This window comes from Neoarius graeffei, chromosome 3, assembly GCF_027579695.1.
Source record: "Neoarius graeffei isolate fNeoGra1 chromosome 3, fNeoGra1.pri, whole genome shotgun sequence".
In the NCBI taxonomy this organism is placed as follows: domain Eukaryota; kingdom Metazoa; phylum Chordata; class Actinopteri; order Siluriformes; family Ariidae; genus Neoarius; species Neoarius graeffei.
In genome coordinates this window covers 24449947-24736619 of record NC_083571.1, presented here as the reverse complement: position 1 = coordinate 24736619, position 286673 = coordinate 24449947, and the positions used below count along the sequence as shown (strand labels likewise).

The following is a 286673-nucleotide window of genomic DNA, read 5'->3' as shown; positions in this document are numbered from 1 at the left end:
GGCAAAGAAAAGGAAGAAAAAGGAGTAAAGATGGACTGACTTTGGGGTGGGGAACTGAAGATGGATTGGGAACTGAATTAATAAATAATAGTAATTAATAAATGTTCTGTTTTGTTGAAACTGTTGTCTGACTGATATTGTGTGTGTGTGTGTGGGGTCCGCGTCGCCACGCTACCTCACTCTTTGTTGACCATGGTTGTGTTTGCATCCCTGTAACACCAAGGCAACTAACAATAATCAAAACGCATTACCCTAATTGGTGCAAAGCCTGCATGCCCTATCAGAACATTTAATTCTGCGTGGCTTCCTGAAAAAAAACTCAAGTGCCCTATCGTAAGGGAAGTAATTGGGTTCGGGACCATTTATGGAGATTCGTAAGCAGGCTGCCAGGTGTTCCCCTTGGAGCCTATTCCTGAGGTCTGTTTTAATCTATGGATAAAAAGTACATTTTCTTCATCATCAAAGCACTAAAAATTTCTATTACATCAAAAAATATACAAAGGAATACTGAATTTCTATGTGCTTGCCCTATTCATAGCTGAGAAATCCCGCTCGCAATTCTACTTTGCCAGTAAAGCTAATAAAGATGTTTCTTAAAATATTCAGATTTTATGCTTCAGATAGCATCAACTAGGCATCCCCGCGAGTATAACATTTTATTTGGGCTAGTGGGAAATCCTTATTTATTGTGAATGTCAAGCCATTATTAATAACTTGCATGAATGCTGAAGCGGGATAAACGGGATAATGCAATAAGGCCGGTTCCTCGCGTCAAGCTGCTACTGTATGCATCGAAATTGGTTTATAGCCTGACTCAGGGATGTCCGTTTCCTGTAAGCCAAGAAGGCTATGATAAAGCTCATCATGAGCACGACGTAGGCTACCTTTTAAAATAAGGGGTCGGAAGGCGAATCGGGAAGGCTGCGTTATTTTTAATTAGCCTAACAGGACTACTTGCAGTCCAGGTATATGCGCAACGGCAGGCCTGTGTACATGCCTCTCTGTCTTTCTGTCTCTGTGTGTGCGGGTGTGTGCGCGCACGCGCGTGAACGAGAAGAAAGAGCACTATGAATGAACGGAACAATACGCAACGGAATTTTTTTATTTTCAAAATCGCGAGTCTGATTGTGTGGCGATAGGAATCCATTGTGTGGCGCTGCGCCACACAATGGTCTATGTATGGGAAACCCTGTCTTGTTCGAATAGATAATAAATCAGAATTGTTATAATCTTTCAGAATGAGTGAGCTTTTTGTTATACTTGGAGATAAAGTGTTTACTAAGTACTGCCTTAAAAATTTGTTACATTTTTCGTTTACTAAATCCAGACCATCTATCTTTACTTTGTGTAAATTTGGAGTTGGTATGTTCAAAATATTATTCTTAAACAATTGGATAAAGGCTCTTGGGATATTTTGTGTGACTTTCCTATAGGTCTCACTGGAGCAACTCATACTATATTTAGCATTAAAATCATTTAGCTCAAGAATGTTTCCATTTCCATCCAAAATATGCATAACAGACCAAATTTGTTTTGCCATCCAGTCTTCCATTAACATAGACCTCCTCTGACTCAATATCACCCTATTATTCCACAATGGCACATTATGGGGGCTAAAATTATGTTTGAACATCATTTTCCAATATAACAGAGCCTGTTGGTGAAATTGAGAGAGTTTTTTGGGCAGTTTGGATATTTCAAAATCACATACTAATTGAAACTCAATACCTCCAACTTTGTTGAAAACAAGAGAAGGCAGCGAGAACCATATCTCATCATTTCTTAAGAAGGAACAGATCCATTTGATCTTTAACATTCCATTCATAATTTCAAAGTCAATTGCTTTTATGCCACCATCCTCATAGTCCTTTATCAAATCTCCATTTCTGATGTAGTGATGTTTATTTTTCCATATGAAATTAAAATGAGTTCTATTCATCTCATTATCTCTAGCCACTTTATCCTTCTACAGGGTCACAGGCAAGCTGGAGCCTATCCCAGCTGACTATGGGAGAAAGGCAGGGTACACCCTGGACAAGCCACCAGGTCATCACAGGGCTGACACATAGACACAGACAACCATTCACACTCACGGTCAATTTAGAGTCACCAGTTAACCTAACCTGCATGTCTTTGGACTGTGGGGGAAACCAGAGCACCCGGAGGAAACCCACACGGACACAACATGCAAACTCCACACAGAAAGGCCCTCACCGGCCACGGGGCTCAAACCCGGACCTTCTTGCTGTGAGGCGACAGCGCTACCCACTACACCACCGTGCCTCCCGAGTTCTATTCATTTCTTTTACAATTCTTGGTGGGATAGCTAAGGAGTACGCTGGATAGATTAATCTAGATAATGATTCAACCTTGGTTAATATTGTTCTACCAAACAGTGTTAAATCCCTTTGCAGCCAATTATTTAAAGGTTTTTTTTGCATATATCAAATCAAATCAAGTTTATTTGTATAGCGCTTTTAACAATAAACATTGTCGCAAAGCAGCTTTACAGAATTTGAACGACTTAAAACATGAGCTAATTTTATCCCTAATCTATCCCTAATGAGCAAGCCTGTGGCGACAGTGGCAAGGAAAAACTCCCTCAGACGACATGAGGAAGAAACCTCGAGAGGAACCAGACTCAAAAGGGAACCCATCCTCATTTGGGCAACAACAGACAGCCTGACTATAATATTAACAGTTTTAACAGGTATACCCCTCAACTGTCCTCATGGGGCCGTCCTTCACAGGAGCGGTGCGATAAAACTCCGACCAGACACAGGGTACCAGGATGGATCAAGCAGGTCCGAGGGGCAGAAGAGGCCAGCATCTCAATCCCAGGATCAACATGTAACTCAGAGGGACAGATTGGGGGGGGGGGGGGGGGAGAGAGAGAGAAAGAAAACACAGGTTGTTAGGTATGCCCTAAAAATGACAAGTATTAAATCTGTGTGGTAGGCTCGCAGAGACGAGAGTCTTTACATCAGGCATAACACACAACAATGGCATGTTAATATGGTAAAAAATAGCATGACCTGCTCTGGCTGGATGCTTGATTGGGTGATGGGAGCACACTCCTCAGCAATGATGAGATGCAGATGGGACCCTTAGGGCTGGCCAAGACAATTCAGTTACATTTCACCGGGTCTGGGACATGCGACAGAATGTCTGACGGCCGATTCCCTGCAGGCTACGATAGCCAGTCGAGGTCTCCACCAAAAGATTTCCTGTTGACTCCATGTAACTCAGAGGGACAGATTTGGGGTGGGGGGGAGGGAAAGAAAACACAGGTTGTTAGGTATGCCCAATGTCACCTGAATAAGTAGGAGCAGTATACATATTGCACCGAGTACAAGCAGGGACTCCGGCAACTAACCATGACAGCATAACTAAAAGGAGAGAGCCAGAAGGTAACACAGGCATGAGGGAGCCCCGGGACATAAAGCAGCCAGCCACTACACCGTCAACAAACTCGAGTGAGCAAGCGAGTGGGGACTGACAGCATCCATACATCCCAGTTTACCAAAACACTCTATGTCTGAGGACCTTCCAGATCTACTCCTTTACCTCATAAACACCATTAACAAAAGGCTTGACTAAACAGGTATGTTTTCAGCCTAGACTTAAATGCTGAGACTGTTTCTGATTCCCGAACATTACTTGGAAGGCTGTTCCATAACTGTGGGGCTTTGTAAGAAAAGGCTCTGCCCCCTGATGTAGCCTTCACTATACGAGGTACCAGCAGATAGCCTGCACCTTTTGATCTAAGTAGGCGTGGCGGGTCATAAAGGAGCAGAAGTTCACTCAGGTACTGTGGTGCGAGACCATTTAGTGCTTTAAAGGTCAATAGTAGTATTTTATAATCAATACGAAATTTGATTGGGAGCCAATGCAGTGTGGATAAGACAGGCGTGATGTGGTCATATTTTCTAGTTCTAGTAAGGACTCTTGCTGCTGCATTTTGAACTAACTGGAGCTTGTTTATGCACTTATTGGAACATCCAGACAGTAAGGCATTACAATAATCCAACCTGGAGGTAACGAAAGCATGGACTAGTTTTTCTGCATCATGCAATGACATTAAATTTCTTATCTTTGCAATATTTCTGAGATGAAAGAAAGCCATCCAGGTGATGTTATCAATGTGAGTTTCGAATGAAAGACTGGGGTCAATAATCACTCCGAGGTCTTTTACTGCTGCACGTGAAGAAACAGAAAGGCCATCCAGAGTCACTGTGTAATCAGAAAACTTACTTCTAGCTGTATGTGGTCCTAGCACAAGTACTTCAGTCTTGTCAGAGTTAAGCAGAAGGAAATTAATAAGCATCCAGTGTCTAATGTCCTTAACACATTCCTCAATTCTATTAAGCTGGTGTCTCTCATCAGGTTTTGCAGAGACATACAACTGTGTGTCATCAGCATAACAGTGGAAACTAATACAATGTTTACGAATAATATCGCCCAGAGGTAACATATATAGAGAAAAAAGCAGTGGACCCAAGACAGAACCTTGTGGAACACCAAACTTTACCTCGGTACGTCTAGAAATATCACCATTTATATCAACATACTGATAACGATCAGTTAGATAAGACCTGAGCCAGGAGAGGGCCATTCCCTTAACTCCCACAACATTTTCTAGTCTATCCAGAAGAATGGAATGATCAATGGTATCAAATGCTGCACTAAGGTCAAGCAACACAAGTAGCGAGACACAGCCCTGATCAGACGCCTACAGTAGGTCGTTTACTACTTTAACCAGTGCTGTCTCTGTGCTATGATGAGGTCTAAATCCTGACTGATACATTTCATGGATGTTATTCCTATGTAAATATGAGCATAACTGCTGTGCCACAGCTTTTTCAAGGATCTTGGAGATAAAGGGGAGGTTTGATATTGGCCGATAATTGGACAGCTGACAGGGATCAAGGTCAGGTTTTTTAATCAGGGGTTTGATAACTGCTAGTTTAAAGGATTTGGGTACATAGCCAATCATAAGAGAAGAATTTATTATTTTTAGAAGCGGTTCAATTACTCCAGGCATTATCTGTTTGAATAGATGTGTCGGTAAGGGATCTAGTACGCAAGTTGAGGCTTTTGATGTAGAGATTAATGAAAGTAATTCAGCTTCTTTTAGGGGAGTAAAACATTCTAACTGATGATCTGATACAGTTATATTGTTAACTACAAGGTCACTTTCATTGTCTAACCTTAAATTAGTAGTTTGAATTTTTTGTCGGATATTCTCAATTTTGTCATTAAAAAAATTCATGAAGTCGTTGCTACTACATACTGCAGGTGTGCATGTGTTGATAGTGGACTTATTCCTGGTTAATTTTGCTACAGTATTAAATAGGAATCTAGGATTATTTTTGTTATCTTCTTTTAGGGAGGAGAAATATGTTGATCTCGCAGCACTAAGAGCTTTTCTATACTTCAGGAAGCTAACAAACTTAGCACAAACTTCCTTCCAAGCTAATTTGAACACTACCAATTTTGTTTGGCGCCATTTACGTTCCAATTTTCGAGTGGTCTGTTTTAATGTGCGAGTGTCATCATTATACCAGGGTGCTAATTTTTTTGTCTCTGACCATTCTCCTTTTTAGAGGAGCTACATTATCTAAAGTATGGCGGAATGTTGACTCTAAGCATTCAGTTGCCTGATCAAGTTCTGCAGGGGCTGATAGTGACCCAATCAAAGTTGACAGCTCTGGGAGATCATTTATAAAGCTCTGTGCAGTAGTTGACATGAAAGTACGTTTAATACAGTAGCGTGGTGAGGTGCATATATTATTACTCAGACATATCTTGAATGAGATGAGACAATGATCTGAGATAACTTCAGACTGTGGAAGTATGACTATATTATCTACGTTTAATCTGAATGTTAGTATTAGATCAAGGGTGTGACCACCATTATGGGTTGGTCCTATGACATTCTGCTTAATCCCGACTGAGTCTAAGATGGACACAAACGCTGTTTTTAAAGGGTCTTCTGGGTTATCGAAGTGAATATTAAAATCTCCGACAACTAAAGCTTTGTCTAAGGAAATAACCAGATCTGAGATAAAATCTGCAAATTCAGAAAGAAACTCAGAATATGGCCCCGGGGGCCTGTAAATAATAAGCAATGGAATTAACTGGGTAGACTTATTTTTCGAGGCTACATACATTATATGAGTATGAAGAACTTCAAATGTATTAAATTTATAACCAGGTTTTTGTGTTACACCTAGATAATCGTTATAAATAACCGCGATGCCTCCTCCTCTGCCAGTTAGAGGAGGCTGGTGTATATAACTGTATCCAGGAGGACTCGCTTCATTTAATGCTATATATTCATTTGGCTTAATCCATCTCATCATCTCTAGCCGCTTTATCCTTCTACAGGGTCGCAGGCAAGCTGGAGCCTATCCCAGCTGACTACGGGCGAAAGGCCGGGTACACCCTGGACAAGTCACCAGGTCATCACAGGGCTGACACATAGACAATCATTCACACCTACAGTCAATTTAGAGTCACCAGTTAACCTAACCTGCATGTCTTTGGGGGAAACCCACACGGACAACATGCAAACTCCACACAGAAAGGCCCTCGCCGGCCCCGGGGCTCAAACCCAGGACCTTCTTGCTGTGAGGCGACAGCACTAACCACTACACCACCGTGCCACAATCCATGTTTCTGTTAAACACAGTACATTAAACTCCTGATCAGTAATGAGTTCATTAACCATTAGCGCTTTAGATGTAAGAGATATAATATTTAATAGCCCCACCTTTAGATCAAAGGTGCTGGCAGCAGCTGTACAGTCAGTATGATCTAATTTTATATTGATTATAAAATTATATAATTATATATTATAATATATAATTATAATAAATAATTATATAATTATATTTTATAATTATATATTATAATTATAATCTATAATTATTATATAAAATATTACAATATTATATATTATATTATATAATCCTTGGCAAATTGCAGTGATATAAGAGGAATAAAACACTTCAGGATGTTCCATTATTGGAAAATAATCAACCACAGGGTGATGTGATGTGACGCCAAGCTGGCTGTGATTCCCAAATCCACATTGAGCCATTTGGGGTTCAGTCATGACAGACAGAGTGCCATGGTGGTATTTTATGCTTGGATGGCGTTTGCACTATATTTAGATGAACATCATGATGACGGGGTGGCACGGTGGTGTAGTGGTTAGCGCTGTCGCCTCACAGCAAGAAGGTCTGGGTTCAAGCCCCGTGGCCAGCGAGGGCCTTTCTGTATGGAGTTTGTGTATCCTCCCTGTGGGTTTCCTCCAGGTGCTCCAGTTTCCCCCACAGTCCAAAGACATGCAGGTTAGGTTAACTGGTGACTCTAAATTGACCGTAGGTGTGAATGAGAGTGTGAAGGGTCTGTGTGTCAGCCCTGTGATGACCTGGTGGCTTGTCCAGGGTGTGCCCTGCCTTTCGCCTGTACTCAGCTGGGATAGGCTCCTGCGACCCTGTAGAACAGGATAAAGTGGCTAGAGATAATGAGATCATGATGATGATGCAGCATTACACTCCCAGAAATAGTGATCAGATATTACTGTGTTGGTATTAAGAGTGCATGTTGTGTACCTTTTTTTTTGGGGGGGGGCTTTTTTTCACCTTTATTGGATAGGACAGTGTAGAGACAGGAAATGAGCAGGAGAGAGACGGGGAGGGATCAGGAAATGAGCAGGAGAGAGACGGGGAGGGATCGGGAAATGACCTCGGGTCGGAATCAAACCCGGGTCCCTGGATTTATGGTATGGCACCTTATCCACCTCAGCCACGACGCCCCCCACCTTTAATTACCTTTTAAAGTAAAGCTCATTATAAAATGTAATATCTCCTAAAAGAATATTTAAAATGAAGAACAAAAAGGTGAGATGGTGGGACAAACAATGGTGATCAGTGATTGGTCTGTGGTCTGGGACCATGGTAATCAGTGATTGGCTGTGGCTTAAATAGTACATCACCAATAAGGTGCTAGGAGCAGGGCGCTTTTCAGTGCAATGCAGCAGATGAACCCAACAGGGTCAATGGCACACCACCAAATGGCATGTGGAAGAGCCACTCAAATGGCCAATGGATGGCATCACTCAGCAAGTCAGTTGTCACTGCGGGGCAACATCAATACCCGTCAGGCCTGTGGCACTTTTGTGCACAACTTGGCATCAGGTCTGGAGGTCCAGAAAGACAATATGATGGGGCCATGACATCATTTGTCTTACCTTACTGTGCAAGGCGCGTTGTTAGGAGAGGAGAATAGCATGTGAGAGCTCACAAGTCCAGACATTCCGTGGTGGCTTGGCCAAGCCATTTATGCCGCTGTTGCGGGTGATTCTGTTGCTCTGGTGCAGGCCTCACGGCTCATCTGCGTTTCTGTGCATCCTAATGAAGCAGTCATCATTGCTAGCAATGGACAGCCAACATGGGTGGGACCATAGTTACCAGTGATTGGCTGTGGCTGGGACCATGGTTACTAGTGTTTGGCTGTGGGTAGGACCATGGTTACTAGTGATTGGCTGTGGGTGGGACCATGGTGAACAGTGACTGGCTGTGGGTGGGACCATGGTTATTGTCATCGTTGTCGGCTGTGCATCGCTAGCGATGATGACTGCTTCATTAGGATGCACAGAAACACAGATGGGCCGCGAGAAGCCCGCACCAGTGCACACCAGACTTATTCTCCTTTCCTAATGAAGCACCTTGCACAGTAAGATAAGACTAACAATGTCGTGCCCCCATTGTGTTGACTCTCTGGACCTCCAGACCTGATGCCAAGTGGTGCATAAAAGTGCCACAGACCTGATGAGTATGGAAGTTGCCCCACAGTGACAACTGACTTGCCGAGTGATGCCATCCATTGGCCATTTGAGTGGCTCTTCTGCATGCCATCTGGTGGTATGCCATTGACCCTGTTGGGTTCATCTGCCACATTGCACCAAAAAGTGCACTGCTGCCAGTGCCTTATTGGTGATGTACTATTTAACCCATAGCTGGAACCCAGACAGGTGCTACCACTCATAGCAAATAGCAAACCTGGAAGCAATGGTGATTAAGGGGTTGTGGCAGTGGGGGCGTGGTCAAGCGCCGGTCTGTGACAGGAGGGCGGAGTCAGGGAAGGTAAGTGGCAGAATCACTACACCTGACGGCAATTAACCTGTGTTTGTGTGTGTCTTCCCAGTGACCGTGCCCTATTTAAGGAGGGAGATCGAGAGCAGAGGAGATCATCCCTGGACGAGACGCTAGTGTGTGTCTCGGTGTGTTTGGAATCTGTCTATTGTCAGACTGAAAAGTGCGGCAATAAAGCCTCTGTGTGCACCTGATCTCTGTCCTGCCGTCCTCTGTGCTCCGCCCACACGTAGCGAACCGTTACAGTGGTGCCGAAACCCGGGATCCAGAGTGGAGCACCCACCGATCAGCCCCATGGAGTCCTCCCCGTTCGCCGACCTGGTCCACACCCTCGCCACGGCCCAGCAAAGCCAGCACCAGGCGCTCGTCACCCTCCGGAAGGAACAAGAGCGGCGCTTTGAAGCCCTGGTGCTGGCCCAGCAGGAAGACCGCGAGGCATTCTGGCACCTCCTCCCGTCGGCGGGGTCCACCAGCGCTCCGGCCGCGGGCCCGTCTCCCCTCACCATCACCAAGATGGGCCCGCAGGACGACCCCGAGACATTCATCACGCTATTTGAACAGGTCGCAGAAGCCTCGGGGTGGCCGATGGAGCAGCGCGCGGTGCGCCTCCTCCCCCTCCTAACGGGAGAGGCACAGCTGGCCGCGCTACAGCTCCCCGCCGACCGCCGGCTGGCCTGCGCGGACCTCCGCCGGGCCATCCTCCAGCGCGTGGGGCGCACTCCCAAGCAACAGCGCCAGCGCTTCCGCGCTCTGCGCTTGGAGGAAGTCGGCCGGCCGTTCGCGTTCGGCCAGCAGCTCCGGGACGCCTGCTGGTGGTGGCTGAGGGCTGAAGACCGTGATGCCGTGGGGATCATCGACCAGGTGGTGCTGGAACAGTTCTTTGCTCGCTTACCCGCAGGAACCGCGGAGTGGGTCCAGTGCCACTGCCCGGCGTCGCTGGATCAGGCAGTGGAGCTGGCGGAGGATCATTTGGCGGCTGTTCCGGGAGCAGGACAGCAGATGGCGTCTACTCTTCTCTCCTCTTCTCTCTCTCTCTCTCTCTCTCTCTCCCCTTCCTTCTGTGTCCCGTCCTCGCTCCATTGAGCGCGAGCTGTAATTGTACCCCAAGCTGTAATTATTTTGTCATGAAGTAGCCCGTCGCATACAGAAACAACTGCACATAAGTATTATATTTTTTGCTAGACCATTTTCAGATTTAGGAAAACAAAAATTTCTTTTTCTATTTTGTTCAACTAGAGATTCCTGGCAAAGTCAAAAAGCCTTGATGTAATAAATTAACATTAAGTGGTTGTTTTACACCTTTAAAAACTAAAACGGGTCAGTGGCGACCCGAACACAAGAGGAGGGTTAAATCTCAGACTTTTATAATAATGTGTTCCACATGCGCAAAAAAGTGCCCTTTTTTCCCCCCAGAGCACTTGCTCCCCAAAATGTCTGTGCACGCCACTGCTTATTTGGTCCTGTTCCTTTGGGTCATGAAAAGGAAGGAGTTCCTGGTATCTTAAAAAGAGCACAATGTGTACAAGACTGATTAGAATGCAGTGAGAGACAGATTTGTTTTGTGATCATGACCATTAAACTTAAAAATATGTAGTCATTATGTGAAAACCCTTGCCTGTCTAGAAAGTAGAGGACATCTTCAACCCCACACTCAGCCCTCAGCTGCACATCAATAAATCTCGCATGCTTCAGGAGAGCATCTTCCAACAGGAGTTTATCCATGGCATACTCCACAGCTGTGACCAGAAAGGCCAGTGCTGCCTGCTGGAACAATACAAACTTAATCTTTCACAAACGGGTCTTTCATAACTAATGACAAATTTAAAAAAAAACTTCACTCTTACTGGTATTCACATGCTGCTTTAAAGGTCTGATGACATGTTTTTGACATCTTTGGCGATGTTTTATAACATAAAAAGTAATTCCCGATGATCCATATATTAATTCACGAAGGCGCCTATTTTACAAGTTATGATAAAAAAAAACGCGGCTATTTGGGCAAATTTGACAGGGCTGCAGCACCCAGGAGACGAATGAGGAGGAGGGGCTATATGACGTCAGCGAAAGAATCTTCCTCCTCACTTACCAGTTTGTTGTTGATGCGACAGGTGTTCAGTTTATCATTATTAGTATTATTATTATACATTATAAATTTTATATATATATATATATATTAGTGCTGTCAAGCGATTAAAATATTTAATTGCGATTAATGTCGCGACTGTCGTAGTTAACTCGCGATTAATCGCAATTTAATCGCACATTTTTGTCACATGAAAAGCCATTGTAATTCTCTTATCAGCATAAAAAAGTGAATGGGCTTACTCACCGTTCGAACTACGGGGGTACTCGGGGGATCCGAGATCCCCTGAAACAGACATGAGATCCCTTGAAAACATGATTTGGGAAATGTTGGGGGGTCTCTAAAATATTGGCAAAATGATGTTTATTGACATAGCAATCATGTGTAACGGGAAGCATTTGCATATCCGAAGTGAGCGCGCGATGGAGAGCCGCGCTCTGAGACAAGCGCAAGCACCCCCCCAAGGGAAAATAAGGGACCCCCCCCGAAAATATCGGCATAGTTCAAACACTGGTTGTACCAATGTTTTTTTTTTTTTTTATTGCAGAGCATAACACGTCACAGCCACTGCAAAGTGGGGCTGGAGCCGCCGATGGGAAAACGAAACCAGCCGAGCACCGTGGCTCTTCGGGGGAGGGCAGAGGACTCTGGCTGTGCGGGGCCTGGCATCATGTCACAGAGCGTTAATCTCGCGATAAAAAAATTATCGCCGTTAAAATTGAGTCAAGTTAACGCGTTAATAACGCGACATTTTTGACAGCACTAATATATATATATATATATATATATATATATATATATATAGTTATAGTTATTATGCCTTCGCGTTGTGTTGCCGGCTTTTGCTCCAAAACCCACAAGGATGGAGTAAGTTTATTCAAGTTTCCCAGAGATCCCGAGCTGCATGCGAAGTGGGTGAAGCAAGTCAGGCGCACTCGTGACAAGTGGGAGCCCTCACCAACATCTCTCCTGTGCTCTGAACACTTCGATTTGGATTGTTTTGACACCCTTCCCAGCTTAAAAGAATCTCTTGGGTGTGCAGTTCAGCACAAACGTGTGTTGCTACCATCAGCAGTGCCTACAGTATTCCGGAGGGGGTCTACTAGTAGCTACGCCGGATCCAGCAGTCGCCTGGGACAAGGCGACTCCTCCAAAGACAGTCCTCCTGTCAGAACATGTGTTGAGAAACGACAAGATAAAGGTACGTAGAGCTATAGAGTGCTCCGACATGATGCTAAAAATAGTAACACTGCAGTCTGCGTGGCCATCTTGGAAGTGACTCGCTCCAGAGCGCTCATAGAGTACACATCATAGAGTACACATTCATGATAATCATAAATGTAATCATAAAGTCGGCGTGATATCAGTCATGTATTTGCTTGTGAAAGCTTGCGGCTTTCATGTAACTGCCGCCTAGCAACGAGAGGCAAAGGGTAAAGAGGGTAGGCTATCATAGATTCTATTCGGAAGAGATCAACACATGATTGCTTAAAAATTAGGTATTTTAACAATTTGCATCTGTTTTGTGATTATCGTGACACTTGTGTGTTATATAGAACTGTATGTCTTATCAGCACATCGAGGATCTTCCACCGGAGGCTTTAGCAAGTACTCGTAGCAACACTACACTTTACCCTTTGCCATGCGTTGTTAGGGAACGGTAGAAAGTACCCCGATGACCGACTTCAAGAATATGTAGAAAAAATTTAGAAATTATACTTTCCAAAAGTCATTTGAGCTTAGTGTATTGCATTTCCATTTATATTGTAGGTTCTTGCTGATGTTTTTGCGGAGTATGACGCAGCTGCTGAATGAGAAGCTGCAGAGTTTGTATGTACTAGTTGTGAACATTCACATTATTATCAATCTCATTTATTTAAAATCAGATAAAATCATGCCATCATGATCACTGCTTAAAGTACCAGTATTTGGTTGTTCTTTTGTTCAGAACTGTGATGCCAGCTGCCAAGTAGACCGGCGTTTTCATGCGCCATTTCCATTGAGTAGAACAGCCAGTGAACCGCAGCGTGTTCTTCTGCTGACGTCACAGCATGGCCGCGAGCCACGGACCCAGTTTTCTTGCGCTGTGCAATTAAAAGTTGGATATTCGCGTAACAACAGCTTCTTTTCACGTAATTATAACAGAAATCTAACATGTTTGCCATGTTGTATAGTTTATTTAAGAAATTGCATAGAGTCATGTTCGTGTCATCAGCACTTTAAACACACGTTAGTGTCACTGTTATTATTACTGACCAGCGTCTGTTATTGCCTGTGAACAAGTGGAGCTGTTATCGACCCAGATACAATAGTGCTTCTGATTGACTATTGTGTAGCCCCGCCCTTTTCCTTTATTTGATTGGCTGGTAAGTGGCAGGCTCGACTCATGGGAGACGTGCTTGTTTCCTGCCATTTCCATAGCGATAGCGGCGCGCCAGAGAAATTTATATTATAATTTTTTTTCAACATGAGAAATACAATGTGTGGCGGGAGTGCGTGACAAAAGACCGAAAAGCGTGACTGTCACGCTCAATGCGTGAGACTTGAGAGCCCTGCTCTTAGTAATCCGTGACATCAGCACTGGTGTGCACATAATCTGGGATCTGACACAAGCCCAATTATCTAATACAAAGACCATCACCTCTATGCTTTAGTGTGAGGTAGGAGAAAAAAGAAAAAAAAACCATAGGTTAGCCATGTTATATAAACAGCAATGTAGCCTAAAACTAAAACAGATCTGAGTTCTTGAGACATCCATAAGGCTAGCCTATAGATAGTGATTAAAAAAAGTGATAAAATTCTCCCATTATATATATAAAAAAAAGGGGGTCAAGCATAATTGCCGATAGAATTAGCACTTTCCTCGAAAACATGGTATAAGGTATCATAAAGCTCAGAAAACACTGTTTGTAGGTTTAACTCAAAGGAGAGGAAAAAATGACGCCAAGACCTGCTGTTACGGCCAGTTAAAGGACGATGATGGCAACATGGCTTGGCTAGCATGAAAACAATACCAACATAGGTCCTAGCATGAAACAATCCAAACATTAGTCTAGTGGACTAATGTTACCTGTATCAATAGTTTCAGATAAGGAGTCGAGGACCTGACGTGCCTCCTCGGGTGTTTGCAAAAAGGAAGTCTCACCATTAAAAGTCACTTTCAAAGTTGCTGGATACTGAAGAAAGGTCTGAACTCCCTTATCCCTCAGCTCCTTCCTCACTGCAGTAAACGAGCTTCGTTTCTTGGCAGTAGTGGGAGAGTAGTCAGGAAAAAAGCTGAGGATCACTCCGTCGTCCAGACGAATCGGCCCATGTTTCCTAACTTCACGTAGTATGACATCTCGGTCGTTGAAACGGAGAAGCTTGAAAATGACGACTCGGGGTCTCTTGTTAGCGGCACTGACGTAAATGCGATGAGCTCTTTCTGTTTCAGTCTCTCTGTCCACCAGCATTGGTAGCCAAATAGGTAGAGATCTTTTGAGAAAGCCTACTGCATCATCCTTCTCCATACCTTTGGGGAGCCCAAGCAGATGGAGGTTATTACGTCTGCTACGGTCTTGTAGTTCAACTAGCTGTTGTTCGACAGTGTCCAAACGACGGGCATGGCCATTCAGGATTTTCTTTTGTTCTCTCTGTTCCCCTGATATCGATTCAATTTTCAAACACGCAGTAGCCATATGAGAGGATAGTTCGCTTCTCATCGTTGCCATTTCAGACTTCAGTACGCACTCAAGTCTTGCCAGAGTGTCCGCCATTTTAACATTAGCTGTAGCTCCAGTATCAGAACTTTCCGTTAACTTTTTCCTTCTTTTGCTTTGAGGATGAGGGCATTAAAGTCAGCTGTTTACGCACCGTAGACATTTAGAAAAGTAAACCGGCAAAAATAAATCAACACAATCGATATAAATGAGGTTAAACTTTGAAAAAAGGTGGCTTTGTGTCAGGAGCTCCCTCAGTGAGCGTGCAACTCCATAGATGCGTCACGTGATCTCTCTGAAAATGGGATCTTGAAATTGCTTAGGTTTAGTGTACATGTTGTAGTAGTAATTAGACAAGGGTCATTTCTTGCTCAGTTTTTAAGATTTCTGCATGAAACTTGGTGTGCATATAGGTAGTGACTATCTGTACTCTCCATATCATGCATGACGACAACTGATGTCATGACGTCATTTTATGACATCATAAATTTTTCAGGAATGGCTATGAATGGGACCACCTGGCACAGTACCAGGACAAGCTAGACAAAATTCTTTCATGCCATCTTCCATGGCCCTTATACCTTAATACTTTTTTTCACTCATTTGACCTCTGACCTTGACCCTTTGCCAGAATTAGGTCAAAGGTCACTTATATGTTAAATCGCTACTCCTTCATTTTTTCATGAATTTTCACCAAATTGGGTACGGAGACCCTATTTGCAGGGCTTCAAAATATTTTGCATCAGTTAAGCGACTTGACCTATTTTGACTGAGTTACATGACCTTGAACTTCTCAACTAGAATAGAAGAGAATGCCTTTATTGTCATTATACACATGTACAATGAGATTAAAGCATCTCCAATAACAGTGCAAACAGGGTGTAGAGAGAGAGAGAGGAAAAAAAATTAGGTGACTCTAGCAAAAAGTCAAAGTTTTGTCTATTTAGAAGAAGAACAATAACAACTTTATTCATCACACACTTGTGAAATTCTTCTCTGCATTTAACCCATCTGAACACACACTGCACACACGTGTGAGTAATGAGCACACACATATCCAGAGCAGTGGCAGCCATGCTAACAGCGCCCGGGGAGGAGTTCGGTGCCTCGCTCAAGGGCACCTCAGCCCAAGGCCATCCCATATTAACCTAACTGCATGTCTTTGAACTGTGAGGGAAACCAGAGCACCCGGAGGAAACCCACACAGACACGGGGAGAACATGCAAACTTCACACAGAACGGCCCCCACCGGCCGCTGGGCTCAAACCCAGAACCTTCTTGCTGTGAGGCGACCGTGCTAACCATTTACACCACTGTGCCACCATTTTTCATGGTCTTTGAGTTAGTCTTGCTCCTTTGCCATAGAAAAACATGTTTTAATGACTATTTATAGTTTTGACCTATTGACCTAGGTCAATATTATGTCATGTATTTTCAATGGCCTATATCTCAAAAACGGCACAAGGTAAGGCCATAGTTACTATTAACCATGAACAGGAAGTCATATATGGGCTTTCATTTGGGAGCATTGGTTTTGCCCTGGAGTGACCTTGACAGGTCAGATTAATGATCTGCATATTTTAAATGGCCTGTATCAAGAAATTGGTGAAAGATAGGAACTTAGTTAATATTATTCTCATCTCATTATCTCTAGCCACTTTATCCTTCTACAGGGTCGCAGGCAAGCTGGAGCCTATCCCAGCTGACTACGGGCGAAAGGCGGGGTACACCCTGGACAAGTCGCCAGGTCATCACAGGGCTGACACATAGACACAGACAACCATTCACACTCACACCTACGGTCAATTTAGAGTCACCAGTTAACCTAACCTGCATGTCTTTGGACTGTGGGGGAAACCAGAGCACCCAGAGGAAACCCATGCGGACATGGGGAGAACATGCAAACTCCACACAGAAAGACCCTCGCCGGCCATGGGGCTTGAACCCGGACCTTCTTGCTGTGAGGCGACAGTGCTAACCACTACACCACCGTGCCACCGTATGTGATCATATACAGATGATAATGTATTATGGAAAGTTGATATTTACCTGAATAAAGAAACATCAATCAATCAAATAAATAAATAACTATTTCCTCAACAATATTTCATAATTTTAACATATAATTAATTGCATTTGGACATTTCACCCTGGAGCTGGCATTTTTCAGGGAAGTAAAATGTTCTTTACAGTGAACATGTACACATTTTGGACACAGGCTTTAAAAGCTGTTTTTACAAACCCCCTTTACAGAGATTTATCCTGAATTACAGAGTTTCTCTCACATACACTCCATATTGTATTCATACATATTTAAGGAATTAGAACTGTTTGTGTTTAAAAACAGTTTGGGTTTAAAAACTCATTTGTACCATCAGCACAAACACACTGAACTGAATATGAGTAAGCAGAGAAATAAATGGCGAGGACGCGAGGACAACAGGCTACAATGTCATCGATGAACTGTGGTTCGAGAAGAAGCTCTGTGATGTACTCATCAAAGTTGATGGTGCTGAGTTCCACGCGCATGAGATCATCCTGTGTTGCTGCAGCTCATACTTCACGACTTTGTTCACTAACAGCTGCTACCCTCCAGATAAGTACAGTGTCCCTGACATTTCCTCTAAGATGATGGAGCTGATCATGGAGTATGTGTATAGATATCGTGTTAACATCACGGAGGAAAATGTGCATGAGCTGCTGATCACTGCTGATTACCTGGCAGTGAGCAGCCTGGTGAATGAGCGCTGCGCATTCCTGAAGGCTTAGCTGTGTTTGGAGAACTGCATTGGCATCTGCTGTCTTCCTCACTTTGATATCTGTGAGATGTTGAAGCAGTAGGCCTTCCAGTTTATCTTATGGCCCTGTCACACTATAGCGTTTTGTTCGACGTTTGGTTGCGTTTTTAAAAATTTGAGAAACGCCGGGGAACGTCGACGTTCTTCAAATTAAGTTTCTAGGTCAACGATGTCTTGTAACGCTTGGGTAACGCTCAGCCAACGTTCCCTCAGTGTCAGGTGACGTTTGTGGTCCAAAATAGCAGCAAAACCTAGCGTTCTCATAGCGTCCACAGCGCTTTGATAGCGTTATCATAGCGTTTGGGTAGCGTCTGCCTTGCGTCCAGGTAATGTTCTGGACGTTACACAGACGCTGGAAAAATTCAGAACGCTGACAGACGTTAGAAAGATGTTGAAAGAACGTTACATGAGCGTTAAGAACGCTCGGCGAACGCTGACGAACGCTGAAAAACGTTGGCGACACGCTGGACAGACGTTCGATGGACGTTACACAGGCGTTAGGCAAGCGTTACCCAAGCGCTAGGCACGCGCTGGACACTCGACCCTGATGGGCTGGCGTCCGCCTAGCGTCCAGGGAATGTCCTGACTTTCGAGTAACGTTCGAGTAACGCCCGCAAACTTTCGTGTAACGTTCCTCTAACGTGTAAGTAGCGTTTTGATAGAACGTCCTGAATTTTTGTGCACACCCAAAACTATTTTTCACCCTCAGCGTTCGCCGACGTCCCTCGACGTTCCCCAACGTTTGCCGACACTCGTCTAACTTTCTTGTAACTTTTTTCTAACGTTCTCGACGTTCCTCTGCGTTTCGCAACACGTTACTCGAACGCTGGTGAGAACGTCGTAGTGTGACAGGGCACTTACACAACTTTGAGAAGATAGTGCACGTCTTTGAGGAGCTCCTGGACCTGACGGTTGAGCAGCTTGGTGAGATAATTGAGAATGATGAGCTGAACGTGAAACAGGAGAACGTGGTGTTTGAGACCATCTTACAGTGGGTCAGACATGCACCGCAGAATCGGAACGCTCATATGGGCGTGTTACTGCCCAAGGTGCGTATGGAGCTACTGACGCACAGTTACTTCATGAAACATGTGAGGAGCAACGCTTTTGTAACAGATAATGCAGCATGTAAGCCGATCATCACCAGAGTTCTGAAGAACATCTATGGGCTCAACCTGAATGAATCTCTCAGTTCTGACTTCACGCAGCCTCGCCTGCCCAATGCCGTTCTTCTAGCCATTGGTGGCTGGAGCCATGACAGTCCCAACTATGCCATAGTAACGTATGATATGCAAGCGGATCTCTGGGTCAGTGTGATATGCCCTGATGAGAGCCCAAGAGCCTATCACGGGATGGTTTATGTGAATGACTTTGTGTACTGCATCAGAGGATTCGGTGGTGACAATTACTTAAACAGTGTGAGAAGGTTTGAGCCCATCACAAGAACCTGGGCTTAGGTGATTCTCATGCACTCTCGTCAGTGTTGTGTGTATGTGTGCACACTAGACGGTCGTATCTCTGCAATGGGAGGATTTGATGGCAACACAGTTGAGTGATATGAACCTGAGAATAATCAGTGGAGTATGATTGCACTGATGCACAAAACAAGTGTTCAGTGTGTGCGGCGAGTGTGTGTGTAGAAATAGACTACAGCAGACATTCCTGAACTTTTTGGGCAAATGACCCTAAAGTCTTCACCATCCTACATTTGTAATTAATATTTTGAACATTTTAAGAGCACAGTAAAATATGTAGCCTGTGTTTAACATCAATCACATGGACTGGGACGTTTGTCTATTTTTATAGCTGAACTCCACTAGTGTATCGTGGCAGGATAGTGAGAATGATTCAAATGACACATAGTCTATTAAATGAAATGTGGCTTCTAGTAACATTTAAAATATTGGCAGATGTGATAATCAATATTTCTAATATTAATTTATAAAATAAATGAATGAAACAAAAGAGGAGCTTCTCTTGCAATCCCATTTGTAAGTCAAGCGATCCCATGTGGGGACGTGACCCCTGGACTACAGTGTCTGTTAAAGGGGAACAGAGGGCAATATATAGAGTAAATATAACAATAAAACACACATTGATGAACCTTATTCAAGACTTACAAAAGTTTTTTGTTCTAAGGTTGGAAAGTTATAGTGTTTTGAAAGTAGCTTGAGCAAACTATTTCCGCAGTTTGAACAGCCCACCATGATATTAATTTTATCCAATCAGTTTACCGTAGAGCCTCATACATTCGTTGGTTTGTGTACACCTTTGGCCAAGTGGGTGCTAAATTTTTTGCCAGAGCGAGGTCAGTTATATGGCAGTAATTTGATGGTAAAAACAATCTTGCAACTGTGTCTTGGTTCCATGGTGTAATGGTTAGCACTCTGGACTCTGAATCCAGTGGTCTGAGTTCAACTCTCAGTAGAATCTCTGAAGCTGCTCTTTGCACCTCTTTAAATAATGTATTTCACCTGAAGGTTGCTTTTGAGCAAGCTTGCTTATCCCAAACCCTTTGTTTCCATCAACATGGAACAAGTTCTCTTCAAGATAGGTATAGTCCACTTCTGCAATTTTGGATCTGAGGTTTATTCCAGTACCATCACAGCTTCAATGATATTGGGCACTATAGGTCTGGATTTGGGTGCAACATGGTGGCTCGGGGAGCATTAGAACAGTTGGCGGTGGCACAGTCGTGTAGTGGTTAACGCTGTCGCCTCACAGCCAGCATGTTCTGGGTTTGAGCCCAGTGGCTGATGGGGGCCTTTCTGTGTGGAGTATGCATGTTCTTCCTGTGCCTGTGTGGGTTTCCTCTGGGTGCTCTGTTTTCCCCTGAAGACATGCAGGTTAGGTTAATTGGTGGGTCTAAATTGACTGTAGGTGTGAATGGTTGTTTGTCTTTATGTGTTAGCCCTGTGATGATCTGGTGACTTGTCCAGGGTGTGCCCTGCCTCTCGCCCATAGTCAGCTGGAATAGGCCCCACCTTGCTTGCGACCCTGTACAAGATAAGTGGTTACAGATAATGGATGGATGGATGGATGGAAAGCATAATTGGCTGTGCCCCTAGAACCAAATCAGAGTGATAACTGCCCATCAATGTTTAACTCACTTGGTCTGCTCACATGGTGTGATGGACCATCCATTGTACCCTCTGTTGCCAGATTGGATTGTGTGGGTTGGGCTGTGAACGAGCTCAAGTTCTGATCAGATCCTGTGCACTTTAAATGAAAAACACCTGAGTCAGTCCGCTCAGAATGAAATAGTGGTCAACTGGTGAATTCTCACTATGGACTTTCTGGAAAAGCAGTTAGCTAATGACTCTATTATTTAGTGGTGAATAAGAGAAGAGAAAATACAAAGAAAAAGACCATCTATCTGTCTATCATACCCTAACAATGGCTACTACCTTCCTGGATCCTTCGGTAATTGCTATGTTTTGGAGTGGTTTTGAGTGATTCAAGCAACTAAAGATACCTTTTAGAGTTTATGAAATTAAAGTTACTTTCAAAATGAAGCACAATTAGATGAATTGAAAAAGGAGCACTGATTTTTACGAGATTCATTAGTGCTTCTCTTTGAGGCAATCTCATGCGTGTATTTGAATTTCCTGCGTCCTGCAATCAGTTGAGTTACTGTATTTCAATGGCACATCCAGATACAAGGAATCGATTGACATTTTGCAAAACAACCAGAGAAGCTCTTGTTTTGCAGAACATTTCCCTCAACAGAAAAAGGCTTCCCCTGTCCTGACAACAACAGGAGCTGTAAAGGAGAGAACTGGCCAGTACAGGGATTGAACCTGTGACCTTGGTGTTATTAGCACCACACTCTAACCAACTGAGCTAACTGGCCAAAGAAAAAAAATGTCATGGCTGCTGAGGTGCTTCACTAAATAGTGACGAGGCAGTGACTTTGCTTGAACAGATGTCTTTTCTCTTGATTATTGTTTTGAAGCCCACAGTTCGACCCACTCACATACAGTATTTACACAGGGGGATGAAAATCCCGACATCCAGTCTCAAAAACGTATTCTATCTACTGAGCAAAGTCAGCATGGATAGCTTTAACAATGTGAAAGAAGGATGCACACCTACTTCCCTTCTTCAACATGGTGGTCCAAAAGCCACCATGTGCTCTGAAGAACCACTTCTCACCAACCTCCACCCAATTGCTCACACTGAACAATAAAGCAACATCTGCTTCCTGAAACATGCGTCAAAAGAAGGAGAAGCAGGCCAAGGATCCCATGTCAGGAAATTAGGTAGTTTTAAAAGACTGATTGATAATGAGGGCATTCTTCATGTTCCTCTTCCAAACGTCTTTGTACCTCAGTTTCTGTCCTCCTTGTTTCTGTCAGCCTCTTTCCTAGGCTCAGTTCTCCGTAGAAAACGGCTTCGGGTAGTCGCGTGTCAAGCGTGCGCCAGACGTGTCCAGCCCAACGAAGTTGGGAGGCTGTGATAAGTGTTTCCACGCTTACTGTTTTGGCTCGCCTGAGGACTTCTACATCGGGGACCTTGTCCTGCCATCTTATTTTGAGGATTTGATGCAGGTATGGCAGTTGTAGCCTGGTCAGATACTTGAAGTGTTTACCGTAGAGCCTCATACATTCGTTGGCGTAAAGCAGAGGTGATAAGACTGCGGCGTTGTATACTTTCAACTTGCTGGTTCTCTTGATGTCATGGCGAGACCATAGTTGCTTTTGTAAAGCACCGAAGGCTTTGGTGGCAGCTTGAATCTGGCGGTCTACCTCCAAGTCTGATGAGTTGATGTTGTGCATCTGCTTAATGCCTATAATGTAATATAATGGAATGTGATCTCAAAAACAAATTTCTGCTTGCTGCATACATTTCACAAGGGCCAACGGCTGTATCCGACTGCATGGAAGAAGCCATGAGTTAAACCCTGTAGGGCATGCTGAAATAGCTCAGTAGGGAGAGCGTAAGACTGAAGGTCCCTGATTCATTCCCGGGTATCGGGATTGGTGGTTTGTGTACACCTTTGGCCAAGTGGGTGCTAAATTTTTTGCCAGAGCGAGGTCAGTTATATGGCAGTAATTTGATGGTAAAAACAATCTTGCAGCTGTGTCTTGGTTCCATGGTGTAATGGTTAGCACTCTGGACTCTGAATCCAGTGGTCTGAGTTCAACTCTCAGTGGAACCTCTGAAGCTGCTCTTTGCACCTCTTTAAATAATGTATTTCACCTGAAGGCTGCTTTTGAGCAAGCTTGCATATCCCAAACCCTTTGTTTCCATCAACATGGAACAAGTTCTCTTCAAGATAGGTATGGTCCACTTCTGCAATTTTGGATCTGAGGTTTATTCCAGTACCATCACAGCTTCAATGATATTGGGCACTATAGGTCTGGATTTGGGTGCAACATGGTGGCTCGGGGAGCATTAGAACAGTTGGCGGTGGCACAGTCGTGTAGTGGTTAACGCTGTCGCCTCACAGCCAGCATGTTCTGGGTTTGAGCCCAGTGGCTGATGGGGGCCTTTCTGTGTGGAGTATGCATGTTCTTCCTGTGCCTGTGTGGGTTTCCTCTGGGTGCTCTGTTTTCCCCTGAAGACATGCAGGTTAGGTTAATTGGTGGGTCTAAATTGACTGTAGGTGTGAATGGTTGTTTGTCTTTATGTGTTAGCCCTGTGATGATCTGGTGACTTGTCCAGGGTGTGCCCTGCCTCTCGCCCATAGTCAGCTGGAATAGGCCCCACCTTGCTTGCGACCCTGTACAAGATAAGTGGTTACAGATAATGGATGGATGGATGGATGGATGGAAAGCATAATTGGCTGTGCCCCTAGAACCAAATCAGAGTGATAACTGCCCATCAATGTTTAACTCACTTGGTCTGCTCACATGGTGTGATGGACCATCCATTGTACCCTCTGTTGCCAGATTGGATTGTGTGGGTTGGGCTGTGAACGAGCTCAAGTTCTGATCAGATCCTGTGCACTTTAAATGAAAAACACCTGAGTCAGTCTGCTCAGAATGAAATAGTGGTCAACTGGTGAATTCTCACTATGGACTTTCTGGAAAAGCAGTTAGCTAATGACTGTATTATTTAGTGGTGAATAAGAGAAGAGAAAATACAAAGAAAAAGACCATCTATCTGTCTATCATACCCTAACAATGGCTACTACCTTCCTGGATCCTTCGGTAATTGCTATGTTTTGGAGTGGTTTTGAGTGATTCAAGCAACTAAAGATACCTTTTAGAGTTTATGAAATTAAAGTTAGTTTCAAAATGAAGCGCAATTAGATGAATTGAAAAAGGAGCACTGATTTTTACGAGATTCATTAGTGCTTCTCTTTGAGGCAATCTCATGCGTGTATTTGAATTTCCTGCGTCCTGCAATCAGTTGAGTTACTGTATTTCAATGGCACATCCAGATACAAGGAATCGATTGACATTTTGCAAAACAACCAGAGAAGCTCTTGTTTTGCAGAACATTTCCCTCAACAGAAAAAGGCTTCCCCTGTCCTGACAACAACAGGAGCTGTAAAGGAGAGAACTGGCCAGTACAGGGATTGAACCTGTGACCTTGGTGTTATTAGCACCACACTCTAACCAACTGAGCTAACTGGCCAAAGAAAAAAAATGTCATGGCTGCTGAGGTGCTTCACTAAATAGTGACGAGGCAGTGACTTGGCCTTGAACAGATGTCTTTTCTCTTGATTATTGTTTTGAAGCCCACAGTTCGACCCACTCACATACAGTATTTACACAGGGGGATGAAAATCCCGACATCCAGTCTCAAAAACGTATTCTATCTACTGAGCAAAGTCAGCATGGATAGCTTTAACAATGTGAAAGAAGGATGCACACCTACTTCCCTTCTTCAACATGGTGGTCCAAAAGCCACCATGTGCTCTGAAGAACCACTTCTCACCAACCTCCACCCAATTGCTCACACTGAACAATAAAGCAACATCTGCTTCCTGAAACATGCGTCAAAAGAAGGAGAAGCAGGCCAAGGATCCCATGTCAGGAAATTAGGTAGTTTTAAAAGACTGATCGATAATGAGGGCATTCTTCATGTTCCTCTTCCAAACGTCTTTGTACCTCAGTTTCTGTCCTCCTTGTTTCTGTCAGCCTCTTCCTAGGCTCAGTTCTCCGTAGAAAACGGCTTCGGGTAGTCGCGTGTCAAGCGTGCGCCAGACGTGTCCAGCCCAACGAAGTTGGGAGGCTGTGATAAGTGTTTCCACGCTTACTGTTTTGGCTCGCCTGAGGACTTCTACATCGGGGACCTTGTCCTGCCATCTTATTTTGAGGATTTGATGCAGGTATGGCAGTTGTAGCCTGGTCAGATACTTGAAGTGTTTACCGTAGAGCCTCATACATTCGTTGGCGTAAAGCAGAGGTGATAAGACTGCGGCGTTGTATACTTTCAACTTGCTGGTTCTCTTGATGTCATGGCGAGACCATAGTTGCTTTTGTAAAGCACCGAAGGCTTTGGTGGCAGCTTGAATCTGGCGGTCTACCTCCAAGTCTGATGAGTTGATGTTGTGCATCTGCTTAATGCCTATAATGTAATATAATGGAATGTGATCTCAAAAACAAATTTCTGCTTGCTGCATACATTTCACAAGGGCCAACGGCTGTATCCGACTGCATGGAAGAAGCCATGAGTTAAACCCTGTAGGGCATGCTGAAATAGCTCAGTAGGGAGAGCGTAAGACTGAAGGTCCCTGATTCATTCCCGGGTATCGGGATTGGTGGTTTGTGTACACCTTTGGCCAAGTGGGTGCTAAATTTTTTGCCAGAGCGAGGTCAGTTATATGGCAGTAATTTGATGGTAAAAACAATCTTGCAGCTGTGTCTTGGTTCCATGGTGTAATGGTTAGCACTCTGGACTCTGAATCCAGTGGTCTGAGTTCAACTCTCAGTGGAACCTCTGAAGCTGCTCTTTGCACCTCTTTAAATAATGTATTTCACCTGAAGGCTGCTTTTGAGCAAGCTTGCATATCCCAAACCCTTTGTTTCCATCAACATGGAACAAGTTCTCTTCAAGATAGGTATGGTCCACTTCTGCAATTTTGGATCTGAGGTTTATTCCAGTACCATCACAGCTTCAATGATATTGGGCACTATAGGTCTGGATTTGGGTGCAACATGGTGGCTCGGGGAGCATTAGAACAGTTGGCGGTGGCACAGTCGTGTAGTGGTTAACGCTGTCGCCTCACAGCCAGCATGTTCTGGGTTTGAGCCCAGTGGCTGATGGGGGCCTTTCTGTGTGGAGTATGCATGTTCTTCCTGTGCCTGTGTGGGTTTCCTCTGGGTGCTCTGTTTTCCCCTGAAGACATGCAGGTTAGGTTAATTGGTGGGTCTAAATTGACTGTAGGTGTGAATGGTTGTTTGTCTTTATGTGTTAGCCCTGTGATGATCTGGTGACTTGTCCAGGGTGTGCCCTGCCTCTCGCCCATAGTCAGCTGGAATAGGCCCCACCTTGCTTGCGACCCTGTACAAGATAAGTGGTTACAGATAATGGATGGATGGATGGATGGATGGATGGAAAGCATAATTGGCTGTGCCCCTAGAACCAAATCAGAGTGATAACTGCCCATCAATGTTTAACTCACTTGGTCTGCTCACATGGTGTGATGGACCATCCATTGTACCCTCTGTTGCCAGATTGGATTGTGTGGGTTGGGCTGTGAACGAGCTCAAGTTCTGATCAGATCCTGTGCACTTTAAATGAAAAACACCTGAGTCAGTCTGCTCAGAATGAAATAGTGGTCAACTGGTGAATTCTCACTATGGACTTTCTGGAAAAGCAGTTAGCTAATGACTGTATTATTTAGTGGTGAATAAGAGAAGAGAAAATACAAAGAAAAAGACCATCTATCTGTCTATCATACCCTAACAATGGCTACTACCTTCCTGGATCCTTCGGTAATTGCTATGTTTTGGAGTGGTTTTGAGTGATTCAAGCAACTAAAGATACCTTTTAGAGTTTATGAAATTAAAGTTAGTTTCAAAATGAAGCGCAATTAGATGAATTGAAAAAGGAGCACTGATTTTTACGAGATTCATTAGTGCTTCTCTTTGAGGCAATCTCATGCGTGTATTTGAATTTCCTGCGTCCTGCAATCAGTTGAGTTACTGTATTTCAATGGCACATCCAGATACAAGGAATCGATTGACATTTTGCAAAACAACCAGAGAAGCTCTTGTTTTGCAGAACATTTCCCTCAACAGAAAAAGGCTTCCCCTGTCCTGACAACAACAGGAGCTGTAAAGGAGAGAACTGGCCAGTACAGGGATTGAACCTGTGACCTTGGTGTTATTAGCACCACACTCTAACCAACTGAGCTAACTGGCCAAAGAAAAAAAATGTCATGGCTGCTGAGGTGCTTCACTAAATAGTGACGAGGCAGTGACTTGGCCTTGAACAGATGTCTTTTCTCTTGATTATTGTTTTGAAGCCCACAGTTCGACCCACTCACATACAGTATTTACACAGGGGGATGAAAATCCCGACATCCAGTCTCAAAAACGTATTCTATCTACTGAGCAAAGTCAGCATGGATAGCTTTAACAATGTGAAAGAAGGATGCACACCTACTTCCCTTCTTCAACATGGTGGTCCAAAAGCCACCATGTGCTCTGAAGAACCACTTCTCACCAACCTCCACCCAATTGCTCACACTGAACAATAAAGCAACATCTGCTTCCTGAAACATGCGTCAAAAGAAGGAGAAGCAGGCCAAGGATCCCATGTCAGGAAATTAGGTAGTTTTAAAAGACTGATCGATAATGAGGGCATTCTTCATGTTCCTCTTCCAAACGTCTTTGTACCTCAGTTTCTGTCCTCCTTGTTTCTGTCAGCCTCTTCCTAGGCTCAGTTCTCCGTAGAAAACGGCTTCGGGTAGTCGCGTGTCAAGCGTGCGCCAGACGTGTCCAGCCCAACGAAGTTGGGAGGCTGTGATAAGTGTTTCCACGCTTACTGTTTTGGCTCGCCTGAGGACTTCTACATCGGGGACCTTGTCCTGCCATCTTATTTTGAGGATTTGATGCAGGTATGGCAGTTGTAGCCTGGTCAGATACTTGAAGTGTTTACCGTAGAGCCTCATACATTCGTTGGCGTAAAGCAGAGGTGATAAGACTGCGGCGTTGTATACTTTCAACTTGCTGGTTCTCTTGATGTCATGGCGAGACCATAGTTGCTTTTGTAAAGCACCGAAGGCTTTGGTGGCAGCTTGAATCTGGCGGTCTACCTCCAAGTCTGATGAGTTGATGTTGTGCATCTGCTTAATGCCCATAATGTAATATAATGGAATGTGATCTCAAAAACAAATTTCTGCTTGCTGCATACATTTCACAAGGGCCAAAGGCTGTATCCGACTGCATGGAAGAAGCCATGAGTTAAACCCTGTAGGGCATGCTGAAATAGCTCAGTAGGGAGAGCGTAAGACTGAAGGTCCCTGATTCATTCCCGGGTATCAGGATTGGTGGTTTGTGTACACCTTTGGCCAAGTGGGTGCTAAATTTTTTGCCAGAGCGAGGTCAGTTATATGGCAGTAATTTGATGGTAAAAACAATCTTGCAGCTGTGTCTTGGTTCCATGGTGTAATGGTTAGCACTCTGGACTCTGAATCCAGTGGTCTGAGTTCCACTCTCAGTGGAACTTCTGAAGCTGCTCTTTGCACCTCTTTAAATAATGTATTTCACCTGAAGGCTGCTTTTGAGCAAGCTTGCATATCCCAAACCCTTTGTTTCCATCAACATGGAACAAGTTCTCTTCAAGATAGGTATGGTCCACTTCTGCAATTTTGGATCTGAGGTTTATTCCAGTACCATCACAGCTTCAATGATATTGGGCACTATAGGTCTGGATTTGGGTGCAACATGGTGGCTCGGGGAGCATTAGAACAGTTGGCGGTGGCACAGTCGTGTAGTGGTTAACGCTGTCGCCTCACAGCCAGCATGTTCTGGGTTTGAGCCCAGTGGCTGATGGGGGCCTTTCTGTGTGGAGTATGCATGTTCTTCCTGTGCCTGTGTGGGTTTCCTCTGGGTGCTCTGTTTTCCCCTGAAGACATGCAGGTTAGGTTAATTGGTGGGTCTAAATTGACTGTAGGTGTGAATGGTTGTTTGTCTTTATGTGTTAGCCCTGTGATGATCTGGTGACTTGTCCAGGGTGTGCCCTGCCTCTCGCCCATAGTCAGCTGGAATAGGCCCCACCTTGCTTGCGACCCTGTACAAGATAAGTGGTTACAGATAATGGATGGATGGATGGATGGATGGAAAGCATAATTGGCTGTGCCCCTAGAACCAAATCAGAGTGATAACTGCCCATCAATGTTTAACTCACTTGGTCTGCTCACATGGTGTGATGGACCATCCATTGTACCCTCTGTTGCCAGATTGGATTGTGTGGGTTGGGCTGTGAACGAGCTCAAGTTCTGATCAGATCCTGTGCACTTTAAATGAAAAACACCTGAGTCAGTCCGCTCAGAATGAAATAGTGGTCAACTGGTGAATTCTCACTATGGACTTTCTGGAAAAGCAGTTAGCTAATGACTGTATTATTTAGTGGTGAATAAGAGAAGAGAAAATACAAAGAAAAAGACCATCTATCTGTCTATCATACCCTAACAATGGCTACTACCTTCCTGGATCCTTCGGTAATTGCTATGTTTTGGAGTGGTTTTGAGTGATTCAAGCAACTAAAGATACCTTTTAGAGTTTATGAAATTAAAGTTACTTTCAAAATGAAGCACAATTAGATGAATTGAAAAAGGAGCACTGATTTTTACGAGATTCATTAGTGCTTCTCTTTGAGGCAATCTCATGCGTGTATTTGAATTTCCTGCGTCCTGCAATCAGTTGAGTTACTGTATTTCAATGGCACATCCAGATACAAGGAATCGATTGACATTTTGCAAAACAACCAGAGAAGCTCTTGTTTTGCAGAACATTTCCCTCAACAGAAAAAGGCTTCCCCTGTCCTGACAACAACAGGACCTGTAAAGGAGAGAACTGGCCAGTACAGGGATTGAACCTGTGACCTTGGTGTTATTAGCACCACACTCTAACCAACTGAGCTAACTGGCCAAAGAGAAAAAAAAAATGTCATGGCTGCTGTGGTGCTTCAATAAATAGTGACGAGGCAGTGACTTTGCCTTGAACAGATGTCTTTTCTCTTGATTATTGTTTTGAAGCCCACAGTTTGACCCACTCACATACAGTATTTACACAGGGGGATGAAAATCCCGACATCCAGTCTCAAAAACGTATTCTATCTACTGAGCAAAGTCAGCATGGATAGCTTTAACAATGTGAAAGAAGGATGCACACCTACTTCCCTTCTTCAACATGGTGGTCCAAAAGCCACCATGTGCTCTGAAGAACCACTTCTCACCAACCTCCACCCAATTGCTCACACTGAACAATAAAGCAACATCTGCTTCCTGAAACATGCGTCAAAAGAAGGAGAAGCAGGCCAAGGATCCCATGTCAGGAAATTAGGTAGTTTTAAAAGACTGATCGATAATGAGGGCATTCTTCATGTTCCTCTTCCAAACGTCTTTGTACCTCAGTTTCTGTCCTCCTTGTTTCTGTCAGCCTCTTTCCTAGGCTCAGTTCTCCGTAGAAAACGGCTTCGGGTAGTCGCGTGTCAAGCGTGTGCCAGACGTGTCCAGCCCAACGAAGTTGGGAGGCTGTGATAAGTGTTTCCACGCTTACTGTTTTGGCTCGCCTGAGGACTTCTACATCGGGGACCTTGTCCTGCCATCTTATTTTGAGGATTTGATGCAGGTATCGCAGTTGTAGCCTGGTCAGATACTTGAAGTGTTTACCGTAGAGCCTCATACATTCGTTGGCGTAAAGCAGAGGTGATAAGACTGCGGCGTTGTATACTTTCAACTTGCTGGTTCTCTTGATGTCATGGCGAGACCATAGTTGCTTTTGTAAAGCACCGAAGGCTTTGGTGGCAGCTTGAATCTGGCGGTCTACCTCCAAGTCTGATGAGTTGATGTTGTGCATCTGCTTAATGCCTATAATGTAATATAAAGGAATGTGATCTCAAAAACAAATTTCTGCTTGCTGCATACATTTCACAAGGGCCAAAGGCTGTATCCGACTGCATGGAAGAAGCCATGAGTTAAACCCTGTAGGGCATGCTGAAATAGCTCAGTAGGGAGAGCGTAAGACTGAAGGTCCCTGATTCATTCCCGGGTATCGGGATTGGTGGTTTGTGTACACCTTTGGCCAAGTGGGTGCTAAATTTTTTGCCAGAGCGAGGTCAGTTATATGGCAGTAATTTGATGGTAAAAACAATCTTATAGCTGTGTCTTGGTTCCATGGTGTAATGGTTAGCACTCTGGACTCTGAATTCAGTGGTCTGAGTTCAACTCTCAGTGGAACCTCTGAAGCTGCTCTTTGCACCTCTTTAAATAATGTATTTCACCTGAAGGCTGCTTTTGAGCAAGCTTGCATATCCCAAACCCTTTGTTTCCATCAACATGGAACAAGTTCTCTTCAAGATAGGTATGGTCCACTTCTGCAATTTTGGATCTGAGGTTTATTCCAGTACCATCACAGCTTCAATGATATTGGACACTATAGGTCTGGATTTGGGTGCAATATGGTGGCTCGGGGAGCATTAGAACAGTTGGCGGTGGCACAGTCGTGTAGTGGTTAACGCTGTCGCCTCACAGCCAGCATGTTCTGGGTTTGAGCCCAGTGGCTGATGGGGGCCTTTCTGTGTGGAGTATGCATGTTCTTCCTGTGCCTGTGTGGGTTTCCTCTGGGTGCTCTGTTTTCCCCTGAAGACATGCAGGTTAGGTTAATTGGTGGGTCTAAATTGACTGTAGGTGTGAATGGTTGTTTGTCTTTATGTGTTAGCCCTGTGATGATCTGGTGACTTGTCCAGGGTGTGCCCTGCCTCTCGCCCATAGTCAGCTGGAATAGGCCCCACCTTGCTTGCGACCCTGTACAAGATAAGTGGTTACAGATAATGGATGGATGGATGGATGGAAAGCATAATTGGCTGTGCCCCTAGAACCAAATCAGAGTGATAACTGCCCATCAATGTTTAACTCACTTGGTCTGCTCACATGGTGTAATGGACCATCCATTGTACCCTCTGTTGCCAGATTGGATTGTGTGGGTTGGGCTGTGAACGAGCTCAAGTTCTGATCAGATCCTGTGCACTTTAAATGAAAAACACCTGAGTCAGTCCGCTCAGAATGAAATAGTGGTCAACTGGTGAATTCTCACTATGGACTTTCTGGAAAAGCAGTTAGCTAATGACTGTATTATTTAGTGGTGAATAAGAGAAGAGAAAATACAAAGAAAAAGACCATCTATCTGTCTATCATACCCTAACATTGGCTACTACCTTCCTGGATCCTTCGGTAATTGCTATGTTTTGGAGTGGTTTTGAGTGATTCAAGCAACTAAAGATACCTTTTAGAGTTTATGAAATTAAAGTTACTTTCAAAATGAAGCACAATTAGATGAATTGAAAAAGGAGCACTGATTTTTACGAGATTCATTAGTGCTTCTCTTTGAGGCAATCTCATGCGTGTATTTGAATTTCCTGCGTCCTGCAATCAGTTGAGTTACTGTATTTCAATGGCACATCCAGATACAAGGAATCGATTGACATTTTGCAAAGCAACCAGAGAAGCTCTTGTTTTGCAGAACATTTCCCTCAACAGAAAAAGGCTTCCCCTGTCCTGACAACAACAGGACCTGTAAAGGAGAGAACTGGCCAGTACAGGGATTGAACCTGTGACCTTGGTGTTATTAGCACCACACTCTAACCAACTGAGCTAACTGGCCAAAGAAAAAAAATGTCATGGCTGCTGAGGTGCTTCACTAAATAGTGACGAGGCAGTGACTTGGCCTTGAACAGATGTCTTTTCTCTTGATTATTGTTTTGAAGCCCACAGTTCGACCCACTCACATACAGTATTTACACAGGGGGATGAAAATCCCGACATCCAGTCTCAAAAACGTATTCTATCTACTGAGCAAAGTCAGCATGGATAGCTTTAACAATGTGAAAGAAGGATGCACACCTACTTCCCTTCTTCAACATGGTGGTCCAAAAGCCACCATGTGCTCTGAAGAACCACTTCTCACCAACCTCCACCCAATTGCTCACACTGAACAATAAAGCAACATCTGCTTCCTGAAACATGCGTCAAAAGAAGGAGAAGCAGGCCAAGGATCCCATGTCAGGAAATTAGGTAGTTTTAAAAGACTGATCGATAATGAGGGCATTCTTCATGTTCCTCTTCCAAACGTCTTTGTACCTCAGTTTCTGTCCTCCTTGTTTCTGTCAGCCTCTTTCCTAGGCTCAGTTCTCCGTAGAAAACGGCTTCGGGTAGTCGCGTGTCAAGCGTGCGCCAGACGTGTCCAGCCCAACGAAGTTGGGAGGCTGTGATAAGTGTTTCCACGCTTACTGTTTTGGCTCGCCTGAGGACTTCTACATCGGGGACCTTGTCCTGCCATCTTATTTTGAGGATTTGATGCAGGTATCGCAGTTGTAGCCTGGTCAGATACTTGAAGTGTTTACCGTAGAGCCTCATACATTCGTTGGCGTAAAGCAGAGGTGATAAGACTGCGGCGTTGTATACTTTCAACTTGCTGGTTCTCTTGATGTCATGGCGAGACCATAGTTGCTTTTGTAAAGCACCGAAGGCTTTGGTGGCAGCTTGAATCTGGCGGTCTACCTCCAAGTCTGATGAGTTGATGTTGTGCATCTGCTTAATGCCTATAATGTAATATAATGGAATGTGATCTCAAAAACAAATTTCTGCTTGCTGCATACATTTCACAAGGGCCAAAGGCTGTATCCGACTGCATGGAAGAAGCCATGAGTTAAACCCTGTAGGGCATGCTGAAATAGCTCAGTAGGGAGAGCGTAAGACTGAAGGTCCCTGATTCATTCCCGGGTATCGGGATTGGTGGTTTGTGTACACCTTTGGCCAAGTGGGTGCTAAATTTTTTGCCAGAGCGAGGTCAGTTATATGGCAGTAATTTGATGGTAAAAACAATCTTGCAGCTGTGTCTTGGTTCCATGGTGTAATGGTTAGCACTCTGGACTCTGAATCCAGTGGTCTGAGTTCAACTCTCAGTGGAACCTCTGAAGCTGCTCTTTGCACCTCTTTAAATAATGTATTTCACCTGAAGGCTGCTTTTGAGCAAGCTTGCATATCCCAAACCCTTTGTTTCCATCAACATGGAACAAGTTCTCTTCAAGATAGGTATGGTCCACTTCTGCAATTTTGGATCTGAGGTTTATTCCAGTACCATCACAGCTTCAATGATATTGGGCACTATAGGTCTGGATTTGGGTGCAACATGGTGGCTCGGGGAGCATTAGAACAGTTGGCGGTGGCACAGTCGTGTAGTGGTTAACGCTGTCGCCTCACAGCCAGCATGTTCTGGGTTTGAGCCCAGTGGCTGATGGGGGCCTTTCTGTGTGGAGTATGCATGTTCTTCCTGTGCCTGTGTGGGTTTCCTCTGGGTGCTCTGTTTTCCCCTGAAGACATGCAGGTTAGGTTAATTGGTGGGTCTAAATTGACTGTAGGTGTGAATGGTTGTTTGTCTTTATGTGTTAGCCCTGTGATGATCTGGTGACTTGTCCAGGGTGTGCCCTGCCTCTCGCCCATAGTCAGCTGGAATAGGCCCCACCTTGCTTGCGACCCTGTACAAGATAAATGGTTACAGATAATGGATGGATGGAAAGCATAATTGGCTGTGCCCCTAGAACCAAATCAGAGTGATAACTGCCCATCAATGTTTAACTCACTTGGTCTGCTCACATGGTGTGATGGACCATCCATTGTACCCTCTGTTGCCAGATTGGATTGTGTGGGTTGGGCTGTGAACGAGCTCAAGTTCTGATCAGATCCTGTGCACTTTAAATGAAAAACACCTGAGTCAGTCCCCTCAGAATGAAATAGTGGTCAACTGGTGAATTCTCACTATGGACTTTCTGGAAAAGCAGTTAGCTAATGACTGTATTATTTAGTGGTGAATAAGAGAAGAGAAAATACAAAGAAAAAGACCATCTATCTGTGTATCATACCCTAACAATGGCTACTACCTTCCTGGATCCTTCGGTAATTGCTATGTTTTGGAGTGGTTTTGAGTGATTCAAGCAACTAAAGATACCTTTTAGAGTTTATGAAATTAAAGTTACTTTCAAAATGAAGCACAATTAGATGAATTGAAAAAGGAGCACTGATTTTTACGAGATTCATTAGTGCTTCTCTTTGAGGCAATCTCATGCGTGTATTTGAATTTCCTGCGTCCTGCAATCAGTTGAGTTACTGTATTTCAATGGCACATCCAGATACAAGGAATCGATTGACATTTTGCAAAACAACCAGAGAAGCTCTTGTTTTGCAGAACATTTCCCTCAACAGAAAAAGGCTTCCCCTGTCCTGACAACAACAGGACCTGTAAAGGAGAGAACTGGCCAGTACAGGGATTGAACCTGTGACCTTGGTGTTATTAGCACCACACTCTAACCAACTGAGCTAACTGGACAAAGAAAAAAAAATGTCATGGCTGCTGAGGTGCTTCACTAAATAGTGACGAGGCAGTGACTTTGCCTTGAACAGATGTCTTTTCTCTTGATTATTGTTTTGAAGCCCACAGTTCGACCCACTCACATACAGTATTTACACAGGGGGATGAAAATCCCGACATCCAGTCTCAAAAACGTATTCTATCTACTGAGCAAAGTCAGCATGGATAGCTTTAACAATGTGAAAGAAGGATGCACACCTACTTCCCTTCTTCAACATGGTGGTCCAAAAGCCACCATGTGCTCTGAAGAACCACTTCTCACCAACCTCCACCCAATTGCTCACACTGAACAATAAAGCAACATCTGCTTCCTGAAACATGCGTCAAAAGAAGGAGAAGCAGGCCAAGGATCCCATGTCAGGAAATTAGGTAGTTTTAAAAGACTGATCGATAATGAGGGCATTCTTCATGTTCCTCTTCCAAACCTCTTTGTACCTCAGTTTCTGTCCTCCTTGTTTCTGTCAGCCTCTTTCCTAGGCTCAGTTCTCCGTAGAAAACGGCTTCGGGTAGTCGCGTGTCAAGCGTGCGCCAGACGTGTCCAGCCCAACGAAGTTGGGAGGCTGTGATAAGTGTTTCCACGCTTACTGTTTTGGCTCGCCTGAGGACTTCTACATCGGGGACCTTGTCCTTCCATCTTATTTTGAGGATTTGATGCAGGTGTCGCAGTTGTAGCCTGGTCAGATACTTGAAGTGTTTACCGTAGAGCCTCATACATTCGTTGGCGTAAAGCAGAGGTGATAAGACTGCGGCGTTGTATACTTTCAACTTGCTGGTTCTCTTGATGTCATGGCGAGACCATAGTTGCTTTTGTAAAGCACCGAAGGCTTTGGTGGCAGCTTGAATCTGGCGGTCTACCTCCAAGTCTGATGAGTTGATGTTGTGCATCTGCTTAATGCCTATAATGTAATATAATGGAATGTGATCTCAAAAACAAATTTCTGCTTGCTGCATACATTTCACAAGGGCCAAAGGCTGTATCCGACTGCATGGAAGAAGCCATGAGTTAAACCCTGTAGGGCATGCTGAAATAGCTCGGTAGGGAGAGCGTAAGACTGAAGGTCCCTGATTCATTCCCGGGTATCGGGATTGGTGGTTTGTGTACACCTTTGGCCAAGTGGGTGCTAAATTTTTTGCCAGAGCGAGGTCAGTTATATGGCAGTAATTTGATGGTAAAAACAATCTTGCAGCTGTGTCTTGGTTCCATGGTGTAATGGTTAGCACTCTGGACTCTGAATCCAGTGGTCTGAGTTCAACTCTCAGTGGAACCTCTGAAGCTGCTCTTTGCACCTCTTTAAATAATGTATTTCACCTGAAGGCTGCTTTTGAGCAAGCTTGCATATCCCAAACCCTTTGTTTCCATCAACATGGAACAAGTTCTCTTCAAGATACCGTATATATATATATATTTTTTAACTTTGTCTCTCGTAACCTAGCCTCCTTCATCTAACCATATTAGCCATGACCTATCCTTGGGGTAAAAAACGCCTGAAAAACGTAATGTTATTTGAGGAGTTGCATGATGACTGTATATGTTCTCAACGTAGTGTCTACACGGGTTAATGACTCTTGTTTTTTGTTCCTAGATAATATTTAAGTGCCGTAATACCATTCTATACGTGCAAGAATTGGTCTTATTAAAGCTTGTGGCTGTCTGGCTTAGTTAAAATGCTAACCGTTAGCACCCGACTAGCTGCTATTTTAGAACATCGAGTGATCAAATGGTAATGTGTAACCCATGTGTGTGTTATGACTTCATGGTGCATACATCCAAGGCACTACACAAACTTCAGGAAGTGGCAAAGAAAAGGAAGAAAAAGGAGTAAAGATGGACTGACTTTGGGGTGGGGAACTGAAGATGGATTGGGAACTGAATTAATAAATAATAGTAATTAATAAATGTTCTGTTTTGTTGAAACTGTTGTCTGACTGATATTGTGTGTGTGTGTGGGGGGTCTGCGTCGCCACGCTACCTCACTCTGTTGACCATGGTTGTGTTTGCATCCCTGTAACACCAAGGCAACTAACAATAATCAAAACGCATTACCCTAATTGGTGCAAAGCCTGCATGCCCTATCAAAACATTTAATTCTGCGTGGCTTCCTGAAAAAAAACTCAAGTGCCCTATCGTAAGGGAAGTCATTGGGTTCGGGACCATTTATGGAGATTTGTAAGCAGGCTGCCAGGTGTTCCCCTTGGAGCCTATTCCTGAGGTCTGTTTTAATCTATGGATAAAAAAGTACATTTTCTTCATCATCAAAGCACTAAAAATTTCTATTACATCAAAAAAATATACAAAGGAATACTGAATTTCTATGTGCTTGCCCTATTCATAGCTGAGAAATCCCGCTCGCAATTCTACTTTGCCAGTAAAGCTAATAAAGATGTTTCTTAAAATATTCAGATTTTATGCTTCAGATAGCATCAACTAGGCATCCCCGCGAGTATAACATTTTATTTGGGCTAGTGGGAAATCCTTATTTATTGTGAATGTCAAGCCATTATTAATAACTTGCATGAATGCTGAAGCGGGATAAACGGGATAATGCAATAAGGCCGGTTCCTCGCGTCAAGCTGCTACTGTATGCATCGAAATTGGTTTATAGCCTGACTCAGGGATGTCCGTTTCCTGTAAGCCAAGAAGGCTATGATAAAGCTCATCACGAGCACGACGTAGGCTACCTTTTAAAATAAGGGGTCGGAAGGCGAATCGGGAAGGCTGCGTTATTTTTAATTAGCCTAACAGGACTACTTGCAGTCCAGGTATATGCGCAACAGCAGGCCTGTGTACATGCCTCTCTGTCTTTCTGTCTCTGTGTGTGCGGGTGTGTGCGCGCACGCGCGTGAACGAGAAGAAAGAGCACTATGAATGAACGGAACGATACGCAACGGAATTTTTTTATTTTCAAAATCGCGAGTCTGATTGTGTGGCGATAGGAATCCATTGTGTGGCGCTGCGCCACACAATGGTCTATGTATGGGAAACCCTGTCTTGTTCGAATAGATAATAAATCAGAATTGTTATAATCTTTCAGAATGAGTGAGCTTTTTGTTATACTTGGAGATAAAGTGTTTACTAAGTACTGCCTTAAAAATTTGTTACATTTTTCGTTTACTAAATCCAGACCATCTATCTTTACTTTGTGTAAATTTGGAGTTGGTATGTTCAAAATATTATTCTTAAACAATTGGATAAAGGCTCTTGGGATATTTTGTGTGACTTTCCTATAGGTCTCACTGGAGCAACTCATACTATATTTAGCATTAAAATCATTTAGCTCAAGAATGTTTCCATTTCCATCCAAAATATGCATAACAGACCAAATTTGTTTTGCCATCCAGTCTTCCATTAACATAGACCTCCTCTGACTCAATATCACCCTATTATTCCACAATGGCACATTATGGGGGCTAAAATTATGTTTGAACATCATTTTCCAATATAACAGAGCCTGTTGGTGAAATTGAGAGAGTTTTTTGGGCAGTTTGGATATTTCAAAATCACATACTAATTGAAACTCAATACCTCCAACTTTGTTGAAAACAAGAGAAGGCAGCGAGAACCATATCTCATCATTTCTTAAGAAGGAACAGATCCATTTGATCTTTAACATTCCATTCATAATTTCAAAGTCAATTGCTTTTATGCCACCATCCTCATAGTCCTTTATCAAATCTCCATTTCTGATGTAGTGATGTTTATTTTTCCATATGAAATTAAAATGAGTTCTATTCATCTCATTATCTCTAGCCACTTTATCCTTCTACAGGGTCACAGGCAAGCTGGAGCCTATCCCAGCTGACTATGGGAGAAAGGCGGGGTACACCCTGGACAAGCCACCAGGTCATCACAGGGCTGACACATAGACAACCATTCACACTTACGGTCAATTTAGAGTCACCAGTTAACCTAACCTGCATGTCTTTGGACTGTGGGGGAAACCAGAGCACCCGGAGGAAACCCACACGGACACAACATGCAAACTCCACACAGAAAGGCCCTCACCGGCCACAGGGCTCGAACCCGGACCTTCTTGCTGTGAGGCGACAGCGCTACCCACTACACCACCGTGCCTCCCGAGTTCTATTCTTTTCTTTTACAATTCTTGGTGGGATAGCTAAGGAGTACGCTGGATAGATTAATGGGCAATTCCAGCGTTATGGACGTGACACTTGAACTCAAAATGGCAACAAATGACCCAGTGCATGTTTTATTGTCTCCCAGTATTTAAACAGGTGTTGCATATTTTAAGGCTGTACCATACTGGAGAAGTGATAGAACAAGAACAATTCCCATAGTACATCTCGGGCATGCCAGAAAATGCCAATAAAAGATGCGTTATGGATGTGACAGAAAAAGTATCACTTTTCTTGGGTGACTGTACATTTTTATCAAACTCTGTGAAATCGTAAACCTAATGTCGAAATGGAGATATCCATTTGATAGAGGGGTCCAAGGTGAATATTAAAAAATCTTTGTTTAAAATATTTTGTATTTCATGCAGAGTTTCGGAAGGAAAAGTCAGCGTTATGGATGTGACGAAATTCCGTTATGGATGTGACGCGTCTGAAATAGACATGGCATATGTTTAGAAAATCAGCAATTTAACCACCATAACCCTTTGAAAAACTCTCTAAATATCAGCTAAAACTATCAAAGTTCTTAAATAATATTTAGGATGGCTATTGTTTTGCTGTTTTGTGGATTTTAGCATACATTTCTGTGGCTTGTGGCAATAATATAGAATTGTACATGATCAAAGTTGATTTTAGCTTGGGTTTTACATTATAAGAAAGAAAGACTGACAGTGACATATTAGGTTGGTTACAAATTGGTTCAGCTTGTTCACATCTGTAAAATACAGGCCTAGGTGAGATCTCTGGGAGTGGTTTTGATGTATTACATGTTGCTTTATTTTTGCATGGTGAGGTTTACATTTACATGGAATTGCCCTAATCTAGATAATGATTCAACCTTGGTTAATATTGTTCTACCAAACAGTGTTAAATCCCTTTGCAGCCAATTATTTAAAGTTTTTTTTTGCATATATCAAATCAAATCAAGTTTATTTGTATAGCGCTTTTAACAATAAACATTGTCGCAAAGCAGCTTTACAGAATTTGAACGACTTAAAACATGAGCTAATTTTATCCCTAATCTATCCCTAATGAGCAAGCCTGTGGCGACGGTGGCAAGGAAAAACTCCCTCAGACGACATGAGGAAGAAACCTCGAGAGGAACCAGACTCAAAAGGGAACCCATCCTCATTTGGGCAACAACAGACAGCCTGACTATAATATTAACAGTTTTAACAGGTATACCCCTCAACTGTCCTCATGGGGCCGTCCTTCACAGGAGCGGTGCGATAAAACTCCGACCAGACACAGGGTACCAGGATGGATCAAGCAGGTCCGAGGGGCAGAAGAGGCCAGCATCTCAATCCCAGGATCAACATGTAACTCAGAGGGACAGATTGGGGGGGGGAGAGAGAGAGAGAGAGAAAGAAAACACAGGTTGTTAGGTATGCCCTAAAAATGACAAGTATTAAATCTGTGTGGTAGGCTCGCAGAGACGAGAGTCTTTACATCAGGCATAACACACAACAATGGCATGTTAATATGGTAAAAAATAGCATGACCTGCTCTGGCTGGATGCTTGATTGGGTGATGGGAGCACACTCCTCAGCAATGATGAGATGCAGATGGGACCCTTAGGGCTGGCCAAGACAATTCAGTTACATTTCACCGGGTCTGGGACATGCGACAGAATGTCTGACGGCCGATTCCCTGCAGGCTACGATAGCCAGTCGAGGTCTCCACCAAAAGATTTCCTGTTGACTCCATGTAACTCAGAGGGACAGATTTGGGGTGGGGGGGAGGGAAAGAAAACACAGGTTGTTAGGTATGCCCAATGTCACCTGAATAAGTAGGAGCAGTATACATATTGCACCGAGTACAAGCAGGGACTCCGGCAACTAACCATGACAGCATAACTAAAAGGAGAGAGCCAGAAGGTAACACAGGCATGAGGGAGCCCCGGGACATAAAGCAGCCAGCCACTACACCGTCAACAAACTCGAGTGAGCAAGCGAGTGGGGACTGACAGCATCCATACATCCCAGTTTACCAAAACACTCTATGTCTGAGGACCTTCCAGATCTACTCCTTTACCTCATAAACACCATTAACAAAAGGCTTGACTAAACAGGTATGTTTTCAGCCTAGACTTAAATGCTGAGACTGTTTCTGATTCCCGAACATTACTTGGAAGGCTGTTCCATAACTGTGGGGCTTTGTAAGAAAAGGCTCTGCCCCCTGATGTAGCCTTCACTATACGAGGTACCAGCAGATAGCCTGCACCTTTTGATCTAAGTAGGCGTGGCGGGTCATAAAGGAGCAGAAGTTCACTCAGGTACTGTGGTGCGAGACCATTTAGTGCTTTAAAGGTCAATAGTAGTATTTTATAATCAATACGAAATTTGATTGGGAGCCAATGCAGTGTGGATAAGACAGGCGTGATGTGGTCATATTTTCTAGTTCTAGTAAGGACTCTTGCTGCTGCATTTTGAACTAACTGGAGCTTGTTTATGCACTTATTGGAACATCCAGACAGTAAGGCATTACAATAATCCAACCTGGAGGTAACGAAAGCATGGACTAGTTTTTCTGCATCATGCAATGACATTAAATTTCTTATCTTTGCAATATTTCTGAGATGAAAGAAAGCCATCCAGGTGATGTTATCAATGTGAGTTTCGAATGAAAGACTGGGGTCAATAATCACTCCGAGGTCTTTTACTGCTGCACGTGAAGAAACAGAAAGGCCATCCAGAGTCACTGTGTAATCAGAAAACTTACTTCTAGCTGTATGTGGTCCTAGCACAAGTACTTCAGTCTTGTCAGAGTTAAGCAGAAGGAAATTAATAAGCATCCAGTGTCTAATGTCCTTAACACATTCCTCAATTCTATTAAGCTGGTGTCTCTCATCAGGTTTTGCAGAGACATACAACTGTGTGTCATCAGCATAACAGTGGAAACTAATACAATGTTTACGAATAATATCGCCCAGAGGTAACATATATAGAGAAAAAAGCAGTGGACCCAAGACAGAACCTTGTGGAACACCAAACTTTACCTCGGTACGTCTAGAAATATCACCATTTATATCAACATACTGATAACGATCAGTTAGATAAGACCTGAGCCAGGAGAGGGCCATTCCCTTAACTCCCACAACATTTTCTAGTCTATCCAGAAGAATGGAATGATCAATGGTATCAAATGCTGCACTAAGGTCAAGCAACACAAGTAGCGAGACACAGCCCTGATCAGACGCCTACAGTAGGTCGTTTACTACTTTAACCAGTGCTGTCTCTGTGCTATGATGAGGTCTAAATCCTGACTGATACATTTCATGGATGTTATTCCTATGTAAATATGAGCATAACTGCTGTGCCACAGCTTTTTCAAGGATCTTGGAGATAAAGGGGAGGTTTGATATTGGCCGATAATTGGACAGCTGACAGGGATCAAGGTCAGGTTTTTTAATCAGGGGTTTGATAACTGCTAGTTTAAAGGATTTGGCTACATAGCCAATCATAAGAGAAGAATTTATTATTTTTAGAAGCGGTTCAATTACTCCAGGCATTATCTGTTTGAATAGATGTGTCGGTAAGGGATCTAGTACGCAAGTTGAGGCTTTTGATGTAGAGATTAATGAAAGTAATTCAGCTTCTTTTAGGGGAGTAAAACATTCTAACTGATGATCTGATACAGTTATATTGTTAACTACAAGGTCACTTTCATTGTCTAACCTTAAATTAGTAGTTTGAATTTTTTGTCGGATATTCTCAATTTTGTCATTAAAAAAATTCATGAAGTCGTTGCTACTACATACTGCAGGTGTGCATGTGTTGATAGTGGACTTATTCCTGGTTAATTTTGCTACAGTATTAAATAGGAATCTAGGATTATTTTTGTTATCTTCTTTTAGGGAGGAGAAATATGTTGATCTCGCAGCACTAAGAGCTTTTCTATACTTCAGGAAGCTAACAAACTTAGCACAAACTTCCTTCCAAGCTAATTTGAACACTACCAATTTTGTTTGGCGCCATTTACGTTCCAATTTTCGAGTGGTCTGTTTTAATGTGCGAGTGTCATCATTATACCAGGGTGCTAATTTTTTTGTCTCTGACCATTCTCCTTTTTAGAGGAGCTACATTATCTAAAGTATGGCGGAATGTTGACTCTAAGCATTCAGTTGCCTGATCAAGTTCTGCAGGGGCTGATAGTGACCCAATCAAAGTTGACAGCTCTGGGAGATCATTTATAAAGCTCTGTGCAGTAGTTGACATGAAAGTACGTTTAATACAGTAGCGTGGTGAGGTGCATATATTATTACTCAGACATATCTTGAATGAGATGAGACAATGATCTGAGATAACTTCAGACTGTGGAAGTATGACTATATTATCTACGTTTAATCTGAATGTTAGTATTAGATCAAGGGTGTGACCACCAATATGGGTTGGTCCTATGACATTCTGCTTAATCCCGACTGAGTCTAAGATGGACACAAACGCTGTTTTTAAAGGGTCTTCTGGGTTATCGAAGTGAATATTAAAATCTCCGACAACTAAAGCTTTGTCTAAGGAAATAACCAGATCTGAGATAAAATCTGCAAATTCAGAAAGAAACTCAGAATATGGCCCCGGGGGCCTGTAAATAATAAGCAATGGAATTAACTGGGTAGACTTATTTTTCGAGGCTACATACATTATATGAGTATGAAGAACTTCAAATGTATTAAATTTATAACCAGGTTTTTGTGTTACACCTAGATAATCGTTATAAATAACCGCGATGCCTCCTCCTCTGCCAGTTAGAGGAGGCTGGTGTATATAACTGTATCCAGGAGGACTCGCTTCATTTAATGCTATATATTTATTTGGCTTAATCCATCTCATCATCTCTAGCCGCTTTATCCTTCTACAGGGTCGCAGGCAAGCTGGAGCCTATCCCAGCTGACTACGGGCGAAAGGCCGGGTACACCCTGGACAAGTCACCAGGTCATCACAGGGCTGACACATAGACAATCATTCACACCTACAGTCAATTTAGAGTCACCAGTTAACCTAACCTGCATGTCTTTGGGGGAAACCCACACGGACAACATGCAAACTCCACACAGAAAGGCCCTCGCCAGCCCCGGGGCTCAAACCCAGGACCTTCTTGCTGTGAGGCGACAGCACTAACCACTACACCACCGTGCCACAATCCATGTTTCTGTTAAACACAGTACATTAAACTCCTGATCAGTAATGAGTTCATTAACCATTAGCGCTTTAGATGTAAGAGATATAATATTTAATAGCCCCACCTTTAGATCAAAGGTGCTGGCAGCAGCTGTACAGTCAGTATGATCTAATTTTATATTGATTATAAAATTATATAATTATATATTATAATATATAATTATAATAAATAATTATATAATTATATTTTATAATTATATATTATAATTATAATCTATAATTATTATATAAAATATTACAATATTATATATTATATTATATAATCCTTGGCAAATTGCAGTGATATAAGAGGAATAAAACACTTCAGGATGTTCCATTATTGGAAAATAATCAACCACAGGGTGATGTGATGTGACGCCAAGCTGGCTGTGATTCCCAAATCCACATTGAGCCATTTGGGGTTCAGTCATGACAGACAGAGTGCCATGGTGGTATTTTATGCTTGGATGGCGTTTGCACTATATTTAGATGAACATCATGATGACGGGGTGGCACGGTGGTGTAGTGGTTAGCGCTGTCGCCTCACAGCAAGAAGGTCTGGGTTCAAGCCCCGTGGCCAGCGAGGGCCTTTCTGTATGGAGTTTGTGTATCCTCCCTGTGGGTTTCCTCCAGGTGCTCCAGTTTCCCCCACAGTCCAAAGACATGCAGGTTAGGTTAACTGGTGACTCTAAATTGACCGTAGGTGTGAATGAGAGTGTGAAGGGTTGTCTGTGTGTCAGCCCTGTGATGACCTGGTGGCTTGTCCAGGGTGTGCCCTGCCTTTCGCCTGTACTCAGCTGGGATAGGCTCCTGCGACCCTGTAGAACAGGATAAAGTGGCTAGAGATAATGAGATCATCATGATGATGCAGCATTACACTCCCAGAAATAGCGATCAGATATTACTGTGTTGGTATTAAGAGTGCATGTTGTGTACCTTTTTTTTGGGGGGGGGGCTTTTTTTCACCTTTATTGGATAGGCAGTGTAGAGACAGGAAATGAGCAGGAGAGAGACGGGGAGGGATCGGGAAATGACCTCGGGTCGGAATCAAACCCGGGTCCCTGGATTTATGGTATGGCACCTTATCCACCTCAGCCACGACGCCCCCCACCTTTAATTACCTTTTAAAGTAAAGCTCATTATAAAATGTAATATCTCCTAAAAGAATATTTAAAATGAAGAACAAAAAGGTGAGATGGTGGGACAAACAATGGTGATCAGTGATTGGTCTGTGGTCTGGGACCATGGTAATCAGTGATTGGCTGTGGCTTAAATAGTACATCACCAATAAGGTGCTAGGAGCAGGGCGCTTTTCAGTGCAATGCAGCAGATGAACCCAACAGGGTCAATGGCACACCACCAAATGGCATGTGGAAGAGCCACTCAAATGGCCAATGGATGGCATCACTCAGCAAGTCAGTTGTCACTGCGGGGCAACATCAATACCCGTCAGGCCTGTGGCACTTTTGTGCACAACTTGGCATCAGGTCTGGAGGTCCAGAAAGACAATATGATGGGGCCATGACATCATTTGTCTTACCTTACTGTGCAAGGCGCGTTGTTAGGAGAGGAGAATAGCATGTGAGAGCTCACAAGTCCAGACATTCCGTGGTGGCTTGGCCAAGCCATTTATGCCGCTGTTGCGGGTGATTCTGTTGCTCTGGTGCAGGCCTCACGGCTCATCTGCGTTTCTGTGCATCCTAATGAAGCAGTCATCATTGCTAGCAATGGACAGCCAACATGGGTGGGACCATAGTTACCAGTGATTGGCTGTGGCTGGGACCATGGTTACTAGTGTTTGGCTGTGGGTAGGACCATGGTTACTAGTGATTGGCTGTGGGTGGGACCATGGTGAACAGTGACTGGCTGTGGGTGGGACCATGGTTATTGTCATCGTTGTCGGCTGTGCATCGCTAGCGATGATGACTGCTTCATTAGGATGCACAGAAACACAGATGGGCCGCGAGAAGCCCGCACCAGTGCACACCAGACTTATTCTCCTTTCCTAATGAAGCACCTTGCACAGTAAGATAAGACTAACAATGTCGTGCCCCCATTGTGTTGACTCTCTGGACCTCCAGACCTGATGCCAAGTGGTGCATAAAAGTGCCACAGACCTGATGAGTATGGAAGTTGCCCCACAGTGACAACTGACTTGCCGAGTGATGCCATCCATTGGCCATTTGAGTGGCTCTTCTGCATGCCATCTGGTGGTATGCCATTGACCCTGTTGGGTTCATCTGCCACATTGCACCAAAAAGTGCACTGCTGCCAGTGCCTTATTGGTGATGTACTATTTAACCCATAGCTGGAACCCAGACAGGTGCTACCACTCATAGCAAATAGCAAACCTGGAAGCAATGGTGATTAAGGGGTTGTGGCAGTGGGGGCGTGGTCAAGCGCCGGTCTGTGACAGGAGGGCGGAGTCAGGGAAGGTAAGTGGCAGAATCACTACACCTGACGGCAATTAACCTGTGTTTGTGTGTGTCTTCCCAGTGACCGTGCCCTATTTAAGGAGGGAGATCGAGAGCAGAGGAGATCATCCCTGGACGAGACGCTAGTGTGTGTCTCGGTGTGTTTGGAATCTGTCTATTGTCAGACTGAAAAGTGCGGCAATAAAGCCTCTGTGTGCACCTGATCTCTGTCCTGCCGTCCTCTGTGCTCCGCCCACACGTAGCGAACCGTTACAGTGGTGCCGAAACCCGGGATCCAGAGTGGAGCACCCACCGATCAGCCCCATGGAGTCCTCCCCGTTCGCCGACCTGGTCCACACCCTCGCCACGGCCCAGCAAAGCCAGCACCAGGCGCTCGTCACCCTCCGGAAGGAACAAGAGCGGCGCTTTGAAGCCCTGGTGCTGGCACAGCAGGAAGACCGCGAGGCATTCTGGCACCTCCTCGCGTCGGCGGGGTCCACCAGCGCTCCGGCCGCGGGCCCGTCTCCCCTCACCATCACCAAGATGGGCCCGCAGGACGACCCCGAGACATTCATCACGCTATTTGAACAGGTCGCAGAAGCCTCGGGGTGGCCGATGGAGCAGCGCGCGGTGCGCCTCCTCCCCCTCCTAACGGGAGAGGCACAGCTGGCCGCGCTACAGCTCCCCGCCGACCGCCGGCTGGCCTGCGCGGACCTCCGCCGGGCCGTCCTCCAGCGCGTGGGGCGCACTCCCAAGCAACAGCGCCAGCGCTTCCGCGCTCTGCGCTTGGAGGAAGTCGGCCGGCCGTTCGCGTTCGGCCAGCAGCTCCGGGACGCCTGCTGGTGGTGGCTGAGGGCTGAAGACCGTGATGCCGAGGGGATCATCGACCAGGTGGTGCTGGAACAGTTCGTTGCTCGCTTACCCGCAGGAACCGCGGAGTGGGTCCAGTGCCACTGCCCGGCGTCGCTGGATCAGGCAGTGGAGCTGGCGGAGGATCATTTGGCGGCTGTTCCGGGAGCAGGACAGCAGATGGCGTCTACTCTTCTCTCCTCTTCTCTCTCTCTCTCTCTCTCTCCCCTTCCTTCTGTGTCCCGTCCTCGCCCCATTGAGCGCGAGCTGTAATTGTACCCCAAGCTGTAATTATTTTGTCATGAAGTAGCCCGTCGCATACAGAAACAACTGCACATAAGTATTATATTTTTTGCTAGACCATTTTCAGATTTAGGAAAACAAAAATTTCTTTTTCTATTTTGTTCAACTAGAGATTCCTGGCAAAGTCAAAAAGCCTTGATGTAATAAATTAACATTAAGTGGTTGTTTTACACCTTTAAAAACTAAAACGGGTCAGTGGCGACCCGAACACAAGAGGAGGGTTAAATCTCAGACTTTTATAATAATGTGTTCCACATGCGCAAAAAAGTGCCCTATTTTCCCCCCAGAGCACTTGCTCCCCAAAATGTCTGTGCACGCCACTGCTTATTTGGTCCTGTTCCTTTGGGTCATGAAAAGGAAGGAGTTCCTGGTATCTTAAAAAGAGCACAATGTGTACAAGACTGATTAGAATGCAGTGAGAGACAGATTTGTTTTGTGATCATGACCATTAAACTTAAAAATATGTAGTCATTATGTGAAAACCCTTGCCTGTCTAGAAAGTAGAGGACATCTTCAACCCCACACTCAGCCCTCAGCTGCACATCAATAAATCTCGCATGCTTCAGGAGAGCATCTTCCAACAGGAGTTTATCCATGGCATACTCCACAGCTCTGACCAGAAAGGCCAGTGCTGCCTGCTGGAACAATACAAACTTAATCTTTCACAAACGGGTCTTTCATAACTAATGACAAACTTAAAAAAAAACTTCACTCTTACTGGTATTCACATGCTGCTTTAAAGGTCTGATGACATGTTTTTGACATCTTTGGCGATGTTTTATAACATAAAAAGTAATTCCCGATGATCCATATATTAATTCACGAAGGCGCCTATTTTACAAGTTATGATAAAAAAAAAACGCGGCTATTTGGGCAAATTTGACAGGGCTGCAGCACCCAGGAGACGAATGAGGAGGAGGGGCTATATGACGTCAGCGAAAGAATCTTCCTCCTCACTTACCAGTTTGTTGTTGATGCGACAGGTGTTCAGTTTATCATTATTAGTATTATTATTATACATTATAAATTTTATATATATATATATATTACTGCTGTCAAGCGATTAAAATATTTAATTGCGATTAATGTCGCGACTGTCGTAGTTAACTCGCGATTAATCGCAATTTAATCGCACATTTTTGTCACATGAAAAGCCATTGTAATTCTCTTATCAGCATAAAAAAGTGAATGGGCTTACTCACCGTTCGAACTACGGGGGTACTCGGGGGATCCGAGATCCCCTGAAACAGACATGAGATCCCTTGAAAACATGATTTGGGAAATGTTGGGGGGTCTCTAAAATATTGGCAAAATGATGTTTATTGACATAGCAATCATGTGTAACGGGAAGCATTTGCATATCCGAAGTGAGCGCGCGATGGAGAGCCGCGCTCTGAGACAAGCGCAAGCACCCCCCCAAGGGAAAATAAGGGACCCCCCCGAAAATATCGGCATAGTTCAAACACTGGTTGTACCAATGTTTGTTTTTTTTTATTGCAGAGCATAACACGTCACAGCCACTGCAAAGTGGGGCTGGAGCCGCCGATGGGAAAACGAAACCAGCCGAGCACCGTGGCTCTTCGGGGGAGGGCAGAGGACTCTGGCTGTGCGGGGCCTGGCATCATGTCACAGAGCGTTAATCTCGCGATAAAAAAATTATCGCCGTTAAAATTGAGTCAAGTTAACGCGTTAATAACGCGACATTTTTGACAGCACTAATATATATATATATATATATATATATATATATATATAGTTATTATGCCTTCGCGTTGTGTTGCCGGCTTTTGCTCCAAAACCCACAAGGATGGAGTAAGTTTATTCAAGTTTCCCAGAGATCCCGAGCTGCATGCGAAGTGGGTGAAGCAAGTCAGGCGCACTCGTGACAAGTGGGAGCCCTCACCAACATCTCTCCTGTGCTCTGAACACTTCGATTTGGATTGTTTTGACACCCTTCCCAGCTTAAAAGAATCTCTTGGGTGTGCAGTTCAGCACAAACGTGTGTTGCTACCATCAGCAGTGCCTACAGTATTCCGGAGGGGGTCTACTAGTAGCTACGCCGGATCCAGCAGTCGCCTGGGACAAGGCGACTCCTCCAAAGACAGTCCTCCTGTCAGAACATGTGTTGAGAAACGACAAGATAAAGGTACGTAGAGCTATAGAGTGCTCCGACATGATGCTAAAAATAGTAACACTGCAGTCTGCGTGGCCATCTTGGAAGTGACTCGCTCCAGAGCGCTCATAGAGTACACATCATAGAGTACACATTCATGATAATCATAAATGTAATCATAAAGTCGGCGTGATATCAGTCATGTATTTGCTTGTGAAAGCTTGCGGCTTTCATGTAACTGCCGCCTAGCAACGAGAGGCAAAGGGTAAAGAGGGTAGGCTATCATAGATTCTATTCGGAAGAGATCAACACATGATTGCTTAAAAATTAGGTATTTTAACAATTTGCATCTGTTTTGTGATTATCGTGACACTTGTGTGTTATATAGAACTGTATGTCTTATCAGCACATCGAGGATCTTCCACCGGAGGCTTTAGCAAGTACTCGTAGCAACACTACACTTTACCCTTTGCCATGCGTTGTTAGGGAACGGTAGAAAGTACCCCGATGACCGACTTCAAGAATATGTAGAAAAAATTTAGAAATTATACTTTCCAAAAGTCATTTGAGCTTAGTGTATTGCATTTCCATTTATATTGTAGGTTCTTGCTGATGTTTTTGCGGAGTATGACGCAGCTGCTGAATGAGAAGCTGCAGAGTTTGTATGTACTAGTTGTGAACATTCACATTATTATCAATCTCATTTATTTAAAATCAGATAAAATCATGCCATCATGATCACTGCTTAAAGTACCAGTATTTGGTTGTTCTTTTGTTCAGAACTGTGATGCCAGCTGCCAAGTAGACCGGCGTTTTCATGCGCCATTTCCATTGAGTAGAACAGCCAGTGAACCGCAGCGTGTTCTTCCGCTGACGTCACAGCATGGCCGCGAGCCACGGACCCAGTTTTCTTGCGCTGTGCAATTAAAAGTTGGATATTCGCATAACAACAGCTTCTTTTCACGTAATTATAACAGAAATCTAACATGTTTGCCATGTTGTATAGTTTATTTAAGAAATTGCATAGAGTCATGTTCGTGTCATCAGCACTTTAAACACACGTTAGTGTCACTGTTATTATTACTGACCAGCGTCTGTTATTGCCTGTGAACAAGTGGAGCTGTTATCGACCCAGATACAATAGTGCTTCTGATTGACTATTGTGTAGCCCCGCCCTTTTCCTTTATTTGATTGGCTGGTAAGTGGCAGGCTCGACTCATGGGAGACGTGCTTGTTTCCTGCCATTTCCATAGCGATAGCGGCGCGCCAGAGAAATTTATATTATAATTTTTTTTCAACATGAGAAATACAATGTGTGGCGGGAGTGCGTGACAAAAGACCGAAAAGCGTGACTGTCACGCTCAATGCGTGAGACTTGAGAGCCCTGCTCTTAGTAATCCGTGACATCAGCACTGGTGTGCACATAATCTGGGATCTGACACAAGCCCAATTATCTAATACAAAGACCATCACCTCTATGCTTTAGTGTGAGGTAGGAGAAAAAAGAAAAAAAAACATAGGTTAGCCATGTTATATAAACAGCAATGTAGCCTAAAACTAAAACAGATCTGAGTTCTTGAGACATCCATAAGGCTAGCCTATAGATAGTGATTAAAAAAAGTGATAAAATTCTCCCATTATATATAAAAAAAAAGGGGGTCAAGCATAATTGCCGATAGAATTAGCACTTTCCTCGAAAACATGGTATAAGGTATCATAAAGCTCAGAAAACACTGTTTGTAGGTTTAACTCAAAGGAGAGGAAAAAATGACGCCAAGACCTGCTGTTACGGCCAGTTAAAGGACGATGATGGCAACATGGCTTGGCTAGCATGAAAACAATACCAACATAGGTCCTAGCATGAAACAATCCAAACAGTCTAGTGGACTAATGTTACCTGTATCAATAGTTTCAGATAAGGAGTCGAGGACCTGACGTGCCTCCTCCGGTGTTTGCAAAAAGGAAGTCTCACCATTAAAAGTCACTTTCAAAGTTGCTGGATACTGAAGAAAGGTCTGAACTCCCTTATCCCTCAGCTCCTTCCTCACTGCAGTAAACGAGCTTCGTTTCTTGGCAGTAGTGGGAGAGTAGTCAGGAAAAAAGCTGAGGATCACTCCGTCGTCCAGACGAATCGGCCCATGTTTCCTAACTTCACGTAGTATGACATCTCGGTCGTTGAAACGGAGAAGCTTGAAAATGACGACTCGGGGTCTCTTGTTAGCGGCACTGACGTAAATGCGATGAGCTCTTTCTGTTTCAGTCTCTCTGTCCACCAGCATTGGTAGCCAAATAGGTAGAGATCTTTTGAGAAAGCCTACTGCATCATCCTTCTCCATACCTTTGGGGAGCCCAAGCAGATGGAGGTTATTACGTCTGCTACGGTCTTGTAGTTCAACTAGCTGTTGTTCGACAGTGTCCAAACGACGGGCATGGCCATTCAGGATTTTCTTTTGTTCTCTCTGTTCCCCTGATATCGATTCAATTTTCAAACACGCAGTAGCCATATGAGAGGATAGTTCGCTTCTCATCGTTGCCATTTCAGACTTCAGTACGCACTCAAGTCTTGCCAGAGTGTCCGCCATTTTAACATTAGCTGTAGCTCCAGTATCAGAACTTTCCGTTAACTTTTTCCTTCTTTTGCTTTGAGGATGAGGGCATTAAAGTCAGCTGTTTACGCACCGTAGACATTTAGAAAAGTAAACCGGCAAAAATAAATCAACACAATCGATATAAATGAGGTTAAACTTTGAAAAAAGGTGGCTTTGTGTCAGGAGCTCCCTCAGTGAGCGTGCAACTCCATAGATGCGTCACGTGATCTCTCTGAAAATGGGATCTTGAAATTGCTTAGGTTTAGTGTACATGTTGTAGTAGTAATTAGACAAGGGTCATTTCTTGCTCAGTTTTTAAGATTTCTGCATGAAACTTGGTGTGCATATAGGTAGTGACTATCTGTACTCTCCATATCATGCATGACGACAACTGATGTCATGACGTCATTTTATGACATCATAAATTTTTCAGGAATGGCTATGAATGGGACCACCTGGCACAGTACCAGGACAAGCTAGACAAAATTCTTTCATGCCATCTTCCATGGCCCTTATACCTTAATACTTTTTTTCACTCATTTGACCTCTGACCTTGACCCTTTGCCAGAATTAGGTCAAAGGTCACTTATATGTTAAATCGCTACTCCTTCATTTTTTCATGAATTTTCACCAAATTGGGTACGGAGACCCTATTTGCAGGGCTTCAAAATATTTTGCATCAGTTAAGCGACTTGACCTATTTTGACTGAGTTACATGACCTTGAACTTCTCAACTAGAATAGAAGAGAATGCCTTTATTGTCATTATACACATGTACAATGAGATTAAAGCATCTCCAATAACAGTGCAAACAGGGTGTAGAGAGAGAGAGAGGAAAAAAAATTAGGTGACTCTAGCAAAAAGTCAAAGTTTTGTCTATTTAGAAGAAGAACAATAACAACTTTATTCATCACACACTTGTGAAATTCTTCTCTGCATTTAACCCATCTGAACACACACTGCACACACGTGTGAGTAATGAGCACACACATATCCAGAGCAGTGGCAGCCATGCTAACAGCGCCCGGGGAGGAGTTCGGTGCCTCACTCAAGGGCACCTCAGCCCAAGGCCATCCCATATTAACCTAACTGCATGTCTTTGAACTGTGAGGGAAACCAGAGCACCCGGAGGAAACCCACACAGACACGGGGAGAACATGCAAACTTCACACAGAACGGCCCCCACCGGCCGCTGGGCTCAAACCCAGAACCGTCTTGCTGTGAGGCGACCGTGCTAACCATTTACACCACTGTGCCGCCATTTTTCATGGTCTTTGAGTTAGTCTTGCTCCTTTGCCATAGAAAAACATGTTTTAATGACTATTTATAGTTTTGACCTATTGACCTAGGTCAATATTATGTCATGTATTTTCAATGGCCTATATCTCAAAAACGGCACAAGGTAAGGCCATAGTTACTATTAACCATGAACAGGAAGTCATATATGGGCTTTCATTTGGGAGCATTGGTTTTGCCCTGGAGTGACCTTGACAGGTCAGATTAATGATCTGCATATTTTAAATGGCCTGTATCAAGAAATTGGTGAAAGATAGGAACTTAGTTAATATTATTCTCATCTCATTATCTCTAGCCGCTTTATCCTTCTACAGGGTCGCAGGCAAGCTGGAGCCTATCCCAGCTGACTACGGGCGCAAGGTGGGGTACACCCTGGACAAGTCGCCAGGTCATCACAGGGCTGACACATAGACACAGACAACCATTCACACCTACGGTCAATTTAGAGTCACCAGTTAACCTAACCTGCATGTCTTTGGACTGTGGGGGAAACCAGAGCACCCAGAGGAAACCCATGCGGACAACATGCAAACTCCACACAGAAAGACCCTCGCCGGCCATGGGGCTTGAACCCGGACCTTCTTGCTGTGAGGCGACAGTGCTAACCACTACACCACCGTGCCACCGTATGTGATCATATACAGATGATAATGTATTATGGAAAGTTGATATTTACCTGAATAAAGAAACATCAATCAATCAAATAAATAAATAACTATTTCCTCAACAATATTTCATAATTTTAACATATAATTAATTGCATTTGGACATTTCACCCTGGAGCTGGCATTTTTCAGGGAAGTAAAATGTTCTTTACAGTGAACATGTACACATTTTGGACACAGGCTTTAAAAGCTGTTTTTACAAACCCCCTTTACAGAGATTTATCCTGAATTACAGAGTTTCTCTCACATACACTCCATATTGTATTCATACATATTTAAGGAATTAGAACTGTTTGTGTTTAAAAACAGTTTGGGTTTAAAAACTCATTTGTACCATCAGCACAAACACACTGAACTGAATATGAGTAAGCAGGAAGAAGAGAAATAAATGGCGAGGACAACAGGCTACAATGTCATCGATGAACTGTGGTTCGAGAAGAAGCTCTGTGATGTACTCATCAAAGTTGATGGTGCTGAGTTCCACGCGCACGAGATCATCCTGTGTTGCTGCAGCTCATACTTCACGACTTTGTTCACTAACAGCTGCTACCCTCCAGATAAGTACAGTGTCCCTGACATTTCCTCTAAGATGATGGAGCTGATCATGGAGTATGTGTATAGATATCGTGTTAACATCACGGAGGAAAATGTGCATGAGCTGCTGATCACTGCTGATTACCTGGCAGTGAGCAGCCTGGTGAATGAGCGCTGCGCATTCCTGAAGGCTTAGCTGTGTTTGGAGAACTGCATTGGCATCTGCTGTCTTCCTCACTTTGATATCTGTGAGATGTTGAAGCAGTAGGCCTTCCAGTTTATCTTACACAACTTTGAGAAGATAGTGCACGTCTTTGAGGAGCTCCTGGACCTGACGGTTGAGCAGCTTGGTGAGATAATTGAGAATGATGAGCTGAACGTGAAACAGGAGAACGTGGTGTTTGAGACCATCTTACAGTGGGTCAGACATGCACCGCAGAATCGGAACGCTCATATGGGCGTGTTACTGCCCAAGGTGCGTATGGAGCTACTGACGCACAGTTACTTTATGAAACATGTGAGGAGCAACGCTTTTGTAACAGATAATGCAGCATGTAAGCCGATCATCACCAGAGTTCTGAAGAACATCTATGGGCTCAACCTGAATGAATCTCTCAGTTCTGACTTCACGCAGCCTCGCCTGCCCAATGCCGTTCTTCTAGCCATTGGTGGCTGGAGCCATGACAGTCCCAACTATGCCATAGTAACGTATGATATGCAAGCGGATCTCTGGGTCAGTGTGATATGCCCTGATGAGAGCCCAAGAGCCTATCACGGGATGGTTTATCTGAATGACTTTGTGTACTGCATCAGAGGATTCGGTGGTGACAATTACTTAAACAGTGTGAGAAGGTTTGAGCCCATCACAAGAACCTGGGCTTAGGTGATTCTCATGCACTCTCGTCAGTGTTGTGTGTGTGTGTATGTGTGCACACTAGACGGTCATATCTCTGCAATGGGAGGATTTGATGGCAACACAGTTGAGTGATATGAACCTGAGAATAATCAGTGGAGTATGATTGCACTGATGCACAAAACAAGTGTTCAGTGTGTGCGGCGAGTGTGTGTGTAGAAATAGACTACAGCAGACATTCCTGAACTTTTTGGGCAAATGACCCTAAAGTCTTCACCATCCTACATTTGTAATTAATATTTTGAACATTTTAAGAGCACAGTAAAATATGTAGCCTGTGTTTAACATCAATCACATGGACTGGGACGTTTGTCTATTTTTATAGCTGAACTCCACTAGTGTATCGTGGCAGGATAGTGAGAATGATTCAAATGACACATAGTCTATTAAATGAAATGTGGCTTCTAGTAACATTTAAAATATTGGCAGATGTGATAATCAATATTTCTAATATTAATTTATAAAATAAATGAATGAAACAAAAGAGGAGCTTCTCTTGCAATCCCATTTGTAAGTCAAGCGATCCCATGTGGGGACGTGACCCCTGGACTACAGTGTCTGTTAAAGGGGAACAGAGGGCAATATATAGAGTAAATATAACAATAAAACACACATTGATGAACCTTATTCAAGACTTACAAAAGTTTTTTGTTCTAAGGTTGGAAAGTTATAGTGTTTTGAAAGTAGCTTGAGCAAACTATTTCCGCAGTTTGAACAGCCCACCATGATATTAATTTTATCCAATCAGTTTACCGTAGAGCCTCATACATTCGTTGGCGTAAAGCAGAGGTGATAAGACGGCGGCGTTGTATACTTTCAACTTGCTGGTTCTCTTGATGTCATGGCGAGACCATAGTAACTTTTGTAAAGCACCGAAGGCTTTGGTGGCAGCTTGAATCTGGCGGTCTACCTCCAAGTCTGATGAGTTGATGTTGTGCATCTGCTTAATGCCTATAATGTAATATAATGGAATGTGATCTCAAAAACAAATTTCTGCTTGCTGCATACATTTCACAAGGGCCAGAGGCTGTATCCGACTGCATGGAAGAAGCCATGAGTTAAACCCTGTAGGGCATGCTGAAATAGCTCAGTAGGGAGAGCGTAAGACTGAAGGTCCTTGATTCATTCCCGGGTATCGGGATTGGTGGTTTGTGTACACATTTTGGCCAAGTGGGTGCTAAATTTTTTGCCAGAGCGAGGTCAGTTATATGGCAGTAATTTGATGGTAAAAACAATCTTGCAGCTGTGTCTTGGTTCCATGGTGTAATGGTTAGCACTCTGGACTCTGAATCCAGTGGTCTGAGTTCAACTCTCAGTAGAACCTCTGAAGCTGCTTTTTGCACCTCTTTAAATAATGTATTTCACCTGAAGGCTGCTTTTGAGCAAGCTTGCTTATCCCAAACCCTTTGTTTCCATCAACATGGAACAAGTTCTCTTCAAGATAGGTATGGTCCACTTCTGCAATTTTGGATCTGAGGTTTATTCCAGTACCATCACAGCTTCAATGATATTGGGCACTATAGGTCTGGATTTGGGTGCAACATGGTGGCTCGGGGAGCATTAGAACAGTTGGCGGTGGCACAGTCGTGTAGTGGTTAACGCTGTCGCCTCACAGCCAGCATGTTCTGGGTTTGAGCCCAGTGGCTGATGGGGGCCTTTCTGTGTGGAGTATGCATGTTCTTCCTGTGCCTGTGTGGGTTTCCTCTGGGAGCTCTGTTTTCCCCTGAAGACATGCAGGTTAGGTTAATTGGTGGGTCTAATTTGACTGTAGGTGTGAATGGTTGTTTGTCTTTATGTGTTAGCCCTGTGATGATCTGGTGACTTGTCCAGGGTGTGCCCTGCCTCTCGCCCATAGTCAGCTGGAATAGGCCCCACCTTGCTTGCGACCCTGTACAAGATAAGTGGTTACAGATAATGGATGGATGGAAAGCATAATTGGCTGTGCCCCTAGAACCAAATCAGAGTGATAACTGCCCATCAATGTTTAACTCACTTGGTCTGCTCACATGGTGTGATGGACCATCCATTGTACCCTCTGTTGCCAGATTGGATTGTGTGGGTTGGGCTGTGAACGAGCTCAAGTTCTGATCAGATCCTGTGCACTTTAAATGAAAAACACCTGAGTCAGTCCGCTGAGAATGAAATAGTGTTCAACTGGTGAATTCTCACTATGGACTTTCTGGAAAAGCAGTTAGCTAATGACTGTATTATTTAGTGGTGAATAAGAGAAGAGAAAATACAAAGAAAAAGACCATCTATCTGTCTATCATACCCTAACAATGGCTACTACCTTCCTGGATCCTTCGGTAATTGCTATGTTTTGGAGTGGTTTTGAGTGATTCAAGCAACTAAAGATACCTTTTAGAGTTTATGAAATTAAAGTTACTTTCAAAATGAAGCACAATTAGATGAATTGAAAAAGGAGCACTGATTTTTACGAGATTCATTAGTGCTTCTCTTTGAGGCAATCTCATGCGTGTATTTGAATTTCCTGCGTCCTGCAATCAGTTGAGTTACTGTATTTCAATGGCACATCCAGATACAAGGAATCGATTGACATTTTGCAAAACAACCAGAGAAGCTCTTGTTTTGCAGAACATTTCCCTCAACAGAAAAAGGCTTCCCCTGTCCTGACAACAACAGGACCTGTAAAGGAGAGGTCTGGCCAGTACAGGGATTGAACCTGTGACCTTGGTGTTATTAGCACCACACTCTAACCAACTGAGCTAACTGGCCAAAGAAAAAAAATGTCATGGCTGCTGAGGTGCTTCACTAAATAGTGACGAGGCAGTGACTATGCCTTGAACAGATGTCTTTTCTCTTGATTATTGTTTTGAAGCCCACAGTTCGACCCACTCACATACAGTATTTACACAGGGGGATGAAAATCCCGACATCCAGTCTCAAAAACGTATTCTATCTACTGAGCAAAGTCAGCATGGATAGCTTTAACAATGTGAAAGAAGGATGCACACCTACTTCCCTTCTTCAACATGGTGGTCCAAAAGCCACCATGTGCTCTGAAGAACCACTTCTCACCAACCTCGACCCAATTGCTCACACTGAACAATAAAGCAACATCTGCTTCCTGAAACATGCGTCAAAAGAAGGAGAAGCAGGCCAAGGATCCCATGTCAGGAAATTAGGTAGTTTTAAAAGACTGATCGATAATGAGGGCATTCTTCATGTTCCTCTTCCAAACGTCTTTGTACCTCAGTTTCTGTCCTCCTTGTTTCTGTCAGCCTCTTTCCTAGGCTCAGTTCTCCGTAGAAAACGGCTTCGGGTAGTCGCGTGTCAAGCGTGCGCCAGACGTGTCCAGCCCAACGAAGTTGGGAGGCTGTGATAAGTGTTTCAACGCTTACTGTTTTGGCTCGCCTGAGGACTTCTACATCGGGGACCTTGTCCTGCCATCTTATTTTGAGGATTTGATGCAGGTATCGCAGTTGTAGCCTGGTCAGATACTTGAAGTGTTTACCGTAGAGCCTCATACATTCGTTGGCGTAAAGCAGAGGTGATAAGACTGCGGCGTTGTATACTTTCAACTTGCTGGTTCTCTTGATGTCATGGCGAGACCATAGTTGCTTTTGTAAAGCACCGAAGGCTTTGGTGGCAGCTTGAATCTGGCGGTCTACCTCCAAGTCTGATGAGTTGATGTTGTGCATCTGCTTAATGCCTATAATGTAATATAATGGAATGTGATCTCAAAAACAAATTTCTGCTTGCTGCATACATTTCACAAGGGCCAGAGGCTGTATCCGACTGCATGGAAGAAGCCATGAGTTAAACCCTGTAGGGCATGCTGAAATAGCTCAGTAGGGAGAGCGTAAGACTGAAGGTCCCTGATTCATTCCCGGGTATCGGGATTGGTGGTTTGTGTACACCTTTGGCCAAGTGGGTGCTAAATTTTTTGCCAGAGCGAGGTCAGTTATATGGCAGTAATTTGATGGTAAAAACAATCCTGCAGCTGTGTCTTGGTTCCATGATGTAATGGTTAGCACTCTGGACTCTGAATCCAGTGGTCTGAGTTCAACTCTCAGTGGAACCTCTGAAGCTGCTCTTTGCACCTCTTTAAATAATGTATTTCACCTGAAGGCTGCTTTTGAGCAAGCTTGCATATCCCAAACCCTTTGTTTCCATCAACATGGAACAAGTTCTCTTCAAGATACCGTATATATATATATTTTAACTTTGTCTCTCGTAACCTAGCCTCCTTCATCTAACCATATTAGCCATGACCTATCCTTGGGGTAAAAAACGCCTGAAAAACGTAATGTTATTTGAGGAGTTGCATGATGACTGTCTATGTTCTCAACGTAGTGTCTACACGGGTTAAAGACTATTGTTTTTTGTTCCTAGATAATATTTAAGTGCCGTAATACCGTTCTATACGTGCAAGAATTGGTCTTATTAAAGCTTGTGGCTGTCTGGCTTAGTTAAAATGCTAACCGTTAGCACCCGACTAGCTGCTATTTTAGAACATCGAGTGATCAAATGGTAATGTGTAACCCATGTGTGTGTTATGAGGTCGTGGTGCATACATCCAAGGCACTACACAAACTTCAGGAAGTGGCAAAGAAAAGGAAGAAAAAGGAGTAAAGATGGACTGACTTTGGGGTGGGGAACTGAAGATGGATTGGGAACTGAATTAATAAATAATAGTAATTAATAAATGTTCTGTTTTGTTGAAACTGTTGTCTGACTGATATTGTGTGTGTGTGTGTGTGGGGTCCGCGTCGCCACGCTACCTCACTCTTTGTTGACCATGGTTGTGTTTGCATCCCTGTAACACCAAGGCAACTAACAATAATCAAAACGCATTACCCTAATTGGTGCAAAGCCTGCATGCCCTATCAGAACATTTAATTCTGCGTGGCTTCCTGAAAAAAAACTCAAGTGCCCTATCGTAAGGGAAGTAATTGGGTCCGGGACCATTTATGGAGATTCGTAAGCAGGCTGCCAGGTGTTCCCCTTGGAGCCTATTCCTGAGGTCTGTTTTAATCTATGGATAAAAAGTACATTTTCTTCATCATCAAAGCACTAAAAATTTCTATTACATCAAAAAATATACAAAGGAATACTGAATTTCTATGTGCTTGCCCTATTCATAGCTGAGAAATCCCGCTCGCAATTCTACTTTGCCAATAAAGCTAATAAAGATGTTTCTTAAAATATTCAGATTTTATGCTTCAGATAGCATCAACTAGGCATCCCCGCGAGTATAACATTTTATTTGGGCTAGTGGGAAATCCTTATTTATTGTGAATGTCAAGCCATTATTAATAACTTGCATGAATGCTGAAGCGGGATAAACGGGATAATGCAATAAGGCCGGTTCCTCGCGTCAAGCTGCTACTGTATGCATCGAAATTGGTTTATAGCCTGACTCAGGGATGTCCGTTTCCTGTAAGCCAAGAAGGCTATGATAAAGCTCATCACGAGCACGACGTAGGCTACCTTTTAAAATAAGGGGTCGGAAGGCGAATCGGGAAGACTGCGTTATTTTTAATTAGCCTAACAGGACTACTTGCAGTCCAGGTATATGCGCAACGGCAGGCCTGTGTACATGCCTCTCTGTCTTTCTGTCTCTGTGTGTGCGGGTGTGTGCGCGCACGCGCGTGAACGAGAAGAAAGAGCACTATGAATGAACGGAACGATACGCAACGGAATTTTTTTATTTTCAAAATCACGAGTCTGATTGTGTGGCGATAGGAATCCATTGTGTGGCGCTGCGCCACACAATGGTCTATGTATGGGAAACCCTGTCTTGTTCGAATAGATAATAAATCCGAATTGTTATAATCTTTCAGAATGAGTGAGCTTTTTGTTATACTTGGAGATAAAGTGTTTACTAAGTACTGCCTTAAAAATTTGTTACATTTTTCGTTTACTAAATCCAGACCATCTATCTTTATTGTGTTTTCACCCCAAAACACAAGACATCACAATATTGTCTTTCTACTCCAAATATCAAATATCAACCAAATGCATCATATTATAATAATGATGCCCACATTTGTAGTCTAATCACCTCATTTGGCGTTTTTCGGATCTGCTCTCCACAAACTAAACACACGGCTTTATCTCTGACTTCAGTAAATAAATACTTAGCAATCCATGTTTTTTGTTGAAAGCCCTGCATTCGGCATCTACCTTTCTTCTTTTTGCGGACATTTTGGGGGCTAAAGTCTTCTTGTGACCTGCTCGCAACAACGTCGATTCGGTGTAGGTATCAGATCTTTTTTTAAATTATTATTTATTTATACAATACAACAACAAAACAGCAAGAACAAGTGAAAGACAAAGCGACAGACATTCCAAGACATGACAAAGGAATAAACAAACAAAAAAAAGTAACATAAAATCACACCTCCTCTGAAAATATAATCTGAAAAGAAAACTTATCAAATACATATATACATGTAAGAAGGGGAAAAAAAGAATAAGGGGTTTATGAAAGGTTAATTTCTGCTATAAATGTGTACAGTTTATTTGCATGGGGATTGTTTATATATTTCAGACAATTTTGTAACAAGGACAGTTCATTCTTAAGAGCAGGCCATGAAGGGGGGATTTGGCATATCGACACTTGTGTATGTAATATTTTGTAAAAATAATGAGATTATTCACCAAAAACTCAGTTTTCTTATCTTTAAGGATTACTCCCATTTGAATATTTTGAAAGGACCAGGAGCCAATGTTTCTGGAGCTGGACAATATTAAATCATGGAGAGATTTCCACAAACTTTGGACAATTTCACATTTGTAAAACAGGTGCTCTGTCGTTTCCATATCTGTTTTGCAACTATAACAGTTTTCTACATCAAATTTAAATCTTCTTTTTATAAATTCATTTGAGGGATAAATGTTATTTATAGTTTTAAAATGAACTTCTTTACATTTTGGGGAAATTGGGAATTTTAAGTTTCTTGCAGTGTTTCCCACAGACCAGGTAGCAATTTGTGGTGCTCCACTGTGCCGATGAGGGAATCGTGCGCGGTGGTGTCGTGGCGGTCGGTGGAGTCGGTCATTGGGGTGTATGCAAAGTGTTTACAGCGGGCGGTGTTCAAACACACAGTATTTTTCTTCAGAGTCACCTGCTGGGACTTTTTTTAAGCTACAAGAAGCATTTGACAGGCATGAAAATCTCTCACCTTTCGGCGAAATTCGCCGTTTTGAAGTCAAAAAGGGTGACCTACGCGAATCGTGTAGATCCGAGGAGATTTTTTTTTTTTTTAATTATCATATGATTGACTTAATACGCAAACCAAGCACTTCAGAAATCGGCCCTTTAAATGACACTTGGACGGTCAGTAAATCCTCCTGGCTGCTTCGCTGCCGAGAACCAATCATATGCCCAACTGCGTTCCATTATTCCAATCATGCGCACACTCTTCACGTGTACTTGGAGTGCATGGAGAGAGCCTGTGGTTGAATTGCAAAGCTGCGAGAACGAGAAGCAGGACATATCCACCTGGGGCCATTATTAAAAAATGTTCTGTTTCCGGTCCACCGGCCGGGTGAGTGCCGTTTGTGCGGGTGAAATTTTTTTTTTAACGCCGGTTTTTCGACATTTTTTTCGGGTTTGTAAATCTAAACTCGAACTTGACATTTACGCATTCCCAGGGCTTTCCACGAAGGCTCATACTGCCTCCGCCGAGTGTGCGCGCACACTACTGCCTCCGCCGAGTGCGCGCGCGCACACACCGCATGTCGGGGCCGCGGATGAGTTCCTCTCCCCTGATCAACGAAGTCGGCGGGGAATTTGTGGTTATTATCGGTACAAACAGCGCGAATCACAACTTAAATGAGTGCGGTTCAGTTTGACATTATTGTCAGTCCGTTAGATAAACATTTAATTTTATTAAAATCGAAAATCAATATTTAGAGCCTGTGGGCTACAAAAATAGTCATTAAAGTAGCCGGCTGGACTTAATTGCGTGGATGCAGCCGGTGCTTGTGGAAAGCCCTGTCGAATCAGCTCTGCGCATGCGCCACAAAAAAAAATGGCAGCCACCATGAAGGAAGGAGATCCGGAGTTTTCAAACATTTGCTTAAGTGTGAAATCGCAAAATGGTATTCTAGCGAACAACAAAATAGTAAAGATTCAGAAAAACAAATCATTCAGTGATCATTTTAATAGTGTAATTTCATCCGAACTAGGCCTAACGGTCGATTTAGAACTACGAAAAGTCCGTGTGTCGGACATTTTAAGTACCTTTGTAAAAGTTTTGCAAATGTTGCAGTCAGCATTTAAAATGCTAACTTAAAGTTTTTGTACAAGTTTCAGTTGATTAAACTGTCATTTTATTAAATGTGTCTGCTTTTGTAATAAAAAAGTACTGAAAAAAAAGCAAACACAGCATTGCGATTTCTTATCCATCCATATATAATAAAAAAAATTAAAAATAAAAATCCCTCCCTCCCGACTGAAAATTTTTTTGCTCACCCGGTGGACAGGAAACGGATTTTTTTTTAAGGATGGCCTGGGACAAGGCAGACCAGAGCGTAACTTACACATTTACCTGCATTTACCAGCGGATTGAATTTGGTGAGTAATGGTTTCAATCGTTTTCATATTTTGTGCGGTATAACAAAGTTACTGCCGTTCGCTACAGCTTGCGTTGAACACTGCCAGAGCTAGCCGAAGCTCTGGTGAAAATAATAGCTCCCGTTTGCCAGATATTAAGTTAGCTTAAAGCTTGTGTAGTTAACGGTAACATAAAAGAAGAAACACAAACTTCTTTCTATTATCTCTGTAATTGGTATTTCAGGGACGTGTGAGGTTAATATTCACGTGAGGGTCTGAAAAGGCTGAAGGTGAAGTGGTAAACTCTAAAACTTGTTAGCCTATGCTTTGACCCATGCTTGAAGCCTTTTGTGACAAAATAAAAACTTGTGAACCCTGGTCTTTTTTACAGTCCACTGTTTTACACTGTTATTTATTGATTCATTAAAACGTAATGGTTTTGAGCCATCTAAAATAGCGAAAGCGGGCGTCTCGCATTTACTGCTCGGGCTCCATCCATTGACAAGACGGGGCGTCAATTTTTTTCAGCGCGAAATTAGAGAGAAGACAACAGGGAAGAGTGTGTCACGAAAGGCTTGCTGTGTGTTTAGACCAAAAGCCACTAAAGCTGTTGTGTAAATCGTTATGTTGATATTATTTTTAGTCGCTGCTGTAGCTTTTGTCACCATTCTAAGTCAGCTAGCCTACTTCTAGCCATTAAAGCTTTAGTAGTTTCTGGTGTGAACACATATGGCCCTTTTCCACTGCCCTTTTTCAGCTCACTTCAGCCCGACACGGCTCGCGTTTCGACTACCAAAAACCAGCACGACTCAGCTCGCTTCAGCCCTGCTTAGCCCCTAAAACTCGCACCGTTTTGGAGTGGGGCTGAAGCGAGCCAAACCGTGCCGACTGAGGCTGGGGGCGTGAGCAGACACTCCCCTGTGCACTGATTGGTGAGGAGGAGTGTCCTCACATGCCCACACACGCCCCGCGAGCGCGCTGGGATCTGTAAACACCGCAAACCCGGAAGAAGAATAATTATGAATTACGAGAATTTCTGAAGCCTTATGCGCCTCGCCTCATCTATACGCTCTTGCCAGTATCTGTCCGCGTTGTCGGTGACAACAAGCCACAGCACCAAGACCAGCAACACTAACGACTCCATGTCCTCCATGTTTATTGTTTACTATTCGGGTCGTGAGACTACCGCTTAAAAGATCACTGAATCAGTGACATACAGAGCATCGTGGACGAGTTCGCGGAGCGCAAGGCTCGTCGTATGCCCTTCAAATAATGCGCGCAGTAGGCTATTGATGTTTTATTATGAGCCATGTACAGTATGTCGCTGAATGTTTTTTTTGTTTGAGTTACATGTTCGTTTGAAGGACTTAATGTACAAAATAACATAGTTGCACCCCGTAGTGTTGAAATTGGTAAACACAGTGCATTCAGTGAGGTTTGCACCGCCCTCCTTTTATTTCTGACTCTTCCTGTCACCGTTGCAACCTCTGAGCGCTCATTCGTATGCCCTTCAAATAATGTGCGCAGTATAGGCTATTGATGTTTTATTATGAGCCATGTACAGTATCCTAATGTTTTTTGTTTCTGAGTTACATGTTCGTTTGAAGGACTTGATGTACTAAATAACATAGTTGCACCCGGTAGTGTTGAAATTGGTAAACACCGCAGTTGCGGACATTTTGTAACCTAAAATGATGTTATGATAAGCTTTAATAAAATGCCCGGTCATTTGCCCCGCCCCCGGCCCGGCTCTGACTTGTTCCGCCACTGTCACTGATGTCACTGTTTGCGCTGCTTAACGACATCACGTGACGTCCACCCACTTTCGCTAACTCCACCCAATGTGTCCACCCACTCCCAGCCAGCACGGTTCAGCGCGGTTGTAGTCGAAATGCAACTTCAATAGCCCCGCTCAGCTCGACTCAGCTCGACTCGGCACGGCACGGCTCAGCCGCGTTTGTAGTGGAAAAGCGGCAATAGACCGTGAGCCAGGGCCTCAAAATATGGAAACCGTTACCGAAAAAGTGGCAAAGGCTACCATACCTTTTCTGAAAGCTTGGATTCTCAGCTTTTCAGTGATGTATGATGGCCATCTGACAAGAGTAGCTGTTTTGAGTTATCACACATAATGTAAACTAAGGTTGAGAAAATATTGCGTATAAATCAAGCAGAACACTGTATTCATTTTGTAATGTAAATTCCATGAAAGTTGGGACCTGATATAAATTATATGTGGTGGACATGTATTAAGGACCCTTTGAAATGTCTCAAAATGCTGAATAACAACTTTTTCTAAAAATGTTTTACCTCAGACTTTCAACTCGACATGTCAACAAATTAGAATCGTATACTACTGTTTTGGGGCGGCACGGTGGTGTAGTGGTTAGCGCTGTCGCCTCACAGCAAGAAGGTCTGGGTTCGAGCCCCGTGGCCGGCGAGGGCCTTTCTGTGCGGAGTTTGCATGTTCTCCCCGTGTCCGCGTGGGTTTCCTCCGGGTGCTCCGGTTTCCCCCACAGTCCAAAGACATGCAGGTTAGGTTAACTGGTGACTCTAAATTGACTGTAGGTGTGAGTGTGAATGGTTGTCTGTGTCTATGTGTCAGCCCTGTGATGACCTGGCGACTTGTCCAGGGTGTACCCTGCCTTTCGCCCGTAGTCAGCTGGGATAGGCTCTAGCTTGCCTGCGACCCTGTAGAACAGGATAAAGCGGCTACAGATAATGAGATGAGACTACTGTTTTGTCTTTGAAAAAATGCCATGTCTGTTATCAAACTGAAAATCCCCCCTCCAAATCAGATAATATGGGTAAATGGTACATTTTCTGAATCCTCAGGGTCATGCCAGTATTTCAGTGTTTGGATTTTGTTTTTCTGGTGCTCCCTGGTGCCACAGAATTAAAAGACAAAGGATGACTTAGGCAGAAATGGAAGGAAAATGTGTGTGATTAAAAGTTTGAAGAGCTCCAGGGTTGGCTGTACTCATCTAAAATGCTCATAAAAGGATTTAAATGAAAGCTCAGAGTCTCCCCTTTAAAATGATGCCAAACATAACAAAATAAAATATTCCAATATGTCCAATATAGATTTCGGCAATATCAGTGTTCTGCTTGATTTATACACAATATTTTCTCAACCTTAGTTTACATTATGTGTGATAACTCAAAACAGCTACTCCTGTCAGATGGCCGTCATACATCATTGAAAAGCTGAGACTCCAAGCTTTCAGAAAAGGTATGGTAGCCTTTGCCACTTTTTCGGTAACGACCAACCCCTCTAGGTCACGGACTAACAGTAGAGAGTGGTTTACAGTTGATACTGATGTACCACTTGCACTAATACAAACATTATCCTTAGAATGAGTGTGTTAGGGGAAGAGGACGCTGCAGCTGTTAAGCTGGATGCAGGCATTAAATGCAGCTGGAAGTGGGCCTGGCTTAAGCTGGAGGGCAAGGTATCTGTGAAGGGACAAGAGGTGTCCTTTCATGTTGGGGATTTCTTTAAGAAAATTGACAGAGAGGGATTGGCCAGGTGTGTCCTCTGCCACAAGGACATAAATTATGCAAACAAGGGCAGCCATGCTTTGATTGCTCACGTCCAAACTGCGATACATCAGTGTACCAGAAGTATTTCCTCCGCACCACCAACGCCCGTCGCCCGACAATACCCCACCCCCGCGCGTGCGCACCCTTCTCACCTTTTCAACCCCTGACCCATTTTCATGCCTGATTTGAGATTATTCAGTTCAATCTAAATTCTTTTAAGTTCTTTAAGAGAAGACAGCTAAAACAATTTTTACCAGAACCCTGCCTGGTTTCATTCCTCGACCCAACTTTACATTACAGGGCAGGCCATTAGTTTGCTGGGCTTGATGTTGGTGGAAAACCTGTCTTTTAAATTTATGGAAATTACTCACCAAAATTGAAGTTAAAGTTTAGTTTTTACCTTAGTTTTTTTGCCTTTTTGGTGGCAATCTTTCAATCATTCTTTAGTTGACATTCAAGGAATAAATTACAAAAATGAAGCTGGAGGTTTGTATTTTAAAATATTGAACTCAACACTTACCTCAACCAATACTAAAATGAAATAAATAGTATAATGTAACAACAAAATAATAATAAAATAAAATATCATAATTAGATGTAAGAAACCGTGCAAACGGCGCGCTTTTCGGCGCATTCCGCTTTTTCCCCGGCATTTTGGGCTACTTGTGTAATTCGTGCAGATCCGAAGAGTGTTTTTTTTTATGGGGGGTTGCTCTCCGGTAATCCACTCTGGTAGTAATGATAGACCCGAGTACTGTGCAGACCATACAACGTTTGGTTCCCCCTGGTGGATATATGGAACCATTGACAGCAGAGATAGTAAGATTGACAGTGTAGCTGTTGGCTGCTATTATAATATTCAACAGCGTTCCGTTACAAACTGCTAGCTGCTACACTGTCAGTGGATGGAACCGACGGCTGGGCAATCTGGTTGCTAAGGAACGTGACTCCCGGGCTTTTCCTCAGATAGGTGTGTTCATTTATCAACTTGCTGAATTTCATCTAGTAGTGTGTATTTCTTTGGAGCCTCGGTGACTGGGAGTAAACGATCAGCGTTGAAGTGGAAGTCATTTACTCGTCTACAATCAAAGCGTAAGTGTTAAAATAATTGTTCATATATATATATATATATATATATATATATATATATATATACCAGGTATGGTCCACTTCTGCAATTTTGGATCTGAGGTTTATTCCAGTACCATCACAGCTTCAATGATATTGGGCACTATAGGTCTGGATTTGGGTGCAACATGGTGGCTCGGGGAGCATTAGAACAGTTGGCGATGGCACAGTCGTGTAGTGGTTAACGCTGTCGCCTCACAGCCAGCATGTTCTGGGTTTGAGCCCAGTGGCTGATGGGGGCCTTTCTGTGTGGAGTATGCATGTTCTTCCTGTGCCTGTGTGGGTTTCCTCTGGGTGCTCTGTTTTCCCCTGAAGACATGCAGGTTAGGTTAATTGGTGGGTCTAAATTGACTGTAGGTGTGAATGGTTGTTTGTCTTTATGTGTTAGCCCTGTGATGATCTGGTGACTTGTCCAGGGTGTGCCCTGCCTCTCGCCCATAGTCAGCTGGAATAGGCCCCACCTTGCTTGCGACCCTGTACAAGATAAGTGGTTACAGATAATGGATGGATGGATGGATGGAAAGCATAATTGGCTGTGCCCCTAGAACCAAATCAGAGTGATAACTGCCCATCAATGTTTAACTCACTTGATCTGCTCACATGGTGTGATGGACCATCCATTGTACCCTCTGTTGCCAGATTGGATTGTGTGGGTTGGGCTGTGAACGAGCTCAAGTTCTGATCAGATTCTGTGCACTTTAAATGAAAAACACCTGAGTCAGTCCCCTCAGAATGAAATAGTGGTCAACTGGTGAATTCTCACTATGGACTTTCTGGAAAAGCAGTTAGCTAATGACTGTATTATTTAGTGGTGAATAAGAGAAGAGAAAATACAAAGAAAAAGACCATCTATCTGTCTATCATACCCTAACAATGGCTACTACCTTCCTGGATCCTTCGGTAATTGCTATGTTTTGGAGTGGTTTTGAGTGATTCAAGCAACTAAAGATACCTTTTAGAGTTTATGAAATTAAAGTTACTTTCAAAATGAAGCACAATTAGATGAATTGAAAAAGGAGCACTGATTTTTACGAGATTCATTAGTGCTTCTCTTTGAGGCAATCTCATGCGTGTATTTGAATTTCCTGCGTCCTGCAATCAGTTGAGTTACTGTATTTCAATGGCACATCCAGATACAAGGAATCGATTGACATTTTGCAAAACAACCAGAGAAGCTCTTGTTTTGCAGAACATTTCCCTCAACAGAAAAAGGCTTCCCCTGTCCTGACAACAACAGGAGCTGTAAAGGAGAGAACTGGCTAGTACAGGGATTGAACCTGTGACCTTGGTGTTATTAGCACCACACTCTAACCAACTGAGCTAACTGGCCAACGAAAAAAAATGTCATGGCTGCTGAGGTGCTTCACTAAATAGTGACGAGGCAGTGACTTTGCCTTGAACAGATGTCTTTTCTCTTGATTATTGTTTTGAAGCCCACAGTTCGACCCACTCACATACAGTATTTACACAGGGGGATGAAAATCCCGACATCCAGTCTGAAAAACGTATTTTATCTACTGAGCAAAGTCAGCATGGATAGCTTTAACAATGTGAAAGAAGGATGCACACCTACTTCCCTTCTTCAACATGGTGGTCCAAAAGCCACCATGTGCTCTGAAGAACCACTTCTCACCAACCTCGACCCAATTGCTCACACTGAACAATAAAGCAACATCTGCTTCCTGAAACATGCGTCAAAAGAAGGAGAAGCAGGCCAAGGATCCCATGTCAGGAAATTAGGTAGTTTTAAAAGACTGATCGATAATGAGGGCATTCTTCATGTTCCTCTTCCAAACGTCTTTGTACCTCAGTTTCTGTCCTCCTTGTTTCTGTCAGCCTCTTTCCTAGGCTCAGTTCTCCGTAGAAAACGGCTTCGGGTAGTCGCGTGTCAAGCGTGCGCCAGACGTGTCCAGCCCAACGAAGTTGGGAGGCTGTGATAAGTGTTTCCACGCTTACTGTTTTGGCTCGCCTGAGGACTTCTACATCGGGGACCTTGTCCTGCCATCTTATTTTGAGGATTTGATGCAGGTGTCGCAGTTGTAGCCTGGTCAGATACTTGAAGTGTTTACCGTAGAGCCTCATACATTCGTTGGCGTAAAGCAGAGGTGATAAGACTGCGGCGTTGTATACTTTCAACTTGCTGGTTCTCTTGATGTCATGGCGAGACCATAGTTGCTTTTGTAAAGCACCGAAGGCTTTGGTGGCAGCTTGAATCTGGTGGTCTACCTCCAAGTCTGATGAGTTGATGTTGTGCATCTGCTTAATGCCTATAATGTAATATAATGGAATGTGATCTCAAAAACAAATTTCTGCTTGCTGCATACATTTCACAAGGGCCAGAGGCTGTATCCGACTGCATGGAAGAAGCCATGAGTTAAACCCTGTAGGGCATGCTGAAATAGCTCGGTAGGGAGAGCGTAAGACTGAAGGTCCCTGATTCATTCCCGGGTATCGGGATTGGTGGTTTGTGTACACCTTTGGCCAAGTGGGTGCTAAATTTTTTGCCAGAGCGAGGTCAGTTATATGGCAGTAATTTGATGGTAAAAACAATCTTGCAGCTGTTCCATGGTGTAATGGTTAGAACTCTGAATCCAGTGGTCTGAGTTCAACTCTCAGTGGAACCTCTGAAGCTGCTCTTTGCACCTCTTTAAATAATGTATTTCACCTGAAGGCTGCTTTTGAGCAAGCTTGCATATCCCAAACCCTTTGTTTCCATCAACATGGGACAAGTTCTCTTCAAGATACCGTATATATATATATTTTTTTTAACTTTGTCTCTCGTAACCTAGCCTCCTTCATCTAACCATATTAGCCATGACCTATCCTTGGGGTAAAAAATGCCTGAAAAACGTAATGTTATTTGAGGAGTTGCATGATGACTGTATATGTTCTCAACGTAGTGTCTACACGGGTTAATGACTATTGTTTTTTGTTCTTAGATAATATTTAAGTGCCGTTATACCGTTCTATACGTGCAAGAATTGGTCTTATTAAAGCTTGTGGCTGTCTGGCTTAGTTAAAATGCTAACCGTTAGCACCCGACTAGCTGCTATTTTAGAACATCGAGTGATCAAATGGTAATGTGTAACCCATGTGTGTGTTATGACTTCATGGTGCATACATCCAAGGCACTACACGAACTTCAGGAAGTGGCAAAGAAAAGGAAGAAAAAGGAGTAAAGATGGACTCACTTTGGGGTGGGGAACTGAAGATGGATTGGGAACTGAATTAATAAATAATAGTAATTAATAAATGTTCTGTTTTGTTGAAACTGTTGTCTGACTGATATTGTGTGTGTGTGTGGGGGGGGGTCTGCGTCGCCACGCTACCTCACTCTGTTGACCATGGTTGTGTTTGCATCCCTGTAACACCAAGGCAACTAACAATAATCAAAACGCATTACCCTAATTGGTGCAAAGCCTGCATGCCCTATCAAAACATTTAATTCTGCGTGGCTTCCTGAAAAAAAACTCAAGTGCCCTATCGTAAGGGAAGTCATTGGGTTCGGGACCATTTATGGAGATTTGTAAGCAGGCTGCCAGGTGTTCCCCTTGGAGCCTATTCCTGAGGTCTGTTTTAATCTATGGATAAAAAAGTACATTTTCTTCATCATCAAAGCACTAAAAATTTCTATTACATCAAAAAAATATACAAAGGAATACTGAATTTCTATGTGCTTGCCCTATTCATAGCTGAGAAATCCCGCTCGCAATTCTACTTTGCCAGTAAAGCTAATAAAGATGTTTCTTAAAATATTCAGATTTTATGCTTCAGATAGCATCAACTAGGCATCCCTGCGAGTATAACATTTTATTTGGGCTAGTGGGAAATCCTTATTTATTGTGAATGTCAAGCCATTATTAATAACTTGCATGAATGCTGAAGCGGGATAAACGGGATAATGCAATAAGGCCGGTTCCTCGCGTCAAGCTGCTACTGTATGCATCGAAATTGGTTTATAGCCTGACTCAGGGATGTCCGTTTCCTGTAAGCCAAGAAGGCTATGATAAAGCTCATCACGAGCACGACGTAGGCTACCTTTTAAAATAAGGGGTCGGAAGGCGAATCGGGAAGGCTGCGTTATTTTTAATTAGCCTAACAGGACTACTTGCAGTCCAGGTATATGCGCAACAGCAGGCCTGTGTACATGCCTCTCTGTCTTTCTGTCTCTGTGTGTGCGGGTGTGTGCGCGCACGCGCGTGAACGAGAAGAAAGAGCACTATGAATGAACGGAACGATACGCAACGGAATTTTTTTATTTTCAAAATCGCGAGTCTGATTGTGTGGCGATAGGAATCCATTGTGTGGCGCTGCGCCACACAATGGTCTATGTATGGGAAACCCTGTCTTGTTCGAATAGATAATAAATCAGAATTGTTATAATCTTTCAGAATGAGTGAGCTTTTTGTTATACTTGGAGATAAAGTGTTTACTAAGTACTGCCTTAAAAATTTGTTACATTTTTCGTTTACTAAATCCAGACCATCTATCTTTACTTTGTGTAAATTTGGAGTTGGTATGTTCAAAATATTATTCTTAAACAATTGGATAAAGGCTCTTGGGATATTTTGTGTGACTTTCCTATAGGTCTCACTGGAGCAACTCATACTATATTTAGCATTAAAATCATTTAGCTCAAGAATGTTTCCATTTCCATCCAAAATATGCATAACAGACCAAATTTGTTTTGCCATCCAGTCTTCCATTAACATAGACCTCCTCTGACTCAATATCACCCTATTATTCCACAATGGCACATTATGGGGGCTAAAATTATGTTTGAACATCATTTTCCAATATAACAGAGCCTGTTGGTGAAATTGAGAGAGTTTTTTGGGCAGTTTGGATATTTCAAAATCACATACTAATTGAAACTCAATACCTCCAACTTTGTTGAAAACAAGAGAAGGCAGCGAGAACCATATCTCATTTCTTAAGAAGGAACAGATCAATTTGATCTTTAACATTCCATTCATAATTTCAAAGTCAATTGCTTTTATGCCACCATCCTCATAGTCCTTTATCAAATCTCCATTTCTGATGTAGTGATGTTTATTTTTCCATATGAAATTAAAATGAGTTCTATTCATCTCATTATCTCTAGCCACTTTATCCTTCTACAGGGTCACAGGCAAGCTGGAGCCTATCCCAGCTGACTATGGGAGAAAGGCGGGGTACACCCTGGACAAGCCACCAGGTCATCACAGGGCTGACACATAGACACAGACAACCATTCACACTCACGGTCAATTTAGAGTCACCAGTTAACCTAACCTGCATGTCTTTGGACTGTGGGGGAAACCAGAGCACCCGGAGGAAACCCACACGGACACAACATGCAAACTCCACACAGAAAGGCCCTCACCGGCCACGGGGCTCGAACCCGGACCTTCTTGCTGTGAGGCGACAGCGCTACCCACTACACCACCATGCCTCCCGAGTTCTATTCATTTCTTTTACAATTCTTGGTGGGATAGCTAAGGAGTACGCTGGATAGATTAATCTAGATAATGATTCAACCTTGGTTAATATTGTTCTACCAAACAGTGTTAAATCCCTTTGCAGCCAATTATTTAAAGTTTTTTTTTGCATATATCAAATCAAATCAAGTTTATTTGTATAGCGCTTTTAACAATAAACATTGTCGCAAAGCAGCTTTACAGAATTTGAACGACTTAAAACATGAGCTAATTTTATCCCTAATCTATCCCTAATGAGCAAGCCTGTGGCGACGGTGGCAAGGAAAAACTCCCTCAGACGACATGAGGAAGAAACCTCGAGAGGAACCAGACTCAAAAGGGAACCCATCCTCATTTGGCCAACAACAGACAGCCTGACTATAATATTAACAGTTTTAACAGGTATACCCCTCAACTGTCCTCATGGGGCCGTCCTTCACAGGAGCGGTGCGATAAAACTCCGACCAGACACAGGGTACCAGGATGGATCAAGCAGGTCCGAGGGGCAGAAGAGGCCAGCATCTCAATCCCAGGATCAACATGTAACTCAGAGGGACAGATGGGGGGGGGGGAGAGAGAGAGAGAGAGAGAGAGAAAGAAAACACAGGTTGTTAGGTATGCCCTAAAAATGACAAGTATTAAATCTGTGTGGTAGGCTCGCAGAGACGAGAGTCTTTACATCAGGCATAACACACAACAATGGCATGTTAATATGGTAAAAAATATCATGACCTGCTCTGGCTGGATGCTTGATTGGGTGATGGGAGCACACTCCTCAGCAATGATGAGATGCAGATGGGACCCTTAGGGCTGGCCAAGACAATTCAGTTACATTTCACCGGGTCTGGGACATGCGACAGAATGTCTGATGGCCGATTCCCTGCAGGCTACGATAGCCAGTCGAGGTCTCCACCAAAAGATTTCCTGTTGACTCCATGTAACTCAGAGGGACAGATTTGGGGTGGGGGGGAGGGAAAGAAAACACAGGTTGTTAGGTATGCCCAATGTCACCTGAATAAGTAGGAGCAGTATACATATTGCACCGAGTACAAGCAGGGACTCCAGCAACTAACTATGACAGCATAACTAAAAGGAGAGAGCCAGAAGGTAACACAGGCATGAGGGAGCCCCGGGACATAAAGCAGCCAGCCACTACACCGTCAACAAACTCGAGTGAGCAAGCGAGTGGGGACTGACAGCATCCATACATCCCAGTTTACCAAAACACTCTATGTCTGAGGACCCTCCAGATCTACTCCTTTACCTCATAAACACCATTAACAAAAGGCTTGACTAAACAGGTATGTTTTCAGCCTAGACTTAAATGCTGAGACTGTTTCTGATTCCCGAACATTACTTGGAAGGCTGTTCCATAACTGTGGGGCTTTGTAAGAAAAGGCTCTGCCCCCTGATGTAGCCTTCACTATACGAGGTACCAGCAGATAGCCTGCACCTTTTGATCTAAGTAGGCGTGGCGGGTCATAAAGGAGCAGAAGTTCACTCAGGTACTGTGGTGCGAGACCATTTAGTGCTTTAAAGGTCAATAGTAGTATTTTATAATCAATACGAAATTTGATTGGGAGCCAATGCAGTGTGGATAAGACAGGCGTGATGTGGTCATATTTTCTAGTTCTAGTAAGGACTCTTGCTGCTGCATTTTGAACTAACTGGAGCTTGTTTATGCACTTATTGGAACATCCAGACAGTAAGGCATTACAATAATCCAACCTGGAGGTAACGAAAGCATGGACTAGTTTTTCTGCATCATGCAATGACATTAAATTTCTTATCTTTGCAATATTTCTGAGATGAAAGAAAGCCATCCAGGTGATGTTATCAATGTGAGTTTCGAATGAAAGACTGGGGTCAATAATCACTCTGAGGTCTTTTACTGCTGCACGTGAAGAAACAGAAAGGCCATCCAGAGTCACTGTGTAATCAGAAAACTTACTTCTAGCTGTATGTGGTCCTAGCACAAGTACTTCAGTCTTGTCAGAGTTAAGCAGAAGGAAATTAATAAGCATCCAGTGTCTAATGTCCTTAACACATTCCTCAATTCTATTAAGCTGGTGTCTCTCATCAGGTTTTGCAGAGACATACAACTGTGTGTCATCAGCATAACAGTGGAAACTAATACAATGTTTACGAATAATATTGCCCAGAGGTAACATATATAGAGAAAAAAGCAGTGGACCCAAGACAGAACCTTGTGGAACACCAAACTTTACCTCGGTACGTCTAGAAATATCACCATTTATATCAACATACTGATAACGATCAGTTAGATAAGACCTGAGCCAGGAGAGGGCCATTCCCTTAACTCCCACAACATTTTCTAGTCTATCCAGAAGAATGGAATGATCAATGGTATCAAATGCTGCACTAAGGTCAAGCAACACAAGTAGCGAGACACAGCCCTGATCAGACGCCTACAGTAGGTCGTTTACTACTTTAACCAGTGCTGTCTCTGTGCTATGATGAGGTCTAAATCCTGACTGATACATTTCATGGATGTTATTCCTATGTAAATATGAGCATAACTGCTGTGCCACAGCTTTTTCAAGGATCTTGGAGATAAAGGGGAGGTTTGATATTGGCCGATAATTGGACAGCTGACAGGGATCAAGGTCAGGTTTTTTAATCAGGGGTTTGATAACTGCTAGTTTAAAGGATTTGGGTACATAGCCAATCATAAGAGAAGAATTTATTATTTTTAGAAGCGGTTCAATTACTCCAGGCATTATCTGTTTGAATAGATGTGTCGGTAAGGGATCTAGTACGCAAGTTGAGGCTTTTGATGTAGAGATTAATGAAAGTAATTCAGTTTCTTTTAGGGGAGTAAAACATTCTAACTGATGATCTGATACAGTTATATTGTTAACTACAAGGTCACTTTCATTGTCTAACCTTAAATTAGTAGTTTGAATTTTTTGTCGGATATTCTCAATTTTGTCATTAAAAAAATTCATGAAGTCGTTGCTACTACATACTGCAGGTGTGCATGTGTTGATAGTGGACTTATTCCTGGTTAATTTTGCTACAGTATTAAATAGGAATCTAGGATTATTTTTGTTATCTTCTTTTAGGGAGGAGAAATATGTTGATCTCGCAGCACTAAGAGCTTTTCTATACTTCAGGAAGCTAACAAACTTAGCACAAACTTCCTTCCAAGCTAATTTGAACACTACCAATTTTGTTTGGCGCCATTTACGTTCCAATTTTCGAGTGGTCTGTTTTAATGTGCGAGTGTCATCATTATACCAGGGTGCTAATTTTTTTGTCTCTGACCATTCTCCTTTTTAGAGGAGCTACATTATCTAAAGTATGGCGGAATGTTGACTCTAAGCATTCAGTTGCCTGATCAAGTTCTGCAGGGGCTGATAGTGACCCAATCAAAGTTGACAGCTCTGGGAGATCATTTATAAAGCTCTGTGCAGTAGTTGACATGAAAGTACGTTTAATACAGTAGCGTGGTGAGGTGCATATATTATTACTCAGACATATCTTGAATGAGATGAGACAATGATCTGAGATAACTTCAGACTGTGGAAGTATGACTATATTATCTACGTTTAATCTCATCTCATCTCATTATCTCTAGCCGCTTTATCCTTCTACAGGGTCGCAGGCAAGCTGGAGCCTATCCCAGCTGACTACGGGCGAAAGGCGGGGTACACCCTGGACAAGTCACCAGGTCATCACAGGGCTGACACATAGACAATCATTCACACCTACAGTCAATTTAGAGTCACCAGTTAACCTAACCTGCATGTCTTTGGGGGAAACCCACACGGACAACATGCAAACTCCACACAGAAAGGCCCTCGCCGGCCCCGGGGCTCAAACCCAGGACCTTCTTGCTGTGAGGCGACAGCGCTAACCACTACACCACCGTGCCACAATCCGTGTTTCTGTTAAACACAGTACATTAAACTCCTGATCAGTAATGAGTTCATTAACCATTAGCGCTTTAGATGTAAGAGATATAATATTTAATAGCCCCACCTTTAGATCAAAGGTGCTGGCAGCAGCTGTACAGTCAGTATGATCTAATTTTATATTGATTATAAAATTATATAATTATATATTATAATATATAATTATAATAAATAATTATATAATTATATATTATAATTATATATTATAATTATAATATATAATTATTATATAAAATATAACAATATTATATATTATATTATATAATCCTTGGCAAATTGCAGTGATATAAGAGGAATAAAACACTTCAGGATGTTCCATTATTGGAAAATAATCAACCACAGGGTGATGTGATGTGACGCCAAGCTGGCTGTGATTCCCAAATCCACATTGAGCCATTTGGGGTTCAGTCATGACAGACAGAGTGCCATGGTGGTATTTTATGCTTGGATGGCGTTTGCACTATATTTAGATGAACATCATGATGACGGGGTGGCACGGTGGTGTAGTGGTTAGCGCTGTCGCCTCACAGCAAGAAGGTCTGGGTTCAAGCCCCGTGGCCAGCGAGGGCCTTTCTGTATGGAGTTTGCGTATCCTCCCTGTGGGTTTCCTCTGGGTGCTCCAGTTTCCCCCACAGTCCAAAGACATGCAGGTTAGGTTAACTGGTGACTCTAAATTGACCGTAGGTGTGAATGAGAGTGTGAAGGGTTGGCTGTGTCTATGTGTCAGCCCTGTGATGACCTGGTGGCTTGTCCAGGGTGTGCCCTGCCTTTCGCCTGTACTCAGCTGGGATAGGCTCCTGCGACCCTGTAGAACAGGATAAAGTGGCTAGAGATAATGAGATCATCATGATGATGATGCAGCATTACACTCCCAGAAATAGCGATCAGATATTACTGTGTTGGTATTAAGAGTGCATGTTGTGTACCTTTTTTTTTTTTTTTTTGGGCTTTTTTTCACCTTTATTGGATAGGACAGTGTAGAGACAGGAAATGAGCAGGAGAGAGACGGGGAGGGATCGGGAAATGACCTCGGGTCGGAATCAAACCCGGGTCCCTGGATTTATGGTATGGCACCTTATCCACCTCAGCCACGACGCCCCCCACCTTTAATTACCTTTTAAAGTAAAGCTCATTATAAAATGTAATATCTCCTAAAAGAATATTTAAAATGAAGAACAAAAAGGTGAGATGGTGGGACAAACAATGGTGATCAGTGATTGGTCTGTGGTCTGGGACCATGGTAATCAGTGATTGGCTGTGGCTTAAATAGTACATCACCAATAAGGTGCTAGGAGCAGGGCGCTTTTCAGTGCAATGCAGCAGATGAACCCAACAGGGTCAATGGCACACCACCAAATGGCATGTGGAAGAGCCACTCAAATGGCCAATGGATGGCATCACTCAGCAAGTCAGTTGTCACTGCGGGGCAACATCAATACCCGTCAGGCCTGTGGCACTTTTGTGCACAACTTGGCATCAGGTCTGGAGGTCCAGAAAGACAATATGATGGGGCCATGACATCATTTGTCTTACCTTACTGTGCAAGGCGCGTTGTTAGGAGAGGAGAATAGCATGTGAGAGCTCACAAGTCCAGACATTCCGTGGTGGCTTGGCCAAGCCATTTATGCCGCTGTTGCGGGTGATTCTGTTGCTCTGGTGCAGGCCTCACGGCTCATCTGCGTTTCTGTGCATCCTAATGAAGCAGTCATCATTGCTAGCAATGGACAGCCAACATGGGTGGGACCATAGTTACCAGTGATTGGCTGTGGCTGGGACCATGGTTACTAGTGTTTGGCTGTGGGTAGGACCATGGTTACTAGTGATTGGCTGTGGGTGGGACCATGGTGAACAGTGACTGGCTGTGGGTGGGACCATGGTTATTGTCATCGTTGTCGGCTGTGCATCGCTAGCGATGATGACTGCTTCATTAGGATGCACAGAAACACAGATGGGCCGCGAGAAGCCCGCACCAGTGCACACCAGACTTATTCTCCTTTCCTAATGAAGCACCTTGCACAGTAAGATAAGACTAACAATGTCGTGCCCCCATTGTGTTGACTCTCTGGACCTCCAGACCTGATGCCAAGTGGTGCATAAAAGTGCCACAGACCTGATGAGTATGGAAGTTGTCCCACAGTGACAACTGACTTGCCGAGTGATGCCATCCATTGGCCATTTGAGTGGCTCTTCTGCATGCCATCTGGTGGTATGCCATTGACCCTGTTGGGTTCATCTGCCACATTGCACCAAAAAGTGCACTGCTGCCAGTGCCTTATTGGTGATGTACTATTTAACCCATAGCTGGAACCCAGACAGGTGCTACCACTCATAGCAAATAGCAAACCTGGAAGCAATGGTGATTAAGGGGTTGTGGCAGTGGGGGCGTGGTCAAGCGCCGGTCTGTGACAGGAGGGTGGAGTCAGGGAAGGTAAGTGGCAGAATCACTACACCTGACGGCAATTAACCTGTGTTTGTGTGTGTCTTCCCAGTGACCGTGCCCTATTTAAGGAGGGAGATCGAGAGCAGAGGAGATCATCCCTGGACGAGACGCTAGTGTGTGTCTCGGTGTGTTTGGAATCTGTCTATTGTCAGACTGAAAAGTGCGGCAATAAAGCCTCTGTGTGCACCTGATCTCTGTCCTGCCGTCCTCTGTGCTCCGCCCACACGTAGCGAACCGTTACAGTGGTGCCGAAACCCGGGATCCAGAGTGGAGCACCCACCGATCAGCCCCATGGAGTCCTCCCCGTTCGCCGACCTGGTCCACACCCTCGCCACGGCCCAGCAAAGCCAGCACCAGGCGCTCGTCACCCTCCGGAAGGAACAAGAGCGGCGCTTTGAAGCCCTGGTGCTGGCCCAGCAGGAAGACCGCGAGGCATTCTGGCACCTCCTCGCGTCGGCGGGGTCCACCAGCGCTCCGGCCGCGGGCCCGTCTCCCCTCACCATCACCAAGATGGGCCCGCAGGACGACCCCGAGACATTCATCACGCTATTTGAACAGGTCGCAGAAGCCTCGGGGTGGCCGATGGAGCAGCGCGCGGTGCGCCTCCTCCCCCTCCTAACGGGAGAGGCACAGCTGGCCGCGCTACAGCTCCCCGCCGACCGCCGGCTGGCCTGCGCGGACCTCCGCCGGGCCATCCTCCAGCGCGTGGGGCGCACTCCCAAGCAACAGCGCTTCCGCGCTCTGCGCTTGGAGGAAGTCGGCCGGCCGTTCGCGTTCGGCCAGCAGCTCCGGGACGCCTGCTGGTGGTGGCTGAGGGCTGAAGACCGTGATGCCGAGGGGATCATCGACCAGGTGGTGCTGGAACAGTTCGTTGCTCGCTTACCCGCAGGAACCGCGGAGTGGGTCCAGTGCCACTGCCCGGCGTCGCTGGATCAGGCAGTGGAGCTGGCGGAGGATCATTTGGCGGCTGTTCCGGGAGCAGGACAGCAGATGGCGTCTACTCTTCTCTCCTCTTCTCTCTCTCTCTCTCTCTCTCTCCCCTTCCTTCTGTGTCCCGTCCTCGCCCCATTGAGCGCGAGCTGTAATTGTACCCCAAGCTGTAATTATTTTGTCATGAAGTAGCCCGTCGCATACAGAAACAACTGCACATAAGTATTATATTTTTTGCTAGACCATTTTCAGATTTAGGAAAACAAAAATTTCTTTTTCTATTTTGTTCAACTAGAGATTCCTGGCAAAGTCAAAAAGCCTTGATGTAATAAATTAACATTAAGTGGTTGTTTTACACCTTTAAAAACTAAAACGGGTCAGTGGCGACCCGAACACAAGAGGAGGGTTAAATCTCAGACTTTTATAATAATGTGTTCCACATGCGCAAAAAAGTGCTCTTTTTTCCCCCCAGAGCACTTGCTCCCCAAAATGTCTGTGCACGCCACTGCTTATTTGGTCCTGTTCCTTTGGGTCATGAAAAGGAAGGAGTTCCTGGTATCTTAAAAAGAGCACAATGTGTACAAGACTGAATAGAATGCAGTGAGAGACAGATTTGTTTTGTGATCATGACCATTAAACTTAAAAATATGTAGTCATTATGTGAAAACCCTTGCCTGTCTAGAAAGTAGAGGACATCTTCAACCCCACACTCAGCCCTCAGCTGCACATCAATAAATCTCGCATGCTTCAGGAGAGCATCTTCCAACAGGAGTTTATCCATGGCATACTCCACAGCTCTGACCAGAAAGGCCAGTGCTGCCTGCTGGAACAATACAAACTTAATCTTTCACAAACGGGTCTTTCATAACTAATGACAAACTTAAAAAAAAACTTCACTCTTACTGGTATTCACATGCTGCTTTAAAGGTCTGATGACATGTTTTTGACATCTTTGGCGATGTTTTATAACATAAAAAGTAATTCCCGATGATCCATATATTAATTCACGAAGGCGCCTATTTTACAAGTTATGATAAAAAAAACGCGGCTATTTGGGCAAATTTGACAGGGCTGCAGCACCCAGGAGACGAATGAGGAGGAGGGGCTATATGACGTCAGCGAAAGAATCTTCCTCCTCACTTACCAGTTTGTTGTTGATGCGACAGGTGTTCAGTTTATCATTATTAGTATTATTATTATGCATTATAAATTTTATATATATATATATATATATATATATATATATATATATTAGTGCTGTCAAGCGATTAAAATATTTAATTGCGATTAATGTCGCGACTGTCGTAGTTAACTCGCGATTAATCGCAATTTAATCGCACATTTTTGTCACATGAAAAGCCATTGTAATTCTCTTATCAGCATAAAAAAGTGAATGGGCTTACTCACCGTTCGAACTACGGGGGTACTCGGGGGATCCGAGATCCCCTGAAACAGACATGAGATCCCTTGAAAACATGATTTGGGAAATGTTGGGGGGTCTCTAAAATATTGGCAAAATGATGTTTATTGACATAGCAATCATGTGTAACGGGAAGCATTTGCATATCCGAAGTGAGCGCGCGATGGAGAGCCGCGCTCTGAGACAAGCGCAAGCACCCCCCCAAGGGAAAATAAGGGACCCCCCCGAAAATATCGGCATAGTTCAAACACTGGTTGTACCAATGTTTGTTTTTTTTTATTGCAGAGCATAACACGTCACAGCCACTGCAAAGTGGGGCTGGAGCCGCCGATGGGAAAACGAAACCAGCCGAGCACCATGGCTCTTCGGGGGAGGGCAGAGGACTCTGGCTGTGCGGGGCCTGGCATCATGTCACAGAGCGTTAATCTCGCGATAAAAAAATTATCGCCGTTAAAATTGAGTCAAGTTAACGCGTTAATAACGCGACATTTTTGACAGCACTAATATATATATATATATATATATATATATATATATATATATATATATATATAGTTATTATGCCTTCGCGTTGTGTTGCCGGCTTTTGCTCCAAAACCCACAAGGATGGAGTAAGTTTATTCAAGTTTCCCAGAGATCCCGAGCTGCATGCGAAGTGGGTGAAGCAAGTCAGGCGCACTCGTGACAAGTGGGAGCCCTCACCAACATCTCTCCTGTGCTCTGAACACTTCGATTTGGATTGTTTTGACACCCTTCCCAGCTTAAAAGAATCTCTTGGGTGTGCAGTTCAGCACAAACGTGTGTTGCTACCATCAGCAGTGCCTACAGTATTCCGGAGGGGGTCTACTAGTAGCTACGCCGGATCCAGCAGTCGCCTGGGACAAGGCGACTCCTCCAAAGACAGTCCTCCTGTCAGAACATGTGTTGAGAAACGACAAGATAAAGGTACGTAGAGCTATAGAGTGCTCCGACATGATGCTAAAAATAGTAACACTGCAGTCTGCGTGGCCATCTTGGAAGTGACTCGCTCCAGAGCGCTCATAGAGTACACATCATAGAGTACACATTCATGATAATCATAAATGTAATCATAAAGTCGGCGTGATATCAGTCATGTATTTGCTTGTGAAAGCTTGCGGCTTTCATGTAACTGCCGCCTAGCAACGAGAGGCAAAGGGTAAAGAGGGTAGGCTATCATAGATTCTATTCGGAAGAGATCAACACATGATTGCTTAAAAATTAGGTATTTTAACAATTTGCATCTGTTTTGTGATTATCGTGACACTTGTGTGTTATATAGAACTGTATGTCTTATCAGCACATCGAGGATCTTCCACCGGAGGCTTTAGCAAGTACTCGTAGCAACACTACACTTTACCCTTTGCCATGCGTTGTTAGGGAACGGTAGAAAGTACCCCGATGACCGACTTCAAGAATATGTAGAAAAAATTTAGAAATTATACTTTCCAAAAGTCATTTGAGCTTAGTGTATTGCATTTCCATTTATATTGTAGGTTCTTGCTGATGTTTTTGCGGAGTATGACGCAGCTGCTGAATGAGAAGCTGCAGAGTTTGTATGTACTAGTTGTGAACATTCACATTATTATCAATCTCATTTATTTAAAATCAGATAAAATCATGCCATCATGATCACTGCTTAAAGTACCAGTATTTGGTTGTTCTTTTGTTCAGAACTGTGATGCCAGCTGCCAAGTAGACCGGCGTTTTCATGCGCCATTTCCATTGAGTAGAACAGCCAGTGAACCGCAGCGTGTTCTTCCGCTGACGTCACAGCATGGCCGCGAGCCACGGACCCAGTTTTCTTGCGCTGTGCAATTAAAAGTTGGATATTCGCATAACAACAGCTTCTTTTCACGTAATTATAACAGAAATCTAACATGTTTGCCATGTTGTATAGTTTATTTAAGAAATTGCATAGAGTCATGTTCGTGTCATCAGCACTTTAAACACACGTTAGTGTCACTGTTATTATTACTGACCAGCGTCTGTTATTGCCTGTGAACAAGTGGAGCTGTTATCGACCCAGATACAATAGTGCTTCTGATTGACTATTGTGTAGCCCCGCCCTTTTCCTTTATTTGATTGGCTGGTAAGTGGCAGGCTCGACTCATGGGAGACGTGCTTGTTTCCTGCCATTTCCATAGCGATAGCGGCGCGCCAGAGAAATTTATATTATAATTTTTTTTCAACATGAGAAATACAATGTGTGGCGGGAGTGCGTGACAAAAGACCGAAAAGCGTGACTGTCACGCTCAATGCGTGAGACTTGAGAGCCCTGCTCTTAGTAATCCGTGACATCAGCACTGGTGTGCACATAATCTGGGATCTGACACAAGCCCAATTATCTAATACAAAGACCATCACCTCTATGCTTTAGTGTGAGGTAGGAGAAAAAAGAAAAAAAAACATAGGTTAGCCATGTTATATAAACAGCAATGTAGCCTAAAACTAAAACAGATCTGAGTTCTTGAGACATCCATAAGGCTAGCCTATAGATAGTGATTAAAAAAAGTGATAAAATTCTCCCATTATATATAAAAAAAAAGGGGGTCAAGCATAATTGCCGATAGAATTAGCACTTTCCTCGAAAACATGGTATAAGGTATCATAAAGCTCAGAAAACACTGTTTGTAGGTTTAACTCAAAGGAGAGGAAAAAATGACGCCAAGACCTGCTGTTACGGCCAGTTAAAGGACGATGATGGCAACATGGCTTGGCTAGCATGAAAACAATACCAACATAGGTCCTAGCATGAAACAATCCAAACAGTCTAGTGGACTAATGTTACCTGTATCAATAGTTTCAGATAAGGAGTCGAGGACCTGACGTGCCTCCTCCGGTGTTTGCAAAAAGGAAGTCTCACCATTAAAAGTCACTTTCAAAGTTGCTGGATACTGAAGAAAGGTCTGAACTCCCTTATCCCTCAGCTCCTTCCTCACTGCAGTAAACGAGCTTCGTTTCTTGGCAGTAGTGGGAGAGTAGTCAGGAAAAAAGCTGAGGATCACTCCGTCGTCCAGACGAATCGGCCCATGTTTCCTAACTTCACGTAGTATGACATCTCGGTCGTTGAAACGGAGAAGCTTGAAAATGACGACTCGGGGTCTCTTGTTAGCGGCACTGACGTAAATGCGATGAGCTCTTTCTGTTTCAGTCTCTCTGTCCACCAGCATTGGTAGCCAAATAGGTAGAGATCTTTTGAGAAAGCCTACTGCATCATCCTTCTCCATACCTTTGGGGAGCCCAAGCAGATGGAGGTTATTACGTCTGCTACGGTCTTGTAGTTCAACTAGCTGTTGTTCGACAGTGTCCAAACGACGGGCATGGCCATTCAGGATTTTCTTTTGTTCTCTCTGTTCCCCTGATATCGATTCAATTTTCAAACACGCAGTAGCCATATGAGAGGATAGTTCGCTTCTCATCGTTGCCATTTCAGACTTCAGTACGCACTCAAGTCTTGCCAGAGTGTCCGCCATTTTAACATTAGCTGTAGCTCCAGTATCAGAACTTTCCGTTAACTTTTTCCTTCTTTTGCTTTGAGGATGAGGGCATTAAAGTCAGCTGTTTACGCACCGTAGACATTTAGAAAAGTAAACCGGCAAAAATAAATCAACACAATCGATATAAATGAGGTTAAACTTTGAAAAAAGGTGGCTTTGTGTCAGGAGCTCCCTCAGTGAGCGTGCAACTCCATAGATGCGTCACGTGATCTCTCTGAAAATGGGATCTTGAAATTGCTTAGGTTTAGTGTACATGTTGTAGTAGTAATTAGACAAGGGTCATTTCTTGCTCAGTTTTTAAGATTTCTGCATGAAACTTGGTGTGCATATAGGTAGTGACTATCTGTACTCTCCATATCATGCATGACGACAACTGATGTCATGACGTCATTTTATGACATCATAAATTTTTCAGGAATGGCTATGAATGGGACCACCTGGCACAGTACCAGGACAAGCTAGACAAAATTCTTTCATGCCATCTTCCATGGCCCTTATACCTTAATACTTTTTTTCACTCATTTGACCTCTGACCTTGACCCTTTGCCAGAATTAGGTCAAAGGTCACTTATATGTTAAATCGCTACTCCTTCATTTTTTCATGAATTTTCACCAAATTGGGTACGGAGACCCTATTTGCAGGGCTTCAAAATATTTTGCATCAGTTAAGCGACTTGACCTATTTTGACTGAGTTACATGACCTTGAACTTCTCAACTAGAATAGAAGAGAATGCCTTTATTGTCATTATACACATGTACAATGAGATTAAAGCATCTCCAATAACAGTGCAAACAGGGTGTAGAGAGAGAGAGAGGAAAAAAAATTAGGTGACTCTAGCAAAAAGTCAAAGTTTTGTCTATTTAGAAGAAGAACAATAACAACTTTATTCATCACACACTTGTGAAATTCTTCTCTGCATTTAACCCATCTGAACACACACTGCACACACGTGTGAGTAATGAGCACACACATATCCAGAGCAGTGGCAGCCATGCTAACAGCGCCCGGGGAGGAGTTCGGTGCCTCACTCAAGGGCACCTCAGCCCAAGGCCATCCCATATTAACCTAACTGCATGTCTTTGAACTGTGAGGGAAACCAGAGCACCCGGAGGAAACCCACACAGACACGGGGAGAACATGCAAACTTCACACAGAACGGCCCCCACCGGCCGCTGGGCTCAAACCCAGAACCGTCTTGCTGTGAGGCGACCGTGCTAACCATTTACACCACTGTGCCGCCATTTTTCATGGTCTTTGAGTTAGTCTTGCTCCTTTGCCATAGAAAAACATGTTTTAATGACTATTTATAGTTTTGACCTATTGACCTAGGTCAATATTATGTCATGTATTTTCAATGGCCTATATCTCAAAAACGGCACAAGGTAAGGCCATAGTTACTATTAACCATGAACAGGAAGTCATATATGGGCTTTCATTTGGGAGCATTGGTTTTGCCCTGGAGTGACCTTGACAGGTCAGATTAATGATCTGCATATTTTAAATGGCCTGTATCAAGAAATTGGTGAAAGATAGGAACTTAGTTAATATTATTCTCATCTCATTATCTCTAGCCGCTTTATCCTTCTACAGGGTCGCAGGCAAGCTGGAGCCTATCCCAGCTGACTACGGGCGCAAGGTGGGGTACACCCTGGACAAGTCGCCAGGTCATCACAGGGCTGACACATAGACACAGACAACCATTCACATTCACACCTACGGTCAATTTAGAGTCACCAGTTAACCTAACCTGCATGTCTTTGGACTGTGGGGGAAACCAGAGCACCCAGAGGAAACCCATGCGGACATGGGGAGAACATGCAAACTCCACACAGAAAGACCCTCGCCGGCCATGGGGCTTGAACCCGGACCTTCTTGCTGTGAGGCGACAGTGCTAACCACTACACCACCGTGCCACCGTATGTGATCATATACAGATGATAATGTATTATGGAAAGTTGATATTTACCTGAATAAAGAAACATCAATCAATCAAATAAATAAATAACTATTTCCTCAACAATATTTCATAATTTTAACATATAATTAATTGCATTTGGACATTTCACCCTGGAGCTGGCATTTTTCAGGGAAGTAAAATGTTCTTTACAGTGAACATGTACACATTTTGGACACAGGCTTTAAAAGCTGTTTTTACAAACCCCCTTTACAGAGATTTATCCTGAATTACAGAGTTTCTCTCACATACACTCCATATTGTATTCATACATATTTAAGGAATTAGAACTGTTTGTGTTTAAAAACAGTTTGGGTTTAAAAACTCATTTGTACCATCAGCACAAACACACTGAACTGAATATGAGTAAGCAGGAAGAAGAGAAATAAATGGCAAGGACGCGAGGACAACAGGCTACAATGTCATCGATGAACTGTGGTTCGAGAAGAAGCTCTGTGATGTACTCATCAAAGTTGATGGTGCTGAGTTCCACGCGCACGAGATCATCCTGTGTTGCTGCAGCTCATACTTCACGACTTTGTTCACTAACAGCTGCTACCCTCCAGATAAGTACAGTGTCCCTGACATTTCCTCTAAGATGATGGAGCTGATCATGGAGTATGTGTATAGATATCGTGTTAACATCACGGAGGAAAATGTGCATGAGCTGCTGATCACTGCTGATTACCTGGCAGTGAGCAGCCTGGTGAATGAGCGCTGCGCATTCCTGAAGGCTTAGCTGTGTTTGGAGAACTGCATTGGCATCTGCTGTCTTCCTCACTTTGATATCTGTGAGATGTTGAAGCAGTAGGCCTTCCAGTTTATCTTATGGCCCTGTCACACTATAGCGTTTTGTTCGACGTTTGGTTGCGTTTTTAAAAATTTGAGAAACGCCGGGGAACGTCGACGTTCTTCAAATTAAGTTTCTAGGTCAACGATGTCTTGTAACGCTCAGCCAACGTTCCCTCAGTGTCAGGCGACGTTTGTGGTCCAAAATAGCAGCAAAACCTAGCGTTCTCATAGCGTCCACAGCGCTTTGATAGCGTTATCATAGCGTTTGGGTAGCGTCTGCCTTGCGTCCAGGTAATGTTCTGGACGTTACACAGACGCTGGAAAAATTCAGAACGCTGACAGACGTTAGAAAGATGTTGAAAGAACGTTACATGAGCGTTAAGAACGCTCGGCGAACGCTGACGAACGCTGAAAAACGTTGGCGACACGCTGGACAGACGTTCGATGGACGTTACACAGGCGTTAGGCAAGCGTTACCCAAGCGCTAGGCACGCGCTGGACACTCGACCCTGATGGGCCGGCGTCCGCCTAGCGTCCAGGGAACGTCCTGACTTTCGAGTAACGTTCGAGTAACGCCCGCAAACTTTCGTGTAACGTTCCTCTAATGTGTAAGTAGCGTTTTGATAGAACGTCCTGAATTTTTGTGCACACCCAAAACTATTTTTCACCCTCAGCGTTCGCCGACGTCCCTCGACGTTCCCCAACGTTTGCCGACGCTCGTCTAACTTTCTTGTAACTTTTTTCTAACGTTCTCGACGTTCCTCTGCGTTTCGCAACACGTTACTCGAACGCTGGTGAGAACGTCGTAGTGTGACAGGGCACTTACACAACTTTGAGAAGATAGTGCACGTCTTTGAGGAGCTCCTGGACCTGACGGTTGAGCAGCTTGGTGAGATAATTGAGAATGATGAGCTGAACGTGAAACAGGAGAACGTGGTGTTTGAGACCATCTTACAGTGGGTCAGACATGCACCGCAGAATCGGAACGCTCATATGGGCGTGTTACTGCCCAAGGTGCGTATGGAGCTACTGACGCACAGTTACTTTATGAAACATGTGAGGAGCAACGCTTTTGTAACAGATAATGCAGCATGTAAGCCGATCATCACCAGAGTTCTGAAGAACATCTATGGGCTCAACCTGAATGAATCTCTCAGTTCTGACTTCACGCAGCCTCGCCTGCCCAATGCCGTTCTTCTAGCCATTGGTGGCTGGAGCCATGACAGTCCCAACTATGCCATAGTAACGTATGATATGCAAGCAGATCTCTGGGTCAGTGTGATATGCCCTGATGAGAGCCCAAGAGCCTATCACGGGATGGTTTATCTGAATGACTTTGTGTACTGCATCAGAGGATTCGGTGGTGACAATTACTTAAACAGTGTGAGAAGGTTTGAGCCCATCACAAGAACCTGGGCTTAGGTGATTCTCATGCACTCTCGTCAGTGTTGTGTGTGTGTGTATGTGTGCACACTAGACGGTCGTATCTCTGCAATGGGAGGATTTGATGGCAACACAGTTGAGTGATATGAACCTGAGAATAATCAGTGGAGTATGATTGCACTGATGCACAAAACAAGTGTTCAGTGTGTGCGGCGAGTGTGTGTGTAGAAATAGACTACAGCAGACATTCCTGAACTTTTTGGGCAAATGACCCTAAAGTCTTCACCATCCTACATTTGTAATTAATATTTTGAACATTTTAAGAGCACAGTAAAATATGTAGCCTGTGTTTAACATCAATCACATGGACTGGGACGTTTGTCTATTTTTATAGCTGAACTCCACTAGTGTATCGTGGCAGGATAGTGAGAATGATTCAAATGACACATAGTCTATTAAATGAAATGTGGCTTCTAGTAACATTTAAAATATTGGCAGATGTGATAATCAATATTTCTAATATTAATTTATAAAATAAATGAATGAAACAAAAGAGGAGCTTCTCTTGCAATCCCATTTGTAAGTCAAGCTATCCCATGTGGGGACGTGACCCCTGGACTACAGTGTCTGTTAAAGGGGAACAGAGGGCAATATATAGAGTAAATATAACAATAAAACACACATTGATGAACCTTATTCAAGACTTACAAAAGTTTTTTGTTCTAAGGTTGGAAAGTTATAGTGTTTTGAAAGTAGCTTGAGCAAACTATTTCCGCAGTTTGAACAGCCCACCATGATATTAATTTTATCCAATCAGTTTACCGTAGAGCCTCATACATTCGTTGGTTTGTGTACACCTTTGGCCAAGTGGGTGCTAAATTTTTTGCCAGAGCGAGGTCAGTTATATGGCAGTAATTTGATGGTAAAAACAATCTTGCAGCTGTGTCTTGGTTCCATGGTGTAATGGTTAGCACTCTGGACTCTGAATCCAGTGGTCTGAGTTCAACTCTCAGTGGAACCTCTGAAGCTGCTCTTTGCACCTCTTTAAATAATGTATTTCACCTGAAGGCTGCTTTTGAGCAAGCTTGCATATCCCAAACCCTTTGTTTCCATCAACATGGAACAAGTTCTCTTCAAGATAGGTATGTTCCACTTCTGCAATTTTGGATCTGAGGTTTATTCCAGTACCATCACAGCTTCAATGATATAGGGCACTATAGGTCTGGATTTGGGTGCAACATGGTGGCTCGGGGAGCATTAGAACAGTTGGCGGTGGCACAGTCGTGTAGTGGTTAACGCTGTCGCCTCACAGCCAGCATGTTCTGGGTTTGAGCCCAGTGGCTGATGGGGGCCTTTCTGTGTGGAGGATGCATGTTCTTCCTGTGCCTGTGTGGGTTTCCTCTGGGTGCTCTGTTTTCCCCTGAAGACATGCAGGTTAGGTTAATTGGTGGGTCTAAATTGACTGTAGGTGTGAATGGTTGTTTGTCTTTATGTGTTAGCCCTGTGATGATCTGGTGACTTGTCCAGGGTGTGCCCTGCCTCTCGCCCATAGTCAGCTGGAAAAGGCCCCACCTTGCTCGCGACCCTGTACAAGATAAGTGGTTACAGATAATGGATGGATGGATGGATGGATGGATGGAAAGCATAATTGGCTGTGCCCCTAGAACCAAATCAGAGTGATAACTGCCCATCAATGTTTAACTCACTTGGTCTGCTCACATGGTGTGATGGACCATCCATTGTACCCTCTGTTGCCAGATTGGATTGTGTGGGTTGGGCTGTGAACGAGCTCAAGTTCTGATCAGATCCTGTGCACTTTAAATGAAAAACACCTGAGTCAGTCCGCTCAGAATGAAATAGTGGTCAACTGGTGAATTCTCACTATGGACTTTCTGGAAAAGCAGTTAGCTAATGACTCTATTATTTAGTGGTGAATAAGAGAAGAGAAAATACAAAGAAAAAGACCATCTATCTGTCTATCATACCCTAACAATGGCTACTACCTTCCTGGATCCTTCGGTAATTGCTATGTTTTGGAGTGGTTTTGAGTGATTCAAGCAACTAAAGATACCTTTTAGAGTTTATGAAATTAAAGTTACTTTCAAAATGAAGCACAATTAGATGAATTGAAAAAGGAGCACTGATTTTTACGAGATTCATTAGTGCTTCTCTTTGAGGCAATCTCATGCGTGTATTTGAATTTCCTGCGTCCTGCAATCAGTTGAGTTACTGTATTTCAATGGCACATCCAGATACAAGGAATCGATTGACATTTTGCAAAACAACCAGAGAAGCTCTTGTTTTGCAGAACATTTCCCTCAACAGAAAAAGGCTTCCCCTGTCCTGACAACAACAGGACCTGTGAAGGAGAGAACTGGCCAGTACAGGGATTGAACCTGTGACCTTGGTGTTATTAGCACCACACTCTAACCAACTGAGCTAACTGGCCAAAGAAAAAAAATGTCATGGCTGCTGAGGTGCTTCACTAAATAGTGACGAGGCATTGACTGCCTTGAACAGATGTCTTTTCTCTTGATTATTGTTTTGAAGCCCACAGTTCGACCCACTCACATACAGTATTTACACAGGGGGATGAAAATCCCGACATCCAGTCTCAAAAACGTATTCTATCTACTGAGCAAAGTCAGCATGGATAGCTTTAACAATGTGAAAGAAGGATGCACACCTACTTCCCTTCTTCAACATGGTGGTCCAAAAGCCACCATGTGCTCTGAAGAACCACTTCTCACCAACCTCGACCCAATTGCTCACACTGAACAATAAAGCAACATCTGCTTCCTGAAACATGCGTCAAAAGAAGGAGAAGCAGGCCAAGGATCCCATGTCAGGAAATTAGGTAGTTTTAAAAGACTGATCGATAATGAGGGCATTCTTCATGTTCCTCTTCCAAACGTCTTTGTACCTCAGTTTCTGTCCTCCTTGTTTCTGTCAGCCTCTTTCCTAGGCTCAGTTCTCCATAGAAAACGGCTTCGGGTAGTCGCGTGTCAAGCGTGCGCCAGACGTGTCCACCCCAACGAAGTTGGGAGGCTGTGATAAGTGTTTCCACGCTTACTGTTTTGGCTCGCCTGAGGACTTCTACATCGGGGACCTTGTCCTGCCATCTTATTTTGAGGATTTGATGCAGGTATCGCAGTTGTAGCCTGGTCAGATACTTGAAGTGTTTACCGTAGAGCCTCATACATTCGTTGGCGTAAAGCAGAGGTGATAAGACTGCGGCGTTGTATACTTTCAACTTGCTGGTTCTCTTGATGTCATGGCGAGACCATAGTTGCTTTTGTAAAGCACCGAAGGCTTTGGTGGCAGCTTGAATCTGGCGGTCTACCTCCAAGTCTGATGAGTTGATGTTGTGCATCTGCTTAATGCCTATAATGTAATATAATGGAATGTGATCTCAAAAACAAATTTCTGCTTGCTGCATACATTTCACAAGGGCCAAAGGCTGTATCCGACTGCATGGAAGAAGCCATGAGTTAAACCCTGTAGGGCATGCTGAAATAGCTCAGTAGGGAGAGCGTAAGACTGAAGGTCCCTGATTCATTCCCGGGTATCGGGATTGGTGGTTTGTGTACACCTTTGGCCAAGTGGGTGCTAAATTTTTTGCCAGAGCGAGGTCAGTTATATGGCAGTAATTTGATGGTAAAAACAATCTTGCAGCTGCGTCTTGGTTCCATGGTGTAATGGTTAGCACTCTGAATCTAGTGGTCTGAGTTCAACTCTCAGTGGAACCTCTGAAGCTGCTCTTTGCACCTCTTTAAATAATGTATTTCACCTGAAGGCTGCTTTTGAGCAAGCTTGCATATCCCAAACCCTTTGTTTCCATCAACATGGAACAAGTTCTCTTCAAGATAGGTATGGTCCACTTCTGCAATTTTGGATCTGAGGTTTATTCCAGTACCATCACAGCTTCAATGATATTGGGCACTATAGGTCTGGATTTGGGTGCAACATGGTGGCTCGGGGAGCATTAGAACAGTTGGCGGTGGCACAGTCGTGTAGTGGTTAACGCTGTCGCCTCACAGCCAGCATGTTCTGGGTTTGAGCCCAGTGGCTGATGGGGGCCTTTCTGTGTGGAGGATGCATGTTCTTCCTGTGCCTGTGTGGGTTTCCTCTGGGTGCTCTGTTTTCCCCTGAAGACATGCAGGTTAGGTTAATTGGTGGGTCTAAATTGACTGTAGGTGTGAATGGTTGTTTGTCTTTATGTGTTAGCCCTGTGATGGTCTGGTGACTTGTCCAGGGTGTGCCCTGCCTCTCGCCCATAGTCAGCTGGAATAGGCCCCACCTTGCTTGCGACCCTGTACAAGATAAGTGGTTACAGATAATGGATGGATGGATGGATGGAAAGCATAATTGGCTGTGCCCCTAGAACCAAATCAGAGTGATAACTGCCCATCAATGTTTAACTCACTTGGTCTGCTCACATGGTGTGATGGACCATCCATTGTACCCTCTGTTGCCAGATTGGATTGTGTGGGTTGGGCTGTGAACGAGCTCAAGTTCTGATCAGATCCTGTGCACTTTAAATGAAAAACACCTGAGTCAGTCCGCTCAGAATGAAATAGTGGTCAACTGGTGAATTCTCACTATGGACTTTCTGGAAAATCAGTTAGCTAATGACTGTATTATTTAGTGGTGAATAAGAGAAGAGAAAATACAAAGAAAAAGACCATCTATCTGTCTATCATACCCTAACAATGGCTACTACCTTCCTGGATCGTTCGGTAATTGCTATGTTTTGGAGTGGTTTTGAGTGATTCAAGCAACTAAAGATACCTTTTAGAGTTTATGAAATTAAAGTTACTTTCAAAATGAAGCACAATTAGATGAATTGAAAAAGGAGCACTGATTTTTACGAGATTCATTAGTGCTTCTCTTTGAGGCAATCTCATGCGTGTATTTGAATTTCCTGCGTCCTGCAATCAGTTGAGTTACTGTATTTCAACGGCACATCCAGATACAAGGAATCGATTGACATTTTGCAAAACAACCAGAGAAGCTCTTGTTTTGCAGAACATTTCCCTCAACAGAAAAAGGCTTCCCCTGTCCTGACAACAACAGGACCTGTAAAGGAGTGAACTGGCCAGTACAGGGATTGAACCTGTGACCTTGGTGTTATTAGCACCACACTCTAACCAACTGAGCTAACTGGCCAAAGAAAAGAAATGTCATGGCTGCTGAGGTGCTTCACTAAATAGTGACGAGGCAGTGACTGCCTTGAACAGATGTCTTTTCTCTTGATTATTGTTTTGAAGCCCACAGTTCGACCCACTCACATACAGTATTTACACAGGGGGATGAAAATCCCGACATCCAGTCTCAAAAACGTATTCTATCTACTGAGCAAAGTCAGCATGGATAGCTTTAACAATGTGAAAGAAGGATGCACACCTACTTCCCTTCTTCAACATGGTGGTCCAAAAGCCACCATGTGCTCTGAAGAACCACTTCTCACCAACCTCGACCCAATTGCTCACACTGAACAATAAAGCAACATCTGCTTCCTGAAACATGCGTCAAAAGAAGGAGAAGCAGGCCAAGGATCCCATGTCAGGAAATTAGGTAGTTTTAAAAGACTGATCGATAATGAGGGCATTCTTCATGTTCCTCTTCCAAACGTCTTTGTACCTCAGTTTCTGTCCTCCTTGTTTCTGTCAGCCTCTTTCCTAGGCTCAGTTCTCCGTAGAAAACGGCTTCGGGTAGTCGCGTGTCAAGCGTGCGCCAGACGTGTCCAGCCCAACGAAGTTGGGAGGCTGTGATAAGTGTTTCCACGCTTACTGTTTTGGCTCGCCTGAGGACTTCTACATCGGGGACCTTGTCCTGCCATCTTATTTTGAGGATTTGATGCAGGTATCGCAGTTGTAGCCTGGTCAGATACTTGAAGTGTTTACCGTAGAGCCTCATACATTCGTTGGCGTAAAGCAGAGGTGATAAGACTGCGGCGTTGTATACTTTCAACTTGCTGGTTCTCTTGATGTCATGGCGAGACCATAGTTTCTTTTGTAAAGCACCGAAGGCTTTGGTGGCAGCTTGAATCTGGCGGTCTACCTCCAAGTCTGATGAGTTGATGTTGTGCATCTGCTTAATGCCTATAATGTAATATAATGGAATGTGATCTCAAAAACAAATTTCTGCTTGCTGCATACATTTCACAAGGGCCAAAGGCTGTATCCGACTGCATGGAAGAAGCCATGAGTTAAACCCTGTAGGGCATGCTGAAATAGCTCAGTAGGGAGAGCGTAAGACTGAAGGTCCCTGATTCATTCCCGGGTATCGGGATTGGTGGTTTGTGTACACCTTTGGCCAAGTGGGTGCTAAATTTTTTGCCAGAGCGAGGTCAGTTATATGGCAGTAATTTGATGGTAAAAACAATCTTGCAGCTGCGTCTTGGTTCCATGGTGTAATGGTTAGCACTCTGAATCTAGTGGTCTGAGTTCAACTCTCAGTGGAACCTCTGAAGCTGCTCTTTGCACCTCTTTAAATAATGTATTTCACCTGAAGGCTGCTTTTGAGCAAGCTTGCATATCCCAAACTCTTTGTTTCTATCAACATGGAACAAGTTCTCTTCAAGATAGGTATGGTCCACTTCTGCAATTTTGGATCTGAGGTTTATTCCAGTACCATCACAGCTTCAATGATATTGGGCACTATAGGTCTGGATTTGGGTGCAACATGGTGGCTCGGGGAGCATTAGAACAGTTGGCGGTGGCACAGTCGTGTAGTGGTTAACGCTGTCGCCTCACAGCCAGCATGTTCTGGGTTTGAGCCCAGTGGCTGATGGGGGCCTTTCTGTGTGGAGGATGCATGTTCTTCCTGTGCCTGTGTGGGTTTCCTCTGGGTGCTCTGTTTTCCCCTGAAGACATGCAGGTTAGATTAATTGGTGGGTCTAAATTGACTGTAGGTGTGAATGGTTGTTTGTCTTTATGTGTTAGCCCTGTGATGATCTGGTGACTTGTCCAGGGTGTGCCCTGCCTCTCGCCCATAGTCAGCTGGAATAGGCCCCACCTTGCTTGCGACCCTGTACAAGATAAGTGGTTACAGATAATGGATGGATGGATGGATGGAAAGCATAATTGGCTGTGCCCCTAGAACCAAATCAGAGTGATAACTGCCCATCAATGTTTAACTCACTTGGTCTGCTCACATGGTGTGATGGACCATCCATTGTACCCTCTGTTGCCAGATTGGATTGTGTGGGTTGGGCTGTGAACGAGCTCAAGTTCTGATCAGATCCTGTGCACTTTAAATGAAAAACACCTGAGTCAGTCCGCTCAGAATGAAATAGTGGTCAACTGGTGAATTCTCACTATGGACTTTCTGGAAAAGCAGTTAGCTAATGACTGTATTATTTAGTGGTGAATAAGAGAAGAGAAAATACAAAGAAAAAGACCATCTATCTGTCTATCATACCCTAACAATGGCTACTACCTTCCTGGATCGTTCGGTAATTGCTATGTTTTGGAGTGGTTTTGAGTGATTCAAGCAACTAAAGATACCTTTTAGAGTTTATGAAATTAAAGTTACTTTCAAAATGAAGCACAATTAGATGAATTGAAAAAGGAGCACTGATTTTTACGAGATTCATTAGTGCTTCTCTTTGAGGCAATCTCATGCGTGTATTTGAATTTCCTGCGTCCTGCAATCAGTTGAGTTACTGTATTTCAATGGCACATCCAGATACAAGGAATCGATTGACATTTTGCAAAACAACCAGAGAAGCTCTTGTTTTGCAGAACATTTCCCTCAACAGAAAAAGGCTTCCCCTGTCCTGACAACAACAGGACCTGTAAAGGAAAGAACTGGCCAGTACAGGGATTGAACCTGTGACCTTGGTGTTATTAGCACCACACTCTAACCAACTGAGCTAACTGGCCAAAAAAAAAAAATGTCATGGCTGCTGAGGTGCTTCACTAAATAGTGACGAGGCAGTGACTTTGCCTTGAACAGATGTCTTTTCTCTTGATTATTGTTTTGAAGCCCACAGTTCGACCCACTCACATACAGTATTTACACAGGGGGATGAAAATCCCGACATCCAGTCTCAAAAAGGTATTCTATCTACTGAGCAAAGTCAGCATGGATAGCTTTAACAATGTGAAAGAAGGATGCACACCTACTTCCCTTCTTCAACATGGTGGTCCAAAAGCCACCATGTGCTCTGAAGAACCACTTCTCACCAACCTCGACCCAATTGCTCACACTGAACAATAAAGCAACATCTGCTTCCTGAAACATGCGTCAAAAGAAGGAGAAGCAGGCCAAGGATCCCATGTCAGGAAATTAGGTAGTTTTAAAAGACTGATCGATAATGAGGGCATTCTTCATGTTCCTCTTCCAAACGTCTTTGTACCTCAGTTTTTGTCCTCCTTGTTTCTGTCAGCCTCTTTCCTAGGCTCAGTTCTCCATAGAAAACGGCTTCGGGTAGTCGCGTGTCAAGCGTGCGCCAGACGTGTCCAGCCCAACGAAGTTGGGAGGCTGTGATAAGTGCTTCCACGCTTACTGTTTTGGCTCACCTGAGGACTTCTACATCGGGGACCTTGTCCTGCCATCTTATTTTGAGGATTTGATGCAGGTATCGCAGTTGTAGCCTGGTCAGATACTTGAAGTGTTTACCGTAGAGCCTCATACATTCGTTGGCGTAAAGCAGAGGTGATAAGACTGCGGCGTTGTATACTTTCAACTTGCTGGTTCTCTTGATGTCATGGCGAGACCATAGTTGCTTTTGTAAAGCACCGAAGGCTTTGGTGGCAGCTTGAATCTGGCGGTCTACCTCCAAGTCTGATGAGTTGATGTTGTGCATCTGCTTAATGCCTATAATGTAATATAATGGAATGTGATCTCAAAAACAAATTTCTGCTTGCTGCATACATTTCACAAGGGCCAAAGGCTGTATCCGACTGCATGGAAGAAGCCATGAGTTAAACCCTGTAGGGCATGCTGAAATAGCTCAGTAGGGAGAGCGTAAGACTGAAGGTCCCTGATTCATTCCCGGGGATTGGTGGTTTGTGTACACCTTTGGCCAAGTGGGTGCTAAATTTTTTGCCAGAGCGAGGTCAGTTATATGGCAGTAATTTGATGGTAAAAACAATCTTGCAGCTGTGTCTTGGTTCCATGGTGTAATGGTTAGCACTCTGGACTCTGAATCCAGTGGTCTGAGTTCAACTCTCAGTGGAACCTCTGAAGCTGCTCTTTGCCCCTCTTTAAATAATGTATTTCACCTGAAGGCTGCTTTTGAGGAAGCTTGCATATCCCAAACCCTTTGTTTCCTTCAACATGGAACAAGTTCTCTTCAAGATACCGTATATATACATATTTTTTAACTTTGTCTCTCGTAACCTAGCCTCCTTCATCTAACCATATTAGCCATGACCTATCCTTGGGGTAAAAAACGCCTGAAAAACGTAATGTTATTTGAGGAGTTGCATGATGACTGTCTATGTTCTCAACGTAGTGTCTACACGGGTTAAAGACTATTGTTTTTTGTTCCTAGATAATATTTAGGTGCCGTAATACCGTTCTATACGTGCAAGAATTGGTCTTATTAAAGCTTGTGGCTGTCTGACTTACTTAAAATGCTAACCGTTAGCACCCGACTAGCTGCTATTTTAGAACATCGAGTGATCAAATGGTAATGTGTAACCCATGTGTGTGTTATGAGTTCGTGGTGCATACATCCAAGGCACTACACAAACTTCAGGAAGTGGCAAAGAAAAGGAAGAAAAAGGAGTAAAGATGGACTGACTTTGGGGTGGGGAACTGAAGATGGATTGGGAACTGAATTAATAAATAATAGTAATTAATAAATGTTCTGTTTTGTTGAAACTGTTGTCTGACTGATATTGTGTGTGTGTGTGTGGGGTCCGCGTCGCCACGCTACCTCACTCTTTGTTGACCATGGTTGTGTTTGCATCCCTGTAACACCAAGGCAACTAACAATAATCAAAACGCATTACCCTAATTGGTGCAAAGCCTGCATGCCCTATCAGAACATTTAATTCTGCGTGGCTTCCTGAAAAAAAACTCAAGTGCCCTATCGTAAGGGAAGTAATTGGGTTCGGGACCATTTATGGAGATTCGTAAGCAGGCTGCCAGGTGTTCCCCTTGGAGCCTATTCCTGAGGTCTGTTTTAATCTATGGATAAAAAGTACATTTTCTTCATCATCAAAGCACTAAAAATTTCTATTACATCAAAAAATATACAAAGGAATACTGAATTTCTATGTGCTTGCCCTATTCATAGCTGAGAAATCCCGCTCGCAATTCTACTTTGCCAGTAAAGCTAATAAAGATGTTTCTTAAAATATTCAGATTTTATGCTTCAGATAGCATCAACTAGGCATCCCCGCGAGTATAACATTTTATTTGGGCTAGTGGGAAATCCTTATTTATTGTGAATGTCAAGCCATTATTAATAACTTGCATGAATGCTGAAGCGGGATAAACGGGATAATGCAATAAGGCCGGTTCCTCGCGTCAAGCTGCTACTGTATGCATCGAAATTGGTTTATAGCCTGACTCAGGGATGTCCGTTTCCTGTAAGCCAAGAAGGCTATGATAAAGCTCATCATGAGCACGACGTAGGCTACCTTTTAAAATAAGGGGTCGGAAGGCGAATCGGGAAGGCTGCGTTATTTTTAATTAGCCTAACAGGACTACTTGCAGTCCAGGTATATGCGCAACGGCAGGCCTGTGTACATGCCTCTCTGTCTTTCTGTCTCTGTGTGTGCGGGTGTGTGCGCGCACGCGCGTGAACGAGAAGAAAGAGCACTATGAATGAACGGAACAATACGCAACGGAATTTTTTTATTTTCAAAATCGCGAGTCTGATTGTGTGGCGATAGGAATCCATTGTGTGGCGCTGCGCCACACAATGGTCTATGTATGGGAAACCCTGTCTTGTTCGAATAGATAATAAATCAGAATTGTTATAATCTTTCAGAATGAGTGAGCTTTTTGTTATACTTGGAGATAAAGTGTTTACTAAGTACTGCCTTAAAAATTTGTTACATTTTTCGTTTACTAAATCCAGACCATCTATCTTTACTTTGTGTAAATTTGGAGTTGGTATGTTCAAAATATTATTCTTAAACAATTGGATAAAGGCTCTTGGGATATTTTGTGTGACTTTCCTATAGGTCTCACTGGAGCAACTCATACTATATTTAGCATTAAAATCATTTAGCTCAAGAATGTTTCCATTTCCATCCAAAATATGCATAACAGACCAAATTTGTTTTGCCATCCAGTCTTCCATTAACATAGACCTCCTCTGACTCAATATCACCCTATTATTCCACAATGGCACATTATGGGGGCTAAAATTATGTTTGAACATCATTTTCCAATATAACAGAGCCTGTTGGTGAAATTGAGAGAGTTTTTTGGGCAGTTTGGATATTTCAAAATCACATACTAATTGAAACTCAATACCTCCAACTTTGTTGAAAACAAGAGAAGGCAGCGAGAACCATATCTCATCATTTCTTAAGAAGGAACAGATCCATTTGATCTTTAACATTCCATTCATAATTTCAAAGTCAATTGCTTTTATGCCACCATCCTCATAGTCCTTTATCAAATCTCCATTTCTGATGTAGTGATGTTTATTTTTCCATATGAAATTAAAATGAGTTCTATTCATCTCATTATCTCTAGCCACTTTATCCTTCTACAGGGTCACAGGCAAGCTGGAGCCTATCCCAGCTGACTATGGGAGAAAGGCGGGGTACACCCTGGACAAGCCACCAGGTCATCACAGGGCTGACACATAGACACAGACAACCATTCACACTCACGGTCAATTTAGAGTCACCAGTTAACCTAACCTGCATGTCTTTGGACTGTGGGGGAAACCAGAGCACCCGGAGGAAACCCACACGGACACAACATGCAAACTCCACACAGAAAGGCCCTCACCGGCCACGGGGCTCAAACCCGGACCTTCTTGCTGTGAGGCGACAGCGCTACCCACTACACCACCGTGCCTCCCGAGTTCTATTCATTTCTTTTACAATTCTTGGTGGGATAGCTAAGGAGTACGCTGGATAGATTAATCTAGATAATGATTCAACCTTGGTTAATATTGTTCTACCAAACAGTGTTAAATCCCTTTGCAGCCAATTATTTAAAGGTTTTTTTTGCATATATCAAATCAAATCAAGTTTATTTGTATAGCGCTTTTAACAATAAACATTGTCGCAAAGCAGCTTTACAGAATTTGAACGACTTAAAACATGAGCTAATTTTATCCCTAATCTATCCCTAATGAGCAAGCCTGTGGCGACAGTGGCAAGGAAAAACTCCCTCAGACGACATGAGGAAGAAACCTCGAGAGGAACCAGACTCAAAAGGGAACCCATCCTCATTTGGGCAACAACAGACAGCCTGACTATAATATTAACAGTTTTAACAGGTATACCCCTCAACTGTCCTCATGGGGCCGTCCTTCACAGGAGCGGTGCGATAAAACTCCGACCAGACACAGGGTACCAGGATGGATCAAGCAGGTCCGAGGGGCAGAAGAGGCCAGCATCTCAATCCCAGGATCAACATGTAACTCAGAGGGACAGATTGGGGGGGGGGGGGGGGGGAGAGAGAGAGAGAAAGAAAACACAGGTTGTTAGGTATGCCCTAAAAATGACAAGTATTAAATCTGTGTGGTAGGCTCGCAGAGACGAGAGTCTTTACATCAGGCATAACACACAACAATGGCATGTTAATATGGTAAAAAATAGCATGACCTGCTCTGGCTGGATGCTTGATTGGGTGATGGGAGCACACTCCTCAGCAATGATGAGATGCAGATGGGACCCTTAGGGCTGGCCAAGACAATTCAGTTACATTTCACCGGGTCTGGGACATGCGACAGAATGTCTGACGGCCGATTCCCTGCAGGCTACGATAGCCAGTCGAGGTCTCCACCAAAAGATTTCCTGTTGACTCCATGTAACTCAGAGGGACAGATTTGGGGTGGGGGGGAGGGAAAGAAAACACAGGTTGTTAGGTATGCCCAATGTCACCTGAATAAGTAGGAGCAGTATACATATTGCACCGAGTACAAGCAGGGACTCCGGCAACTAACCATGACAGCATAACTAAAAGGAGAGAGCCAGAAGGTAACACAGGCATGAGGGAGCCCCGGGACATAAAGCAGCCAGCCACTACACCGTCAACAAACTCGAGTGAGCAAGCGAGTGGGGACTGACAGCATCCATACATCCCAGTTTACCAAAACACTCTATGTCTGAGGACCTTCCAGATCTACTCCTTTACCTCATAAACACCATTAACAAAAGGCTTGACTAAACAGGTATGTTTTCAGCCTAGACTTAAATGCTGAGACTGTTTCTGATTCCCGAACATTACTTGGAAGGCTGTTCCATAACTGTGGGGCTTTGTAAGAAAAGGCTCTGCCCCCTGATGTAGCCTTCACTATACGAGGTACCAGCAGATAGCCTGCACCTTTTGATCTAAGTAGGCGTGGCGGGTCATAAAGGAGCAGAAGTTCACTCAGGTACTGTGGTGCGAGACCATTTAGTGCTTTAAAGGTCAATAGTAGTATTTTATAATCAATACGAAATTTGATTGGGAGCCAATGCAGTGTGGATAAGACAGGCGTGATGTGGTCATATTTTCTAGTTCTAGTAAGGACTCTTGCTGCTGCATTTTGAACTAACTGGAGCTTGTTTATGCACTTATTGGAACATCCAGACAGTAAGGCATTACAATAATCCAACCTGGAGGTAACGAAAGCATGGACTAGTTTTTCTGCATCATGCAATGACATTAAATTTCTTATCTTTGCAATATTTCTGAGATGAAAGAAAGCCATCCAGGTGATGTTATCAATGTGAGTTTCGAATGAAAGACTGGGGTCAATAATCACTCCGAGGTCTTTTACTGCTGCACGTGAAGAAACAGAAAGGCCATCCAGAGTCACTGTGTAATCAGAAAACTTACTTCTAGCTGTATGTGGTCCTAGCACAAGTACTTCAGTCTTGTCAGAGTTAAGCAGAAGGAAATTAATAAGCATCCAGTGTCTAATGTCCTTAACACATTCCTCAATTCTATTAAGCTGGTGTCTCTCATCAGGTTTTGCAGAGACATACAACTGTGTGTCATCAGCATAACAGTGGAAACTAATACAATGTTTACGAATAATATTGCCCAGAGGTAACATATATAGAGAAAAAAGCAGTGGACCCAAGACAGAACCTTGTGGAACACCAAACTTTACCTCGGTACGTCTAGAAATATCACCATTTATATCAACATACTGATAACGATCAGTTAGATAAGACCTGAGCCAGGAGAGGGCCATTCCCTTAACTCCCACAACATTTTCTAGTCTATCCAGAAGAATGGAATGATCAATGGTATCAAATGCTGCACTAAGGTCAAGCAACACAAGTAGCGAGACACAGCCCTGATCAGACGCCTACAGTAGGTCGTTTACTACTTTAACCAGTGCTGTCTCTGTGCTATGATGAGGTCTAAATCCTGACTGATACATTTCATGGATGTTATTCCTATGTAAATATGAGCATAACTGCTGTGCCACAGCTTTTTCAAGGATCTTGGAGATAAAGGGGAGGTTTGATATTGGCCGATAATTGGACAGCTGACAGGGATCAAGGTCAGGTTTTTTAATCAGGGGTTTGATAACTGCTAGTTTAAAGGATTTGGGTACATAGCCAATCATAAGAGAAGAATTTATTATTTTTAGAAGCGGTTCAATTACTCCAGGCATTATCTGTTTGAATAGATGTGTCGGTAAGGGATCTAGTACGCAAGTTGAGGCTTTTGATGTAGAGATTAATGAAAGTAATTCAGCTTCTTTTAGGGGAGTAAAACATTCTAACTGATGATCTGATACAGTTATATTGTTAACTACAAGGTCACTTTCATTGTCTAACCTTAAATTAGTAGTTTGAATTTTTTGTCGGATATTCTCAATTTTGTCATTAAAAAAATTCATGAAGTCGTTGCTACTACATACTGCAGGTGTGCATGTGTTGATAGTGGACTTATTCCTGGTTAATTTTGCTACAGTATTAAATAGGAATCTAGGATTATTTTTGTTATCTTCTTTTAGGGAGGAGAAATATGTTGATCTCGCAGCACTAAGAGCTTTTCTATACTTCAGGAAGCTAACAAACTTAGCACAAACTTCCTTCCAAGCTAATTTGAACACTACCAATTTTGTTTGGCGCCATTTACGTTCCAATTTTCGAGTGGTCTGTTTTAATGTGCGAGTGTCATCATTATACCAGGGTGCTAATTTTTTTGTCTCTGACCATTCTCCTTTTTAGAGGAGCTACATTATCTAAAGTATGGCGGAATGTTGACTCTAAGCATTCAGTTGCCTGATCAAGTTCTGCAGGGGCTGATAGTGACCCAATCAAAGTTGACAGCTCTGGGAGATCATTTATAAAGCTCTGTGCAGTAGTTGACATGAAAGTACGTTTAATACAGTAGCGTGGTGAGGTGCATATATTATTACTCAGACATATCTTGAATGAGATGAGACAATGATCTGAGATAACTTCAGACTGTGGAAGTATGACTATATTATCTACGTTTAATCTGAATGTTAGTATTAGATCAAGGGTGTGACCACCATTATGGGTTGGTCCTATGACATTCTGCTTAATCCCGACTGAGTCTAAGATGGACACAAACGCTGTTTTTAAAGGGTCTTCTGGGTTATCGAAGTGAATATTAAAATCTCCGACAACTAAAGCTTTGTCTAAGGAAATAACCAGATCTGAGATAAAATCTGCAAATTCAGAAAGAAACTCAGAATATGGCCCCGGGGGCCTGTAAATAATAAGCAATGGAATTAACTGGGTAGACTTATTTTTCGAGGCTACATACATTATATGAGTATGAAGAACTTCAAATGTATTAAATTTATAACCAGGTTTTTGTGTTACACCTAGATAATCGTTATAAATAACCGCGATGCCTCCTCCTCTGCCAGTTAGAGGAGGCTGGTGTATATAACTGTATCCAGGAGGACTCGCTTCATTTAATGCTATATATTCATTTGGCTTAATCCATCTCATCATCTCTAGCCGCTTTATCCTTCTACAGGGTCGCAGGCAAGCTGGAGCCTATCCCAGCTGACTACGGGCGAAAGGCCGGGTACACCCTGGACAAGTCACCAGGTCATCACAGGGCTGACACATAGACAATCATTCACACCTACAGTCAATTTAGAGTCACCAGTTAACCTAACCTGCATGTCTTTGGGGGGAAACCCACACGGACAACATGCAAACTCCACACAGAAAGGCCCTCGCCGGCCCCGGGGCTCAAACCCAGGACCTTCTTGCTGTGAGGCGACAGCACTAACCACTACACCACCGTGCCACAATCCATGTTTCTGTTAAACACAGTACATTAAACTCCTGATCAGTCATGAGTTCATTAACCATTAGCGCTTTAGATGTAAGAGATATAATATTTAATAGCCCCACCTTTAGATCAAAGGTGCTGGCAGCAGCTGTACAGTCAGTATGATCTAATTTTATATTGATTATAAAATTATATAATTATATATTATAATATATAATTATAATAAATAATTATATAATTATATTTTATAATTATATATTATAATTATAATCTATAATTATTATATAAAATATTACAATATTATATATTATATTATATAATCCTTGGCAAATTGCAGTGATATAAGAGGAATAAAACACTTCAGGATGTTCCATTATTGGAAAATAATCAACCACAGGGTGATGTGATGTGACGCCAAGCTGGCTGTGATTCCCAAATCCACATTGAGCCATTTGGGGTTCAGTCATGACAGACAGAGTGCCATGGTGGTATTTTATGCTTGGATGGCGTTTGCACTATATTTAGATGAACATCATGATGACGGGGTGGCACGGTGGTGTAGTGGTTAGCGCTGTCGCCTCACAGCAAGAAGGTCTGGGTTCAAGCCCCGTGGCCAGCGAGGGCCTTTCTGTACGGAGTTTGCGTATCCTCCCTGTGGGTTTCCTCCGGGTGCTCCAGTTTCCCCCACAGTCCAAAGACATGCAGGTTAGGTTAACTGGTGACTCTAAATTGACCGTAGGTGTGAATGAGAGTGTGAAGGGTCTGTGTGTCAGCCCTGTGATGACCTGGTGGCTTGTCCAGGGTGTGCCCTGCCTTTCGCCTGTACTCAGCTGGGATAGGCTCCTGCGACCCTGTAGAACAGGATAAAGTGGCTAGAGATAATGAGATCATGATGATGATGCAGCATTACACTCCCAGAAATAGCGATCAGATATTACTGTGTTGGTATTAAGAGTGCATGTTGTGTACCTTTTTTTTGGGGGGGGGGGGGGCTTTTTTTCACCTTTATTGGATAGGACAGTGTAGAGACAGGAAATGAGCAGGAGAGAGACGGGGAGGGATCGGGAAATGACCTCGGGTCGGAATCAAACCCGGGTCCCTGGATTTATGGTATGGCACCTTATCCACCTCAGCCACGACGCCCCCCACCTTTAATTACCTTTTAAAGTAAAGCTCATTATAAAATGTAATATCTCCTAAAAGAATATTTAAAATGAAGAACAAAAAGGTGAGATGGTGGGACAAACAATGGTGATCAGTGATTGGTCTGTGGTCTGGGACCATGGTAATCAGTGATTGGCTGTGGCTTAAATAGTACATCACCAATAAGGTGCTAGGAGCAGGGCGCTTTTCAGTGCAATGCAGCAGATGAACCCAACAGGGTCAATGGCACACCACCAAATGGCATGTGGAAGAGCCACTCAAATGGCCAATGGATGGCATCACTCAGCAAGTCAGTTGTCACTGCGGGGCAACATCAATACCCGTCAGGCCTGTGGCACTTTTGTGCACAACTTGGCATCAGGTCTGGAGGTCCAGAAAGACAATATGATGGGGCCATGACATCATTTGTCTTACCTTACTGTGCAAGGCGCGTTGTTAGGAGAGGAGAATAGCATGTGAGAGCTCACAAGTCCAGACATTCCGTGGTGGCTTGGCCAAGCCATTTATGCCGCTGTTGCGGGTGATTCTGTTGCTCTGGTGCAGGCCTCACGGCTCATCTGCGTTTCTGTGCATCCTAATGAAGCAGTCATCATTGCTAGCAATGGACAGCCAACATGGGTGGGACCATAGTTACCAGTGATTGGCTGTGGCTGGGACCATGGTTACTAGTGTTTGGCTGTGGGTAGGACCATGGTTACTAGTGATTGGCTGTGGGTGGGACCATGGTGAACAGTGACTGGCTGTGGGTGGGACCATGGTTATTGTCATCGTTGTCGGCTGTGCATCGCTAGCGATGATGACTGCTTCATTAGGATGCACAGAAACACAGATGGGCCGCGAGAAGCCCGCACCAGTGCACACCAGACTTATTCTCCTTTCCTAATGAAGCACCTTGCACAGTAAGATAAGACTAACAATGTCGTGCCCCCATTGTGTTGACTCTCTGGACCTCCAGACCTGATGCCAAGTGGTGCATAAAAGTGCCACAGACCTGATGAGTATGGAAGTTGTCCCACAGTGACAACTGACTTGCCGAGTGATGCCATCCATTGGCCATTTGAGTGGCTCTTCTGCATGCCATCTGGTGGTATGCCATTGACCCTGTTGGGTTCATCTGCCACATTGCACCAAAAAGTGCACTGCTGCCAGTGCCTTATTGGTGATGTACTATTTAACCCATAGCTGGAACCCAGACAGGTGCTACCACTCATAGCAAATAGCAAACCTGGAAGCAATGGTGATTAAGGGGTTGTGGCAGTGGGGGCGTGGTCAAGCGCCGGTCTGTGACAGGAGGGCGGAGTCAGGGAAGGTAAGTGGCAGAATCACTACACCTGACGGCAATTAACCTGTGTTTGTGTGTGTCTTCCCAGTGACCGTGCCCTATTTAAGGAGGGAGATCGAGAGCAGAGGAGATCATCCCTGGACGAGACGCTAGTGTGTGTCTCGGTGTGTTTGGAATCTGTCTATTGTCAGACTGAAAAGTGCGGCAATAAAGCCTCTGTGTGCACCTGATCTCTGTCCTGCCGTCCTCTGTGCTCCGCCCACACGTAGCGAACCGTTACAGTGGTGCCGAAACCCGGGATCCAGAGTGGAGCACCCACCGATCAGCCCCATGGAGTCCTCCCCGTTCGCCGACCTGGTCCACACCCTCGCCACGGCCCAGCAAAGCCAGCACCAGGCGCTCGTCACCCTCCGGAAGGAACAAGAGCGGCGCTTTGAAGCCCTGGTGCTGGCCCAGCAGGAAGACCGCGAGGCATTCTGGCACCTCCTCGCGTCGGCGGGGTCCACCAGCGCTCCGGCCGCGGGCCCGTCTCCCCTCACCATCACCAAGATGGGCCCGCAGGACGACCCCGAGACATTCATCACGCTATTTGAACAGGTCGCAGAAGCCTCGGGGTGGCCGATGGAGCAGCGCGCGGTGCGCCTCCTCCCCCTCCTAACGGGAGAGGCACAGCTGGCCGCGCTACAGCTCCCCGCCGACCGCCGGCTGGCCTGCGCGGACCTCCGCCGGGCCGTCCTCCAGCGCGTGGGGCGCACTCCCAAGCAACAGCGCCAGCGCTTCCGCGCTCTGCGCTTGGAGGAAGTCGGCCGGCCGTTCGCGTTCGGCCAGCAGCTCCGGGACGCCTGCTGGTGGTGGCTGAGGGCTGAAGACCGTGATGCCGTGGGGATCATCGACCAGGTGGTGCTGGAACAGTTCTTTGCTCGCTTACCCGCAGGAACCGCGGAGTGGGTCCAGTGCCACTGCCCGGCGTCGCTGGATCAGGCAGTGGAGCTGGCGGAGGATCATTTGGCGGCTGTTCCGGGAGCAGGACAGCAGATGGCGTCTACTCTTCTCTCCTCTTCTCTCTCTCTCTCTCTCTCTCTCTCCCCTTCCTTCTGTGTCCCGTCCTCGCTCCATTGAGCGCGAGCTGTAATTGTACCCCAAGCTGTAATTATTTTGTCATGAAGTAGCCCGTCGCATACAGAAACAACTGCACATAAGTATTATATTTTTTGCTAGACCATTTTCAGATTTAGGAAAACAAAAATTTCTTTTTCTATTTTGTTCAACTAGAGATTCCTGGCAAAGTCAAAAAGCCTTGATGTAATAAATTAACATTAAGTGGTTGTTTTACACCTTTAAAAACTAAAACGGGTCAGTGGCGACCCGAACACAAGAGGAGGGTTAAATCTCAGACTTTTATAATAATGTGTTCCACATGCGCAAAAAAGTGCCCTTTTTTCCCCCCAGAGCACTTGCTCCCCAAAATGTCTGTGCACGCCACTGCTTATTTGGTCCTGTTCCTTTGGGTCATGAAAAGGAAGGAGTTCCTGGTATCTTAAAAAGAGCACAATGTGTACAAGACTGATTAGAATGCAGTGAGAGACAGATTTGTTTTGTGATCATGACCATTAAACTTAAAAATATGTAGTCATTATGTGAAAACCCTTGCCTGTCTAGAAAGTAGAGGACATCTTCAACCCCACACTCAGCCCTCAGCTGCACATCAATAAATCTCGCATGCTTCAGGAGAGCATCTTCCAACAGGAGTTTATCCATGGCATACTCCACAGCTGTGACCAGAAAGGCCAGTGCTGCCTGCTGGAACAATACAAACTTAATCTTTCACAAACGGGTCTTTCATAACTAATGACAAATTTAAAAAAAAACTTCACTCTTACTGGTATTCACATGCTGCTTTAAAGGTCTGATGACATGTTTTTGACATCTTTGGCGATGTTTTATAACATAAAAAGTAATTCCCGATGATCCATATATTAATTCACGAAGGCGCCTATTTTACAAGTTATGATAAAAAAAACGCGGCTATTTGGGCAAATTTGACAGGGCTGCAGCACCCAGGAGACGAATGAGGAGGAGGGGCTATATGACGTCAGCGAAAGAATCTTCCTCCTCACTTACCAGTTTGTTGTTGATGCGACAGGTGTTCAGTTTATCATTATTAGTATTATTATTATACATTATAAATTTTATATATATATATATATATATTAGTGCTGTCAAGCGATTAAAATATTTAATTGCGATTAATGTCGCGACTGTCGTAGTTAACTCGCGATTAATCGCAATTTAATCGCACATTTTTGTCACATGAAAAGCCATTGTAATTCTCTTATCAGCATAAAAAAGTGAATGGGCTTACTCACCGTTCGAACTACGGGGGTACTCGGGGGATCCGAGATCCCCTGAAACAGACATGAGATCCCTTGAAAACATGATTTGGGAAATGTTGGGGGGTCTCTAAAATATTGGCAAAATGATGTTTATTGACATAGCAATCATGTGTAACGGGAAGCATTTGCATATCCGAAGTGAGCGCGCGATGGAGAGCCGCGCTCTGAGACAAGCGCAAGCACCCCCCCAAGGGAAAATAAGGGACCCCCCCCGAAAATATCGGCATAGTTCAAACACTGGTTGTACCAATGTTTTTTTTTTTTTTTATTGCAGAGCATAACACGTCACAGCCACTGCAAAGTGGGGCTGGAGCCGCCGATGGGAAAACGAAACCAGCCGAGCACCGTGGCTCTTCGGGGGAGGGCAGAGGACTCTGGCTGTGCGGGGCCTGGCATCATGTCACAGAGCGTTAATCTCGCGATAAAAAAATTATCGCCGTTAAAATTGAGTCAAGTTAACGCGTTAATAACGCGACATTTTTGACAGCACTAATATATATATATATATATATATATATATATATAGTTATAGTTATTATGCCTTCGCGTTGTGTTGCCGGCTTTTGCTCCAAAACCCACAAGGATGGAGTAAGTTTATTCAAGTTTCCCAGAGATCCCGAGCTGCATGCGAAGTGGGTGAAGCAAGTCAGGCGCACTCGTGACAAGTGGGAGCCCTCACCAACATCTCTCCTGTGCTCTGAACACTTCGATTTGGATTGTTTTGACACCCTTCCCAGCTTAAAAGAATCTCTTGGGTGTGCAGTTCAGCACAAACGTGTGTTGCTACCATCAGCAGTGCCTACAGTATTCCGGAGGGGGTCTACTAGTAGCTACGCCGGATCCAGCAGTCGCCTGGGACAAGGCGACTCCTCCAAAGACAGTCCTCCTGTCAGAACATGTGTTGAGAAACGACAAGATAAAGGTACGTAGAGCTATAGAGTGCTCCGACATGATGCTAAAAATAGTAACACTGCAGTCTGCGTGGCCATCTTGGAAGCGACTCGCTCCAGAGCGCTCATAGAGTACACATCATAGAGTACACATTCATGATAATCATAAATGTAATCATAAAGTCGGCGTGATATCAGTCATGTATTTGCTTGTGAAAGCTTGCGGCTTTCATGTAACTGCCGCCTAGCAACGAGAGGCAAAGGGTAAAGAGGGTAGGCTATCATAGATTCTATTCGGAAGAGATCAACACATGATTGCTTAAAAATTAGGTATTTTAACAATTTGCATCTGTTTTGTGATTATCGTGACACTTGTGTGTTATATAGAACTGTATGTCTTATCAGCACATCGAGGATCTTCCACCGGAGGCTTTAGCAAGTACTCGTAGCAACACTACACTTTACCCTTTGCCATGCGTTGTTAGGGAACGGTAGAAAGTACCCCGATGACCGACTTCAAGAATATGTAGAAAAAATTTAGAAATTATACTTTCCAAAAGTCATTTGAGCTTAGTGTATTGCATTTCCATTTATATTGTAGGTTCTTGCTGATGTTTTTGCGGAGTATGACGCAGCTGCTGAATGAGAAGCTGCAGAGTTTGTATGTACTAGTTGTGAACATTCACATTATTATCAATCTCATTTATTTAAAATCAGATAAAATCATGCCATCATGATCACTGCTTAAAGTACCAGTATTTGGTTGTTCTTTTGTTCAGAACTGTGATGCCAGCTGCCAAGTAGACCGGCGTTTTCATGCGCCATTTCCATTGAGTAGAACAGCCAGTGAACCGCAGCGTGTTCTTCTGCTGACGTCACAGCATGGCCGCGAGCCACGGACCCAGTTTTCTTGCGCTGTGCAATTAAAAGTTGGATATTCGCGTAACAACAGCTTCTTTTCACGTAATTATAACAGAAATCTAACATGTTTGCCATGTTGTATAGTTTATTTAAGAAATTGCATAGAGTCATGTTCGTGTCATCAGCACTTTAAACACACGTTAGTGTCACTGTTATTATTACTGACCAGCGTCTGTTATTGCCTGTGAACAAGTGGAGCTGTTATCGACCCAGATACAATAGTGCTTCTGATTGACTATTGTGTAGCCCCGCCCTTTTCCTTTATTTGATTGGCTGGTAAGTGGCAGGCTCGACTCATGGGAGACGTGCTTGTTTCCTGCCATTTCCATAGCGATAGCGGCGCGCCAGAGAAATTTATATTATAATTTTTTTTCAACATGAGAAATACAATGTGTGGCGGGAGTGCGTGACAAAAGACCGAAAAGCGTGACTGTCACGCTCAATGCGTGAGACTTGAGAGCCCTGCTCTTAGTAATCCGTGACATCAGCACTGGTGTGCACATAATCTGGGATCTGACACAAGCCCAATTATCTAATACAAAGACCATCACCTCTATGCTTTAGTGTGAGGTAGGAGAAAAAAGAAAAAAAAACCATAGGTTAGCCATGTTATATAAACAGCAATGTAGCCTAAAACTAAAACAGATCTGAGTTCTTGAGACATCCATAAGGCTAGCCTATAGATAGTGATTAAAAAAAGTGATAAAATTCTCCCATTATATATATAAAAAAAAGGGGGTCAAGCATAATTGCCGATAGAATTAGCACTTTCCTCGAAAACATGGTATAAGGTATCATAAAGCTCAGAAAACACTGTTTGTAGGTTTAACTCAAAGGAGAGGAAAAAATGACGCCAAGACCTGCTGTTACGGCCAGTTAAAGGACGATGATGGCAACATGGCTTGGCTAGCATGAAAACAATACCAACATAGGTCCTAGCATGAAACAATCCAAACATTAGTCTAGTGGACTAATGTTACCTGTATCAATAGTTTCAGATAAGGAGTCGAGGACCTGACGTGCCTCCTCCGGTGTTTGCAAAAAGGAAGTCTCACCATTAAAAGTCACTTTCAAAGTTGCTGGATACTGAAGAAAGGTCTGAACTCCCTTATCCCTCAGCTCCTTCCTCACTGCAGTAAACGAGCTTCGTTTCTTGGCAGTAGTGGGAGAGTAGTCAGGAAAAAAGCTGAGGATCACTCCGTCGTCCAGACGAATCGGCCCATGTTTCCTAACTTCACGTAGTATGACATCTCGGTCGTTGAAACGGAGAAGCTTGAAAATGACGACTCGGGGTCTCTTGTTAGCGGCACTGACGTAAATGCGATGAGCTCTTTCTGTTTCAGTCTCTCTGTCCACCAGCATTGGTAGCCAAATAGGTAGAGATCTTTTGAGAAAGCCTACTGCATCATCCTTCTCCATACCTTTGGGGAGCCCAAGCAGATGGAGGTTATTACGTCTGCTACGGTCTTGTAGTTCAACTAGCTGTTGTTCGACAGTGTCCAAACGACGGGCATGGCCATTCAGGATTTTCTTTTGTTCTCTCTGTTCCCCTGATATCGATTCAATTTTCAAACACGCAGTAGCCATATGAGAGGATAGTTCGCTTCTCATCGTTGCCATTTCAGACTTCAGTACGCACTCAAGTCTTGCCAGAGTGTCCGCCATTTTAACATTAGCTGTAGCTCCAGTATCAGAACTTTCCGTTAACTTTTTCCTTCTTTTGCTTTGAGGATGAGGGCATTAAAGTCAGCTGTTTACGCACCGTAGACATTTAGAAAAGTAAACCGGCAAAAATAAATCAACACAATCGATATAAATGAGGTTAAACTTTGAAAAAAGGTGGCTTTGTGTCAGGAGCTCCCTCAGTGAGCGTGCAACTCCATAGATGCGTCACGTGATCTCTCTGAAAATGGGATCTTGAAATTGCTTAGGTTTAGTGTACATGTTGTAGTAGTAATTAGACAAGGGTCATTTCTTGCTCAGTTTTTAAGATTTCTGCATGAAACTTGGTGTGCATATAGGTAGTGACTATCTGTACTCTCCATATCATGCATGACGACAACTGATGTCATGACGTCATTTTATGACATCATAAATTTTTCAGGAATGGCTATGAATGGGACCACCTGGCACAGTACCAGGACAAGCTAGACAAAATTCTTTCATGCCATCTTCCATGGCCCTTATACCTTAATACTTTTTTTCACTCATTTGACCTCTGACCTTGACCCTTTGCCAGAATTAGGTCAAAGGTCACTTATATGTTAAATCGCTACTCCTTCATTTTTTCATGAATTTTCACCAAATTGGGTACGGAGACCCTATTTGCAGGGCTTCAAAATATTTTGCATCAGTTAAGCGACTTGACCTATTTTGACTGAGTTACATGACCTTGAACTTCTCAACTAGAATAGAAGAGAATGCCTTTATTGTCATTATACACATGTACAATGAGATTAAAGCATCTCCAATAACAGTGCAAACAGGGTGTAGAGAGAGAGAGAGGAAAAAAAATTAGGTGACTCTAGCAAAAAGTCAAAGTTTTGTCTATTTAGAAGAAGAACAATAACAACTTTATTCATCACACACTTGTGAAATTCTTCTCTGCATTTAACCCATCTGAACACACACTGCACACACGTGTGAGTAATGAGCACACACATATCCAGAGCAGTGGCAGCCATGCTAACAGCGCCCGGGGAGGAGTTCGGTGCCTCGCTCAAGGGCACCTCAGCCCAAGGCCATCCCATATTAACCTAACTGCATGTCTTTGAACTGTGAGGGAAACCAGAGCACCCGGAGGAAACCCACACAGACACGGGGAGAACATGCAAACTTCACACAGAACGGCCCCCACCGGCCGCTGGGCTCAAACCCAGAACCTTCTTGCTGTGAGGCGACCGTGCTAACCATTTACACCACTGTGCCACCATTTTTCATGGTCTTTGAGTTAGTCTTGCTCCTTTGCCATAGAAAAACATGTTTTAATGACTATTTATAGTTTTGACCTATTGACCTAGGTCAATATTATGTCATGTATTTTCAATGGCCTATATCTCAAAAACGGCACAAGGTAAGGCCATAGTTACTATTAACCATGAACAGGAAGTCATATATGGGCTTTCATTTGGGAGCATTGGTTTTGCCCTGGAGTGACCTTGACAGGTCAGATTAATGATCTGCATATTTTAAATGGCCTGTATCAAGAAATTGGTGAAAGATAGGAACTTAGTTAATATTATTCTCATCTCATTATCTCTAGCCGCTTTATCCTTCTACAGGGTCGCAGGCAAGCTGGAGCCTATCCCAGCTGACTACGGGCGAAAGGCGGGGTACACCCTGGACAAGTCGCCAGGTCATCACAGGGCTGACACATAGACACAGACAACCATTCACACTCACACCTACGGTCAATTTAGAGTCACCAGTTAACCTAACCTGCATGTCTTTGGACTGTGGGGGAAACCAGAGCACCCAGAGGAAACCCATGCGGACATGGGGAGAACATGCAAACTCCACACAGAAAGACCCTCGCCGGCCATGGGGCTTGAACCCGGACCTTCTTGCTGTGAGGCGACAGTGCTAACCACTACACCACCGTGCCACCGTATGTGATCATATACAGATGATAATGTATTATGGAAAGTTGATATTTACCTGAATAAAGAAACATCAATCAATCAAATAAATAAATAACTATTTCCTCAACAATATTTCATAATTTTAACATATAATTAATTGCATTTGGACATTTCACCCTGGAGCTGGCATTTTTCAGGGAAGTAAAATGTTCTTTACAGTGAACATGTACACATTTTGGACACAGGCTTTAAAAGCTGTTTTTACAAACCCCCTTTACAGAGATTTATCCTGAATTACAGAGTTTCTCTCACATACACTCCATATTGTATTCATACATATTTAAGGAATTAGAACTGTTTGTGTTTAAAAACAGTTTGGGTTTAAAAACTCATTTGTACCATCAGCACAAACACACTGAACTGAATATGAGTAAGCAGAGAAATAAATGGCGAGGACGCGAGGACAACAGGCTACAATGTCATCGATGAACTGTGGTTCGAGAAGAAGCTCTGTGATGTACTCATCAAAGTTGATGGTGCTGAGTTCCACGCGCATGAGATCATCCTGTGTTGCTGCAGCTCATACTTCACGACTTTGTTCACTAACAGCTGCTACCCTCCAGATAAGTACAGTGTCCCTGACATTTCCTCTAAGATGATGGAGCTGATCATGGAGTATGTGTATAGATATCGTGTTAACATCACGGAGGAAAATGTGCATGAGCTGCTGATCACTGCTGATTACCTGGCAGTGAGCAGCCTGGTGAATGAGCGCTGCGCATTCCTGAAGGCTTAGCTGTGTTTGGAGAACTGCATTGGCATCTGCTGTCTTCCTCACTTTGATATCTGTGAGATGTTGAAGCAGTAGGCCTTCCAGTTTATCTTATGGCCCTGTCACACTATAGCGTTTTGTTCGACGTTTGGTTGCGTTTTTAAAAATTTGAGAAACGCCGGGGAACGTCGACGTTCTTCAAATTAAGTTTCTAGGTCAACGATGTCTTGTAACGCTTGGGTAACGCTCAGCCAACGTTCCCTCAGTGTCAGGTGACGTTTGTGGTCCAAAATAGCAGCAAAACCTAGCGTTCTCATAGCGTCCACAGCGCTTTGATAGCGTTATCATAGCGTTTGGGTAGCGTCTGCCTTGCGTCCAGGTAATGTTCTGGACGTTACACAGACGCTGGAAAAATTCAGAACGCTGACAGACGTTAGAAAGATGTTGAAAGAACGTTACATGAGCGTTAAGAACGCTCGGCGAACGCTGACGAACGCTGAAAAACGTTGGCGACACGCTGGACAGACGTTCGATGGACGTTACACAGGCGTTAGGCAAGCGTTACCCAAGCGCTAGGCACGCGCTGGACACTCGACCCTGATGGGCTGGCGTCCGCCTAGCGTCCAGGGAATGTCCTGACTTTCGAGTAACGTTCGAGTAACGCCCGCAAACTTTCGTGTAACGTTCCTCTAACGTGTAAGTAGCGTTTTGATAGAACGTCCTGAATTTTTGTGCACACCCAAAACTATTTTTCACCCTCAGCGTTCGCCGACGTCCCTCGACGTTCCCCAACGTTTGCCGACACTCGTCTAACTTTCTTGTAACTTTTTTCTAACGTTCTCGACGTTCCTCTGCGTTTCGCAACACGTTACTCGAACGCTGGTGAGAACGTCGTAGTGTGACAGGGCACTTACACAACTTTGAGAAGATAGTGCACGTCTTTGAGGAGCTCCTGGACCTGACGGTTGAGCAGCTTGGTGAGATAATTGAGAATGATGAGCTGAACGTGAAACAGGAGAACGTGGTGTTTGAGACCATCTTACAGTGGGTCAGACATGCACCGCAGAATCGGAACGCTCATATGGGCGTGTTACTGCCCAAGGTGCGTATGGAGCTACTGACGCACAGTTACTTCATGAAACATGTGAGGAGCAACGCTTTTGTAACAGATAATGCAGCATGTAAGCCGATCATCACCAGAGTTCTGAAGAACATCTATGGGCTCAACCTGAATGAATCTCTCAGTTCTGACTTCACGCAGCCTCGCCTGCCCAATGCCGTTCTTCTAGCCATTGGTGGCTGGAGCCATGACAGTCCCAACTATGCCATAGTAACGTATGATATGCAAGCGGATCTCTGGGTCAGTGTGATATGCCCTGATGAGAGCCCAAGAGCCTATCACGGGATGGTTTATCTGAATGACTTTGTGTACTGCATCAGAGGATTCGGTGGTGACAATTACTTAAACAGTGTGAGAAGGTTTGAGCCCATCACAAGAACCTGGGCTTAGGTGATTCTCATGCACTCTCGTCAGTGTTGTGTGTATGTGTGCACACTAGACGGTCGTATCTCTGCAATGGGAGGATTTGATGGCAACACAGTTGAGTGATATGAACCTGAGAATAATCAGTGGAGTATGATTGCACTGATGCACAAAACAAGTGTTCAGTGTGTGCGGCGAGTGTGTGTGTAGAAATAGACTACAGCAGACTTTCCTGAACTTTTTGGGCAAATGACCCTAAAGTCTTCACCATCCTACATTTGTAATTAATATTTTGAACATTTTAAGAGCACAGTAAAATATGTAGCCTGTGTTTAACATCAATCACATGGACTGGGACGTTTGTCTATTTTTATAGCTGAACTCCACTAGTGTATCGTGGCAGGATAGTGAGAATGATTCAAATGACACATAGTCTATTAAATGAAATGTGGCTTCTAGTAACATTTAAAATATTGGCAGATGTGATAATCAATATTTCTAATATTAATTTATAAAATAAATGAATGAAACAAAAGAGGAGCTTCTCTTGCAATCCCATTTGTAAGTCAAGCGATCCCATGTGGGGACGTGACCCCTGGACTACAGTGTCTGTTAAAGGGGAACAGAGGGCAATATATAGAGTAAATATAACAATAAAACACACATTGATGAACCTTATTCAAGACTTACAAAAGTTTTTTGTTCTAAGGTTGGAAAGTTATAGTGTTTTGAAAGTAGCTTGAGCAAACTATTTCCGCAGTTTGAACAGCCCACCATGATATTAATTTTATCCAATCAGTTTACCGTAGAGCCTCATACATTCGTTGGTTTGTGTACACCTTTGGCCAAGTGGGTGCTAAATTTTTTGCCAGAGCGAGGTCAGTTATATGGCAGTAATTTGATGGTAAAAACAATCTTGCAACTGTGTCTTGGTTCCATGGTGTAATGGTTAGCACTCTGGACTCTGAATCCAGTGGTCTGAGTTCAACTCTCAGTAGAATCTCTGAAGCTGCTCTTTGCACCTCTTTAAATAATGTATTTCACCTGAAGGCTGCTTTTGAGCAAGCTTGCTTATCCCAAACCCTTTGTTTCCATCAACATGGAACAAGTTCTCTTCAAGATAGGTATAGTCCACTTCTGCAATTTTGGATCTGAGGTTTATTCCAGTACCATCACAGCTTCAATGATATTGGGCACTATAGGTCTGGATTTGGGTGCAACATGGTGGCTCGGGGAGCATTAGAACAGTTGGCGGTGGCACAGTCGTGTAGTGGTTAACGCTGTCGCCTCACAGCCAGCATGTTCTGGGTTTGAGCCCAGTGGCTGATGGGGGCCTTTCTGTGTGGAGTATGCATGTTCTTCCTGTGCCTGTGTGGGTTTCCTCTGGGTGCTCTGTTTTCCCCTGAAGACATGCAGGTTAGGTTAATTGGTGGGTCTAAATTGACTGTAGGTGTGAATGGTTGTTTGTCTTTATGTGTTAGCCCTGTGATGATCTGGTGACTTGTCCAGGGTGTGCCCTGCCTCTCGCCCATAGTCAGCTGGAATAGGCCCCACCTTGCTTGCGACCCTGTACAAGATAAGTGGTTACAGATAATGGATGGATGGATGGATGGAAAGCATAATTGGCTGTGCCCCTAGAACCAAATCAGAGTGATAACTGCCCATCAATGTTTAACTCACTTGGTCTGCTCACATGGTGTGATGGACCATCCATTGTACCCTCTGTTGCCAGATTGGATTGTGTGGGTTGGGCTGTGAACGAGCTCAAGTTCTGATCAGATCCTGTGCACTTTAAATGAAAAACACCTGAGTCAGTCCGCTCAGAATGAAATAGTGGTCAACTGGTGAATTCTCACTATGGACTTTCTGGAAAAGCAGTTAGCTAATGACTCTATTATTTAGTGGTGAATAAGAGAAGAGAAAATACAAAGAAAAAGACCATCTATCTGTCTATCATACCCTAACAATGGCTACTACCTTCCTGGATCCTTCGGTAATTGCTATGTTTTGGAGTGGTTTTGAGTGATTCAAGCAACTAAAGATACCTTTTAGAGTTTATGAAATTAAAGTTACTTTCAAAATGAAGCACAATTAGATGAATTGAAAAAGGAGCACTGATTTTTACGAGATTCATTAGTGCTTCTCTTTGAGGCAATCTCATGCGTGTATTTGAATTTCCTGCGTCCTGCAATCAGTTGAGTTTCTGTATTTCAATGGCACATCCAGATACAAGGAATCGATTGACATTTTGCAAAACAACCAGAGAAGCTCTTGTTTTGCAGAACATTTCCCTCAACAGAAAAAGGCTTCCCCTGTCCTGACAACAACAGGAGCTGTAAAGGAGAGAACTGGCCAGTACAGGGATTGAACCTGTGACCTTGGTGTTATTAGCACCACACTCTAACCAACTGAGCTAACTGGCCAAAGAAAAAAAATGTCATGGCTGCTGAGGTGCTTCACTAAATAGTGACGAGGCAGTGACTTTGCTTGAACAGATGTCTTTTCTCTTGATTATTGTTTTGAAGCCCACAGTTCGACCCACTCACATACAGTATTTACACAGGGGGATGAAAATCCCGACATCCAGTCTCAAAAACGTATTCTATCTACTGAGCAAAGTCAGCATGGATAGCTTTAACAATGTGAAAGAAGGATGCACACCTACTTCCCTTCTTCAACATGGTGGTCCAAAAGCCACCATGTGCTCTGAAGAACCACTTCTCACCAACCTCCACCCAATTGCTCACACTGAACAATAAAGCAACATCTGCTTCCTGAAACATGCGTCAAAAGAAGGAGAAGCAGGCCAAGGATCCCATGTCAGGAAATTAGGTAGTTTTAAAAGACTGATCGATAATGAGGGCATTCTTCATGTTCCTCTTCCAAACGTCTTTGTACCTCAGTTTCTGTCCTCCTTGTTTCTGTCAGCCTCTTTCCTAGGCTCAGTTCTCCGTAGAAAACGGCTTCGGGTAGTCGCGTGTCAAGCGTGCGCCAGACGTGTCCAGCCCAACGAAGTTGGGAGGCTGTGATAAGTGTTTCCACGCTTACTGTTTTGGCTCGCCTGAGGACTTCTACATCGGGGACCTTGTCCTGCCATCTTATTTTGAGGATTTGATGCAGGTATCGCAGTTGTAGCCTGGTCAGATACTTGAAGTGTTTACCGTAGAGCCTCATACATTCGTTGGCGTAAAGCAGAGGTGATAAGACTGCGGCGTTGTATACTTTCAACTTGCTGGTTCTCTTGATGTCATGGCGAGACCATAGTTGCTTTTGTAAAGCACCGAAGGCTTTGGTGGCAGCTTGAATCTGGCGGTCTACCTCCAAGTCTGATGAGTTGATGTTGTGCATCTGCTTAATGCCTATAATGTAATATAATGGAATGTGATCTCAAAAACAAATTTCTGCTTGCTGCATACATTTCACAAGGGCCAAAGGCTGTATCCGACTGCATGGAAGAAGCCATGAGTTAAACCCTGTAGGGCATGCTGAAATAGCTCAGTAGGGAGAGCGTAAGACTGAAGGTCCCTGATTCATTCCCGGGTATCGGGATTGGTGGTTTGTGTACACCTTTGGCCAAGTGGGTGCTAAATTTTTTGCCAGAGCGAGGTCAGTTATATGGCAGTAATTTGATGGTAAAAACAATCTTGCAGCTGTGTCTTGGTTCCATGGTGTAATGGTTAGCACTCTGGACTCTGAATCCAGTGGTCTGAGTTCAACTCTCAGTGGAACCTCTGAAGCTGCTCTTTGCACCTCTTTAAATAATGTATTTCACCTGAAGGCTGCTTTTGAGCAAGCTTGCATATCCCAAACCCTTTGTTTCCATCAACATGGAACAAGTTCTCTTCAAGATAGGTATGGTCCACTTCTGCAATTTTGGATCTGAGGTTTATTCCAGTACCATCACAGCTTCAATGATATTGGGCACTATAGGTCTGGATTTGGGTGCAACATGGTGGCTCGGGGAGCATTAGAACAGTTGGCGGTGGCACAGTCGTGTAGTGGTTAACGCTGTCGCCTCACAGCCAGCATGTTCTGGGTTTGAGCCCAGTGGCTGATGGGGGCCTTTCTGTGTGGAGTATGCATGTTCTTCCTGTGCCTGTGTGGGTTTCCTCTGGGTGCTCTGTTTTCCCCTGAAGACATGCAGGTTAGGTTAATTGGTGGGTCTAAATTGACTGTAGGTGTGAATGGTTGTTTGTCTTTATGTGTTAGCCCTGTGATGATCTGGTGACTTGTCCAGGGTGTGCCCTGCCTCTCGCCCATAGTCAGCTGGAATAGGCCCCACCTTGCTTGCGACCCTGTACAAGATAAATGGTTACAGATAATGGATGGATGGAAAGCATAATTGGCTGTGCCCCTAGAACCAAATCAGAGTGATAACTGCCCATCAATGTTTAACTCACTTGGTCTGCTCACATGGTGTGATGGACCATCCATTGTACCCTCTGTTGCCAGATTGGATTGTGTGGGTTGGGCTGTGAACGAGCTCAAGTTCTGATCAGATCCTGTGCACTTTAAATGAAAAACACCTGAGTCAGTCCCCTCAGAATGAAATAGTGGTCAACTGGTGAATTCTCACTATGGACTTTCTGGAAAAGCAGTTAGCTAATGACTGTATTATTTAGTGGTGAATAAGAGAAGAGAAAATACAAAGAAAAAGACCATCTATCTGTGTATCATACCCTAACAATGGCTACTACCTTCCTGGATCCTTCGGTAATTGCTATGTTTTGGAGTGGTTTTGAGTGATTCAAGCAACTAAAGATACCTTTTAGAGTTTATGAAATTAAAGTTACTTTCAAAATGAAGCACAATTAGATGAATTGAAAAAGGAGCACTGATTTTTACGAGATTCATTAGTGCTTCTCTTTGAGGCAATCTCATGCGTGTATTTGAATTTCCTGCGTCCTGCAATCAGTTGAGTTACTGTATTTCAATGGCACATCCAGATACAAGGAATCGATTGACATTTTGCAAAACAACCAGAGAAGCTCTTGTTTTGCAGAACATTTCCCTCAACAGAAAAAGGCTTCCCCTGTCCTGACAACAACAGGACCTGTAAAGGAGAGAACTGGCCAGTACAGGGATTGAACCTGTGACCTTGGTGTTATTAGCACCACACTCTAACCAACTGAGCAAAGAAAAAAAAATGTCATGGCTGCTGAGGTGCTTCACTAAATAGTGACGAGGCAGTGACTTTGCCTTGAACAGATGTCTTTTCTCTTGATTATTGTTTTGAAGCCCACAGTTCGACCCACTCACATACAGTATTTACACAGGGGGATGAAAATCCCGACATCCAGTCTCAAAAACGTATTCTATCTACTGAGCAAAGTCAGCATGGATAGCTTTAACAATGTGAAAGAAGGATGCACACCTACTTCCCTTCTTCAACATGGTGGTCCAAAAGCCACCATGTGCTCTGAAGAACCACTTCTCACCAACCTCCACCCAATTGCTCACACTGAACAATAAAGCAACATCTGCTTCCTGAAACATGCGTCAAAAGAAGGAGAAGCAGGCCAAGGATCCCATGTCAGGAAATTAGGTAGTTTTAAAAGACTGATCGATAATGAGGGCATTCTTCATGTTCCTCTTCCAAACCTCTTTGTACCTCAGTTTCTGTCCTCCTTGTTTCTGTCAGCCTCTTTCCTAGGCTCAGTTCTCCGTAGAAAACGGCTTCGGGTAGTCGCGTGTCAAGCGTGCGCCAGACGTGTCCAGCCCAACGAAGTTGGGAGGCTGTGATAAGTGTTTCCACGCTTACTGTTTTGGCTCGCCTGAGGACTTCTACATCGGGGACCTTGTCCTTCCATCTTATTTTGAGGATTTGATGCAGGTGTCGCAGTTGTAGCCTGGTCAGATACTTGAAGTGTTTACCGTAGAGCCTCATACATTCGTTGGCGTAAAGCAGAGGTGATAAGACTGCGGCGTTGTATACTTTCAACTTGCTGGTTCTCTTGATGTCATGGCGAGACCATAGTTGCTTTTGTAAAGCACCGAAGGCTTTGGTGGCAGCTTGAATCTGGCGGTCTACCTCCAAGTCTGATGAGTTGATGTTGTGCATCTGCTTAATGCCTATAATGTAATATAATGGAATGTGATCTCAAAAACAAATTTCTGCTTGCTGCATACATTTCACAAGGGCCAAAGGCTGTATCCGACTGCATGGAAGAAGCCATGAGTTAAACCCTGTAGGGCATGCTGAAATAGCTCGGTAGGGAGAGCGTAAGACTGAAGGTCCCTGATTCATTCCCGGGTATCGGGATTGGTGGTTTGTGTACACCTTTGGCCAAGTGGGTGCTAAATTTTTTGCCAGAGCGAGGTCAGTTATATGGCAGTAATTTGATGGTAAAAACAATCTTGCAGCTGTGTCTTGGTTCCATGGTGTAATGGTTAGCACTCTGGACTCTGAATCCAGTGGTCTGAGTTCAACTCTCAGTGGAACCTCTGAAGCTGCTCTTTGCACCTCTTTAAATAATGTATTTCACCTGAAGGCTGCTTTTGAGCAAGCTTGCATATCCCAAACCCTTTGTTTCCATCAACATGGAACAAGTTCTCTTCAAGATACCGTATATATATATATATTTTTTAACTTTGTCTCTCGTAACCTAGCCTCCTTCATCTAACCATATTAGCCATGACCTATCCTTGGGGTAAAAAACGCCTGAAAAACGTAATGTTATTTGAGGAGTTGCATGATGACTGTATATGTTCTCAACGTAGTGTCTACACGGGTTAATGACTCTTGTTTTTTGTTCCTAGATAATATTTAAGTGCCGTAATACCGTTCTATACGTGCAAGAATTGGTCTTATTAAAGCTTGTGGCTGTCTGGCTTAGTTAAAATGCTAACCGTTAGCACCCGACTAGCTGCTATTTTAGAACATCGAGTGATCAAATGGTAATGTGTAACCCATGTGTGTGTTATGACTTCATGGTGCATACATCCAAGGCACTACACAAACTTCAGGAAGTGGCAAAGAAAAGGAAGAAAAAGGAGTAAAGATGGACTGACTTTGGGGTGGGGAACTGAAGATGGATTGGGAACTGAATTAATAAATAATAGTAATTAATAAATGTTCTGTTTTGTTGAAACTGTTGTCTGACTGATATTGTGTGTGTGTGTGGGGGGTCTGCGTCGCCACGCTACCTCACTCTGTTGACCATGGTTGTGTTTGCATCCCTGTAACACCAAGGCAACTAACAATAATCAAAACGCATTACCCTAATTGGTGCAAAGCCTGCATGCCCTATCAAAACATTTAATTCTGCGTGGCTTCCTGAAAAAAAACTCAAGTGCCCTATCGTAAGGGAAGTCATTGGGTTCGGGACCATTTATGGAGATTTGTAAGCAGGCTGCCAGGTGTTCCCCTTGGAGCCTATTCCTGAGGTCTGTTTTAATCTATGGATAAAAAAGTACATTTTCTTCATCATCAAAGCACTAAAAATTTCTATTACATCAAAAAAATATACAAAGGAATACTGAATTTCTATGTGCTTGCCCTATTCATAGCTGAGAAATCCCGCTCGCAATTCTACTTTGCCAGTAAAGCTAATAAAGATGTTTCTTAAAATATTCAGATTTTATGCTTCAGATAGCATCAACTAGGCATCCCCGCGAGTATAACATTTTATTTGGGCTAGTGGGAAATCCTTATTTATTGTGAATGTCAAGCCATTATTAATAACTTGCATGAATGCTGAAGCGGGATAAACGGGATAATGCAATAAGGCCGGTTCCTCGCGTCAAGCTGCTACTGTATGCATCGAAATTGGTTTATAGCCTGACTCAGGGATGTCCGTTTCCTGTAAGCCAAGAAGGCTATGATAAAGCTCATCACGAGCACGACGTAGGCTACCTTTTAAAATAAGGGGTCGGAAGGCGAATCGGGAAGGCTGCGTTATTTTTAATTAGCCTAACAGGACTACTTGCAGTCCAGGTATATGCGCAACAGCAGGCCTGTGTACATGCCTCTCTGTCTTTCTGTCTCTGTGTGTGCGGGTGTGTGCGCGCACGCGCGTGAACGAGAAGAAAGAGCACTATGAATGAACGGAACGATACGCAACGGAATTTTTTTATTTTCAAAATCGCGAGTCTGATTGTGTGGCGATAGGAATCCATTGTGTGGCGCTGCGCCACACAATGGTCTATGTATGGGAAACCCTGTCTTGTTCGAATAGATAATAAATCAGAATTGTTATAATCTTTCAGAATGAGTGAGCTTTTTGTTATACTTGGAGATAAAGTGTTTACTAAGTACTGCCTTAAAAATTTGTTACATTTTTCGTTTACTAAATCCAGACCATCTATCTTTACTTTGTGTAAATTTGGAGTTGGTATGTTCAAAATATTATTCTTAAACAATTGGATAAAGGCTCTTGGGATATTTTGTGTGACTTTCCTATAGGTCTCACTGGAGCAACTCATACTATATTTAGCATTAAAATCATTTAGCTCAAGAATGTTTCCATTTCCATCCAAAATATGCATAACAGACCAAATTTGTTTTGCCATCCAGTCTTCCATTAACATAGACCTCCTCTGACTCAATATCACCCTATTATTCCACAATGGCACATTATGGGGGCTAAAATTATGTTTGAACATCATTTTCCAATATAACAGAGCCTGTTGGTGAAATTGAGAGAGTTTTTTGGGCAGTTTGGATATTTCAAAATCACATACTAATTGAAACTCAATACCTCCAACTTTGTTGAAAACAAGAGAAGGCAGCGAGAACCATATCTCATCATTTCTTAAGAAGGAACAGATCCATTTGATCTTTAACATTCCATTCATAATTTCAAAGTCAATTGCTTTTATGCCACCATCCTCATAGTCCTTTATCAAATCTCCATTTCTGATGTAGTGATGTTTATTTTTCCATATGAAATTAAAATGAGTTCTATTCATCTCATTATCTCTAGCCACTTTATCCTTCTACAGGGTCACAGGCAAGCTGGAGCCTATCCCAGCTGACTATGGGAGAAAGGCGGGGTACACCCTGGACAAGCCACCAGGTCATCACAGGGCTGACACATAGACAACCATTCACACTTACGGTCAATTTAGAGTCACCAGTTAACCTAACCTGCATGTCTTTGGACTGTGGGGGAAACCAGAGCACCCGGAGGAAACCCACACGGACACAACATGCAAACTCCACACAGAAAGGCCCTCACCGGCCACAGGGCTCGAACCCGGACCTTCTTGCTGTGAGGCGACAGCGCTACCCACTACACCACCGTGCCTCCCGAGTTCTATTCTTTTCTTTTACAATTCTTGGTGGGATAGCTAAGGAGTACGCTGGATAGATTAATGGGCAATTCCAGCGTTATGGACGTGACACTTGAACTCAAAATGGCAACAAATGACCCAGTGCATGTTTTATTGTCTCCCAGTATTTAAACAGGTGTTGCATATTTTAAGGCTGTACCATACTGGAGAAGTGATAGAACAAGAACAATTCCCATAGTACATCTCGGGCATGCCAGAAAATGCCAATAAAAGATGCGTTATGGATGTGACAGAAAAAGTATCACTTTTCTTGGGTGACTGTACATTTTTATCAAACTCTGTGAAATCGTAAACCTAATGTCGAAATGGAGATATCCATTTGATAGAGGGGTCCAAGGTGAATATTAAAAAATCTTTGTTTAAAATATTTTGTATTTCATGCAGAGTTTCGGAAGGAAAAGTCAGCGTTATGGATGTGACGAAATTCCGTTATGGATGTGACGCGTCTGAAATAGACATGGCATATGTTTAGAAAATCAGCAATTTAACCACCATAACCCTTTGAAAAACTCTCTAAATATCAGCTAAAACTATCAAAGTTCTTAAATAATATTTAGGATGGCTATTGTTTTGCTGTTTTGTGGATTTTAGCATACATTTCTGTGGCTTGTGGCAATAATATAGAATTGTACATGATCAAAGTTGATTTTAGCTTGGGTTTTACATTATAAGAAAGAAAGACTGACAGTGACATATTAGGTTGGTTACAAATTGGTTCAGCTTGTTCACATCTGTAAAATACAGGCCTAGGTGAGATCTCTGGGAGTGGTTTTGATGTATTACATGTTGCTTTATTTTTGCATGGTGAGGTTTACATTTACATGGAATTGCCCTAATCTAGATAATGATTCAACCTTGGTTAATATTGTTCTACCAAACAGTGTTAAATCCCTTTGCAGCCAATTATTTAAAGTTTTTTTTTGCATATATCAAATCAAATCAAGTTTATTTGTATAGCGCTTTTAACAATAAACATTGTCGCAAAGCAGCTTTACAGAATTTGAACGACTTAAAACATGAGCTAATTTTATCCCTAATCTATCCCTAATGAGCAAGCCTGTGGCGACGGTGGCAAGGAAAAACTCCCTCAGACGACATGAGGAAGAAACCTCGAGAGGAACCAGACTCAAAAGGGAACCCATCCTCATTTGGGCAACAACAGACAGCCTGACTATAATATTAACAGTTTTAACAGGTATACCCCTCAACTGTCCTCATGGGGCCGTCCTTCACAGGAGCGGTGCGATAAAACTCCGACCAGACACAGGGTACCAGGATGGATCAAGCAGGTCCGAGGGGCAGAAGAGGCCAGCATCTCAATCCCAGGATCAACATGTAACTCAGAGGGACAGATTGGGGGGGGGAGAGAGAGAGAGAGAGAAAGAAAACACAGGTTGTTAGGTATGCCCTAAAAATGACAAGTATTAAATCTGTGTGGTAGGCTCGCAGAGACGAGAGTCTTTACATCAGGCATAACACACAACAATGGCATGTTAATATGGTAAAAAATAGCATGACCTGCTCTGGCTGGATGCTTGATTGGGTGATGGGAGCACACTCCTCAGCAATGATGAGATGCAGATGGGACCCTTAGGGCTGGCCAAGACAATTCAGTTACATTTCACCGGGTCTGGGACATGCGACAGAATGTCTGACGGCCGATTCCCTGCAGGCTACGATAGCCAGTCGAGGTCTCCACCAAAAGATTTCCTGTTGACTCCATGTAACTCAGAGGGACAGATTTGGGGTGGGGGGGAGGGAAAGAAAACACAGGTTGTTAGGTATGCCCAATGTCACCTGAATAAGTAGGAGCAGTATACATATTGCACCGAGTACAAGCAGGGACTCCGGCAACTAACCATGACAGCATAACTAAAAGGAGAGAGCCAGAAGGTAACACAGGCATGAGGGAGCCCCGGGACATAAAGCAGCCAGCCACTACACCGTCAACAAACTCGAGTGAGCAAGCGAGTGGGGACTGACAGCATCCATACATCCCAGTTTACCAAAACACTCTATGTCTGAGGACCTTCCAGATCTACTCCTTTACCTCATAAACACCATTAACAAAAGGCTTGACTAAACAGGTATGTTTTCAGCCTAGACTTAAATGCTGAGACTGTTTCTGATTCCCGAACATTACTTGGAAGGCTGTTCCATAACTGTGGGGCTTTGTAAGAAAAGGCTCTGCCCCCTGATGTAGCCTTCACTATACGAGGTACCAGCAGATAGCCTGCACCTTTTGATCTAAGTAGGCGTGGCGGGTCATAAAGGAGCAGAAGTTCACTCAGGTACTGTGGTGCGAGACCATTTAGTGCTTTAAAGGTCAATAGTAGTATTTTATAATCAATACGAAATTTGATTGGGAGCCAATGCAGTGTGGATAAGACAGGCGTGATGTGGTCATATTTTCTAGTTCTAGTAAGGACTCTTGCTGCTGCATTTTGAACTAACTGGAGCTTGTTTATGCACTTATTGGAACATCCAGACAGTAAGGCATTACAATAATCCAACCTGGAGGTAACGAAAGCATGGACTAGTTTTTCTGCATCATGCAATGACATTAAATTTCTTATCTTTGCAATATTTCTGAGATGAAAGAAAGCCATCCAGGTGATGTTATCAATGTGAGTTTCGAATGAAAGACTGGGGTCAATAATCACTCCGAGGTCTTTTACTGCTGCACGTGAAGAAACAGAAAGGCCATCCAGAGTCACTGTGTAATCAGAAAACTTACTTCTAGCTGTATGTGGTCCTAGCACAAGTACTTCAGTCTTGTCAGAGTTAAGCAGAAGGAAATTAATAAGCATCCAGTGTCTAATGTCCTTAACACATTCCTCAATTCTATTAAGCTGGTGTCTCTCATCAGGTTTTGCAGAGACATACAACTGTGTGTCATCAGCATAACAGTGGAAACTAATACAATGTTTACGAATAATATCGCCCAGAGGTAACATATATAGAGAAAAAAGCAGTGGACCCAAGACAGAACCTTGTGGAACACCAAACTTTACCTCGGTACGTCTAGAAATATCACCATTTATATCAACATACTGATAACGATCAGTTAGATAAGACCTGAGCCAGGAGAGGGCCATTCCCTTAACTCCCACAACATTTTCTAGTCTATCCAGAAGAATGGAATGATCAATGGTATCAAATGCTGCACTAAGGTCAAGCAACACAAGTAGCGAGACACAGCCCTGATCAGACGCCTACAGTAGGTCGTTTACTACTTTAACCAGTGCTGTCTCTGTGCTATGATGAGGTCTAAATCCTGACTGATACATTTCATGGATGTTATTCCTATGTAAATATGAGCATAACTGCTGTGCCACAGCTTTTTCAAGGATCTTGGAGATAAAGGGGAGGTTTGATATTGGCCGATAATTGGACAGCTGACAGGGATCAAGGTCAGTTTTTTTAATCAGGGGTTTGATAACTGCTAGTTTAAAGGATTTGGGTACATAGCCAATCATAAGAGAAGAATTTATTATTTTTAGAAGCGGTTCAATTACTCCAGGCATTATCTGTTTGAATAGATGTGTCGGTAAGGGATCTAGTACGCAAGTTGAGGCTTTTGATGTAGAGATTAATGAAAGTAATTCAGCTTCTTTTAGGGGAGTAAAACATTCTAACTGATGATCTGATACAGTTATATTGTTAACTACAAGGTCACTTTCATTGTCTAACCTTAAATTAGTAGTTTGAATTTTTTGTCGGATATTCTCAATTTTGTCATTAAAAAAATTCATGAAGTCATTGCTACTACATACTGCAGGTGTGCATGTGTTGATAGTGGACTTATTCCTGGTTAATTTTGCTACAGTATTAAATAGGAATCTAGGATTATTTTTGTTATCTTCTTTTAGGGAGGAGAAATATGTTGATCTCGCAGCACTAAGAGCTTTTCTATACTTCAGGAAGCTAACAAACTTAGCACAAACTTCCTTCCAAGCTAATTTGAACACTACCAATTTTGTTTGGCGCCATTTACGTTCCAATTTTCGAGTGGTCTGTTTTAATGTGCGAGTGTCATCATTATACCAGGGTGCTAATTTTTTTGTCTCTGACCATTCTCCTTTTTAGAGGAGCTACATTATCTAAAGTATGGCGGAATGTTGACTCTAAGCATTCAGTTGCCTGATCAAGTTCTGCAGGGGCTGATAGTGACCCAATCAAAGTTGACAGCTCTGGGAGATCATTTATAAAGCTCTGTGCAGTAGTTGACATGAAAGTACGTTTAATACAGTAGCGTGGTGAGGTGCATATATTATTACTCAGACATATCTTGAATGAGATGAGACAATGATCTGAGATAACTTCAGACTGTGGAAGTATGACTATATTATCTACGTTTAATCTGAATGTTAGTATTAGATCAAGGGTGTGACCACCATTATGGGTTGGTCCTATGACATTCTGCTTAATCCCGACTGAGTCTAAGATGGACACAAACGCTGTTTTTAAAGGGTCTTCTGGGTTATCGAAGTGAATATTAAAATCTCCGACAACTAAAGCTTTGTCTAAGGAAATAACCAGATCTGAGATAAAATCTGCAAATTCAGAAAGAAACTCAGAATATGGCCCCGGGGGCCTGTAAATAATAAGCAATGGAATTAACTGGGTAGACTTATTTTTCGAGGCTACATACATTATATGAGTATGAAGAACTTCAAATGTATTAAATTTATAACCAGGTTTTTGTGTTACACCTAGATAATCGTTATAAATAACCGCGATGCCTCCTCCTCTGCCAGTTAGAGGAGGCTGGTGTATATAACTGTATCCAGGAGGACTCGCTTCATTTAATGCTATATATTCATTTGGCTTAATCCATCTCATCATCTCTAGCCGCTTTATCCTTCTACAGGGTCGCAGGCAAGCTGGAGCCTATCCCAGCTGACTACGGGCGAAAGGCCGGGTACACCCTGGACAAGTCACCAGGTCATCACAGGGCTGACACATAGACAATCATTCACACCTACAGTCAATTTAGAGTCACCAGTTAACCTAACCTGCATGTCTTTGGGGGAAACCCACACGGACAACATGCAAACTCCACACAGAAAGGCCCTCGCCGGCCCCGGGGCTCAAACCCAGGACCTTCTTGCTGTGAGGCGACAGCACTAACCACTACACCACCGTGCCACAATCCATGTTTCTGTTAAACACAGTACATTAAACTCCTGATCAGTAATGAGTTCATTAACCATTAGCGCTTTAGATGTAAGAGATATAATATTTAATAGCCCCACCTTTAGATCAAAGGTGCTGGCAGCAGCTGTACAGTCAGTATGATCTAATTTTATATTGATTATAAAATTATATAATTATATATTATAATATATAATTATAATAAATAATTATATAATTATATTTTATAATTATATATTATAATTATAATATATAATTATTATATAAAATATAACAATATTATATATTATATTATATAATCCTTGGCAAATTGCAGTGATATAAGAGGAATAAAACACTTCAGGATGTTCCATTATTGGAAAATAATCAACCACAGGGTGATGTGATGTGACGCCAAGCTGGCTGTGATTCCCAAATCCACATTGAGCCATTTGGGGTTCAGTCATGACAGACAGAGTGCCATGGTGGTATTTTATGCTTGGATGGCGTTTGCACTATATTTAGATGAACATCATGATGACGGGGTGGCACGGTGGTGTAGTGGTTAGCGCTGTCGCCTCACAGCAAGAAGGTCCTGGGTTCGAGCCCTGGGGCCGGCGAGGGCCTTTCTGTGCGGAGTTTGCATGTTCTCCCCGTGTCCGCGTGGGTTTCCTCCGGGTGCTCCGGTTTCCCCCACAGTCCAAAGACATGCAGGTTAGGTTAACTGGTGACTCTAAATTGACCGTAGGTGTGAATGTGAGTGTGAATGGTTGTCTGTGTCTATGTGTCGGCCCTGTGATGACCTGGCGACTTGTCCAGGGTGTGCCCCGCCTTTCGCCCGTAGTCAGCTGGGATGGGCTCCAGCTTGCCTGCGGCCCTGTAGAAGGATAAAGCGGCTAGAGATAATGAGATGAGATGAGATATTATAATTATAATCTATAATTATTATATAAAATATTACAATATTATATATTATATTATATAATCCTTGGCAAATTGCAGTGATATAAGAGGAATAAAACACTTCAGGATGTTCCATTATTGGAAAATAATCAACCACAGGGTGATGTGATGTGACGCCAAGCTGGCTGTGATTCCCAAATCCACATTGAGCCATTTGGGGTTCAGTCATGACAGACAGAGTGCCATGGTGGTATTTTATGCTTGGATGGCGTTTGCACTATATTTAGATGAACATCATGATGACGGGGTGGCACGGTGGTGTAGTGGTTAGCGCTGTCGCCTCACAGCAAGAAGGTCTGGGTTCAAGCCCCGTGGCCAGCGAGGGCCTTTCTGTATGGAGTTTGTGTATCCTCCCTGTGGGTTTCCTCCAGGTGCTCCAGTTTCCCCCACAGTCCAAAGACATGCAGGTTAGGTTAACTGGTGACTCTAAATTGACCGTAGGTGTGAATGAGAGTGTGAAGGGTTGTCTGTGTGTCAGCCCTGTGATGACCTGGTGGCTTGTCCAGGGTGTGCCCTGCCTTTCGCCTGTACTCAGCTGGGATAGGCTCCTGCGACCCTGTAGAACAGGATAAAGTGGCTAGAGATAATGAGATCATCATGATGATGCAGCATTACACTCCCAGAAATAGCGATCAGATATTACTGTGTTGGTATTAAGAGTGCATGTTGTGTACCTTTTTTTTTGGGGGGGGGGGGCTTTTTTTCACCTTTATTGGATAGGCAGTGTAGAGACAGGAAATGAGCAGGAGAGAGACGGGGAGGGATCGGGAAATGACCTCGGGTCGGAATCAAACCCGGGTCCCTGGATTTATGGTATGGCACCTTATCCACCTCAGCCACGACGCCCCCCACCTTTAATTACCTTTTAAAGTAAAGCTCATTATAAAATGTAATATCTCCTAAAAGAATATTTAAAATGAAGAACAAAAAGGTGAGATGGTGGGACAAACAATGGTGATCAGTGATTGGTCTGTGGTCTGGGACCATGGTAATCAGTGATTGGCTGTGGCTTAAATAGTACATCACCAATAAGGTGCTAGGAGCAGGGCGCTTTTCAGTGCAATGCAGCAGATGAACCCAACAGGGTCAATGGCACACCACCAAATGGCATGTGGAAGAGCCACTCAAATGGCCAATGGATGGCATCACTCAGCAAGTCAGTTGTCACTGCGGGGCAACATCAATACCCGTCAGGCCTGTGGCACTTTTGTGCACAACTTGGCATCAGGTCTGGAGGTCCAGAAAGACAATATGATGGGGCCATGACATCATTTGTCTTACCTTACTGTGCAAGGCGCGTTGTTAGGAGAGGAGAATAGCATGTGAGAGCTCACAAGTCCAGACATTCCGTGGTGGCTTGGCCAAGCCATTTATGCCGCTGTTGCGGGTGATTCTGTTGCTCTGGTGCAGGCCTCACGGCTCATCTGCGTTTCTGTGCATCCTAATGAAGCAGTCATCATTGCTAGCAATGGACAGCCAACATGGGTGGGACCATAGTTACCAGTGATTGGCTGTGGCTGGGACCATGGTTACTAGTGTTTGGCTGTGGGTAGGACCATGGTTACTAGTGATTGGCTGTGGGTGGGACCATGGTGAACAGTGACTGGCTGTGGGTGGGACCATGGTTATTGTCATCGTTGTCGGCTGTGCATCGCTAGCGATGATGACTGCTTCATTAGGATGCACAGAAACACAGATGGGCCGCGAGAAGCCCGCACCAGTGCACACCAGACTTATTCTCCTTTCCTAATGAAGCACCTTGCACAGTAAGATAAGACTAACAATGTCGTGCCCCCATTGTGTTGACTCTCTGGACCTCCAGACCTGATGCCAAGTGGTGCATAAAAGTGCCACAGACCTGATGAGTATGGAAGTTGCCCCACAGTGACAACTGACTTGCCGAGTGATGCCATCCATTGGCCATTTGAGTGGCTCTTCTGCATGCCATCTGGTGGTATGCCATTGACCCTGTTGGGTTCATCTGCCACATTGCACCAAAAAGTGCACTGCTGCCAGTGCCTTATTGGTGATGTACTATTTAACCCATAGCTGGAACCCAGACAGGTGCTACCACTCATAGCAAATAGCAAACCTGGAAGCAATGGTGATTAAGGGGTTGTGGCAGTGGGGGCGTGGTCAAGCGCCGGTCTGTGACAGGAGGGCGGAGTCAGGGAAGGTAAGTGGCAGAATCACTACACCTGACGGCAATTAACCTGTGTTTGTGTGTGTCTTCCCAGTGACCGTGCCCTATTTAAGGAGGGAGATCGAGAGCAGAGGAGATCATCCCTGGACGAGACGCTAGTGTGTGTCTCGGTGTGTTTGGAATCTGTCTATTGTCAGACTGAAAAGTGCGGCAATAAAGCCTCTGTGTGCACCTGATCTCTGTCCTGCCGTCCTCTGTGCTCCGCCCACACGTAGCGAACCGTTACAGTGGTGCCGAAACCCGGGATCCAGAGTGGAGCACCCACCGATCAGCCCCATGGAGTCCTCCCCGTTCGCCGACCTGGTCCACACCCTCGCCACGGCCCAGCAAAGCCAGCACCAGGCGCTCGTCACCCTCCGGAAGGAACAAGAGCGGCGCTTTGAAGCCCTGGTGCTGGCACAGCAGGAAGACTGCGAGGCATTCTGGCACCTCCTCGCGTCGGCGGGGTCCACCAGCGCTCCGGCCGCGGGCCCGTCTCCCCTCACCATCACCAAGATGGGCCCGCAGGACGACCCCGAGACATTCATCACGCTATTTGAACAGGTCGCAGAAGCCTCGGGGTGGCCGATGGAGCAGCGCGCGGTGCGCCTCCTCCCCCTCCTAACGGGAGAGGCACAGCTGGCCGCGCTACAGCTCCCCGCCGACCGCCGGCTGGCCTGCGCGGACCTCCGCCGGGCCGTCCTCCAGCGCGTGGGGCGCACTCCCAAGCAACAGCGCCAGCGCTTCCGCGCTCTGCGCTTGGAGGAAGTCGGCCGGCCGTTCGCGTTCGGCCAGCAGCTCCGGGACGCCTGCTGGTGGTGGCTGAGGGCTGAAGACCGTGATGCCGAGGGGATCATCGACCAGGTGGTGCTGGAACAGTTCGTTGCTCGCTTACCCGCAGGAACCGCGGAGTGGGTCCAGTGCCACTGCCCGGCGTCGCTGGATCAGGCAGTGGAGCTGGCGGAGGATCATTTGGCGGCTGTTCCGGGAGCAGGACAGCAGATGGCGTCTACTCTTCTCTCCTCTTCTCTCTCTCTCTCTCTCTCTCTCCCCTTCCTTCTGTGTCCCGTCCTCGCCCCATTGAGCGCGAGCTGTAATTGTACCCCAAGCTGTAATTATTTTGTCATGAAGTAGCCCGTCGCATACAGAAACAACTGCACATAAGTATTATATTTTTTGCTAGACCATTTTCAGATTTAGGAAAACAAAAATTTCTTTTTCTATTTTGTTCAACTAGAGATTCCTGGCAAAGTCAAAAAGCCTTGATGTAATAAATTAACATTAAGTGGTTGTTTTACACCTTTAAAAACTAAAACGGGTCAGTGGCGACCCGAACACAAGAGGAGGGTTAAATCTCAGACTTTTATAATAATGTGTTCCACATGCGCAAAAAAGTGCCCTATTTTCCCCCCAGAGCACTTGCTCCCCAAAATGTCTGTGCACGCCACTGCTTATTTGGTCCTGTTCCTTTGGGTCATGAAAAGGAAGGAGTTCCTGGTATCTTAAAAAGAGCACAATGTGTACAAGACTGATTAGAATGCAGTGAGAGACAGATTTGTTTTGTGATCATGACCATTAAACTTAAAAATATGTAGTCATTATGTGAAAACCCTTGCCTGTCTAGAAAGTAGAGGACATCTTCAACCCCACACTCAGCCCTCAGCTGCACATCAATAAATCTCGCATGCTTCAGGAGAGCATCTTCCAACAGGAGTTTATCCATGGCATACTCCACAGCTCTGACCAGAAAGGCCAGTGCTGCCTGCTGGAACAATACAAACTTAATCTTTCACAAACGGGTCTTTCATAACTAATGACAAACTTAAAAAAAAACTTCACTCTTACTGGTATTCACATGCTGCTTTAAAGGTCTGATGACATGTTTTTGACATCTTTGGCGATGTTTTATAACATAAAAAGTAATTCCCGATTATCCATATATTAATTCACGAAGGCGCCTATTTTACAAGTTATGATAAAAAAAAAAACGCGGCTATTTGGGCAAATTTGACAGGGCTGCAGCACCCAGGAGACGAATGAGGAGGAGGGGCTATATGACGTCAGCGAAAGAATCTTCCTCCTCACTTACCAGTTTGTTGTTGATGCGACAGGTGTTCAGTTTATCATTATTAGTATTATTATTATACATTATAAATTTTATATATATATATATATTACTGCTGTCAAGCGATTAAAATATTTAATTGCGATTAATGTCGCGACTGTCGTAGTTAACTCGCGATTAATCGCAATTTAATCGCACATTTTTGTCACATGAAAAGCCATTGTAATTCTCTTATCAGCATAAAAAAGTGAATGGGCTTACTCACCGTTCGAACTACGGGGGTACTCGGGGGATCCGAGATCCCCTGAAACAGACATGAGATCCCTTGAAAACATGATTTGGGAAATGTTGGGGGGTCTCTAAAATATTGGCAAAATGATGTTTATTGACATAGCAATCATGTGTAACGGGAAGCATTTGCATATCCGAAGTGAGCGCGCGATGGAGAGCCGCGCTCTGAGACAAGCGCAAGCACCCCCCCAAGGGAAAATAAGGGACCCCCCCGAAAATATCGGCATAGTTCAAACACTGGTTGTACCAATGTTTGTTTTTTTTTATTGCAGAGCATAACACGTCACAGCCACTGCAAAGTGGGGCTGGAGCCGCCGATGGGAAAACGAAACCAGCCGAGCACCGTGGCTCTTCGGGGGAGGGCAGAGGACTCTGGCTGTGCGGGGCCTGGCATCATGTCACAGAGCGTTAATCTCGCGATAAAAAAATTATCGCCGTTAAAATTGAGTCAAGTTAACGCGTTAATAACGCGACATTTTTGACAGCACTAATATATATATATATATATATATATATATATATATAGTTATTATGCCTTCGCGTTGTGTTGCCGGCTTTTGCTCCAAAACCCACAAGGATGGAGTAAGTTTATTCAAGTTTCCCAGAGATCCCGAGCTGCATGCGAAGTGGGTGAAGCAAGTCAGGCGCACTCGTGACAAGTGGGAGCCCTCACCAACATCTCTCCTGTGCTCTGAACACTTCGATTTGGATTGTTTTGACACCCTTCCCAGCTTAAAAGAATCTCTTGGGTGTGCAGTTCAGCACAAATGTGTGTTGCTACCATCAGCAGTGCCTACAGTATTCCGGAGGGGGTCTACTAGTAGCTACGCCGGATCCAGCAGTCGCCTGGGACAAGGCGACTCCTCCAAAGACAGTCCTCCTGTCAGAACATGTGTTGAGAAACGACAAGATAAAGGTACGTAGAGCTATAGAGTGCTCCGACATGATGCTAAAAATAGTAACACTGCAGTCTGCGTGGCCATCTTGGAAGTGACTCGCTCCAGAGCGCTCATAGAGTACACATCATAGAGTACACATTCATGATAATCATAAATGTAATCATAAAGTCGGCGTGATATCAGTCATGTATTTGCTTGTGAAAGCTTGCGGCTTTCATGTAACTGCCGCCTAGCAACGAGAGGCAAAGGGTAAAGAGGGTAGGCTATCATAGATTCTATTCGGAAGAGATCAACACATGATTGCTTAAAAATTAGGTATTTTAACAATTTGCATCTGTTTTGTGATTATCGTGACACTTGTGTGTTATATAGAACTGTATGTCTTATCAGCACATCGAGGATCTTCCACCGGAGGCTTTAGCAAGTACTCGTAGCAACACTACACTTTACCCTTTGCCATGCATTGTTAGGGAACGGTAGAAAGTACCCCTATGACCGACTTCAAGAATATGTAGAAAAAATTTAGAAATTATACTTTCCAAAAGTCATTTGAGCTTAGTGTATTGCATTTCCATTTATATTGTAGGTTCTTGCTGATGTTTTTGCGGAGTATGACGCAGCTGCTGAATGAGAAGCTGCAGAGTTTGTATGTACTAGTTGTGAACATTCACATTATTATCAATCTCATTTATTTAAAATCAGATAAAATCATGCCATCATGATCACTGCTTAAAGTACCAGTATTTGGTTGTTCTTTTGTTCAGAACTGTGATGCCAGCTGCCAAGTAGACCGGCGTTTTCATGCGCCATTTCCATTGAGTAGAACAGCCAGTGAACCGCAGCGTGTTCTTCCGCTGACGTCACAGCATGGCCGCGAGCCACGGACCCAGTTTTCTTGCGCTGTGCAATTAAAAGTTGGATATTCGCGTAACAACAGCTTCTTTTCACGTAATTATAACAGAAATCTAACATGTTTGCCATGTTGTATAGTTTATTTAAGAAATTGCATAGAGTCATGTTCGTGTCATCAGCACTTTAAACACACGTTAGTGTCACTGTTATTATTACTGACCAGCGTCTGTTATTGCCTGTGAACAAGTGGAGCTGTTATCGACCCAGATACAATAGTGCTTCTGATTGACTATTGTGTAGCCCCGCCCTTTTCCTTTATTTGATTGGCTGGTAAGTGGCAGGCTCGACTCATGGGAGACGTGCTTGTTTCCTGCCATTTCCATAGCGATAGCGGCGCGCCAGAGAAATTTATATTATAATTTTTTTTCAACATGAGAAATACAATGTGTGGCGGGAGTGCGTGACAAAAGACCGAAAAGCGTGACTGTCACGCTCAATGCGTGAGACTTGAGAGCCCTGCTCTTAGTAATCCGTGACATCAGCACTGGTGTGCACATAATCTGGGATCTGACACAAGCCCAATTATCTAATACAAAGACCATCACCTCTATGCTTTAGTGTGAGGTAGGAGAAAAAAGAAAAAAAAACATAGGTTAGCCATGTTATATAAACAGCAATGTAGCCTAAAACTAAAACAGATCTGAGTTCTTGAGACATCCATAAGGCTAGCCTATAGATAGTGATTAAAAAAAGTGATAAAATTCTCCCATTATATATAAAAAAAAGGGGGTCAAGCATAATTGCCGATAGAATTAGCACTTTCCTCGAAAACATGGTATAAGGTATCATAAAGCTCAGAAAACACTGTTTGTAGGTTTAACTCAAAGGAGAGGAAAAAATGACACCAAGACCTGCTGTTACGGCCAGTTAAAGGACGATGATGGCAACATGGCTTGGCTAGCATGAAAACAATACCAACATAGGTCCTAGCATGAAACAATCCAAACATTAGTCTAGTGGACTAATGTTACCTGTATCAATAGTTTCAGATAAGGAGTCGAGGACCTGACGTGCCTCCTCCGGTGTTTGCAAAAAGGAAGTCTCACCATTAAAAGTCACTTTCAAAGTTGCTGGATACTGAAGAAAGGTCTGAACTCCCTTATCCCTCAGCTCCTTCCTCACTGCAGTAAACGAGCTTCGTTTCTTGGCAGTAGTGGGAGAGTAGTCAGGAAAAAAGCTGAGGATCACTCCGTCGTCCAGACGAATCGGCCCATGTTTCCTAACTTCACGTAGTATGACATCTCGGTCGTTGAAACGGAGAAGCTTGAAAATGACGACTCGGGGTCTCTTGTTAGCGGCACTGACGTAAATGCGATGAGCTCTTTCTGTTTCAGTCTCTCTGTCCACCAGCATTGGTAGCCAAATAGGTAGAGATCTTTTGAGAAAGCCTACTGCATCATCCTTCTCCATACCTTTGGGGAGCCCAAGCAGATGGAGGTTATTACGTCTGCTACGGTCTTGTAGTTCAACTAGCTGTTGTTTGACAGTGTCCAAACGACGGGCATGGCCATTCAGGATTTTCTTTTGTTCTCTCTGTTCCCCTGATATCGATTCAATTTTCAAACACGCAGTAGCCATATGAGAGGATAGTTCGCTTCTCATCGTTGCCATTTCAGACTTCAGTACGCACTCAAGTCTTGCCAGAGTGTCCGCCATTTTAACATTAGCTGTAGCTCCAGTATCAGAACTTTCCCTTAACTTTTTCCTTCTTTTGCTTTGAGGATGAGGGCATTAAAGTCAGCTGTTTACGCACCGTAGACATTTAGAAAAGTAAACCGGCAAAAATAAATCAACACAATCGATATAAATGAGGTTAAACTTTGAAAAAAGGTGGCTTTGTGTCAGGAGCTCCCTCAGTGAGCGTGCAACTCCATAGATGCGTCACGTGATCTCTCTGAAAATGGGATCTTGAAATTGCTTAGGTTTAGTGTACATGTTGTAGTAGTAATTAGACAAGGGTCATTTCTTGCTCAGTTTTTAAGATTTCTGCATGAAACTTGGTGTGCATATAGGTAGTGACTATCTGTACTCTCCATATCATGCATGACGACAACTGATGTCATGACGTCATTTTATGACATCATAAATTTTTCAGGAATGGCTATGAATGGGACCACCTGGCACAGTACCAGGACAAGCTAGACAAAATTCTTTCATGCCATCTTCCATGGCCCTTATACCTTAATACTTTTTTTCACTCATTTGACCTCTGACCTTGACCCTTTGCCAGAATTAGGTCAAAGGTCACTTATATGTTAAATCGCTACTCCTTCATTTTTTCATGAATTTTCACCAAATTGGGTACGGAGACCCTATTTGCAGGGCTTCAAAATATTTTGCATCAGTTAAGCGACTTGACCTATTTTGACTGAGTTACATGACCTTGAACTTCTCAACTAGAATAGAAGAGAATGCCTTTATTGTCATTATACACATGTACAATGAGATTAAAGCATCTCCAATAACAGTGCAAACAGGGTGTAGAGAGAGAGAGAGGAAAAAAAATTAGGTGACTCTAGCAAAAAGTCAAAGTTTTGTCTATTTAGAAGAAGAACAATAACAACTTTATTCATCACACACTTGTGAAATTCTTCTCTGCATTTAACCCATCTGAACACACACTGCACACACGTGTGAGTAATGAGCACACACATATCCAGAGCAGTGGCAGCCATGCTAACAGCGCCCGGGGAGGAGTTCGGTGCCTCACTCAAGGGCACCTCAGCCCAAGGCCATCCCATATTAACCTAACTGCATGTCTTTGAACTGTGAGGGAAACCAGAGCACCCGGAGGAAACCCACACAGACACGGGGAGAACATGCAAACTTCACACAGAACGGCCCCCACCGGCCGCTGGGCTCAAACCCAGAACCGTCTTGCTGTGAGGCGACCGTGCTAACCATTTACACCACTGTGCCGCCATTTTTCATGGTCTTTGAGTTAGTCTTGCTCCTTTGCCATAGAAAAACATGTTTTAATGACTATTTATAGTTTTGACCTATTGACCTAGGTCAATATTATGTCATGTATTTTCAATGGCCTATATCTCAAAAACGGCACAAGGTAAGGCCATAGTTACTATTAACCATGAACAGGAAGTCATATATGGGCTTTCATTTGGGAGCATTGGTTTTGCCCTGGAGTGACCTTGACAGGTCAGATTAATGATCTGCATATTTTAAATGGCCTGTATCAAGAAATTGGTGAAAGATAGGAACTTAGTTAATATTATTCTCATCTCATTATCTCTAGCCGCTTTATCCTTCTACAGGGTCGCAGGCAAGCTGGAGCCTATCCCAGCTGACTACGGGCGCAAGGTGGGGTACACCCTGGACAAGTCGCCAGGTCATCACAGGGCTGACACATAGACACAGACAACCATTCACATTCACACCTACGGTCAATTTAGAGTCACCAGTTAACCTAACCTGCATGTCTTTGGACTGTGGGGGAAACCAGAGCACCCAGAGGAAACCCATGCGGACAACATGCAAACTCCACACAGAAAGACCCTCGCCGGCCATGGGGCTTGAACCCGGACCTTCTTGCTGTGAGGCGACAGTGCTAACCACTACACCACCGTGCCACCGTATGTGATCATATACAGATGATAATGTATTATGGAAAGTTGATATTTACCTGAATAAAGAAACATCAATCAATCAAATAAATAAATAACTATTTCCTCAACAATATTTCATAATTTTAACATATAATTAATTGCATTTGGACATTTCACCCTGGAGCTGGCATTTTTCAGGGAAGTAAAATGTTCTTTACAGTGAACATGTACACATTTTGGACACAGGCTTTAAAAGCTGTTTTTACAAACCCCCTTTACAGAGATTTATCCTGAATTACAGAGTTTCTCTCACATACACTCCATATTGTATTCATACATATTTAAGGAATTAGAACTGTTTGTGTTTAAAAACAGTTTGGGTTTAAAAACTCATTTGTACCATCAGCACAAACACACTGAACTGAATATGAGTAAGCAGGAAGAAGAGAAATAAATGGCGAGGACAACAGGCTACAATGTCATCGATGAACTGTGGTTCGAGAAGAAGCTCTGTGATGTACTCATCAAAGTTGATGGTGCTGAGTTCCACGCGCACGAGATCATCCTGTGTTGCTGCAGCTCATACTTCACGACTTTGTTCACTAACAGCTGCTACCCTCCAGATAAGTACAGTGTCCCTGACATTTCCTCTAAGATGATGGAGCTGATCATGGAGTATGTGTATAGATATCGTGTTAACATCACGGAGGAAAATGTGCATGAGCTGCTGATCACTGCTGATTACCTGGCAGTGAGCAGCCTGGTGAATGAGCGCTGCGCATTCCTGAAGGCTTAGCTGTGTTTGGAGAACTGCATTGGCATCTGCTGTCTTCCTCACTTTGATATCTGTGAGATGTTGAAGCAGTAGGCCTTCCAGTTTATCTTACACAACTTTGAGAAGATAGTGCACGTCTTTGAGGAGCTCCTGGACCTGACGGTTGAGCAGCTTGGTGAGATAATTGAGAATGATGAGCTGAACGTGAAACAGGAGAACGTGGTGTTTGAGACCATCTTACAGTGGGTCAGACATGCACCGCAGAATCGGAACGCTCATATGGGCGTGTTACTGCCCAAGGTGCGTATGGAGCTACTGACGCACAGTTACTTTATGAAACATGTGAGGAGCAACGCTTTTGTAACAGATAATGCAGCATGTAAGCCGATCATCACCAGAGTTCTGAAGAACATCTATGGGCTCAACCTGAATGAATCTCTCAGTTCTGACTTCACGCAGCCTCGCCTGCCCAATGCCGTTCTTCTAGCCATTGGTGGCTGGAGCCATGACAGTCCCAACTATGCCATAGTAACGTATGATATGCAAGCGGATCTCTGGGTCAGTGTGATATGCCCTGATGAGAGCCCAAGAGCCTATCACGGGATGGTTTATCTGAATGACTTTGTGTACTGCATCAGAGGATTCGGTGGTGACAATTACTTAAACAGTGTGAGAAGGTTTGAGCCCATCACAAGAACCTGGGCTTAGGTGATTCTCATGCACTCTCGTCAGTGTTGTGTGTGTGTGTATGTGTGCACACTAGACGGTCATATCTCTGCAATGGGAGGATTTGATGGCAACACAGTTGAGTGATATGAACCTGAGAATAATCAGTGGAGTATGATTGCACTGATGCACAAAACAAGTGTTCAGTGTGTGCGGCGAGTGTGTGTGTAGAAATAGACTACAGCAGACATTCCTGAACTTTTTGGGCAAATGACCCTAAAGTCTTCACCATCCTACATTTGTAATTAATATTTTGAACATTTTAAGAGCACAGTAAAATATGTAGCCTGTGTTTAACATCAATCACATGGACTGGGACGTTTGTCTATTTTTATAGCTGAACTCCACTAGTGTATCGTGGCAGGATAGTGAGAATGATTCAAATGACACATAGTCTATTAAATGAAATGTGGCTTCTAGTAACATTTAAAATATTGGCAGATGTGATAATCAATATTTCTAATATTAATTTATAAAATAAATGAATGAAACAAAAGAGGAGCTTCTCTTGCAATCCCATTTGTAAGTCAAGCGATCCCATGTGGGGACGTGACCCCTGGACTACAGTGTCTGTTAAAGGGGAACAGAGGGCAATATATAGAGTAAATATAACAATAAAACACACATTGATGAACCTTATTCAAGACTTACAAAAGTTTTTTGTTCTAAGGTTGGAAAGTTATAGTGTTTTGAAAGTAGCTTGAGCAAACTATTTCCGCAGTTTGAACAGCCCACCATGATATTAATTTTATCCAATCAGTTTACCGTAGAGCCTCATACATTCGTTGGCGTAAAGCAGAGGTGATAAGACGGCGGCGTTGTATACTTTCAACTTGCTGGTTCTCTTGATGTCATGGCGAGACCATAGTAACTTTTGTAAAGCACCGAAGGCTTTGGTGGCAGCTTGAATCTGGCGGTCTACCTCCAAGTCTGATGAGTTGATGTTGTGCATCTGCTTAATGCCTATAATGTAATATAATGGAATGTGATCTCAAAAACAAATTTCTGCTTGCTGCATACATTTCACAAGGGCCAGAGGCTGTATCCGACTGCATGGAAGAAGCCATGAGTTAAACCCTGTAGGGCATGCTGAAATAGCTCAGTAGGGAGAGCGTAAGACTGAAGGTCCTTGATTCATTCCCGGGTATCGGGATTGGTGGTTTGTGTACACATTTTGGCCAAGTGGGTGCTAAATTTTTTGCCAGAGCGAGGTCAGTTATATGGCAGTAATTTGATGGTAAAAACAATCTTGCAGCTGTGTCTTGGTTCCATGGTGTAATGGTTAGCACTCTGGACTCTGAATCCAGTGGTCTGAGTTCAACTCTCAGTAGAACCTCTGAAGCTGCTCTTTGCACCTCTTTAAATAATGTATTTCACCTGAAGGCTGCTTTTGAGCAAGCTTGCTTATCCCAAACCCTTTGTTTCCATCAACATGGAACAAGTTCTCTTCAAGATAGGTATGGTCCACTTCTGCAATTTTGGATCTGAGGTTTATTCCAGTACCATCACAGCTTCAATGATATTGGGCACTATAGGTCTGGATTTGGGTGCAACATGGTGGCTCGGGGAGCATTAGAACAGTTGGCGGTGGCACAGTCGTGTAGTGGTTAACGCTGTCGCCTCACAGCCAGCATGTTCTGGGTTTGAGCCCAGTGGCTGATGGGGGCCTTTCTGTGTGGAGTATGCATGTTCTTCCTGTGCCTGTGTGGGTTTCCTCTGGGAGCTCTGTTTTCCCCTGAAGACATGCAGGTTAGGTTAATTGGTGGGTCTAATTTGACTGTAGGTGTGAATGGTTGTTTGTCTTTATGTGTTAGCCCTGTGATGATCTGGTGACTTGTCCAGGGTGTGCCCTGCCTCTCGCCCATAGTCAGCTGGAATAGGCCCCACCTTGCTTGCGACCCTGTACAAGATAAGTGGTTACAGATAATGGATGGATGGAAAGCATAATTGGCTGTGCCCCTAGAACCAAATCAGAGTGATAACTGCCCATCAATGTTTAACTCACTTGGTCTGCTCACATGGTGTGATGGACCATCCATTGTACCCTCTGTTGCCAGATTGGATTGTGTGGGTTGGGCTGTGAACGAGCTCAAGTTCTGATCAGATCCTGTGCACTTTAAATGAAAAACACCTGAGTCAGTCCGCTGAGAATGAAATAGTGTTCAACTGGTGAATTCTCACTATGGACTTTCTGGAAAAGCAGTTAGCTAATGACTGTATTATTTAGTGGTGAATAAGAGAAGAGAAAATACAAAGAAAAAGACCATCTATCTGTCTATCATACCCTAACAATGGCTACTACCTTCCTGGATCCTTCGGTAATTGCTATGTTTTGGAGTGGTTTTGAGTGATTCAAGCAACTAAAGATACCTTTTAGAGTTTATGAAATTAAAGTTACTTTCAAAATGAAGCACAATTAGATGAATTGAAAAAGGAGCACTGATTTTTACGAGATTCATTAGTGCTTCTCTTTGAGGCAATCTCATGCGTGTATTTGAATTTCCTGCGTCCTGCAATCAGTTGAGTTACTGTATTTCAATGGCACATCCAGATACAAGGAATCGATTGACATTTTGCAAAACAACCAGAGAAGCTCTTGTTTTGCAGAACATTTCCCTCAACAGAAAAAGGCTTCCCCTGTCCTGACAACAACAGGACCTGTAAAGGAGAGGTCTGGCCAGTACAGGGATTGAACCTGTGACCTTGGTGTTATTAGCACCACACTCTAACCAACTGAGCTAACTGGCCAAAGAAAAAAAATGTCATGGCTGCTGAGGTGCTTCACTAAATAGTGACGAGGCAGTGACTATGCCTTGAACAGATGTCTTTTCTCTTGATTATTGTTTTGAAGCCCACAGTTCGACCCACTCACATACAGTATTTACACAGGGGGATGAAAATCCCGACATCCAGTCTCAAAAACGTATTCTATCTACTGAGCAAAGTCAGCATGGATAGCTTTAACAATGTGAAAGAAGGATGCACACCTACTTCCCTTCTTCAACATGGTGGTCCAAAAGCCACCATGTGCTCTGAAGAACCACTTCTCACCAACCTCGACCCAATTGCTCACACTGAACAATAAAGCAACATCTGCTTCCTGAAACATGCGTCAAAAGAAGGAGAAGCAGGCCAAGGATCCCATGTCAGGAAATTAGGTAGTTTTAAAAGACTGATCGATAATGAGGGCATTCTTCATGTTCCTCTTCCAAACGTCTTTGTACCTCAGTTTCTGTCCTCCTTGTTTCTGTCAGCCTCTTTCCTAGGCTCAGTTCTCCGTAGAAAACGGCTTCGGGTAGTCGCGTGTCAAGCGTGCGCCAGACGTGTCCAGCCCAACGAAGTTGGGAGGCTGTGATAAGTGTTTCAACGCTTACTGTTTTGGCTCGCCTGAGGACTTCTACATCGGGGACCTTGTCCTGCCATCTTATTTTGAGGATTTGATGCAGGTATCGCAGTTGTAGCCTGGTCAGATACTTGAAGTGTTTACCGTAGAGCCTCATACATTCGTTGGCGTAAAGCAGAGGTGATAAGACTGCGGCGTTGTATACTTTCAACTTGCTGGTTCTCTTGATGTCATGGCGAGACCATAGTTGCTTTTGTAAAGCACCGAAGGCTTTGGTGGCAGCTTGAATCTGGCGGTCTACCTCCAAGTCTGATGAGTTGATGTTGTGCATCTGCTTAATGCCTATAATGTAATATAATGGAATGTGATCTCAAAAACAAATTTCTGCTTGCTGCATACATTTCACAAGGGCCAGAGGCTGTATCCGACTGCATGGAAGAAGCCATGAGTTAAACCCTGTAGGGCATGCTGAAATAGCTCAGTAGGGAGAGCGTAAGACTGAAGGTCCCTGATTCATTCCCGGGTATCGGGATTGGTGGTTTGTGTACACCTTTGGCCAAGTGGGTGCTAAATTTTTTGCCAGAGCGAGGTCAGTTATATGGCAGTAATTTGATGGTAAAAACAATCTTGCAGCTGTGTCTTGGTTCCATGATGTAATGGTTAGCACTCTGGACTCTGAATCCAGTGGTCTGAGTTCAACTCTCAGTGGAACCTCTGAAGCTGCTCTTTGCACCTCTTTAAATAATGTATTTCACCTGAAGGCTGCTTTTGAGCAAGCTTGCATATCCCAAACCCTTTGTTTCCATCAACATGGAACAAGTTCTCTTCAAGATAGGTATGGTCCACTTCTGCAATTTTGGATCTGAGGTTTATTCCAGTACCATCACAGCTTCAATGATATTGGGCACTATAGGTCTGGATTTGGGTGCAACATGGTGGCTCGGGGAGCATTAGAACAGTTGGCGGTGGCACAGTCGTGTAGTGGTTAACGCTGTCGCCTCACAGCCAGCATGTTCTGGGTTTGAGCCCAGTGGCTGATGGGGGCCTTTCTGTGTGGAGTATGCATGTTCTTCCTGTGCCTGTGTGGGTTTCCTCTGGGTGCTCTGTTTTCCCCTGAAGACATGCAGGTTAGGTTAATTGGTGGGTCTAAATTGACTGTAGGTGTGAATGGTTGTTTGTCTTTATGTGTTAGCCCTGTGATGATCTGGTGACTTGTCCAGGGTGTGCCCTGCCTCTCGCCCATAGTCAGCTGGAATAGGCCCCACCTTGCTTGCGACCCTGTACAAGATAAGTGGTTACAGATAATGGATGGATGGAAAGCATAATTGGCTGTGCCCCTAGAACCAAATCAGAGTGATAACTGCCCATCAATGTTTAACTCACTTGGTCTGCTCACATGGTGTGATGGACCATCCATTGTACCCTCTGTTGCCAGATTGGATTGTGTGGGTTGGGCTGTGAACGAGCTCAAGTTCTGATCAGATCCTGTGCACTTTAAATGAAAAACACCTGAGTCAGTCCGCTCAGAATGAAATAGTGGTCAACTGGTGAATTCTCACTATGGACTTTCTGGAAAATCAGTTAGCTAATGACTGTATTATTTAGTGGTGAATAAGAGAAGAGAAAATACAAAGAAAAAGACCATCTATCTGTCTATCATACCCTAACAATGGCTACTACCTTCCTGGATCCTTCGGTAATTGCTATGTTTTGGAGTGGTTTTGAGTGATTCAAGCAACTAAAGATACCTTTTAGAGTTTATGAAATTAAAGTTACTTTCAAAATGAAGCACAATTAGATGAATTGAAAAAGGAGCACTGATTTTTACGAGATTCATTAGTGCTTCTCTTTGAGGCAATCTCATGCGTGTATTTGAATTTCCTGCGTCCTGCAATCAGTTGAGTTACTGTATTTCAATGGCACATCCAGATACAAGGAATCGATTGACATTTTGCAAAACAACCAGAGAAGCTCTTGTTTTGCAGAACATTTCCCTCAACAGAAAAAGGCTTCCCCTGTCCTGACAACAACAGGAGCTGAAAAGGAGAGAACTGGCCAGTACAGGGATTGAATCTGTGAACTTGGTGTTATTAGCACCACACTTTAACCAACTGAGCTAACTGGCCAAAGAAAAAAAATGTCATGGCTGCTGAGGTGCTTCACTAAATAGTGACGAGGCAGTGACTGCCTTGAACAGATGTCTTTTCTCTTGATTATTGTTTTGAAGCCCACAGTTCGACCCACTCACATACAGTATTTACACAGGGGGATGAAAATCCCGACATCCAGTCTCAAAAACGTATTCTATCTACTGAGCAAAGTCAGCATGGATAGCTTTAACAATGTGAAAGAAGGATGCACACCTACTTCCCTTCTTCAACATGGTGGTCCAAAAGCCACCATGTGCTCTGAAGAACCACTTCTCACCAACCTCGACCCAATTGCTCACACTGAACAATAAAGCAACATCTGCTTCCTGAAACATGCGTCAAAAGAAGGAGAAGCAGGCCAAGGATCCCATGTCAGGAAATTAGGTAGTTTTAAAAGACTGATCGATAATGAGGGCATTCTTCATGTTCCTCTTCCAAACGTCTTTGTACCTCAGTTTCTGTCCTCCTTGTTTCTGTCAGCCTCTTTCCTAGGCTCAGTTCTCCGTAGAAAACGGCTTCGGGTAGTCGCGTGTCAAGCGTGCGCCAGACGTGTCCACCCCAACGAAGTTGGGAGGCTGTGATAAGTGTTTCCACGCTTACTGTTTTGGCTCGCCTGAGGACTTCTACATCGGGGACCTTGTCCTGCCATCTTATTTTGAGGATTTGATGCAGGTATCGCAGTTGTAGCCTGGTCAGATACTTGAAGTGTTTACCGTAGAGCCTCATACATTCGTTGGCGTAAAGCAGAGGTGATAAGACTGCGGCGTTGTATACTTTCAACTTGCTGGTTCTCTTGATGTCATGGCGAGACCATAGTTGCTTTTGTAAAGCACCGAAGGCTTTGGTGGCAGCTTGAATCTTGCGGTCTACCTCCAAGTCTGATGAGTTGATGTTGTGCATCTGCTTAATGCCTATAATGTAATATAATGGAATGTGATCTCAAAAACAAATTTCTGCTTGCTGCATACATTTCACAAGGGCCAAAGGCTGTATCCGACTGCATGGAAGAAGCCATGAGTTAAACCCTGTAGGGCATGCTGAAATAGCTCAGTAGGGAGAGCGTAAGACTGAAGGTCCCTGATTCATTCCCAGGTATCGGGATTGGTGGTTTGTGTACACCTTTGGCCAATTGGGTGCTAAATTTTTTGCCAGTGCGAGGTCAGTTATATGCCAGTAATTTGATGGTAAAAACAATCTTGCAGCTGTGTCTTGGTTCCATGGTGTAATGGTTAGCACTCTGGACTCTGAATCCAGTGGTCTGAGTTCAACTCTCAGTGGAACCTCTGAAGCTGCTCTTTGCACCTCTTTAAATAATGTATTTCACCTGAAGGCTGCTTTTGAGCAAGCTTGCATATCCCAAACCCTTTGTTTCCATCAACATGGAACAAGTTCTCTTCAAGATACCGTATATATATATATTTTAACTTTGTCTCTCGTAACCTAGCCTCCTTCATCTAACCATATTAGCCATGACCTATCCTTGGGGTAAAAAACGCCTGAAAAACGTAATGTTATTTGAGGAGTTGCATGATGACTGTCTATGTTCTCAACGTAGTGTCTACACGGGTTAAAGACTATTGTTTTTTGTTCCTAGATAATATTTAAGTGCCGTAATACCGTTCTATACGTGCAAGAATTGGTCTTATTAAAGCTTGTGGCTGTCTGGCTTAGTTAAAATGCTAACCGTTAGCACCCGACTAGCTGCTATTTTAGAACATCGAGTGATCAAATGGTAATGTGTAACCCATGTGTGTGTTATGAGGTCGTGGTGCATACATCCAAGGCACTACACAAACTTCAGGAAGTGGCAAAGAAAAGGAAGAAAAAGGAGTAAAGATGGACTGACTTTGGGGTGGGGAACTGAAGATGGATTGGGAACTGAATTAATAAATAATAGTAATTAATAAATGTTCTGTTTTGTTGAAACTGTTGTCTGACTGATATTGTGTGTGTGTGTGTGTGGGGTCCGCGTCGCCACGCTACCTCACTCTTTGTTGACCATGGTTGTGTTTGCATCCCTGTAACACCAAGGCAACTAACAATAATCAAAACGCATTACCCTAATTGGTGCAAAGCCTGCATGCCCTATCAGAACATTTAATTCTGCGTGGCTTCCTGAAAAAAAACTCAAGTGCCCTATCGTAAGGGAAGTAATTGGGTCCGGGACCATTTATGGAGATTCGTAAGCAGGCTGCCAGGTGTTCCCCTTGGAGCCTATTCCTGAGGTCTGTTTTAATCTATGGATAAAAAGTACATTTTCTTCATCATCAAAGCACTAAAAATTTCTATTACATCAAAAAATATACAAAGGAATACTGAATTTCTATGTGCTTGCCCTATTCATAGCTGAGAAATCCCGCTCGCAATTCTACTTTGCCAATAAAGCTAATAAAGATGTTTCTTAAAATATTCAGATTTTATGCTTCAGATAGCATCAACTAGGCATCCCCGCGAGTATAACATTTTATTTGGGCTAGTGGGAAATCCTTATTTATTGTGAATGTCAAGCCATTATTAATAACTTGCATGAATGCTGAAGCGGGATAAACGGGATAATGCAATAAGGCCGGTTCCTCGCGTCAAGCTGCTACTGTATGCATCGAAATTGGTTTATAGCCTGACTCAGGGATGTCCGTTTCCTGTAAGCCAAGAAGGCTATGATAAAGCTCATCACGAGCACGACGTAGGCTACCTTTTAAAATAAGGGGTCGGAAGGCGAATCGGGAAGACTGCGTTATTTTTAATTAGCCTAACAGGACTACTTGCAGTCCAGGTATATGCGCAACGGCAGGCCTGTGTACATGCCTCTCTGTCTTTCTGTCTCTGTGTGTGCGGGTGTGTGCGCGCACGCGCGTGAACGAGAAGAAAGAGCACTATGAATGAACGGAACGATACGCAACGGAATTTTTTTATTTTCAAAATCACGAGTCTGATTGTGTGGCGATAGGAATCCATTGTGTGGCGCTGCGCCACACAATGGTCTATGTATGGGAAACCCTGTCTTGTTCGAATAGATAATAAATCCGAATTGTTATAATCTTTCAGAATGAGTGAGCTTTTTGTTATACTTGGAGATAAAGTGTTTACTAAGTACTGCCTTAAAAATTTGTTACATTTTTCGTTTACTAAATCCAGACCATCTATCTTTATTGTGTTTTCACCCCAAAACACAAGACATCACAATATTGTCTTTCTACTCCAAATATCAAATATCAACCAAATGCATCATATTATAATAATGATGCCCACATTTGTAGTCTAATCACCTCATTTGGCGTTTTTCGGATCTGCTCTCCACAAACTAAACACACGGCTTTATCTCTGACTTCAGTAAATAAATACTTAGCAATCCATGTTTTTTGTTGAAAGCCCTGCATTCGGCATCTACCTTTCTTCTTTTTGCGGACATTTTGGGGGCTAAAGTCTTCTTGTGACCTGCTCGCAACAACGTCGATTCGGTGTAGGTATCAGATCTTTTTTTAAATTATTATTTATTTATACAATACAACAACAAAACAGCAAGAACAAGTGAAAGACAAAGCGACAGACATTCCAAGACATGACAAAGGAATAAACAAACAAAAAAAAGTAACATAAAATCACACCTCCTCTGAAAATATAATCTGAAAAGAAAACTTATCAAATACATATATACATGTAAGAAGGGGAAAAAAAGAATAAGGGGTTTATGAAAGGTTAATTTCTGCTATAAATGTGTACAGTTTATTTGCATGGGGATTGTTTATATATTTCAGACAATTTTGTAACAAGGACAGTTCATTCTTAAGAGCAGGCCATGAAGGGGGGATTTGGCATATCGACACTTGTGTATGTAATATTTTGTAAAAATAATGAGATTATTCACCAAAAACTCAGTTTTCTTATCTTTAAGGATTACTCCCATTTGAATATTTTGAAAGGACCAGGAGCCAATGTTTCTGGAGCTGGACAATATTAAATCATGGAGAGATTTCCACAAACTTTGGACAATTTCACATTTGTAAAACAGGTGCTCTGTCGTTTCCATATCTGTTTTGCAACTATAACAGTTTTCTACATCAAATTTAAATCTTCTTTTTATAAATTCATTTGAGGGATAAATGTTATTTATAGTTTTAAAATGAACTTCTTTACATTTTGGGGAAATTGGGAATTTTAAGTTTCTTGCAGTGTTTCCCACAGACCAGGTAGCAATTTGTGGTGCTCCACTGTGCCGATGAGGGAATCGTGCGCGGTGGTGTCGTGGCGGTCGGTGGAGTCGGTCATTGGGGTGTATGCAAAGTGTTTACAGCGGGCGGTGTTCAAACACACAGTATTTTTCTTCAGAGTCACCTGCTGGGACTTTTTTTAAGCTACAAGAAGCATTTGACAGGCATGAAAATCTCTCACCTTTCGGCGAAATTCGCCGTTTTGAAGTCAAAAAGGGTGACCTACGCGAATCGTGTAGATCCGAGGAGATTTTTTTTTTTTTTAATTATCATATGATTGACTTAATACGCAAACCAAGCACTTCAGAAATCGGCCCTTTAAATGACACTTGGACGGTCAGTAAATCCTCCTGGCTGCTTCGCTGCCGAGAACCAATCATATGCCCAACTGCGTTCCATTATTCCAATCATGCGCACACTCTTCACGTGTACTTGGAGTGCATGGAGAGAGCCTGTGGTTGAATTGCAAAGCTGCGAGAACGAGAAGCAGGACATATCCACCTGGGGCCATTATTAAAAAATGTTCTGTTTCCGGTCCACCGGCCGGGTGAGTGCCGTTTGTGCGGGTGAAATTTTTTTTTTAACGCCGGTTTTTCGACATTTTTTTCGGGTTTGTAAATCTAAACTCGAACTTGACATTTACGCATTCCCAGGGCTTTCCACGAAGGCTCATACTGCCTCCGCCGAGTGTGCACGCACACTACTGCCTCCGCCGAGTGCGCGCGCGCACACACCGCATGTCGGGGCCGCGGATGAGTTCCTCTCCCCTGATCAACGAAGTCGGCGGGGAATTTGTGGTTATTATCGGTACAAACAGCGCGAATCACAACTTAAATGAGTGCGGTTCAGTTTGACATTATTGTCAGTCCGTTAGATAAACATTTAATTTTATTAAAATCGAAAATCAATATTTAGAGCCTGTGGGCTACAAAAATAGTCATTAAAGTAGCCGGCTGGACTTAATTGCGTGGATGCAGCCGGTGCTTGTGGAAAGCCCTGTCGAATCAGCTCTGCGCATGCGCCACAAAAAAAATGGCAGCCACCATGAAGGAAGGAGATCCGGAGTTTTCAAACATTTGCTTAAGTGTGAAATCGCAAAATGGTATTCTAGCGAACAACAAAATAGTAAAGATTCAGAAAAACAAATCATTCAGTGATCATTTTAATAGTGTAATTTCATCCGAACTAGGCCTAACGGTCGATTTAGAACTACGAAAAGTCCGTGTGTCGGACATTTTAAGTACCTTTGTAAAAGTTTTGCAAATGTTGCAGTCAGCATTTAAAATGCTAACTTAAAGTTTTTGTACAAGTTTCAGTTGATTAAACTGTCATTTTATTAAATGTGTCTGCTTTTGTAATAAAAAAGTACTGAAAAAAAAGCAAACACAGCATTGCGATTTCTTATCCATCCATATATAATAAAAAAAATTAAAAATAAAAATCCCTCCCTCCCGACTGAAAATTTTTTTGCTCACCCGGTGGACAGGAAACGGATTTTTTTTTAAGGATGGCCTGGGACAAGGCAGACCAGAGCGTAACTTACACATTTACCTGCATTTACCAGCGGATTGAATTTGGTGAGTAATGGTTTCAATCGTTTTCATATTTTGTGCGGTATAACAAAGTTACTGCCGTTCGCTACAGCTTGCGTTGAACACTGCCAGAGCTAGCCGAAGCTCTGGTGAAAATAATAGCTCCCGTTTGCCAGATATTAAGTTAGCTTAAAGCTTGTGTAGTTAACGGTAACATAAAAGAAGAAACACAAACTTCTTTCTATTATCTCTGTAATTGGTATTTCAGGGACGTGTGAGGTTAATATTCACGTGAGGGTCTGAAAAGGCTGAAGGTGAAGTGGTAAACTCTAAAACTTGTTAGCCTATGCTTTGACCCATGCTTGAAGCCTTTTGTGACAAAATAAAAACTTGTGAACCCTGGTCTTTTTTACAGTCCACTGTTTTACACTGTTATTTATTGATTCATTAAAACGTAATGGTTTTGAGCCATCTAAAATAGCGAAAGCGGGCGTCTCGCATTTACTGCTCGGGCTCCATCCATTGACAAGACGGGGCGTCAATTTTTTTCAGCGCGAAATTAGAGAGAAGACAACAGGGAAGAGTGTGTCACGAAAGGCTTGCTGTGTGTTTAGACCAAAAGCCACTAAAGCTGTTGTGTAAATCGTTATGTTGATATTATTTTTAGTCGCTGCTGTAGCTTTTGTCACCATTCTAAGTCAGCTAGCCTACTTCTAGCCATTAAAGCTTTAGTAGTTTCTGGTGTGAACACATATGGCCCTTTTCCACTGCCCTTTTTCAGCTCACTTCAGCCCGACACGGCTCGCGTTTCGACTACCAAAAACCAGCACGACTCAGCTCGCTTCAGCCCTGCTTAGCCCCTAAAACTCGCACCGTTTTGGAGTGGGGCTGAAGCGAGCCAAACCGTGCCGACTGAGGCTGGGGGCGTGAGCAGACACTCCCCTGTGCACTGATTGGTGAGGAGGAGTGTCCTCACATGCCCACACACGCCCCGCGAGCGCGCTGGGATCTGTAAACACCGCAAACCCGGAAGAAGAATAATTATGAATTACGAGAATTTCTGAAGCCTTATGCGCCTCGCCTCATCTATACGCTCTTGCCAGTATCTGTCCGCGTTGTCGGTGACAACAAGCCACAGCACCAAGACCAGCAACACTAACGACTCCATGTCCTCCATGTTTATTGTTTACTATTCGGGTCGTGAGACTACCGCTTAAAAGATCACTGAATCAGTGACATACAGAGCATCGTGGACGAGTTCGCGGAGCGCAAGGCTCGTCGTATGCCCTTCAAATAATGCGCGCAGTAGGCTATTGATGTTTTATTATGAGCCATGTACAGTATGTCGCTGAATGTTTTTTTTGTTTGAGTTACATGTTCGTTTGAAGGACTTAATGTACAAAATAACATAGTTGCACCCCGTAGTGTTGAAATTGGTAAACACAGTGCATTCAGTGAGGTTTGCACCGCCCTCCTTTTATTTCTGACTCTTCCTGTCACCGTTGCAACCTCTGAGCGCTCATTCGTATGCCCTTCAAATAATGTGCGCAGTATAGGCTATTGATGTTTTATTATGAGCCATGTACAGTATCCTAATGTTTTTTGTTTCTGAGTTACATGTTCGTTTGAAGGACTTGATGTACTAAATAACATAGTTGCACCCGGTAGTGTTGAAATTGGTAAACACCGCAGTTGCGGACATTTTGTAACCTAAAATGATGTTATGATAAGCTTTAATAAAATGCCCGGTCATTTGCCCCGCCCCCGGCCCGGCTCTGACTTGTTCCGCCACTGTCACTGATGTCACTGTTTGCGCTGCTTAACGACATCACGTGACGTCCACCCACTTTCGCTAACTCCACCCAATGTGTCCACCCACTCCCAGCCAGCACGGTTCAGCGCGGTTGTAGTCGAAATGCAACTTCAATAGCCCCGCTCAGCTCGACTCAGCTCGACTCGGCACGGCACGGCTCAGCCGCGTTTGTAGTGGAAAAGCGGCAATAGACCGTGAGCCAGGGCCTCAAAATATGGAAACCGTTACCGAAAAAGTGGCAAAGGCTACCATACCTTTTCTGAAAGCTTGGATTCTCAGCTTTTCAGTGATGTATGATGGCCATCTGACAAGAGTAGCTGTTTTGAGTTATCACACATAATGTAAACTAAGGTTGAGAAAATATTGCGTATAAATCAAGCAGAACACTGTATTCATTTTGTAATGTAAATTCCATGAAAGTTGGGACCTGATATAAATTATATGTGGTGGACATGTATTAAGGACCCTTTGAAATGTCTCAAAATGCTGAATAACAACTTTTTCTAAAAATGTTTTACCTCAGACTTTCAACTCGACATGTCAACAAATTAGAATCGTATACTACTGTTTTGGGGCGGCACGGTGGTGTAGTGGTTAGCGCTGTCGCCTCACAGCAAGAAGGTCTGGGTTCGAGCCCCGTGGCCGGCGAGGGCCTTTCTGTGCGGAGTTTGCATGTTCTCCCCGTGTCCGCGTGGGTTTCCTCCGGGTGCTCCGGTTTCCCCCACAGTCCAAAGACATGCAGGTTAGGTTAACTGGTGACTCTAAATTGACTGTAGGTGTGAGTGTGAATGGTTGTCTGTGTCTATGTGTCAGCCCTGTGATGACCTGGCGACTTGTCCAGGGTGTACCCTGCCTTTCGCCCGTAGTCAGCTGGGATAGGCTCTAGCTTGCCTGCGACCCTGTAGAACAGGATAAAGCGGCTACAGATAATGAGATGAGACTACTGTTTTGTCTTTGAAAAAATGCCATGTCTGTTATCAAACTGAAAATCCCCCCTCCAAATCAGATAATATGGGTAAATGGTACATTTTCTGAATCCTCAGGGTCATGCCAGTATTTCAGTGTTTGGATTTTGTTTTTCTGGTGCTCCCTGGTGCCACAGAATTAAAAGACAAAGGATGACTTAGGCAGAAATGGAAGGAAAATGTGTGTGATTAAAAGTTTGAAGAGCTCCAGGGTTGGCTGTACTCATCTAAAATGCTCATAAAAGGATTTAAATGAAAGCTCAGAGTCTCCCCTTTAAAATGATGCCAAACATAACAAAATAAAATATTCCAATATGTCCAATATAGATTTCGGCAATATCAGTGTTCTGCTTGATTTATACACAATATTTTCTCAACCTTAGTTTACATTATGTGTGATAACTCAAAACAGCTACTCCTGTCAGATGGCCGTCATACATCATTGAAAAGCTGAGACTCCAAGCTTTCAGAAAAGGTATGGTAGCCTTTGCCACTTTTTCGGTAACGACCAACCCCTCTAGGTCACGGACTAACAGTAGAGAGTGGTTTACAGTTGATACTGATGTACCACTTGCACTAATACAAACATTATCCTTAGAATGAGTGTGTTAGGGGAAGAGGACGCTGCAGCTGTTAAGCTGGATGCAGGCATTAAATGCAGCTGGAAGTGGGCCTGGCTTAAGCTGGAGGGCAAGGTATCTGTGAAGGGACAAGAGGTGTCCTTTCATGTTGGGGATTTCTTTAAGAAAATTGACAGAGAGGGATTGGCCAGGTGTGTCCTCTGCCACAAGGACATAAATTATGCAAACAAGGGCAGCCATGCTTTGATTGCTCACGTCCAAACTGCGATACATCAGTGTACCAGAAGTATTTCCTCCGCACCACCAACGCCCGTCGCCCGACAATACCCCACCCCCGCGCGTGCGCACCCTTCTCACCTTTTCAACCCCTGACCCATTTTCATGCCTGATTTGAGATTATTCAGTTCAATCTAAATTCTTTTAAGTTCTTTAAGAGAAGACAGCTAAAACAATTTTTACCAGAACCCTGCCTGGTTTCATTCCTCGACCCAACTTTACATTACAGGGCAGGCCATTAGTTTGCTGGGCTTGATGTTGGTGGAAAACCTGTCTTTTAAATTTATGGAAATTACTCACCAAAATTGAAGTTAAAGTTTAGTTTTTACCTTAGTTTTTTTGCCTTTTTGGTGGCAATCTTTCAATCATTCTTTAGTTGACATTCAAGGAATAAATTACAAAAATGAAGCTGGAGGTTTGTATTTTAAAATATTGAACTCAACACTTACCTCAACCAATACTAAAATGAAATAAATAGTATAATGTAACAACAAAATAATAATAAAATAAAATATCATAATTAGATGTAAGAAACCGTGCAAACGGCGCGCTTTTCGGCGCATTCCGCTTTTTCCCCGGCATTTTGGGCTACTTGTGTAATTCGTGCAGATCCGAAGAGTGTTTTTTTTTATGGGGGGTTGCTCTCCGGTAATCCACTCTGGTAGTAATGATAGACCCGAGTACTGTGCAGACCATACAACGTTTGGTTCCCCCTGGTGGATATATGGAACCATTGACAGCAGAGATAGTAAGATTGACAGTGTAGCTGTTGGCTGCTATTATAATATTCAACAGCGTTCCGTTACAAACTGCTAGCTGCTACACTGTCAGTGGATGGAACCGACGGCTGGGCAATCTGGTTGCTAAGGAACGTGACTCCCGGGCTTTTCCTCAGATAGGTGTGTTCATTTATCAACTTGCTGAATTTCATCTAGTAGTGTGTATTTCTTTGGAGCCTCGGTGACTGGGAGTAAACGATCAGCGTTGAAGTGGAAGTCATTTACTCGTCTACAATCAAAGCGTAAGTGTTAAAATAATTGTTCATATATATATATATATATATATATATATATATATATATATACCAGGTATGGTCCACTTCTGCAATTTTGGATCTGAGGTTTATTCCAGTACCATCACAGCTTCAATGATATTGGGCACTATAGGTCTGGATTTGGGTGCAACATGGTGGCTCGGGGAGCATTAGAACAGTTGGCGATGGCACAGTCGTGTAGTGGTTAACGCTGTCGCCTCACAGCCAGCATGTTCTGGGTTTGAGCCCAGTGGCTGATGGGGGCCTTTCTGTGTGGAGTATGCATGTTCTTCCTGTGCCTGTGTGGGTTTCCTCTGGGTGCTCTGTTTTCCCCTGAAGACATGCAGGTTAGGTTAATTGGTGGGTCTAAATTGACTGTAGGTGTGAATGGTTGTTTGTCTTTATGTGTTAGCCCTGTGATGATCTGGTGACTTGTCCAGGGTGTGCCCTGCCTCTCGCCCATAGTCAGCTGGAATAGGCCCCACCTTGCTTGCGACCCTGTACAAGATAAGTGGTTACAGATAATGGATGGATGGATGGATGGAAAGCATAATTGGCTGTGCCCCTAGAACCAAATCAGAGTGATAACTGCCCATCAATGTTTAACTCACTTGATCTGCTCACATGGTGTGATGGACCATCCATTGTACCCTCTGTTGCCAGATTGGATTGTGTGGGTTGGGCTGTGAACGAGCTCAAGTTCTGATCAGATTCTGTGCACTTTAAATGAAAAACACCTGAGTCAGTCCCCTCAGAATGAAATAGTGGTCAACTGGTGAATTCTCACTATGGACTTTCTGGAAAAGCAGTTAGCTAATGACTGTATTATTTAGTGGTGAATAAGAGAAGAGAAAATACAAAGAAAAAGACCATCTATCTGTCTATCATACCCTAACAATGGCTACTACCTTCCTGGATCCTTCGGTAATTGCTATGTTTTGGAGTGGTTTTGAGTGATTCAAGCAACTAAAGATACCTTTTAGAGTTTATGAAATTAAAGTTACTTTCAAAATGAAGCACAATTAGATGAATTGAAAAAGGAGCACTGATTTTTACGAGATTCATTAGTGCTTCTCTTTGAGGCAATCTCATGCGTGTATTTGAATTTCCTGCGTCCTGCAATCAGTTGAGTTACTGTATTTCAATGGCACATCCAGATACAAGGAATCGATTGACATTTTGCAAAACAACCAGAGAAGCTCTTGTTTTGCAGAACATTTCCCTCAACAGAAAAAGGCTTCCCCTGTCCTGACAACAACAGGAGCTGTAAAGGAGAGAACTGGCTAGTACAGGGATTGAACCTGTGACCTTGGTGTTATTAGCACCACACTCTAACCAACTGAGCTAACTGGCCAACTAAAAAAAATGTCATGGCTGCTGAGGTGCTTCACTAAATAGTGACGAGGCAGTGACTTTGCCTTGAACAGATGTCTTTTCTCTTGATTATTGTTTTGAAGCCCACAGTTCGACCCACTCACATACAGTATTTACACAGGGGGATGAAAATCCCGACATCCAGTCTGAAAAACGTATTTTATCTACTGAGCAAAGTCAGCATGGATAGCTTTAACAATGTGAAAGAAGGATGCACACCTACTTCCCTTCTTCAACATGGTGGTCCAAAAGCCACCATGTGCTCTGAAGAACCACTTCTCACCAACCTCGACCCAATTGCTCACACTGAACAATAAAGCAACATCTGCTTCCTGAAACATGCGTCAAAAGAAGGAGAAGCAGGCCAAGGATCCCATGTCAGGAAATTAGGTAGTTTTAAAAGACTGATCGATAATGAGGGCATTCTTCATGTTCCTCTTCCAAACGTCTTTGTACCTCAGTTTCTGTCCTCCTTGTTTCTGTCAGCCTCTTTCCTAGGCTCAGTTCTCCGTAGAAAACGGCTTCGGGTAGTCGCGTGTCAAGCGTGCGCCAGATGTGTCCAGCCCAACGAAGTTGGGAGGCTGTGATAAGTGTTTCCACGCTTACTGTTTTGGCTCGCCTGAGGACTTCTACATCGGGGACCTTGTCCTGCCATCTTATTTTGAGGATTTGATGCAGGTGTCGCAGTTGTAGCCTGGTCAGATACTTGAAGTGTTTACCGTAGAGCCTCATACATTCGTTGGCGTAAAGCAGAGGTGATAAGACTGCGGCGTTGTATACTTTCAACTTGCTGGTTCTCTTGATGTCATGGCGAGACCATAGTTGCTTTTGTAAAGCACCGAAGGCTTTGGTGGCAGCTTGAATCTGGTGGTCTACCTCCAAGTCTGATGAGTTGATGTTGTGCATCTGCTTAATGCCTATAATGTAATATAATGGAATGTGATCTCAAAAACAAATTTCTGCTTGCTGCATACATTTCACAAGGGCCAGAGGCTGTATCCGACTGCATGGAAGAAGCCATGAGTTAAACCCTGTAGGGCATGCTGAAATAGCTCGGTAGGGAGAGCGTAAGACTGAAGGTCCCTGATTCATTCCCGGGTATCGGGATTGGTGGTTTGTGTACACCTTTGGCCAAGTGGGTGCTAAATTTTTTGCCAGAGCGAGGTCAGTTATATGGCAGTAATTTGATGGTAAAAACAATCTTGCAGCTGTTCCATGGTGTAATGGTTAGAACTCTGAATCCAGTGGTCTGAGTTCAACTCTCAGTGGAACCTCTGAAGCTGCTCTTTGCACCTCTTTAAATAATGTATTTCACCTGAAGGCTGCTTTTGAGCAAGCTTGCATATCCCAAACCCTTTGTTTCCATCAACATGGGACAAGTTCTCTTCAAGATACCGTATATATATATATTTTTTTTAACTTTGTCTCTCGTAACCTAGCCTCCTTCATCTAACCATATTAGCCATGACCTATCCTTGGGGTAAAAAATGCCTGAAAAACGTAATGTTATTTGAGGAGTTGCATGATGACTGTATATGTTCTCAACGTAGTGTCTACACGGGTTAATGACTATTGTTTTTTGTTCTTAGATAATATTTAAGTGCCGTTATACCGTTCTATACGTGCAAGAATTGGTCTTATTAAAGCTTGTGGCTGTCTGGCTTAGTTAAAATGCTAACCGTTAGCACCCGACTAGCTGCTATTTTAGAACATCGAGTGATCAAATGGTAATGTGTAACCCATGTGTGTGTTATGCCTTCATGGTGCATACATCCAAGGCACTACACGAACTTCAGGAAGTGGCAAAGAAAAGGAAGAAAAAGGAGTAAAGATGGACTCACTTTGGGGTGGGGAACTGAAGATGGATTGGGAACTGAATTAATAAATAATAGTAATTAATAAATGTTCTGTTTTGTTGAAACTGTTGTCTGACTGATATTGTGTGTGTGTGTGTGGGGGGGTCTGCGTCGCCACGCTACCTCACTCTGTTGACCATGGTTGTGTTTGCATCCCTGTAACACCAAGGCAACTAACAATAATCAAAACGCATTACCCTAATTGGTGCAAAGCCTGCATGCCCTATCAAAACATTTAATTCTGCGTGGCTTCCTGAAAAAAAACTCAAGTGCCCTATCGTAAGGGAAGTCATTGGGTTCGGGACCATTTATGGAGATTTGTAAGCAGGCTGCCAGGTGTTCCCCTTGGAGCCTATTCCTGAGGTCTGTTTTAATCTATGGATAAAAAAGTACATTTTCTTCATCATCAAAGCACTAAAAATTTCTATTACATCAAAAAAATATACAAAGGAATACTGAATTTCTATGTGCTTGCCCTATTCATAGCTGAGAAATCCCGCTCGCAATTCTACTTTGCCAGTAAAGCTAATAAAGATGTTTCTTAAAATATTCAGATTTTATGCTTCAGATAGCATCAACTAGGCATCCCCGCGAGTATAACATTTTATTTGGGCTAGTGGGAAATCCTTATTTATTGTGAATGTCAAGCCATTATTAATAACTTGCATGAATGCTGAAGCGGGATAAACGGGATAATGCAATAAGGCCGGTTCCTCGCGTCAAGCTGCTACTGTATGCATCGAAATTGGTTTATAGCCTGACTCAGGGATGTCCGTTTCCTGTAAGCCAAGAAGGCTATGATAAAGCTCATCACGAGCACGACGTAGGCTACCTTTTAAAATAAGGGGTCGGAAGGCGAATCGGGAAGGCTGCGTTATTTTTAATTAGCCTAACAGGACTACTTGCAGTCCAGGTATATGCGCAACAGCAGGCCTGTGTACATGCCTCTCTGTCTTTCTGTCTCTGTGTGTGCGGGTGTGTGCGCGCACGCGCGTGAACGAGAAGAAAGAGCACTATGAATGAACGGAACGATACGCAACGGAATTTTTTTATTTTCAAAATCGCGAGTCTGATTGTGTGGCGATAGGAATCCATTGTGTGGCGCTGCGCCACACAATGGTCTATGTATGGGAAACCCTGTCTTGTTCGAATAGATAATAAATCAGAATTGTTATAATCTTTCAGAATGAGTGAGCTTTTTGTTATACTTGGAGATAAAGTGTTTACTAAGTACTGCCTTAAAAATTTGTTACATTTTTCGTTTACTAAATCCAGACCATCTATCTTTACTTTGTGTAAATTTGGAGTTGGTATGTTCAAAATATTATTCTTAAACAATTGGATAAAGGCTCTTGGGATATTTTGTGTGACTTTCCTATAGGTCTCACTGGAGCAACTCATACTATATTTAGCATTAAAATCATTTAGCTCAAGAATGTTTCCATTTCCATCCAAAATATGCATAACAGACCAAATTTGTTTTGCCATCCAGTCTTCCATTAACATAGACCTCCTCTGACTCAATATCACCCTATTATTCCACAATGGCACATTATGGGGGCTAAAATTATGTTTGAACATCATTTTCCAATATAACAGAGCCTGTTGGTGAAATTGAGAGAGTTTTTTGGGCAGTTTGGATATTTCAAAATCACATACTAATTGAAACTCAATACCTCCAACTTTGTTGAAAACAAGAGAAGGCAGCGAGAACCATATCTCATTTCTTAAGAAGGAACAGATCAATTTGATCTTTAACATTCCATTCATAATTTCAAAGTCAATTGCTTTTATGCCACCATCCTCATAGTCCTTTATCAAATCTCCATTTCTGATGTAGTGATGTTTATTTTTCCATATGAAATTAAAATGAGTTCTATTCATCTCATTATCTCTAGCCACTTTATCCTTCTACAGGGTCACAGGCAAGCTGGAGCCTATCCCAGCTGACTATGGGAGAAAGGCGGGGTACACCCTGGACAAGCCACCAGGTCATCACAGGGCTGACACATAGACACAGACAACCATTCACACTCACGGTCAATTTAGAGTCACCAGTTAACCTAACCTGCATGTCTTTGGACTGTGGGGGAAACCAGAGCACCCGGAGGAAACCCACACGGACACAACATGCAAACTCCACACAGAAAGGCCCTCACCGGCCACGGGGCTCGAACCCGGACCTTCTTGCTGTGAGGCGACAGCGCTACCCACTACACCACCATGCCTCCCGAGTTCTATTCATTTCTTTTACAATTCTTGGTGGGATAGCTAAGGAGTACGCTGGATAGATTAATCTAGATAATGATTCAACCTTGGTTAATATTGTTCTACCAAACAGTGTTAAATCCCTTTGCAGCCAATTATTTAAAGTTTTTTTTTGCATATATCAAATCAAATCAAGTTTATTTGTATAGCGCTTTTAACAATAAACATTGTCGCAAAGCAGCTTTACAGAATTTGAACGACTTAAAACATGAGCTAATTTTATCCCTAATCTATCCCTAATGAGCAAGCCTGTGGCGACGGTGGCAAGGAAAAACTCCCTCAGACGACATGAGGAAGAAACCTCGAGAGGAACCAGACTCAAAAGGGAACCCATCCTCATTTGGCCAACAACAGACAGCCTGACTATAATATTAACAGTTTTAACAGGTATACCCCTCAACTGTCCTCATGGGGCCGTCCTTCACAGGAGCGGTGCGATAAAACTCCGACCAGACACAGGGTACCAGGATGGATCAAGCAGGTCCGAGGGGCAGAAGAGGCCAGCATCTCAATCCCAGGATCAACATGTAACTCAGAGGGACAGATGGGGGGGGGGGAGAGAGAGAGAGAGAAAGAAAACACAGGTTGTTAGGTATGCCCTAAAAATGACAAGTATTAAATCTGTGTGGTAGGCTCGCAGAGACGAGAGTCTTTACATCAGGCATAACACACAACAATGGCATGTTAATATGGTAAAAAATATCATGACCTGCTCTGGCTGGATGCTTGATTGGGTGATGGGAGCACACTCCTCAGCAATGATGAGATGCAGATGGGACCCTTAGGGCTGGCCAAGACAATTCAGTTACATTTCACCGGGTCTGGGACATGCGACAGAATGTCTGATGGCCGATTCCCTGCAGGCTACGATAGCCAGTCGAGGTCTCCACCAAAAGATTTCCTGTTGACTCCATGTAACTCAGAGGGACAGATTTGGGGTGGGGGGGAGGGAAAGAAAACACAGGTTGTTAGGTATGCCCAATGTCACCTGAATAAGTAGGAGCAGTATACATATTGCACCGAGTACAAGCAGGGACTCCAGCAACTAACTATGACAGCATAACTAAAAGGAGAGAGCCAGAAGGTAACACAGGCATGAGGGAGCCCCGGGACATAAAGCAGCCAGCCACTACACCGTCAACAAACTCGAGTGAGCAAGCGAGTGGGGACTGACAGCATCCATACATCCCAGTTTACCAAAACACTCTATGTCTGAGGACCCTCCAGATCTACTCCTTTACCTCATAAACACCATTAACAAAAGGCTTGACTAAACAGGTATGTTTTCAGCCTAGACTTAAATGCTGAGACTGTTTCTGATTCCCGAACATTACTTGGAAGGCTGTTCCATAACTGTGGGGCTTTGTAAGAAAAGGCTCTGCCCCCTGATGTAGCCTTCACTATACGAGGTACCAGCAGATAGCCTGCACCTTTTGATCTAAGTAGGCGTGGCGGGTCATAAAGGAGCAGAAGTTCACTCAGGTACTGTGGTGCGAGACCATTTAGTGCTTTAAAGGTCAATAGTAGTATTTTATAATCAATACGAAATTTGATTGGGAGCCAATGCAGTGTGGATAAGACAGGCGTGATGTGGTCATATTTTCTAGTTCTAGTAAGGACTCTTGCTGCTGCATTTTGAACTAACTGGAGCTTGTTTATGCACTTATTGGAACATCCAGACAGTAAGGCATTACAATAATCCAACCTGGAGGTAACGAAAGCATGGACTAGTTTTTCTGCATCATGCAATGACATTAAATTTCTTATCTTTGCAATATTTCTGAGATGAAAGAAAGCCATCCAGGTGATGTTATCAATGTGAGTTTCGAATGAAAGACTGGGGTCAATAATCACTCTGAGGTCTTTTACTGCTGCACGTGAAGAAACAGAAAGGCCATCCAGAGTCACTGTGTAATCAGAAAACTTACTTCTAGCTGTATGTGGTCCTAGCACAAGTACTTCAGTCTTGTCAGAGTTAAGCAGAAGGAAATTAATAAGCATCCAGTGTCTAATGTCCTTAACACATTCCTCAATTCTATTAAGCTGGTGTCTCTCATCAGGTTTTGCAGAGACATACAACTGTGTGTCATCAGCATAACAGTGGAAACTAATACAATGTTTATGAATAATATTGCCCAGAGGTAACATATATAGAGAAAAAAGCAGTGGACCCAAGACAGAACCTTGTGGAACACCAAACTTTACCTCGGTACGTCTAGAAATATCACCATTTATATCAACATACTGATAACGATCAGTTAGATAAGACCTGAGCCAGGAGAGGGCCATTCCCTTAACTCCCACAACATTTTCTAGTCTATCCAGAAGAATGGAATGATCAATGGTATCAAATGCTGCACTAAGGTCAAGCAACACAAGTAGCGAGACACAGCCCTGATCAGACGCCTACAGTAGGTCGTTTACTACTTTAACCAGTGCTGTCTCTGTGCTATGATGAGGTCTAAATCCTGACTGATACATTTCATGGATGTTATTCCTATGTAAATATGAGCATAACTGCTGTGCCACAGCTTTTTCAAGGATCTTGGAGATAAAGGGGAGGTTTGATATTGGCCGATAATTGGACAGCTGACAGGGATCAAGGTCAGGTTTTTTAATCAGGGGTTTGATAACTGCTAGTTTAAAGGATTTGGGTACATAGCCAATCATAAGAGAAGAATTTATTATTTTTAGAAGCGGTTCAATTACTCCAGGCATTATCTGTTTGAATAGATGTGTCGGTAAGGGATCTAGTACGCAAGTTGAGGCTTTTGATGTAGAGATTAATGAAAGTAATTCAGTTTCTTTTAGGGGAGTAAAACATTCTAACTGATGATCTGATACAGTTATATTGTTAACTACAAGGTCACTTTCATTGTCTAACCTTAAATTAGTAGTTTGAATTTTTTGTCGGATATTCTCAATTTTGTCATTAAAAAAATTCATGAAGTCGTTGCTACTACATACTGCAGGTGTGCATGTGTTGATAGTGGACTTATTCCTGGTTAATTTTGCTACAGTATTAAATAGGAATCTAGGATTATTTTTGTTATCTTCTTTTAGGGAGGAGAAATATGTTGATCTCGCAGCACTAAGAGCTTTTCTATACTTCAGGAAGCTAACAAACTTAGCACAAACTTCCTTCCAAGCTAATTTGAACACTACCAATTTTGTTTGGCGCCATTTACGTTCCAATTTTCGAGTGGTCTGTTTTAATGTGCGAGTGTCATCATTATACCAGGGTGCTAATTTTTTTGTCTCTGACCATTCTCCTTTTTAGAGGAGCTACATTATCTAAAGTATGGCGGAATGTTGACTCTAAGCATTCAGTTGCCTGATCAAGTTCTGCAGGGGCTGATAGTGACCCAATCAAAGTTGACAGCTCTGGGAGATCATTTATAAAGCTCTGTGCAGTAGTTGACATGAAAGTACGTTTAATACAGTAGCGTGGTGAGGTGCATATATTATTACTCAGACATATCTTGAATGAGATGAGACAATGATCTGAGATAACTTCAGACTGTGGAAGTATGACTATATTATCTACGTTTAATCTCATCTCATCTCATTATCTCTAGCCGCTTTATCCTTCTACAGGGTCGCAGGCAAGCTGGAGCCTATCCCAGCTGACTACGGGCGAAAGGCGGGGTACACCCTGGACAAGTCACCAGGTCATCACAGGGCTGACACATAGACAATCATTCACACCTACAGTCAATTTAGAGTCACCAGTTAACCTAACCTGCATGTCTTTGGGGGAAACCCACACGGACAACATGCAAACTCCACACAGAAAGGCCCTCGCCGGCCCCGGGGCTCAAACCCAGGACCTTCTTGCTGTGAGGCGACAGCGCTAACCACTACACCACCGTGCCACAATCCGTGTTTCTGTTAAACACAGTACATTAAACTCCTGATCAGTAATGAGTTCATTAACCATTAGCGCTTTAGATGTAAGAGATATAATATTTAATAGCCCCACCTTTAGATCAAAGGTGCTGGCAGCAGCTGTACAGTCAGTATGATCTAATTTTATATTGATTATAAAATTATATAATTATATATTATAATATATAATTATAATAAATAATTATATAATTATATATTATAATTATATATTATAATTATAATATATAATTATTATATAAAATATAACAATATTATATATTATATTATATAATCCTTGGCAAATTGCAGTGATATAAGAGGAATAAAACACTTCAGGATGTTCCATTATTGGAAAATAATCAACCACAGGGTGATGTGATGTGACGCCAAGCTGGCTGTGATTCCCAAATCCACATTGAGCCATTTGGGGTTCAGTCATGACAGACAGAGTGCCATGGTGGTATTTTATGCTTGGATGGCGTTTGCACTATATTTAGATGAACATCATGATGACGGGGTGGCACGGTGGTGTAGTGGTTAGCGCTGTCGCCTCACAGCAAGAAGGTCTGGGTTCAAGCCCCGTGGCCAGCGAGGGCCTTTCTGTATGGAGTTTGCGTATCCTCCCTGTGGGTTTCCTCTGGGTGCTCCAGTTTCCCCCACAGTCCAAAGACATGCAGGTTAGGTTAACTGGTGACTCTAAATTGACCGTAGGTGTGAATGAGAGTGTGAAGGGTTGTCTGTGTCTATGTGTCAGCCCTGTGATGACCTGGTGGCTTGTCCAGGGTGTGCCCTGCCTTTCGCCTGTACTCAGCTGGGATAGGCTCCTGCGACCCTGTAGAACAGGATAAAGTGGCTAGAGATAATGAGATCATCATGATGATGATGCAGCATTACACTCCCAGAAATAGCGATCAGATATTACTGTGTTGGTATTAAGAGTGCATGTTGTGTACCTTTTTTTTTTTTTTTTGGGCTTTTTTTCACCTTTATTGGATAGGACAGTGTAGAGACAGGAAATGAGCAGGAGAGAGACGGGGAGGGATCGGGAAATGACCTCGGGTCGGAATCAAACCCGGGTCCCTGGATTTATGGTATGGCACCTTATCCACCTCAGCCACGACGCCCCCCACCTTTAATTACCTTTTAAAGTAAAGCTCATTATAAAATGTAATATCTCCTAAAAGAATATTTAAAATGAAGAACAAAAAGGTGAGATGGTGGGACAAACAATGGTGATCAGTGATTGGTCTGTGGTCTGGGACCATGGTAATCAGTGATTGGCTGTGGCTTAAATAGTACATCACCAATAAGGTGCTAGGAGCAGGGCGCTTTTCAGTGCAATGCAGCAGATGAACCCAACAGGGTCAATGGCACACCACCAAATGGCATGTGGAAGAGCCACTCAAATGGCCAATGGATGGCATCACTCAGCAAGTCAGTTGTCACTGCGGGGCAACATCAATACCCGTCAGGCCTGTGGCACTTTTGTGCACAACTTGGCATCAGGTCTGGAGGTCCAGAAAGACAATATGATGGGGCCATGACATCATTTGTCTTACCTTACTGTGCAAGGCGCGTTGTTAGGAGAGGAGAATAGCATGTGAGAGCTCACAAGTCCAGACATTCCGTGGTGGCTTGGCCAAGCCATTTATGCCGCTGTTGCGGGTGATTCTGTTGCTCTGGTGCAGGCCTCACGGCTCATCTGCGTTTCTGTGCATCCTAATGAAGCAGTCATCATTGCTAGCAATGGACAGCCAACATGGGTGGGACCATAGTTACCAGTGATTGGCTGTGGCTGGGACCATGGTTACTAGTGTTTGGCTGTGGGTAGGACCATGGTTACTAGTGATTGGCTGTGGGTGGGACCATGGTGAACAGTGACTGGCTGTGGGTGGGACCATGGTTATTGTCATCGTTGTCGGCTGTGCATCGCTAGCGATGATGACTGCTTCATTAGGATGCACAGAAACACAGATGGGCCGCGAGAAGCCCGCACCAGTGCACACCAGACTTATTCTCCTTTCCTAATGAAGCACCTTGCACAGTAAGATAAGACTAACAATGTCGTGCCCCCATTGTGTTGACTCTCTGGACCTCCAGACCTGATGCCAAGTGGTGCATAAAAGTGCCACAGACCTGATGAGTATGGAAGTTGTCCCACAGTGACAACTGACTTGCCGAGTGATGCCATCCATTGGCCATTTGAGTGGCTCTTCTGCATGCCATCTGGTGGTATGCCATTGACCCTGTTGGGTTCATCTGCCACATTGCACCAAAAAGTGCACTGCTGCCAGTGCCTTATTGGTGATGTACTATTTAACCCATAGCTGGAACCCAGACAGGTGCTACCACTCATAGCAAATAGCAAACCTGGAAGCAATGGTGATTAAGGGGTTGTGGCAGTGGGGGCGTGGTCAAGCGCCGGTCTGTGACAGGAGGGCGGAGTCAGGGAAGGTAAGTGGCAGAATCACTACACCTGACGGCAATTAACCTGTGTTTGTGTGTGTCTTCCCAGTGACCGTGCCCTATTTAAGGAGGGAGATCGAGAGCAGAGGAGATCATCCCTGGACGAGACGCTAGTGTGTGTCTCGGTGTGTTTGGAATCTGTCTATTGTCAGACTGAAAAGTGCGGCAATAAAGCCTCTGTGTGCACCTGATCTCTGTCCTGCCGTCCTCTGTGCTCCGCCCACACGTAGCGAACCGTTACAGTGGTGCCGAAACCCGGGATCCAGAGTGGAGCACCCACCGATCAGCCCCATGGAGTCCTCCCCGTTCGCCGACCTGGTCCACACCCTCGCCACGGCCCAGCAAAGCCAGCACCAGGCGCTCGTCACCCTCCGGAAGGAACAAGAGCGGCGCTTTGAAGCCCTGGTGCTGGCCCAGCAGGAAGACCGCGAGGCATTCTGGCACCTCCTCGCGTCGGCGGGGTCCACCAGCGCTCCGGCCGCGGGCCCGTCTCCCCTCACCATCACCAAGATGGGCCCGCAGGACGACCCCGAGACATTCATCACGCTATTTGAACAGGTCGCAGAAGCCTCGGGGTGGCCGATGGAGCAGCGCGCGGTGCGCCTCCTCCCCCTCCTAACGGGAGAGGCACAGCTGGCCGCGCTACAGCTCCCCGCCGACCGCCGGCTGGCCTGCGCGGACCTCCGCCGGGCCATCCTCCAGCGCGTGGGGCGCACTCCCAAGCAACAGCGCTTCCGCGCTCTGCGCTTGGAGGAAGTCGGCCGGCCGTTCGCGTTCGGCCAGCAGCTCCGGGACGCCTGCTGGTGGTGGCTGAGGGCTGAAGACCGTGATGCCGAGGGGATCATCGACCAGGTGGTGCTGGAACAGTTCGTTGCTCGCTTACCCGCAGGAACCGCGGAGTGGGTCCAGTGCCACTGCCCGGCGTCGCTGGATCAGGCAGTGGAGCTGGCGGAGGATCATTTGGCGGCTGTTCCGGGAGCAGGACAGCAGATGGCGTCTACTCTTCTCTCCTCTTCTCTCTCTCTCTCTCTCTCTCTCTCTCTCCCCTTCCTTCTGTGTCCCGTCCTCGCCCCATTGAGCGCGAGCTGTAATTGTACCCCAAGCTGTAATTATTTTGTCATGAAGTAGCCCGTCGCATACAGAAACAACTGCACATAAGTATTATATTTTTTGCTAGACCATTTTCAGATTTAGGAAAACAAAAATTTCTTTTTCTATTTTGTTCAACTAGAGATTCCTGGCAAAGTCAAAAAGCCTTGATGTAATAAATTAACATTAAGTGGTTGTTTTACACCTTTAAAAACTAAAACGGGTCAGTGGCGACCCGAACACAAGAGGAGGGTTAAATCTCAGACTTTTATAATAATGTGTTCCACATGCGCAAAAAAGTGCTCTTTTTTCCCCCCAGAGCACTTGCTCCCCAAAATGTCTGTGCACGCCACTGCTTATTTGGTCCTGTTCCTTTGGGTCATGAAAAGGAAGGAGTTCCTGGTATCTTAAAAAGAGCACAATGTGTACAAGACTGATTAGAATGCAGTGAGAGACAGATTTGTTTTGTGATCATGACCATTAAACTTAAAAATATGTAGTCATTATGTGAAAACCCTTGCCTGTCTAGAAAGTAGAGGACATCTTCAACCCCACACTCAGCCCTCAGCTGCACATCAATAAATCTCGCATGCTTCAGGAGAGCATCTTCCAACAGGAGTTTATCCATGGCATACTCCACAGCTCTGACCAGAAAGGCCAGTGCTGCCTGCTGGAACAATACAAACTTAATCTTTCACAAACGGGTCTTTCATAACTAATGACAAACTTAAAAAAAAACTTCACTCTTACTGGTATTCACATGCTGCTTTAAAGGTCTGATGACATGTTTTTGACATCTTTGGCGATGTTTTATAACATAAAAAGTAATTCCCGATGATCCATATATTAATTCACGAAGGCGCCTATTTTACAAGTTATGATAAAAAAAACGCGGCTATTTGGGCAAATTTGACAGGGCTGCAGCACCCAGGAGACGAATGAGGAGGAGGGGCTATATGACGTCAGCGAAAGAATCTTCCTCCTCACTTACCAGTTTGTTGTTGATGCGACAGGTGTTCAGTTTATCATTATTAGTATTATTATTATGCATTATAAATTTTATATATATATATATATATATATATATATATTAGTGCTGTCAAGCGATTAAAATATTTAATTGCGATTAATGTCGCGACTGTCGTAGTTAACTCACGATTAATCGCAATTTAATCGCACATTTTTGTCACATGAAAAGCCATTGTAATTCTCTTATCAGCATAAAAAAGTGAATGGGCTTACTCACCGTTCGAACTACGGGGGTACTCGGGGGATCCGAGATCCCCTGAAACAGACATGAGATCCCTTGAAAACATGATTTGGGAAATGTTGGGGGGTCTCTAAAATATTGGCAAAATGATGTTTATTGACATAGCAATCATGTGTAACGGGAAGCATTTGCATATCCGAAGTGAGCGCGCGATGGAGAGCCGCGCTCTGAGACAAGCGCAAGCACCCCCCCAAGGGAAAATAAGGGACCCCCCCGAAAATATCGGCATAGTTCAAACACTGGTTGTACCAATGTTTGTTTTTTTTTATTGCAGAGCATAACACGTCACAGCCACTGCAAAGTGGGGCTGGAGCCGCCGATGGGAAAACGAAACCAGCCGAGCACCATGGCTCTTCGGGGGAGGGCAGAGGACTCTGGCTGTGCGGGGCCTGGCATCATGTCACAGAGCGTTAATCTCGCGATAAAAAAATTATCGCCGTTAAAATTGAGTCAAGTTAACGCGTTAATAACGCGACATTTTTGACAGCACTAATATATATATATATATATATATATATATATATATATATATATATAGTTATTATGCCTTCACGTTGTGTTGCCGGCTTTGCTCCAAAACCCACAAGGATGGAGTAAGTTTATTCAAGTTTCCCAGAGATCCCGAGCTGCATGCGAAGTGGGTGAAGCAAGTCAGGCGCACTCGTGACAAGTGGGAGCCCTCACCAACATCTCTCCTGTGCTCTGAACACTTCGATTTGGATTGTTTTGACACCCTTCCCAGCTTAAAAGAATCTCTTGGGTGTGCAGTTCAGCACAAACGTGTGTTGCTACCATCAGCAGTGCCTACAGTATTCCGGAGGGGGTCTACTAGTAGCTACGCCGGATCCAGCAGTCGCCTGGGACAAGGCGACTCCTCCAAAGACAGTCCTCCTGTCAGAACATGTGTTGAGAAACGACAAGATAAAGGTACGTAGAGCTATAGAGTGCTCCGACATGATGCTAAAAATAGTAACACTGCAGTCTGCGTGGCCATCTTGGAAGTGACTCGCTCCAGAGCGCTCATAGAGTACACATCATAGAGTACACATTCATGATAATCATAAATGTAATCATAAAGTCGGCGTGATATCAGTCATGTATTTGCTTGTGAAAGCTTGCGGCTTTCATGTAACTGCCGCCTAGCAACGAGAGGCAAAGGGTAAAGAGGGTAGGCTATCATAGATTCTATTCGGAAGAGATCAACACATGATTGCTTAAAAATTAGGTATTTTAACAATTTGCATCTGTTTTGTGATTATCGTGACACTTGTTTGTTATATAGAACTGTATGTCTTATCAGCACATCGAGGATCTTCCACCGGAGGCTTTAGCAAGTACTCGTAGCAACACTACACTTTACCCTTTGCCATGCGTTGTTAGGGAACGGTAGAAAGTACCCCGATGACCGACTTCAAGAATATGTAGAAAAAATTTAGAAATTATACTTTCCAAAAGTCATTTGAGCTTAGTGTATTGCATTTCCATTTATATTGTAGGTTCTTGCTGATGTTTTTGCGGAGTATGACGCAGCTGCTGAATGAGAAGCTGCAGAGTTTGTATGTACTAGTTGTGAACATTCACATTATTATCAATCTCATTTATTTAAAATCAGATAAAATCATGCCATCATGATCACTGCTTAAAGTACCAGTATTTGGTTGTTCTTTTGTTCAGAACTGTGATGCCAGCTGCCAAGTAGACCGGCGTTTTCATGCGCCATTTCCATTGAGTAGAACAGCCAGTGAACCGCAGCGTGTTCTTCCGCTGACGTCACAGCATGGCCGCGAGCCACGGACCCAGTTTTCTTGCGCTGTGCAATTAAAAGTTGGATATTCGCATAACAACAGCTTCTTTTCACGTAATTATAACAGAAATCTAACATGTTTGCCATGTTGTATAGTTTATTTAAGAAATTGCATAGAGTCATGTTCGTGTCATCAGCACTTTAAACACACGTTAGTGTCACTGTTATTATTACTGACCAGCGTCTGTTATTGCCTGTGAACAAGTGGAGCTGTTATCGACCCAGATACAATAGTGCTTCTGATTGACTATTGTGTAGCCCCGCCCTTTTCCTTTATTTGATTGGCTGGTAAGTGGCAGGCTCGACTCATGGGAGACGTGCTTGTTTCCTGCCATTTCCATAGCGATAGCGGCGCGCCAGAGAAATTTATATTATAATTTTTTTTCAACATGAGAAATACAATGTGTGGCGGGAGTGCGTGACAAAAGACCGAAAAGCGTGACTGTCACGCTCAATGCGTGAGACTTGAGAGCCCTGCTCTTAGTAATCCGTGACATCAGCACTGGTGTGCACATAATCTGGGATCTGACACAAGCCCAATTATCTAATACAAAGACCATCACCTCTATGCTTTAGTGTGAGGTAGGAGAAAAAAGAAAAAAAAACATAGGTTAGCCATGTTATATAAACAGCAATGTAGCCTAAAACTAAAACAGATCTGAGTTCTTGAGACATCCATAAGGCTAGCCTATAGATAGTGATTAAAAAAAGTGATAAAATTCTCCCATTATATATAAAAAAAAAGGGGGTCAAGCATAATTGCCGATAGAATTAGCACTTTCCTCGAAAACATGGTATAAGGTATCATAAAGCTCAGAAAACACTGTTTGTAGGTTTAACTCAAAGGAGAGGAAAAAATGACGCCAAGACCTGCTGTTACGGCCAGTTAAAGGACGATGATGGCAACATGGCTTGGCTAGCATGAAAACAATACCAACATAGGTCCTAGCATGAAACAATCCAAACAGTCTAGTGGACTAATGTTACCTGTATCAATAGTTTCAGATAAGGAGTCGAGGACCTGACGTGCCTCCTCCGGTGTTTGCAAAAAGGAAGTCTCACCATTAAAAGTCACTTTCAAAGTTGCTGGATACTGAAGAAAGGTCTGAACTCCCTTATCCCTCAGCTCCTTCCTCACTGCAGTAAACGAGCTTCGTTTCTTGGCAGTAGTGGGAGAGTAGTCAGGAAAAAAGCTGAGGATCACTCCGTCGTCCAGACGAATCGGCCCATGTTTCCTAACTTCACGTAGTATGACATCTCGGTCGTTGAAACGGAGAAGCTTGAAAATGACGACTCGGGGTCTCTTGTTAGCGGCACTGACGTAAATGCGATGAGCTCTTTCTGTTTCAGTCTCTCTGTCCACCAGCATTGGTAGCCAAATAGGTAGAGATCTTTTGAGAAAGCCTACTGCATCATCCTTCTCCATACCTTTGGGGAGCCCAAGCAGATGGAGGTTATTACGTCTGCTACGGTCTTGTAGTTCAACTAGCTGTTGTTCGACAGTGTCCAAACGACGGGCATGGCCATTCAGGATTTTCTTTTGTTCTCTCTGTTCCCCTGATATCGATTCAATTTTCAAACACGCAGTAGCCATATGAGAGGATAGTTCGCTTCTCATCGTTGCCATTTCAGACTTCAGTACGCACTCAAGTCTTGCCAGAGTGTCCGCCATTTTAACATTAGCTGTAGCTCCAGTATCAGAACTTTCCGTTAACTTTTTCCTTCTTTTGCTTTGAGGATGAGGGCATTAAAGTCAGCTGTTTACGCACCGTAGACATTTAGAAAAGTAAACCGGCAAAAATAAATCAACACAATCGATATAAATGAGGTTAAACTTTGAAAAAAGGTGGCTTTGTGTCAGGAGCTCCCTCAGTGAGCGTGCAACTCCATAGATGCGTCACGTGATCTCTCTGAAAATGGGATCTTGAAATTGCTTAGGTTTAGTGTACATGTTGTAGTAGTAATTAGACAAGGGTCATTTCTTGCTCAGTTTTTAAGATTTCTGCATGAAACTTGGTGTGCATATAGGTAGTGACTATCTGTACTCTCCATATCATGCATGACGACAACTGATGTCATGACGTCATTTTATGACATCATAAATTTTTCAGGAATGGCTATGAATGGGACCACCTGGCACAGTACCAGGACAAGCTAGACAAAATTCTTTCATGCCATCTTCCATGGCCCTTATACCTTAATACTTTTTTTCACTCATTTGACCTCTGACCTTGACCCTTTGCCAGAATTAGGTCAAAGGTCACTTATATGTTAAATCGCTACTCCTTCATTTTTTCATGAATTTTCACCAAATTGGGTACGGAGACCCTATTTGCAGGGCTTCAAAATATTTTGCATCAGTTAAGCGACTTGACCTATTTTGACTGAGTTACATGACCTTGAACTTCTCAACTAGAATAGAAGAGAATGCCTTTATTGTCATTATACACATGTACAATGAGATTAAAGCATCTCCAATAACAGTGCAAACAGGGTGTAGAGAGAGAGAGAGGAAAAAAAATTAGGTGACTCTAGCAAAAAGTCAAAGTTTTGTCTATTTAGAAGAAGAACAATAACAACTTTATTCATCACACACTTGTGAAATTCTTCTCTGCATTTAACCCATCTGAACACACACTGCACACACGTGTGAGTAATGAGCACACACATATCCAGAGCAGTGGCAGCCATGCTAACAGCGCCCGGGGAGGAGTTCGGTGCCTCGCTCAAGGGCACCTCAGCCCAAGGCCATCCCATATTAACCTAACTGCATGTCTTTGAACTGTGAGGGAAACCAGAGCACCCGGAGGAAACCCACACAGACACGGGGAGAACATGCAAACTTCACACAGAACGGCCCCCACCGGCCGCTGGGCTCAAACCCAGAACCGTCTTGCTGTGAGGCGACCGTGCTAACCATTTACACCACTGTGCCGCCATTTTTCATGGTCTTTGAGTTAGTCTTGCTCCTTTGCCATAGAAAAACATGTTTTAATGACTATTTATAGTTTTGACCTATTGACCTAGGTCAATATTATGTCATGTATTTTCAATGGCCTATATCTCAAAAACGGCACAAGGTAAGGCCATAGTTACTATTAACCATGAACAGGAAGTCATATATGGGCTTTCATTTGGGAGCATTGGTTTTGCCCTGGAGTGACCTTGACAGGTCAGATTAATGATCTGCATATTTTAAATGGCCTGTATCAAGAAATTGGTGAAAGATAGGAACTTAGTTAATATTATTCTCATCTCATTATCTCTAGCCGCTTTATCCTTCTACAGGGTCGCAGGCAAGCTGGAGCCTATCCCAGCTGACTACGGGCGCAAGGTGGGGTACACCCTGGACAAGTCGCCAGGTCATCACAGGGCTGACACATAGACACAGACAACCATTCACATTCACACCTACGGTCAATTTAGAGTCACCAGTTAACCTAACCTGCATGTCTTTGGACTGTGGGGGAAACCAGAGCACCCAGAGGAAACCCATGCGGACATGGGGAGAACATGCAAACTCCACACAGAAAGACCCTCGCCGGCCATGGGGCTTGAACCCGGACCTTCTTGCTGTGAGGCGACAGTGCTAACCACTACACCACCGTGCCACCGTATGTGATCATATACAGATGATAATGTATTATGGAAAGTTGATATTTACCTGAATAAAGAAACATCAATCAATCAAATAAATAAATAACTATTTCCTCAACAATATTTCATAATTTTAACATATAATTAATTGCATTTGGACATTTCACCCTGGAGCTGGCATTTTTCAGGGAAGTAAAATGTTCTTTACAGTGAACATGTACACATTTTGGACACAGGCTTTAAAAGCTGTTTTTACAAACCCCCTTTACAGAGATTTATCCTGAATTACAGAGTTTCTCTCACATACACTCCATATTGTATTCATACATATTTAAGGAATTAGAACTGTTTGTGTTTAAAAACAGTTTGGGTTTAAAAACTCATTTGTACCATCAGCACAAACACACTGAACTGAATATGAGTAAGCAGGAAGAAGAGAAATAAATGGCAAGGACGCGAGGACAACAGGCTACAATGTCATCGATGAACTGTGGTTCGAGAAGAAGCTCTGTGATGTACTCATCAAAGTTGATGGTGCTGAGTTCCACGCGCACGAGATCATCCTGTGTTGCTGCAGCTCATACTTCACGACTTTGTTCACTAACAGCTGCTACCCTCCAGATAAGTACAGTGTCCCTGACATTTCCTCTAAGATGATGGAGCTGATCATGGAGTATGTGTATAGATATCGTGTTAACATCACGGAGGAAAATGTGCATGAGCTGCTGATCACTGCTGATTACCTGGCAGTGAGCAGCCTGGTGAATGAGCGCTGCGCATTCCTGAAGGCTTAGCTGTGTTTGGAGAACTGCATTGGCATCTGCTGTCTTCCTCACTTTGATATCTGTGAGATGTTGAAGCAGTAGGCCTTCCAGTTTATCTTATGGCCCTGTCACACTATAGCGTTTTGTTCGACGTTTGGTTGCGTTTTTAAAAATTTGAGAAACGCCGGGGAACGTCGACGTTCTTCAAATTAAGTTTCTAGGTCAACGATGTCTTGTAACGCTCAGCCAACGTTCCCTCAGTGTCAGGCGACGTTTGTGGTCCAAAATAGCAGCAAAACCTAGCGTTCTCATAGCGTCCACAGCGCTTTGATAGCGTTATCATAGCGTTTGGGTAGCGTCTGCCTTGCGTCCAGGTAATGTTCTGGACGTTACACAGACGCTGGAAAAATTCAGAACGCTGACAGACGTTAGAAAGATGTTGAAAGAACGTTACATGAGCGTTAAGAACGCTCGGCGAACGCTGACGAACGCTGAAAAACGTTGGCGACACGCTGGACAGACGTTCGATGGACGTTACACAGGCGTTAGGCAAGCGTTACCCAAGCGCTAGGCACGCGCTGGACACTCGACCCTGATGGGCCGGCGTCCGCCTAGCGTCCAGGGAACGTCCTGACTTTCGAGTAACGTTCGAGTAACGCCCGCAAACTTTCGTGTAACGTTCCTCTAATGTGTAAGTAGCGTTTTGATAGAACGTCCTGAATTTTTGTGCACACCCAAAACTATTTTTCACCCTCAGCGTTCGCCGACGTCCCTCGACGTTCCCCAACGTTTGCCGACGCTCGTCTAACTTTCTTGTAACTTTTTTCTAACGTTCTCGACGTTCCTCTGCGTTTCGCAACACGTTACTCGAACGCTGGTGAGAACGTCGTAGTGTGACAGGGCACTTACACAACTTTGAGAAGATAGTGCACGTCTTTGAGGAGCTCCTGGACCTGACGGTTGAGCAGCTTGGTGAGATAATTGAGAATGATGAGCTGAACGTGAAACAGGAGAACGTGGTGTTTGAGACCATCTTACAGTGGGTCAGACATGCACCGCAGAATCGGAACGCTCATATGGGCGTGTTACTGCCCAAGGTGCGTATGGAGCTACTGACGCACAGTTACTTTATGAAACATGTGAGGAGCAACGCTTTTGTAACAGATAATGCAGCATGTAAGCCGATCATCACCAGAGTTCTGAAGAACATCTATGGGCTCAACCTGAATGAATCTCTCAGTTCTGACTTCACGCAGCCTCGCCTGCCCAATGCCGTTCTTCTAGCCATTGGTGGCTGGAGCCATGACAGTCCCAACTATGCCATAGTAACGTATGATATGCAAGCAGATCTCTGGGTCAGTGTGATATGCCCTGATGAGAGCCCAAGAGCCTATCACGGGATGGTTTATCTGAATGACTTTGTGTACTGCATCAGAGGATTCGGTGGTGACAATTACTTAAACAGTGTGAGAAGGTTTGAGCCCATCACAAGAACCTGGGCTTAGGTGATTCTCATGCACTCTCGTCAGTGTTGTGTGTGTGTGTATGTGTGCACACTAGACGGTCGTATCTCTGCAATGGGAGGATTTGATGGCAACACAGTTGAGTGATATGAACCTGAGAATAATCAGTGGAGTATGATTGCACTGATGCACAAAACAAGTGTTCAGTGTGTGCGGCGAGTGTGTGTGTAGAAATAGACTACAGCAGACATTCCTGAACTTTTTGGGCAAATGACCCTAAAGTCTTCACCATCCTACATTTGTAATTAATATTTTGAACATTTTAAGAGCACAGTAAAATATGTAGCCTGTGTTTAACATCAATCACATGGACTGGGACGTTTGTCTATTTTTATAGCTGAACTCCACTAGTGTATCGTGGCAGGATAGTGAGAATGATTCAAATGACACATAGTCTATTAAATGAAATGTGGCTTCTAGTAACATTTAAAATATTGGCAGATGTGATAATCAATATTTCTAATATTAATTTATAAAATAAATGAATGAAACAAAAGAGGAGCTTCTCTTGCAATCCCATTTGTAAGTCAAGCTATCCCATGTGGGGACGTGACCCCTGGACTACAGTGTCTGTTAAAGGGGAACAGAGGGCAATATATAGAGTAAATATAACAATAAAACACACATTGATGAACCTTATTCAAGACTTACAAAAGTTTTTTGTTCTAAGGTTGGAAAGTTATAGTGTTTTGAAAGTAGCTTGAGCAAACTATTTCCGCAGTTTGAACAGCCCACCATGATATTAATTTTATCCAATCAGTTTACCGTAGAGCCTCATACATTCGTTGGTTTGTGTACACCTTTGGCCAAGTGGGTGCTAAATTTTTTGCCAGAGCGAGGTCAGTTATATGGCAGTAATTTGATGGTAAAAACAATCTTGCAGCTGTGTCTTGGTTCCATGGTGTAATGGTTAGCACTCTGGACTCTGAATCCAGTGGTCTGAGTTCAACTCTCAGTGGAACCTCTGAAGCTGCTCTTTGCACCTCTTTAAATAATGTATTTCACCTGAAGGCTGCTTTTGAGCAAGCTTGCATATCCCAAACCCTTTGTTTCCATCAACATGGAACAAGTTCTCTTCAAGATAGGTATGTTCCACTTCTGCAATTTTGGATCTGAGGTTTATTCCAGTACCATCACAGCTTCAATGATATAGGGCACTATAGGTCTGGATTTGGGTGCAACATGGTGGCTCGGGGAGCATTAGAACAGTTGGCGGTGGCACAGTCGTGTAGTGGTTAACGCTGTCGCCTCACAGCCAGCATGTTCTGGGTTTGAGCCCAGTGGCTGATGGGGGCCTTTCTGTGTGGAGTATGCATGTTCTTCCTGTGCCTGTGTGGGTTTCCTCTGGGTGCTCTGTTTTCCCCTGAAGACATGCAGGTTAGGTTAATTGGTGGGTCTAAATTGACTGTAGGTGTGAATGGTTGTTTGTCTTTATGTGTTAGCCCTGTGATGATCTGGTGACTTGTCCAGGGTGTGCCCTGCCTCTCGCCCATAGTCAGCTGGAAAAGGCCCCACCTTGCTCGCGACCCTGTACAAGATAAGTGGTTACAGATAATGGATGGATGGATGGATGGATGGAAAGCATAATTGGCTGTGCCCCTAGAACCAAATCAGAGTGATAACTGCCCATCAATGTTTAACTCACTTGGTCTGCTCACATGGTGTGATGGACCATCCATTGTACCCTCTGTTGCCAGATTGGATTGTGTGGGTTGGGCTGTGAACGAGCTCAAGTTCTGATCAGATCCTGTGCACTTTAAATGAAAAACACCTGAGTCAGTCCGCTCAGAATGAAATAGTGGTCAACTGGTGAATTCTCACTATGGACTTTCTGGAAAAGCAGTTAGCTAATGACTCTATTATTTAGTGGTGAATAAGAGAAGAGAAAATACAAAGAAAAAGACCATCTATCTGTCTATCATACCCTAACAATGGCTACTACCTTCCTGGATCCTTCGGTAATTGCTATGTTTTGGAGTGGTTTTGAGTGATTCAAGCAACTAAAGATACCTTTTAGAGTTTATGAAATTAAAGTTACTTTCAAAATGAAGCACAATTAGATGAATTGAAAAAGGAGCACTGATTTTTACGAGATTCATTAGTGCTTCTCTTTGAGGCAATCTCATGCGTGTATTTGAATTTCCTGCGTCCTGCAATCAGTTGAGTTACTGTATTTCAATGGCACATCCAGATACAAGGAATCGATTGACATTTTGCAAAACAACCAGAGAAGCTCGTTTTGCAGAACATTTCCCTCAACAGAAAAAGGCTTCCCCTGTCCTGACAACAACAGGACCTGTGAAGGAGAGAACTGGCCAGTACAGGGATTGAACCTGTGACCTTGGTGTTATTAGCACCACACTCTAACCAACTGAGCTAACTGGCCAAAGAAAAAAAATGTCATGGCTGCTGAGGTGCTTCACTAAATAGTGACGAGGCATTGACTGCCTTGAACAGATGTCTTTTCTCTTGATTATTGTTTTGAAGCCCACAGTTCGACCCACTCACATACAGTATTTACACAGGGGGATGAAAATCCCGACATCCAGTCTCAAAAACGTATTCTATCTACTGAGCAAAGTCAGCATGGATAGCTTTAACAATGTGAAAGAAGGATGCACACCTACTTCCCTTCTTCAACATGGTGGTCCAAAAGCCACCATGTGCTCTGAAGAACCACTTCTCACCAACCTCGACCCAATTGCTCACACTGAACAATAAAGCAACATCTGCTTCCTGAAACATGCGTCAAAAGAAGGAGAAGCAGGCCAAGGATCCCATGTCAGGAAATTAGGTAGTTTTAAAAGACTGATCGATAATGAGGGCATTCTTCATGTTCCTCTTCCAAACGTCTTTGTACCTCAGTTTCTGTCCTCCTTGTTTCTGTCAGCCTCTTTCCTAGGCTCAGTTCTCCATAGAAAACGGCTTCGGGTAGTCGCGTGTCAAGCGTGCGCCAGACGTGTCCACCCCAACGAAGTTGGGAGGCTGTGATAAGTGTTTCCACGCTTACTGTTTTGGCTCGCCTGAGGACTTCTACATCGGGGACCTTGTCCTGCCATCTTATTTTGAGGATTTGATGCAGGTATCGCAGTTGTAGCCTGGTCAGATACTTGAAGTGTTTACCGTAGAGCCTCATACATTCGTTGGCGTAAAGCAGAGGTGATAAGACTGCGGCGTTGTATACTTTCAACTTGCTGGTTCTCTTGATGTCATGGCGAGACCATAGTTGCTTTTGTAAAGCACCGAAGGCTTTGGTGGCAGCTTGAATCTGGCGGTCTACCTCCAAGTCTGATGAGTTGATGTTGTGCATCTGCTTAATGCCTATAATGTAATATAATGGAATGTGATCTCAAAAACAAATTTCTGCTTGCTGCATACATTTCACAAGGGCCAAAGGCTGTATCCGACTGCATGGAAGAAGCCATGAGTTAAACCCTGTAGGGCATGCTGAAATAGCTCAGTAGGGAGAGCGTAAGACTGAAGGTCCCTGATTCATTCCCGGGTATCGGGATTGGTGGTTTGTGTACACCTTTGGCCAAGTGGGTGCTAAATTTTTTGCCAGAGCGAGGTCAGTTATATGGCAGTAATTTGATGGTAAAAACAATCTTGCAGCTGCGTCTTGGTTCCATGGTGTAATGGTTAGCACTCTGAATCTAGTGGTCTGAGTTCAACTCTCAGTGGAACCTCTGAAGCTGCTCTTTGCACCTCTTTAAATAATGTATTTCACCTGAAGGCTGCTTTTGAGCAAGCTTGCATATCCCAAACCCTTTGTTTCCATCAACATGGAACAAGTTCTCTTCAAGATAGGTATGGTCCACTTCTGCAATTTTGGATCTGAGGTTTATTCCAGTACCATCACAGCTTCAATGATATAGGGCACTATAGGTCTGGATTTGGGTGCAACATGGTGGCTCGGGGAGCATTAGAACAGTTGGCGGTGGCACAGTCGTGTAGTGGTTAACGCTGTCGCCTCACAGCCAGCATGTTCTGGGTTTGAGCCCAGTGGCTGATGGGGGCCTTTCTGTGTGGAGGATGCATGTTCTTCCTGTGCCTGTGTGGGTTTCCTCTGGGTGCTCTGTTTTCCCCTGAAGACATGCAGGTTAGGTTAATTGGTGGGTCTAAATTGACTGTAGGTGTGAATGGTTGTTTGTCTTTATGTGTTAGCCCTGTGATGATCTGGTGACTTGTCCAGGGTGTGCCCTGCCTCTCGCCCATAGTCAGCTGGAAAAGGCCCCACCTTGCTCGCGACCCTGTACAAGATAAGTGGTTACAGATAATGGATGGATGGATGGATGGATGGAAAGCATAATTGGCTGTGCCCCTAGAACCAAATCAGAGTGATAACTGCCCATCAATGTTTAACTCACTTGGTCTGCTCACATGGTGTGATGGACCATCCATTGTACCCTCTGTTGCCAGATTGGATTGTGTGGGTTGGGCTGTGAACGAGCTCAAGTTCTGATCAGATCCTGTGCACTTTAAATGAAAAACACCTGAGTCAGTCCGCTCAGAATGAAATAGTGTTCAACTGGTGAATTCTCACTCTGGACTTTCTGGAAAATCAGTTAGCTAATGACTGTATTATTTAGTGGTGAATAAGAGAAGAGAAAATACAAAGAAAAAGACCATCTATCTGTCTATCATACCCTAACAATGGCTACTACCTTCCTGGATCCTTCGGTAATTGCTATGTTTTGGAGTGGTTTTGAGTGATTCAAGCAACTAAAGATACCTTTTAGAGTTTATGAAATTAAAGTTACTTTCAAAATGAAGCACAATTAGATGAATTGAAAAAGGAGCACTGATTTTTACGAGATTCATTAGTGCTTCTCTTTGAGGCAATCTCATGCGTGTATTTGAATTTCCTGCGTCCTGCAATCAGTTGAGTTACTGTATTTCAACGGCACATCCAGATACAAGGAATCGATTGACATTTTGCAAAACAACCAGAGAAGCTCTTGTTTTGCAGAACATTTCCCTCAACAGAAAAAGGCTTCCCCTGTCCTGACAACAACAGGACCTGTAAAGGAGTGAACTGGCCAGTACAGGGATTGAACCTGTGACCTTGGTGTTATTAGCACCACACTGTAACCAACTGAGCTAACTGGCCGAAGAAAAGAAATGTCATGGCTGCTGAGGTGCTTCACTAAATAGTGACGAGGCAGTGACTTTGCCTTGAACAGATGTCTTTTCTCTTGATTATTGTTTTGAAGCCCACAGTTCGACCCACTCACATACAGTATTTACACAGGGGGATGAAAATCCCGACATCCAGTCTCAAAAACGTATTCTATCTACTGAGCAAAGTCAGCATGGATAGCTTTAACAATGTGAAAGAAGGATGCACACCTACTTCCCTTCTTCAACATGGTGGTCCAAAAGCCACCATGTGCTCTGAAGAACCACTTCTCACCAACCTCGACCCAATTGCTCACACTGAACAATAAAGCAACATCTGCTTCCTGAAACATGCGTCAAAAGAAGGAGAAGCAGGCCAAGGATCCCATGTCAGGAAATTAGGTAGTTTTAAAAGACTGATCGATAATGAGGGCATTCTTCATGTTCCTCTTCCAAACGTCTTTGTACCTCAGTTTCTGTCCTCCTTGTTTCTGTCAGCCTCTTTCCTAGGCTCAGTTCTCCGTAGAAAACGGCTTCGGGTAGTCGCGTGTCAAGCGTGCGCCAGACGTGTCCAGCCCAACGAAGTTGGGAGGCTGTGATAAGTGTTTCCACGCTTACTGTTTTGGCTCGCCTGAGGACTTCTACATCGGGGACCTTGTCCTGCCATCTTATTTTGAGGATTTGATGCAGGTATCGCAGTTGTAGCCTGGTCAGATACTTGAAGTGTTTACCGTAGAGCCTCATACATTCGTTGGCGTAAAGCAGAGGTGATAAGACTGCGGCGTTGTATACTTTCAACTTGCTGGTTCTCTTGATGTCATGGCGAGACCATAGTTGCTTTTGTAAAGCACCGAAGGCTTTGGTGGCAGCTTGAATCTGGCGGTCTACCTCCAAGTCTGATGAGTTGATGTTGTGCATCTGCTTAATGCCTATAATGTAATATAATGGAATGTGATCTCAAAAACAAATTTCTGCTTGCTGCATACATTTCACATGGGCCAAAGGCTGTATCCGACTGCATGGAAGAAGCCATGAGTTAAACCCTGTAGGGCATGCTGAAATAGCTCAGTAGGGAGAGCGTAAGACTGAAGATCCCTGATTCATTCCCGGGTATCGGGATTGGTGGTTTGTGTACACCTTTGGCCAAGTGGGTGCTAAATTTTTTGCCAGAGCGAGGTCAGTTATATGGCAGTAATTTGATGGTAAAAACAATCTTGCAGCTGTGTCTTGGTTCCATGGTGTAATGGTTAGCACTCTGGACTCTGAATCTAGTGGTCTGAGTTCAACTCTTAGTGGAACCTCTGAAGCTGCTCTTTGCACCTCTTTAAATAATGTATTTCACCTGAAGGCTGCTTTTGAGCAAGCTTGCATATCCCAAACTCTTTGTTTCTATCAACATGGAACAAGTTCTCTTCAAGATAGGTATGGTCCACTTCTGCAATTTTGGATCTGAGGTTTATTCCAGTACCATCACAGCTTCAATGATATTGGGCACTATAGGTCTGGATTTGGGTGCAACATGGTGGCTCGGGGAGCATTAGAACAGTTGGCGGTGGCACAGTCGTGTAGTGGTTAACGCTGTCGCCTCACAGCCAGCATGTTCTGGGTTTGAGCCCAGTGGCTGATGGGGGCCTTTCTGTGTGGAGGATGCATGTTCTTCCTGTGCCTGTGTGGGTTTCCTCTGGGTGCTCTGTTTTCCCCTGAAGACATGCAGGTTAGGTTAATTGGTGGGTCTAAATTGACTGTAGGTGTGAATGGTTGTTTGTCTTTATGTGTTAGCCCTGTGATGATCTGGTGACTTGTCCAGGGTGTGCCCTGCCTCTCGCCCATAGTCAGCTGGAATAGGCCCCACCTTGCTTGCGACCCTGTACAAGATAAGTGGTTACAGATAATGGATGGATGGATGGATGGATGGAAAGCATAATTGGCTGTGCCCCTAGAACCAAATCAGAGTGATAACTGCCCATCAATGTTTAACTCACTTGGTCTGCTCACATGGTGTGATGGACCATCCATTGTACCCTCTGTTGCCAGATTGGATTGTGTGGGTTGGGCTGTGAACGAGCTCAAGTTCTGATCAGATCCTGTGCACTTTAAATGAAAAACACCTGAGTCAGTCCGCTCAGAATGAAATAGTGTTCAACTGGTGAATTCTCACTATGGACTTTCTGGAAAAGCAGTTAGCTAATGACTGTATTATTTAGTGGTGAATAAGAGAAGAGAAAATACAAAGAAAAAGACCATCTATCTGTCTATCATACCCTAACAATGGCTACTACCTTCCTGGATCGTTCGGTAATTGCTATGTTTTGGAGTGGTTTTGAGTGATTCAAGCAACTAAAGATACCTTTTAGAGTTTATGAAATTAAAGTTACTTTCAAAATGAAGCACAATTAGATGAATTGAAAAAGGAGCACTGATTTTTACGAGATTCATTAGTGCTTCTCTTTGAGGCAATCTCATGCGTGTATTTGAATTTCCTGCGTCCTGCAATCAGTTGAGTTACTGTATTTCAAAGGCACATCCAGATACAAGGAATCGATTGGCATTTTGCAAAACAACCAGAGAAGCTCTTGTTTTGCAGAACATTTCCCTCAACAGAAAAAGGCTTCCCCTGTCCTGACAACAACAGGACCTGTAAAGGAAAGAACTGGCCAGTACAGGGATTGAACCTGTGACCTTGGTGTTATTAGCACCACACTCTAACCAACTGAGCTAACTGGCCAAAAAAAAAAAATGTCATGGCTGCTGAGGTGCTTCACTAAATAGTGACGAGGCAGTGACTTTGCCTTGAACAGATGTCTTTTCTCTTGATTATTGTTTTGAAGCCCACAGTTCGACCCACTCACATACAGTATTTACACAGGGGGATGAAAATCCCGACATCCAGTCTCAAAAACGTATTCTATCTACTGAGCAAAGTCAGCATGGATAGCTTTAACAATGTGAAAGAAGGATGCACACCTACTTCCCTTCTTCAACATGGTGGTCCAAAAGCCACCATGTGCTCTGAAGAACCACTTCTCACCAACCTCGACCCAATTGCTCACACTGAACAATAAAGCAACATCTGCTTCCTGAAACATGCGTCAAAAGAAGGAGAAGCAGGCCAAGGATCCCATGTCAGGAAATTAGGTAGTTTTAAAAGACTGATCGATAATGAGGGCATTCTTCATGTTCCTCTTCCAAACGTCTTTGTACCTCAGTTTTTGTCCTCCTTGTTTCTGTCAGCCTCTTTCCTAGGCTCAGTTCTCCGTAGAAAACGGCTTCGGGTAGTCGCGTGTCAAGCGTGCGCCAGACGTGTCCAGCCCAACGAAGTTGGGAGGCTGTGATAAGTGCTTCCACGCTTACTGTTTTGGCTCGCCTGAGGACTTCTACATCGGGGACCTTGTCCTGCCATCTTATTTTGAGGATTTGATGCAGGTATCGCAGTTGTAGCCTGGTCAGATACTTGAAGTGTTTACCGTAGAGCCTCATACATTCGTTGGCGTAAAGCAGAGGTGATAAGACTGCGGCGTTGTATACTTTCAACTTGCTGGTTCTCTTGATGTCATGGCGAGACCATAGTTGCTTTTGTAAAGCACCGAAGGCTTTGGTGGCAGCTTGAATCTGGCGGTCTACCTCCAAGTCTGATGAGTTGATGTTGTGCATCTGCTTAATGCCTATAATGTAATATAATGGAATGTGATCTCAAAAACAAATTTCTGCTTGCTGCATACATTTCACAAGGGCCAAAGGCTGTATCCGACTGCATGGAAGAAGCCATGAGTTAAACCCTGTAGGGCATGCTGAAATAGCTCAGTAGGGAGAGCGTAAGACTGAAGGTCCCTGATTCATTCCCGGGGATTGGTGGTTTGTGTACACCTTTGGCCAAGTGGGTGCTAAATTTTTTGCCAGAGCGAGGTCAGTTATATGGCAGTAATTTGATGGTAAAAACAATCTTGCAGCTGTGTCTTGGTTCCATGGTGTAATGGTTAGCACTCTGGACTCTGAATCCAGTGGTCTGAGTTCAACTCTCAGTGGAACCTCTGAAGCTGCTCTTTGCCCCTCTTTAAATAATGTATTTCACCTGAAGGCTGCTTTTGAGGAAGCTTGCATATCCCAAACCCTTTGTTTCCATCAACATGGAACAAGTTCTCTTCAAGATACCGTATATATACATATTTTTTAACTTTGTCTCTCGTAACCTAGCCTCCTTCATCTAACCATATTAGCCATGACCTATCCTTGGGGTAAAAAACGCCTGAAAAACGTAATGTTATTTGAGGAGTTGCATGATGACTGTCTATGTTCTCAACGTAGTGTCTACACGGGTTAAAGACTATTGTTTTTTGTTCCTAGATAATATTTAGGTGCCGTAATACCGTTCTATACGTGCAAGAATTGGTCTTATTAAAGCTTGTGGCTGTCTGACTTACTTAAAATGCTAACCGTTAGCACCCGACTAGCTGCTATTTTAGAACATCGAGTGATCAAATGGTAATGTGTAACCCATGTGTGTGTTATGAGTTCGTGGTGCATACATCCAAGGCACTACACAAACTTCAGGAAGTGGCAAAGAAAAGGAAGAAAAAGGAGTAAAGATGGACTGACTTTGGGGTGGGGAACTGAAGATGGATTGGGAACTGAATTAATAAATAATAGTAATTAATAAATGTTCTGTTTTGTTGAAACTGTTGTCTGACTGATATTGTGTGTGTGTGTGTGGGGTCCGCGTCGCCACGCTACCTCACTCTTTGTTGACCATGGTTGTGTTTGCATCCCTGTAACACCAAGGCAACTAACAATAATCAAAACGCATTACCCTAATTGGTGCAAAGCCTGCATGCCCTATCAGAACATTTAATTCTGCGTGGCTTCCTGAAAAAAAACTCAAGTGCCCTATCGTAAGGGAAGTAATTGGGTTCGGGACCATTTATGGAGATTCGTAAGCAGGCTGCCAGGTGTTCCCCTTGGAGCCTATTCCTGAGGTCTGTTTTAATCTATGGATAAAAAGTACATTTTCTTCATCATCAAAGCACTAAAAATTTCTATTACATCAAAAAATATACAAAGGAATACTGAATTTCTATGTGCTTGCCCTATTCATAGCTGAGAAATCCCGCTCGCAATTCTACTTTGCCAGTAAAGCTAATAAAGATGTTTCTTAAAATATTCAGATTTTATGCTTCAGATAGCATCAACTAGGCATCCCCGCGAGTATAACATTTTATTTGGGCTAGTGGGAAATCCTTATTTATTGTGAATGTCAAGCCATTATTAATAACTTGCATGAATGCTGAAGCGGGATAAACGGGATAATGCAATAAGGCCGGTTCCTCGCGTCAAGCTGCTACTGTATGCATCGAAATTGGTTTATAGCCTGACTCAGGGATGTCCGTTTCCTGTAAGCCAAGAAGGCTATGATAAAGCTCATCATGAGCACGACGTAGGCTACCTTTTAAAATAAGGGGTCGGAAGGCGAATCGGGAAGGCTGCGTTATTTTTAATTAGCCTAACAGGACTACTTGCAGTCCAGGTATATGCGCAACGGCAGGCCTGTGTACATGCCTCTCTGTCTTTCTGTCTCTGTGTGTGCGGGTGTGTGCGCGCACGCGCGTGAACGAGAAGAAAGAGCACTATGAATGAACGGAACAATACGCAACGGAATTTTTTTATTTTCAAAATCGCGAGTCTGATTGTGTGGCGATAGGAATCCATTGTGTGGCGCTGCGCCACACAATGGTCTATGTATGGGAAACCCTGTCTTGTTCGAATAGATAATAAATCAGAATTGTTATAATCTTTCAGAATGAGTGAGCTTTTTGTTATACTTGGAGATAAAGTGTTTACTAAGTACTGCCTTAAAAATTTGTTACATTTTTCGTTTACTAAATCCAGACCATCTATCTTTACTTTGTGTAAATTTGGAGTTGGTATGTTCAAAATATTATTCTTAAACAATTGGATAAAGGCTCTTGGGATATTTTGTGTGACTTTCCTATAGGTCTCACTGGAGCAACTCATACTATATTTAGCATTAAAATCATTTAGCTCAAGAATGTTTCCATTTCCATCCAAAATATGCATAACAGACCAAATTTGTTTTGCCATCCAGTCTTCCATTAACATAGACCTCCTCTGACTCAATATCACCCTATTATTCCACAATGGCACATTATGGGGGCTAAAATTATGTTTGAACATCATTTTCCAATATAACAGAGCCTGTTGGTGAAATTGAGAGAGTTTTTTGGGCAGTTTGGATATTTCAAAATCACATACTAATTGAAACTCAATACCTCCAACTTTGTTGAAAACAAGAGAAGGCAGCGAGAACCATATCTCATCATTTCTTAAGAAGGAACAGATCCATTTGATCTTTAACATTCCATTCATAATTTCAAAGTCAATTGCTTTTATGCCACCATCCTCATAGTCCTTTATCAAATCTCCATTTCTGATGTAGTGATGTTTATTTTTCCATATGAAATTAAAATGAGTTCTATTCATCTCATTATCTCTAGCCACTTTATCCTTCTACAGGGTCACAGGCAAGCTGGAGCCTATCCCAGCTGACTATGGGAGAAAGGCGGGGTACACCCTGGACAAGCCACCAGGTCATCACAGGGCTGACACATAGACACAGACAACCATTCACACTCACGGTCAATTTAGAGTCACCAGTTAACCTAACCTGCATGTCTTTGGACTGTGGGGGAAACCAGAGCACCCGGAGGAAACCCACACGGACACAACATGCAAACTCCACACAGAAAGGCCCTCACCGGCCACGGGGCTCGAACCCGGACCTTCTTGCTGTGAGGCGACAGCGCTACCCACTACACCACCGTGCCTCCCGAGTTCTATTCATTTCTTTTACAATTCTTGGTGGGATAGCTAAGGAGTACGCTGGATAGATTAATCTAGATAATGATTCAACCTTGGTTAATATTGTTCTACCAAACAGTGTTAAATCCCTTTGCAGCCAATTATTTAAAGGTTTTTTTTGCATATATCAAATCAAATCAAGTTTATTTGTATAGCGCTTTTAACAATAAACATTGTCGCAAAGCAGCTTTACAGAATTTGAACGACTTAAAACATGAGCTAATTTTATCCCTAATCTATCCCTAATGAGCAAGCCTGTGGCGACAGTGGCAAGGAAAAACTCCCTCAGACGACATGAGGAAGAAACCTCGAGAGGAACCAGACTCAAAAGGGAACCCATCCTCATTTGGGCAACAACAGACAGCCTGACTATAATATTAACAGTTTTAACAGGTATACCCCTCAACTGTCCTCATGGGGCCGTCCTTCACAGGAGCGGTGCGATAAAACTCCGACCAGACACAGGGTACCAGGATGGATCAAGCAGGTCCGAGGGGCAGAAGAGGCCAGCATCTCAATCCCAGGATCAACATGTAACTCAGAGGGACAGATTGGGGGGGGGGGAGAGAGAGAGAAAGAAAACACAGGTTGTTAGGTATGCCCTAAAAATGACAAGTATTAAATCTGTGTGGTAGGCTCGCAGAGACGAGAGTCTTTACATCAGGCATAACACACAACAATGGCATGTTAATATGGTAAAAAATAGCATGACCTGCTCTGGCTGGATGCTTGATTGGGTGATGGGAGCACACTCCTCAGCAATGATGAGATGCAGATGGGACCCTTAGGGCTGGCCAAGACAATTCAGTTACATTTCACCGGGTCTGGGACATGCGACAGAATGTCTGACGGCCGATTCCCTGCAGGCTACGATAGCCAGTCGAGGTCTCCACCAAAAGATTTCCTGTTGACTCCATGTAACTCAGAGGGACAGATTTGGGGTGGGGGGGAGGGAAAGAAAACACAGGTTGTTAGGTATGCCCAATGTCACCTGAATAAGTAGGAGCAGTATACATATTGCACCGAGTACAAGCAGGGACTCCGGCAACTAACCATGACAGCATAACTAAAAGGAGAGAGCCAGAAGGTAACACAGGCATGAGGGAGCCCCGGGACATAAAGCAGCCAGCCACTACACCGTCAACAAACTCGAGTGAGCAAGCGAGTGGGGACTGACAGCATCCATACATCCCAGTTTACCAAAACACTCTATGTCTGAGGACCTTCCAGATCTACTCCTTTACCTCATAAACACCATTAACAAAAGGCTTGACTAAACAGGTATGTTTTCAGCCTAGACTTAAATGCTGAGACTGTTTCTGATTCCCGAACATTACTTGGAAGGCTGTTCCATAACTGTGGGGCTTTGTAAGAAAAGGCTCTGCCCCCTGATGTAGCCTTCACTATACGAGGTACCAGCAGATAGCCTGCACCTTTTGATCTAAGTAGGCGTGGCGGGTCATAAAGGAGCAGAAGTTCACTCAGGTACTGTGGTGCGAGACCATTTAGTGCTTTAAAGGTCAATAGTAGTATTTTATAATCAATACGAAATTTGATTGGGAGCCAATGCAGTGTGGATAAGACAGGCGTGATGTGGTCATATTTTCTAGTTCTAGTAAGGACTCTTGCTGCTGCATTTTGAACTAACTGGAGCTTGTTTATGCACTTATTGGAACATCCAGACAGTAAGGCATTACAATAATCCAACCTGGAGGTAACGAAAGCATGGACTAGTTTTTCTGCATCATGCAATGACATTAAATTTCTTATCTTTGCAATATTTCTGAGATGAAAGAAAGCCATCCAGGTGATGTTATCAATGTGAGTTTCGAATGAAAGACTGGGGTCAATAATCACTCCGAGGTCTTTTACTGCTGCACGTGAAGAAACAGAAAGGCCATCCAGAGTCACTGTGTAATCAGAAAACTTACTTCTAGCTGTATGTGGTCCTAGCACAAGTACTTCAGTCTTGTCAGAGTTAAGCAGAAGGAAATTAATAAGCATCCAGTGTCTAATGTCCTTAACACATTCCTCAATTCTATTAAGCTGGTGTCTCTCATCAGGTTTTGCAGAGACATACAACTGTGTGTCACCAGCATAACAGTGGAAACTAATACAATGTTTACGAATAATATCGCCCAGAGGTAACATATATAGAGAAAAAAGCAGTGGACCCAAGACAGAACCTTGTGGAACACCAAACTTTACCTCGGTACGTCTAGAAATATCACCATTTATATCAACATACTGATAACGATCAGTTAGATAAGACCTGAGCCAGGAGAGGGCCATTCCCTTAACTCCCACAACATTTTCTAGTCTATCCAGAAGAATGGAATGATCAATGGTATCAAATGCTGCACTAAGGTCAAGCAACACAAGTAGCGAGACACAGCCCTGATCAGACGCCTACAGTAGGTCGTTTACTACTTTAACCAGTGCTGTCTCTGTGCTATGATGAGGTCTAAATCCTGACTGATACATTTCATGGATGTTATTCCTATGTAAATATGAGCATAACTGCTGTGCCACAGCTTTTTCAAGGATCTTGGAGATAAAGGGGAGGTTTGATATTGGCCGATAATTGGACAGCTGACAGGGATCAAGGTCAGGTTTTTTAATCAGGGGTTTGATAACTGCTAGTTTAAAGGATTTGGCTACATAGCCAATCATAAGAGAAGAATTTATTATTTTTAGAAGCGGTTCAATTACTCCAGGCATTATCTGTTTGAATAGATGTGTCGGTAAGGGATCTAGTACGCAAGTTGAGGCTTTTGATGTAGAGATTAATGAAAGTAATTCAGCTTCTTTTAGGGGAGTAAAACATTCTAACTGATGATCTGATACAGTTATATTGTTAACTACAAGGTCACTTTCATTGTCTAACCTTAAATTAGTAGTTTGAATTTTTTGTCGGATATTCTCAATTTTGTCATTAAAAAAATTCATGAAGTCGTTGCTACTACATACTGCAGGTGTGCATGTGTTGATAGTGGACTTATTCCTGGTTAATTTTGCTACAGTATTAAATAGGAATCTAGGATTATTTTTGTTATCTTCTTTTAGGGAGGAGAAATATGTTGATCTCGCAGCACTAAGAGCTTTTCTATACTTCAGGAAGCTAACAAACTTAGCACAAACTTCCTTCCAAGCTAATTTGAACACTACCAATTTTGTTTGGCGCCATTTACGTTCCAATTTTCGAGTGGTCTGTTTTAATGTGCGAGTGTCATCATTATACCAGGGTGCTAATTTTTTTGTCTCTGACCATTCTCCTTTTTAGAGGAGCTACATTATCTAAAGTATGGCGGAATGTTGACTCTAAGCATTCAGTTGCCTGATCAAGTTCTGCAGGGGCTGATAGTGACCCAATCAAAGTTGACAGCTCTGGGAGATCATTTATAAAGCTCTGTGCAGTAGTTGACATGAAAGTACGTTTAATACAGTAGCGTGGTGAGGTGCATATATTATTACTCAGACATATCTTGAATGAGATGAGACAATGATCTGAGATAACTTCAGACTGTGGAAGTATGACTATATTATCTACGTTTAATCTGAATGTTAGTATTAGATCAAGGGTGTGACCACCATTATGGGTTGGTCCTATGACATTCTGCTTAATCCCGACTGAGTCTAAGATGGACACAAACGCTGTTTTTAAAGGGTCTTCTGGGTTATCGAAGTGAATATTAAAATCTCCGACAACTAAAGCTTTGTCTAAGGAAATAACCAGATCTGAGATAAAATCTGCAAATTCAGAAAGAAACTCAGAATATGGCCCCGGGGGCCTGTAAATAATAAGCAATGGAATTAACTGGGTAGACTTATTTTTCGAGGCTACATACATTATATGAGTATGAAGAACTTCAAATGTATTAAATTTATAACCAGGTTTTTGTGTTACACCTAGATAATCGTTATAAATAACCGCGATGCCTCCACCTCTGCCAGTTAGAGGAGGCTGGTGTATATAACTGTATCCAGGAGGACTCGCTTCATTTAATGCTATATATTCATTTGGCTTAATCCATCTCATCATCTCTAGCCGCTTTATCCTTCTACAGGGTCGCAGGCAAGCTGGAGCCTATCCCAGCTGACTACGGGCGAAAGGCCGGGTACACCCTGGACAAGTCACCAGGTCATCACAGGGCTGACACATAGACAATCATTCACACCTACAGTCAATTTAGAGTCACCAGTTAACCTAACCTGCATGTCTTTGGGGGAAACCCACACGGACAACATGCAAACTCCACACAGAAAGGCCCTCGCCGGCCCCGGGGCTCAAACCCAGGACCTTCTTGCTGTGAGGCGACAGCACTAACCACTACACCACCGTGCCACAATCCATGTTTCTGTTAAACACAGTACATTAAACTCCTGATCAGTAATGAGTTCATTAACCATTAGCGCTTTAGATGTAAGAGATATAATATTTAATAGCCCCACCTTTAGATCAAAGGTGCTGGCAGCAGCTGTACAGTCAGTATGATCTAATTTTATATTGATTATAAAATTATATAATTATATATTATAATATATAATTATAATAAATAATTATATAATTATATTTTATAATTATATATTATAATTATAATATATAATTATTATATAAAATATAACAATATTATATATTATATTATATAATCCTTGGCAAATTGCAGTGATATAAGAGGAATAAAACACTTCAGGATGTTCCATTATTGGAAAATAATCAACCACAGGGTGATGTGATGTGACGCCAAGCTGGCTGTGATTCCCAAATCCACATTGAGCCATTTGGGGTTCAGTCATGACAGACAGAGTGCCATGGTGGTATTTTATGCTTGGATGGCGTTTGCACTATATTTAGATGAACATCATGATGACGGGGTGGCACGGTGGTGTAGTGGTTAGCGCTGTCGCCTCACAGCAAGAAGGTCTGGGTTCAAGCCCCGTGGCCAGCGAGGGCCTTTCTGTATGGAGTTTGTGTATCCTCCCTGTGGGTTTCCTCCAGGTGCTCCAGTTTCCCCCACAGTCCAAAGACATGCAGGTTAGGTTAACTGGTGACTCTAAATTGACCGTAGGTGTGAATGAGAGTGTGAAGGGTTGTCTGTGTGTCAGCCCTGTGATGACCTGGTGGCTTGTCCAGGGTGTGCCCTGCCTTTCGCCTGTACTCAGCTGGGATAGGCTCCTGCGACCCTGTAGAACAGGATAAAGTGGCTAGAGATAATGAGATCATCATGATGATGCAGCATTACACTCCCAGAAATAGCGATCAGATATTACTGTGTTGGTATTAAGAGTGCATGTTGTGTACCTTTTTTTTGGGGGGGGGGCTTTTTTTCACCTTTATTGGATAGGCAGTGTAGAGACAGGAAATGAGCAGGAGAGAGACGGGGAGGGATCGGGAAATGACCTCGGGTCGGAATCAAACCCGGGTCCCTGGATTTATGGTATGGCACCTTATCCACCTCAGCCACGACGCCCCCCACCTTTAATTACCTTTTAAAGTAAAGCTCATTATAAAATGTAATATCTCCTAAAAGAATATTTAAAATGAAGAACAAAAAGGTGAGATGGTGGGACAAACAATGGTGATCAGTGATTGGTCTGTGGTCTGGGACCATGGTAATCAGTGATTGGCTGTGGCTTAAATAGTACATCACCAATAAGGTGCTAGGAGCAGGGCGCTTTTCAGTGCAATGCAGCAGATGAACCCAACAGGGTCAATGGCACACCACCAAATGGCATGTGGAAGAGCCACTCAAATGGCCAATGGATGGCATCACTCAGCAAGTCAGTTGTCACTGCGGGGCAACATCAATACCCGTCAGGCCTGTGGCACTTTTGTGCACAACTTGGCATCAGGTCTGGAGGTCCAGAAAGACAATATGATGGGGCCATGACATCATTTGTCTTACCTTACTGTGCAAGGCGCGTTGTTAGGAGAGGAGAATAGCATGTGAGAGCTCACAAGTCCAGACATTCCGTGGTGGCTTGGCCAAGCCATTTATGCCGCTGTTGCGGGTGATTCTGTTGCTCTGGTGCAGGCCTCACGGCTCATCTGCGTTTCTGTGCATCCTAATGAAGCAGTCATCATTGCTAGCAATGGACAGCCAACATGGGTGGGACCATAGTTACCAGTGATTGGCTGTGGCTGGGACCATGGTTACTAGTGTTTGGCTGTGGGTAGGACCATGGTTACTAGTGATTGGCTGTGGGTGGGACCATGGTGAACAGTGACTGGCTGTGGGTGGGACCATGGTTATTGTCATCGTTGTCGGCTGTGCATCGCTAGCGATGATGACTGCTTCATTAGGATGCACAGAAACACAGATGGGCCGCGAGAAGCCCGCACCAGTGCACACCAGACTTATTCTCCTTTCCTAATGAAGCACCTTGCACAGTAAGATAAGACTAACAATGTCGTGCCCCCATTGTGTTGACTCTCTGGACCTCCAGACCTGATGCCAAGTGGTGCATAAAAGTGCCACAGACCTGATGAGTATGGAAGTTGTCCCACAGTGACAACTGACTTGCCGAGTGATGCCATCCATTGGCCATTTGAGTGGCTCTTCTGCATGCCATCTGGTGGTATGCCATTGACCCTGTTGGGTTCATCTGCCACATTGCACCAAAAAGTGCACTGCTGCCAGTGCCGTATTGGTGATGTACTATTTAACCCATAGCTGGAACCCAGACAGGTGCTACCACTCATAGCAAATAGCAAACCTGGAAGCAATGGTGATTAAGGGGTTGTGGCAGTGGGGGCGTGGTCAAGCGCCGGTCTGTGACAGGAGGGCGGAGTCAGGGAAGGTAAGTGGCAGAATCACTACACCTGACGGCAATTAACCTGTGTTTGTGTGTGTCTTCCCAGTGACCGTGCCCTATTTAAGGAGGGAGATCGAGAGCAGAGGAGATCATCCCTGGACGAGACGCTAGTGTGTGTCTCGGTGTGTTTGGAATCTGTCTATTGTCAGACTGAAAAGTGCGGCAATAAAGCCTCTGTGTGCACCTGATCTCTGTCCTGCCGTCCTCTGTGCTCCGCCCACACGTAGCGAACCGTTACAGTGGTGCCGAAACCCGGGATCCAGAGTGGAGCACCCACCGATCAGCCCCATGGAGTCCTCCCCGTTCGCCGACCTGGTCCACACCCTCGCCACGGCCCAGCAAAGCCAGCACCAGGCGCTCGTCACCCTCCGGAAGGAACAAGAGCGGCGCTTTGAAGCCCTGGTGCTGGCCCAGCAGGAAGACCGCGAGGCATTCTGGCACCTCCTCGCGTCGGCGGGGTCCACCAGCGCTCCGGCCGCGGGCCCGTCTCCCCTCACCATCACCAAGATGGGCCCGCAGGACGACCCCGAGACATTCATCACGCTATTTGAACAGGTCGCAGAAGCCTCGGGGTGGCCGATGGAGCAGCGCGCGGTGCGCCTCCTCCCCCTCCTAACGGGAGAGGCACAGCTGGCCGCGCTACAGCTCCCCGCCGACCGCCGGCTGGCCTGCGCGGACCTCCGCCGGGCCATCCTCCAGCGCGTGGGGCGCACTCCCAAGCAACAGCGCTTCCGCGCTCTGCGCTTGGAGGAAGTCGGCCGGCCGTTCGCGTTCGGCCAGCAGCTCCGGGACGCCTGCTGGTGGTGGCTGAGGGCTGAAGACCGTGATGCCGAGGGGATCATCGACCAGGTGGTGCTGGAACAGTTCGTTGCTCGCTTACCCGCAGGAACCGCGGAGTGGGTCCAGTGCCACTGCCCGGCGTCGCTGGATCAGGCAGTGGAGCTGGCGGAGGATCATTTGGCGGCTGTTCCGGGAGCAGGACAGCAGATGGCGTCTACTCTTCTCTCCTCTTCTCTCTCTCTCTCTCTCTCTCTCTCTCTCCCCTTCCTTCTGTGTCCCGTCCTCGCCCCATTGAGCGCGAGCTGTAATTGTACCCCAAGCTGTAATTATTTTGTCATGAAGTAGCCCGTCGCATACAGAAACAACTGCACATAAGTATTATATTTTTTGCTAGACCATTTTCAGATTTAGGAAAACAAAAATTTCTTTTTCTATTTTGTTCAACTAGAGATTCCTGGCAAAGTCAAAAAGCCTTGATGTAATAAATTAACATTAAGTGGTTGTTTTACACCTTTAAAAACTAAAACGGGTCAGTGGGGACCCGAACACAAGAGGAGGGTTAAATCTCAGACTTTTATAATAATGTGTTCCACATGCGCAAAAAAGTGCTCTTTTTTCCCCCCAGAGCACTTGCTCCCCAAAATGTCTGTGCACGCCACTGCTTATTTGGTCCTGTTCCTTTGGGTCATGAAAAGGAAGGAGTTCCTGGTATCTTAAAAAGAGCACAATGTGTACAAGACTGATTAGAATGCAGTGAGAGACAGATTTGTTTTGTGATCATGACCATTAAACTTAAAAATATGTAGTCATTATGTGAAAACCCTTGCCTGTCTAGAAAGTAGAGGACATCTTCAACCCCACACTCAGCCCTCAGCTGCACATCAATAAATCTCGCATGCTTCAGGAGAGCATCTTCCAACAGGAGTTTATCCATGGCATACTCCACAGCTCTGACCAGAAAGGCCAGTGCTGCCTGCTGGAACAATACAAACTTAATCTTTCACAAACGGGTCTTTCATAACTAATGACAAACTTAAAAAAAAACTTCACTCTTACTGGTATTCACATGCTGCTTTAAAGGTCTGATGACATGTTTTTGACATCTTTGGCGATGTTTTATAACATAAAAAGTAATTCCCGATGATCCATATATTAATTCACGAAGGCGCCTATTTTACAAGTTATGATAAAAAAAACGCGGCTATTTGGGCAAATTTGACAGGGCTGCAGCACCCAGGAGACGAATGAGGAGGAGGGGCTATATGACGTCAGCGAAAGAATCTTCCTCCTCACTTACCAGTTTGTTGTTGATGCGACAGGTGTTCAGTTTATCATTATTAGTATTATTATTATGCATTATAAATTTTATATATATATATATATATATATATATATATATATATTAGTGCTGTCAAGCGATTAAAATATTTAATTGCGATTAATGTCGCGACTGTCGTAGTTAACTCGCGATTAATCGCAATTTAATCGCACATTTTTGTCACATGAAAAGCCATTGTAATTCTCTTATCAGCATAAAAAAGTGAATGGGCTTACTCACCGTTCGAACTACGGGGGTACTCGGGGGATCCGAGATCCCCTGAAACAGACATGAGATCCCTTGAAAACATGATTTGGGAAATGTTGGGGGGTCTCTAAAATATTGGCAAAATGATGTTTATTGACATAGCAATCATGTGTAACGGGAAGCATTTGCATATCCGAAGTGAGCGCGCGATGGAGAGCCGCGCTCTGAGACAAGCGCAAGCACCCCCCCAAGGGAAAATAAGGGACCCCCCCGAAAATATCGGCATAGTTCAAACACTGGTTGTACCAATGTTTTTTTTTTTTTATTGCAGAGCATAACACGTCACAGCCACTGCAAAGTGGGGCTGGAGCCGCCGATGGGAAAACGAAACCAGCCGAGCACCATGGCTCTTCGGGGGAGGGCAGAGGACTCTGGCTGTGCGGGGCCTGGCATCATGTCACAGAGCGTTAATCTCGCGATAAAAAAATTATCGCCGTTAAAATTGAGTCAAGTTAACGCGTTAATAACGCGACATTTTTGACAGCACTAATATATATATATATATATATATATATATATATATATATATAGTTATTATGCCTTCGCGTTGTGTTGCCGGCTTTTGCTCCAAAACCCACAAGGATGGAGTAAGTTTATTCAAGTTTCCCAGAGATCCCGAGCTGCATGCGAAGTGGGTGAAGCAAGTCAGGCGCACTCGTGACAAGTGGGAGCCCTCACCAACATCTCTCCTGTGCTCTGAACACTTCGATTTGGATTGTTTTGACACCCTTCCCAGCTTAAAAGAATCTCTTGGGTGTGCAGTTCAGCACAAACGTGTGTTGCTACCATCAGCAGTGCCTACAGTATTCCGGAGGGGGTCTACTAGTAGCTACGCCGGATCCAGCAGTCGCCTGGGACAAGGCGACTCCTCCAAAGACAGTCCTCCTGTCAGAACATGTGTTGAGAAACGACAAGATAAAGGTACGTAGAGCTATAGAGTGCTCCGACATGATGCTAAAAATAGTAACACTGCAGTCTGCGTGGCCATCTTGGAAGTGACTCGCTCCAGAGCGCTCATAGAGTACACATCATAGAGTACACATTCATGATAATCATAAATGTAATCATAAAGTCGGCGTGATATCAGTCATGTATTTGCTTGTGAAAGCTTGCGGCTTTCATGTAACTGCCGCCTAGCAACGAGAGGCAAAGGGTAAAGAGGGTAGGCTATCATAGATTCTATTCGGAAGAGATCAACACATGATTGCTTAAAAATTAGGTATTTTAACAATTTGCATCTGTTTTGTGATTATCGTGACACTTGTGTGTTATATAGAACTGTATGTCTTATCAGCACATCGAGGATCTTCCACCGGAGGCTTTAGCAAGTACTCGTAGCAACACTACACTTTACCCTTTGCCATGCGTTGTTAGGGAACGGTAGAAAGTACCCCGATGACCGACTTCAAGAATATGTAGAAAAAATTTAGAAATTATACTTTCCAAAAGTCATTTGAGCTTAGTGTATTGCATTTCCATTTATATTGTAGGTTCTTGCTGATGTTTTTGCGGAGTATGACGCAGCTGCTGAATGAGAAGCTGCAGAGTTTGTATGTACTAGTTGTGAACATTCACATTATTATCAATCTCATTTATTTAAAATCAGATAAAATCATGCCATCATGATCACTGCTTAAAGTACCAGTATTTGGTTGTTCTTTTGTTCAGAACTGTGATGCCAGCTGCCAAGTAGACCGGCGTTTTCATGCGCCATTTCCATTGAGTAGAACAGCCAGTGAACCGCAGCGTGTTCTTCCGCTGACGTCACAGCATGGCCGCGAGCCACGGACCCAGTTTTCTTGCGCTGTGCAATTAAAAGTTGGATATTCGCATAACAACAGCTTCTTTTCACGTAATTATAACAGAAATCTAACATGTTTGCCATGTTGTATAGTTTATTTAAGAAATTGCATAGAGTCATGTTCGTGTCATCAGCACTTTAAACACACGTTAGTGTCACTGTTATTATTACTGACCAGCGTCTGTTATTGCCTGTGAACAAGTGGAGCTGTTATCGACCCAGATACAATAGTGCTTCTGATTGACTATTGTGTAGCCCCGCCCTTTTCCTTTATTTGATTGGCTGGTAAGTGGCAGGCTCGACTCATGGGAGACGTGCTTGTTTCCTGCCATTTCCATAGCGATAGCGGCGCGCCAGAGAAATTTATATTATAATTTTTTTTCAACATGAGAAATACAATGTGTGGCGGGAGTGCGTGACAAAAGACCGAAAAGCGTGACTGTCACGCTCAATGCGTGAGACTTGAGAGCCCTGCTCTTAGTAATCCGTGACATCAGCACTGGTGTGCACATAATCTGGGATCTGACACAAGCCCAATTATCTAATACAAAGACCATCACCTCTATGCTTTAGTGTGAGGTAGGAGAAAAAAGAAAAAAAAACATAGGTTAGCCATGTTATATAAACAGCAATGTAGCCTAAAACTAAAACAGATCTGAGTTCTTGAGACATCCATAAGGCTAGCCTATAGATAGTGATTAAAAAAAGTGATAAAATTCTCCCATTATATATAAAAAAAAAGGGGGTCAAGCATAATTGCCGATAGAATTAGCACTTTCCTCGAAAACATGGTATAAGGTATCATAAAGCTCAGAAAACACTGTTTGTAGGTTTAACTCAAAGGAGAGGAAAAAATGACGCCAAGACCTGCTGTTACGGCCAGTTAAAGGACGATGATGGCAACATGGCTTGGCTAGCATGAAAACAATACCAACATAGGTCCTAGCATGAAACAATCCAAACAGTCTAGTGGACTAATGTTACCTGTATCAATAGTTTCAGATAAGGAGTCGAGGACCTGACGTGCCTCCTCCGGTGTTTGCAAAAAGGAAGTCTCACCATTAAAAGTCACTTTCAAAGTTGCTGGATACTGAAGAAAGGTCTGAACTCCCTTATCCCTCAGCTCCTTCCTCACTGCAGTAAACGAGCTTCGTTTCTTGGCAGTAGTGGGAGAGTAGTCAGGAAAAAAGCTGAGGATCACTCCGTCGTCCAGACGAATCGGCCCATGTTTCCTAACTTCACGTAGTATGACATCTCGGTCGTTGAAACGGAGAAGCTTGAAAATGACGACTCGGGGTCTCTTGTTAGCGGCACTGACGTAAATGCGATGAGCTCTTTCTGTTTCAGTCTCTCTGTCCACCAGCATTGGTAGCCAAATAGGTAGAGATCTTTTGAGAAAGCCTACTGCATCATCCTTCTCCATACCTTTGGGGAGCCCAAGCAGATGGAGGTTATTACGTCTGCTACGGTCTTGTAGTTCAACTAGCTGTTGTTCGACAGTGTCCAAACGACGGGCATGGCCATTCAGGATTTTCTTTTGTTCTCTCTGTTCCCCTGATATCGATTCAATTTTCAAACACGCAGTAGCCATATGAGAGGATAGTTCGCTTCTCATCGTTGCCATTTCAGACTTCAGTACGCACTCAAGTCTTGCCAGAGTGTCCGCCATTTTAACATTAGCTGTAGCTCCAGTATCAGAACTTTCCGTTAACTTTTTCCTTCTTTTGCTTTGAGGATGAGGGCATTAAAGTCAGCTGTTTACGCACCGTAGACATTTAGAAAAGTAAACCGGCAAAAATAAATCAACACAATCGATATAAATGAGGTTAAACTTTGAAAAAAGGTGGCTTTGTGTCAGGAGCTCCCTCAGTGAGCGTGCAACTCCATAGATGCGTCACGTGATCTCTCTGAAAATGGGATCTTGAAATTGCTTAGGTTTAGTGTACATGTTGTAGTAGTAATTAGACAAGGGTCATTTCTTGCTCAGTTTTTAAGATTTCTGCATGAAACTTGGTGTGCATATAGGTAGTGACTATCTGTACTCTCCATATCATGCATGACGACAACTGATGTCATGACGTCATTTTATGACATCATAAATTTTTCAGGAATGGCTATGAATGGGACCACCTGGCACAGTACCAGGACAAGCTAGACAAAATTCTTTCATGCCATCTTCCATGGCCCTTATACCTTAATACTTTTTTTCACTCATTTGACCTCTGACCTTGACCCTTTGCCAGAATTAGGTCAAAGGTCACTTATATGTTAAATCGCTACTCCTTCATTTTTTCATGAATTTTCACCAAATTGGGTACGGAGACCCTATTTGCAGGGCTTCAAAATATTTTGCATCAGTTAAGCGACTTGACCTATTTTGACTGAGTTACATGACCTTGAACTTCTCAACTAGAATAGAAGAGAATGCCTTTATTGTCATTATACACATGTACAATGAGATTAAAGCATCTCCAATAACAGTGCAAACAGGGTGTAGAGAGAGAGAGAGGAAAAAAAATTAGGTGACTCTAGCAAAAAGTCAAAGTTTTGTCTATTTAGAAGAAGAACAATAACAACTTTATTCATCACACACTTGTGAAATTCTTCTCTGCATTTAACCCATCTGAACACACACTGCACACACGTGTGAGTAATGAGCACACACATATCCAGAGCAGTGGCAGCCATGCTAACAGCGCCCGGGGAGGAGTTCGGTGCCTCACTCAAGGGCACCTCAGCCCAAGGCCATCCCATATTAACCTAACTGCATGTCTTTGAACTGTGAGGGAAACCAGAGCACCTGGAGGAAACCCACACAGACACGGGGAGAACATGCAAACTTCACACAGAACGGCCCCCACCGGCCGCTGGGCTCAAACCCAGAACCGTCTTGCTGTGAGGCGACCGTGCTAACCATTTACACCACTGTGCCGCCATTTTTCATGGTCTTTGAGTTAGTCTTGCTCCTTTGCCATAGAAAAACATGTTTTAATGACTATTTATAGTTTTGACCTATTGACCTAGGTCAATATTATGTCATGTATTTTCAATGGCCTATATCTCAAAAACGGCACAAGGTAAGGCCATAGTTACTATTAACCATGAACAGGAAGTCATATATGGGCTTTCATTTGGGAGCATTGGTTTTGCCCTGGAGTGACCTTGACAGGTCAGATTAATGATCTGCATATTTTAAATGGCCTGTATCAAGAAATTGGTGAAAGATAGGAACTTAGTTAATATTATTCTCATCTCATTATCTCTAGCCGCTTTATCCTTCTACAGGGTCGCAGGCAAGCTGGAGCCTATCCCAGCTGACTACGGGCGCAAGGTGGGGTACACCCTGGACAAGTCGCCAGGTCATCACAGGGCTGACACATAGACACAGACAACCATTCACATTCACACCTACGGTCAATTTAGAGTCACCAGTTAACCTAACCTGCATGTCTTTGGACTGTGGGGGAAACCAGAGCACCCAGAGGAAACCCATGCGGACATGGGGAGAACATGCAAACTCCACACAGAAAGACCCTCGCCGGCCATGGGGCTTGAACCCGGACCTTCTTGCTGTGAGGCGACAGTGCTAACCACTACACCACCGTGCCACCGTATGTGATCATATACAGATGATAATGTATTATGGAAAGTTGATATTTACCTGAATAAAGAAACATCAATCAATCAAATAAATAAATAACTATTTCCTCAACAATATTTCATAATTTTAACATATAATTAATTGCATTTGGACATTTCACCCTGGAGCTGGCATTTTTCAGGGAAGTAAAATGTTCTTTACAGTGAACATGTACACATTTTGGACACAGGCTTTAAAAGCTGTTTTTACAAACCCCCTTTACAGAGATTTATCCTGAATTACAGAGTTTCTCTCACATACACTCCATATTGTATTCATACATATTTAAGGAATTAGAACTGTTTGTGTTTAAAAACAGTTTGGGTTTAAAAACTCATTTGTACCATCAGCACAAACACACTGAACTGAATATGAGTAAGCAGGAAGAAGAGAAATAAATGGCAAGGACGCGAGGACAACAGGCTACAATGTCATCGATGAACTGTGGTTCGAGAAGAAGCTCTGTGATGTACTCATCAAAGTTGATGGTGCTGAGTTCCACGCGCACGAGATCATCCTGTGTTGCTGCAGCTCATACTTCACGACTTTGTTCACTAACAGCTGCTACCCTCCAGATAAGTACAGTGTCCCTGACATTTCCTCTAAGATGATGGAGCTGATCATGGAGTATGTGTATAGATATCGTGTTAACATCACGGAGGAAAATGTGCATGAGCTGCTGATCACTGCTGATTACCTGGCAGTGAGCAGCCTGGTGAATGAGCGCTGCGCATTCCTGAAGGCTTAGCTGTGTTTGGAGAACTGCATTGGCATCTGCTGTCTTCCTCACTTTGATATCTGTGAGATGTTGAAGCAGTAGGCCTTCCAGTTTATCTTATGGCCCTGTCACACTATAGCGTTTTGTTCGACGTTTGGTTGCGTTTTTAAAAATTTGAGAAACGCCGGGGAACGTCGACGTTCTTCAAATTAAGTTTCTAGGTCAACGATGTCTTGTAACGCTCAGCCAACGTTCCCTCAGTGTCAGGCGACGTTTGTGGTCCAAAATAGCAGCAAAACCTAGCGTTCTCATAGCGTCCACAGCGCTTTGATAGCGTTATCATAGCGTTTGGGTAGCGTCTGCCTTGCGTCCAGGTAATGTTCTGGACGTTACACAGACGCTGGAAAAATTCAGAACGCTGACAGACGTTAGAAAGATGTTGAAAGAACGTTACATGAGCGTTAAGAACGCTCGGCGAACGCTGACGAACGCTGAAAAACGTTGGCGACACGCTGGACAGACGTTCGATGGACGTTACACAGGCGTTAGGCAAGCGTTACCCAAGCGCTAGGCACGCGCTGGACACTCGACCCTGATGGGCCGGCGTCCGCCTAGCGTCCAGGGAACGTCCTGACTTTCGAGTAACGTTCGAGTAACGCCCGCAAACTTTCGTGTAACGTTCCTCTAATGTGTAAGTAGCGTTTTGATAGAACGTCCTGAATTTTTGTGCACACCCAAAACTATTTTTCACCCTCAGCGTTCGCCGACGTCCCTCGACGTTCCCCAACGTTTGCCGACGCTCGTCTAACTTTCTTGTAACTTTTTTCTAACGTTCTCGACGTTCCTCTGCGTTTCGCAACACGTTACTCGAACGCTGGTGAGAACGTCGTAGTGTGACAGGGCACTTACACAACTTTGAGAAGATAGTGCACGTCTTTGAGGAGCTCCTGGACCTGACGGTTGAGCAGCTTGGTGAGATAATTGAGAATGATGAGCTGAACGTGAAACAGGAGAACGTGGTGTTTGAGACCATCTTACAGTGGGTCAGACATGCACCGCAGAATCGGAACGCTCATATGGGCGTGTTACTGCCCAAGGTGCGTATGGAGCTACTGACGCACAGTTACTTTATGAAACATGTGAGGAGCAACGCTTTTGTAACAGATAATGCAGCATGTAAGCCGATCATCACCAGAGTTCTGAAGAACATCTATGGGCTCAACCTGAATGAATCTCTCAGTTCTGACTTCACGCAGCCTCGCCTGCCCAATGCCGTTCTTCTAGCCATTGGTGGCTGGAGCCATGACAGTCCCAACTATGCCATAGTAACGTATGATATGCAAGCAGATCTCTGGGTCAGTGTGATATGCCCTGATGAGAGCCCAAGAGCCTATCACGGGATGGTTTATCTGAATGACTTTGTGTACTGCATCAGAGGATTCGGTGGTGACAATTACTTAAACAGTGTGAGAAGGTTTGAGCCCATCACAAGAACCTGGGCTTAGGTGATTCTCATGCACTCTCGTCAGTGTTGTGTGTGTGTGTATGTGTGCACACTAGACGGTCGTATCTCTGCAATGGGAGGATTTGATGGCAACACAGTTGAGTGATATGAACCTGAGAATAATCAGTGGAGTATGATTGCACTGATGCACAAAACAAGTGTTCAGTGTGTGCGGCGAGTGTGTGTGTAGAAATAGACTACAGCAGACATTCCTGAACTTTTTGGGCAAATGACCCTAAAGTCTTCACCATCCTACATTTGTAATTAATATTTTGAACATTTTAAGAGCACAGTAAAATATGTAGCCTGTGTTTAACATCAATCACATGGACTGGGACGTTTGTCTATTTTTATAGCTGAACTCCACTAGTGTATCGTGGCAGGATAGTGAGAATGATTCAAATGACACATAGTCTATTAAATGAAATGTGGCTTCTAGTAACATTTAAAATATTGGCAGATGTGATAATCAATATTTCTAATATTAATTTATAAAATAAATGAATGAAACAAAAGAGGAGCTTCTCTTGCAATCCCATTTGTAAGTCAAGCTATCCCATGTGGGGACGTGACCCCTGGACTACAGTGTCTGTTAAAGGGGAACAGAGGGCAATATATAGAGTAAATATAACAATAAAACACACATTGATGAACCTTATTCAAGACTTACAAAAGTTTTTTGTTCTAAGGTTGGAAAGTTATAGTGTTTTGAAAGTAGCTTGAGCAAACTATTTCCGCAGTTTGAACAGCCCACCATGATATTAATTTTATCCAATCAGTTTACCGTAGAGCCTCATACATTCGTTGGTTTGTGTACACCTTTGGCCAAGTGGGTGCTAAATTTTTTGCCAGAGCGAGGTCAGTTATATGGCAGTAATTTGATGGTAAAAACAATCTTGCAGCTGTGTCTTGGTTCCATGGTGTAATGGTTAGCACTCTGGACTCTGAATCCAGTGGTCTGAGTTCAACTCTCAGTGGAACCTCTGAAGCTGCTCTTTGCACCTCTTTAAATAATGTATTTCACCTGAAGGCTGCTTTTGAGCAAGCTTGCATATCCCAAACCCTTTGTTTCCATCAACATGGAACAAGTTCTCTTCAAGATAGGTATGTTCCACTTCTGCAATTTTGGATCTGAGGTTTATTCCAGTACCATCACAGCTTCAATGATATAGGGCACTATAGGTCTGGATTTGGGTGCAACATGGTGGCTCGGGGAGCATTAGAACAGTTGGCGGTGGCACAGTCGTGTAGTGGTTAACGCTGTCGCCTCACAGCCAGCATGTTCTGGGTTTGAGCCCAGTGGCTGATGGGGGCCTTTCTGTGTGGAGGATGCATGTTCTTCCTGTGCCTGTGTGGGTTTCCTCTGGGTGCTCTGTTTTCCCCTGAAGACATGCAGGTTAGGTTAATTGGTGGGTCTAAATTGACTGTAGGTGTGAATGGTTGTTTGTCTTTATGTGTTAGCCCTGTGATGATCTGGTGACTTGTCCAGGGTGTGCCCTGCCTCTCGCCCATAGTCAGCTGGAAAAGGCCCCACCTTGCTCGCGACCCTGTACAAGATAAGTGGTTACAGATAATGGATGGATGGATGGATGGATGGAAAGCATAATTGGCTGTGCCCCTAGAACCAAATCAGAGTGATAACTGCCCATCAATGTTTAACTCACTTGGTCTGCTCACATGGTGTGATGGACCATCCATTGTACCCTCTGTTGCCAGATTGGATTGTGTGGGTTGGGCTGTGAACGAGCTCAAGTTCTGATCAGATCCTGTGCACTTTAAATGAAAAACACCTGAGTCAGTCCGCTCAGAATGAAATAGTGGTCAACTGGTGAATTCTCACTATGGACTTTCTGGAAAAGCAGTTAGCTAATGACTCTATTATTTAGTGGTGAATAAGAGAAGAGAAAATACAAAGAAAAAGACCATCTATCTGTCTATCATACCCTAACAATGGCTACTACCTTCCTGGATCCTTCGGTAATTGCTATGTTTTGGAGTGGTTTTGAGTGATTCAAGCAACTAAAGATACCTTTTAGAGTTTATGAAATTAAAGTTACTTTCAAAATGAAGCACAATTAGATGAATTGAAAAAGGAGCACTGATTTTTACGAGATTCATTAGTGCTTCTCTTTGAGGCAATCTCATGCGTGTATTTGAATTTCCTGCGTCCTGCAATCAGTTGAGTTACTGTATTTCAATGGCACATCCAGATACAAGGAATCGATTGACATTTTGCAAAACAACCAGAGAAGCTCTTGTTTTGCAGAACATTTCCCTCAACAGAAAAAGGCTTCCCCTGTCCTGACAACAACAGGACCTGTGAAGGAGAGAACTGGCCAGTACAGGGATTGAACCTGTGACCTTGGTGTTATTAGCACCACACTCTAACCAACTGAGCTAACTGGCCAAAGAAAAAAAATGTCATGGCTGCTGAGGTGCTTCACTAAATAGTGACGAGGCATTGACTGCCTTGAACAGATGTCTTTTCTCTTGATTATTGTTTTGAAGCCCACAGTTCGACCCACTCACATACAGTATTTACACAGGGGGATGAAAATCCCGACATCCAGTCTCAAAAACGTATTCTATCTACTGAGCAAAGTCAGCATGGATAGCTTTAACAATGTGAAAGAAGGATGCACACCTACTTCCCTTCTTCAACATGGTGGTCCAAAAGCCACCATGTGCTCTGAAGAACCACTTCTCACCAACCTCGACCCAATTGCTCACACTGAACAATAAAGCAACATCTGCTTCCTGAAACATGCGTCAAAAGAAGGAGAAGCAGGCCAAGGATCCCATGTCAGGAAATTAGGTAGTTTTAAAAGACTGATCGATAATGAGGGCATTCTTCATGTTCCTCTTCCAAACGTCTTTGTACCTCAGTTTCTGTCCTCCTTGTTTCTGTCAGCCTCTTTCCTAGGCTCAGTTCTCCGTAGAAAACGGCTTCGGGTAGTCGCGTGTCAAGCGTGCGCCAGACGTGTCCAGCCCAACGAAGTTGGGAGGCTGTGATAAGTGTTTCCACGCTTACTGTTTTGGCTCGCCTGAGGACTTCTACATCGGGGACCTTGTCCTGCCATCTTATTTTGAGGATTTGATGCAGGTATCGCAGTTGTAGCCTGGTCAGATACTTGAAGTGTTTACCGTAGAGCCTCATACATTCGTTGGCGTAAAGCAGAGGTGATAAGACTGCGGCGTTGTATACTTTCAACTTGCTGGTTCTCTTGATGTCATGGCGAGACCATAGTTGCTTTTGTAAAGCACCGAAGGCTTTGGTGGCAGCTTGAATCTGGCGGTCTACCTCCAAGTCTGATGAGTTGATGTTGTGCATCTGCTTAATGCCTATAATGTAATATAATGGAATGTGATCTCAAAAACAAATTTCTGCTTGCTGCATACATTTCACATGGGCCAAAGGCTGTATCCGACTGCATGGAAGAAGCCATGAGTTAAACCCTGTAGGGCATGCTGAAATAGCTCAGTAGGGAGAGCGTAAGACTGAAGATCCCTGATTCATTCCCGGGTATCGGGATTGGTGGTTTGTGTACACCTTTGGCCAAGTGGGTGCTAAATTTTTTGCCAGAGCGAGGTCAGTTATATGGCAGTAATTTGATGGTAAAAACAATCTTGCAGCTGTGTCTTGGTTCCATGGTGTAATGGTTAGCACTCTGGACTCTGAATCTAGTGGTCTGAGTTCAACTCTTAGTGGAACCTCTGAAGCTGCTCTTTGCACCTCTTTAAATAATGTATTTCACCTGAAGGCTGCTTTTGAGCAAGCTTGCATATCCCAAACTCTTTGTTTCTATCAACATGGAACAAGTTCTCTTCAAGATAGGTATGGTCCACTTCTGCAATTTTGGATCTGAGGTTTATTCCAGTACCATCACAGCTTCAATGATATTGGGCACTATAGGTCTGGATTTGGGTGCAACATGGTGGCTCGGGGAGCATTAGAACAGTTGGCGGTGGCACAGTCGTGTAGTGGTTAACGCTGTCGCCTCACAGCCAGCATGTTCTGGGTTTGAGCCCAGTGGCTGATGGGGGCCTTTCTGTGTGGAGGATGCATGTTCTTCCTGTGCCTGTGTGGGTTTCCTCTGGGTGCTCTGTTTTCCCCTGAAGACATGCAGGTTAGGTTAATTGGTGGGTCTAAATTGACTGTAGGTGTGAATGGTTGTTTGTCTTTATGTGTTAGCCCTGTGATGATCTGGTGACTTGTCCAGGGTGTGCCCTGCCTCTCGCCCATAGTCAGCTGGAATAGGCCCCACCTTGCTTGCGACCCTGTACAAGATAAGTGGTTACAGATAATGGATGGATGGATGGATGGATGGAAAGCATAATTGGCTGTGCCCCTAGAACCAAATCAGAGTGATAACTGCCCATCAATGTTTAACTCACTTGGTCTGCTCACATGGTGTGATGGACCATCCATTGTACCCTCTGTTGCCAGATTGGATTGTGTGGGTTGGGCTGTGAACGAGCTCAAGTTCTGATCAGATCCTGTGCACTTTAAATGAAAAACACCTGAGTCAGTCCGCTCAGAATGAAATAGTGTTCAACTGGTGAATTCTCACTATGGACTTTCTGGAAAAGCAGTTAGCTAATGACTGTATTATTTAGTGGTGAATAAGAGAAGAGAAAATACAAAGAAAAAGACCATCTATCTGTCTATCATACCCTAACAATGGCTACTACCTTCCTGGATCGTTCGGTAATTGCTATGTTTTGGAGTGGTTTTGAGTGATTCAAGCAACTAAAGATACCTTTTAGAGTTTATGAAATTAAAGTTACTTTCAAAATGAAGCACAATTAGATGAATTGAAAAAGGAGCACTGATTTTTACGAGATTCATTAGTGCTTCTCTTTGAGGCAATCTCATGCGTGTATTTGAATTTCCTGCGTCCTGCAATCAGTTGAGTTACTGTATTTCAAAGGCACATCCAGATACAAGGAATCGATTGACATTTTGCAAAACAACCAGAGAAGCTCTTGTTTTGCAGAACATTTCCCTCAACAGAAAAAGGCTTCCCCTGTCCTGACAACAACAGGACCTGTAAAGGAAAGAACTGGCCAGTACAGGGATTGAACCTGTGACCTTGGTGTTATTAGCACCACACTCTAACCAACTGAGCTAACTGGCCAAAAAAAAAAAATGTCATGGCTGCTGAGGTGCTTCACTAAATAGTGACGAGGCAGTGACTTTGCCTTGAACAGATGTCTTTTCTCTTGATTATTGTTTTGAAGCCCACAGTTCGACCCACTCACATACAGTATTTACACAGGGGGATGAAAATCCCGACATCCAGTCTCAAAAACGTATTCTATCTACTGAGCAAAGTCAGCATGGATAGCTTTAACAATGTGAAAGAAGGATGCACACCTACTTCCCTTCTTCAACATGGTGGTCCAAAAGCCACCATGTGCTCTGAAGAACCACTTCTCACCAACCTCGACCCAATTGCTCACACTGAACAATAAAGCAACATCTGCTTCCTGAAACATGCGTCAAAAGAAGGAGAAGCAGGCCAAGGATCCCATGTCAGGAAATTAGGTAGTTTTAAAAGACTGATCGATAATGAGGGCATTCTTCATGTTCCTCTTCCAAACGTCTTTGTACCTCAGTTTCTGTCCTCCTTGTTTCTGTCAGCCTCTTTCCTAGGCTCAGTTCTCCGTAGAAAACGGCTTCGGGTAGTCGCGTGTCAAGCGTGCGCCAGACGTGTCCAGCCCAACGAAGTTGGGAGGCTGTGATAAGTGTTTCCACGCTTACTGTTTTGGCTCGCCTGAGGACTTCTACATCGGGGACCTTGTCCTGCCATCTTATTTTGAGGATTTGATGCAGGTATCGCAGTTGTAGCCTGGTCAGATACTTGAAGTGTTTACCGTAGAGCCTCATACATTCGTTGGCGTAAAGCAGAGGTGATAAGACTGCGGCGTTGTATACTTTCAACTTGCTGGTTCTCTTGATGTCATGGCGAGACCATAGTTGCTTTTGTAAAGCACCGAAGGCTTTGGTGGCAGCTTGAATCTGGCGGTCTACCTCCAAGTCTGATGAGTTGATGTTGTGCATCTGCTTAATGCCTATAATGTAATATAATGGAATGTGATCTCAAAAACAAATTTCTGCTTGCTGCATACATTTCACATGGGCCAAAGGCTGTATCCGACTGCATGGAAGAAGCCATGAGTTAAACCCTGTAGGGCATGCTGAAATAGCTCAGTAGGGAGAGCGTAAGACTGAAGATCCCTGATTCATTCCCGGGTATCGGGATTGGTGGTTTGTGTACACCTTTGGCCAAGTGGGTGCTAAATTTTTTGCCAGAGCGAGGTCAGTTATATGGCAGTAATTTGATGGTAAAAACAATCTTGCAGCTGTGTCTTGGTTCCATGGTGTAATGGTTAGCACTCTGGACTCTGAATCTAGTGGTCTGAGTTCAACTCTTAGTGGAACCTCTGAAGCTGCTCTTTGCACCTCTTTAAATAATGTATTTCACCTGAAGGCTGCTTTTGAGCAAGCTTGCATATCCCAAACTCTTTGTTTCTATCAACATGGAACAAGTTCTCTTCAAGATAGGTATGGTCCACTTCTGCAATTTTGGATCTGAGGTTTATTCCAGTACCATCACAGCTTCAATGATATTGGGCACTATAGGTCTGGATTTGGGTGCAACATGGTGGCTCGGGGAGCATTAGAACAGTTGGCGGTGGCACAGTCGTGTAGTGGTTAACGCTGTCGCCTCACAGCCAGCATGTTCTGGGTTTGAGCCCAGTGGCTGATGGGGGCCTTTCTGTGTGGAGGATGCATGTTCTTCCTGTGCCTGTGTGGGTTTCCTCTGGGTGCTCTGTTTTCCCCTGAAGACATGCAGGTTAGGTTAATTGGTGGGTCTAAATTGACTGTAGGTGTGAATGGTTGTTTGTCTTTATGTGTTAGCCCTGTGATGATCTGGTGACTTGTCCAGGGTGTGCCCTGCCTCTCGCCCATAGTCAGCTGGAATAGGCCCCACCTTGCTTGCGACCCTGTACAAGATAAGTGGTTACAGATAATGGATGGATGGATGGATGGATGGAAAGCATAATTGGCTGTGCCCCTAGAACCAAATCAGAGTGATAACTGCCCATCAATGTTTAACTCACTTGGTCTGCTCACATGGTGTGATGGACCATCCATTGTACCCTCTGTTGCCAGATTGGATTGTGTGGGTTGGGCTGTGAACGAGCTCAAGTTCTGATCAGATCCTGTGCACTTTAAATGAAAAACACCTGAGTCAGTCCGCTCAGAATGAAATAGTGTTCAACTGGTGAATTCTCACTATGGACTTTCTGGAAAAGCAGTTAGCTAATGACTGTATTATTTAGTGGTGAATAAGAGAAGAGAAAATACAAAGAAAAAGACCATCTATCTGTCTATCATACCCTAACAATGGCTACTACCTTCCTGGATCGTTCGGTAATTGCTATGTTTTGGAGTGGTTTTGAGTGATTCAAGCAACTAAAGATACCTTTTAGAGTTTATGAAATTAAAGTTACTTTCAAAATGAAGCACAATTAGATGAATTGAAAAAGGAGCACTGATTTTTACGAGATTCATTAGTGCTTCTCTTTGAGGCAATCTCATGCGTGTATTTGAATTTCCTGCGTCCTGCAATCAGTTGAGTTACTGTATTTCAAAGGCACATCCAGATACAAGGAATCGATTGACATTTTGCAAAACAACCAGAGAAGCTCTTGTTTTGCAGAACATTTCCCTCAACAGAAAAAGGCTTCCCCTGTCCTGACAACAACAGGACCTGTAAAGGAAAGAACTGGCCAGTACAGGGATTGAACCTGTGACCTTGGTGTTATTAGCACCACACTCTAACCAACTGAGCTAACTGGCCAAAAAAAAAAAATGTCATGGCTGCTGAGGTGCTTCACTAAATAGTGACGAGGCAGTGACTTTGCCTTGAACAGATGTCTTTTCTCTTGATTATTGTTTTGAAGCCCACAGTTCGACCCACTCACATACAGTATTTACACAGGGGGATGAAAATCCCGACATCCAGTCTCAAAAACGTATTCTATCTACTGAGCAAAGTCAGCATGGATAGCTTTAACAATGTGAAAGAAGGATGCACACCTACTTCCCTTCTTCAACATGGTGGTCCAAAAGCCACCATGTGCTCTGAAGAACCACTTCTCACCAACCTCGACCCAATTGCTCACACTGAACAATAAAGCAACATCTGCTTCCTGAAACATGCGTCAAAAGAAGGAGAAGCAGGCCAAGGATCCCATGTCAGGAAATTAGGTAGTTTTAAAAGACTGATCGATAATGAGGGCATTCTTCATGTTCCTCTTCCAAACGTCTTTGTACCTCAGTTTTTGTCCTCCTTGTTTCTGTCAGCCTCTTTCCTAGGCTCAGTTCTCCGTAGAAAACGGCTTCGGGTAGTCGCGTGTCAAGCGTGCGCCAGACGTGTCCAGCCCAACGAAGTTGGGAGGCTGTGATAAGTGCTTCCACGCTTACTGTTTTGGCTCGCCTGAGGACTTCTACATCGGGGACCTTGTCCTGCCATCTTATTTTGAGGATTTGATGCAGGTATCGCAGTTGTAGCCTGGTCAGATACTTGAAGTGTTTACCGTAGAGCCTCATACATTCGTTGGCGTAAAGCAGAGGTGATAAGACTGCGGCGTTGTATACTTTCAACTTGCTGGTTCTCTTGATGTCATGGCGAGACCATAGTTGCTTTTGTAAAGCACCGAAGGCTTTGGTGGCAGCTTGAATCTGGCGGTCTACCTCCAAGTCTGATGAGTTGATGTTGTGCATCTGCTTAATGCCTATAATGTAATATAATGGAATGTGATCTCAAAAACAAATTTCTGCTTGCTGCATACATTTCACAAGGGCCAAAGGCTGTATCCGACTGCATGGAAGAAGCCATGAGTTAAACCCTGTAGGGCATGCTGAAATAGCTCAGTAGGGAGAGCGTAAGACTGAAGGTCCCTGATTCATTCCCGGGGATTGGTGGTTTGTGTACACCTTTGGCCAAGTGGGTGCTAAATTTTTTGCCAGAGCGAGGTCAGTTATATGGCAGTAATTTGATGGTAAAAACAATCTTGCAGCTGTGTCTTGGTTCCATGGTGTAATGGTTAGCACTCTGGACTCTGAATCCAGTGGTCTGAGTTCAACTCTCAGTGGAACCTCTGAAGCTGCTCTTTGCCCCTCTTTAAATAATGTATTTCACCTGAAGGCTGCTTTTGAGGAAGCTTGCATATCCCAAACCCTTTGTTTCCATCAACATGGAACAAGTTCTCTTCAAGATACCGTATATATACATATTTTTTAACTTTGTCTCTCGTAACCTAGCCTCCTTCATCTAACCATATTAGCCATGACCTATCCTTGGGGTAAAAAACGCCTGAAAAACGTAATGTTATTTGAGGAGTTGCATGATGACTGTCTATGTTCTCAACGTAGTGTCTACACGGGTTAAAGACTATTGTTTTTTGTTCCTAGATAATATTTAGGTGCCGTAATACCGTTCTATACGTGCAAGAATTGGTCTTATTAAAGCTTGTGGCTGTCTGACTTACTTAAAATGCTAACCGTTAGCACCCGACTAGCTGCTATTTTAGAACATCGAGTGATCAAATGGTAATGTGTAACCCATGTGTGTGTTATGAGTTCGTGGTGCATACATCCAAGGCACTACACAAACTTCAGGAAGTGGCAAAGAAAAGGAAGAAAAAGGAGTAAAGATGGACTGACTTTGGGGTGGGGAACTGAAGATGGATTGGGAACTGAATTAATAAATAATAGTAATTAATAAATGTTCTGTTTTGTTGAAACTGTTGTCTGACTGATATTGTGTGTGTGTGTGTGGGGTCCGCGTCGCCACGCTACCTCACTCTTTGTTGACCATGGTTGTGTTTGCATCCCTGTAACACCAAGGCAACTAACAATAATCAAAACGCATTACCCTAATTGGTGCAAAGCCTGCATGCCCTATCAGAACATTTAATTCTGCGTGGCTTCCTGAAAAAAAACTCAAGTGCCCTATCGTAAGGGAAGTAATTGGGTTCGGGACCATTTATGGAGATTCGTAAGCAGGCTGCCAGGTGTTCCCCTTGGAGCCTATTCCTGAGGTCTGTTTTAATCTATGGATAAAAAGTACATTTTCTTCATCATCAAAGCACTAAAAATTTCTATTACATCAAAAAATATACAAAGGAATACTGAATTTCTATGTGCTTGCCCTATTCATAGCTGAGAAATCCCGCTCGCAATTCTACTTTGCCAGTAAAGCTAATAAAGATGTTTCTTAAAATATTCAGATTTTATGCTTCAGATAGCATCAACTAGGCATCCCCGCGAGTATAACATTTTATTTGGGCTAGTGGGAAATCCTTATTTATTGTGAATGTCAAGCCATTATTAATAACTTGCATGAATGCTGAAGCGGGATAAACGGGATAATGCAATAAGGCCGGTTCCTCGCGTCAAGCTGCTACTGTATGCATCGAAATTGGTTTATAGCCTGACTCAGGGATGTCCGTTTCCTGTAAGCCAAGAAGGCTATGATAAAGCTCATCATGAGCACGACGTAGGCTACCTTTTAAAATAAGGGGTCGGAAGGCGAATCGGGAAGGCTGCGTTATTTTTAATTAGCCTAACAGGACTACTTGCAGTCCAGGTATATGCGCAACGGCAGGCCTGTGTACATGCCTCTCTGTCTTTCTGTCTCTGTGTGTGCGGGTGTGTGCGCGCACGCGCGTGAACGAGAAGAAAGAGCACTATGAATGAACGGAACAATACGCAACGGAATTTTTTTATTTTCAAAATCGCGAGTCTGATTGTGTGGCGATAGGAATCCATTGTGTGGCGCTGCGCCACACAATGGTCTATGTATGGGAAACCCTGTCTTGTTCGAATAGATAATAAATCAGAATTGTTATAATCTTTCAGAATGAGTGAGCTTTTTGTTATACTTGGAGATAAAGTGTTTACTAAGTACTGCCTTAAAAATTTGTTACATTTTTCGTTTACTAAATCCAGACCATCTATCTTTACTTTGTGTAAATTTGGAGTTGGTATGTTCAAAATATTATTCTTAAACAATTGGATAAAGGCTCTTGGGATATTTTGTGTGACTTTCCTATAGGTCTCACTGGAGCAACTCATACTATATTTAGCATTAAAATCATTTAGCTCAAGAATGTTTCCATTTCCATCCAAAATATGCATAACAGACCAAATTTGTTTTGCCATCCAGTCTTCCATTAACATAGACCTCCTCTGACTCAATATCACCCTATTATTCCACAATGGCACATTATGGGGGCTAAAATTATGTTTGAACATCATTTTCCAATATAACAGAGCCTGTTGGTGAAATTGAGAGAGTTTTTTGGGCAGTTTGGATATTTCAAAATCACATACTAATTGAAACTCAATACCTCCAACTTTGTTGAAAACAAGAGAAGGCAGCGAGAACCATATCTCATCATTTCTTAAGAAGGAACAGATCCATTTGATCTTTAACATTCCATTCATAATTTCAAAGTCAATTGCTTTTATGCCACCATCCTCATAGTCCTTTATCAAATCTCCATTTCTGATGTAGTGATGTTTATTTTTCCATATGAAATTAAAATGAGTTCTATTCATCTCATTATCTCTAGCCACTTTATCCTTCTACAGGGTCACAGGCAAGCTGGAGCCTATCCCAGCTGACTATGGGAGAAAGGCGGGGTACACCCTGGACAAACCACCAGGTCATCACAGGGCTGACACATAGACACAGACAACCATTCACACTCACGGTCAATTTAGAGTCACCAGTTAACCTAACCTGCATGTCTTTGGACTGTGGGGGAAACCAGAGCACCCGGAGGAAACCCACACGGACACAACATGCAAACTCCACACAGAAAGGCCCTCACCGGCCACGGGGCTCGAACCCGGACCTTCTTGCTGTGAGGCGACAGCGCTACCCACTACACCACCGTGCCTCCCGAGTTCTATTCATTTCTTTTACAATTCTTGGTGGGATAGCTAAGGAGTACGCTGGATAGATTAATCTAGATAATGATTCAACCTTGGTTAATATTGTTCTACCAAACAGTGTTAAATCCCTTTGCAGCCAATTATTTAAAGGTTTTTTTTGCATATATCAAATCAAATCAAGTTTATTTGTATAGCGCTTTTAACAATAAACATTGTCGCAAAGCAGCTTTACAGAATTTGAACGACTTAAAACATGAGCTAATTTTATCCCTAATCTATCCCTAATGAGCAAGCCTGTGGCGACAGTGGCAAGGAAAAACTCCCTCAGACGACATGAGGAAGAAACCTCGAGAGGAACCAGACTCAAAAGGGAACCCATCCTCATTTGGGCAACAACAGACAGCCTGACTATAATATTAACAGTTTTAACAGGTATACCCCTCAACTGTCCTCATGGGGCCGTCCTTCACAGGAGCGGTGCGATAAAACTCCGACCAGACACAGGGTACCAGGATGGATCAAGCAGGTCCGAGGGGCAGAAGAGGCCAGCATCTCAATCCCAGGATCAACATGTAACTCAGAGGGACAGATTGGGGGGGGGGGAGAGAGAGAGAAAGAAAACACAGGTTGTTAGGTATGCCCTAAAAATGACAAGTATTAAATCTGTGTGGTAGGCTCGCAGAGACGAGAGTCTTTACATCAGGCATAACACACAACAATGGCATGTTAATATGGTAAAAAATAGCATGACCTGCTCTGGCTGGATGCTTGATTGGGTGATGGGAGCACACTCCTCAGCAATGATGAGATGCAGATGGGACCCTTAGGGCTGGCCAAGACAATTCAGTTACATTTCACCGGGTCTGGGACATGCGACAGAATGTCTGACGGCCGATTCCCTGCAGGCTACGATAGCCAGTCGAGGTCTCCACCAAAAGATTTCCTGTTGACTCCATGTAACTCAGAGGGACAGATTTGGGGTGGGGGGGAGGGAAAGAAAACACAGGTTGTTAGGTATGCCCAATGTCACCTGAATAAGTAGGAGCAGTATACATATTGCACCGAGTACAAGCAGGGACTCCGGCAACTAACCATGACAGCATAACTAAAAGGAGAGAGCCAGAAGGTAACACAGGCATGAGGGAGCCCCGGGACATAAAGCAGCCAGCCACTACACCGTCAACAAACTCGAGTGAGCAAGCGAGTGGGGACTGACAGCATCCATACATCCCAGTTTACCAAAACACTCTATGTCTGAGGACCTTCCAGATCTACTCCTTTACCTCATAAACACCATTAACAAAAGGCTTGACTAAACAGGTATGTTTTCAGCCTAGACTTAAATGCTGAGACTGTTTCTGATTCCCGAACATTACTTGGAAGGCTGTTCCATAACTGTGGGGCTTTGTAAGAAAAGGCTCTGCCCCCTGATGTAGCCTTCACTATACGAGGTACCAGCAGATAGCCTGCACCTTTTGATCTAAGTAGGCGTGGCGGGTCATAAAGGAGCAGAAGTTCACTCAGGTACTGTGGTGCGAGACCATTTAGTGCTTTAAAGGTCAATAGTAGTATTTTATAATCAATACGAAATTTGATTGGGAGCCAATGCAGTGTGGATAAGACAGGCGTGATGTGGTCATATTTTCTAGTTCTAGTAAGGACTCTTGCTGCTGCATTTTGAACTAACTGGAGCTTGTTTATGCACTTATTGGAACATCCAGACAGTAAGGCATTACAATAATCCAACCTGGAGGTAACGAAAGCATGGACTAGTTTTTCTGCATCATGCAATGACATTAAATTTCTTATCTTTGCAATATTTCTGAGATGAAAGAAAGCCATCCAGGTGATGTTATCAATGTGAGTTTCGAATGAAAGACTGGGGTCAATAATCACTCCGAGGTCTTTTACTGCTGCACGTGAAGAAACAGAAAGGCCATCCAGAGTCACTGTGTAATCAGAAAACTTACTTCTAGCTGTATGTGGTCCTAGCACAAGTACTTCAGTCTTGTCAGAGTTAAGCAGAAGGAAATTAATAAGCATCCAGTGTCTAATGTCCTTAACACATTCCTCAATTCTATTAAGCTGGTGTCTCTCATCAGGTTTTGCAGAGACATACAACTGTGTGTCATCAGCATAACAGTGGAAACTAATACAATGTTTACGAATAATATCGCCCAGAGGTAACATATATAGAGAAAAAAGCAGTGGACCCAAGACAGAACCTTGTGGAACACCAAACTTTACCTCGGTACGTCTAGAAATATCACCATTTATATCAACATACTGATAACGATCAGTTAGATAAGACCTGAGCCAGGAGAGGGCCATTCCCTTAACTCCCACAACATTTTCTAGTCTATCCAGAAGAATGGAATGATCAATGGTATCAAATGCTGCACTAAGGTCAAGCAACACAAGTAGCGAGACACAGCCCTGATCAGACGCCTACAGTAGGTCGTTTACTACTTTAACCAGTGCTGTCTCTGTGCTATGATGAGGTCTAAATCCTGACTGATACATTTCATGGATGTTATTCCTATGTAAATATGAGCATAACTGCTGTGCCACAGCTTTTTCAAGGATCTTGGAGATAAAGGGGAGGTTTGATATTGGCCGATAATTGGACAGCTGACAGGGATCAAGGTCAGGTTTTTTAATCAGGGGTTTGATAACTGCTAGTTTAAAGGATTTGGCTACATAGCCAATCATAAGAGAAGAATTTATTATTTTTAGAAGCGGTTCAATTACTCCAGGCATTATCTGTTTGAATAGATGTGTCGGTAAGGGATCTAGTACGCAAGTTGAGGCTTTTGATGTAGAGATTAATGAAAGTAATTCAGCTTCTTTTAGGGGAGTAAAACATTCTAACTGATGATCTGATACAGTTATATTGTTAACTACAAGGTCACTTTCATTGTCTAACCTTAAATTAGTAGTTTGAATTTTTTGTCGGATATTCTCAATTTTGTCATTAAAAAAATTCATGAAGTCGTTGCTACTACATACTGCAGGTGTGCATGTGTTGATAGTGGACTTATTCCTGGTTAATTTTGCTACAGTATTAAATAGGAATCTAGGATTATTTTTGTTATCTTCTTTTAGGGAGGAGAAATATGTTGATCTCGCAGCACTAAGAGCTTTTCTATACTTCAGGAAGCTAACAAACTTAGCACAAACTTCCTTCCAAGCTAATTTGAACACTACCAATTTTGTTTGGCGCCATTTACGTTCCAATTTTCGAGTGGTCTGTTTTAATGTGCGAGTGTCATCATTATACCAGGGTGCTAATTTTTTTGTCTCTGACCATTCTCCTTTTTAGAGGAGCTACATTATCTAAAGTATGGCGGAATGTTGACTCTAAGCATTCAGTTGCCTGATCAAGTTCTGCAGGGGCTGATAGTGACCCAATCAAAGTTGACAGCTCTGGGAGATCATTTATAAAGCTCTGTGCAGTAGTTGACATGAAAGTACGTTTAATACAGTAGCGTGGTGAGGTGCATATATTATTACTCAGACATATCTTGAATGAGATGAGACAATGATCTGAGATAACTTCAGACTGTGGAAGTATGACTATATTATCTACGTTTAATCTGAATGTTAGTATTAGATCAAGGGTGTGACCACCATTATGGGTTGGTCCTATGACATTCTGCTTAATCCCGACTGAGTCTAAGATGGACACAAACGCTGTTTTTAAAGGGTCTTCTGGGTTATCGAAGTGAATATTAAAATCTCCGACAACTAAAGCTTTGTCTAAGGAAATAACCAGATCTGAGATAAAATCTGCAAATTCAGAAAGAAACTCAGAATATGGCCCCGGGGGCCTGTAAATAATAAGCAATGGAATTAACTGGGTAGACTTATTTTTCGAGGCTACATACATTATATGAGTATGAAGAACTTCAAATGTATTAAATTTATAACCAGGTTTTTGTGTTACACCTAGATAATCGTTATAAATAACCGCGATGCCTCCTCCTCTGCCAGTTAGAGGAGGCTGGTGTATATAACTGTATCCAGGAGGACTCGCTTCATTTAATGCTATATATTCATTTGGCTTAATCCATCTCATCATCTCTAGCCGCTTTATCCTTCTACAGGGTCGCAGGCAAGCTGGAGCCTATCCCAGCTGACTACGGGCGAAAGGCCGGGTACACCCTGGACAAGTCACCAGGTCATCACAGGGCTGACACATAGACAATCATTCACACCTACAGTCAATTTAGAGTCACCAGTTAACCTAACCTGCATGTCTTTGGGGGAAACCCACACGGACAACATGCAAACTCCACACAGAAAGGCCCTCGCCGGCCCCGGGGCTCAAACCCAGGACCTTCTTGCTGTGAGGCGACAGCACTAACCACTACACCACCGTGCCACAATCCATGTTTCTGTTAAACACAGTACATTAAACTCCTGATCAGTAATGAGTTCATTAACCATTAGCGCTTTAGATGTAAGAGATATAATATTTAATAGCCCCACCTTTAGATCAAAGGTGCTGGCAGCAGCTGTACAGTCAGTATGATCTAATTTTATATTGATTATAAAATTATATAATTATATATTATAATATATAATTATAATAAATAATTATATAATTATATTTTATAATTATATATTATAATTATAATATATAATTATTATATAAAATATTACAATATTATATATTATATTATATAATCCTTGGCAAATTGCAGTGATATAAGAGGAATAAAACACTTCAGGATGTTCCATTATTGGAAAATAATCAACCACAGGGTGATGTGATGTGACGCCAAGCTGGCTGTGATTCCCAAATCCACATTGAGCCATTTGGGGTTCAGTCATGACAGACAGAGTGCCATGGTGGTATTTTATGCTTGGATGGCGTTTGCACTATATTTAGATGAACATCATGATGACGGGGTGGCACGGTGGTGTAGTGGTTAGCGCTGTCGCCTCACAGCAAGAAGGTCTGGGTTCAAGCCCCGTGGCCAGCGAGGGCCTTTCTGTATGGAGTTTGTGTATCCTCCCTGTGGGTTTCCTCCAGGTGCTCCAGTTTCCCCCACAGTCCAAAGACATGCAGGTTAGGTTAACTGGTGACTCTAAATTGACCGTAGGTGTGAATGAGAGTGTGAAGGGTTGTCTGTGTGTCAGCCCTGTGATGACCTGGTGGCTTGTCCAGGGTGTGCCCTGCCTTTCGCCTGTACTCAGCTGGGATAGGCTCCTGCGACCCTGTAGAACAGGATAAAGTGGCTAGAGATAATGAGATCATCATGATGATGCAGCATTACACTCCCAGAAATAGCGATCAGATATTACTGTGTTGGTATTAAGAGTGCATGTTGTGTACCTTTTTTTTGGGGGGGGGGCTTTTTTTCACCTTTATTGGATAGGCAGTGTAGAGACAGGAAATGAGCAGGAGAGAGACGGGGAGGGATCGGGAAATGACCTCGGGTCGGAATCAAACCCGGGTCCCTGGATTTATGGTATGGCACCTTATCCACCTCAGCCACGACGCCCCCCACCTTTAATTACCTTTTAAAGTAAAGCTCATTATAAAATGTAATATCTCCTAAAAGAATATTTAAAATGAAGAACAAAAAGGTGAGATGGTGGGACAAACAATGGTGATCAGTGATTGGTCTGTGGTCTGGGACCATGGTAATCAGTGATTGGCTGTGGCTTAAATAGTACATCACCAATAAGGTGCTAGGAGCAGGGCGCTTTTCAGTGCAATGCAGCAGATGAACCCAACAGGGTCAATGGCACACCACCAAATGGCATGTGGAAGAGCCACTCAAATGGCCAATGGATGGCATCACTCAGCAAGTCAGTTGTCACTGCGGGGCAACATCAATACCCGTCAGGCCTGTGGCACTTTTGTGCACAACTTGGCATCAGGTCTGGAGGTCCAGAAAGACAATATGATGGGGCCATGACATCATTTGTCTTACCTTACTGTGCAAGGCGCGTTGTTAGGAGAGGAGAATAGCATGTGAGAGCTCACAAGTCCAGACATTCCGTGGTGGCTTGGCCAAGCCATTTATGCCGCTGTTGCGGGTGATTCTGTTGCTCTGGTGCAGGCCTCACGGCTCATCTGCGTTTCTGTGCATCCTAATGAAGCAGTCATCATTGCTAGCAATGGACAGCCAACATGGGTGGGACCATAGTTACCAGTGATTGGCTGTGGCTGGGACCATGGTTACTAGTGTTTGGCTGTGGGTAGGACCATGGTTACTAGTGATTGGCTGTGGGTGGGACCATGGTGAACAGTGACTGGCTGTGGGTGGGACCATGGTTATTGTCATCGTTGTCGGCTGTGCATCGCTAGCGATGATGACTGCTTCATTAGGATGCACAGAAACACAGATGGGCCGCGAGAAGCCCGCACCAGTGCACACCAGACTTATTCTCCTTTCCTAATGAAGCACCTTGCACAGTAAGATAAGACTAACAATGTCGTGCCCCCATTGTGTTGACTCTCTGGACCTCCAGACCTGATGCCAAGTGGTGCATAAAAGTGCCACAGACCTGATGAGTATGGAAGTTGCCCCACAGTGACAACTGACTTGCCGAGTGATGCCATCCATTGGCCATTTGAGTGGCTCTTCTGCATGCCATCTGGTGGTATGCCATTGACCCTGTTGGGTTCATCTGCCACATTGCACCAAAAAGTGCACTGCTGCCAGTGCCTTATTGGTGATGTACTATTTAACCCATAGCTGGAACCCAGACAGGTGCTACCACTCATAGCAAATAGCAAACCTGGAAGCAATGGTGATTAAGGGGTTGTGGCAGTGGGGGCGTGGTCAAGCGCCGGTCTGTGACAGGAGGGCGGAGTCAGGGAAGGTAAGTGGCAGAATCACTACACCTGACGGCAATTAACCTGTGTTTGTGTGTGTCTTCCCAGTGACCGTGCCCTATTTAAGGAGGGAGATCGAGAGCAGAGGAGATCATCCCTGGACGAGACGCTAGTGTGTGTCTCGGTGTGTTTGGAATCTGTCTATTGTCAGACTGAAAAGTGCGGCAATAAAGCCTCTGTGTGCACCTGATCTCTGTCCTGCCGTCCTCTGTGCTCCGCCCACACGTAGCGAACCGTTACAGTGGTGCCGAAACCCGGGATCCAGAGTGGAGCACCCACCGATCAGCCCCATGGAGTCCTCCCCGTTCGCCGACCTGGTCCACACCCTCGCCACGGCCCAGCAAAGCCAGCACCAGGCGCTCGTCACCCTCCGGAAGGAACAAGAGCGGCGCTTTGAAGCCCTGGTGCTGGCACAGCAGGAAGACTGCGAGGCATTCTGGCACCTCCTCGCGTCGGCGGGGTCCACCAGCGCTCCGGCCGCGGGCCCGTCTCCCCTCACCATCACCAAGATGGGCCCGCAGGACGACCCCGAGACATTCATCACGCTATTTGAACAGGTCGCAGAAGCCTCGGGGTGGCCGATGGAGCAGCGCGCGGTGCGCCTCCTCCCCCTCCTAACGGGAGAGGCACAGCTGGCCGCGCTACAGCTCCCCGCCGACCGCCGGCTGGCCTGCGCGGACCTCCGCCGGGCCGTCCTCCAGCGCGTGGGGCGCACTCCCAAGCAACAGCGCCAGCGCTTCCGCGCTCTGCGCTTGGAGGAAGTCGGCCGGCCGTTCGCGTTCGGCCAGCAGCTCCGGGACGCCTGCTGGTGGTGGCTGAGGGCTGAAGACCGTGATGCCGAGGGGATCATCGACCAGGTGGTGCTGGAACAGTTCGTTGCTCGCTTACCCGCAGGAACCGCGGAGTGGGTCCAGTGCCACTGCCCGGCGTCGCTGGATCAGGCAGTGGAGCTGGCGGAGGATCATTTGGCGGCTGTTCCGGGAGCAGGACAGCAGATGGCGTCTACTCTTCTCTCCTCTTCTCTCTCTCTCTCTCTCTCTCTCCCCTTCCTTCTGTGTCCCGTCCTCGCCCCATTGAGCGCGAGCTGTAATTGTACCCCAAGCTGTAATTATTTTGTCATGAAGTAGCCCGTCGCATACAGAAACAACTGCACATAAGTATTATATTTTTTGCTAGACCATTTTCAGATTTAGGAAAACAAAAATTTCTTTTTCTATTTTGTTCAACTAGAGATTCCTGGCAAAGTCAAAAAGCCTTGATGTAATAAATTAACATTAAGTGGTTGTTTTACACCTTTAAAAACTAAAACGGGTCAGTGGCGACCCGAACACAAGAGGAGGGTTAAATCTCAGACTTTTATAATAATGTGTTCCACATGCGCAAAAAAGTGCCCTATTTTCCCCCCAGAGCACTTGCTCCCCAAAATGTCTGTGCACGCCACTGCTTATTTGGTCCTGTTCCTTTGGGTCATGAAAAGGAAGGAGTTCCTGGTATCTTAAAAAGAGCACAATGTGTACAAGACTGATTAGAATGCAGTGAGAGACAGATTTGTTTTGTGATCATGACCATTAAACTTAAAAATATGTAGTCATTATGTGAAAACCCTTGCCTGTCTAGAAAGTAGAGGACATCTTCAACCCCACACTCAGCCCTCAGCTGCACATCAATAAATCTCGCATGCTTCAGGAGAGCATCTTCCAACAGGAGTTTATCCATGGCATACTCCACAGCTCTGACCAGAAAGGCCAGTGCTGCCTGCTGGAACAATACAAACTTAATCTTTCACAAACGGGTCTTTCATAACTAATGACAAACTTAAAAAAAAACTTCACTCTTACTGGTATTCACATGCTGCTTTAAAGGTCTGATGACATGTTTTTGACATCTTTGGCGATGTTTTATAACATAAAAAGTAATTCCCGATTATCCATATATTAATTCACGAAGGCGCCTATTTTACAAGTTATGATAAAAAAAAAAACGCGGCTATTTGGGCAAATTTGACAGGGCTGCAGCACCCAGGAGACGAATGAGGAGGAGGGGCTATATGACGTCAGCGAAAGAATCTTCCTCCTCACTTACCAGTTTGTTGTTGATGCGACAGGTGTTCAGTTTATCATTATTAGTATTATTATTATACATTATAAATTTTATATATATATATATATTACTGCTGTCAAGCGATTAAAATATTTAATTGCGATTAATGTCGCGACTGTCGTAGTTAACTCGCGATTAATCGCAATTTAATCGCACATTTTTGTCACATGAAAAGCCATTGTAATTCTCTTATCAGCATAAAAAAGTGAATGGGCTTACTCACCGTTCGAACTACGGGGGTACTCGGGGGATCCGAGATCCCCTGAAACAGACATGAGATCCCTTGAAAACATGATTTGGGAAATGTTGGGGGGTCTCTAAAATATTGGCAAAATGATGTTTATTGACATAGCAATCATGTGTAACGGGAAGCATTTGCATATCCGAAGTGAGCGCGCGATGGAGAGCCGCGCTCTGAGACAAGCGCAAGCACCCCCCCAAGGGAAAATAAGGGACCCCCCCGAAAATATCGGCATAGTTCAAACACTGGTTGTACCAATGTTTGTTTTTTTTTATTGCAGAGCATAACACGTCACAGCCACTGCAAAGTGGGGCTGGAGCCGCCGATGGGAAAACGAAACCAGCCGAGCACCGTGGCTCTTCGGGGGAGGGCAGAGGACTCTGGCTGTGCGGGGCCTGGCATCATGTCACAGAGCGTTAATCTCGCGATAAAAAAATTATCGCCGTTAAAATTGAGTCAAGTTAACGCGTTAATAACGCGACATTTTTGACAGCACTAATATATATATATATATATATATATATATATATATAGTTATTATGCCTTCGCGTTGTGTTGCCGGCTTTTGCTCCAAAACCCACAAGGATGGAGTAAGTTTATTCAAGTTTCCCAGAGATCCCGAGCTGCATGCGAAGTGGGTGAAGCAAGTCAGGCGCACTCGTGACAAGTGGGAGCCCTCACCAACATCTCTCCTGTGCTCTGAACACTTCGATTTGGATTGTTTTGACACCCTTCCCAGCTTAAAAGAATCTCTTGGGTGTGCAGTTCAGCACAAATGTGTGTTGCTACCATCAGCAGTGCCTACAGTATTCCGGAGGGGGTCTACTAGTAGCTACGCCGGATCCAGCAGTCGCCTGGGACAAGGCGACTCCTCCAAAGACAGTCCTCCTGTCAGAACATGTGTTGAGAAACGACAAGATAAAGGTACGTAGAGCTATAGAGTGCTCCGACATGATGCTAAAAATAGTAACACTGCAGTCTGCGTGGCCATCTTGGAAGTGACTCGCTCCAGAGCGCTCATAGAGTACACATCATAGAGTACACATTCATGATAATCATAAATGTAATCATAAAGTCGGCGTGATATCAGTCATGTATTTGCTTGTGAAAGCTTGCGGCTTTCATGTAACTGCCGCCTAGCAACGAGAGGCAAAGGGTAAAGAGGGTAGGCTATCATAGATTCTATTCGGAAGAGATCAACACATGATTGCTTAAAAATTAGGTATTTTAACAATTTGCATCTGTTTTGTGATTATCGTGACACTTGTGTGTTATATAGAACTGTATGTCTTATCAGCACATCGAGGATCTTCCACCGGAGGCTTTAGCAAGTACTCGTAGCAACACTACACTTTACCCTTTGCCATGCATTGTTAGGGAACGGTAGAAAGTACCCCTATGACCGACTTCAAGAATATGTAGAAAAAATTTAGAAATTATACTTTCCAAAAGTCATTTGAGCTTAGTGTATTGCATTTCCATTTATATTGTAGGTTCTTGCTGATGTTTTTGCGGAGTATGACGCAGCTGCTGAATGAGAAGCTGCAGAGTTTGTATGTACTAGTTGTGAACATTCACATTATTATCAATCTCATTTATTTAAAATCAGATAAAATCATGCCATCATGATCACTGCTTAAAGTACCAGTATTTGGTTGTTCTTTTGTTCAGAACTGTGATGCCAGCTGCCAAGTAGACCGGCGTTTTCATGCGCCATTTCCATTGAGTAGAACAGCCAGTGAACCGCAGCGTGTTCTTCCGCTGACGTCACAGCATGGCCGCGAGCCACGGACCCAGTTTTCTTGCGCTGTGCAATTAAAAGTTGGATATTCGCGTAACAACAGCTTCTTTTCACGTAATTATAACAGAAATCTAACATGTTTGCCATGTTGTATAGTTTATTTAAGAAATTGCATAGAGTCATGTTCGTGTCATCAGCACTTTAAACACACGTTAGTGTCACTGTTATTATTACTGACCAGCGTCTGTTATTGCCTGTGAACAAGTGGAGCTGTTATCGACCCAGATACAATAGTGCTTCTGATTGACTATTGTGTAGCCCCGCCCTTTTCCTTTATTTGATTGGCTGGTAAGTGGCAGGCTCGACTCATGGGAGACGTGCTTGTTTCCTGCCATTTCCATAGCGATAGCGGCGCGCCAGAGAAATTTATATTATAATTTTTTTTCAACATGAGAAATACAATGTGTGGCGGGAGTGCGTGACAAAAGACCGAAAAGCGTGACTGTCACGCTCAATGCGTGAGACTTGAGAGCCCTGCTCTTAGTAATCCGTGACATCAGCACTGGTGTGCACATAATCTGGGATCTGACACAAGCCCAATTATCTAATACAAAGACCATCACCTCTATGCTTTAGTGTGAGGTAGGAGAAAAAAGAAAAAAAAACATAGGTTAGCCATGTTATATAAACAGCAATGTAGCCTAAAACTAAAACAGATCTGAGTTCTTGAGACATCCATAAGGCTAGCCTATAGATAGTGATTAAAAAAAGTGATAAAATTCTCCCATTATATATAAAAAAAAGGGGGTCAAGCATAATTGCCGATAGAATTAGCACTTTCCTCGAAAACATGGTATAAGGTATCATAAAGCTCAGAAAACACTGTTTGTAGGTTTAACTCAAAGGAGAGGAAAAAATGACACCAAGACCTGCTGTTACGGCCAGTTAAAGGACGATGATGGCAACATGGCTTGGCTAGCATGAAAACAATACCAACATAGGTCCTAGCATGAAACAATCCAAACATTAGTCTAGTGGACTAATGTTACCTGTATCAATAGTTTCAGATAAGGAGTCGAGGACCTGACGTGCCTCCTCCGGTGTTTGCAAAAAGGAAGTCTCACCATTAAAAGTCACTTTCAAAGTTGCTGGATACTGAAGAAAGGTCTGAACTCCCTTATCCCTCAGCTCCTTCCTCACTGCAGTAAACGAGCTTCGTTTCTTGGCAGTAGTGGGAGAGTAGTCAGGAAAAAAGCTGAGGATCACTCCGTCGTCCAGACGAATCGGCCCATGTTTCCTAACTTCACGTAGTATGACATCTCGGTCGTTGAAACGGAGAAGCTTGAAAATGACGACTCGGGGTCTCTTGTTAGCGGCACTGACGTAAATGCGATGAGCTCTTTCTGTTTCAGTCTCTCTGTCCACCAGCATTGGTAGCCAAATAGGTAGAGATCTTTTGAGAAAGCCTACTGCATCATCCTTCTCCATACCTTTGGGGAGCCCAAGCAGATGGAGGTTATTACGTCTGCTACGGTCTTGTAGTTCAACTAGCTGTTGTTTGACAGTGTCCAAACGACGGGCATGGCCATTCAGGATTTTCTTTTGTTCTCTCTGTTCCCCTGATATCGATTCAATTTTCAAACACGCAGTAGCCATATGAGAGGATAGTTCGCTTCTCATCGTTGCCATTTCAGACTTCAGTACGCACTCAAGTCTTGCCAGAGTGTCCGCCATTTTAACATTAGCTGTAGCTCCAGTATCAGAACTTTCCCTTAACTTTTTCCTTCTTTTGCTTTGAGGATGAGGGCATTAAAGTCAGCTGTTTACGCACCGTAGACATTTAGAAAAGTAAACCGGCAAAAATAAATCAACACAATCGATATAAATGAGGTTAAACTTTGAAAAAAGGTGGCTTTGTGTCAGGAGCTCCCTCAGTGAGCGTGCAACTCCATAGATGCGTCACGTGATCTCTCTGAAAATGGGATCTTGAAATTGCTTAGGTTTAGTGTACATGTTGTAGTAGTAATTAGACAAGGGTCATTTCTTGCTCAGTTTTTAAGATTTCTGCATGAAACTTGGTGTGCATATAGGTAGTGACTATCTGTACTCTCCATATCATGCATGACGACAACTGATGTCATGACGTCATTTTATGACATCATAAATTTTTCAGGAATGGCTATGAATGGGACCACCTGGCACAGTACCAGGACAAGCTAGACAAAATTCTTTCATGCCATCTTCCATGGCCCTTATACCTTAATACTTTTTTTCACTCATTTGACCTCTGACCTTGACCCTTTGCCAGAATTAGGTCAAAGGTCACTTATATGTTAAATCGCTACTCCTTCATTTTTTCATGAATTTTCACCAAATTGGGTACGGAGACCCTATTTGCAGGGCTTCAAAATATTTTGCATCAGTTAAGCGACTTGACCTATTTTGACTGAGTTACATGACCTTGAACTTCTCAACTAGAATAGAAGAGAATGCCTTTATTGTCATTATACACATGTACAATGAGATTAAAGCATCTCCAATAACAGTGCAAACAGGGTGTAGAGAGAGAGAGAGGAAAAAAAATTAGGTGACTCTAGCAAAAAGTCAAAGTTTTGTCTATTTAGAAGAAGAACAATAACAACTTTATTCATCACACACTTGTGAAATTCTTCTCTGCATTTAACCCATCTGAACACACACTGCACACACGTGTGAGTAATGAGCACACACATATCCAGAGCAGTGGCAGCCATGCTAACAGCGCCCGGGGAGGAGTTCGGTGCCTCACTCAAGGGCACCTCAGCCCAAGGCCATCCCATATTAACCTAACTGCATGTCTTTGAACTGTGAGGGAAACCAGAGCACCCGGAGGAAACCCACACAGACACGGGGAGAACATGCAAACTTCACACAGAACGGCCCCCACCGGCCGCTGGGCTCAAACCCAGAACCGTCTTGCTGTGAGGCGACCGTGCTAACCATTTACACCACTGTGCCGCCATTTTTCATGGTCTTTGAGTTAGTCTTGCTCCTTTGCCATAGAAAAACATGTTTTAATGACTATTTATAGTTTTGACCTATTGACCTAGGTCAATATTATGTCATGTATTTTCAATGGCCTATATCTCAAAAACGGCACAAGGTAAGGCCATAGTTACTATTAACCATGAACAGGAAGTCATATATGGGCTTTCATTTGGGAGCATTGGTTTTGCCCTGGAGTGACCTTGACAGGTCAGATTAATGATCTGCATATTTTAAATGGCCTGTATCAAGAAATTGGTGAAAGATAGGAACTTAGTTAATATTATTCTCATCTCATTATCTCTAGCCGCTTTATCCTTCTACAGGGTCGCAGGCAAGCTGGAGCCTATCCCAGCTGACTACGGGCGCAAGGTGGGGTACACCCTGGACAAGTCGCCAGGTCATCACAGGGCTGACACATAGACACAGACAACCATTCACATTCACACCTACGGTCAATTTAGAGTCACCAGTTAACCTAACCTGCATGTCTTTGGACTGTGGGGGAAACCAGAGCACCCAGAGGAAACCCATGCGGACAACATGCAAACTCCACACAGAAAGACCCTCGCCGGCCATGGGGCTTGAACCCGGACCTTCTTGCTGTGAGGCGACAGTGCTAACCACTACACCACCGTGCCACCGTATGTGATCATATACAGATGATAATGTATTATGGAAAGTTGATATTTACCTGAATAAAGAAACATCAATCAATCAAATAAATAAATAACTATTTCCTCAACAATATTTCATAATTTTAACATATAATTAATTGCATTTGGACATTTCACCCTGGAGCTGGCATTTTTCAGGGAAGTAAAATGTTCTTTACAGTGAACATGTACACATTTTGGACACAGGCTTTAAAAGCTGTTTTTACAAACCCCCTTTACAGAGATTTATCCTGAATTACAGAGTTTCTCTCACATACACTCCATATTGTATTCATACATATTTAAGGAATTAGAACTGTTTGTGTTTAAAAACAGTTTGGGTTTAAAAACTCATTTGTACCATCAGCACAAACACACTGAACTGAATATGAGTAAGCAGGAAGAAGAGAAATAAATGGCGAGGACAACAGGCTACAATGTCATCGATGAACTGTGGTTCGAGAAGAAGCTCTGTGATGTACTCATCAAAGTTGATGGTGCTGAGTTCCACGCGCACGAGATCATCCTGTGTTGCTGCAGCTCATACTTCACGACTTTGTTCACTAACAGCTGCTACCCTCCAGATAAGTACAGTGTCCCTGACATTTCCTCTAAGATGATGGAGCTGATCATGGAGTATGTGTATAGATATCGTGTTAACATCACGGAGGAAAATGTGCATGAGCTGCTGATCACTGCTGATTACCTGGCAGTGAGCAGCCTGGTGAATGAGCGCTGCGCATTCCTGAAGGCTTAGCTGTGTTTGGAGAACTGCATTGGCATCTGCTGTCTTCCTCACTTTGATATCTGTGAGATGTTGAAGCAGTAGGCCTTCCAGTTTATCTTACACAACTTTGAGAAGATAGTGCACGTCTTTGAGGAGCTCCTGGACCTGACGGTTGAGCAGCTTGGTGAGATAATTGAGAATGATGAGCTGAACGTGAAACAGGAGAACGTGGTGTTTGAGACCATCTTACAGTGGGTCAGACATGCACCGCAGAATCGGAACGCTCATATGGGCGTGTTACTGCCCAAGGTGCGTATGGAGCTACTGACGCACAGTTACTTTATGAAACATGTGAGGAGCAACGCTTTTGTAACAGATAATGCAGCATGTAAGCCGATCATCACCAGAGTTCTGAAGAACATCTATGGGCTCAACCTGAATGAATCTCTCAGTTCTGACTTCACGCAGCCTCGCCTGCCCAATGCCGTTCTTCTAGCCATTGGTGGCTGGAGCCATGACAGTCCCAACTATGCCATAGTAACGTATGATATGCAAGCGGATCTCTGGGTCAGTGTGATATGCCCTGATGAGAGCCCAAGAGCCTATCACGGGATGGTTTATCTGAATGACTTTGTGTACTGCATCAGAGGATTCGGTGGTGACAATTACTTAAACAGTGTGAGAAGGTTTGAGCCCATCACAAGAACCTGGGCTTAGGTGATTCTCATGCACTCTCGTCAGTGTTGTGTGTGTGTGTATGTGTGCACACTAGACGGTCGTATCTCTGCAATGGGAGGATTTGATGGCAACACAGTTGAGTGATATGAACCTGAGAATAATCAGTGGAGTATGATTGCACTGATGCACAAAACAAGTGTTCAGTGTGTGCGGCGAGTGTGTGTGTAGAAATAGACTACAGCAGACATTCCTGAACTTTTTGGGCAAATGACCCTAAAGTCTTCACCATCCTACATTTGTAATTAATATTTTGAACATTTTAAGAGCACAGTAAAATATGTAGCCTGTGTTTAACATCAATCACATGGACTGGGACGTTTGTCTATTTTTATAGCTGAACTCCACTAGTGTATCGTGGCAGGATAGTGAGAATGATTCAAATGACACATAGTCTATTAAATGAAATGTGGCTTCTAGTAATATTTAAAATATTGGCAGATGTGATAATCAATATTTCTAATATTAATTTATAAAATAAATGAATGAAACAAAAGAGGAGCTTCTCTTGCAATCCCATTTGTAAGTCAAGCGATCCCATGTGGGGACGTGACCCCTGGACTACAGTGTCTGTTAAAGGGGAACAGAGGGCAATATATAGAGTAAATATAACAATAAAACACACATTGATGAACCTTATTCAAGACTTACAAAAGTTTTTTGTTCTAAGGTTGGAAAGTTATAGTGTTTTGAAAGTAGCTTGAGCAAACTATTTCCGCAGTTTGAACAGCCCACCATGATATTAATTTTATCCAATCAGTTTACCGTAGAGCCTCATACATTCGTTGGCGTAAAGCAGAGGTGATAAGACGGCGGCGTTGTATACTTTCAACTTGCTGGTTCTCTTGATGTCATGGCGAGACCATAGTAACTTTTGTAAAGCACCGAAGGCTTTGGTGGCAGCTTGAATCTGGCGGTCTACCTCCAAGTCTGATGAGTTGATGTTGTGCATCTGCTTAATGCCTATAATGTAATATAATGGAATGTGATCTCAAAAACAAATTTCTGCTTGCTGCATACATTTCACAAGGGCCAGAGGCTGTATCCGACTGCATGGAAGAAGCCATGAGTTAAACCCTGTAGGGCATGCTGAAATAGCTCAGTAGGGAGAGCGTAAGACTGAAGGTCCTTGATTCATTCCCGGGTATCGGGATTGGTGGTTTGTGTACACATTTTGGCCAAGTGGGTGCTAAATTTTTTGCCAGAGCGAGGTCAGTTATATGGCAGTAATTTGATGGTAAAAACAATCTTGCAGCTGTGTCTTGGTTCCATGGTGTAATGGTTAGTACTCTGGACTCTGAATCCAGTGGTCTGAGTTCAACTCTCAGTAGAACCTCTGAAGCTGCTCTTTGCACCTCTTTAAATAATGTATTTCACCTGAAGGCTGCTTTTGAGCAAGCTTGCTTATCCCAAACCCTTTGTTTCCATCAACATGGAACAAGTTCTCTTCAAGATAGGTATGGTCCACTTCTGCAATTTTGGATCTGAGGTTTATTCCAGTACCATCACAGCTTCAATGATATTGGGCACTATAGGTCTGGATTTGGGTGCAACATGGTGGCTCGGGGAGCATTAGAACAGTTGGCGGTGGCACAGTCGTGTAGTGGTTAACGCTGTCGCCTCACAGCCAGCATGTTCTGGGTTTGAGCCCAGTGGCTGATGGGGGCCTTTCTGTGTGGAGTATGCATGTTCTTCCTGTGCCTGTGTGGGTTTCCTCTGGGAGCTCTGTTTTCCCCTGAAGACATGCAGGTTAGGTTAATTGGTGGGTCTAATTTGACTGTAGGTGTGAATGGTTGTTTGTCTTTATGTGTTAGCCCTGTGATGATCTGGTGACTTGTCCAGGGTGTGCCCTGCCTCTCGCCCATAGTCAGCTGGAATAGGCCCCACCTTGCTTGCGACCCTGTACAAGATAAGTGGTTACAGATAATGGATGGATGGAAAGCATAATTGGCTGTGCCCCTAGAACCAAATCAGAGTGATAACTGCCCATCAATGTTTAACTCACTGGGTCTGCTCACATGGTGTGATGGACCATCCATTGTACCCTCTGTTGCCAGATTGGATTGTGTGGGTTGGGCTGTGAACGAGCTCAAGTTCTGATCAGATCCTGTGCACTTTAAATGAAAAACACCTGAGTCAGTCCGCTGAGAATGAAATAGTGTTCAACTGGTGAATTCTCACTATGGACTTTCTGGAAAAGCAGTTAGCTAATGACTGTATTATTTAGTGGTGAATAAGAGAAGAGAAAATACAAAGAAAAAGACCATCTATCTGTCTATCATACCCTAACAATGGCTACTACCTTCCTGGATCCTTCGGTAATTGCTATGTTTTGGAGTGGTTTTGAGTGATTCAAGCAACTAAAGATACCTTTTAGAGTTTATGAAATTAAAGTTACTTTCAAAATGAAGCACAATTAGATGAATTGAAAAAGGAGCACTGATTTTTACGAGATTCATTAGTGCTTCTCTTTGAGGCAATCTCATGCGTGTATTTGAATTTCCTGCGTCCTGCAATCAGTTGAGTTACTGTATTTCAATGGCACATCCAGATACAAGGAATCGATTGACATTTTGCAAAACAACCAGAGAAGCTCTTGTTTTGCAGAACATTTCCCTCAACAGAAAAAGGCTTCCCCTGTCCTGACAACAACAGGACCTGTAAAGGAGAGGTCTGGCCAGTACAGGGATTGAACCTGTGACCTTGGTGTTATTAGCACCACACTCTAACCAACTGAGCTAACTGGCCAAAGAAAAAAAATGTCATGGCTGCTGAGGTGCTTCACTAAATAGTGACGAGGCAGTGACTATGCCTTGAACAGATGTCTTTTCTCTTGATTATTGTTTTGAAGCCCACAGTTCGACCCACTCACATACAGTATTTACACAGGGGGATGAAAATCCCGACATCCAGTCTCAAAAACGTATTCTATCTACTGAGCAAAGTCAGCATGGATAGCTTTAACAATGTGAAAGAAGGATGCACACCTACTTCCCTTCTTCAACATGGTGGTCCAAAAGCCACCATGTGCTCTGAAGAACCACTTCTCACCAACCTCGACCCAATTGCTCACACTGAACAATAAAGCAACATCTGCTTCCTGAAACATGCGTCAAAAGAAGGAGAAGCAGGCCAAGGATCCCATGTCAGGAAATTAGGTAGTTTTAAAAGACTGATTGATAATGAGGGCATTCTTCATGTTCCTCTTCCAAACGTCTTTGTACCTCAGTTTCTGTCCTCCTTGTTTCTGTCAGCCTCTTTCCTAGGCTCAGTTCTCCGTAGAAAACGGCTTCGGGAAGTCGCGTGTCAAGCGTGCGCCAGACGTGTCCACCCCAACGAAGTTGGGAGGCTGTGATAAGTGTTTCCACGCTTACTGTTTTGGCTCGCCTGAGGACTTCTACATCGGGGACCTTGTCCTGCCATCTTATTTTGAGGATTTGATGCAGGTATCGCAGTTGTAGCCTGGTCAGATACTTGAAGTGTTTACCGTAGAGCCTCATACATTCGTTGGCGTAAAGCAGAGGTGATAAGACTGCGGCGTTGTATACTTTCAACTTGCTGGTTCTCTTGATGTCATGGCGAGACCATAGTTGCTTTTGTAAAGCACCGAAGGCTTTGGTGGCAGCTTGAATCTTGCGGTCTACCTCCAAGTCTGATGAGTTGATGTTGTGCATCTGCTTAATGCCTATAATGTAATATAATGGAATGTGATCTCAAAAACAAATTTCTGCTTGCTGCATACATTTCACAAGGGCCAAAGGCTGTATCCGACTGCATGGAAGAAGCCATGAGTTAAACCCTGTAGGGCATGCTGAAATAGCTCAGTAGGGAGAGCGTAAGACTGAAGGTCCCTGATTCATTCCCAGGTATCGGGATTGGTGGTTTGTGTACACCTTTGGCCAAGTGGGTGCTAAATTTTTTGCCAGTGCGAGGTCAGTTATATGCCAGTAATTTGATGGTAAAAACAATCTTGCAGCTGTGTCTTGGTTCCATGGTGTAATGGTTAGCACTCTGGACTCTGAATCCAGTGGTCTGAGTTCAACTCTCAGTGGAACCTCTGAAGCTGCTCTTTGCACCTCTTTAAATAATGTATTTCACCTGAAGGCTGCTTTTGAGCAAGCTTGCATATCCCAAACCCTTTGTTTCCATCAACATGGAACAAGTTCTCTTCAAGATAGGTATGGTCCACTTCTGCAATTTTGGATCTGAGGTTTATTCCAGTACCATCACAGCGTCAATGATATTGGGCACTATAGGTCTGGATTTGGGTGCAACATGGTGGCTCGGGGAGCATTAGAACAGTTGGTGGTGGCACAGTCGTGTAGTGGTTAACGCTGTCGCCTCACAGCCAGCATGTTCTGGGTTTGAGCCCAGTGGCTGATGGGGGCCTTTCTGTGTGGAGTATGCATGTTCTTCCTGTGCCTGTGTGGGTTTCCTCTGGGTGCTCTGTTTTCCCCTGAAGACATGCAGGTTAGGTTAATTGGTGGGTCTAAATTGACTGTAGGTGTGAATGGTTGTTTGTCTTTATGTGTTAGCCCTGTGATGATCTGGTGACTTGTCCAGGGTGTGCCCTGCCTCTCGCCCATAGTCAGCTGGAATAGGCCCCACCTTGCTTGCGACCCTGTACAAGATAAGTGGTTACAGATAATGGATGGATGGATGGATGGAAAGCATAATTGGCTGTGCCCCTAGAACCAAATCAGAGTGATAACTGCCCATCAATGTTTAACTCACTTGGTCTGCTCACATGGTGTGATGGACCATCCATTGTACCCTCTGTTGCCAGATTGGATTGTGTGGGTTGGGCTGTGAACGAGCTCAAGTTCTGATCAGATCCTGTGCACTTTAAATGAAAAACACCTGAGTCAGTCTGCTCAGAATGAAATAGTGGTCAACTGGTGAATTCTCACTAAGGACTTTCTGGAAAAGCAGTTAGCTAATGACTGTATTATTTAGTGGTGAATAAGAGAAGAGAAAATACTAAGAAAAAGACCATCTATCTGTCTATCATACCCTAACAATGGCTACTACCTTCCTGGATCCTTCGGTAATTGCTATGTTTTGGAGTGGTTTTGAGTGATTCAAGCAACTAAAGATACCTTTTAGAGTTTATGAAATTAAAGTTACTTTCAAAATGAAGCACAATTAGATGAATTGAAAAAGGAGCACTGATTTTTACGAGATTCATTAGTGCTTCTCTTTGAGGCAATCTCATGCGTGTATTTGAATTTCCTGCGTCCTGCAATCAGTTGAGTTACTGTATTTCAATGGCACATCCAGATACAAGGAATCGATTGACATTTTGCAAAACAACCAGAGAAGCTCTTGTTTTGCAGAACATTTCCCTCAACAGAAAAAGGCTTCCCCTGTCCTGACAACAACAGGACCTGTAAAGGAGAGAACTGGCCAGTACAGGGATTGAAGCTGTGACCTTGGTGTTATTAGCACCACACTCTAACCAACTGAGCTAACTGGCCAAAGAAAAAAAATGTCATGGCTGCTGAGGTGCTTCACTAAATAGTGACGAGGCAGTGACTTTGCCTTGAACAGATGTCTTTTCTCTTGATTATTGTTTTGAAGCCCACAGTTCGACCCACTCACATACAGTATTTACACAGGGGGATGAAAATCCCGACATCCAGTCTCAAAAACGTATTCTATCTACTGAGCAAAGTCAGCATGGATAGCTTTAACAATGTGAAAGAAGGATGCACACCTACTTCCCTTCTTCAACATGGTGGTCCAAAAGCCACCATGTGCTCTGAAGAACCACTTCTCACCAACCTCGACCCAATTGCTCACACTGAACAATAAAGCAACATCTGCTTCCTGAAACATGCGTCAAAAGAAGGAGAAGCAGGTCAAGGATCCCATGTCAGGAAATTAGGTAGTTTTAAAAGACTGATCGATAATGAGGGCATTCTTCATGTTCCTCTTCCAAACGTCTTTGTACCTCAGTTTCTGTCCTACTTGTTTCTGTCAGCCTCTTTCCTAGGCTCAGTTCTCCGTAGAAAACGGCTTCGGGTAGTCGCGTGTCAAGCGTGCGCCAGACGTGTCCACCCCAACGAAGTTGGGAGGCTGTGATAAGTGTTTCCACGCTTACTGTTTTGGCTCGCCTGAGGACTTCTACATCGGGGACCTTGTCCTGCCATCTTATTTTGAGGATTTGATGCAGGTATCGCAGTTGTAGCCTGGTCAGATACTTGAAGTGTTTACCGTAGAGCCTCATACATTCGTTGGCGTAAAGCAGAGGTGATAAGACTGCGGCGTTGTATACTTTCAACTTGCTGGTTCTCTTGATGTCATGGCGAGACCATAGTTGCTTTTGTAAAGCACCGAAGGCTTTGGTGGCAGCTTGAATCTGGCGGTCTACCTCCAAGTCTGATGAGTTGATGTTGTGCATCTGCTTAATGCCTATAATGTAATATAATGGAATGTGATCTCAAAAACAAATTTCTGCTTGCTGCATACATTTCACAAGGGCCAAAGGCTGTATCCGACTGCATGGAAGAAGGCATGAGTTAAACCCTGTAGGGTATGCTGAAATAGCTCAGTAGGGAGCGCGTAAGACTGAAGGTCCCTGATTCATTCCCGGGTATCGGGATTGGTGGTTTGTGTACACCTTTGGCCAAGTGGGTGCTAAATTTTTTGCCAGAGCGAGGTCAGTTATATGGCAGTAATTTGATGGTAAAAACAATCTTGCAGCTGTGTCTTGGTTCCATGGTGTAATGGTTAGCACTCTGGACTCTGAATCTAGTGGTCTGAGTTCAACTCTCAGTGGAACCTCTGAAGTTGCTCTTTGCACCTCTTTAAATAATGTATTTCACCTGAAGGCTGCTTTTGAGCAAGCTTGCATATCCCAAACCCTTTGTTTCCATCAACATGGAACAAGTTCTCTTCAAGATACCGTATATATATATATATTTTTTAACTTTGTCTCTCGTAACCTAGCCTCCTTCATCTAACCATATTAGCCATGACCTATCCTTGGGGTAAAAAACGCCTGAAAAACGTAATGTTATTTGAGGAGTTGCATGATGACTGTATATGTTCTCAACGTAGTGTCTACACGGGTTAATGACTATTGTTTTTTGTTCCTAGATAATATTTAAGTGCCGTAATACCGTTCTATACGTGCAAGAATTGGTCTTATTAAAGCTTGTGGCTGTCTGGCTTAGTTAAAATGCTAACCGTTAGCACCCGACTAGCTGCTATTTTAGAACATCGAGTGATCAAATGGTAATGTGTAACCCATGTGTGTGTTATGACTTCATGGTGCATACATCCAAGGCACTACACAAACTTCAGGAAGTGGCAAAGAAAAGGAAGAAAAAGGAGTAAAGATGGACTGACTTTGGGGTGGGGAACTGAAGATGGATTGGGAACTGAATTAATAAATAATAATTAATAAATGTTCTGTTTTGTTGAAACTGTTGTCTGACTGATATTGTGTGTGTGTGGGGGGGGGGGGGTCTGCGTCGCCACGCTACCTCACTCTGTTGACCATGGTTGTGTTTGCATCCCTGTAACACCAAGGCAACTAACAATAATCAAAACGCATTACCCTAATTGGTGCAAAGCCTGCATGCCCTATCAGAACATTTAATTCTGCGTGGCTTCCTGAAAAAAAACTCAAGTGCCCTATCGTAAGGGAAGTCATTGGGTTCGGGACCATTTATGGAGATTCGTAAGCAGGCTGCCAGGTGTTCCCCTTGGAGCCTATTCCTGAGGTCTGTTTTAATCTATGGATAAAAAAGTACATTTTCTTCATCATCAAAGCACTAAAAATTTCTATTACATCAAAAAAATATACAAAGGAATACTGAATTTCTATGTGCTTGCCCTATTCATAGCTGAGAAATCCCGCTCGCAATTCTACTTTGCCAGTAAAGCTAATAAAGATGTTTCTTAAAATATTCAGATTTTATGCTTCAGATAGCATCAACTAGGCATCCCCGCGAGTATAACATTTTATTTGGGCTAGTGGGAAATCCTTATTTATTGTGAATGTCAAGCCATTATTAATAACTTGCATGAATGCTGAAGCGGGATAAACGGGATAATGCAATAAGGCCGGTTCCTCGCGTCAAGCTGCTACTGTATGCATCGAAATTGGTTTATAGCCTGACTCAGGGATGTCCGTTTCCTGTAAGCCAAGAAGGCTATGATAAAGCTCATCACGAGCACGACGTAGGCTACCTTTTAAAATAAGGGGTCGGAAGGCGAATCGGGAAGGCTGCGTTATTTTTAATTAGCCTAACAGGACTACTTGCAGTCCAGGTATATGCGCAACGGCAGGCCTGTGTACATGCCTCTCTGTCTTTCTGTCTCTGTGTGTGCGGGTGTGTGCGCGCACGCGCGTGAACGAGAAGAAAGAGCACTATGAATGAACGGAACGATACGCAACGGAATTTTTTTATTTTCAAAATCGCGAGTCTGATTGTGTGGCGATAGGAATCCATTGTGTGGCGCTGCGCCACACAATGGTCTATGTATGGGAAACCCTGTCTTGTTCGAATAGATAATAAATCAGAATTGTTATAATCTTTCAGAATGAGTGAGCTTTTTGTTATACTTGGAGATAAAGTGTTTACTAAGTACTGCCTTAAAAATTTGTTACATTTTTCGTTTACTAAATCCAGACCATCTATCTTTACTTTGTGTAAATTTGGAGTTGGTATGTTCAAAATATTATTCTTAAACAATTGGATAAAGGCTCTTGGGATATTTTGTGTGACTTTCCTATAGGTCTCACTGGAGCAACTCATACTATATTTCGCATTAAAATCATTTAGCTCAAGAATGTTTCCATTTCCATCCAAAATATGCATAACAGACCAAATTTGTTTTGCCATCCAGTCTTCCATTAACATAGACCTCCTCTGAGTCAATATCACCCTATTATTCCACAATGGCACATTATGGGGGCTAAAATTATGTTTGAACATCATTTTCCAATATAACAGAGCCTGTTGGTGAAATTGAGAGAGTTTTTTGGGCAGTTTGGATATTTCAAAATCACATACTAACTGAAACTCAATACCTCCAACTTTGTTGAAAACAAGAGAAGGCAGCGAGAACCATATCTCATCATTTCTTAAGAAGGAACAGATCCATTTGATCTTTAACATTCCATTCATAATTTCAAAGTCAATTGCTTTTATGCCACCATCCTCATAGTCCTTTATCAAATCTCCATTTCTGATGTAGTGATGTTTATTTTTCCATATGAAATTAAAATGAGTTCTATTCATCTCATTATCTCTAGCCACTTTATCCTTCTACAGGGTCACAGGCAAGCTGGAGCCTATCCCAGCTGACTATGGGAGAAAGGCGGGGTACACCCTGGACAAGCCACCAGGTCATCACAGGGCTGACACATAGACAACCATTCACACTCACGGTCAATTTAGAGTCACCAGTTAACCTAACCTGCATGTCTTTGGACTGTGGGGGAAACCAGAGCACCCGGAGGAAACCCACACGGACACAACATGCAAACTCCACACAGAAAGGCCCTCACCGGCCACGGGGCTCGAACCCAGACCTTCTTGCTGTGAGGCGACAGCGCTACCCACTACACCACCGTGCCTCCCGAGTTCTATTCTTTTCTTTTACAATTCTTGGTGGGATAGCTAAGGAGTACGCTGGATAGATTAATCTAGATAATGATTCAACCTTGGTTAATATTGTTCTACCAAACAGTGTTAAATCCCTTTGCAGCCAATTATTTAAAGTTTTTTTTTGCATATATCAAATCAAATCAAGTTTATTTGTATAGCGCTTTTAACAATAAACATTGTCGCAAAGCAGCTTTACAGAATTTGAACGACTTAAAACATGAGCTAATTTTATCCCTAATCTATCCCTAATGAGCAAGCCTGTGGCGACGGTGGCAAGGAAAAACTCCCTCAGACGACACGAGGAAGAAACCTCGAGAGGAATCAGACTCAAAAGGGAACCCATCCTCATTTGGGCAACAACAGACAGCCTGACTATAATATTAACAGTTTTAACAGGTATACCCCTCAACTGTCCTCATGGGGCCGTCCTTCACAGGAGCGGTGCGATAAAACTCCGACCAGACACAGGGTACCAGGATGGATCAAGCAGGTCCGAGGGGCAGAAGAGGCCAGCATCTCAATCCCAGGATCAACATGTAACTCAGAGGGACAGATTGGGGGGGGAGAGAGAGAGAGAAAGAAAACACAGGTTGTTAGGTATGCCCTAAAAATGACAAGTATTAAATCTGTGTGGTAGGCTCGCAGAGACGAGAGTCTTTACATCAGGCATAACACACAACAATGGCATGTTAATATGGTAAAAAATAGCATGACCTGCTCTGGCTGGATGCTTGATTGGGTGATGGGAGCACACTCCTCAGCAATGATGAGATACAGGAGGGCGGAGTCAGGGAAGGTAAGTGGCAGAATCACTACACCTGACGGCAATTAACCTGTGTTTGTGTGTGTCTTCCCAGTGACCGTGCCCTATTTAAGGAGGGAGATCGAGAGCAGAGGAGATCATCCCTGGACGAGACGCTAGTGTGTGTCTCGGTGTGTTTGGAATCTGTCTATTGTCAGACTGAAAAGTGCGGCAATAAAGCCTCTGTGTGCACCTGATCTCTGTCCTGCCGTCCTCTGTGCTCCGCCCACACGTAGCGAACCGTTACAGTGGTGCCGAAACCCGGGATCCAGAGTGGAGCACCCACCGATCAGCCCCATGGAGTCCTCCCCGTTCGCCGACCTGGTCCACACCCTCGCCACGGCCCAGCAAAGCCAGCACCAGGTGCTCGTCACCCTCCGGAAGGAACAAGAGCGGCGCTTTGAAGCCCTGGTGCTGGCCCAGCAGGAAGACCGCGAGGCATTCTGGCACCTCCTCGCGTCGGCGGGGTCCACCAGCGCTCCGGCCGCGGGCCCGTCTCCCCTCACCATCACCAAGATGGGCCCGCAGGACGACCCCGAGACATTCATCACGCTATTTGAACAGGTCGCAGAAGCCTCGGGGTGGCCGATGGAGCAGTGCGCGGTGCGCCTCCTCCCCCTCCTAACGGGAGAGGCACAGCTGGCCGCGCTACAGCTCCCCGCCGACCGCCGGCTGGCCTGCGCGGACCTCCGCCGGGCCGTCCTCCAGCGCGTGGGGCGCACTCCCAAGCAACAGCGCCAGCGCTTCCGCGCTCTGCGCTTGGAGGAAGTCGGCCGGCCGTTCGCGTTCGGCCAGCAGCTCCGGGACGCCTGCTGGTGGTGGCTGAGGGCTGAAGACCGTGATGCCGAGGGGATCATCGACCAGGTGGTGCTGGAACAGTTCGTTGCTCGCTTACCCGCAGGAACCGCGGAGTGGGTCCAGTGCCACTGCCCGGCGTCGCTGGATCAGGCAGTGGAGCTGGCGGAGGATCATTTGGCGGCTGTTCCGGGAGCAGGACAGCAGATGGCGTCTACTCTTCTCTCTCTCTCTCTCTCTCTCCCCTTCCTTCTGTGTCCCGTCCTCGCCCCATTGAGCGCGAGCTGTAATTGTACCCCAAGCTGTAATTATTTTGTCATGAAGTAGCCCGTCGCATACAGAAACAACTGCACATAAGTATTATATTTTTTGCTAGACCATTTTCAGATTTAGGAAAACAAAAATTTCTTTTTCTATTTTGTTCAACTAGAGATTCCTGGCAAAGTCAAAAAGCCTTGATGTAATAAATTAACATTAAGTGGTTGTTTTACACCTTTAAAAACTAAAACGGGTCAGTGGCGACCCGAACACAAGAGGAGGGTTAAATCTCAGACTTATATAATAATGTGTTCCACATGCGCAAAAAAGTGCCCTTTTTTCCCCCCAGAGCACTTGCTCCCCAAAATGTCTGTGCACGCCACTGCTTATTTGGTCCTGTTCCTTTGGGTCATGAAAAGGAAGGAGTTCCTGGTATCTTAAAAAGAGCACAATGTGTACAAGACTGATTAGAATGCAGTGAGAGACAGATTTGTTTTGTGATCATGACCATTAAACTTAAAAATATGTAGTCATTATGTGAAAACCCTTGCCTGTCTAGAAAGTAGAGGACATCTTCAACCCCACACTCAGCCCTCAGCTGCACATCAATAAATCTCGCATGCTTCAGGAGAGCATCTTCTAACAGGAGTTTATCCATGGCATACTCCACAGCTCTGACCAGAAAGGCCAGTGCTGCCTGCTGGAACAATACAAACTTAATCTTTCACAAACGGGTCTTTCATAACTAATGACAAATTTAAAAAAAAACTTCACTCTTACTGGTATTCACATGCTGCTTTAAAGGTCTGATGACATGTTTTTGACATCTTTGGCGATGTTTTATAACATAAAAAGTAATTCCCGATGATCCATATATTAATTCACGAAGGCGCCTATTTTACAAGTTATGATAAAAAAAAACGCGGCTATTTGGGCAAATTTGACAGGGCTGCAGCACCCAGGAGACGAATGAGGAGGAGGGGCTATATGACGTCAGCGAAAGAATCTTCCTCCTCACTTACCAGTTTGTTGTTGATGCGACAGGTGTTCAGTTTATCATTATTAGTATTATTATTATACATTATAAATTTTATATATATATATATATATATATATATTAGTGCTGTCAAGCGATTAAAATATTTAATTGCGATTAATGTCGCGACTGTCGTAGTTAACTCGCGATTAATCGCAATTTAATCGCACATTTTTGTCACATGAAAAGCCATTGTAATTCTCTTATCAGCATAAAAAAGTGAATGGGCTTACTCACCGTTCGAACTACGGGGGTACTCGGGGGATCCGAGATCCCCTGAAACAGACATGAGATCCCTTGAAAACATGATTTGGGAAATGTTGGGGGGTCTCTAAAATATTGGCAAAATGATGTTTATTGACATAGCAATCATGTGTAACGGGAAGCATTTGCATATCCGAAGTGAGCGCGCGATGGAGAGCCGCGCTCTGAGACAAGCGCAAGCACCCCCCCAAGGGAAAATAAGGGACCCCCCCGAAAATATCGGCATAGTTCAAACACTGGTTGTACCAATGTTTTTTTTTTTTTTATTGCAGAGCATAACACGTCACAGCCACTGCAAAGTGGGGCTGGAGCCGCCGATGGGAAAACGAAACCAGCCAAGCACCGTGGCTCTTTGGGGGAGGGCAGAGGACTCTGGCTGTGCGGGGCCTGGCATCATGTCACAGAGCGTTAATCTCGCGATAAAAAAATTATCGCCGTTAAAATTGAGTCAAGTTAACGCGTTAATAACGCGACATTTTTGACAGCACTATATATATATATATATATATATATATATATATATATATATAGTTATTATGCCTTCGCGTTGTGTTGCCGGCTTTTGCTCCAAAACCCACAAGGATGGAGTAAGTTTATTCAAGTTTCCCAGAGATCCCGAGCTGCATGCGAAGTGGGTGAAGCAAGTCAGGCGCACTCGTGACAAGTGGGAGCCCTCACCAACATCTCTCCTGTGCTCTGAACACTTCGATTTGGATTGTTTTGACACCCTTCCCAGCTTAAAAGAATCTCTTGGGTGTGCAGTTCAGCACAAACGTGTGTTGCTACCATCAGCAGTGCCTACAGTATTCCGGAGGGGGTCTACTAGTAGCTACGCCGGATCCAGCAGTCGCCTGGGACAAGGCGACTCCTCCAAAGACAGTCCTCCTGTCAGAACATGTGTTGAGAAACGACAAGATAAAGGTACGTAGAGCTATAGAGTGCTCCGACATGATGCTAAAAATAGTAACACTGCAGTCTGCGTGGCCATCTTGGAAGTGACTCGCTCCAGGGCGCTCATAGAGTACACATCATAGAGTACACATTCATGATAATCATAAATGTAATCATAAAGTCGGCATGATATCAGTCATGTATTTGCTTGTGAAAGCTTGCGGCTTTCATGTAACTGCCGCCTAGCAACGAGAGGCAAAGGGTAAAGAGGGTAGGCTATCATAGATTCTATTCGGAAGAGATCAACACATGATTGCTTAAAAATTAGGTATTTTAACAATTTGCATCTGTTTTGTGATTATCGTGACACTTGTGTGTTATATAGAACTGTATGTCTTATCAGCACATCGAGGATCTTCCACCGGAGGCTTTAGCAAGTACTCGTAGCAACACTACACTTTACCCTTTGCCATGCGTTGTTAGGGAACGGTAGAAAGTACCCCGATGACCGACTTCAAGAATATGTAGAAAAAATTTAGAAATTATACTTTCCAAAAGTCATTTGAGCTTAGTGTATTGCATTTCCATTTATATTGTAGGTTCTTGCTGATGTTTTTGCGGAGTATGACGCAGCTGCTGAATGAGAAGCTGCAGAGTTTGTATGTACTAGTTGTGAACATTCACATTATTATCAATCTCATTTATTTAAAATCAGATAAAATCATGCCATCATGATCACTGCTTAAAGTACCAGTATTTGGTTGTTCTTTTGTTCAGAACTGTGATGCCAGCTGCCAAGTAGACCGGCGTTTTCATGCGCCATTTCCATTGAGTAGAACAGCCAGTGAACCGCAGCGTGTTCTTCCGCTGACGTCACAGCATGGCCGCGAGCCACGGACCCAGTTTTCTTGCGCTGTGCAATTAAAAGTTGGATATTCGCGTAACAACAGCTTCTTTTCACGTAATTATAACAGAAATCTAACATGTTTGCCATGTTGTATAGTTTATTTAAGAAATTGCATAGAGTCATGTTCGTGTCATCAGCACTTTAAACACACGTTAGTGTCACTGTTATTATTACTGACCAGCGTCTGTTATTGCCTGTGAACAAGTGGAGCTGTTATCGACCCAGATACAATAGTGCTTCTGATTGACTATTGTGTAGCCCCGCCCTTTTCCTTTATTTGATTGGCTGGTAAGTGGCAGGCTCGACTCATGGGAGACGTGCTTGTTTCCTGCCATTTCCATAGCGATAGCGGCGCGCCAGAGAAATTTATATTATAATTTTTTTTCAACATGAGAAATACAATGTGTGGCGGGAGTGCGTGACAAAAGACCGAAAAGCGTGACTGTCACGCTCAATGCGTGAGACTTGAGAGCCCTGCTCTTAGTAATCCGTGACATCAGCACTGGTGTGCACATAATCTGGGATCTGACACAAGCCCAATTATCTAATACAAAGACCATCACCTCTATGCTTTAGTGTGAGGTAGGAGAAAAAAGAAAAAAAAACCATAGGTTAGCCATGTTATATAAACAGCAATGTAGCCTAAAACTAAAACAGATCTGAGTTCTTGAGACATCCATAAGGCTAGCCTATAGATAGTGATTAAAAAAAGTGATAAAATTCTCCCATTATATATAAAAAAAAAGGGGGTCAAGCATAATTGCCGATAGAATTAGCACTTTCCTCGAAAACATGGTATAAGGTATCATAAAGCTCAGAAAACACTGTTTGTAGGTTTAACTCAAAGGAGAGGAAAAAATGACGCCAAGACCTGCTGTTACGGCCAGTTAAAGGACGATGATGGCAACATGGCTTGGCTAGCATGAAAACAATACCAACATAGGTCCTAGCATGAAACAATCCAAACATTAGTCTAGTGGACTAATGTTACCTGTATCAATAGTTTCAGATAAGGAGTCGAGGACCTGACGTGCCTCCTCGGGTGTTTGCAAAAAGGAAGTCTCACCATTAAAAGTCACTTTCAAAGTTGCTGGATACTGAAGAAAGGTCTGAACTCCCTTATCCCTCAGCTCCTTCCTCACTGCAGTAAACGAGCTTCGTTTCTTGGCAGTAGTGGGAGAGTAGTCAGGAAAAAAGCTGAGGATCACTCCGTCGTCCAGACGAATCGGCCCATGTTTCCTAACTTCACGTAGTATGACATCTCGGTCGTTGAAACGGAGAAGCTTGAAAATGACGACTCGGGGTCTCTTGTTAGCGGCACTGACGTAAATGCGATGAGCTCTTTCTGTTTCAGTCTCTCTGTCCACCAGCATTGGTAGCCAAATAGGTAGAGATCTTTTGAGAAAGCCTACTGCATCATCCTTCTCCATACCTTTGGGGAGCCCAAGCAGATGGAGGTTATTACGTCTGCTACAGTCTTGTAGTTCAACTAGCTGTTGTTCGACAGTGTCCAAACGACGGGCATGGCCATTCAGGATTTTCTTTTGTTCTCTCTGTTCCCCTGATATCGATTCAATTTTCAAACACGCAGTAGCCATATGAGAGGATAGTTCGCTTCTCATCGTTGCCATTTCAGACTTCAGTACGCACTCAAGTCTTGCCAGAGTGTCCGCCATTTTAACATTAGCTGTAGCTCCAGTATCAGAACTTTCCCTTAACTTTTTCCTTCTTTTGCTTTGAGGATGAGGGCATTAAAGTCAGCTGTTTACGCACCGTAGACATTTAGAAAAGTAAACCGGCAAAAATAAATCAACACAATCGATATAAATGAGGTTAAACTTTGAAAAAAGGTGGCTTTGTGTCAGGAGCTCCCTCAGTGAGCGTGCAACTCCATAGATGCGTCACGTGATCTCTCTGAAAATGGGATCTTGAAATTGCTTAGGTTTAGTGTACATGTTGTAGTAGTAATTAGACAAGGGTCATTTCTTGCTCAGTTTTTAAGATTTCTGCATGAAACTTGGTGTGCATATAGGTAGTGACTATCTGTACTCTCCATATCATGCATGACGACAACTGATGTCATGACGTCATTTTATGACATCATAAATTTTTCAGGAATGGCTATGAATGGGACCACCTGGCACAGTACCAGGACAAGCTAGACAAAATTCTTTCATGCCATCTTCCATGGCCCTTATACCTTAATACTTTTTTTCACTCATTTGACCTCTGACCTTGACCCTTTGCCAGAATTAGGTCAAAGGTCACTTATATGTTAAATCGCTACTCCTTCATTTTTTCATGAATTTTCACCAAATTGGGTACGGAGACCCTATTTGCAGGGCTTCAAAATATTTTGCATCAGTTAAGCGACTTGACCTATTTTGACTGAGTTACATGACCTTGAACTTCTCAACTAGAATAGAAGAGAATGCCTTTATTGTCATTATACACATGTACAATGAGATTAAAGCATCTCCAATAACAGTGCAAACAGGGTGTAGAGAGAGAGAGAGGAAAAAAAATTAGGTGACTCTAGCAAAAAGTCAAAGTTTTGTCTATTTAGAAGAAGAACAATAACAACTTTATTCATCACACACTTGTGAAATTCTTCTCTGCATTTAACCCATCTGAACACACACTGCACACACGTGTGAGTAATGAGCACACACATATCCAGAGCAGTGGCAGCCATGCTAACAGCGCCCGGGGAGGAGTTTGGTGCCTCACTCAAGGGCACCTCAGCCCAAGGCCATCCCATATTAACCTAACTGCATGTCTTTGAACTGTGAGGGAAACCAGAGCACCCGGAGGAAACCCACACAGACACGGGGAGAACATGCAAACTTCACACAGAACGGCCCCCACCGGCCGCTGGGCTCAAACCCAGAACCTTCTTGCTGTGAGGCGACCGTGCTAACCATTTACACCACTGTGCCGCCATTTTTCATGGTCTTTGAGTTAGTCTTGCTCCTTTGCCATAGAAAAACATGTTTTAATGACTATTTATAGTTTTGACCTATTGACCTAGGTCAATATTATGTCATGTATTTTCAATGGCCTATATCTCAAAAACGGCACAAGGTAAGGCCATAGTTACTATTAACCATGAACAGGAAGTCATATATGGGCTTTCATTTGGGAGCATTGGTTTTGCCCTGGAGTGACCTTGACAGGTCAGATTAATGATCTGCATATTTTAAATGGCCTGTATCAAGAAATTGGTGAAAGATAGGAACTTAGTTAATATTATTCTCATCTCATTATCTCTAGCCGCTTTATCCTTCTACAGGGTCGCAGGCAAGCTGGAGCCTATCCCAGCTGACTACGGGCGCAAGGTGGGGTACACCCTGGACAAGTTGCCAGGTCATCACAGGGCTGACACATAGACACAGACAACCATTCACATTCACACCTACGGTCAATTTAGAGTCACCAGTTAACCTAACCTGCATGTCTTTGGACTGTGGGGGAAACCAGAGCACCCAGAGGAAACCCATGCGGACATGGGGAGAACATGCAAACTCCACACAGAAAGACCCTCGCCAGCCATGGGGCTTGAACCCAGACCTTCTTGCTGTGAGGCGACAGTACTAACCACTACACCACCGTGCCACCGTATGTGATCATATACAGATGATAATGTATTATGGAAAGTTGATATTTACCTGAATAAAGAAACATCAATCAATCAAATAAATAAATAACTATTTCCTCAACAATATTTCATAATTTTAACATATAATTAATTGCATTTGGACATTTCACCCTGGAGCTGGCATTTTTCAGGGAAGTAAAATGTTCTTTACAGTGAACATGTACACATTTTGGACACAGGCTTTAAAAGCTGTTTTTACAAACCCCCTTTACAGAGATTTATCCTGAATTACAGAGTTTCTCTCACATACACTCCATATTGTATTCATACATATTTAAGGAATTAGAACTGTTTGTGTTTAAAAACAGTTTGGGTTTAAAAACTCATTTGTACCATCAGCACAAACACACTGAACTGAATATGAGTAAGCAGGAAGAAGAGAAATAAATGGCAAGGACGCGAGGACAACAGGCTACAATGTCATCGATGAACTGTGGTTCGAGAAGAAGCTCTGTGATGTACTCATCAAAGTTGATGGTGCTGAGTTCCACGCGCACGAGATCATCCTGTGTTGCTGCAGCTCATACTTCACGACTTTGTTCACTAACAGCTGCTACCCTCCAGATAAGTACAGTGTCCCTGACATTTCCTCTAAGATGATGGAGCTGATCATGGAGTATGTGTATAGATATCGTGTTAACATCACGGAGGAAAATGTGCATGAGCTGCTGATCACTGCTGATTACCTGGCAGTGAGCAGCCTGGTGAATGAGCGCTGCGCATTCCTGAAGGCTTAGCTGTGTTTGGAGAACTGCATTGGCATCTGCTGTCTTCCTCACTTTGATATCTGTGAGATGTTGAAGCAGTAGGCCTTCCAGTTTATCTTATGGCCCTGTCACACTATAGCGTTTTGTTCGACGTTTGGTTGCGTTTTTAAAAATTTGAGAAACGCCGGGGAACGTCGACGTTCTTCAAATTAAGTTTCTAGGTCAACGATGTCTTGTAACGCTTGGGTAACGCTCAGCCAACGTTCCCTCAGTGTCAGGCGACGTTTGTGGTCCAAAATAGCAGCAAAACCTAGCGTTCTCATAGCGTCCACAGCGCTTTGATAGCGTTATCATAGCGTTTGGGTAGCGTCTGCCTTGCGTCCAGGTAATGTTCTGGACGTTACACAGATGCTGGAAAAATTCAGAACGCTGACAGACGTTAGAAAGATGTTGAAAGAACGTTACATGAGCGTTAAGAACGCTCGGCGAACGCTGACGAACGCTGAAAAACGTTGGCGACACGCTGGACAGACGTTAGATGGACGTTACACAGGCGTTAGGCAAGCGTTACCCAAGCGCTAGGCACGCGCTGGACACTCGACCCTGATGGGCCGGCGTCCGCCTAGCGTCCAGGGAACGTCCTGACTTTCGAGTAACGTTCGAGTAACGCCCGCAAACTTTCGTGTAACGTTCCTCTAACGTGTAAGTAGCGTTTTGATAGAACGTCCTGAATTTTTGTGCACACCCAAAACTATTTTTCACCCTCAGCGTTCGCCGACGTCCCTCGACGTTCCCCAACGTTTGCCGACGCTCGTCTAACTTTCTTGTAACTTTTTTCTAACGTTCTCGACGTTCCTCTGCGTTTCGCAACACGTTACTCGAACGCTGGTGAGAACGTCGTAGTGTGACAGGGCACTTACACAACTTTGAGAAGATAGTGCACGTCTTTGAGGAGCTCCTGGACCTGACGGTTGAGCAGCTTGGTGAGATAATTGAGAATGATGAGCTGAACGTGAAACAGGAGAACGTGGTGTTTGAGACCATCTTACAGTGGGTCAGACATGCACCGCAGAATCGGAACGCTCATATGGGCGTGTTACTGCCCAAGGTGCGTATGGAGCTATTGACGCACAGTTACTTTATGAAACATGTGAGGAGCAACGCTTTTGTAACAGATAATGCAGCATGTAAGCCGATCATCACCAGAGTTCTGAAGAACATCTATGGGCTCAACCTGAATGAATCTCTCAGTTCTGACTTCACGCAGCCTCGCCTGCCCAATGCCGTTCTTCTAGCCATTGGTGGCTGGAGCCATGACAGTCCCAACTATGCCATAGTAACGTATGATATGCAAGCGGATCTCTGGGTCAGTGTGATATGCCCTGATGAGAGCCCAAGAGCCTATCACGGGATGGTTTATCTGAATGACTTTGTGTACTGCATCAGAGGATTCGGTGGTGACAATTACTTAAACAGTGTGAGAAGGTTTGAGCCCATCACAAGAACCTGGGCTTAGGTGATTCTCATGCACTCTCGTCAGTGTTGTGTGTGTGTGTATGTGTGCACACTAGACGGTCGTATCTCTGCAATGGGAGGATTTGATGGCAACACAGTTGAGTGATATGAACCTGAGAATAATCAGTGGAGTATGATTGCACTGATGCACAAAACAAGTGTTCAGTGTGTGCGGCGAGTGTGTGTGTAGAAATAGACTACAGCAGACATTCCTGAACTTTTTGGGCAAATGACCCTAAAGTCTTCACCATCCTACATTTGTAATTAATATTTTGAACATTTTAAGAGCACAGTAAAATATGTAGCCTGTGTTTAACATCAATCACATGGACTGGGACGTTTGTCTATTTTTATAGCTGAACTCCACTAGTGTATCGTGGCAGGATAGTGAGAATGATTCAAATGACACATAGTCTATTAAATGAAATGTGGCTTCTAGTAACATTTAAAATATTGGCAGATGTGATAATCAATATTTCTAATATTAATTTATAAAATAAATGAATGAAACAAAAGAGGAGCTTCTCTTGCAATCCCATTTGTAAGTCAAGCGATCCCATGTGGGGACGTGACCCCTGGACTACAGTGTCTGTTAAAGGGGAACAGAGGGCAATATATAGAGTAAATATAACAATAAAACACACATTGATGAACCTTATTCAAGACTTACAAAAGTTTTTTGTTCTAAGGTTGGAAAGTTATAGTGTTTTGAAAGTAGCTTGAGCAAACTATTTCCGCAGTTTGAACAGCCCACCATGATATTAATTTTATCCAATCAGTTTACCGTAGAGCCTCATACATTCGTTGGTTTGTGTACACCTTTGGCCAAGTGGGTGCTAAATTTTTTGCCAGAGCGAGGTCAGTTATATGGCAGTAATTTGATGGTAAAAACAATCTTGCAGCTGTGTCTTGGTTCCATGGTGTAATGGTTAGCACTCTGGACTCTGAATCCAGTGGTCTGAGTTCAACTCTCAGTGGAACCTCTGAAGCTGCTCTTTGCACCTCTTTAAATAATGTATTTCACCTGAAGGCTGCTTTTGAGCAAGCTTGCATATCCCAAACCCTTTGTTTCCATCAACATGGAACAAGTTCTCTTCAAGATAGGTATGTTCCACTTCTGCAATTTTGGATCTGAGGTTTATTCCAGTACCATCACAGCTTCAATGATATAGGGCACTATAGGTCTGGATTTGGGTGCAACATGGTGGCTCGGGGAGCATTAGAACAGTTGGCGGTGGCACAGTCGTGTAGTGGTTAACGCTGTCGCCTCACAGCCAGCATGTTCTGGGTTTGAGCCCAGTGGCTGATGGGGGCCTTTCTGTGTGGAGTATGCATGTTCTTCCTGTGCCTGTGTGGGTTTCCTCTGGGTGCTCTGTTTTCCCCTGAAGACATGCAGGTTAGGTTAATTGGTGGGTCTAAATTGACTGTAGGTGTGAATGGTTGTTTGTCTTTATGTGTTAGCCCTGTGATGATCTGGTGACTTGTCCAGGGTGTGCCCTGCCTCTCGCCCACAGTCAGCTGGAATAGGCCCCACCTTGCTTGCGACCCTGTACAAGATAAGTGGTTACAGATAATGGATGGATGGATGGATGGATGGAAAGCATAATTGGCTGTGCCCCTAGAACCAAATCAGAGTGATAACTGCCCATCAATGTTTAACTCACTTGGTCTGCTCACATGGTGTGATGGACCATCCATTGTACCCTCTGTTGCCAGATTGGATTGTGTGGGTTGGGCTGTGAACGAGCTCAAGTTCTGATCAGATCCTGTGCACTTTAAATGAAAAACACCTGAGTCAGTCCGCTCAGAATGAAATAGTGTTCAACTGGTGAATTCTCACTATGGACTTTCTGGAAAAGCAGTTAGCTAATGACTGTATTATTTAGTGGTGAATAAGAGAAGAGAAAATACAAAGAAAAAGACCATCTATCTGTCTATCATACCCTAACAATGGCTACTACCTTCCTGGATCCTTCGGTAATTGCTATGTTTTGGAGTGGTTTTGAGTGATTCAAGCAACTAAAGATACCTTTTAGAGTTTATGAAATTAAAGTTACTTTCAAAATGAAGCACAATTAGATGAATTGAAAAAGGAGCACTGATTTTTACGAGATTCATTAGTGCTTCTCTTTGAGGCAATCTCATGCGTGTATTTGAATTTCCTGCGTCCTGCAATCAGTTGAGTTACTGTATTTCAATGGCACATCCAGATACAAGGAATCGATTGACATTTTGCAAAACAACCAGAGAAGCTCTTGTTTTGCAGAACATTTCCCTCAACAGAAAAAGGCTTCCCCTGTCCTGACAACAACAGGACCTGTAAAGGAGAGAACAGGCCAGTACAGGGATTGAACCTGTGACCTTGGTGATATTAGCACCACACTCTAACCAACTGAGCTAAATGGCCAAAGAAAAAAAAAAGGCATGGCTGCTGAGGTGCTTCACTAAATAGTGACGAGGCAGTGACTTTGCCTTGAACAGATGTCTTTTCTCTTGATTATTGTTTTGAAGCCCACAGTTCGACCCACTCACATACAGTATTTACACAGGGGGATGAAAATCCCGACATCCAGTCTCAAAAACGTATTCTATCTACTGAGCAAAGTCAGCATGGATAGCTTTAACAATGTGAAAGAAGGATGCACACCTACTTCCCTTCTTCAACATGGTGGTCCAAAAGCTACCATGTGCTCTGAAGAACCACTTCTCACCAACCTCGACCCAATTGCTCACACTGAACAATAAAGCAACATCTGCTTCCTGAAACATGCGTCAAAAGAAGGAGAAGCAGGCCAAGGATCCCATGTCAGGAAATTAGGTAGTTTTAAAAGACTGATCGATAATGAGGGCATTCTTCATGTTCCTCTTCCAAACGTCTTTGTACCTCAGTTTTTGTCCTCCTTGTTTCTGTCAGCCTCTTTCCTAGGCTCAGTTCTCCGTAGAAAACGGCTTCGGGTAGTCGCGTGTCAAGCGTGCGCCAGACGTGTCCAGCCCAACGAAGTTGGGAGGCTGTGATAAGTGTTTCCACGCTTACTGTTTTGGCTCGCCTGAGGACTTCTACATCAGGGACCTTGTCCTGCCATCTTATTTTGAGGATTTGATGCAGGTATCGCAGTTGTAGCTTGGTCAGATACTTGAAGTGTTTACCGTAGAGCCTCATACATTCGTTGGCGTAAAGCAGAGGTGATAAGACTGCGGCGTTGTATACTTTCAACTTGCTGGTTCTCTTGATGTCATGGCGAGACCATAATTGCTTTTGTAAAGCACCGAAGGCTTTGGTGGCAGCTTGAATCTGGCGGTCTACCTCCAAGTCTGATGAGTTGATGTTGTGCATCTGCTTAATGCCTATAATGTAATATAATGGAATGTGATCTCAAAAACAAATTTCTGCTTGCTGCATACATTTCACAAGGGCCAAAGGCTGTATCCGACTGCATGGAAGAAGCCATGAGTTAAACCCTGTAGGGCATGCTGAAATAGCTCAGTAGGGAGAGCGTAAGACTGAAGGTCCCTGATTCATTCCCGGGTATCGGGATTGGTGGTTTGTGTACACCTTTGGCCAAGTGGGTGCTAAATTTTTTGCCAGAGCGAGGTCAGTTATATGGCAGTAATTTGATGGTAAAAACAATCTTGCAGCTGTGTCATGGTGTAATGGTTAGCACTCTGGACTCTGAATCCAGTGGTCTGAGTTCAACTCTCAGTGGAACCTCTGAAGCTGCTCTTTGCACCTCTTTAAATAATGTATTTCACCTGAAGGCTGCTTTTGAGCAAGCTTGCATATCCCAAACCCTTTGTTTCCATCAACATAGAACAAGTTCTCTTCAAGATAGGTATGGTCCACTTCTGCAATTTTGGATCTGAGGTTTATTCCAGTACCATCACAGCTTCAATGATATTGGGCACTATAGGTCTGGATTTGGGTGCAACATGGTGGCTCGGGGAGCATTAGAACAGTTGGCGGTGGCACAGTCGTGTAGTGGTTAACGCTGTCGCCTCACAGCCAGCATGTTCTGGGTTTGAGCCCAGTGGCTGATGGGGGCCTTTCTGTGTGGAGTATGCATGTTCTTCCTGTGCCTGTGTGGGTTTCCTCTGGGTGCTCTGTTTTCCCCTGAAGACATGCAGGTTAGGTTAATTGGTGGGTCTAAATTGACTGTAGGTGTGAATGGTTGTTTGTCTTTATGTGTTAGCCCTGTGATGATCTGGTGACTTGTCCAGGGTGTGCCCTGCCTCTCGCCCATAGTCAGCTGGAATAGGCCCCACCTTGCTTGCGACCCTGTACAAGATAAGTGGTTACAGATAATGGATGGATGGATGGAAAGCATAATTGGCTGTGCCCCTAGAACCAAATCAGAGTGATAACTGCCCATCAATGTTTAACTCACTTGGTCTGCTCACATGGTGTGATGGACCATCCATTGTACCCTCTGTTGCCAGATTGGATTGTGTGGGTTGGGCTGTGAACGAGCTCAAGTTCTGATCAGATCCTGTGCACTTTAAATGAAAAACACCTGAGTCAGTCCCCTCAGAATGAAATAGTGGTCAACTGGTGAATTCTCACTATGGACTTTCTGGAAAAGCAGTTAGCTAATGACTGTATTATTTAGTGGTGAATAAGAGAAGAGAAAATACAAAGAAAAAGACCATCTATCTGTCTATCATACCCTAACAATGGCTACTACCTTCCTGGATCCTTCGGTAATTGCTATGTTTTGGAGTGGTTTTGAGTGATTCAAGCAACTAAAGATACCTTTTAGAGTTTATGAAATTAAAGTTACTTTCAAAATGAAGCAAAATTAGATGAATTGAAAAAGGAGCACTGATTTTTACGAGATTCATTAGTGCTTCTCTTTGAGGCAATCTCATGCGTGTATTTGAATTTCCTGCGTCCTGCAATCAGTTGAGTTACTGTATTTCAATGGCACATCCAGATACAAGGAATCGATTGACATTTTGCAAAACAACCAGAGAAGCTCTTGTTTTGCAGAACATTTCCCTCAACAGAAAAAGGCTTCCCCTGTCCTGACAACAACAGGACCTGTAAAGGAGAGAACTGGCCAGTACAGGGATTGAACCTGTGACCTTGGTGTTATTAGCACCACACTCTAACCAACTGAGCTAACTGGCCAAAGAAAAAAAATGTCATGGCTGCTGAGGTGCTTCACTAAATAGTGACGAGGCAGTGACTTTGCCTTGAACAGATGTCTTTTCTCTTGATTATTGTTTTGAAGCCCACAGTTCGACCCACTCACATACAGTATTTACACAGGGGGATGAAAATCCCGACATCCAGTCTCAAAAAGGTATTCTATCTACTGAGCAAAGTCAGCATGGATAGCTTTAACAATGTGAAAGAAGGATGCACACCTACTTCCCTTCTTCAACATGGTGGTCCAAAAGCCACCATGTGCTCTGAAGAACCACTTCTCACCAACCTCGACCCAATTGCTCACACTGAACAATAAAGCAACATCTGCTTCCTGAAACATGCGTCAAAAGAAGGAGAAGCAGGCCAAGGATCCCATGTCAGGAAATTAGGTAGTTTTAAAAGACTGATCGATAATGAGGGCATTCTTCATGTTCCTCTTCCAAACGTCTTTGTACCTCAGTTTCTGTCCTCCTTGTTTCTGTCAGCCTCTTTCCTAGGCTCAGTTCTCCGTAGAAAACGGCTTCGGGTAGTCGCGTGTCAAGCGTGCGCCAGACGTGTCCAGCCCAACGAAGTTGGGAGGCTGTGATAAGTGTTTCCACGCTTACTGTTTTGGCTCGCCTGAGGACTTCTACATCGGGGACCTTGTCCTGCCATCTTATTTTGAGGATTTGATGCAGGTATCGCAGTTGTAGCCTGGTCAGATACTTGAAGTGTTTACCGTAGAGCCTCATACATTCGTTGGCGTAAAGCAGAGGTGATAAGACTGCGGCGTTGTATACTTTCAACTTGCTGGTTCTCTTGATGTCATGGCGAGACCATAGTTGCTTTTGTAAAGCACCGAAGGCTTTGGTGGCAGCTTGAATCTGGCGGTCTACCTCCAAGTCTGATGAGTTGATGTTGTGCATCTGCTTAATGCCTATAATGTAATATAATGGAATGTGATCTCAAAAACAAATTTCTGCTTGCTGCATACATTTCACAAGGGCCAAAGGCTGTATCCGACTGCATGGAAGAAGCCATGAGTTAAACCCTGTAGGGCATGCTGAAATAGCTCAGTAGGGAGAGCGTAAGACTGAAGGTCCCTGATTCATTCCCGGGTATCGGGATTGGTGGTTTGTGTACACCTTTGGCCAAGTGGGTGCTAAATTTTTTGCCAGAGCGAGGTCAGTTGTATGGCAGTAATTTGATGGTAAAAACAATCTTACAGCTGTGTCTTGGTTCCATGGTGTAATGGTTAGCACTCTGGACTCTGAATCCAGTGGTCTGAGTTCAACTCTCAGTGCAACCTCTGAAGCTGCTCTTTGCACCTCTTTAAATAATGTATTTCACCTGAAGGCTGCTTTTGAGCAAGCTTGCATATCCCAAACCCTTTGTTTCCATCAACATGGAACAAGTTCTCTTCAAGATAGGTATGGTCCACTTCTGCAATTTTGGATCTGAGGTTTATTCCAGTACCATCACAGCTTCAATGATATTGGGCACTATAGGTCTGGATTTGGGTGCAACATGGTGGCTCGGGGAGCATTAGAACAGTTGGCGGTGGCACAGTCGTGTAGTGGTTAACGCTGTCGCCTCACAGCCAGCATGTTCTGGGTTTGAGCCCAGTGGCTGATGGGGGCCTTTCTGTGTGGAGTATGCATGTTCTTCCTGTGCCTGTGTGGGTTTCCTCTGGGTGCTCTGTTTTCCCCTGAAGACATGCAGGTTAGGTTAATTGGTGGGTCTAAATTGACTGTAGGTGTGAATGGTTGTTTGTCTTTATGTGTTAGCCCTGTGATGATCTGGTGACTTGTCCAGGGTGTGCCCTGCCTCTCGCCCATAGTCAGCTGGAATAGGCCCCACCTTGCTTGCGACCCTGTACAAGATAAGTGGTTACAGATAATGGATGGATGGATGGAAAGCATAATTGGCTGTGCCCCTAGAACCAAATCAGAGTGATAACTGCCCATCAATGTTTAACTCACTTGGTCTGCTCACATGGTGTGATGGACCATCCATTGTACCCTCTGATGCCAGATTGGATTGTGTGGGTTGGGCTGTGAACGAGCTCAAGTTCTGATCAGATCCTGTGCACTTTAAATGAAAAACACCTGAGTCAGTCCGCTCAGAATGAAATAGTGTTCAACTGGTGAATTCTCACTATGGACTTTCTGGAAAAGCAGTTAGCTAATGACTGTATTATTTAGTGGTGAATAAGAGAAGAGAAAATACAAAGAAAAAGACCATCTATCTGTCTATCATACCCTAACAATGGCTACTACCTTCCTGGATCCTTCGGTAATTGCTATGTTTTGGAGTGGTTTTGAGTGATTCAAGCAACTAAAGATACCTTTTAGAGTTTATGAAATTAAAGTTACTTTCAAAATGAAGCACAATTAGATGAATTGAAAAAGGAGCACTGATTTTTACGAGATTCATTAGTGCTTCTCTTTGAGGCAATCTCATGCGTGTATTTGAATTCCTGCGTCCTGCAATCAGTTGAGTTGCTGTATTTCAACGGCACATCCAGATACAAGGAATCGATTGACATTTTGCAAAACAACCAGAGAAGCTCTTGTTTTGCAGAACATTTCCCTCAACAGAACAAGGTTTCCCCTGTCCTGACAACAACAGGACCTGTAAAGGAGAGAACTGGCCAGTACAGGGATTGAACCTGTGACCTTGGTGATATTAGCACCACAATCTAACCAACTGAGCTAACTGGCCAAAGAAGAAATATGTCATGGCTGCTGAGGTGCTTCACTAAATAGTGACGAGGCAGTGACTTTGCCTTGAACAGATGTCTTTTCTCTTGATTATTGTTTTGAAGCCCACAGTTCGACCCACTCACATACAGTATTTACACAGGGGGATGAAAATCCCGACATCCAGTCTCAAAAACGTATTCTATCTACTGAGCAAAGTCAGCATGGATAGCTTTAACAATGTGAAAGAAGGATGCACACCTACTTCCCTTCTTCAACATGGTGGTCCAAAAGCCACCATGTGCTCTGAAGAACCACTTCTCACCAACCTCGACCCAATTGCTCACACTGAACAATAAAGCAACATCTGCTTCCTGAAACATGCGTCAAAAGAAGGAGAAGCAGGCCAAGGATCCCATGTCAGGAAATTAGGTAGTTTTAAAAGACTGATCGATAATGAGGGCATTCTTCATGTTCCTCTTCCAAACGTCTTTGTACCTCAGTTGCTGTCCTCCTTGTTTCTGTCAGCCTCTTTCCTAGGCTCAGTTCTCCATAGAAAACGGCTTCGGGTAGTCGCGTGTCAAGCGTGCGCCAGACGTGTCCAGCCCAACGAAGTTGGGAGGCTGTGATAAGTGTTTCCACGCTTACTGTTTTGGCTCGCCTGAGGACTTCTACATCGGGGACCTTGTCCTGCCATCTTATTTTGAGGATTTGATGCAGGTATCGCAGTTGTAGCCTGGTCAGATACTTGAAGTGTTTACCGTAGAGCCTCATACATTCGTTGGCGTAAAGCAGAGGTGATAAGACTGCGGCGTTGTATACTTTCAACTTGCTGGTTCTCTTGATGTCATGGCGAGACCATAGTTGCTTTTGTAAAGCACCGAAGGCTTTGGTGGCAGCTTGAATCTGGCGGTCTACCTCCAAGTCTGATGAGTTGATGTTGTGCATCTGCTTAATGCCTATAATGTAATATAATGGAATGTGATCTCAAAAACAAATTTCTGCTTGCTGCATACATTTCACAAGGGCCAAAGGCTGTATCCGACTGCATGGAAGAAGCCATGAGTTAAACCCTGTAGGGCATGCTGAAATAGCTCAGTAGGGAGAGCGTAAGACTGAAGGTCCCTGATTCATTCCCGGGTATCGGGATTGGTGGTTTGTGTACACCTTTGGCCAAGTGGGTGCTAAATTTTTTGCCAGAGCGAGGTCAGTTATATGGCAGTAATTTGATGGTAAAAACAATCTTGCAGCTCTGTCTTGGTTCCATGGTGTAATGGTTAGCACTCTGGACTCTGAATCTAGTGGTCTGAGTTCAACTCTCAGTGGAACCTCTGAAGCTGCTCTTTGCACCTCTTTAAATAATGTATTTCACCTAAAGGCTGCTTTTGAGCAAGCTTGCATATCCCAAACCCTTTGTTTCCATCAACATGGAACAAGTTCTCTTCAAGATAGGTATGGTCCACTTCTGCAATTTTGGATCTGAGGTTTATTCCAGTACCATCACAGCTTCAATGATATTGGGCACTATAGGTCTGGATTTGGGTGCAACATGGTGGCTCGGGGAGCATTAGAACAGTTGGCGGTGGCACAGTCGTGTAGTGGTTAACGCTGTCGCCTCACAGCCAGCATGTTCTGGGTTTGAGCCCAGTGGCTGATGGGGGCCTTTCTGTGTGGAGTATGCATGTTCTTCCTGTGCCTGTGTGGGTTTCCTCTGGGTGCTCTGTTTTCCCCTGAAGACATGCAGGTTAGGTTAATTGGTGGGTCTAAATTGACTGTAGGTGTGAATGGTTGTTTGTCTTTATGTGTTAGCTCTGTGATGATCTGGTGACTTGTCCAGGGTGTGCCCTGCCTCTCGCCCATAGTCAGCTGGAATAGGCCCCACCTTGCTTGCGACCCTGTACAAGATAAGTGGTTACAGATAATGGATGGATGGAAAGCATAATTGGCTGTGCCCCTAGAACCAAATCAGAGTGATAACTGCCCATCAATGTTTAACTCACTTGGTCTGCTCACATGGTGTGATGGACCATCCATTGTACCCTCTGTTGCCAGATTGGATTGTGTGGGTTGGGCTGTGAACGAGCTCAAGTTCTGATCAGATCCTGTGCACTTTAAATGAAAAACACCTGAGTCAGTCCGCTCAGAATGAAATAGTGGTCAACTGGTGAATTCTCACTATGGACTTTCTGGAAAAGCAGTTAGCTAATGACTGTATTATTTAGTGGTGAATAAGAGAAGAGAAAATACAAAGAAAAAGACCGTCTATCATACCCTAACAATGGCTACTACCTTCCTGGATCCTTCGGTAACTGCTATGTTTTGGAGTGGTTTTGAGTGATTCAAGCAACTAAAGATACCTTTTAGAGTTTATGAAATTAAAGTTACTTTCAAAATGAAGCACAATTAGATGAATTGAAAAAGGAGCACTGATTTTTACGAGATTCATTAGTGCTTCTCTTTGAGGCAATCTCATGCGTGTATTTGAATTTCCTGCGTCCTGCAATCAGTTGAGTAACTGTATTTCAACGGCACATCCAGATACAAGGAATCGATTGACATTTTGCAAAACAACCAGAGAAGCTCTTGTTTTGCAGAACATTTCCCTCAACAGAAAAAGGCTTCCCCTGTCCTGACAACAACAGGACCTGTAAAGGAGAGAACTGGCCAGTACAGGGATTGAACCTGTGACCTTGGTGTTATTAGCACCACACTCTAACCAACTGAGCTAACTGACCAAAGAAAAAAAATGTCATGGCTGCTGAGGTGCTTCACTAAATAGTGACGAGGCAGTGACTTTGCCTTGAACAGATGTCTTTTCTCTTGATTATTGTTTTGAAGCCCACAGTTCGACCCACTCACATACAGTATTTACACAGGGGGATGAAAATCCCGACATCCAGTCTCAAAAACGTATTCTATCTACTGAGCAAAGTCAGCATGGATAGCTTTAACAATGTGAAAGAAGGATGCACACCTACTTCCCTTCTTCAACATGGTGGTCCAAAAGCCACCATGTGCTCTGAAGAACCACTTCTCACCAACCTCGACCCAATTGCTCACACTGAACAATAAAGCAACATCTGCTTCCTGAAACATGCGTCAAAAGAAGGAGAAGCAGGCCAAGGATCCCATGTCAGGAAATTAGGTAGTTTTAAAAGACTGATCGATAATGAGGGCATTCTTCATGTTCCTCTTCCAAACGTCTTTGTACCTCAGTTTCTGTCCTCCTTGTTTCTGTCAGCCTCTTTCCTAGGCTCAGTTCTCCGTAGAAAACGGCTTCGGGTAGTCGCGTGTCAAGCGTGCGCCAGACGTGTCCAGCCCAACGAAGTTGGGAGGCTGTGATAAGTGTTTCCAGGCTTACTGTTTTGGCTCGCCTGAGGACTTCTACATCGGGGACCTTGTCCTGCCATCTTATTTTGAGGATTTGATGCAGGTATCGCAGTTGTAGCCTGGTGAGATACTTGAAGTGTTTACCGTAGAGCCTCATACATTCGTTGGCATAAAGCAGAGGTGATAAGACTGCGGCGTTGTATACTTTCAACTTGCTGGTTCTCTTGATGTCATGGCGAGACCATAGTTGCTTTTGTAAAGCACCGAAGGCTTTGGTGGCAGCTTGAATCTGGCGGTCTACCTCCAAGTCTGATGAGTTGATGTTGTACATCTGCTTAATGCCTATAATGTAATATAATGGAATGTGATCTCAAAAACAAATTTCTGCTTGCTGCATACATTTCACAAGGGCCAAAGGCTGTATCCGACTGCATGGAAGAAGCCATGAGTTAAACCCTGTAGGGCATGCTGAAATAGCTCAGTAGGGAGAGCGTAAGACTGAAGGTCCCTGATTCATTCCCGGGTATCGGGATTGGTGGTTTGTGTACACCTTTGACCAAGTGGGTGCTAAATTTTTTGCCAGAGCGAGGTCAGTTATATGGCAGTAATTTGATGGTAAAAACAATCTTGCAGCTGTGTCTTGGTTCCATGGTGTAATGGTTAGCACTCTGGACTCTGAATCCAGTGGTTTGAGTTCAACTCTCAGTGGAACCTCTGAAGCTGCTCTTTGCACCTCTTTAAATAATGTATTTCACCTGAAGGCTGCTTTTGAGCAAGCTTGCATATCCCAAACCCTTTGTTTCCATCAACATGGAACAAGTTCTCTTCAAGATACCGTATATATACATATTTTTTAACTTTGTCTCTCGTAACCTAGCCTCCTTCATCTAACCATATTAGCCATGACCTATCCTTGGGGTAAAAAACGCCTGAAAAACGTAATGTTATTTGAGGAGTTGCATGATGACTGTCTATGTTCTCAACGTAGTGTCTACACGGGTTAAAGACTATTGTTTTTTGTTCCTAGATAATATTTAGGTGCCGTAATACCGTTCTATACGTGCAAGAATTGGTCTTATTAAAGCTTGTGGCTGTCTGACTTACTTAAAATGCTAACCATTAGCACCCGACTAGCTGCTATTTTAGAACATCGAGTGATCAAATGGTAATGTGTAACCCATGTGTGTGTTATGAGTTCGTGGTGCATACATCCAAGGCACTACACAAACTTCAGGAAGTGGCAAAGAAAAGGAAGAAAAAGGAGTAAAGATGGACTGACTTTGGGGTGGGGAACTGAAGATGGATTGGGAACTGAATTAATAAATAATAGTAATTAATAAATGTTCTGTTTTGTTGAAACTGTTGTCTGACTGATATTGTGTGTGTGTGTGTGGGGTCCGCGTCGCCACGCTACCTCACTCTTTGTTGACCATGGTTGTGTTTGCATCCCTGTAACACCAAGGCAACTAACAATAATCAAAACGCATTACCCTAATTGGTGCAAAGCCTGCATGCCCTATCAGAACATTTAATTCTGCGTGGCTTCCTGAAAAAAAACTCAAGTGCCCTATCGTAAGGGAAGTCATTGGGTTCGGGACCATTTATGGAGATTCGTAAGCAGGCTGCCAGGTGTTCCCCTTGGAGCCTATTCCTGAGGTCTGTTTTAATCTATGGATAAAAAGTACATTTTCTTCATCATCAAAGCACTAAAAATTTCTATTACATCAAAAAAATATACAAAGGAATACTGAATTTCTATGTGCTTGCCCTATTCATAGCTGAGAAATCCCGCTCGCAATTCTACTTTGCCAGTAAAGCTAATAAAGATGTTTCTTAAAATATTCAGATTTTATGCTTCAGATAGCATCAACTAGGCATCCCCGCGAGTATAACATTTTATTTGGGCTAGTGGGAAATCCTTATTTATTGTGAATGTCAAGCCATTATTAATAACTTGCATGAATGCTGAAGCGGGATAAACGGGATAATGCAATAAGGCCGGTTCCTCGCGTCAAGCTGCTACTGTATGCATCGAAATTGGTTTATAGCCTGACTCAGGGATGTCCGTTTCCTGTAAGCCAAGAAGGCTATGATAAAGCTCATCACGAGCACGACGTAGGCTACCTTTTAAAATAAGGGGTCGGAAGGCGAATCGGGAAGGCTGCGTTATTTTTAATTAGCCTAACAGGACTACTTGCAGTCCAGGTATATGCGCAACGGCAGGCCTGTGTACATGCCTCTCTGTCTTTCTGTCTCTGTGTGTGCGGGTGTGTGCGCGCACGCGCGTGAACGAGAAGAAAGAGCACTATGAATGAACGGAACGATACGCAACGGAATTTTTTTATTTTCAAAATCGCGAGTCTGATTGTGTGGCGATAGGAATCCATTGTGTGGCGCTGCGCCACACAATGGTCTATGTATGGGAAACCCTGTCTTGTTCGAATAGATAATAAATCAGAATTGTTATAATCTTTCAGAATGAGTGAGCTTTTTGTTATACTTGGAGATAAAGTGTTTACTAAGTACTGCCTTAAAAATTTGTTACATTTTTCGTTTACTAAATCCAGACCATCTATCTTTACTTTGTGTAAATTTGGAGTTGGTATGTTCAAAATATTATTCTTAAACAATTGGATAAAGGTTCTTGGGATATTTTGTGTGACTTTCCTATAGGTCTCACTGGAGCAACTCATACTATATTTAGCATTAAAATCATTTAGCTCAAGAATGTTTCCATTTCCATCCAAAATATGCATAACAGACCAAATTTGTTTTGCCATCCAGTCTTCCATTAACATAGACCTCCTCTGACTCAATATCACCCTATTATTCCACAATGGCACATTATGGGGGCTAAAATTATGTTTGAACATCATTTTCCAATATAACAGAGCCTGTTGGTGAAATTGAGAGAGTTTTTTGGGCAGTTTGGATATTTCAAAATCACATACTAATTGAAACTCAATACCTCCAACTTTGTTGAAAACAAGAGAAGGCAGCGAGAACCATATCTCATCATTTCTTAAGAAGGAACAGATCCATTTGATCTTTAACATTCCATTCATAATTTCAAAGTCAATTGCTTTTATGCCACCATCCTCATAGTCCTTTATCAAATCTCCATTTCTGATGTAGTGATGTTTATTTTTCCATATGAAATTAAAATGAGTTCTATTCATCTCATTATCTCTAGCCACTTTATCCTTCTACAGGGTCACAGGCAAGCTGGAGCCTATCCCAGCTGACTATGGGAGAAAGGCGGGGTACACCCTGGACAAGCCACCAGGTCATCACAGGGCTGACACATAGACACAGACAACCATTCACACTCACGGTCAATTTAGAGTCACCAGTTAACCTAACCTGCATGTCTTTGGACTGTGGGGGAAACCAGAGCACCCGGAGGAAACCCACACGGACACAACATGCAAACTCCACACAGAAAGGCCCTCACCGGCCACGGGGCTCGAACCCGGACCTTCTTGCTGTGAGGCGACAGCGCTACCCACTACACCACCGTGCCTCCCGAGTTCTATTCATTTCTTTTACAATTCTTGGTGGGATAGCTAAGGAGTACGCTGGATAGATTAATCTAGATAATGATTCAACCTTGGTTAATATTGTTCTACCAAACAGTGTTAAATCCCTTTGCAGCCAATTATTTAAAGTTTTTTTTTGCATATATCAAATCAAATCAAGTTTATTTGTATAGCGCTTTTAACAATAAACATTGTCGCAAAGCAGCTTTACAGAATTTGAACGACTTAAAACATGAGCTAATTTTATCCCTAATCTATCCCTAATGAGCAAGCCTGTGGCGACAGTGGCAAGGAAAAACTCCCTCAGACGACATGAGGAAGAAACCTCGAGAGGAACCAGACTCAAAAGGGAACCCATCCTCATTTGGGCAACAACAGACAGCCTGACTATAATATTAACAGTTTTAACAGGTATACCCCTCAACTGTCCTCATGGGGCCGTCCTTCACAGGAGCGGTGCGATAAAACTCCGACCAGACACAGGGTACCAGGATGGATCAAGCAGGTCCGAGGGGCAGAAGAGGCCAGCATCTCAATCCCAGGATCAACATGTAACTCAGAGGGACAGATTGGGGGGGGGAGAGAGAGAGAGAAAGAAAACACAGGTTGTTAGGTATGCCCTAAAAATGACAAGTATTAAATCTGTGTGGTAGGCTCGCAGAGACGAGAGTCTTTACATCAGGCATAACACACAACAATGGCATGTTAATATGGTAAAAAATAGCATGACCTGCTCTGGCTGGATGCTTGATTGGGTGATGGGAGCACACTCCTCAGCAATGATGAGATGCAGATGGGACCCTTAGGGCTGGCCAAGACAATTCAGTTACATTTCACCGGGTCTGGGACATGCGACAGAATGTCTGACGGCCGATTCCCTGCAGGCTACGATAGCCAGTCGAGGTCTCCACCAAAAGATTTCCTGTTGACTCCATGTAACTCAGAGGGACAGATTTGGGGTGGGGGGGAGGGAAAGAAAACACAGGTTGTTAGGTATGCCCAATGTCACCTGAATAAGTAGGAGCAGTATACATATTGCACCGAGTACAAGCAGGGACTCCGGCAACTAACCATGACAGCATAACTAAAAGGAGAGAGCCAGAAGGTAACACAGGCATGAGGGAGCCCCGGGACATAAAGCAGCCAGCCACTACACCGTCAACAAACTCGAGTGAGCAAGCGAGTGGGGACTGACAGCATCCATACATCCCAGTTTACCAAAACACTCTATGTCTGAGGACCTTCCAGATCTACTCCTTTACCTCATAAACACCATTAACAAAAGGCTTGACTAAACAGGTATGTTTTCAGCCTAGACTTAAATGCTGAGACTGTTTCTGATTCCCGAACATTACTTGGAAGGCTGTTCCATAACTGTGGGGCTTTGTAAGAAAAGGCTCTGCCCCCTGATGTAGCCTTCACTATACGAGGTACCAGCAGATAGCCTGCACCTTTTGATCTAAGTAGGCGTGGCGGGTCATAAAGGAGCAGAAGTTCACTCAGGTACTGTGGTGCGAGACCATTTAGTGCTTTAAAGGTCAATAGTAGTATTTTATAATCAATACGAAATTTGATTGGGAGCCAATGCAGTGTGGATAAGACAGGCGTGATGTGGTCATATTTTCTAGTTCTAGTAAGGACTCTTGCTGCTGCATTTTGAACTAACTGGAGCTTGTTTATGCACTTATTGGAACATCCAGACAGTAAGGCATTACAATAATCCAACCTGGAGGTAACGAAAGCATGGACTAGTTTTTCTGCATCATGCAATGACATTAAATTTCTTATCTTTGCAATATTTCTGAGATGAAAGAAAGCCATCCAGGTGATGTTATCAATGTGAGTTTCGAATGAAAGACTGGGGTCAATAATCACTCCGAGGTCTTTTACTGCTGCACGTGAAGAAACAGAAAGGCCATCCAGAGTCACTGTGTAATCAGAAAACTTACTTCTAGCTGTATGTGGTCCTAGCACAAGTACTTCAGTCTTGTCAGAGTTAAGCAGAAGGAAATTAATAAGCATCCAGTGTCTAATGTCCTTAACACATTCCTCAATTCTATTAAGCTGGTGTCTCTCATCAGGTTTTGCAGAGACATACAACTGTGTGTCATCAGCATAACAGTGGAAACTAATACAATGTTTACGAATAATATCGCCCAGAGGTAACATATATAGAGAAAAAAGCAGTGGACCCAAGACAGAACCTTGTGGAACACCAAACTTTACCTCGGTACGTCTAGAAATATCACCATTTATATCAACATACTGATAACGATCAGTTAGATAAGACCTGAGCCAGGAGAGGGCCATTCCCTTAACTCCCACAACATTTTCTAGTCTATCCAGAAGAATGGAATGATCAATGGTATCAAATGCTGCACTAAGGTCAAGCAACACAAGTAGCGAGACACAGCCCTGATCAGACGCCTACAGTAGGTCGTTTACTACTTTAACCAGTGCTGTCTCTGTGCTATGATGAGGTCTAAATCCTGACTGATACATTTCATGGATGTTATTCCTATGTAAATATGAGCATAACTGCTGTGCCACAGCTTTTTCAAGGATCTTGGAGATAAAGGGGAGGTTTGATATTGGCCGATAATTGGACAGCTGACAGGGATCAAGGTCAGTTTTTTTAATCAGGGGTTTGATAACTGCTAGTTTAAAGGATTTGGGTACATAGCCAATCATAAGAGAAGAATTTATTATTTTTAGAAGCGGTTCAATTACTCCAGGCATTATCTGTTTGAATAGATGTGTCGGTAAGGGATCTAGTACGCAAGTTGAGGCTTTTGATGTAGAGATTAATGAAAGTAATTCAGCTTCTTTTAGGGGAGTAAAACATTCTAACTGATGATCTGATACAGTTATATTGTTAACTACAAGGTCACTTTCATTGTCTAACCTTAAATTAGTAGTTTGAATTTTTTGTCGGATATTCTCAATTTTGTCATTAAAAAAATTCATGAAGTCATTGCTACTACATACTGCAGGTGTGCATGTGTTGATAGTGGACTTATTCCTGGTTAATTTTGCTACAGTATTAAATAGGAATCTAGGATTATTTTTGTTATCTTCTTTTAGGGAGGAGAAATATGTTGATCTCGCAGCACTAAGAGCTTTTCTATACTTCAGGAAGCTAACAAACTTAGCACAAACTTCCTTCCAAGCTAATTTGAACACTACCAATTTTGTTTGGCGCCATTTACGTTCCAATTTTCGAGTGGTCTGTTTTAATGTGCGAGTGTCATCATTATACCAGGGTGCTAATTTTTTTGTCTCTGACCATTCTCCTTTTTAGAGGAGCTACATTATCTAAAGTATGGCGGAATGTTGACTCTAAGCATTCAGTTGCCTGATCAAGTTCTGCAGGGGCTGATAGTGACCCAATCAAAGTTGACAGCTCTGGGAGATCATTTATAAAGCTCTGTGCAGTAGTTGACATGAAAGTACGTTTAATACAGTAGCGTGGTGAGGTGCATATATTATTACTCAGACATATCTTGAATGAGATGAGACAATGATCTGAGATAACTTCAGACTGTGGAAGTATGACTATATTATCTACGTTTAATCTGAATGTTAGTATTAGATCAAGGGTGTGACCACCATTATGGGTTGGTCCTATGACATTCTGCTTAATCCCGACTGAGTCTAAGATGGACACAAACGCTGTTTTTAAAGGGTCTTCTGGGTTATCGAAGTGAATATTAAAATCTCCGACAACTAAAGCTTTGTCTAAGGAAATAACCAGATCTGAGATAAAATCTGCAAATTCAGAAAGAAACTCAGAATATGGCCCCGGGGGCCTGTAAATAATAAGCAATGGAATTAACTGGGTAGACTTATTTTTCGAGGCTACATACATTATATGAGTATGAAGAACTTCAAATGTATTAAATTTATAACCAGGTTTTTGTGTTACACCTAGATAATCGTTATAAATAACCGCGATGCCTCCTCCTCTGCCAGTTAGAGGAGGCTGGTGTATATAACTGTATCCAGGAGGACTCGCTTCATTTAATGCTATATATTCATTTGGCTTAATCCATCTCATCATCTCTAGCCGCTTTATCCTTCTACAGGGTCGCAGGCAAGCTGGAGCCTATCCCAGCTGACTACGGGCGAAAGGCCGGGTACACCCTGGACAAGTCACCAGGTCATCACAGGGCTGACACATAGACAATCATTCACACCTACAGTCAATTTAGAGTCACCAGTTAACCTAACCTGCATGTCTTTGGGGGAAACCCACACGGACAACATGCAAACTCCACACAGAAAGGCCCTCGCCGGCCCCGGGGCTCAAACCCAGGACCTTCTTGCTGTGAGGCGACAGCACTAACCACTACACCACCGTGCCACAATCCATGTTTCTGTTAAACACAGTACATTAAACTCCTGATCAGTAATGAGTTCATTAACCATTAGCGCTTTAGATGTAAGAGATATAATATTTAATAGCCCCACCTTTAGATCAAAGGTGCTGGCAGCAGCTGTACAGTCAGTATGATCTAATTTTATATTGATTATAAAATTATATAATTATATATTATAATATATAATTATAATAAATAATTATATAATTATATTTTATAATTATATATTATAATTATAATATATAATTATTATATAAAATATAACAATATTATATATTATATTATATAATCCTTGGCAAATTGCAGTGATATAAGAGGAATAAAACACTTCAGGATGTTCCATTATTGGAAAATAATCAACCACAGGGTGATGTGATGTGACGCCAAGCTGGCTGTGATTCCCAAATCCACATTGAGCCATTTGGGGTTCAGTCATGACAGACAGAGTGCCATGGTGGTATTTTATGCTTGGATGGCGTTTGCACTATATTTAGATGAACATCATGATGACGGGGTGGCACGGTGGTGTAGTGGTTAGCGCTGTCGCCTCACAGCAAGAAGGTCTGGGTTCAAGCCCCGTGGCCAGCGAGGGCCTTTCTGTATGGAGTTTGCGTATCCTCCCTGTGGGTTTCCTCCGGGTGCTCCAGTTTCCCCCACAGTCCAAAGACATGCAGGTTAGGTTAACTGGTGACTCTAAATTGACCGTAGGTGTGAATGAGAGTGTGAAGGGTTGTCTGTGTGTCAGCCCTGTGATGACCTGGTGGCTTGTCCAGGGTGTGCCCTGCCTTTCGCCTGTACTCAGCTGGGATAGGCTCCTGCGACCCTGTAGAACAGGATAAAGTGGCTAGAGATAATGAGATCATCATGATGATGATGCAGCATTACACTCCCAGAAATAGCGATCAGATATTACTGTGTTGGTATTAAGAGTGCATGTTGTGTACCTTTTTTTTTGGGGGGGGGGCTTTTTTTCACCTTTATTGGATAGGACAGTGTAGAGACAGGAAATGAGCAGGAGAGAGACGGGGAGGGATCGGGAAATGACCTCGGGTCGGAATCAAACCCGGGTCCCTGGATTTATGGTATGGCACCTTATCCACCTCAGCCACGACGCCCCCCACCTTTAATTACCTTTTAAAGTAAAGCTCATTATAAAATGTAATATCTCCTTAAAGAATATTTAAAATGAAGAACAAAAAGGTGAGATGGTGGGACAAACAATGGTGATCAGTGATTGGTCTGTGGTCTGGGACCATGGTAATCAGTGATTGGCTGTGGCTTAAATAGTACATCACCAATAAGGTGCTAGGAGCAGGGCGCTTTTCAGTGCAATGCAGCAGATGAACCCAACAGGGTCAATGGCACACCACCAAATGGCATGTGGAAGAGCCACTCAAATGGCCAATGGATGGCATCACTCAGCAAGTCAGTTGTCACTGCGGGGCAACATCAATACCCGTCAGGCCTGTGGCACTTTTGTGCACAACTTGGCATCAGGTCTGGAGGTCCAGAAAGACAATATGATGGGGCCATGACATCATTTGTCTTACCTTACTGTGCAAGGCGCGTTGTTAGGAGAGGAGAATAGCATGTGAGAGCTCACAAGTCCAGACATTCCGTGGTGGCTTGGCCAAGCCATTTATGCCGCTGTTGCGGGTGATTCTGTTGCTCTGGTGCAGGCCTCACGGCTCATCTGCGTTTCTGTGCATCCTAATGAAGCAGTCATCATTGCTAGCAATGGACAGCCAACATGCACTGTAAAAAAAAATCTTGTCAAATTTACAGTGAAAAACTGGCAGCTGTGGTTGCCATTTTTTCACCGTAAAAAATACAGTGACAGTGTATATGGCTTTACCGTAAGGTATATCAACACTTGTAAAAACAACAGTTTGAAAATGTTCAATTTTACAGGTATTCAATGTACAATAATCAATACATAACTGTTAATTTTACGGATATTCATTGTACAATAAACAATGACTCAAAATGATGGTTACAAGCAATGATCTACTAGACAGATATTTTTTTTTTAGAATTTTTTTTTGGGCTTTTTTCACCTTTATTGGATAGGACAGTGCAGAGACAGGAAATGAGCTGGAGAAAGAGACGGGGAGGGATTGGGAAATGACCTCAGGTCGGAATCGAACCCGGGTTCCCGGATTCATGGTATGACACCTTAGTCGACTGAGCCACAACGGTGGGTGTATTTTTTATTTTTTTAACAGGGCAATGATGTAATTTTAACTATCACATTCTGTTTTAGTATTACAGTTTGTCTGTGTTTAAACTACAACAATTTGTAAATTCTACAAAAAAATATGATCAATTCAACATATTCTTACTGTTAAATTAACAGTGGTATTTGGTTAGGAGTTTTACAGTATATTGATGTAAATTACACACTGCTTCATTGTTTTTGTATTTACAGTTTTTATATGTCATGATTTTACATAAATTCACTGTTAATTCTACGGACATTTTTTACAGTGTGGGTGGGACCATAGTTACCAGTGATTGGCTGTGGCTGGGACCATGGTTACTAGTGTTTGGCTGTGGGTAGGACCATGGTTACTAGTGATTGGCTGTGGGTGGGACCATGGTGAACAGTGACTGGCTGTGGGTGGGACCATGGTTATTGTCATCGTTGTCGGCTGTGCATCGCTAGCGATGATGACTGCTTCATTAGGATGCACAGAAACACAGATGGGCCGCGAGAAGCCCGCACCAGTGCACACCAGACTTATTCTCCTTTCCTAATGAAGCACCTTGCACAGTAAGATAAGACTAACAATGTCGTGCCCCCATTGTGTTGACTCTCTGGACCTCCAGACCTGATGCCAAGTGGTGCATAAAAGTGCCACAGACCTGATGAGTATGGAAGTTGCCCCACAGTGACAACTGACTTGCCGAGTGATGCCATCCATTGGCCATTTGAGTGGCTCTTCTGCATGCCATCTGGTGGTATGCCATTGACCCTGTTGGGTTCATCTGCCACATTGCACCAAAAAGTGCACTGCTGCCAGTGCCTTATTGGTGATGTACTATTTAACCCATAGCTGGAACCCAGACAGGTGCTACCACTCATAGCAAATAGCAAACCTGGAAGCAATGGTGATTAAGGGGTTGTGGCAGTGGGGGCGTGGTCAAGCGCCGGTCTGTGACAGGAGGGCGGAGTCAGGGAAGGTAAGTGGCAGAATCACTACACCTGACGGCAATTAACCTGTGTTTGTGTGTGTCTTCCCAGTGACCGTGCCCTATTTAAGGAGGGAGATCGAGAGCAGAGGAGATCATCCCTGGACGAGACGCTAGTGTGTGTCTCGGTGTGTTTGGAATCTGTCTATTGTCAGACTGAAAAGTGCGGCAATAAAGCCTCTGTGTGCACCTGATCTCTGTCCTGCCGTCCTCTGTGCTCCGCCCACACGTAGCGAACCGTTACAGTGGTGCCGAAACCCGGGATCCAGAGTGGAGCACCCACCGATCAGCCCCATGGAGTCCTCCCCGTTCGCCGACCTGGTCCACACCCTCGCCACGGCCCAGCAAAGCCAGCACCAGGCGCTCGTCACCCTCCGGAAGGAACAAGAGCGGCGCTTTGAAGCCCTGGTGCTGGCCCAGCAGGAAGACCGCGAGGCATTCTGGCACCTCCTCGCGTCGGCGGGGTCCACCAGCGCTCCGGCCGCGGGCCCGTCTCCCCTCACCATCACCAAGATGGGCCCGCAGGACGACCCCGAGACATTCATCACGCTATTTGAACAGGTCGCAGAAGCCTCGGGGTGGCCGATGGAGCAGCGCGCGGTGCGCCTCCTCCCCCTCCTAACGGGAGAGGCACAGCTGGCCGCGCTACAGCTCCCCGCCGACCGCCGGCTGGCCTGCGCGGACCTCCGCCGGGCCGTCCTCCAGCGCGTGGGGCGCACTCCCAAGCAACAGCGCCAGCGCTTCCGCGCTCTGCGCTTGGAGGAAGTCGGCCGGCCGTTCGCGTTCGGCCAGCAGCTCCGGGACGCCTGCTGGTGGTGGCTGAGGGCTGAAGACCGTGATGCCGAGGGGATCATCGACCAGGTGGTGCTGGAACAGTTCGTTGCTCGCTTACCCGCAGGAACCGCGGAGTGGGTCCAGTGCCACTGCCCGGCGTCGCTGGATCAGGCAGTGGAGCTGGCGGAGGATCATTTGGCGGCTGTTCCGGGAGCAGGACAGCAGATGGCGTCTACTCTTCTCTCCTCTTCTCTCTCTCTCTCTCTCTCTCTCTCCCCTTCCTTCTGTGTCCCGTCCTCGCTCCATTGAGCGCGAGCTGTAATTGTACCCCAAGCTGTAATTATTTTGTCATGAAGTAGCCCGTCGCATACAGAAACAACTGCACATAAGTATTATATTTTTTGCTAGACCATTTTCAGATTTAGGAAAACAAAAATTTCTTTTTCTATTTTGTTCAACTAGAGATTCCTGGCAAAGTCAAAAAGCCTTGATGTAATAAATTAACATTAAGTGGTTGTTTTACACCTTTAAAAACTAAAACGGGTCAGTGGCGACCCGAACACAAGAGGAGGGTTAAATCTCAGACTTTTATAATAATGTGTTCCACATGCGCAAAAAAGTGCCCTTTTTTCCCCCCAGAGCACTTGCTCCCCAAAATGTCTGTGCACGCCACTGCTTATTTGGTCCTGTTCCTTTGGGTCATGAAAAGGAAGGAGTTCCTGGTATCTTAAAAAGAGCACAATGTGTACAAGACTGATTAGAATGCAGTGAGAGACAGATTTGTTTTGTGATCATGACCATTAAACTTAAAAATATGTAGTCATTATGTGAAAACCCTTGCCTGTCTAGAAAGTAGAGGACATCTTCAACCCCACACTCAGCCCTCAGCTGCACATCAATAAATCTCGCATGCTTCAGGAGAGCATCTTCCAACAGGAGTTTATCCATGGCATACTCCACAGCTGTGACCAGAAAGGCCAGTGCTGCCTGCTGGAACAATACAAACTTAATCTTTCACAAACGGGTCTTTCATAACTAATGACAAATTTAAAAAAAAACTTCACTCTTACTGGTATTCACATGCTGCTTTAAAGGTCTGATGACATGTTTTTGACATCTTTGGCGATGTTTTATAACATAAAAAGTAATTCCCGATGATCCATATATTAATTCACGAAGGCGCCTATTTTACAAGTTATGATAAAAAAAACGCGGCTATTTGGGCAAATTTGACAGGGCTGCAGCACCCAGGAGACGAATGAGGAGGAGGGGCTATATGACGTCAGCGAAAGAATCTTCCTCCTCACTTACCAGTTTGTTGTTGATGCGACAGGTGTTCAGTTTATCATTATTAGTATTATTATTATACATTATAAATTTTATATATATATATATATATATTAGTGCTGTCAAGCGATTAAAATATTTAATTGCGATTAATGTTGCGACTGTCGTAGTTAACTCGCGATTAATCGCAATTTAATCGCACATTTTTGTCACATGAAAAGCCATTGTAATTCTCTTATCAGCATAAAA

General features: G+C 43.8%; 59 non-coding genes and 9 pseudogenes across 59 annotated transcripts; 41 read left to right on the top strand and 27 right to left on the bottom strand.

Annotated features, from left to right (window-relative positions):
- The first annotated feature begins 16382 nt into the window (after positions 1-16382).
- LOC132882521 (kelch-like protein 10) lies at positions 16383-19383 on the top strand (annotated as a pseudogene).
- Positions 19384-20104: 721 nt separating this feature from the next.
- Positions 20105-20176, top strand: trnaq-cug (transfer RNA glutamine (anticodon CUG)). Its single transcript has one exon. It is a non-coding gene; the product is annotated as a tRNA-Gln (tRNA).
- A 1346-nt stretch (positions 20177-21522) lies between these two features.
- On the bottom strand, positions 21523-21596 carry trnai-aau (transfer RNA isoleucine (anticodon AAU)). The gene has a single exon. It is a non-coding gene; the product is annotated as a tRNA-Ile (tRNA).
- A 1236-nt stretch (positions 21597-22832) lies between these two features.
- On the top strand, positions 22833-22904 carry trnaq-cug (transfer RNA glutamine (anticodon CUG)). Its single transcript has one exon. It is a non-coding gene; the product is annotated as a tRNA-Gln (tRNA).
- Positions 22905-24254: 1350 nt separating this feature from the next.
- On the bottom strand, positions 24255-24328 carry trnai-aau (transfer RNA isoleucine (anticodon AAU)). Its single transcript has one exon. It is a non-coding gene; the product is annotated as a tRNA-Ile (tRNA).
- A 1236-nt stretch (positions 24329-25564) lies between these two features.
- On the top strand, positions 25565-25636 carry trnaq-cug (transfer RNA glutamine (anticodon CUG)). Its single transcript has one exon. It is a non-coding gene; the product is annotated as a tRNA-Gln (tRNA).
- A 1354-nt stretch (positions 25637-26990) lies between these two features.
- Positions 26991-27064, bottom strand: trnai-aau (transfer RNA isoleucine (anticodon AAU)). Its single transcript has one exon. It is a non-coding gene; the product is annotated as a tRNA-Ile (tRNA).
- A 1236-nt stretch (positions 27065-28300) lies between these two features.
- trnaq-cug (transfer RNA glutamine (anticodon CUG)) lies at positions 28301-28372 on the top strand. The gene has a single exon. It is a non-coding gene; the product is annotated as a tRNA-Gln (tRNA).
- A 1350-nt stretch (positions 28373-29722) lies between these two features.
- trnai-aau (transfer RNA isoleucine (anticodon AAU)) lies at positions 29723-29796 on the bottom strand. The gene has a single exon. It is a non-coding gene; the product is annotated as a tRNA-Ile (tRNA).
- A 1241-nt stretch (positions 29797-31037) lies between these two features.
- Positions 31038-31109, top strand: trnaq-cug (transfer RNA glutamine (anticodon CUG)). The gene has a single exon. It is a non-coding gene; the product is annotated as a tRNA-Gln (tRNA).
- Positions 31110-32455: 1346 nt separating this feature from the next.
- trnai-aau (transfer RNA isoleucine (anticodon AAU)) lies at positions 32456-32529 on the bottom strand. The gene has a single exon. It is a non-coding gene; the product is annotated as a tRNA-Ile (tRNA).
- Positions 32530-33766: 1237 nt separating this feature from the next.
- trnaq-cug (transfer RNA glutamine (anticodon CUG)) lies at positions 33767-33838 on the top strand. Its single transcript has one exon. It is a non-coding gene; the product is annotated as a tRNA-Gln (tRNA).
- A 1338-nt stretch (positions 33839-35176) lies between these two features.
- trnai-aau (transfer RNA isoleucine (anticodon AAU)) lies at positions 35177-35250 on the bottom strand. Its single transcript has one exon. It is a non-coding gene; the product is annotated as a tRNA-Ile (tRNA).
- A 1238-nt stretch (positions 35251-36488) lies between these two features.
- On the top strand, positions 36489-36560 carry trnaq-cug (transfer RNA glutamine (anticodon CUG)). Its single transcript has one exon. It is a non-coding gene; the product is annotated as a tRNA-Gln (tRNA).
- An 18611-nt stretch (positions 36561-55171) lies between these two features.
- LOC132882520 (kelch-like protein 10) lies at positions 55172-56416 on the top strand (annotated as a pseudogene).
- A 1093-nt stretch (positions 56417-57509) lies between these two features.
- trnaq-cug (transfer RNA glutamine (anticodon CUG)) lies at positions 57510-57581 on the top strand. Its single transcript has one exon. It is a non-coding gene; the product is annotated as a tRNA-Gln (tRNA).
- Positions 57582-58919: 1338 nt separating this feature from the next.
- trnai-aau (transfer RNA isoleucine (anticodon AAU)) lies at positions 58920-58993 on the bottom strand. Its single transcript has one exon. It is a non-coding gene; the product is annotated as a tRNA-Ile (tRNA).
- Positions 58994-60230: 1237 nt separating this feature from the next.
- On the top strand, positions 60231-60302 carry trnaq-cug (transfer RNA glutamine (anticodon CUG)). Its single transcript has one exon. It is a non-coding gene; the product is annotated as a tRNA-Gln (tRNA).
- A 10406-nt stretch (positions 60303-70708) lies between these two features.
- trnai-aau (transfer RNA isoleucine (anticodon AAU)) lies at positions 70709-70782 on the bottom strand. The gene has a single exon. It is a non-coding gene; the product is annotated as a tRNA-Ile (tRNA).
- Positions 70783-89475: 18693 nt separating this feature from the next.
- LOC132882519 (kelch-like protein 10) lies at positions 89476-91516 on the top strand (annotated as a pseudogene).
- A 721-nt stretch (positions 91517-92237) lies between these two features.
- trnaq-cug (transfer RNA glutamine (anticodon CUG)) lies at positions 92238-92309 on the top strand. Its single transcript has one exon. It is a non-coding gene; the product is annotated as a tRNA-Gln (tRNA).
- Positions 92310-93663: 1354 nt separating this feature from the next.
- On the bottom strand, positions 93664-93737 carry trnai-aau (transfer RNA isoleucine (anticodon AAU)). The gene has a single exon. It is a non-coding gene; the product is annotated as a tRNA-Ile (tRNA).
- A 2646-nt stretch (positions 93738-96383) lies between these two features.
- On the bottom strand, positions 96384-96457 carry trnai-aau (transfer RNA isoleucine (anticodon AAU)). Its single transcript has one exon. It is a non-coding gene; the product is annotated as a tRNA-Ile (tRNA).
- Positions 96458-99103: 2646 nt separating this feature from the next.
- Positions 99104-99177, bottom strand: trnai-aau (transfer RNA isoleucine (anticodon AAU)). Its single transcript has one exon. It is a non-coding gene; the product is annotated as a tRNA-Ile (tRNA).
- A 1231-nt stretch (positions 99178-100408) lies between these two features.
- On the top strand, positions 100409-100480 carry trnaq-cug (transfer RNA glutamine (anticodon CUG)). The gene has a single exon. It is a non-coding gene; the product is annotated as a tRNA-Gln (tRNA).
- A 16877-nt stretch (positions 100481-117357) lies between these two features.
- On the top strand, positions 117358-120358 carry LOC132882518 (kelch-like protein 10; annotated as a pseudogene).
- Positions 120359-121079: 721 nt separating this feature from the next.
- Positions 121080-121151, top strand: trnaq-cug (transfer RNA glutamine (anticodon CUG)). Its single transcript has one exon. It is a non-coding gene; the product is annotated as a tRNA-Gln (tRNA).
- A 1346-nt stretch (positions 121152-122497) lies between these two features.
- Positions 122498-122571, bottom strand: trnai-aau (transfer RNA isoleucine (anticodon AAU)). Its single transcript has one exon. It is a non-coding gene; the product is annotated as a tRNA-Ile (tRNA).
- Positions 122572-123807: 1236 nt separating this feature from the next.
- Positions 123808-123879, top strand: trnaq-cug (transfer RNA glutamine (anticodon CUG)). The gene has a single exon. It is a non-coding gene; the product is annotated as a tRNA-Gln (tRNA).
- A 2641-nt stretch (positions 123880-126520) lies between these two features.
- trnaq-cug (transfer RNA glutamine (anticodon CUG)) lies at positions 126521-126592 on the top strand. The gene has a single exon. It is a non-coding gene; the product is annotated as a tRNA-Gln (tRNA).
- Positions 126593-145880: 19288 nt separating this feature from the next.
- LOC132882517 (kelch-like protein 10) lies at positions 145881-147125 on the top strand (annotated as a pseudogene).
- A 1093-nt stretch (positions 147126-148218) lies between these two features.
- On the top strand, positions 148219-148290 carry trnaq-cug (transfer RNA glutamine (anticodon CUG)). Its single transcript has one exon. It is a non-coding gene; the product is annotated as a tRNA-Gln (tRNA).
- A 1338-nt stretch (positions 148291-149628) lies between these two features.
- On the bottom strand, positions 149629-149702 carry trnai-aau (transfer RNA isoleucine (anticodon AAU)). Its single transcript has one exon. It is a non-coding gene; the product is annotated as a tRNA-Ile (tRNA).
- Positions 149703-150939: 1237 nt separating this feature from the next.
- trnaq-cug (transfer RNA glutamine (anticodon CUG)) lies at positions 150940-151011 on the top strand. Its single transcript has one exon. It is a non-coding gene; the product is annotated as a tRNA-Gln (tRNA).
- Positions 151012-152349: 1338 nt separating this feature from the next.
- trnai-aau (transfer RNA isoleucine (anticodon AAU)) lies at positions 152350-152423 on the bottom strand. The gene has a single exon. It is a non-coding gene; the product is annotated as a tRNA-Ile (tRNA).
- Positions 152424-153658: 1235 nt separating this feature from the next.
- trnaq-cug (transfer RNA glutamine (anticodon CUG)) lies at positions 153659-153730 on the top strand. Its single transcript has one exon. It is a non-coding gene; the product is annotated as a tRNA-Gln (tRNA).
- Positions 153731-164135: 10405 nt separating this feature from the next.
- On the bottom strand, positions 164136-164209 carry trnai-aau (transfer RNA isoleucine (anticodon AAU)). The gene has a single exon. It is a non-coding gene; the product is annotated as a tRNA-Ile (tRNA).
- Positions 164210-182884: 18675 nt separating this feature from the next.
- LOC132882516 (kelch-like protein 10) lies at positions 182885-184925 on the top strand (annotated as a pseudogene).
- A 721-nt stretch (positions 184926-185646) lies between these two features.
- Positions 185647-185718, top strand: trnaq-cug (transfer RNA glutamine (anticodon CUG)). Its single transcript has one exon. It is a non-coding gene; the product is annotated as a tRNA-Gln (tRNA).
- Positions 185719-187066: 1348 nt separating this feature from the next.
- On the bottom strand, positions 187067-187140 carry trnai-aau (transfer RNA isoleucine (anticodon AAU)). Its single transcript has one exon. It is a non-coding gene; the product is annotated as a tRNA-Ile (tRNA).
- A 2650-nt stretch (positions 187141-189790) lies between these two features.
- Positions 189791-189864, bottom strand: trnai-aau (transfer RNA isoleucine (anticodon AAU)). The gene has a single exon. It is a non-coding gene; the product is annotated as a tRNA-Ile (tRNA).
- A 1237-nt stretch (positions 189865-191101) lies between these two features.
- Positions 191102-191173, top strand: trnaq-cug (transfer RNA glutamine (anticodon CUG)). The gene has a single exon. It is a non-coding gene; the product is annotated as a tRNA-Gln (tRNA).
- Positions 191174-192523: 1350 nt separating this feature from the next.
- Positions 192524-192597, bottom strand: trnai-aau (transfer RNA isoleucine (anticodon AAU)). The gene has a single exon. It is a non-coding gene; the product is annotated as a tRNA-Ile (tRNA).
- Positions 192598-193828: 1231 nt separating this feature from the next.
- Positions 193829-193900, top strand: trnaq-cug (transfer RNA glutamine (anticodon CUG)). The gene has a single exon. It is a non-coding gene; the product is annotated as a tRNA-Gln (tRNA).
- A 17835-nt stretch (positions 193901-211735) lies between these two features.
- LOC132882515 (kelch-like protein 10) lies at positions 211736-213776 on the top strand (annotated as a pseudogene).
- A 721-nt stretch (positions 213777-214497) lies between these two features.
- On the top strand, positions 214498-214569 carry trnaq-cug (transfer RNA glutamine (anticodon CUG)). The gene has a single exon. It is a non-coding gene; the product is annotated as a tRNA-Gln (tRNA).
- A 1350-nt stretch (positions 214570-215919) lies between these two features.
- On the bottom strand, positions 215920-215993 carry trnai-aau (transfer RNA isoleucine (anticodon AAU)). Its single transcript has one exon. It is a non-coding gene; the product is annotated as a tRNA-Ile (tRNA).
- Positions 215994-217228: 1235 nt separating this feature from the next.
- On the top strand, positions 217229-217300 carry trnaq-cug (transfer RNA glutamine (anticodon CUG)). Its single transcript has one exon. It is a non-coding gene; the product is annotated as a tRNA-Gln (tRNA).
- Positions 217301-218650: 1350 nt separating this feature from the next.
- Positions 218651-218724, bottom strand: trnai-aau (transfer RNA isoleucine (anticodon AAU)). Its single transcript has one exon. It is a non-coding gene; the product is annotated as a tRNA-Ile (tRNA).
- A 1237-nt stretch (positions 218725-219961) lies between these two features.
- On the top strand, positions 219962-220033 carry trnaq-cug (transfer RNA glutamine (anticodon CUG)). The gene has a single exon. It is a non-coding gene; the product is annotated as a tRNA-Gln (tRNA).
- Positions 220034-221383: 1350 nt separating this feature from the next.
- On the bottom strand, positions 221384-221457 carry trnai-aau (transfer RNA isoleucine (anticodon AAU)). Its single transcript has one exon. It is a non-coding gene; the product is annotated as a tRNA-Ile (tRNA).
- Positions 221458-222688: 1231 nt separating this feature from the next.
- trnaq-cug (transfer RNA glutamine (anticodon CUG)) lies at positions 222689-222760 on the top strand. Its single transcript has one exon. It is a non-coding gene; the product is annotated as a tRNA-Gln (tRNA).
- Positions 222761-240566: 17806 nt separating this feature from the next.
- On the top strand, positions 240567-241811 carry LOC132882514 (kelch-like protein 10; annotated as a pseudogene).
- Positions 241812-242904: 1093 nt separating this feature from the next.
- On the top strand, positions 242905-242976 carry trnaq-cug (transfer RNA glutamine (anticodon CUG)). The gene has a single exon. It is a non-coding gene; the product is annotated as a tRNA-Gln (tRNA).
- A 1338-nt stretch (positions 242977-244314) lies between these two features.
- Positions 244315-244388, bottom strand: trnai-aau (transfer RNA isoleucine (anticodon AAU)). The gene has a single exon. It is a non-coding gene; the product is annotated as a tRNA-Ile (tRNA).
- Positions 244389-245625: 1237 nt separating this feature from the next.
- trnaq-cug (transfer RNA glutamine (anticodon CUG)) lies at positions 245626-245697 on the top strand. Its single transcript has one exon. It is a non-coding gene; the product is annotated as a tRNA-Gln (tRNA).
- Positions 245698-247043: 1346 nt separating this feature from the next.
- trnai-aau (transfer RNA isoleucine (anticodon AAU)) lies at positions 247044-247117 on the bottom strand. The gene has a single exon. It is a non-coding gene; the product is annotated as a tRNA-Ile (tRNA).
- Positions 247118-248354: 1237 nt separating this feature from the next.
- Positions 248355-248426, top strand: trnaq-cug (transfer RNA glutamine (anticodon CUG)). Its single transcript has one exon. It is a non-coding gene; the product is annotated as a tRNA-Gln (tRNA).
- An 11808-nt stretch (positions 248427-260234) lies between these two features.
- Positions 260235-262286, top strand: LOC132882512 (kelch-like protein 10; annotated as a pseudogene).
- Positions 262287-263007: 721 nt separating this feature from the next.
- Positions 263008-263079, top strand: trnaq-cug (transfer RNA glutamine (anticodon CUG)). Its single transcript has one exon. It is a non-coding gene; the product is annotated as a tRNA-Gln (tRNA).
- A 1350-nt stretch (positions 263080-264429) lies between these two features.
- Positions 264430-264503, bottom strand: trnai-aau (transfer RNA isoleucine (anticodon AAU)). The gene has a single exon. It is a non-coding gene; the product is annotated as a tRNA-Ile (tRNA).
- Positions 264504-265736: 1233 nt separating this feature from the next.
- On the top strand, positions 265737-265805 carry trnaq-cug (transfer RNA glutamine (anticodon CUG)). Its single transcript has one exon. It is a non-coding gene; the product is annotated as a tRNA-Gln (tRNA).
- Positions 265806-267147: 1342 nt separating this feature from the next.
- Positions 267148-267221, bottom strand: trnai-aau (transfer RNA isoleucine (anticodon AAU)). The gene has a single exon. It is a non-coding gene; the product is annotated as a tRNA-Ile (tRNA).
- Positions 267222-268458: 1237 nt separating this feature from the next.
- trnaq-cug (transfer RNA glutamine (anticodon CUG)) lies at positions 268459-268530 on the top strand. Its single transcript has one exon. It is a non-coding gene; the product is annotated as a tRNA-Gln (tRNA).
- A 1341-nt stretch (positions 268531-269871) lies between these two features.
- trnai-aau (transfer RNA isoleucine (anticodon AAU)) lies at positions 269872-269945 on the bottom strand. The gene has a single exon. It is a non-coding gene; the product is annotated as a tRNA-Ile (tRNA).
- A 1237-nt stretch (positions 269946-271182) lies between these two features.
- trnaq-cug (transfer RNA glutamine (anticodon CUG)) lies at positions 271183-271254 on the top strand. The gene has a single exon. It is a non-coding gene; the product is annotated as a tRNA-Gln (tRNA).
- A 1330-nt stretch (positions 271255-272584) lies between these two features.
- trnai-aau (transfer RNA isoleucine (anticodon AAU)) lies at positions 272585-272658 on the bottom strand. The gene has a single exon. It is a non-coding gene; the product is annotated as a tRNA-Ile (tRNA).
- A 1237-nt stretch (positions 272659-273895) lies between these two features.
- On the top strand, positions 273896-273967 carry trnaq-cug (transfer RNA glutamine (anticodon CUG)). Its single transcript has one exon. It is a non-coding gene; the product is annotated as a tRNA-Gln (tRNA).
- The last annotated feature ends 12706 nt before the right edge of the window (positions 273968-286673 follow it).